The sequence below is a fragment of the Delphinapterus leucas genome, chromosome 7, assembly GCF_059928025.1.
Source record: "Delphinapterus leucas isolate spDelLeu-1000000601 "Yukka" chromosome 7, BTC_Dleu_Yukka2, whole genome shotgun sequence".
Lineage (NCBI taxonomy): Eukaryota > Metazoa > Chordata > Mammalia > Artiodactyla > Monodontidae > Delphinapterus > Delphinapterus leucas.
In genome coordinates, this window is record NC_143135.1 from 100566225 (window position 1) to 100799099 (window position 232875).

At 49.3% G+C, this 232875-nt stretch overlaps 2 protein-coding genes across 3 annotated transcripts; one reads left to right on the plus strand and one right to left on the minus strand.

The window, feature by feature from the left end:
• The first annotated feature begins 66118 nt into the window (after positions 1–66118).
• Positions 66119–160905, plus strand: PKNOX2 (PBX/knotted 1 homeobox 2). Its single transcript, XM_022560375.2, has 11 exons — positions 66119–66617; positions 84344–84452; positions 99414–99553; positions 117713–117884; positions 128733–128921; positions 140777–140906; positions 141346–141443; positions 142259–142378; positions 156450–156526; positions 157488–157666; positions 158700–160905. Exons 2-11 carry the CDS (start codon positions 84366–84368, stop codon positions 158924–158926), a joined length of 1419 nt encoding a protein of 472 aa, XP_022416083.1. The 5' UTR covers positions 66119–66617; positions 84344–84365; the 3' UTR covers positions 158927–160905.
• A 7142-nt stretch (positions 160906–168047) lies between these two features.
• On the minus strand, positions 168048–211771 carry FEZ1 (fasciculation and elongation protein zeta 1). 2 transcript variants are annotated; one of them, XM_022560289.3, is made up of 12 exons: positions 211652–211770; positions 205734–206089; positions 198680–198779; positions 187085–187171; positions 185031–185199; positions 180800–181071; positions 179718–179798; positions 178230–178305; positions 174316–174381; positions 170026–171909; positions 169756–169874; positions 168048–169593 (listed from the first exon to the last, which is right to left on the minus strand). In XM_022560289.3, the coding sequence occupies exons 2-10, from the start codon at positions 206042–206044 to the stop codon at positions 171893–171895; spliced, it is 1179 nt and encodes a 392-aa protein (XP_022415997.1). In that variant the 5' UTR covers positions 206045–206089; positions 211652–211770; the 3' UTR covers positions 168048–169593; positions 169756–169874; positions 170026–171892. The 2 variants fall into 2 exon arrangements, with proteins under 2 accessions (XP_022415997.1, XP_089771907.1); XM_089915781.1 differs by lacking the exons at positions 168048–169593; positions 169756–169874; positions 170026–171909; ... (5 more) ...; positions 187085–187171; positions 198680–198779 and having other exon boundaries at positions 205730–206089; positions 211652–211771.
• Positions 211772–232875: the final 21104 nt, after the last annotated feature.

The following is a 232875-nucleotide window of genomic DNA, read 5'->3' on the forward strand; positions in this document are numbered from 1 at the left end:
TGAAGCTTCACACTCAGAGGGGAGGCGGGTTGATGTGTTTGCTTTGGGCCACTTGGGGAGCTCGAGGCATTATGGGATGGTTGGAGATGCTGCCCTGAAACCAATTTTTATACCCCTCCACCGTTGGCCCTCCCCGTCCATCCTCTCTGATGCCTCCTCCAGGCCACATGCTGGAGGGGAGGGCGGGGCTCAGAACTAGCCAGGACTTAGCCTCATCCCTCATCACCCTTCTCTTGTCTCCTTCTCTGACTCTCTCTGCCGCTTGGAGCTCTGTCTTCCTCTCCCACTGCTCCCCATCTCACTCCTCTTCTTCGTGTGTCCCGCTTTCTATCTCTGTGGTCAATGTTTGGTGCCCCTTTTGTTCAGTCAGTGATGCCCCCTCGTCCCCATGCTTGTGTCCGGGAGTGATGCTGGCTGGGTGCCAACCCCTGCTTGTCTGTGGGCCTCAGTTTCTCCAGCAATGCAATGGGCGGATGTTGTACTACACTTCAAGGATGCACCACGCTTCCCTGGTGCGTGCTCTGCTCCTCCCACACCACCTCCTGCCTGGGAAGACTCAGCGCTCCCTTCCCGGCTGTAGGAGGGAGAGGGGGAGGCTGTGAGGGGACTGGGGGTGGAGGAGCAAATGCAGGGGATCTGCTGCCCGGACTAGTTCAGGCCAACAGCAGGGACTGCTGGCGGAGGCTCCAGCCCCCACTTGCGAGGTAACAGCTGCAGTCCAGCTGCTGGCATCCCTGCTGGGGGAGTGTGCTAAACCTCTCCGGGGTCAGCACTGTGGTATGTCGGTTTCCATAGCAACCAGCCAACGGGCCACTTTCTCAGAACAATTCCCCTACTCAGCCAGGTTCTGGACTTAGTTCAGCCCAAGGGCATGTGGCTGAGGAGCAAAGCAGGAGGGGGAGAGGCTGCCCGAGGGCCAGGCTGGGCCTCACAGAAAGTGGCTATCTCCAGTCTCGTCTTAGCACAAAGGGTGTGGACCAAAAGGACAAGACAGGCAGACTTTTTCCCGGTCCTGGCTGTCCCTCGCCCCGCCCCTTGGCCACCCTCCCACCCCCCACTCATCCACGGACTGCCTGGCTTGGCCTGGTTGGAAGAAGTATCAGGTCTTTGTCTGGATCTGGACAACAGCTGCCTTGGCTGCGCTCAGAGCTGGGAGGAGAAAGTCCCGGAATGGTGTCTAATGGGCGGGGGAGGGGGCTTTTACCGGCCTCCATCTCTGCACCCTTCCATCCAGCTCCTCCAGGACCATGGGAATCCCATTCACCCCACCCTCAGAGACCACAGGGCAAGACGGGGTCATAGTCAGTCCTCTCCACATTTTTAGAGGATGGGAAAGGTCACCTTTCTCAAGACCCTTAGGAATAAACTCCCTTAACCTGAGCAGGTTGGGGCCATGCCTGACACTTTCAGAAAGGGAGACTTATTAGAGAACAGACAGATTAGGAACCACCAGGGACCGTGATCCATTTTCTGGGTGAGGAGCTGAGGCTGGGGGCCAGAAATGGGTTGCCTGGGGGTGGGGAGGCATGGGGGCATCACGCCTCCATTCCTGGGCAGAGAGAATCACTTCCCCGCCTCCCTCCTCTCCCTGGTTGAACTTGCTGTTCAGCTCCAGAAACTGTGAGGGAGACCAGAGCTCCTTCCCCAGGTCCCTTGGAGCACAGCTGGGGCTACTGTGACCTTGGGGGCTGTGAGGACTTTGTCACTGGACGCAAGTTTATTTCTAGAAAGGAGCCATTAGCAAATGGGGGAACTGGGATCAGGGGTAGTGTCTCTGAGTAAGCCTAATAACTTCAGGGTTGGGCCCTGGGGTTGGGACTTGGCGTCCTGACAAATGACCGGGGTGGTCCCTGCTAAGATCTGTAGAGACACAGAGTGTTCTTGGGGTGACGTGTCCAGCTGTCTTGCTCCTCTATTGTGTTCAGTGGCGTCTCACTTTCAAGGGGCCTCATTCTTCCTTCCCCTCCCCTCATCCCGTTTACTACCCCACCCCCTTCCATGGAGGGGACAGATGTCCTTTCTTCCATGCACCACAGCTGCAGCCAGACACATTTCCCTAATCCTCGGAAACAGGTGTGGAGGGATTCTCAGCCCCCTGGGGATGAGGGGCATTCAGGGAGGTGGCCAATTTTAGAAGCTGCATCAGTTCCCATCCTCCCCTGGCTCCATCTGTGAAATGGGAGAGTTGCCTTGGATTAGCACTTCCCAAAGTGGGCTCTGCAGCACAGAGGGCTCCGTGCCAAAGCCAAACCAACTTGGGAAGCGCTGCCTGGACACCCCCTCTTGAAGAGTTACAGGGCTTGTTGCAATTGTAAAGATTTTAACAAGTCCAGTATTCAAGAAAACCCAGTTTAACCTAGGGCTTCCTGAACACTTATGACCATGGCACCCTTATTTCAAATCCTATGAACAAACCCACCTGGCAAACAGCCTCTACAAGAAGTTCCAAAGCCTTGCTCTGTCGGAGTCCCTCATTAACATTGGAGATGCTCCCCCCAGTTGCCAGCACCACAGATGGCCCTGTGACAAGACCCCCAACCCTGGTCTCAGCCCTCCTGTCCTCCCCCACCACCTCACCCCTGGCTGGCTGCTCGGCGTTGCTCAGATTATCTCATTCCAGATGGAGACACTGGCGTCTGGTACGGTCTTGCCCTGGACCCTCAGAGGGCCGGAGCAGAGGTGGAGAAGCAGCGCTGGGCTGTCTCAGGTTTCAGGAGGGAGGAAAGCCCTCACAGGTCCACCTCTACCCTCAAGTGCCTCCTAAGGTTCCAGGGTCATCTGTGGTTTTACTGCTTTAAAAAGTGAGGCAGTGCTTCTAGAACAAGGGGAGGAGAAAATTCTGGCTGCCAAGTGTCTAGAAAGAGGACCCTGAATGGCGAAGCTTAAAAATGGAAAAGTGCCCCTCTCCTCCCTTTACTGCCCAAACTCTCAGAAACAACACCTCACCTTCTCCAGCCTTTACACTTTCCAAAGGCCTTGCGTGGACGCGACCTCATCTGCCCGTCAGGAGACAGCTGTGGTGGAGTGGACACCGCGTAGGCCATGGAGAAGAACACCTGGGCTCCATCCTGTAGGCTGGTCACTTCAGCCCTCTGCCCAGTTGTCCCGTCTCTCAGAAGGGAGGAATAGTTCCTTTCTCACAGGGTTCTTGAGAGAATTGAATGATATGGTAAATGTGACAATGGCCAATGCGCAAGAACTCAGTAAGAATTAGCTTAGGAGACTTAAACCCCCATAAGGTAAGAGTTCTCTGTTTTTAGCAGGAAGAAAACTGAGGCTCAGACAGGTTAAGCGACTTATCCAAGGTCACACAGTTGATCAGTCCCCTGACCCCCAGTCCTTTGCTTTCCCACTTTACCTCATTTCCAGGAAAATACCTGTGAATGGGTACGTCTCACTGTTTGTGGAGGGCATTTAGCAATTGTGATCTCCTTTACTTTTTTTTAATATATTATTTATTTATTTTATTTACTTATTTTTGGCTGTGTTGGGTCTTCGTTGCTGCGCGCGGGCTTTCTCTAGTTGCGGTGAGCGGAGGCTACTCTTCGTTGCGGTGTGTGGGCCTCTCATTGCGTTGGCTTCTCGTTGCAGAGCACGGGCTCTAGGCGCGTGGGCTTCAGGAATTGTGGCTCGTGGGCTCTGGAGCGCAGGCTCAGTAGTTATGGCGCAGGGGCTTCGTTGCTCCGCAGCATGTGGGATCTTCCTGGACCAGGGCTCGAACCCATGTCCCCTGCATTGGCAGGCGGATTCTTAACCATTGCACAACCAGGGAAGCCCTCCTTTACTTTTGAAGCTTTCACTCTCCCTGAGCAAGTAAAATGCTTGCAAGAGAGAGACTGCAGGAAAGGCCTGCTTTTCTGGAGGGTTTGGTTGAGGGTCTGGAGGTGGAAAGGGGGTGTTAGTTCTTCGGGAAACAGCTTTTTAAAAATAAAAGTAGGCTTATGAACGAAGATGATCCCACTTCAGTTTGCCCAGAGCTCTCCCCTGTTTCCTTCCTCTTTCCTGGCTGCCCAGATCCTACACCCTGATACAGCAGGCACCTCTCATTCACATGCACAGCCACAGAATTTCTTACCGGGTTTCTGCCCCTTTTCTTACAGCAGCGCAACCAATCTACACACAAGAGCTGGGTGGCAAGAGAGGGCTCAGTGCTTTCTTCCTGAGGCACAGGCTTTAAATCCTTTTAGTTAGCACGCGGAAATGAGGACAGAACAGAGGGAAATGAGGAAAAACAAGAATGCCTATAAGGTGCTTCTCACTGCGCTAGGATCTAAGGAGTGTGCCTTCTGCAAACATCCACCTCTCTTTTGATTTTTATATCGGCGAGAGAGAGACTGTTTAGAGCCCTTAGGAGGAAGGGGTTTTATCCCTGCAAGGTGTCAGCTCTGTGATTGCTATCACCGTGTCTGTTACTGTCACCTGCGCAGCATGGACCCTGATCAGCAGATATGTTTGGCTAAAGTACCTTCTTTTCTGCTACCTCCATTCCCCCGTCATCATCTGAAAAGTTCACAACCAGTGAAGTTGGGAGGAGCACGTAGACTTGTTGGCGAAGCCGCAGCAGCTGGTCTACCAGACATATCTCCGCACACACGCGGGTGTGCTCCTGTGACCACGCAGACCTCATTCCTGTCCCTGGAGCAAATGGGAGGAGGCGCTGGCCCCAGAGCCTTGGCAGAGAGGGGCTATCCTGGAAGCCAGTCTTTCTGAGCTCCCCCGGTCCTGCCCTCTACCTGCTGGGGCCTCCCTCCGCGTGCCCTTTCAGAAGCAGGCTTTCTGAATAAAGTGAGAAAGAGGAAGAGGGAGGAATTCTGCTCTCCAGACGTTCAGCTGGGATGATTTCTCGCTCTGCTCATCTCATTTAAAGGGCTGGGCCTGTTCAAGCGGGTATCTGGGAGTAAAAACAACAAACAACCCCAAACATCTTCAAGGACCAGATCGATAAGCTCTGATCCCACCACAGGCGTGATTTCCTGCTCAGCTTTCTGATGGAGGGAGGAGGGAGCCTGTGTGTGTGTGCTCTCTGTTGATTTATAGGCACTTTGTGGATCAGTCGGCACAAGAGGAGGAGTGGGGCTGGGGGCAGGGTATTGTCTTTGAGCAGAGGCCTGACTAGAACAAGGAGCTAAATCAGCACTATTTATGAAGGTGTTTTGTACAGGAGTTTGTGGTAAGTGATGGGAGGGGGCGGAGAGCTGTGAGAGAGAGGAGAAAACGCCACATCGGTGTCTGACAACTTAAAGCCCAGAGGGTCAGAGAGATGTGGAGACAACTTTTTTTTTTTTAATTTTAGAATTTTATTTATTTTTTTATACAGCAGGTTCTTATCAGTTATCCGTTTTATACATATTAGTGTATACATGTCAATCCCAATCTCCCAATTCATCCCACCACCACCACCCACTCCGCTGCTTTCCCGCCTTGGTGTCCATGTTTGTTCTCTACATCTGTGATGTTGAGACAGCTTTTGTCGGCAGCTCTCCTCTGAGGGTCCCTGGCCTAAGGGTCACGAGAGTCTCACGAGGAACATGGTGGCCAGGACCCAGCGGACCCTCTAGGTGACCAGAGAGCAGTCACTCCCCCTACACTGTCCCCATCTCTGAAGGTGTCACCAGACCGACTGCAGCTCAGAAGTCAGGGAGTGGGCTCAAAAAGCATTTCTCAGTCCAGTTTTCCGTTTTCCCTCTGTATCCAGTACTTGGGAACCATATGCTGGAGAAGCTGCATCGATATAACAGTGGGAAGAATTTTGATCTGGAGTAGGGAACCTTGGACCTGTCACATGGCCTTTTGGAACGTGGGTTTCCTGTGTGTAAAATGAAGGCCTGTAACAGCCCCTTGACAACTTCATGGAACTGTGGGGTCAGATGCGATGTGGGAAAGTGCCTTCTCAAGGCACACAGATGTATGTTTTGTTAGTATTATGAGCGGGGTTTGCTCGCCAGTTTAACGCTGGGCTGCAGGCCGGGGCCGAAGCTGGGAGCTTGCACGGATACAGATTACTCTCAACTGCGACCTTTAGATCTTCAGGAAGTTATTCCTCCCCTGCATATCCAAATTAACTCTGGCTCACGGTAACATCATTTAATGCATAGAAAGCTTGGTAGGCCTTAGAATAAAAGCTCCTGGAGGGCACGGGGGCTGGGGGCTCTCTGTGACGGAAATCTCTTGTTTCAAGGAGAAATCGGTTCAGTGGTGGTGTTTCTCCTCTACCCACAAGGTCTGCACTCGGTCTGCATTCGGGCAAGCACTTTAAACCCACAACTGGGCTGCGTCATCTCTGAGAATTCCGTGGTCCCCTCTGGAACAGGCTGGGGAGACCAGGCAGGGGCTTTGGTCCCATCAGTCATTCTGGCGCCCGAGGCCAACAACTGTAGCTGCCTGGGGGCCGGGGAGGGCTCCACGTGGCCCTGGCGCGGTGCTACCGTCTCATGCCCTTTTTAACCTGGGTGCTGCTAAAGGTGGTCCCTGAAACTGTGACTGCGAAGTGTCTGACAGGAGGAGGATGAAAGTGATGGGAATTCTTGTACATTTTTAATCGGAAAAGTAAAGTGTGAATTGGAATTAATGCAGGCATTAAATATTAAACTTTCTGTACTCGCTTTCATTTTTAACGTGTTCCTCCCTCAAAAGCCTCGATAACGTTCGTCAGATTTGTTCTTGAGATGTCCCCCTCTCTCCACCTCCACCCAGCACCAGCCCAAAGTTCCCCCAAAGAACCCCGAAGGTATTCATCATCCTGATGGAGATTTTCATTTTATTTCTCCTACAGGAACTGTCTGATCTCTCTCTTTATATTTATGCTTTCTTTATATGGCAGCGTAAATAATTAATGCTGTTACAAACACATCCTATGCAAAATATTATTAGAAAAAATAACTCTTTAATTTGGCATGTCATTTAATTCCACTTTGTAATCACAACACATGGGCTACAATTAATGCCAGGGCTGGGGAATCCAACCTGCCCGCTAGCATTTGCAGAGATGCAACAAAGTCTTCCAGGCAAAGCCTGCTTGGCCCCTTGGCCATCGGTCACTTGTGTGAGTTTGCTTGATGGAAGTAGATGGTGTCCACTGCCCAGCCTGGGGCTGAGATGTGAGTCTGGGAATAAGACGGGAAACTCGCTTCTCTCTTCAGCAGAATGAGTCGGGGGTGGTCTAGGTCTCCTCAAGCGCGTTTGGTAGCCTGCATGTCCTGAAGGATGCCGGGACATTTAGATGCAGTCACTCTTACACCTTGGGGGTGGAGGCAAGGTGTGGTGGTGGTCCTCGCGTTTTTGTTTTGGTGAGTTCCCACAAAGGATTGGCTTGGGAAGGGTAACAAACAGTCTCCTAGAGATTAGGGTTCACGCTTGCCTTCATCTGTTTTTTAATTTACTGAGTGCTTCATCCGTGCTGGGCATTGTTGTTGGCACTAGAGACACACCAGTAAACGAGACAGGCGACAGAGATGAGAACGTCCCCCGTTCCCGAATATTCCACCATTGCCCCTGCTCATTCCCCCTCCCCATTAGCAATCTTTATGGCCCTTAAGGAACCTGTCTACCAGAGCAGCTCCTCCCCCAGGTTTGAAGCACTAGTATTTGAATAGCGCAGTGTTTCTGGATGTATCAGTTCCTCTGGATTTAGCACAACCTTGGAAACAAGACTGCACTAGCACCGGCCCACCCCTCCCCCCACGCTCCAGGGAGGGATCCCGAGAGCCAGGTGAGTGACATCAACAACCTCTGCTTCTAGAGCCCAGGTGTGGTCCTCCCTCTGCAGTCGGTAAGTGGCTCTATTTGGACGGAGTCTGCTAACCCTGCTGTGACGCGCCCCTCCGTGTGTCATCTCAGAGGCCCAGGCTTCGGGCTGAAGTCACACGGGTTTTAAGTTTGGTTTTGATGCGGCATCTATCAGTCTCTCCCCCTGTCGGACAGCTTTTCTAATCGTCCCCATGCTTGGCATCACATCATTCAGTGTGTGTTCCCAAGCTAAAAGTCGCCCACTCATTTGTGGCCCAGACTCTCATTAATTGGTTGGTGGGGTAGAGAATAAGGAGGAGACAGCTAATGTCTTGGAAGAATCCTTATTTTGTAGTTAGCCATTTGCTACTCGTCTGGAAGGCCAGCGCGGCCTCGTCAACCTGGGATTCCATTGAGGAGAAAATTGGAACAAGTGGCGCCCAGCTCCCAGCCCACCTTCCCAGACCGGCTCTGCCGGTGTTATCTGCATTTCGCGTCTCCCAAAATAGGATGGTGGGAAGAAACATGGAAATCAGAACCGGCACCCACTCTCCTGCCCGCACTTGGGCGCCCGGCTCTGGGTCTGTGGCAGGCGCGGGCTATTTGGGGAGGCTGACGTCTGACTTGAGAGGCCCTGGGGGATGGGTTTTCCAAGCCTGTCAGGGGCTCCCGCTTGGCTGGGATCAAAGAGGCTGAGCCTCAGCTGCCGGGGGGATGAAACAGAAGGTTCTCCAGGGTGAGCCCCAGTGACTTGATTTCCGTGGCATTCACAAGGAGCTGCTGATACTTCTGGGGGTTTGGGGGTGGGGAAGAGGTTTGAATGACTTTGCTGCTCCGTGCCTTGTCACCCTGTCCTCCCTATGGCAGTGGCCACAGGATTGGTACCCTCAGACTGTGCCCTAGCCGGTCTCTAGGCTATATATTCACATTCTCTGCCAGGCTTTTGCCCTGCTTTTAGAAAAATGGGCTTCTTCCTTTCTCCTAAGACCACGTTCCCATTTGTCCACTATGTCCTATAGGTAAAGAGATTCATATCTCTTTCTGGACTTCTCTGATGCTGAACAATACCTAGATATGTGCTTCGTGTTCTCCTTTCCTGAGTGGACCTTCTCCCATCATTTGCACCTGGAGTGCACGCCTGGCTCAGCTCTCAGCGCCTCCCCCGTCTCATTCATTCATTCCTTCATTCACTCACTCAGTACTCACCATGCAGACCCTGTGCCTGAGACACTCTGCGGGGTGCTTGGTTTTTGGCGGAGACTCGGTCCCTGCACCCCGAGGCTCTGCTTTCAGTTCTACTTAGTCCATCAATGTCTGTCCTATCATGAAACTAGCAGAGTTAAGCGAAAGACAGCAGTAACTTGATGACTTTTTCAAGAAAAGAAACCCACCAGTTACTTAAAGAATCATCTCCTCTGCTGGCTCTGCTCCAGCTCACAGGCCAGAGCCTGTTCCTGGCTCCGCTCACTTGGCTCATGGAGCCCCGAGGTGAGGTAACTCAAGTTGGAGTCCCTGAGGGGCCCGGCATGCTGATGGGGAGGCCGCCGCTGCCCGTCCCCCATGACGGATGCGCCACCGGTCCCTCTGCCCTGTTGATAAAACCTGCTCTTGCTTTTCTGACGTCTAGCGCCTAGAGTGGCAGGGCCATGGGCCACCAGTGCTACATGACAAACCCAGAGAGCGTGACAAGTCCAGAGCCACTCAGGGCCTTTTACTAAACCTGACAAACACCCAGTAACCCAGGCCTCTTGCCTAGTCTCCTGGAACATTTGGAACAAATTACATGGAAGCCTGGAGGCAGGGGGTGAGAGCTGGCAGCCGTGGTGCCTCTGGGTCTCAGAGAGCGGGGGTGTGAAGAGAGCATGGCAGGTGTTTTTCCGTGAGTCTGTCTCGACGTGGCTGATTCCGGCTCCTTGGGTGATTGATCCGCTGATGGAATGTCTGACTCTGGATGAGTAATACCTAACATTTACAGAGCCCTTCACCACTTACTGATGCTCCCATTAACCGTGAGATAGGTCCTGTCGTCGTCCCAGGTTTATAACTGAGACGACTGAGACGCAGAAAATTTGACTTGCCAAGGTCATGGGACTAACACATGGGCCGGCCAAGACTCAGTCAATTGACTGCCCATGTCTTTGCCCATGTCTTTCCCCTTCCCCCCATGATGTAGAGGATTCCGGCCCGGTTCCACCCTGGACCGGCCGGAGGATTAAAGAGTTCTTCCTTGGGCTTTGAGCTTGTCAAGTAAATAGGGGCCAGGGGCAACGCTCCAGTGTCCCCCCAAGAGGAGCAGCCTTCTTCCTCCTGGCGTTTCCCTTCCTTTGTCGTTCCCACATATGCCCTGTGTCTCCAGCACTGGGCCTGCTGTGTATAGGCGAGCAGCGGTGAATCAGCACCTTCCTGAGGCCGTTTGCTGGAGGAGAGGGAATCGACTCCTCCGGCTGCCTCACTGCTCCTTGTTTCTGGGGGTGATGAAAGGGCCTCTGAGATGCTGTCTCTTGGTTCTGGCCACAGCACAGGGAGGCCATCCTGCAAGGGGAGGGAGGGCCAAAGGACCTACATGTCATTGACCCAAGCCAGCCCGCCGCCCCAGTCTTGGATTTGAGAAAACTAGCTACCTGTTTCTCTGAAAGCATGGCCTGCTCCCCAGAAGCACGGGGTGAGAGGCTGAGCGTAGAGCCAGGAGTCGGTGGCTGTGCTTGTCAGGAAGGCACTGATAAGATGAACAAACTCCCTGGCGAGGCTCAGAGGTCATGGTTGTGTGTTTGCCTTTGCAGCCCACGTTGCTTCTCACCACTTGAAATGCTCCTGAAAACCCAGAGGAGCAGCTGAAAATATCCCAGGTAATATGGAAATGAATAACGGCTCAGCAAACAGAGCCCAGCTTTTGAGCAAACAGCCGAAAAGGCAGGCAGCCCAGGCGAAATGAGAAAAGAGGAGAATGCAAAAGGAGGGGTGGGCGGGTGGGATAAAAGACCAGGGATGGGGACGCAGCAGGAAGCCAGCCCAGGTTCTCCGCTGCTAGTCTTCTTGGCACTGAGCTGCCCTCTGTCCTGGAGACTCCCCTTCGGCCGCTTTCTTCCTCAAGGGCTGAGGAAAAACGGTGCAAATAAGAAGTTTCTCGGCTTTGGCCTGGATGGAGAGACTTAGGGGTAAAGTCCCTAGTGGCCTGGTCTCTTACATATGATTCTCTACACCGGAAGGGAATTTGGGAGCGAGGATAGATGGGAGGGTGCCATCCTGAGTTAGGAGGCTCCAGCTCTCGCTGTGGGACCTTGTAGGCTCCTGTGGGCTAGTTTCCTAATTAGCAAAATGAGAAGGTGGGACTAGATGCTTTCAGGGGGCACAGGGAGGGTCCTTTCAGCTCTAACATACCATAGTTTGGTGGTTTTTTCCCCATAATCAACAAAGACTTGGGTGAGGGCTTAACTCCTTGTTAAGCTGTGAGATTCAAGAGGGTGTAGGCATGGCTACCCCGTTGCCTCTGGGAGCTTATCCTCGGAGACACCTGTGACATGGTCAGTCATGTCCCAGGAGCAGAACCAGCAGAATAAGAGTCTTCTCCACTCCAAGTAAGACCAGGGTGAGGCCAAATGAGAAGTCCCTTCCTCCCAACAGTGGTGAAGGTGGCATTACACTGGCTCCAGGGCCAGAGGGTGGGACTGGAGGACCTAGTACCTCTGGCGACTCTCATTTATCGGGGGCTTCCTGTGTGTCCAGAGCAGTACTAAGCGCCTTGCATTAACGACCTCATTTACTTTTCTACTAGTCCTTTGAGCTAAGTGTTGTCGTTATCCCCGTTTCATGGCCGAGACTCAGAGAATCAGGTAACTTGCCCATGGTCACGTAAGCCGGGTCTTACCCAGGTTTGAATGACCCACGTCCCTAACCACTGCGCCACCTGGCCTTCGTGACCTTAGGGTCCTGGGGAAGGGAGTGCTTGACCCCAGAAAGGTGAGGGATGTTCAGCAGTAGTAGACAAGACATCCCAGCTCCCAGAGGGGGTCCTGTTCCCTCATGAGACACAGAAGGGGGTCGTGCCGTAAGTGGCGCCATCACCTCTGTGGTGCTGGGCTTGTGTGCGGCGGAGAGCTCGTCACCAAACCGTGGCCGGGTTTTATTTTTATTTTTTCACTTTTTGATAAACTGCAGAACCAAGTAGACACCAAGAACACAGGCAGGGATGTGCAAACAGGAGTACGGGCGTTGGGGGGGGGCGGACATCCACAGAGTGCAGTCTGCAGAGAGGAGGACTGACCTGGGGCTGCGGGCTGTCCCCCCACCCCAGGCCAGGCTCTATGGGCAGTGGCCCCAGCTACCCTCTCAGTTGCTGGGCTTCCTCACTGAACATTCGAGGGTCTTGGAAAGTTCAATGACCACCTGACATCATGGGGATGTCAGAATACATGGAAAATCCTGCTTTAGGTGGAAGGTTAATCAGGGCTGCTAGGAGAACATCCAACTCCAAGATGCTATACATCCCACATATTCCTCGTGCACTGGCTGTGAGCCGGGCGCAGTGCAGGTCGGGTCCTGGCACAGAGGTGAGTGAGATAGCAAGGCCTGCCCTCACCACCTCTGCGGTGGGTCTCAGAGTTCCTCTGCCCTTACATCTAGCCACAAATTGCTTCCTTCAGGCAGGTAGTCAACAAATATTAAGTTCCTCCTGTGTGCAAGGCCTTGCGGTAGGTGCAGGGAGGAGTGCTGAACAAGACAGAGTCCTTGCCTTGAGGGACTGTCTATTCTAAGTGGGCAGGGAAAGAGGGAGTAAACAAGGGACAAGCATGGAAATAAGAAAATGTTAGGTCCTGATAAATGCTGTGACGAAGATGAAGTAGGTCCGGGAGGAGAGCGCCTTGGCTGGGGTTGGGGAAGGCTCTCTGAGGATGGGATATTTGTATTGAAACCTTGTGGATGAGAAGGTGGCAGCCATGTATAGATAGGAGGGAAGAGCATCTCCAGCAGAAGGAAAAGGAAGAACAAAGTAGCCAGGGTGGGCCTGAACCTGCACACCTGGGAATTAGTAGACGAGAGGGAGAATGAAGGGAAATGAGATCAGAGAGGCAGACGGGGCCATGCAGAGGGTCTCAGCAGGCCACGCCCAGGCGTCTGGCTCTGACTGCACATGCAGTGGGAGCCACTGGAAGGCTGTGAGTGGGAGGGAGGGGAGAGCTGACTGTGGGCAGAGGACCAGTGTGGCTGCTGGGGGGAGTCAAGGAGACCTGGCGGGAGCCTCTGTTGACGTGGTCTCAGCCATGGCAGTGGGTAAAGAGCACAGTGGTTGGATTCGTGTGGTTCTGCTCCCGTTGACTTTGGGAGGAGAGCCGAGGGGACTTGCTGATTAATTGGATGTGGTTGAGGGGACCGGAGGAATCAAGCCTGGCACATAGATATTTAGCAAGTGGGTGGAGAGGGCACTTTCTGTGGGGAAGGCTTGGCAGGAGGGGAGTGTGTGGATTTGAGGAGGGAAATTGAAAGATCTGGTTTGAATGTGCCACATCTAGGATGCCTCTAAACACCTTGACAGAGGTGGTGAGTAGATGGTTGAATACAGTTGTCTGGAGACCTGGGAAAGATACAGCTGGAGAAGTAGATCTGAGAGCCCTGTGTGTGCGAGAGGTTTTGAGAGCTCCAGTGAGATCACGCAGGGAGAGAGGGTGCAGGGAGGAAGAGTGCTGAGGACATGCCAGCAAAGGAGACGGAGAAGGAGGGCCAGTGAGGCATAAGAAAAACCTCGCGAGGGAGGCGTCACAGAGCCTGGGGAAGAAAGTTTTTTGAGAAGGAACAGTTGGGCAACTATGCCAGCTGCTGCTGGGAGATCCATATGAGGACAGAGAACTGACTCTTTCCTTCGGCAAGATCTAGTCGTTCGTAATCTCGGTAATTAGTCATTAGTGGAACGGTGAGTGGAGTGGGCTTTATTAAGTGAGAAGAGAATCACAGGTGAGAAAGTGGAGATGCTGAGTAGAGACAACTCCTCTGAGTACATGTGCTGTGAAGGGAGCTCAAGAGGAAGTAGAAAATGAGGACGGAGTGCGGTCAAGGGAGGAGTGAGTTCAAGGGAGTATTTATTTAAGGGAGGTATGTTTGTATGCCTGTGGAAATGACCCAGGAAAGAGGGAGAAATGGTAATGCAAGGAGAAATAGAGGAGTTGCAAAGAAACAAAAAAGTTTGGAACGGCACAGAAGAATGGATTCAAAGGCCAATGCAGGTGCTGACCTTGCACAAGAGCCAGGATTCTTTTTCCACTGGATTTGGGGGGAGGGGACGGCAGCGTATGTGGGTTCTGATGCAGATACAACTCAGGACTTGTCGATGGGAGGATGAGGTAGTTCTCATCTTACAGAAATCTATTTTCTCTATGAAATATACAGCAAGGTCATCAGCTGAGAACGGGACAGGGGAGGGAGTGTTGGAGACTTGAGGGGAGACAAGGAAGTATGATAGTTTCCCCAGAGACTGGGAAATTGAATTTTCTAGGGAAGTGTGGTAGGTTTTTCTGACAGTGTTCAGTGAGATTTGTGGTCATGTTTATAGCAAGTCTAGTCAGTAAATCTGTGTCATTTTTCTCCAGCAATGTTCAGCTGCCCTGATGCAGGCCCCGAATAAGTGGCTAGGACACCAGGCTGGAGTCCCGCTGGACCAGTACAGTGGAAGGAGGGCGGCTGGAAAGTTCAGGCTGTTGGCCAAGGGAGTAGCTGGAGTGTGGATTGTGGAATCAGAGCCGGGCAGGGAAGAAAGTGGGCGCAGGCGGGGAGTGGTAGCAGTGGATGATAAAAAAGTGTTGTTGTTTTTTTTTTTTAATGAAACAAAAGTCTTGATAAGGTTGGAGAATTGCTGGAGTGAGAGTGTCAGAGAGAGCTAGCCCTGAGGAGGGTGGTCAGAAAGTGGGACGTTGAAAATCTACATTTAGTGGGTGATTCAGTAATTGGTGTGACCAAGTCTAGGGAACGACCGTGTGAGCAGAGCAAAAGCTCATTGGAGCCAGGAGGGTCCAGGAACTAAGAGGCCAGGGTATGGGATGGATCGTCTTCATGGATGTTGGGTCTCCAGCAATGATGACGGGAACAGTAGCGGAGAAGGCCTCGGCGATCTGGGTGCTGAAGTCGTCCACGAATGAGGGGGAATGACCAGGACGTTGGTAGAATGATAGCGTTATATATGTAGGGGGTCATGAGGCCTGATGATGAGCTCTTCAAATGAGCTTGGGTTTTTGAAAGTAGAAAGAGACAGCTCAGATGGGGAGCAAGGAAGATACATACCCCCCTTTCCATTCTGAAGTACATCAGGTGTGGGAGACAAAACTTCTTCCACCAGGAAGAAGGGCTTCCAAGAAAACACATCCTGGGGCCAGGGCAGGGCTGGTGTGGGACGCCAGGATTCACTTACAGCAAGAAAGTGAAGGAGATAGAGCAGACCAGCATTTCCAGAGGGCATAGTGAGAGGACGTGGGGAGGGAAGAGCGAGGGGGAGGTGGGGGGACATACACAGCATGGAGTTGAGTGTCTACACAGTGCTGGCGACTCAGGTAGGCGGGAAGCTGAGGCATGATGGGATTTGTCCTCAGAGACATCTCAGCGTGCGGTGGAGGGCAGTGGCGCTGCGGGACTCGGCTCGTGATGGAGGCCTGAGGGGCCTGTGGGGGCTTCAGCTGGAGACCTGAGGAGAGGGGCTGACTGGCTGCAGTTAGCGCTGTATGGTGACTGCGGATCTAGGTGGTAACCCAGTCCACCCCTGGACGTGTGTTAGCTGTTTGCATATGGGAATGGAAGAGTAGAATTGTATCACAGAGAATGTCATTTTAGATATCCCCAGTCGATGCCTTTATCTTTCAGATGAGAAAACTCGGGCCCTGTAAGGTTAAACGATTTGTCTGCGGTCATCAAGCTAATAAATGGGGCTGGAATTTACTGAGAACAGAGGTAGGTGTTAGGTGTACAGTTCGTGGACGCTGCTCGTCTAAGGCTGAGGCAGAAGGAGCAGGGGCAGAGCGGCTGCAGCTGGGAGGACACTTGGTCTCGCTGTGCCTTCTCTCGCCTCATGGCTGCCACATTTGCTCCAAGCAGGGCCACGTCCCTGGATTGGAGGGGCCACGGAGAGCTTGGACTAGGGCCTCCATCCCTGTCACCCTTGGTGGCACCTTGGTCAAGTGCCCTTGCTTATCCTGCTTTAGGACCCCCGTCTGTGATTGTGGGCACGCCTGTGTGGTAAGAAGTAGGTGCAGGGCCTGTGACCTGCAGTGGGCAAGCCTGTACCCAGACCTCTCAGGACCAGGCTGTGCTGCGCCCCGGAGTGGGCTCCTGTCTGACAACATGAATGAATCGTTTACTGCGTGTCTACCGGGAGCCCAGCGCTCCTTCCGTGAAGTTCAGAGTCTGCTTGCACACAGGACTTGCACATAGACTTGTGCATAGACTTGCACACAAGACTCAGGCTTAGCACTAAAAGATACCTGAGAGCTCTTTGGATTCGGTTGCCTCATGTTTCAGATGACGACGTGCACAGGAGCGATAGAACCAAGACCCTACCCAGGCCTCTTAACTCTTGGTCCAAAGCTTTGCCACCCACGTGTGCTACATTTTTATTCAACCTGCAATGGCTACCGGGTGGCCCAGCATCTGAGGGGCTGCCTGGTGGGCCCTGTCCCTCCTTTTTCCTGCAGAACTCCTCAGAGCCTTCTCCCTCAGCCCTGAGCCAGGAGCAGGTATTGAGTGCATCATGGTGCCTGGGGCGCCCTCAGGATAGGATGCTGGTGAACGTGGCCCGATGAGCTGGCTCTGCCTTTCAGCCCCTCTCTCCTTTCAGCCTGTGCAAGTGTTAAATACAGCATCAAATTAAGTAAAATTAAATACACTTCCATGCACCATTTTTCTCTTGACTGAATCAAACAATGCGGGTTGCCATAGGAACAGCCTCTTCCGAAAAGGTCACCTACAAGAAACTGTGTTTTAGGTACAACTCAAGGAGATTATGGGGGATTAACTCATCTTATACATATATATTAAATATATATTTTTTTCTTTAAAGTGGCTGTTATGAAGGAATAATATCCAACTGAGCTGGAAGATACCCACAGAAAAAAATTTAAGTCCCTGATAAAGGATTTTTTTTTTTTTTTTAACCAGCATGCAGTGGGGGTGATATCTGAAATGGCGACTCTGTTTTTACTTGGCTTTAATTAAACCTCAGTCGAGGCTGAGAAATGTGGTGAAGCGAGATAATTGCACTATTCCCAGTACAGTTTTTAAACTCCTGCTTTGATATGCACCTCGTGACAGCCTGAACCTGCACCCAGACTCCTGGGGCTGCTTGAAGCTCAGCTTATAACCACCCCTCTTAACCTGCAGGCATCTGGGGAATGGCATTTGGGATCTTGAATGGGAAATTAGAACTGGGGGAGGAGGGGGCCAGGCCATCTGCTCAGAGGCGAGGGGAGGCCATGTCTCCCCTAAAAAAGTTCCTTTCTGGTATTTGGGAGTTCTCCTTCAGACTTTAGTATCAAAAATGTTCGGGAAGGAAAAGCCCAAGCCAGTCTAAGTTAGGGAGAGAATGGGATGGGTCTTCTCTAGCTTTTCTCCATAACTTAGAGAGTAACTGAACTATCCCTAGGAAATCCTTACTGGATTTGAGTTCAAATGGGCTGCCCTGGTGCAGACTCCTTTGTGAGTGTCACAGGGAGTATTGGGGAGGAGGGGGAGATACGTGTTTCTACTCAGTGCTCCCGGTAAAGGGCCTGGCTGCAGTCTTCCCAAGGATGAGGCTCCAAGTTTCACACGCTCACATGCCCCACACATCCCCCTGGGCTCCCCTTGGCCCTCCCAACCCAGCCAGTGACAGCACAGGCATGGCAAGGTCTGGCCGTCCCTGGTGCCAGGGCGACTGGACACCTGTGGCTGAGTTGTGCAAGGATTATGCCTGGCTCCTTCTCTCCCCCTCCCCAGTCCTGCTTGCTTTCCAGGAGGGTAGAGGGTGGGACCTCTGTCTTAGGCCAGGAGGCGGAGGGTCTCCAAGCAAGAGGGTTAAGACAGAGGGGGAACCGGAGGAAACCGGGGATCTGAGTGGCTGCACTGGCTTCCTGGGCACTGGCTACACAGCTTTTCTGGAACCAGGGGTTGCTTACAATTTAAAGGTAGCTCAGAACTTGCTGGTCAGGGCTGACGAGCCCAACTGTCACATCAGAGTCGCCCAGGGGTCAGTATCCTCTGAAGCTCAGGCCACTTTCTGGGGCCAAGCCTCCCCTCTGGGGCTGTAAGAGCTGATGGCCAGAATCAACTCAGAACTACCTCAGGAGGAAAAGGATTGAGAGACTGGAATATATACATGGGATTCGGTCAAGTGTGATTCTAGGAACGTGTAGAACAGGCCCAATTTGTACAAATCCCTTTAGAAATATTCCTTCGAAGCCTTCCCAGTGGCTGACTTGCCGTCACATAGAACTTCTTTCCCTTTCTATATTTATCAGGCTGCTGTACCTGAGATTTTCTTGTATTTGTCCCCAGATCCCCAGAGTCCACTCCCTTCTTTAATTTACTCCAGCGCCAGACAGAGTCGGCTTGTGTATGTCGTAAAGAATGAGAACTTGCAAAATGGGCAGACCTGGCTTTGAATTCTGACTGGCCACTTCCCAGATGAATGGCTGTCTTTCCTCATCTGTTAAATGGGGGTAATAACAGCCACTGCCTTAAAATCACGGGCCCTTAGACGGTTGTTCTCAAGATTAAATGAGATGGCCTGAGGGAAAGTATCTGGATAACGTAGGTCCTCAATGGATGTTTGTTGAATGTTTGGGGAACACGACTTTTGTACAAAACAAATCGCATGTTTCCTTTGCCGTGAAATCCAACTTGCCAGCCTAGGGACCACTGTGGAGATTAAAGAAGAACAGCAATTTCTAGCTCTAATCCCCTACAACAATCACGGGAGGTTTTCTTGAACTCTTAAGAAAAGCAAATCTACAGTTTTCCAGGGAAGAATTTTATTTTTAGAGCAATTCAGCCCTCCGAACTCACATGTACCCTTAAAACAAGATGCCTGAATTTGGCCTGCCCAAACCAGAAAGATCCAGAAAAAGACCACTGTGCTGAATGGGGGCGGGGAGGTTTCTGGCCTCTGAGTTGCCCTCATCCAACTCATTTCCCCATTTGGGACATATCCCCATTTGGAGCTGTCGTTGCCAGGATACTGCTGTTGTCGTGGCTGCTACGTGGGAAGTTTGGCCTCATCCCTTTTCCCATCTTGGGTCTCACTGTTCAGCTTGTCAAATGAGGAGAATCTCCAAGTACCTTCAGAGACAGGAGGAGCTCTCTGCTAGCTCCAAACGAGGGGCTGTTAGCGCATGGGCTTTGGAGTCGGACCAAATGGGATTTGAAAACTGCCTCTGCCAATTTTTAAGCTGTGTGACCTTGGGCTAGGTGCTTCCAATTCAGAGCCTCAGTTCCTTATCTGTGAAATGGGACTACGAGGTTTATCTCACAGCATCGTTGCCGGGGTAAGGGAGATAATACTTGTGGGTGCCGTGACCGGCACACAACAGTCTCTGAACACGTGGCATCATTATTTATCTATACAGTCGGCCCTCGGTATCCACGGGCTCCCCATCCATGGATTCAACCAACCTCTGATCAAATACATTCCCCCCAAAATCCAGAAATTTCCAAAAAGCAAACTCAAATTTGCTGCACTCCAGTAGCTATTTACATGGCATTTACATTGTATTAGATATCATAAGTACTCTAGAGATGGTGTAAAGTTTATGGGCACATGTGCATAAGTTATATACAAATACTATGCTGTGATATATAAAGGACTTGAGCATCCGTGGATTTCGGTATCCGCGGGGGTCCTTGATCCAATCACCAGTGGATACCGAGGGACGACTATACCAGTGTTTGGTGAGCATCAGAACCCCTGGAGGGTTAAAGCACAGATTGCACGAGCTGCAGAGTCTCTGATTCAGGCCTGAGATAGGGCCTGAGGATTTCCATTTCTGACCAGTTCCCAGATGATGCTGGGACCACACTTTGAAAAGCGCTGGCTATACTATCCAAAGTGAGGGAAATAGTTAACTATAATCCATTAAATTTGCACCTTATAGGTATCCAACCTAGTTTACAAAGGCTTCCAAGTGGGTTTAGAGGACTGAATTATCTAGACTCGTGCTGTCCAGTAGACCTTTCCGCAATGATGGAAATATTCTATATCTGTGCTGGCCAGTTTGGTAGCCACCAGCCACATGTAGTGATTGAACACTTGAAATGCGGCTGGTACAACCGAGGAACTGAATTTTACATTTACATTTCAATAACCACATGTGGCAAATGACCACCACATTGGACTGAGCAGACTAGAGTCTCATAGGTAGAGCTTAGTGAAGGCATATGTATTACCCAGGAAAATACATGGATAAGTGGATGGCACCTCAAGAACCATGACACAGTATTACAGCCACCTCCTCCTTCAGTGAGTTCCCTCTACCTAAGGACCTTTTCTGGAGACTTTAGGAGTCGAGTAATGAAGCTTGCGCCTTCCCTCATATATGTGAATATCTAGGTATACTGCTCTCTGGAGGAGGCAAGAACAGTTGAAATATGAAGTGTAGGATCTGAACATCCAGGTAGAGTAAATGGATGGACCTCTTAGGGACAGCGTCAGATCAGCAATATACCAGGGCCGTGACCTGTGTGTTTCAGGGATAGAAAACAATAAAGATGTTTTCTGGAAGGAAATAGGAATCAGAAGGCAGTATGATTCGTTCATGGTTAAGATGGGAAAACAGAAGGGTCAGGTGAAAAGGGAAAAGGATCTTGTTCAAAACCAGCACAGTGGTTAAGAATCTGCCTGCCAATGTAGGGCACACGGGTTTGAGCCCTGGTCCGGAAAGATCCCACATGCCGCGGAGCAACTAAGCCCGTGCGCCACAACTACTGAGCCTGTGCTCTAGAGCCTGCAAGCCACAACTACTGAGCCCGCAAGCCACAACTACTGAAGCCCACGAGCCACAACTACTGAGCCCACAAGCCACAACTACTGAAGCCCGTGCGCCTAGAGCCCGTGCTCCACAACAAGAGAAGCCACCGCAATGAGAAGCCCGTGCACCGCAACGAAGAGTAGCCCCCACTCGCCACAACTAGAGAAAGCCCGCGTGCAGCAACGAAGACCCAATGCAGCCAAAAATAAAATAAATTAAAAAAAAAAAAACACCCAGCTCTGCCACTTCCGAGCCACAGGGCCTTATGCAAATTATGTAACCTCTGTACGCCTTAGTCTGTCCATCTGTAAATGGAAATAATAATGGTACACGAGTACAGGGTTGTTTTGAGAATGAAATGACATCATGGGTCTCACGTGCTTTACATGATATGCTTTTGAGATGGCAGCTATTATCCTTTTCCACACACCACTGACGTCACTTAGCAGCGAGTGGCCCCATGGGCTGTCCCCTAAAGGCAGTATGAGGGTCCAGCTCCGGGAGCCCTTCCCTGGGTGAGTCAATAGGGGAAAGATGTCTTATCCTGGTCCCTTCCTTGGGTAGAGGTGACCCCTCAGCCTGTAGCCCTGCCGGGAATGAGCCTCTACTCTGCAACGACAACCATGATGGATAGTGGTGCGTGTTAGCGCCAAGACACAAGAAATAGCATCACCAGAGAACCAACTTAAGCCTGGCCTGATTTAGTACAGAGAAAATGACAGCTGCTGTGCTCGGCTGGCTTCCACCCAGCAGAAGGCTATTTTTTGCAAATAAAATGGTAAGTTGCTAATCAGAAAGATAAATTAAGAAGCATTAAGATAATGATGGTCTAATCACCGTCCACACAGAGAATTGCTAGAGTGAATATCCAGGCTACCGAGTGCTTGAGCGCATTTGGTGATTATTTGTATTATGAAGGGAATGATGGATTCCAGGCCTGGAATCCATCTAGTTCGGGAAACCCACAGGACCAGCCTCCTCAGGGTGAGGACACCAGAGACTTCTGGAGGTCATCTGATCCTCTGCCCGCCTGCACCCCCAGATCTGCCCAGACCACGCCTCATTTATGGCTGTTTCACAGACGAGGTCCCCCAGCTTCTGTGAGGGCACGGATTGGTCCAGCTTTTTAGGTACCCAGTGCGCTTCTTCTTGGAAACTGACTGTGTGGGGATCTGCTGTAGTTTGAGAGCAGTAGAAGAAGGCCCATCTGGGAGTGAGCCGGCCACATAGCAGAGAATGGAATCCAGGCTTCCCCCGGGGCTTTCAGTGGGCTGTTAGGCAGACACGCTGTCCCATGGCAGCCTGAAGTCTGGGGGGATCAAGACCACGGAGTCTGCTGTTCCCCCCATTCTTCAGCTGCGGACCCCAAGGCTTAGGGAGCGTGACTGGTATCTCAGAGACAGGGCCAAAGCTAGAACCCAGGCTGGTGCTCCTATACAGCCCTTCTGCCTTGAAAAGGGCTCTCGCACTAGACAGAGAGAACGTACCATAGATTCCCAGTTCTCTCCCGATGCCCACTGGGGATAAGGGCATTGAATGGGGTTGAGAAATGAAATTGAAGAAGTGAAGAAGACCCAGCTGTCCGGTTCATAGCCTTGACAGTTAGACTGAGGAGTTTAGATTTGATCTAATATTGGGCTATACATCATTTAACTTCTCTTAAGCTTCAGCATAGCCTCACCTGGATCCTCATCTGTAAAATGGGAATAATAAATGACTTAGCCCATAGGTTTGCAATGAGGCTCCCATGAAAGACTACATTTAGAATGCTGCGCTTGACCTCATCATTATTCCTGTGAGTAAATGCAGCAGAAGCAGCAGAAGCAGCAGAGGTAGCAGCCCCACCTTAGCAGTAGTTTGGTCCTAGGCAGTGGTGCGCTGGGGCCGGCTCGTACCAGCCTGCAAGAGCTGATTGTTAAATTTTCAGGAATTTTGCAAGCCAATGGTTAAACATAGCTATTATTAAAGTTAAATTATGTAGGCTTAAATTAAATAAATTATATTGAACATAAAGGTAATAAATACTCAAAACTCATGGGTTCCTGAGCATTCTACTACATTTTACTGTTATCTATGCCTTTGAAGTTATTTACGCCTGCTGTGTCTGAATGGTAGAAATACTATATGATGGCATGCTACTTATTCTGCCTGTCTGCCCTCATTGGTAGGTTGACATTGGCCGTGTGGGAGTATTATTCCAGAGAGCAGGTTGTTAAATACTTACCAGCATCCCATGGGTCCTGGGTGTGCCACGAATGAGGGGTGGGGCGTGGTGAGGGTCTTGTCATGAGGGTTAATGAGGGACCATTAGACAAGCCTCCGTCCCAGTGCTGGGCACACTGTACACACTCAGTTAATGATGGGTGGAACTGGGGAGACATGGGAGGAATAGAGGAAGGGTGAAGAGGAGAACTTGGAGCAGGACACTGATGCTTACAGGCGGGTTAAAAATGCAGAGTTGGTGCCTGAAAGAAATTTTGGTGTTTCACAAACTGGAAGTCCTGAAAACTTTGTGCGTCAACTGGGTTTTGTAAAAATCAAGTAATAGCCTAAAGGAATTAGGAAGCTGTCATTGAAAAGTCTCATGGTAAACAATTTTGTAAAGAGAAGAGCCCTTCTGAAATAGAAATTCCTCCCCCCAAACTGAAATTTTGTGTAAAAATGGATTTGGACTCAATTCCTTCGAAGTAAAGTTCACCAGACTTCATAAAGAATTGTGTCCCAGGTACTGGTGGGTGCTGACCGACTCTGCCACCTCTTGCTGCCCACTGAGGTTCTGGGAGCGGCTCTCCCCTCTGCCCCCTGCTGGCCCCTGGGGCTGGGGGCGCCCTGGTGTCAGCCTCCCAGCTGGGTACCCGGCCGGCCAGCTGCATAAGGGCCTAGGCAGTGCTTTGCAGTGTGGCTTTCCTTCCTCTCTCCTCTGCAGTTCCCTGTGAACCTGGCCTCAGGTTCCCTCTGGGAGGGACATCTGCAGGGGGCCCTTGGCCCTTTCCTGCTCCAGGGACTGGCAGTGCGGTTTGGCCAGAGTTTCCCAGGGGTGGTTTGGCCAGAATGCGCAGAGGACAGCGAGTGTTGTGTCAGGCAGAGTATGGCTGGAGGTTCTTCTTGTCCCTTCCTGAGAGGGACAGTGTCGCCGATGCTTTCATCCTGGAAAGTACATGCTGCACGTGGGCGCCCTCCACCAGCTCACAAGAGCAGGGCCTTCTGAGTTCCCTGGTGCCCAGAAGCTTGCCACCTGGGGATAGGGAGACCCTCTTTGACTCGGGCCTTTCTCTCCCTCACTATTAACAATCTTACCACGTTAATACTCACCATCACCTTTTGAAGTGCACATTTTATTATCCCATTTTGTAGATGAGAAAACTGAGGCACAGAGAGGTTTGTTAGCTTGCCCAAGGTCACGTAGCTAGTACGCAGTGGCATGGGGACTCCGCTCCAGGGCTGTCTGTCCCCAGGGTTCAGACCAAACCACACACTGTGCCATTTAGGGAGTGGTCGGTGGGAAGAGGAGAAGCAGCATCCCTTTGGGGAGGATTCAGGTTGGGCTCAGCCTGGAAAGTCTCTATCCAGGCTGCTCACACACTCCCAGCTCCACCAACCTGACTTAGCATCTCTGGGCCTGGTGGGGCGACTTGGCAAAGACCAGTCCCCCACACAGAGCTGTCATGGCTGCAGCCTGGGGAGAGGATGTGTTAGCAGACAAATACTCTGGGGTCCTTCTGGAAACAGAGTTCGACTCCTCCACCTGTGTTGGCAGGGAGGAAGGGGTCCTCAGGGCCTCACCAGATGGGGTGGTCACTCCCTCCCCACTCCTTCCAAAGCCTTGGAATCTTTAGGCAGACAGCAACACGTGGCGTTGGGCTAGTTCCCAGCTAAGTGGGTGGGGTAAGGACAGGGGCTAGAAATTCCTGAAGACTCAGTTTTCTGGGGAACAAACAAATCTCCTTCCTCTTGGGTCTTCTCGACAGCTGCTGAGCTGCAGAATTTATCGAAGGCCTTCACGCTTTGTGACAGACTGCCAGGGCTTCTGCATCTGCCTTCTTTGGTTTCTAATTTGCCCGGGATTCTGCCCCCAAGAGGGGACAAGTGACTTGGAAGCCAGGAGGGCCCCACAGAGCCCTGTGGCCTGTCAGCAGGGCTTGGCTTGAAAAGCCCCTGCCAAGGGCCACCCAGGGGGCTGCTCCCAGCTCCAAGTACCTGCCAGGGATGTGAAACATGCCCTGGGATTAATGGGAACCATATGGGCAGGACAACCCCTCCACCTGGCCTCCACCGGAGAATGCTCAGATTTCTGGCATCGTGGTGAAGCTTTTCTGAGGATTTCTCTAATACTGTTTTTTTTTTTTTTTGCTCCAGGCCACATGCCCAGGAACAGAAGTTGGGAGTCCTGGTGCTTTCTGTCCAAATGTAAAGATGAGGTGGTTAGGAGGGACCTTTGAGGTCACCCAGTGCAATGGTCTCCACCCAGGCTGCCCCTTAGAATCACCGGGGAGCTTTTTAAAACGACCTGGGCCTGAGCCCTACCCCAGACCACTATATAAAAACCTCTAGGGAAGGATTCCAGGTGTTGTTTTATTTTAAAAGCTCTCCAGATGTTCTAATGTGCTGCCCAGGTTGGGAACCGATGAACTTTCCCTTTGTAGAGGAGGAAAATGAGGCCCAGATTGAGGTAGCCAGCAGCCCACAGTCCCACGGTCGGGACTGGTTACTCTGCCTCCAAACCCAGCCGGTTTGTGTGTTCTACCAGGCCACGAGGAGCCCTCTTCTGTGTCCCCGTAATCCCTCGGCCCCCAGAATCTTTACTGAAGTTGGCTGTAGCCGTTTTCCTTCTGTCTTGCCTGTGTCCCTCCCCTCCTGGGAACAGGGCGTCAGTGCATCTCCTTCAGGAAGCTGACCCCCCGAGCTCCTCTGGCCTGTCAGAATACGGACCATCCAAAGCCTTGCTACTCAAAGTGTGGCCTGAGGGCCGGCAGCACCAGTGTCACCTGGGAGGTTGTTAGAAATGCCTCCGCCAGTCTCAGCTCCCAGCCCAGACCCACTGAATCTGCATTTCATGGAGATTCCCAGGTGATTCATGAGAATCATAAAGGTGGAGAAGCGCTGGTGTTTGTTCTTTTTTTTTTTTTTTTTTGCGGTATGCGGGCCTCTCACTGTTGTGGCCTCTCTCGTTGTGGAGCACAGGCTCCGGACGCGCAGGCTCAGCGGCCATGGCTCACTGGCCCAGCTGCTCCGCGGCATGTGGGATCTTCCCGGACCGGGGCACGAACCCGTGTCCTCTGCATCGGCAGGCGGACTCTCAACCACTGCGCCACCAGGGAAGCCCTGGTGTTTGTTCTTTAACAGGCACCCTCTATCAGTCATTTGAGATTTTTGTCTCAACAGTAAAGTTGCCTTCTTCTTGAGCAAGGGGGCCATGGCTATTGTCTCACACAGAACATGGAACACATAGCACGGTACCAGGCACACAGCAGGTGCTTTTTACCTTTTTGCTGACCTGAAACAATCTCTCCCAGTGGCCCAGGGTGTGAACATCTCAGGAGAATGGACACGGATTCGGGAATGCTCAGCTCTTCAAGCCATGTCCCTAGCCACCAGGGGCCCTGTTGACCAGGGAAGTCATCACAGCTGCCGGCTGGGAGGCTCCCGCAGTGGAGCGAGCCCATGCCAGGGAAGCAGGGAAGGAAAGAGCATCTCCTCTTCACCACCTTTCTGCCCACCTCAGCCATTGGCCCACCATGTGATCTGGGCAGATACTGCAACTTGGTCCTTCAGCTTCCTTTTCTCTGATGTGGGGGTGATAATATCTGTCCCACTGACCTGCTGGGGTCACCTCGAATTTGGGGCACCTGGTAGGCAGCCAGTAAATACTTTGAATGAGAATTAAGTGAGATAATGGGCATGAAAGCCCTTTGCTACCTCCAATCTTAGTTACATATAAGGCCATTTTCTTATTCTTCCCTTTCCCATCTTCTGGATGAGCAAACTGAGGCTCCATTCTCAGCTCCGAGCTTTGGGCTCTGGGTCAGATTTGAGCAGAAACTTTTGCCCCTGGTGCTGCAGTCGGAGGCTCCATGGGAGAAGGGGGTACTCATAAAGAAACAAAACAAGGGTCACCCCGGCCAGAGCACGGAGTTCGCCTGACCGGGTCCTAATGGGAGAGGAGATGAAGGTGGGATGGAAGACTAGGACCTTAAATCACTTTAAAAAATTGCTGCTTACCACTAGCGTGCCATGCGGTGCTCATTAGATGTGTAAGCACCTTCACCGGAGGCCTGTGCCGTCTGAATGCTTTATCCTTTGCCCAATAACCATTAATCAGCCCACAGCAGCAGTACAGGCCCTGCGAGGGCTGGGTCTTACCTGGCAACCACAATCTGTCCCTATTTCATCTAAATAATAAAATGGGGCTTCCCTGGTGGCACAGTGGTTAAGAAATCTGCCTGCCAACGCAGGGAGCATGGGTTTGAGCCCTGGTCCGGGAAGATCCCACGTGCCACGGAGCAACTAAGCCCGTGCGCCACAGCTACTGAGCCTGCACTCTAAAGCCCGCGAGCCACAACTACTGAAGCCCGCGTGCCTAGAGCCCGCGCTCCGCAACAAGAGAAGCCACCGCGATGAGAAGCCTGCGCACCGCAAAGAAAAGTAGCCCCCGCTCGCCACAACTAGGGAAGGCCCACACGCAGCAACGAAGACCCAACGCAGCCAAAAATAAAAATAAATTTATTTTATAAATAAATAAATAAAATAAAATAAAATGGATAGGATGTTGTGTTTCTCCCCCACCCCCTGATGAAAAATTAAGCAGCTGTGCAGTGCGAATGAATCCCTAAAGGGGAATGAGGTCTCTGATGTGAGCTGGGCTGGGTTCTGGGAGCTCCAAAAATCCTCCTGGTCGTTAATTCTCCGGCCCCTGCATCCCCAGAGCAGCGCGGACAGGTGTGCAGCGTGCTAATCGCCCCTCCCGCAGCCAGCTGTGCCAGCAAGTGGTGGAGCCAAGAAGGCCCCGATCTTGTTTCTGACATGATGGAAGTCCTTGTGTGCTTTGGGGGACACGGAGTCGCTTGAAACCCACTGCTTCTTTACCTTGGTCTCCTTCTACTCTTCTGTGGGCTTCCTGCTGACAGAGGCTGAGCATTATTTGCATGTGAACCCCAGTACCTAATGGAGTCTCACTTAGCAGTGATCGGAATAAATGAATGAATACATGAGTGAGGGCTTGGCTGTGAGCCAAGAGTCTGCTCCACAGACGCACTCAGTCCTGGGGATATCATTTGTTCATCCGCTCACTCATTCAGTCAGTCAATAAACATTCCTCAGGCAGTATGGTTACAAAGAGCATGCAGTTCATTCATTTATTTACACTCATTCATTCAGCAAACACTAGGCACCAGGCCTTGTTTGTCCTAGGGATGCACAGATAAAATGCTCCTTCTCTGCCCCCAAGTTGCTCACAGGACGATGGAGGACACATCAGTAAGCTGAAGACATCAGTGAGTGTGTGATGACAGCCTTAACAGTGAATTTCTGAGGTGCCGAGAAGCCCAGAGGAAGGTACCCAGCTCCACCGAGGAGATGGTGGCTTCACTGGGGGTGGTAACACCTGAGCCGAGCCCAGAAGGGCACGCAGGAGTTAACCAGGCAGCACCGCTGGGAGAAGGTGTCTCTGAGAGGGAGCAGAGCTGGACCCAGGACCCAGAACTAAGACCCAAGACCCCGGCCCGGCGCTGGCAGCTGGTACAGCAGGAAGAGTCAGGGGCACTCAGGTCAGGTGTTGGCATCTCTCTGGGCCTCACCTTCTCACCGTCAAGCAGGAGGCAGGTGGGACCCTAAGATTCCCTGCCCCCCACACTGGGGGGTTGCAGTGGGCCCTCCCCTAGGAACTGGCTGGGCACCCGGGGAGTGGCTTGGAGGGCCAGGCCGACCAGGCGCTGCTCTGAAGCCTCGCAGCTCTGGACTCTTCTCCTTCTTCTCACCCTGCCCAGGCCTGAGGGGACTGTGCGGTCTCCTAGGACCGAGGTACTCAGAACGCCACCTCCTAGAGCAGGCCCGAGTCATCCTCCCATGTCTTAGGCTAGCCACTGTGAAAACCAATATGGCAGTTCCTCCAAAAGCTCAACGTGGAGTTGCTACATGTCCCAGCAATCCCACTCCTAGGGATACACCCACAAGAATTGACCACTGAGACTCTTAACACAGTCTGTGGACCCATATTCACAGCAGCGTTATTCACATTGACCAAAAGGTGGAAGCAACCCAGTGGCCATCAACAGATGAATGTACAAACAAGATGCAGTAGGTACATACAGGGTACAGGGGAATAGTATTCAGCCACAGAAACGAAGTTCTGATTCTGCTACAACATGGATGAACCTTGAAATCATTATGCCAAGTGAAAAAAGCCAGACACTAAAGGACAAACGTTAAATGAATCCACTTTTATGAATTATCTAGAATAGGCAAGTTTGTAAAGGCAGAAGGCAGATTAGAGGTGACCAGGGGCTGAGGGGTCACGAGGCTGGGGAGTTATTGCTTAAAAACCAGTACAGAGTTTCTGTCCGGGATGATGGAAAGGTATTGGTAACAGACAGTGGTGATGGTTGCACAACAGTGTCACCGAATCGTACACCTAAAACTGGCTAAAATGGCATATTTTATGTTGTATATGTGACCACAATTTTTAAAAGAGAATCGTAGACTGGCTTTTGCAGAAGGCTAACCAATCGATACTTGATCTGCCAGCCCCTCTCCAGCCCACCTCCCCGGCAGGCTTTTCTCCCCCCTAGGATTTCTCTCAGCATCGCATTCTGCCAGGCTGGTGTGTTTCATTTTTGTTTTTATTTCCTGCATCTGCTACCGCCAGAATCTATTATTGCTCTCCGGGGCTCTGTGCCCCTGACAGCGATTATTTGTACATGTAAATCAGAGAGCCCGGGACAAAGCTTTAATGACAGTCTCTTTGGTGGAGGCGGTGGAGGCGACTGCATGAGATGAGTGAGTGCCAACTCCCACCAGGTCCTCTTTGCTGCGTGTTCAGGAATGGGTGGGGGTGAGAGGCTGACCCCAGCCAGTTCAGTTTCAAGGAACCCTTTCTGGTAGTAACGTTCAATGTGGATCCTGCGGGCACTGCCGCGGTATCCTCCCAAGGCAGGCTTCATTTTCGAATCCCCAGATCCTACTGCAAGGCTGGGCACCTAGTAGCCCTCAGTTTAAGACCGTTGGGACTTAGAGCATCTAGTCGTGCATCCCTGACGCTGGCTTCAGTCACCCCTTCCTTTCCTCCTTCCCTTCTATCTGTCAGTGACTTTGCAGTCCCAGAAGGCAGGCGGGGGGTTCTCTCAGACCTAAGTCCAGGCTACTTGATACCGAAGAAGTGCTTGCCCTGAAAGAGAGGAAATACAGCAGGTCGAGACTGGGGACAGTTATCAACTCTTGATGTGAACTGTGGAAGCAGGGAAGAGGTCCAGGGTGAACCAGAACCCAGAGAGCGGGGAAGACTGAGGGTGTTACCAGGCTTGCTTTGGGGAGGGGGCGTCAGTCACCGTGGACCACCTAAGCTATTTACAGGCCAACACCGAAGGGAACAAGCAAGGTGCAGAGCAGTAGTGTAGAGCACCCTGCTATTTATGTCAAAAAGATACATGTTTGCGTGTGCACAGAACATCCCTGGGAGGGAGGCATAAAAATTGTGACAGTAATTTCCTCTGGCCGTGGGGTGGCAGAACCGGGATCCAGGGTCAGAAGTAGGAGGAATACTTAGCTTTTCATACTTAACATTTTATGCTGCTTAAATTCTTTACCTTCTTTGCCATATGCTTTTAAGTGCCTAATTACAAAAACAAATTTTAATATTTTTTTAGGCCAGCGCCATGTGTTGTAAGTGGGCAGGTGGCTGTCGGGGCAAGTGAGGGAAACGTCGCTGTCCCTCCCTGTGTGTCCTCGTTGTGAGCGCTATTCCAGGGAGGGTGGAGATGGGGGTGGAGAGGGGCCGTCTGTCCATGGGGAGCTCACCCAGGTGTTAGGTGTTCCTTGAATTCCTTTCTGAGGAAGAAAAATTCCTTTTTCCAAAGTTCATTTCGTTGCTCTTTGTCCGGCCTTGTGGAGGAACCCCTCTGGCCTTGTGTCTGAAAGACTCTGCCTCGCACCCTCTGGGGTCTTTTGTCTTCTGCAAATCTTTTCTCTTTAAATTTTGGGAAGAATCAGGCCTTACCAATGATCAGCCTCATGTGGAAGTTAGTTTTTGTCAGAGTAGTTGTACTACACACACACACACACACACACACACACAATACACACACGCACGCACGCACGCACATACGTGCACACACGCACATGCATACACACGCACATACGTGCACATACACTCATATACACATGCATACATACACACATACGCACACATACACACATGCACACACACACATACACACTATCCCTGGGGAAATACAACATCTCCCTTCTCCCTCTAACCTTCTTACTGAAATGTCTTCAAGATGGCTGAGGGTATTACTGTTAATCTCATTTCCCCAGACATCGATGGAGGGAGGGAAAAACTCAGAATGTTACAGAATATTTTGAGCAGTGGAAACTGTTTGTTAAGGAAGGAAGTTGTCTCCTGAGCTGAACTCTGTAGTTCACTGCCATTAACGTTGTAATAATATTTTTCTTAAATAACCAAGCTTCCTAACATTACTATCCCACTTAACTTGTAATTTCAGACAATAATTTCCATGTTAATTGGAGGAAATTAAGACGTTAAACCAAAATACATATGATTCTTGCTTGAAGTTGTTTTGAATATCCCTGTTAAGGAACTAGTTGTTATTGTATTTTCATTATTTTCGTTTCCACAAATATTTATGGACCATCTCCTTTGGGCCCAAAGAGAACTGTGGGATATTCAGAAGTCTGAGATAAGCGCCCTCCCCCTCCTATGAGCTGACTGTCACCTTGGAGACATTCTCTACCCGGGTGGCCAGAGGAGAAGTCCAGAAAAGAACCAATGTAGGCATGAAAAGAAAGGAGAAATCCGAGCCGAGTAGGGAGGCTGGGAGATGTGGAACTGGATGGAGAAAGAGCCTTGGGTGGCCCTGGGAGCTGGGCCACCAGGATGAAGGATAAAGGGGAGGGGAAAGGGTGGGTGGAGAGGTGGCACGGCCAGGCATTGTGAGTGAGCCGGGAAACAAGAGCCAGCTCTCCTCATGGAAAGATTAGTGCACGTCTAGGACACAGTGTGGTTAGGATGGAAAAGGTGTGGGCTTTAAAGTAAAAAGGCCTGAGCGTCAATCCTGCGTCTGCTACTCACCAGCTCTGTGGCTTCCAGGATGTCTCTCTTACTAAGAATCCATTTCTTCATCCGCGAGTGGATACGGTGAGGGAATATCACGCAAGGCTGTCCTGAGATTCCATGAGCACAAGAGTGGAGTCGCTGACTTCCTCCACCACCTGCCGCAGGTGGAGTACTGGGGCCCAGTGAGAGTTAAGAGGGAGTTGTGATTACAGGGAGAAGTGAACACCAGGCCGAGAAATTGGAGCTCTGTCTTGCCAGGCATGAGAGCCCAGAGAAGTGGGATAGTAAGGGTCATGCTTTAGTTGGGTCCATCAGGTAGTGGCCTCTGGGAGGACTGACCAGGCAGGGAAGCTAGAAGCAGGGCCACAATATTGCAGGAATTCGGTCATGGGATATAAGGGAACATCTCCGAGAACATAGGGGTGGGGCTTAATGGATAAAAGGATGGGTGGAGGAATGAGACAATGGTGAATCTAGGCCTCGGAGCCAGTGTGTTGGGACAACCATGATGCCACTGGCAGAAAGGAGCAAGGCTGCCTGAAAAACTGATGGGAGGTGGGTACTGAGCACAGCCTGGCATGGGGTGACAACCGGACATCCAAAGGAAACATCCAGCTGAGAGGAAAGTCCTAGGGAGAGTGGTCAGCTCTAGAGGTAGATCAGAGAGTCGATCCTCTCATGGATCATGCACAGGTGTGCATGCACACGTGTGCGTGTGCTTGCGTATGCCTGCATGTGTGTGTGTGCAAACATTCGTGTGTGCACGAGTATGTGTGCGCCCCTCTCAGAGCCAGAGAGTATTGTGAAGGTTCGGAGTGGCCTTTGGTGGATACCAAAGGTGTTCGCAGTGAACTGGACACCAAAGGTGTTCACAGCGGGGGAGGGGCCGCACTGAATAGGGTGGATCCTAGGGTCAGATGGGACACCGAGTTAAAGGGAAATGAGGTCAAGACAAGGTCACTGGATTCCGTGAGAAGGTGGCTTTCAAAGAGCGCAGTTTCAGAGCCTGAGCCAACACAATTGCCCCCCTTCCTGGCCAGCCATAACCTTTCTTGCCTGGGTCACGCTAGCATTTGGCTTCATTTGGTTTATTCTTTCATAGATTGCTATGTCCTGTTCCACGTGTGATTCTCGCCCTGCCCGATGTGTGCACGAGCATTTTGAGAACGTGCTTGTGCTCTCTCCACCTCTGCACACCTAGCATGTGGGAGGCACCTTCTCCACCCAGGGCAGGATGAATCCATGCTCCCAGGTGCTCAGGAAAAATACCTAGAGGTCATCCTGGCCCCTCTCTTTCTCTCACACTCGACATCCACGAATTCAGAAACCTCGTCGGGCCAACCTTGTCACCACCGTGCCCACCCTGGTCCGTGTCTCCATTGTCTCTTGCCTGGATTATAGTAAAAGCCTCCTAACCCATTGTCCTGCTTCTGCACCCTTTTCCTTTTCAGTCTGTTGTCAACCCCTCAGCCAGGAACTCCATCTAAAATGATAGGCAGATCCCACCACCCTGCTGCTCAGAGGCCTCCAACGGCTTCCCATTCTGTTCAGAATGAAAATTGTAGTCTTGCCCAGCCCTACCTGACCAGGTCCCTGCCAGCTGTGCCACATCTCCTGGCGTGCTCTGCTCCAGCCACGCTGGCCTCCTCGCTCTTCCTCCAATCCCCCCTCCCTCCTGGAACACTGTTTGGCCGCTTCCAGTCTCTGCTGTGCTGTCATCTAACCAATGAGGTTTCCTGACCACCTCATAGAAAAGAGCGACCCCCTCCCCAACTCCTGATACCCCGTCCTTTTTAGTCTGCCTTCTTTTGCTCCGGGGCTCTTATCTCCGTCTGGAATACTATGCATTTGCTTGTTTATTTATTATTTATCTCACCCAATTAGAAGTGTATTCTGTGAAGATAGGGAGCTTGTTTTCCTTAATGCTGTGAACCCAGTGCCTAGAACAGCCCCTGGCACATAGCAGGTGATTAAAAAATATAAGCTGCATGAAAGAGAAGGGAAACAGATTTGCAGGGTGCTTACCATGTACTGAGCTGTGTCTTAAAGCACTTTCACTGATACCGTTTACTCCTTGCAACAATCCATAGAGTACTATTATTCCCATTATATAGACGAGAAAACAGATATAAATCAACATTTATTATTTAAACTGAAGATTCAGAATAGAGGCAGAGAGCAGGGTAGAGGGAATGAGGAGATCATTTGACTTCAATTTGCTCTCATTCATTCATCCATAAAATATTGAAGAAGCACCTAAGTATGTCAGGTCCTCTGCCAGTTTCTGGGGATCTAAAATGGAATAGAAAACTATTCTCAGTGTCCAGCCTGGTGGTGGAAACAGCCGTTTAAACAAAAACTTAGAGCAATGTGGTAAGTGCTGTAAGAGAGGTAGAAACTCATCATTCAGAAAGCATGGGCAGGAAAATGGTTCATCTGGAGAAGTCAGAGAAGGCTCCCTGGAGAAGGTGACGTTGGAGGTGAATCTCTGTGAACGAGTGCTATGCATTCAAGAAAACTGGCTGTTCCTGGAAGGATTCAGGCAAAGCTCTTGAACCTGGCATGTGAGGGCATAGCCCAGCTTCCACCCATCTCACCAGCCTCGTCTCCTACACAAAGTTCTTATTAGTTCCTGCATCACGATGCTATTTCCTACACTTGCAAATGCCACTTCCTCTGTCTGGAACGCCCTCCTACCCACCCCTCAGTGTCTCCTCCAGGGTGCACCACCACAGGATGGACCTGTGCCCTTCTTTGAGCCCTGTATTACCCTCCGGATAGACTAGCTCATTGTCACACTTGTGTGACTCCTTCCGAACCAGAACCCCTCTGAGGACAAACAGTCTTAAACACGTTGTTCTTGCTACTGTGTGACATTATGGGACCTGTCACAGGGTGGACATTCAACATATGATTTTTTTTTTTTGGTCGAGCTGTGCGGCTTGGGGGATCTTAGTTCCCTGACCATGGATCGAACCCGTGCCCCCTGCAGTGGAAGTGCAGAGTCCTAACGACTGAACCGCCATGGAATTCCCTCAACAGACGATTTTTGGACTGAGCTGAGCCTGGGCTGGAAGGGAAAAGTGGGTGTTTGAGGCTTGGGAAGACCCACGTGAGTGAGGGCAGCTGGGAGCAGCGGCTGAGCAGGCCTGGTGGAGTGAGCCACAGATAGTGAAGTCAGGTCCCTCAGGAGGCGGCGTCAGGGAAACAGGAGCTCCTGGGCTGTGGAGTGTGGATGGAGCACGCAAAGGGCCCTGCCCAGGGCACCCTTCCAGCTGCCCGTGAAGAAAAGCCAAGCCTGCTGAGAGACATAAGCCTTGGGGGCCGTCTGTGCACATGAGGGTCCTGGCTGAAGACCCACGTGGGGTGCCTTGGAGCCAGTGGATTGGTCACAGGGCTGCGGGAACATCACTTCCTGCTCGCTGCACACCTGGACTGCTGACCCCTCAGCTTGGCCACCTGAGTGGCGGGATCTTTCTAAAACTGGAATGAGGCACAGAAGCAGTAGCTGGCGGGGGGGGTCTCTGGGGTGGATAAGAGCAGAATCTGTGCCTCCTTCCTGTGCTCCTACAGTTCTGGGGGCAGTTAGCCTTGGCTGTGTGCATGAAGGTCTCCCAAGCACCCAGTTCTGAGTTCCTGAAAGGGCAGCTGTTAGCATAGCATCAGGTAACGAGTAAACACTTGGAATGAATAAAGGAATGAATGCATGAATGCAAGCTAAGCTGCAGGGCTAAGTCAGAAGTGGGCAAACCTGGCGCTTATATTGGGGCTCCTGACCTTCAACTTATTCCCAGGGTCGCCCCATTCTTCCCTTTCTCAGTCCTTACCTGACTGCTGATTATCATGTCGGAAGTCCAAGAAACACCTGTCAGGTTTCCCCAGGTCAGGTTCTAATCCCAGCTACAGTCTGAGTGGGTAAGTCAAGTTGCTTACCTCCCTCCCTGGGTGTGGGATGGGCATCAGTTACTGAGCCCCTCAGCTGCCTCCCTGGGGAAGTGGAGAACTGACCACTTGGCCCAGGGGCAGGGCAGGGTGGTGGAGGGCAAGTGTGCTTGACTAGGAGTCAGCATTGGTGGATTTGAATCCTGGCAGCACCACTTACTCATGACCTTGGGCAAAGCTATTTAGCATCTCTGAGCCTCAACATATTTATCTGTTAAATGGGGTTAATTATATCTGCCACATTTATTTCCAAGGATCTCTGGGGAAATGAAAGGCTATGTAAGTGTTTCACAAATAGCACTGGTAGAAGTCTGAGACTGTTGTCCTGAGGGTCTCCTTCTCACCCCCCACCCTCCAATCTCAGAGAGCAAGAGTGAGGAACCTCGGAGAGGGGGGCAGCGCTGGTCCCCTCGCGTGCTCCTGCCTGCTGTCCTCCCGGCTTTCCTGAGCTCAGGCTCTGAGCCAGAAGTGACCCTGATGCTCCCTCGAAGCCGCAGAGCAAACCCAGAGGGACCCAAAGCAGCCTGGTCTCTTCCTGTGTCTCCATTTGTTTCTGAGACTCCATCCCCCGCCTTCCCCTCAAGGCTGTGCTGGGGTTGAGAGAGGTGGGCCTTGCCTGGGAGACGGAGGACTCTCCTTCTCTGTAAGTGACTGATGCTCAGTCATCCCTGGGCTGACTGTCCAGGGCCAGGGTCACTGTCCTCTGCTTTTTGTCCTGAACTCTCTCCAGGGGAGGGAGAGAAAGAAGCCTGCAACTGTGCTTTGAAGCTGTCATGTGGCTTGGGGGCGTGTGGGGATAAGAAGGGGGCAGAAAGGAGTGGCTCCCACCCTGATTTTGGAATCACGTCTTTGGAACAGAGCTGGCCAAGGCTAGGGCTGGAGATTTCTCTATTCTCACGCCCCATTAGCCCTTTTGGGTCCCTCCCTATCAGACTGATAATAATAATAATAAAATAATAGTAGCAGCAAGCGGTTTTTGAACACTATGTACTAGGCACTATGCTAAACACTTTGCATGTGTATCCCATTCAGTCCTATCTGGGGGATTATTAGTATCGTCCCCATTTTACACATGCGGTCACCGAGGCACGGAGGGTCCCCCAGCTGGCAGTAGCGGAACCAAGATTCAAACTCCGGCATTTAGAATTACATGGAAAGGAGGGGATGGTCCAATAATGTAGCAGAGCTGCCTCTGGGAGCTCAGCGTGCTTGAGGGTGGCTGGGTGTGGGTGAGTGTGTGTGTGTGTGTGTGTGTGTGTGTGTGTCTATGTGTGTATGTGGTTGAAAGAGAGCGAGGTATGTGCAGGAAGGGGAAGGGGAGTTGTGGTGCCTGCTGATGTCAGGTATTATTTGTCCTGACAGAACATACCCAGGCCCAAACAGGCAGAGTCCCACATTTCGTCTCTGTGGGGAAACCTGCAAACAAAGCCTCCAGACTCAGGGAAAGCTTCCTGGGATCTGAACACATGCCTGGCACACAGCGAGCATTTAATATTTGTTCGGTGACTCAAAGGATGGATGGACCCCCCAAAATAAATTTCTGACCTAGGGGTCGGAAGATGAGATTTCAAGTTCTAGCAGATGTGGCGTGTGGCCCTGGGCAAGTCTTATCCTCTGTCTAGTCCCCGGGCCTCCTTCTCCGGGAAATGAAGGTGCTGGTAATAGATGCTTATTTCAGCCCCAGGCTGAAGCACGCTGCACAAGCTGAGAATCTGAGCTCAAAGGCATCAGCTTGCTCTGCTCACCTCCAGGGCCCTGGCCTGGCTCTGGCTCAGGAAGCTTTTGTTTGGAGTCAGATCAGATGCTGCCAATCCGCTGCGGGGACTGGGAAAGGACTGTGGGCAGTGAGGACAGAGGCCAGAGGGAAAATGTCTCAGCTCACCCCTGACACCTCAGGGGTGCAAGAGTCTCCAGCCCATATCCCCTGGGGAGAGGGGGGCACCAGGCCGTCCTTCCCCTTGGATTGATCAGACAAAAGGTCCTAAACTCTCACTGCCTAAGACCCTTGGGAAAGGACAGGGCCCCCAGAGCGGGACTGACTTCTGCATGCAGGAAGGAATGTGGTATCTGATTTCACTTCCCACAGCCGCCAGCATAAAGTCGATATTTTTTTGTGGTGCAGACAGTAAAGAGAGAATACAGTGTTGAATTGTTTGGCATTATCAAGGATTTCAGCTCCCCAGGACTTCTGCATAAAGAGATGGAAATAGAGCTGTCGGAGCCAAGAAAAACATAGAAGTATATGAATTTATTACATATTATCTTTCCTCCTTCCAAACAGCCCTGGAAATGTCAAAAGATCATCTATTGTTTCATTGTTGATTAAAAAAAAAAAAAAAAGGTTTGGGTTTGGTGGGCTGTGGGCTTGGGCATGAGGCTGCAAGTAGGAGAGGAAGACACAAATGTTTCCCCAGGGCGAGCTTCAGGAGGCCCAGCCATCTTTCTAATTCTTCCTTTCTGGGTGTGAGTTTCACAGATGTATTTAGGCCAGGGCAAGCATGTGACTGCACATTTACTCGCTTGTAAATGTGTAAGTGCCCACTGTGTGCAAGGTTCTGTGCGTGGTCCTGCTGGGGATCCCTGGGTCAAGCTCATCGCTGCAAGGGGCTCAGGGCCTGGTGCTGACCGTGCACTATGTGGTCATGGCATCTCCGACACGGCTAGCTGTCTGCCCGGAGAATCCAGAGAGGGGCTGGCTGTGCTACGCGGAGGAGATCCAGGAAGGCTTCTCAGAGAAGGTGACATCCGAGCTGGACCTTGAAGGATGAGTAGGCTTTCTCCTGGCACAGGAGGGGAGCAAAGGCATTGCTGGCAAAGAGGAGAAAGCATGATGACACAAGCTGAAAGGCCGCACTCAGCCATCAGATCTAGAAGTTGGGCCTGAGGGCAGGGAGTAGCCGAGCCGACTCTGCGGCCCTGAGCTGGCCCAGCCCCTGGCAACCCACTGAGTAACTGAGGCCTTGTCTGATTCGAGATCTGCTTTTCTCACTCTCTTCTGATGCTGACATGGGTGTAATTCTCCACGTGTGACGCTCCCACTGACCACCCCGCACCACTGCCCTCAGTAGGCTGGCCTGGCGGCTGGGCTCGGGGCCCTCCGGGGAGGAAGCCGGCCCCTGGCTTACCTCCTAGCTCCCCTCCTCAGGCGAGAGAGAGGCTGACTGTGGAGGAGCTGTTGGCCACCCCATGTACCGGGGGTACCACAGGGCCAAGGGGATTGGGTCAGGCCCTCCAGGGTCAAGACTTTCAAGGCTCCCAGCGCCAGAAGCCTTCAGTCTCGTGTACAAATGGTGCCTGATGAGGAAGCAGGGCAGACAGATAGGCCGGGAGCCTCCACGGCTTTTCCTCTTCTGGCCGGACACCCCCTCAACGGGAGGCTCAGGATCCCCTCCTCCCTGCGCTCCGCACTGCTCTTTTCCCAGGAGATCGCAGAAATCAGGGGATTTCTGAGTCGTGAGAAACCTTGGGGACCCAGAAGCCTCTGGAGCAGTGTGGTTGTTCAGCTCCAACCTGAACCCCCAGCTCAAACCCTGGCTTCCCAGCCCACAAGATGCTCCTTTCACAGCTGGTCAGCTATTCCTTTCGTTAACCTAAAGCCTTCCTCCCATGGCTTCCTCCTAAACAAGGAGATCTTGTGAGAGGCCGCTTGCTCAGAGGTCTGGCCTCTGTCAGCTCCAGGCTCTAGAAGGGACACAGGCTGAGTGGGCCCAAGCCTCTGCTTGGTTTCCCCAGCGGCTCATGTTGATGCTGCTATGCTGGGTGCAAAGAACCAGGCAGAAGATTCCTTTCACACAGACGGCTGTGTCTCCGCATCTTCCAAAACCTTAACCCCCAATTAGGTAAGAGAAACCCCAAGCCCGGGAGAAAAGCATAACCTCAATCCCGTACTTCTGAATTCTGCTTTTCAGTTTTCATATTCTTCTTGCACTTGTTTCTCTTGTGACCCTCAAACTACCCTGAGGGGTAAACAGAGCAAGCACTGCATTACTCTCACTTTTATAGATGAGCCAACGGGGGTCCAGACCAAGTGACATGCCTGAGCTCATAGAGCTCGTTTGTGGAGAGCTGGCACTGGGCTGCCGTCTCCAAGCTTCTGTTCACAGCCCGGCCACCCCGCCACATCCCCAGGCAGGCCCCAGGCCCGGGAAGGATGCAGGTGCAGCGGTGGGCCCTTCCCTGCCCAGAGCCAGCGCTGATCTGGACCTGTGGACAGTGCGACCCCACGCCTGGCCTCGGCCTCCCCAACCCCGAATCAGAAGTCCAGCGTCAGGGCCTCTAAGATTCCTCGAATCCTCAGGGCTCCTGTTTTATCAGAAAACTGCCACTTAAACATTTCTCTTTCTGCTTTGGGGAAACGTTGACATAAATGGAGGACAGAGCTGAATCAGCATCGCAGAACCGTGGGCGGAATTGAGTGTCTGTGTAGGGACAGGCGCTAGGAAGATGACACAGAAAAAGACCCCATCTATGCCCCTTACCGCTGGAGCACAAGGAGGCTGGTGGGCGAGAGCAAGTACAGGGGTGTTTACGGTAACGTGTTCACTGCCTAACCCTCTACCCGCCCTTCATCCCCACTCCCTTCCTGCTGCCCCAAGACAGACATGTGCTGCCTGTCTGAACTAGCAGCTTAATACAGACCAATCCCAATAGGCTTCTTGAAGAATGCAGGGAGGTTGCCAGGCCCTGGAAATGGCACGGAGCACGGCTGGAGGGGACCCTCCACACACATAGGGAGCTTGGCAGCCTGATGGATCCAGAAAATGGTTCTGGGCCTCCACAGGGAAGGCTACTCAGGTGCGGCTGCTCAGAAGTAGGTTTGCCTGTGTAGAGACCGAGAAGAGCTGATAATGCCCTGGACGGCAGTCCCAGCCCCAGCTCCAGGGACCTGTCTCACCCAGCTCTGGCCCTGAAAGGAAGACGTTCTGTTCCCCTTCCCTGGAAACCCCCTCAATTACAGGAAGCTGGGTGTTATCTTAAGGTCTGTAAACGGCCTGCCTGCTTTTCCAGCTGGAGCTGTTCATTCAGAACAATTAGCACACAGTTTAGAGCTGGAATGGAACATATGGCAGGGGGTCCCCAGGAGCGAGCGTGTGGCAGCCCGAGAAGGAGGGAAGCGGCCTGGGGTGGGGCGGGGTGGGGGGGAGTTGGAAAGGGGGTGCTCCAAGCAGGTACACCTGCTCTCAGTGTTGGAGGGAACAGAAGTGTGGGCTTGTGCAGACGCCTTCTGCATCCCAGGTCATGAGTGCATCCAATGTCCCTTAAACTGACATTTTATGTCAAGAGACTTGAGAAGCCCATAAGCCTGGGGAGCATCCTTCTCTGAGGAGCTTTAGGGCAGATGCCCAGGGTCTTTTCTGGGGTGAGGGTGGGAATCCTGAGGAGCTCGTATTTACCCAGACGCCCTTTGACGTTCGTTCGTTCCCTAAACTGACGGGGACCTACTCTGTGCCAAGAACTGTCCTAGGCATTAGAGAGACATCTGTGAAGAAGACAAACCAAGATCCCTGCCCTCGTGGAGTTTTCACTCAGACGCGGCACAGCGGTCAACTGCTGAGCAGGTTAGAAGGCAGGTTAGCCTCTTCCCAACTGGCACGGTCAGCCCCGTGACGGCCTTTTTACATGCGAGGAAATGAAAACTCAGAGTCTGTGAAAACCTGTTCAAGTTCTCTGAGCTAGGAAGTGGTGAGGTCTGGATTTAAACCCATCTGGCCCAATGCCTGTGGCACTCACCTTGCCTCAGAGACAGACAAGACGCCCCAGCCCATACGGGCAACCTCCAGATGGTCTGCGAGGCCGCAGAATCACCGACTCCTGCGCAGGGAGATGTTCAAATGGCTCGGGCCCTCAGCCTTTCCCGGAGGAAGGGTAGCTCCTGGAGATTTAGTGTCCTGCCTAAGGACACATCCGGTCACACTGTCGTAGAACAGGAGCCTGGAGGTTCTTTCTATGGAACCATGCCAACTTGTCAGGTCTTCGCAGCAAGCCCGCAGCTGTGCTCTCAACAAGAGCCAGCCTCCCGCGATTCCAGAGACCGTGCACTGTCCCCCAGGCCCACCTGCCCCGCCTGTCCCAGGTCAGAGGGACCCACGGGCTGGACGGGGCTGACTCATGGAGCCTCCCTCGGGCCGGGATGTGGCACCACCGGGGAGGGGGCCGCCGAGTAGCGTGGCCACGCCACCCCCAGCCTGAGTTTCACTGTGCTTGAAGGAACGGCTGTAAACAGGCGTCTTGCTGGGTCAGGAGCTAAACAGCCCTCTGTCTGGAAGAAAAATGGCAGTAACAGCATCGGGGGCAACTGCGAAGGTGAAAGGGAGGGGAGAGAAGAGGCAAACTGACCATAATACGGTGTTTATGAGACTTAAATTGGAGCCCAGGGCAGGTAAAGAACAGAGCTATAAATCCAGCCTCCTGAAAGAATATTCTGGAGGTAGGAGACACAAACTCACTTAAAATATGTCTGAGATGAGAACCTAAGATCGTTATTTTTGAGTAAGGATATAAAATGCTAAACAGTGCCTTTATTAGTCCTTTCTAAAAGCCAGGTGTAAAATACTGCGATTCCCAAGGTTGTGTTTTTCCTTTTTTTGTCTTTTAATGGCAGAAGTTAAAATCTCCTTAAGCCATTAGCCATCCGTCCCCAAGGTGAGCCCCCAAAGCGGTTCTGCCAGGGACCCCGTCCCCTCACCCAGGGGGCAGGGTGGCCGCCCCGCTAAGCCTTGCACACCCCTCCCCAGCCCTCTCTTGGCCCCCACTAGCTCCCAGTGCCCGCCTGGCAGCCGGTGGCTGAAAAGGCTGAGAAGTTTTATGGGTCTGCCCCAGTAGACCCTGTCTCCCACCATTTGCAAGTTTGGCCGATTGCTCCCCACTCACAAATACTTAATGCTGAAGATATTCGGCCACTGGAACACTGCCGGGCAGGCCTGCCCCAGGGTGAGCGGCGCTCACTAGCTCAGCCCTGGGTGCTGTCAAGTGGCATTTCTTCTCCCCGTGCCGGCTCTCTTTCTTCCTTCCTTCCCACTCTTTCTTCCTTCCTTCCTTTCTTTCCTTTTCTTTTCTTTTCTTTCCATCAAAGGCTGATGCTACCAGAGAAAAAAGTTCATAAAAATGTTATGTCCACCATAAAAGCCCTAATGTGGCATTCTGCATGATCCATGCATTAACATTAACATTTCCCAGACAGTTATTGTGAGATAATGGTCCCAGCCATAATTCAGCGGCAACGTTCCTTCGAGCAAATGTTATGGAGGAATAAATGACTTGCCGAGTGTGCTGCTGCAATGGGGTGGGGAGAGGTGAGCGGCTTGAAAATGCAGACTCTGGATCTTAGAGACCCCAGCACGGCTGTGGAGGGGGCTGGGGCTTATTCTAGGTCTGACCACAGACTCTCTATGGACCCTGAGGCCAGGCCCTCTACGTTCTGTCTCTGTTTCACACAAATCCCATCTTTCTTCTCAGTGCTATATTGGGAGAATTGGCCAAGAAAAAGGATTCAAGGCATCAGGCTCACAGGCAGGGCTGAGAGGGTGACGAGTGGCTTTGGTACCTTGACCCTCAGCATCCTCCCCCGCGTCACTCCCCCTGTGGTCCCAGCGCACTTCACCCTCACCTCTGGTACAGCACTTATCGCCTTGGAGTTTCATTACAGTAAGTCCCCTACGTACGAACCTTCAAGTTGCGAACTTTCAAAGATGCGAACATGCATTCCATCGTCATCAGGCGTGAGTGACATTGTAGCTTGCCTTCCATCTCCTATTGCTGACAATCCTTCAGCTCTACCGCCTCCCACCTCCTCTCCCTCCTCCAGTCAGTAACTCTTCTTGCCTGTTCACTCAGTGCCAGCCCCTGGATGCCAGCTGTTGTACTGTATACTACTGTACTTTTCAAGGTTCTGTACTGTAAGGTTAAAAGTGTTTATTTTTTGTGTTTGTTTTTTTATGTATTATTTGTGCGAAAGGTATTGTAAACCTATTCCAGTACAGTACTGTAATAGCCGATTGTGTTAGCTGGGTACCTAGGCTAACTTTGTTGGACTTACGAACAAATTGGACTTACGAATACACTCTCAGAATGGAACTCGTTCGTGTGTAGGGGACTTACTGTATTTGTTGACATGGCTGTGTCCCCTGCTATAACCGTGCCCTCCGTATGAGCAGCAAACAGACCTTAGTCTTTTTGGTGACCTAGCACAAAGCAGATGTTCATTACGTGTTGGTTGAAAGTGGGGATGCATGGATGGATGCATGGATGGATGCATGGATGGATAGATGGGTGGATGGATAGTTGGATGAGTGACAGCAACAGAAAAAGATCCAGAAATGAAAGCAGACCAAAAGATGAACAGGATTTGACATTAGGGATAAAGGGGGAAATACCTAAAACAACCTTTATTGAACAAAATCATAAGGGTGTGGGCTTGAATGGAACTTAGGGATCGGCCTCTGTGCTCATTTTACTCTTCGGGAACATGATACCTAGAGAGCTGGGGTCCAGGCCAGGACTAGAACTCTGGATACAAGTTCAATGCTCTACCAGCTACCATCTTGCTGCTGACATGCAGGCTAATAATATGCAAAAGAACCTTTTTCTACTCTCAAGGAGTTGCTTCCTAGTGGAGGGGACACGTCAGGCACAAAATCAACTTTACCACAACTCACGTGGAGTTGCAGCGGGAAATGTCTTCAACTGGGAGACTAAAAGTCACGACAAAGGATATGGGCCTTGGAGGGTGAACAAAACCAGAAAAGGCAAACTGGGAGGGGAGGGAGAACATTTGAGAAGAGGGAACAGGGTGGGCAAAGGCACAGAGATGGCTGGAAAGAAGAATCCCTCACAGATACTTAATTTGTATCAGTGGGTGTTGAGTGCACGATCCCGGGAGACCACTGGCTCTTGGGTTGAACTTCCTTAGACCGTGCCCCTTTACTGCTCCCTGCTACTCCTCCTGACAAGTTATCAGCTTGTGGTGACACTCTTGGCCGCGTGGCCAGCTCTCTGGCTTGCGCCCGGCTGGGCCTTGCCAGCTCCACTGGCCCTCCCAGCTCCAGGGATGGCAGCCACATCCCGGTCTTCTTTCCTACCTCTACCCAGACATCAGGAGCCACCTTCCTCCCAGAAGTGTTAGGACGGGGGAATCTCTGTGAGAAACACAAGGGAACATGTGGATGCTTTTCCAAATGCCACATGTCATGACCACTATGATCTCTCCCAAGAGCAGTTGCCCAGAATGCGGGACCAGATTTATTACACCGACGAAGGAAATGGGGACCTCTACAATGCATTCGAAGGACCCTGGAGAGGCTTGGCCCCAATCAGAAGCATCTTCCTCACTCAGGGGTCTCATCATGTCCTAGAGCTGGCAGGGGCCTCGGAGGTCGACTGGTTTAACCTGCTGAGCTGTGAAGGCATCTCCAGTAGCAGACTTCTGTTCTCTTCCTAATAAGTCCTGGTGAGGGCACCTCTTCCTGCTGGGGCAGCTCTCACTGGTAGAACACCCTCACATGAAGGGGAATTTCTCTCTATCACTTCCACCTTTCTGTCCCAGCTCTGCTCTCCAGGCGTGCAGTGTAAGACCAATGCCTCCTCTGCAGAGCAGCTCTTTAAACACGGAAGACAATACGCACGTCCGTCCCTAAGTCTTCTGCTCGGCAGGTGTATGCCCTTCCGCAGCATCCCAGCCTTCCCCCCCCCCCCCCCCCCGTGCGCTGCAGATGACCAACGCTCCCCTTCGGAAGCAAACACAACCCTCCAGAGTAGTCTGAGCCATTGCCTCCTTCACCTGGACTTGTAGGAATGCAGCCTCAGATTGCAGTTACCTTTTTTTTTTTTAATTTATTTAAATTTGTTTTGGCTGTGTTGGGTCTTCGTTGCTGTGTGGGCTTTCTCTAGTTTTGGCGAGCGGGGGCTACTCTTTGTTGCGGTGCGCGGGCTTCTCATTGCTTTGGCTTCTCTTGTTGCGGAGCACGGGCTCTAGACGCGCGGGCTTCAGTAGTTGTGGCACGTGGGCTCAGTAGTTGTGGCTCGCGGGCTCTAGAGTGCAGGCTCAGTAGTTGTGGCGCACGGGCTTAACTGCTCCGCGGCACGTGGGATCTTCCCGGACCAGAGTTCGAACCTCTGTCCCCTGCATTGGCAGGCGGATTCTTAACCACTGTGCCACCAGGGAAGCCTGCAATTACCTTTTTATTGTTTGGGGCAGCCACATCATAACACGGGTACCTATTGAATTTTCAGTCAAACATCCCTATTTTTTCATATGTGATGCCTTTAAGCTCCACCTCTCTCACTTATAGTCTGCATTTCACTCTAACAGTATAAATTTATACTTCTCTCTAGTCGACATCATCGCCTTGCTTTCAGCCTGTGTTTCTGGCCTCATGAGCTCTTTCTCAATCTTAATTCTGTCTTTAAAACACAGGAAGTATCCCTTCAGTGAGTGGAATGATAGCACACCTTCTATAATGTTATGCAAATGGCTGGTAACAATGCTCAACAGCCCAAGCTATTTATTTCAGTGTGAAAGACCTCCCTCCACACTGAAATCAGCTAATCAATACTGATTGGGGACAATCCCAATCCAGCTAAAAGTCCAACTACCACTCTTCCCATCCAGCTTACTCTCTTTAATTGAAATAGAGTTAACAATATGCTGAAGGATATCATGGAAGATGTTGCATATCTTGCTGAAATCAAGATACTTCTCAGAATTTTCTTTATCTACCAATCTAGGAATTCTATGTGTTTTTAAGTACAGCAAAGTTAGTTTGGCATGACTGTTTTTCAGTGAAGCTATTCTGGTTTTTGGTCACCACTTCTTTCTTTCATAAATAATCCAATTTAGAATTTTTGTTAGCAATTAATATCAAACCTACTATCATGTAGCTCCCAGAATCTGATGTTTACCACTTTACGAAAATACAACTTTGGCATGTTTCCATCTCTGAAAACTATTTCTTTTCATCAGTTCACAAACAGCTAACAGTGGTTCTCCAATCCTATCTTGAAGTTCTTTCTGTACTCTAAGATGTGATTTGCTGGTGTCCGCAGCCTTGATTTTATTTAAAGCTATAAGAGGCTCGTTTACCATCTCCTCACCTATCGCAAACTTGAAACCTTTATAAATCATTTTTCTAGTTTGACGGTCGCTGTCCTTGAAGAAAACAAAGCAAAGTGGGAGTTAAATCATTTACTTGCCTTCTGTCATCTGTAACCTCCTATGTCTGACCCGGGCTGTAGCTGCCTCCATCCCTTATTTTTGTCTCTGTTTTGCTTCAAGTATTGCTTTTTAAGAGAGAGGAGAGGGAGAGTATGTGGCAGGGTGGGTAGGTGGGGGGAGGAGGTTTCCAGACTCCACTTCATTCTGGTCTGTGGCCTTCCCAGCCCACTGCTGATGGATTCAGGCTACTCTTGTGTATTGCTTCTTGTTTATAAGCCCCTCCTTTCATATTCTGCACATGTGCTTTTAAGTCATCACACAGCTCAGATTTGGAAATGCGGATGAAAGATGTGATGTCCATTACATTTCACATTCACCGTTAGAAAGACATAGGTCAAAGCCTCCTCTCTTAAAAACATAATTAGCTGGGCTTCCCTGGTGGCGCAGTGGTTGAGAGTCCACCTGCCGATGCAGGGGACACGGGTTCGTGCCCCGGTCCGGGAAGATCCCTCATGCCGCGGAGCGGCTGGGCCCGTGAGCCATGGCCACTGAGCCTGCGCGTCTGGAGCCTGTGCTCTGCAACGGGAGAGGCCACAACAGTGAGAGGCCCGCGTACCGCAAAAAAACCAACATAATTAGCAATGAAATTCAACCCAACCAATATTTTCTGATCACCTCTTATGCCCAAGGCATAGTTCCAGGTACAGAGGTGAACAAGAATTGTCCCTGCTTTAGACACGATGGAGGAAGCAGACACACAAACTACCATAGCCCTAGACAGGATGAGACAAAGATGACAATGCTGGTTTATTCAGAGTGTCGTGAGAGCCCAAAGGGAAGAGGGACCATTTCTGTCTGAGAAGATCCAGGAAAGCTTCCTGCAGGAAGTAGCATTGATGTGGTCACGGCAGGCTGGGGAGTGTATCAGAAGTCAGAGGTGAAGAGGCCATAAATTCCTTAGGAAGGCACAAAGGTAAGGAAGCAAGATGGTGTCTGGAGAACAGCAGATGACTCTCTGTGGCTAGACCATATGGTGGACTGGAGTAGACTACCCCAGACATTCGTTCCAAGCTTTCTCCTCTACCCTGGTGTCCCGTCAAAACGTTGAGCACAACACACCCTCAGATAAACTCACCAGCACCTCCTCTAAACCTATTCTTCCTCTGTAATCAGGATGGTGACGTCACCATCCTCCCAGTAAACTGAACACTGAACTTAGAATCAAAAGATCTGCCTTTGAATCTAGGATCCAGCTCTTCCTTTCTCTGAGCTTCTATTTCTTCATCTGTAAAATGGGAGAACAGGGCCTAACTTTCCTCCTCACATAGGAGAGTTGTGAGGATGAAATGAGAAAACGTGGAAGGAACTGCTTTGTAAATGGTGACGTGCTCTGTACAGGCAAGATGTCACTCTGATGACGCTGGTCCCTGGATGGGTGCACTGCACAGGGCGGTAAGTTGTCGTGAATAAAACTGAGGTTTCCTGTGCGCAGTGCCTGGTATTTCTGTTAGTGCAGCACCTTGTGGAGGGAACTGGGAAGGTGAGGAGGCCAGGGTGGGGAGGCCGGAGGCAAAGGGAGAGATGTGAGAAAGGCTGTTGGGAGGCGGCAGGGACCCAAGCCCGTTTTGGTTGGAGCTGAAGCGGGCTGTATTTGAGATTCTTCAAAGCTGTGGGAGTTCATGCTGAGTGCCAGGCTCCGCAGGGAGTCACCCTGCCGTGCCTATGGAGAGCAGGCTGTGAGGTGAATCAGGAATGTTCCTCTCGGCACCTTCCTGCGAGACTCCTAATGCAGAAAGATGGAGCGTGGGAGGTGGGGAAGGCAGGGGCAGAAGGTGCTTCGGGTAGACACACCCGCACCCGTCCTGTCTACCTCCTGTCACGTGCTGCACACTGCAGGCCCCCTGAACACAGAGATGACAAAGCCACCGTCTCCGATCTCAGAGAATGCCATGGGAAATGCCGGTACTTGTAACCCAAGGTGGTAAGCGGCATAAAAGAGGAGAGCTCAGGGTCACAGGAGCGCAGAAGTGGAAGTCACCATTCGCCAGAGAGGCATGATGCTCAGACAAAGCCTGCAATGGGAGAGAGCCCAGAGAAGGCTCTTTGGGCTCATAGCTCTCCAAGCAGATGAGGCCGGCAAGGGCATCCCAGGAAGAGAGGACAGCAGAGGCAAAAGCACAGGGGCGGCCATACGTCTGTTCTCTACATCTGTCTCTATTTCTGCTTTGTAAATAAGATCATCTATACCAATTTTTTCAGATTCCAAATATATGCGTTAATATACAATATTTGTTTTTCTCTTCCTGACTTACTTCGCTCTGTATGATAGTCTCTAGGTCCATCCACATCTCTACAAATGGCCCAATTTCGTTCCTTTTTATGACTGAGTAATATTCCATTGTACATATGTACCGCATCTTCTTTATCCATTCCTTTGCTGACGGACATTTGAAAAAGAAAAAAAAGCACTGGGGCCTGGGAAAGCGTCTTGAGCTCCTGGAAATGCCTGTTGACGCCGTGCGGCTGGAGCACGGGTGATGTGAGAGAGGGAAGAAGCAGCAGCGTGAGGGCGGCGGGGAGCTTAGACAGTGGGGCTGGGAAGGGGAAGGTATTTAAAGTACATTTAGGATGAAATAGCAGCATGTGATGGAAAGGAGGTGAGAGAAAGGGGAGGAAGGAAAAAGAGAAGCTGAGGGCGTCTCCAGGTTTCCTTCTTGAGGGCCTGCAGTGACAATGATGCCATTCATCCAGAATGAGGAGCAAACGTGGGGGGAGAGTGGGCAGAGTGGAGACAGTGGGGCTCATAGTTGGGCGTGGCCGAGTTTGGGGAGGGGGTGCCATGGGGTATCTGGACAACATCCTGCCTCCTTCAGTTTTGCACCTCAGTCCCGCTGTCCCAAGTAGAATGTATTTGTCTTTCATCTGCACTATAGCCCCTTGAGGGCAGAGACTGGGTCTTACTCACCTTTGTACCTAGTGCTGGGATGCAGCACGAGCTGTCCACGGTTACACACCATTTCTTTACCTTCTCTGCCTGAGTTTCTTCACGCACTTGATAACGCCTCAAAGGCAGCACGGGAAAAGCAGACACACCCGCTGAGTCCTGGCCATGCCCCTACCAGCCACGTGGTATGGAGTGTGCTGCTTGACCCTGGAGTCTGTGCTGTCTTGTTTGGTAGCCACCAGACACACGTGTCTATTAAAATTAAAATTAAATTAAATTACAAATTCAGTTACTCAGTTGCACCAGCCACAATCCAAGCGCTTACTAGCCATGTGGTGTCTACGGTCCTGGATGCTGCAAACAGAGGACACCTCACTGCAGAGAGCTCTGCTGTGCAGTGCACAGGGCCATCACCTCACATGGTCAGCAAGGGTCAACTAGATCACGTGCGTAAAGCTGGGCGCCACGGCTGGCGCACCGGAACCGTCAGTAAACATCGGCGGTGCAGTGGTTAGGACTCTGCGCTTCCACTGCAGCGGGCACGGGTTCGATCCCTTGTTGGGGAACTAAGATCCCGCATGCCGCTGTTGGTATTCAGAATGAACTGGGAGACAGAGCCCAGGGCGCACAGCCACAGGTGCCTGGGGCCAAGACGACAGTCCCTGTCCTTGGGGAGAATAAACAGTCGCGTTGGGGAGAGCTGAAGGGCCTCAACGTACACTTTGAGAATTTGGGGTTGATGTGAGAGGCAGCTCCTCGGGAACCTCCAGAGAGAGGGGTTTGGAGGACTTCGGATGATCTCGGGAAAACAGAAGGGTGGTGCCCACTGTGACATCACTTCCTTATGGATCTGGGGGTGGGTCTAGCTCTGGGTCCTGGGCTGCAGCAGATGGGCTGGGACCTGGGGGTGGGAGGGGAGTGGGGATCCTGGCTCAGAAGTCCATCTGCGTTGTAATAGCGGGAAAGGCACAGAGCTGGCGTCCAGATGGCCCGGCGATGTCTCTTCCTGAGCACATGCTGCGTCTCTGCAGGCTTTTGCCCCTCTTTTGTGCCCTGCATGTCTGGGGCCAAGCGGCCAGGTCCATTAGTGACCTGCAGTCAGCAGGGAGAGGGGGCAGGTTGTTGCAGGAGGCCGGGCAGCTGGGACAGAGGAGGCAGTGATGTGGGGAGGCTCCATCACAGAAAGCTTCACCTTCCATCCCTGCGCTGGGAACCAGCCTGGACCAGAAAGCAGAGATTTCCTGATGAGGTTGCCCCTTGGCCCCCCAGCCCAGCAGACAGCCCCAGCTGAGGGCCTCGGATGGAACAGACGGATGGACAGTGGCTTATCCCTGAGGAGCAGCCTCCCTGGAGGGAAAAGCAAAATATTCACTTTGGCTGGGCAGGGGAAGGCGGGGAGGGGATTCTGGTGCAGGGAGAAAGCCCCAGGCCGCGGGGCTCTGGCCTGGGTGCGCGCTCTCACAGATCCTCCGTGTGGCCACAGAGTCATGCCCCTCTGGTCGGCCCTCTGACCAAGGGGCTGGACGGGTCATCTCGAAGTCCCGTCCAGCCCTCTGTTCTACCATAGTGTGTGGAGGTGGAGGGGAGAGGGTGTGAGTGGGCTGCAGTTTTCCTTGGGCTGCAACCTGCTCAGAGATCAGAGGTTCTGTCTTCTCATCGAGCGGCTCTCTGCTGCGCTCCCATCCCACCGCCTCCCTCCCGTCCTCCCTAGGAGGATGGACTGAGGCAGTGTGGAGAAATCCGAATAACTAGTCAGAGTCCTCATTAACCCCCTGCAAGGATGCTCAAACATTCACTTTGCTGTTTGTGAAGCAGAAAGAAAACCCCTCTCCCTACATTAAAATTGATGCCTTATTAATCCCTGTGCTCCCGACCCGGGGGCCCGCTCGCCCCATCCTGCCTGAGGCCCAGCGGCGCCGTCACTACCTTGGGCCACTTGAACTTTCTATTATTTATGGGCCCAGCGCAGAGAAGCCTCTCTTCACAGGAGCGGGCTTGGTGCCAGCTCAGAGGCATCTGCTTCGTTTTCTCCTTGGTGGGGCTGGACCCCACCCCGGGGTGCAGCTGCCAGGCTGCCGCAAGGCTGCTGTGGTGGGTGGGTGAGTGAACGGTGGTGTGGACGCGTCTTTCTCCGGCCTGAGAGGGCACGGTGAGCCGCTCTGCTCTTCAGACGAGCCAGCCCAGGGAGCGAGCGGCAGCCTCTTATTCCAGTGGTGGGCTGGGCTGTGAAGACCTGAGCGTTTGCCTGGCCCTTTCTGCACACCTGGACCCACGGTGCCCCGTGGCCTCCTTGGCACTACCCCACACCAGGCCTTAAAGCTGTTCTCTGGCCCTCCACCCAGGCAGGCAGCCCGCATTGCACACCCTCCACATCAGAACAGAAACCCACAAATATGCGTCATGTGCTGGACCTTGAACCAGGAGCTCTGGGGGATCCAAAGCCATTCGAGGCACAGTCCCTACCCTCAGGGAGATTGACATGCCCACACACACAAAGGATCCTGGTGAAGGGAGGGAGGGAGGAAGGAGGAGACCTGAGCAGTGGAAAAGACTCCTCTGGGTTCTCTGAGCCTAAGATGCTGTGGAGGAAATAAGACCTGCTAGGAGCCCCTCATTCCTTCCTCCTGCTTGGTACTGGCTCAGCCCTCTTACTGGCTGCCGATCTGCCCTGTTAGGGTCTGTCCACATCTCTTGCCTGTCTTGACCTGTGAGCTCACAGCCAGTGCCTAGCCCTGGGTAAACTATTTTGTGGCCCTTTGTATAATAGGTCCCTAAAGACAGCTTTGTGAGGAAAAGGAGGAAGAGCTGAAAGTGGAGAATGAGAAGAGAGAGGAATTTAACCCCCAGCTCTTATTTCCAACCACTTTAATTTACGACATTGAGCGATGGCCAGAGGTCACCTTCCTGATGGTTGACTCAGGCCGGTGAGGATGATCATTCAACCAACACCTGCAAGTGCTACTGTGTGCCAGGGATTCAAGGGGAGCCGAGCAAACCTGCGTCCCTGCCCACATGGAGCTTATAGCTCAGTGGAGAAAACAGGCCTTACCCAAATCATCACAAATGAATATATAATTATAAACCAAGTTAAGTGCTCAAATTGAATCCTGAAATGCAATATGCAAAGGAGGCCTCCCTGGTCTGAGTGGTCAGTGTAGCTCCCCTGAGGAAGCGGCTCTGGCTGACATGTGAAAGTGAAGCAGACTTACTAGTCAAAGGTGGATGAGGAAAGAGCATCTTCCAGGAGGATGGGATGGCTGTGCAAAGGCCCTGTGGTGGGAAGAAGCATGTCCTCTTCGAGGGACCAGTGCCTGGGTGGCTGGAAGGACAAGAGCCAACTAGATGAAGCAGGAGAGCTGGGCAGGGCCAGACCACCCTGGCCTTCTAGGCCAAGGTAATGATTTTGGTCTTGATCTCAAGAGGAATGGGAAGCCAACAACTGTTTGAAACCAGGGAGAAGAGGGGGAGGGTGTAGAATGGAAATTTCACTTCAAAGAGGTCTCCCGGCTGTTTAGTAGAGAACAGATGGCGAGCATCTATATGTTAAATGGGTCATCTTATTCCCTTGCTCTTTGTTTCCTATCTCCCACTTTGGTGAGCTGAAGTCTGTAGAATGTGCTGGAGCTTTATGAAGGGAGATGTATATCTAATTTCTGATCATCCAGTATTCAGACTCAGCTCAGAACCTGCCAAAATAAACTATCACCCTTGAAGTGGGGCCTCTTCTTTCCTAACTTGCAGAGACTCATGCAGTTGTGATCACTCTGACCATTGCAAGCCTCCCTGAGAGGTGTCAGGAGGGGAAGCAACCTCCATGAGCTGCAAGCACCTCCTCCCCATTTGGCTAATGGCTCCTCTGTCTCGGTTATTCCAGCTGCTGCTGCTACAGAAACTGCTTTTGTTTAGGACAGAGCCCTTCCTTCTTTTATTTCAATGAACATTAATTGATCTTAGCCTATACATAAGGATACTCTGAGGGTCAAACCCCGCACTGCCCTTGCCCTGGAGCATCCTGCCTATTGTGGGAGCCGGGTACGCGAACATACCCATAGGAGGCGGAAGGAACTAAGCACCAAGGGTAGAGCCGCCGGATGGCCAGGTTTGCCTGGGATGGTCTCAGCTGAAGCCTGCAGTGTCTGTGTAATTATTAATCTCCTCCCCTCTCAAAACTGTTCGGGTTTGGGCGGTACCTTATGTGGTCACCCTAACAAGGGGCCATGGCTGGACAGAAGTGTGCGCCATTCTTTGCAGGAATTCAGAAGACATCCCGGGGTGAATAACGTTTCACCTGAGCCCTTGAAGGATGAGCCGTATTTCAGCTACTAGAGAAGGGAAATGGAGCATGTCGGTCCTGGAGAGCAGAACCAGCGGCAGGCCTAGCGGAGGGAGTGAGGAGTGACTGTGCAGGAGAGGACGCACACAGCTTACCTGCAACCTAGACCAGCTCAGCAAACTTTTAACGGAATGTTCTAGACGGTACATATTTCAGGTTTTGTGTTGTGTTGCAGATACTCAGCTCTGCCACTGTTGTGGAAAGCAGTCCCAACATAGGCCATAGTGAAGGACGGGTGGGGCCGTGTGCCAATAAAACTTTATTTACAAAAACAGGCAGCCTTGGGATTTGACTTGGGTATGATTTGCCAGCCCCTGACATAGAGGTCGTGAAGGAGAGTTATGAGACAGGCCTGGAATGTTCGGTAGGGGCCATATCGTGAGAGGTCTCAAACCCCTGACTTATTTATGGTCATCTAAGGTCCCAGGGTTTGGAGGGCACTGGAGAGAAGCAGGGAGCAGTGAAGAGAGCAGACCGGCTGGGGCCCGGCACCTCCCTTTGAGGCAAGTCTGTGGAGCTGGAGTGCTGATGTGCCCGGACACTGGCCGCCTCCTGTAGAACCTTCCCTTTTGTTCTGGACACGCACCCACCCCCACTCCCTATCCTCAGGGGGCTCATACTCTCTTGGGCAGACACTGTGACAAGGTGCTACCCTCTCCTTTCCCAGGGAGCAAAGGCAATTAGAGACCGCCCTCCCCTCCCCTTCCGACTGCACTGGGCTACTGGTCAGGGTCTCATGCCGGCAGGGCCCCCCAGAACTCCCGATGGATGGACTCCGGTGGCTTCTCGGTTTAATTATCATGGTGGACCCTTGGCTGCAGAGCTGGAAGAGGGAGCAGTTAGCCATCTGCCACCATCCATGTGTCCCCCAAGCCCACCTTTCCTGTGAATATCCCTAAAGAACAACTGGAGATCTCCTCCCATGTTGCAGAAGGTCCAGCTTCCCAGGAGTCCCAGAGAGGAAGGCTGTTTAGGTTCTCCTGCTCTTGTCTTGCTGCAGGGTCCTGCCAGGGAGCAACTGCCCCCCTTCCTCCCTCCATCCTGGGCGTGTGGCCTCCTTGGCCCTCCCTGCCCAGCTCTCCCCACTGTGGGTGCGGCCCCTTCTCTTTCTTTCCCATAACAAAGCTGCTGCGTGGGTACATTTTTACTACCGTGGTGGCTAGGCCTGCCAGGCTCCCTCACCCCAGGTGTAACATTTAAGGGGGCGCCCCAAAACTCAGCAATCAAGAGAAATAATATTTTAATGCAATATTTTTTAGACATGAAAATTAATGACAAAAATGCATGATAAACAAAACATCAACATTTTAAACGCTGGGAGGATCAGTATTACTGATTCTTCCTTTCTCATTGAATTCTGGTCTGTGTAGTCTGGGCACAGTTACGGGTCCTGTTTTCATCCCCATTACTGATGTTTGGGGTGCCCCCTAAAACTTTGTGGCCAAGGCAAGTGCCACTGGTCCCAGCCCCGGGAGATGCCAGAGGGGGTATGGCTCTAGGACAGGGAGCAGAACACGTTACACTTGACACAGGAGATAACGAGGTAAGGTCTTCAGATTTGAAGACCTCTCCTATCCCCGCAGAAGGAATTTCTCGCTGTCTGTTTTCTCCTACACAGACTGGCCTGCCACCATTTCACCTGTTCTCCCAACCAACACCTTCTTTCTTCCCCCTTCTGCTCTGAGTTTTATGCTCCTCCATCTTTGTAAGACTCTGGCCTAGATTCGCCAGGAAGTTAGCAGGGGAACTTTCAAGTCCTCATACTCTGCTCCCTTTCATTTACCTTTTCTCCTTTGCCCTTATTATCTGACCCTGTATATTTTCCTTACTATCTTGTTATTGTGTGTCCACTGCTCCCATCTCCACCCAGACCAGAATGTAAACCCATTGAATGCTGAGATCTTTATCTTTTTTGTTAACAATTGTGAACAGTTCCTGGCACATAGCAGACACTCAATAAACATTTGTTGAATGAGTGGATAACAACTGAGTTCCCTTTTCTTTCATCTTTCCCCTCCCAGAGTAGGCCTGGCCTCCTCTTTAATAGCCAGAAGACGTTCAATCTTTTTCCTAAATGAAAGAACATCTGCCCTTGGCCTCCACCCTAAGCCGTGCACAAAGGCAGCAGAAGCCTTGAAATCACAGTTATTATTATACTTAATAAGTCCAAACTAGGGAATAGAAACAAATATTTTCCAGAGCAAACGTAGCCTTTCCAAGGTATGTTGTACATTTTTTCCCCTTTTAATAGGGAGTAATGTCCAAGGGAAGATTTGAATTTCATGTAATCTGAATGAATACTGATTCTTTTTGTGACCTTGGCCAAGACACTTTAAGTCTCAGTTTTGATTATTCCATCTGTAAAATGTGTATGTTGATTCCAGTACTACCAACTTTACAAAGTTACTGTCAAGCTCAAGCAAAGTGTTAACCGCTGTGGCTGGACATGCTTTGGGATGTATAACCATTGTGCGTACGTATAGGTGTGCAAAGTCTAATTAGCACCTGGCCAAGGCAGAGCAAGGGGTCTCCTAATGAGACCACAGCAGAAGTGACCACCCAGTCCTAACCTTACTTTACAGATAGAGGAACTGAGGCCCAGGCGGTGATGTGCCCAGGGTCACACCTTGAGCTCATACAGGAGGGTTATGGACAGAAGCCAGGTGTCCTGGCTCCCGGTGCGGTTGCTGGCCTCTCTGAGTTTCCCAGTTGCTGATCCCACAAGAACAGGGATCCTGGGCGTTGCTCTCAGCTCTCAGCCATGGGTCAAAATCACCATGGCTGGAGGGGAATTCCTGACTTTCAGGTATCCTTTCGAAACCCAGCCCTTCACAGGCAGCCTAGCGAGGAAGATATTTTAAATAAAATCCCTTTCCCATCCTTGCCATATCTGAGATTCATTTCTGAGAGACATCTGAATGAGAATTTTACAGATGTTTCATTTCCTGGCCTGGTTCTGGTTCCTTTGCTGTCTTCCAGGTGCTGGTTATGACTGAAACCTCGGTAAGGCAGGCGGTGTGAATCCGGAGTGGGGACTTGTGCCTGGGGTGCAGGTCATCCCTTTGGCAGCCTCTCCAGACGCAGTGTGATCACTGCGGGAGGGAACAGGGCCCTGAGAAGGGCAGGGAGGCACGGAGAGATTAATCTCTTCAATGTCATGCTTCCTGTGCGTTCCTTAATGACTGAAATTTACACGTGTGGGGGAACAGCGCAATTTCCCTGGAAGACATGAGGGGAAGTCACAGCCATCAGGCTGTTTTGCAAGTGGGCGTGTACACAGGGCTCTGAACTGACCACACTAGCAATCTTTTGGTGTTTTACGAGGTGTGTGGCCATGGTCGTGACCGAGACCTGGAATTTATGCCTTTGCTTGTCTGTAACAGTGTGTGTGTGTGTGTGTGTGTGTGTGTGTGTCATCACTTCTGTCTTTGTGACCATGTGTAGATCAATGTATGTTTCTTTAAAAAAAATTGTTTCTGATTTTCCTGCATAAATTACTCTATGTAAAAGGCCATCCGGAGCTCAGTTCCTAGCATCCTTTTTCAATAAAGCAATATTATCACAGCCTAGTCCCAAAACTGGTCCCAGGAGAGACTTTTCCTAGATTCTTTGTCAAACGAAATGTCACCGACTCACCAAATGATGAGAAGAAGAATTCTTCTTGTTTATTTCCCAAGTGAGGCAGAGCAGACGCAGCTCATCCTCTTCGTATCCCCTCCCTGGCTGGGAAGCAGGTGGGCAGGTGGGCAGGAGAGTGGAGGAGGCCACCCTTGAACTCTGCCCTTTCACTTCACGCCTTAACCAGCTTTCTGACTTTGGGCAAGTCGCTTTTCTAACCTCAGTTCCCCCTTTTAAAAGTAGGACTAGGGACTTCCTTGGTGGTCCAGTGGTTGGGACTTCATGCTTCCATGGCAGCAGGCTTGGGTTCAATCCCTGGTCAGGGAACTAAGATCCCGAATGCTGCACGGTGTGGCCAAAAAGTATTTAAAAAAAAAAAAAAAAAAAAAAAAGAGGAAGAAGAAGAAGGAGTAGGACTAATAACACCTCCTTTATAAGGCTGTGGCAAGGATAAATAAAAAACCAGGCAATATAATTCTTTGTAAGAGACATTAGCATGTTGTGTGCCATACATTCCACATCTCCTCTGCTGAACGGATACATTTATTTACTCCTTTCTTCAACCAATATTTATTGAACACCTAATATGTACAAAATGCACATTAAGCTCTGAACACAGTCAGCTTAGGGTGATCTGAGCTAGTGGGGAAGGCAAAGAGATAATCACAGTTTCTCAGGATAAGTGCTAAGAGAATTGTGCATAGGATGCTCTAAGCTGCTAGAAACACCCTGTGGCAGCCAGTGGAGGATGGGGAAGGCCTCAGGGAGGCTGTTGCTTAGCTGAGGTGTGGCAGAGGAGACGGAAAGGAGGAAAATGCAGCTCACTCTGCCTGGGGGCAAAAAAGAATGATTAGCTTGTATCATGATGCACTGACCTCCTGCTTCTGGATTGGGAAGGCTGTCCTAGAACCCAGGGTCTTGCAGCAGCCTGACCGCCAGGGGAGGAATGGCAGGGCGCAGCCGGAGAAGGACTGAGCCCAGCTGAGGGGAAGGAGGGGTGGGAGGGCAGGGCTTTGCAGAGATGTTCAAAGGGCTTCTGACGGGGCTGATGGTTTCCCCAAGGAAGTTAATCCAGCTGGAAAAGTTAAGCAGCTTTAAATTTGGGGCTCTGGTCTTAGTTGAATTTCAAGGGGCACTTGCTTTCCATGATGGATTCCCTATGACCAGGCTTTAACTTGTGTCCTGTCAAATTCTGCCGGGGCCTCCTGACTGCTCTTGGCCTTCCTGCTCATCTGTTCATTTCTCTCATTTAATAAATGCACATGGAGCCTGATGCTAGGCCAGAGCTGGAAGCATAAAGGTGAGGATCTCCTTGCTCAGGAAGCTCAGAGCTGAATGGGAGGGACACCTATAGGGATACATTATAATAATTTATTGAGATACAGCCTGAAGTTCATGGCTAAGAACTTTGGACTTTATCTTATAAGACAGCGGTCCACAACCTTTTTGTCACCAGGGACTGGTTTCGTGGAAGACAATTTTTCCATGGACTGGGGTGCAGGGGGGATGGTTCAGGCGGTAATGGGAGCAATGGGGGTGATGGGGAGCAAGAGGGAGCTACGGGGAGCGAGGGGGAGCGACGGGGAGCAATGGGGAGCCATGGGGAGCAATGGGGAGTGACGGGGAGTGAGGGGGAGCGAGGGGGAGCGATGGGGAGCAATGGGGAGTGATGGGCAGCAAGAGTGAGCCGTGCGCAGTGGTGGGGAGTGACGGGGAGCGACGGGGAGTGATGGGGAGCGACGGGGAGTGAGGTGGAGCTGTGGGGAGTGGTGGGGAGCAATGGGGAGCGACGGGGAGCGAGGGGGAGCCGTGGGGAGTGGTGGGGAGCGATGGGGAGCAATGGGGAGCGACGGGGAGCGAGGGGAAGCCGTGGGGAGTGGTGGGGAGCGATGGGGGGCGACGGAGCGACGGGGAGCGAGGGGAAGCCGTGGGGAGTGGTGGGGAGCGATGGGGAGCGACGGGGAGCGACGGGGAGCCATGGGGAGCCATGGGGAGTGACAGGGAGCGACGGGGAGCGACGGGGAGCCGTGGGGAGCCGTGGGGAGTGGTGGGGAGCGATGGGGAGCGACGGGGAGCGAGGGGAAGCCGTGGGGAGTGGTGGGGAGCGATGGGGAGCGACGGGGAGCGACGGGGAGCCATGGGGAGCCGTGGGGAGTGGTGGGGAGCGATGGGGAGCGACGGGGAGCCATGGGGAGCCGTGGGGAGCGGCAGATGAAGCTTTGCTTGCTTGCCCGCCACTCACCTCCTGCTGTGTGGCCCTGTTCCTAACCAGGCTGCGGACTGGTATCAGTCCGAGGCTCTGGGGGTTGGGGACCCCTATTATAAGAAATACGTTCCCAGTTATCAGGGGAGCAGAAAGGAGGGAATGACTTGCCTTGTGTGGGGTAGGGCAGTATTGAGAGAAAACTTTACAGAGCTGAATCTTGAAGGATGAGTATGATTTTGCCAAACAAAATCTAAACAAACTATTCTTACTGTCATTGTCTTAATAATGATAGTCACCATTTATTACAGGCTTTGTCTGTGTCAGTGCTGAGTCCTTTATTATCCACTGAGCACATCATATGTCTCATGTAATACCACTAAATCCCTATAAACACCCTGTGAGTTGGGTGGTCACACAGCTAGGAGGAGGGGATCTAAGATCTGAATGCAGGGTTGTCTGACTTCAAAGTTTTTCCCCCTGTACTATGTCTTCCACATTCACTTATTAATATTAGTGTAAGAGGTATATGAAATAACCCATGGTTTGGTCAAATCTTTCAATTCAGAGACACGCTGAAGTATAGAGAATGGTAATGCCTTTGACAATGAGTAATAATGACTAAATAGGCTGGTCAACCATTGATCTGGTTTAGTATTTTCCAGTAGTGGTTGCCCTTCATGTGACAAGACTGATCCTGTCGATGATCTACACGGGTACACTACTAACCTCGGTGTATATGGAGGCATAAAAGAAATTGAAGACACCCGTCTTGTCCTCAAACACTTATGATGTCGAGGAGATTTAGACTAACACGGGAGGCAGAAGGTCACAGAACTGAGTAAGATTCAGGGCCAGTCATAGGATGGGGGAGCAAGGGTTTGACTTCATTCCACTGCAGAAGCTCAGAGAAAGGTAGGACTTGAGGGTTGGCTAGGACCTGGGTAGCAGAGAGGAAGCGGGGGCACAAGGCCCACCAGGGGGGCATGATGGCCTGAGCAAGGGGGGCAGAGGACCCAGATATGGCGTGGGCTGGGTTGTGAGACAGGGCAGCCTAGCGCGGCTGGAGAAAAGGCTCAGGTTTGAAAGACCAGGGGATTAAGTAAGAGAGTTAGGTTGAGGCTGATTACGAAGGACAAAAAAGGAGGCTAAGAAATTTGGATTTTGTCTCCGTAGGCCTTGGCAAGTCATTACAGACTTTTGAGCAGGGGAGAAACAGTATAAACAAGCCTGTAAACTATTTTAGCCTCCAAGGAGGCCCTCTCTTCCTAGAGGATTGGAATCTGGTCTCTTTGAGATGGGTCTCATTGCTCTGGTGAAATCTGAGGCTTTTGCTGGGACAATTGAGTTCAATTAGCTGATCAAGAACAGTCAGAGAACAGGGTCACATTGTCAGGTCCGGCCTCTTGCTTTACAGACAGCAATGACGAAGATTGGTGATGATGGCAATGGACCAGAATTCAGAGGTGAAGGGTTTTGTGCAACATCACAGAGCAAACCTGTGGCAGAGCTGGAACCAGCCACCCCAGCAGGGAGGTGGGAAGAGACTCTATCCTTGGGGAAATGCCTGAGGGTCCTGGGAGGCAAACCACACATCCATGGCTGCACTTATGCAAGAATAGGGCCTGGGAGGGTCTCCAGAGTGAGGATGAACTCTTTCAAGGCTCTGTGGCCAATGAGGACAAAGACTTTGGTGTTTTTTGCTCCTGGGATGGATACCAGGGTGGGACAACTCCCCCAAAGTGGACAGGGGGAAGGCCTTTGGTTTGGGCCTCTGGCCAGAGATTTCAGAGGCTCATTCCTCAGTGCTGTCCGATTCATCTGCAAAGTGTTAAGTCAGGTTGGCTAAACAGGCAGAGGTGTTCTCTAGGGAAGCCTGCCCACCCGTCAGAGGTCAGAGGGTGCCCCAGTAAAATGACCTTGAGGAGGCAGGGAAGGGCCTGATCAGAGCTAAAGAGCAGAGGTGAGAACATTCCATTTCTTGGGGATCTTGTGGGGACAGAGGGACTTTATCTTCAAGATGAAGGTCCTGCTTCCTCCTTTGTCCCTGAGGCATCTGGGCCATCGGTCACACAGGGCCCATGTCTTCCCATCCATCTCTCTCCCTGTCTCTCTGTCTACCTCCCTGCCCGTGCAGCTGCTTGTTAATTGAGCCCCAGCCCAGCCTCAAGATTAGGGCAGCCGTGTCACAGGCTGCCTGCCAGCCTCTGTATGGCCACAGAACAGAGGGGGCTGGGTTTTCTCTGGCAAGATCTAAAAAGGCACACTCAGGACCCTCCTCGGGGCAAGGTGGGCGAGCGTGGGGGAAGGTGGCCGTGACCGTGGGCAGTCTCCTTGTCCCCCAGCCCAGACTGTCTTTCATTCTCCCCAGGGCCTTCTGTCCTGTGAGTTGCCTTCGTTATGCTCAGAGGAATAGCTGGCCGTGACAGAAAGAGATTACAGGCTATATTTCTGCCTTGGAGCTTTCTCCAGGCTGGTGGGAACCAGGCAGTTGTCAGTTCTGGGAAAGGGGAAATGTATGCAGATTGCAGTCCTGAAGCGGTGCCCTGCACAGGGCACTCTGGCATTGCCGGGACCATCCTTCCTCTCTTAACTGCGTATTTATTGTTCTCTGAGGGTGGGGGTGGGGGTGGGGTCGGCTTCTCTCCCCTAAACGGGTGTGATTTCCCTCTGAGGGGCTGCACTCCTCAGTGCCGTCTAAGGGTGAGGGCAGAGGCACAGCTGGAGCAGAAAGACAGACAGAACAGCAGGCACTGCAGCAGGTCATGGGGAGGGAGCTAAGGCCCCCTCAGCTCGAGAAAGGACACAGGTAGAAGGAGGGGCTGCAGGACACAGCAGGTCCCCCACCCCTGGCACCGTGGGCTTTGGCAGAGGAGGGGTGGTAGGGCCAACAAGCAGAAGCAGCATTGTCACACGTGACAGGGTACAGTTATGTCCCTATCATTAGACCGTGAGCACCTCAAAGGCAGGGAGAGCTTGTGTGTGTGTGTGTTTTTCATCTTTGCATGCCCAGGCCCCAGCACATGGTAGGTTCTTAATACATGGAGTCTAAATTGAAGCAATTTGCATCTGCCCAGAAGAAGGGAGGAGGGAATAGTAAAAAGCTACCCAAGAACAGAGCTGTCATCTGCCAAAATAAGTCTCAGACACCTGGGACATGAGGCTCGGCAGAGGCCCCAGGAGTGGCCCACCCCACAACTGAGGGCACATCACCTCTGCCTCATCCTTCGGGAAGCCCAGCATTTACTTAGCACTTATACTGCAGCCTCTCCCTTTGGATTGTAAGAAATATAAGAGCAAAGAGAAGTGGGGAGGTTGGAAGAACGAAATGTCTGGAGTCAGAAGACATGCTGCTCGCTGGCTGTTTTCTTAGGCAAGCCCGGTGCTTGACTTTCCTAAGCCTTGTTATCAACCTCGATAAAATGGGGTCAACTACCTGGCAGGGAAAAAGCCATCTCTCATAAACTGCAGATGCGACGTAAAACGGTGTGACCTTCTGCAAGTACTTGGTTAAAATTCTTTAAAATGATAGACCTTTGGATTTGGCAACGCCACATCTAGAAACTTATCCTAAAACAATGATCAAGTCTGGAGCAAAGTTCAGCTACAAGAATGGGCATTATTTGTTTATAACAGCAAAAACTGGAAATAATCTAAACAACAAATAATAGACATTTGTAACTGTAGTACATCCGTAAATGGAATGCCACATAGTCACTAAGATTATAGTGTATATTTCCCTTATATGCAAAGGTATTTATGGTATGTTGCTAAATATAAAAGGCTGCTTCCGGAGCAAACAGAATGATACTGTTTTGAAGAAAGAAGAGTTTTACTCTGCATATTATCTGTGGTTGTCTTTGTATGGTAGGATCACAACTAACTTGAAAATTTCTGGGAATTCCCTGGCGGTCCAGTGGTTAGGACTCGGTGCTTTCACTGCCGGGGCCCGGGTTCAATCCCTCATCAGGGAACTAAGATCCAGCAAGCCACACCACATGGCCAAAAAAAAAAAAAAAAAATTTCTCCCTCTTCTTTATTTTGTGCAATAAGCGTATATTATTTTGTAAAGGTAATAAAAATTAAGTTATTATATTGAAATATCGCCCTCTAAAGATTGTTTTAAGAGTTAAAGAAGATATTACGTATGAAAGTACTTTGTAAACTAAAAAATGATGCAGATAGAAGACAGGGGCTCTGCCCAAGAGGAGCCTCCAGTTTGGAAAGAGACGAGAGATGTGTAAGATAACCATAGCATGAGACAGGACGTGGCGAGAGCTTTCACAGGATGACAGACAGCGTGCTACTTGGAAACACAGAGGAGGTAAAAATTACATCTGGCTGTAGAGGCAAAAGCCAGAATGTTCATGAACACTGAAGAATGGTGAGGGTCTTGCCTGGTAGAAATGTAGAATTGTGGCAGTGAGAGGAGTGGGAGGTTATGGGGCCGGTCTGGGGTTGCGTTTGGATGGAGGGAAGAGAGCCTATGGGTAAAGGGTAGAAGCTGTGCCCTGAAGGCAGTTAGGGCAGTGCCAGGTCAGACTGAACACCCGTAGGTGCCTGTAAGGAGGGAGTCCCTGAAAATTCTGCAGTAGGGGGTGACACAGCCATGCACCCATCCCGGGCACTGTCTGGCACGAAGGAGGCCCTGGGTGGATGCAGGGTGAAGCCAGGTGACTGGGAAGCTCAGTCCGGGGGTGGCTAACAAGCTGGGGTGGCTTGGCTGGCGTCGCCAGGGATGAGGGCCCTCTCTAGGTGTGTCCCAGGGAGCGGAAAGGCGGAAGACCACCTTCCGCCTGGACTGGACTGGAAAGCGTGGGAAGTGGGGAAGTGATGGGGGAGGGAGTGAGGTGGGCTCGGGGAGGGAGGAAGCGGACTCGTCCCCCAGGTTTGCTGCCTGGGGCGGGCAGAGTACTGGGAGGCACTCACAGAAGCCACAGGCAAGGCCAGTGGAGAAGGAACAGGCTGTTGCGGGAGTACCTTGTGCTCAGAGCATCCTCTCCGGGCAGTGGCCAGGGGGGCCTGAGACTCCTGCCGCTTTGAATGTGTCTCATATCCGTCATCTCCTCTTGGGAGGAACCTGGGCCCAGGGTGGCGAAGGGGGTTTTGTTTCAACCTAGAGAGATTTTGTTCATGGAAATTCATGAACTGCCCTGCCTGCTCTTGGAGCCCCTCTCAGCTCATCCCATCTCCGGGCTCCCCCACTTCCTCTGCCCTGCGGCCAGGAATTCATGTACACCCCTCAGGATCCTGGATGCTGTGTCTCTGTCACCTTCGCCTCCTAGCAGTGCAGGTGTGTGCGCCTGGGAAGCGGGAAAGTCTTGTTCAAGCAAATGTCTGAATTTCCATTTCCCACTGCAGCTCCCAGCCTGGCCACTGTTTAGCTCCTCCTGTTGCCATGTCACTAATTACATTCTTTACTGAGGTGCGAGTTGTTTTTACAGGGAGACAAAGATGGTGTTAACTAGGAAGGAACTGTGAATGTTGAAGATGCATTTACCTCTGGTTGTAGGGCTGGGGCTCTGGGCTGGAGGTGCTCCCTGAGGCAGCCCTGAAAACGCAACCCAGGTATCAGCAGCCCCCCTCCACCCCCATCCCACGACCCCGTCATCCTGGCCCCAAGCACAGCCTCATTGGAGTCAAATTAGCAACTCAATCCAGAAGGAGAAATTGACATGTTTGGGAAGTGTCAGGCCAGGCCTTATATCTGCGCTGACCACCAACCTCACTTCTGGTTACCTTGGTCCATTTCAAATATTGAGAAACAAAATTAATCCCCTTTAATCTAAAAGTAAATAGTTAAGTCATGCAGCTGAAGCCCCCTTTAGGCCAAGGCTGTTTTTCACGGCTTTGGGTCCACCACCCTCCTGACTGTTCCTCCTTCCCCGCACCCCATCAGCGTCCGGACTCCCAGCCGAAGCCTCCCCCACCCCTGGGAAAGCATCTGAAACTCATCCACACACCTGAGGAGGTGGCAACAGCTGCCCTCTCTCTGAGTTCCCCACACTTTAAAGCAAGAAGCCAGCTGTGGCTTCCCGGGACCCAGGATCACTCAGGGACCTGCCCGCCCTTGCAGGAGAGGGAGCTGCCTGTGTGCCTGGTGCCAGGAGACCAGACGGCGACCACAGGGCACTTCCCGCCGGGACAAGGGTTGGGCTCTAACACAGCTCCGGTGGGTCTGAGCAGCCAGTGAGGAGAGGGGTGTGGTAGGAGTTCTGTAGAGCACAAGGAGTATCCTTTACCGCCAGCCTGGGAGAAGCGGGGCACAGAGTGCGTCCCCTCGCTCCCTGCGCCTCGAGCCTCCCCTCCTGAGCGCTGCTCTGCCCTTTCTCCCAGGTGCACTGGCTCCAGCCAACAAGGAAGAATTGCTGGCCCAGCTGGAAGTGAGAAGAGGGGAGTGAGTCTCCTGAGGGCCCTCCCAGAGGCCACCGGGATCGCCCGAACAGTAAGAAACTTTTCTCCGTCCTTTCACACAAAGTTAAACCCTCCAGGCGGATGATCTTTTCTTCCTAAGACCTCGAGAACCAGCCCGTAGCATTAGCTGACAGCACACACACGACCTCAGAAACCACAGCAGTGTATTGTTTCTGCTCGGTTCCTGGAGGATGGGGCGAGGGCTGTGCCTCGTCCCTGTATACCTCTCTTTTCTTCTACGTATTCCATGAACGATAAACTGTTGGCGCTACAGATGGATGGGCTGCTGCTTGCGTGTACGACGACGACGGTAACACTTGTACAACCCTCTGGAGCAAGTGTTATCACCAGGGGGTGTTTGTGAAAAATTCAGTTCCTGGACCTCACACCAGAGATCCTGATTTTTGAGTCCAGGTTTAGACCGAGAATCTGTACCCCGAGTGTTTTTCATGAACACGGAGGAAACTGTATCCCAAGTGTGATGAACTATGAGAAGTAGTTCCTTAGAGCATATAAAGCATTTTGAATAGAGAATCTCACTTAATCCTCTTATCAGATAGGGTTTTTTAAATCCCCTTAAGTAACTTCATGATCTCACAGACCTAAGTATCAGTACAGGCAGGGATTAGAAATCCAGTTATCCAAAAACAAGCCTTTTTTCTCTCCAGTATACCATGATAAGGGCTGGATCTGTTATGGTGAGATGGGGCCCCAACTCCAAAGGACCCTGCCCGGGGTTTTGTAAGTTTCCCTGATGTCTTAGGGCCACCATGATCTTCTAGCTCTCCGGTCTTCGTTTTGGGGGGGCAGTAATCATTGCCAAATTCCTCACAAAAGCTGGTTTCTCTCGAGAGAAGGAGAGGGAGAGAGGCAGGTAGTTAGAAAAGCCATGGATATTGAAGAGGACCGCCTGTCTGACAGTGGCAGATCTGGCCAGACCTGGCCATCTGCTTCCTGTGCCCTCTGGCTGTTTGGGGAGCTCTGTTTTAGGTGTGTTACGGGGTGGGGAGCATGCTGGGGCTCCTAGAGGTGAAAACCAGAGAAGAGGGCATATCCCAGGGGTCAGGGCTTCCCCCCAAGTGTGGGTTGAGTGATGCCCACTTGGGGGACAGTCTTTTCAACAATCTTCAGAGCCTGTGCACACAGTGACGTGGAAAGGAATTCACTGCAGACAGTGGCTGTGGTGAGGGCTTGGCGGAGATGGGGCGGACGGTAAAAGAGAAAAAGGAGGTTAAGGGTTAGAGATTCCTGGTGAACCAGCGTGGACGGGTGTTGTTGCCCAAGTCCAGTTATTTCTCTGGGCCTGGCAAGAGCTTCCTCCTGCCGAAGTACCTATTCCAGAGGTAGTTCAATAGGCAGAGTCCTGTTTCTCTCCAGGTTGATGCTGCAGATGCGGGAGTCTAGATGCCTGGGAGAATGGAGGTTCCGCCGGCTCTCCCTACGTGGAGGAGAATACGTAGAATCTGGGGAAGGATGGACGTGGGTTGACGGACTGCTAGGTCCTGCTGTGGGTTGTGTCTTTCCATAGAATGGAAGACTTCTATGGATGAGTTGGAGGCAACCTCAAACATCACCCTGATCTTCCCCCTCACTCCCCAACACACACACACACACACACACACACACACACACACATACACACACACAGACCACTGAACCATCTTGCCAAGGGAGTGCCAGTCTGGTCTGTTCTGGGGACTCAGTACAGTTGACACTGTTGCTTGGGTGGGTACAATTGACAAGCACAATTTTTGCAGCTAAGCTGGAAGTGTGGCAATCAGGGAGCCGCCAGCTGTCTCACTTAAATTCTTAGCTCTCTCGCTCTCTTTTTTTAAAATCATTTTGCTTACATAATCCACCCCCTTTTTATTTTCTAATTCTCTCCTTGCAAAGCTGGCACAAGAGGGGAAAGGCTGGGGTGGAGTGGGTAGCAATTACACATCAGTTTGGGGAGCATTTACATTTTGCAATTACAATTTAAAAATAAGCCTCGTTAATGATCTCCACGTGTCAACGACAACCCCTAACTGACATACATACTCTCCTGGGCCTGCCTGCCTCCCCCCTGAAGTCAATGCTCAATGGGGGTGGAGGTGCCTAGGGAGATGTGGGGGGAGTAGGGACAGCATCTGAGGGGGAGCGAGAGCGATGAGGGTGCCCTTGGGGTTGGCGGAGAGCAGGGACAGAGCTGAGCACCAGAGACCAAGGATCCAGGCTTCCGGCTTCTCTCCTCCCCACTGTGCTCGTGGTCCATCCCAGCCCACCTCCCTCCACGCCCGACACAGCAGGCTCTGTGTCCTCGGAGGCAACGTCAGGGCTCAGAGCTGGGAGAAGTCGAGCCCCGATCCTGTTCCCCTCCGAGGTGGGCATTTTCAGGGTCCTGATGGGCCAGTAAACCCTAGTCCCCCAGAGCCAGCAGATGTGCTTGGATATTCTTGGATTGGGTAGAGGGGCTGAGTCCATACGCAGTATTCTGGAAGGAAAAAGGGTTAGCTGTATCTCGGTTTGGGAAAGACACTTCTCTCATCGATTGGTTACCATATATTTATCAACGCCCTCTGATTCCTTGAGCAGGGACTTTGGAACAGACCAGCCCAGACTCAGATTCTAGCTCTGCCATTTGCTGGCTGTGGGATTTGGGGCAAGTTACATGACTTAAGTTTTCTAACCGTCACTGTCTTGATGTAACTGGGATAATCACGTTTACCTCACAGGGCTTGTGTGAGGGTGAAAGGCTGTAACTGCCGGATGGCACCTCACGTGAGTCTGGCACCTGGTGGACGCTCAGAAAACCTCAGCTCCGCTCCCAGCCCCTCCCCAGTGTGCTCCCTCCTGCCCACAGTGAAGCTGCTTCTTCCCAGCTTCCATGGACACTAAGGAAGGATGATCCAGTCCAAGCCATCTGCTCCCTGAGCAGCTCCTGAAGTGGACCCCAGCCCTACACACACCTGCCACCTCTCGGTGGGCTTCTCTGTGGGGCCCTGGCATCAGGCCTCCATTCCAGCATCTCACAGGCTCCCTTCCTGCCTCTGGCTCGTAGCAAGCCCAGCTCTTCCTCTTCTGGGCGCTAATTCAAAGGAGCGACCTTCCATCAGGCCCCACGTATGTTTATCTGTGAGTGAGGGAGGTGGACCAGAGCTCTGTGAGGTGCCTTTTAGCCTCGGCATCTGTAATTTTCAGATTTTCCTTCCCCACTTGGCTTTCCCCCCACTGGTTACTTGTGTGTGAAAGTTTCCTCTCCTGGGCAGCTTCATCCAGGCCAGTCTTTGGACTGATGACTTGCAGTCAAGAACATGCATTCGTGACTTGAAACATACAGAAAACAGCTCTTCCCTAGGACAGAAAGAGATCTGCATCTTGCAATAATCTGAGCGAGGGAGACAATCCAGAAGCGGGCTGCTTGGTGTAGGGCAGAGGACACAGAGAGGGGCTGCAGACAGGGGTTCCTTGAGGACAGGGACTGCATCTTATTGGTTTGGGTGTTTAGTTGAACACAGATAAATATTATGTTTTCAATACTGTTCTAAAGACTTGCTTTGTTAACCTAGGCTATATAATGGAGAGTTTTCCAGGTCAAAATAAATAGACCTACTCCATTATTTTTGACTGCTGCATGGTATTCTAAAAAGCCTCCCTTCTTTCCCACACCTCTACCCACTAGGTTCACCAGCCAAAGTTAACCCCTGACGAGCAGTTTCTGATTTAGCTGATTTTGTGGCCGCTTATTATGTCCTATAATATGCGTCAGTCCTTCTTTTTCTTTAAGGTATTTTATTTTATTTATTAATTTTTTTGGCTGCTCTACACGGCACATGGGATCTTAGTTCCCCGTCCAGGGATCGAACCCTCGCCCTGTGCAGTGGAAGCACAGAGTCTTAACCACTGGACCGCCAGGGAAGTCCCTCAGTCTCTCTTTCTTAATGTATGTGTTTATTTATGAACTCCCCCCTGTGGAAGCTGGGGAGATGAGCACGCGTTCTTCTCCTTCCAATTTGTATTAGTTTGATCACACTATGTTTGATATTATTTATTTTTAGTCTATAGTGTTATATATAATACAATGCATATATATTACATAGTACACAGTGTTATACTATTTAGTATAATCGTCTGTGTGCTACCTTTATGTTAAGATTTAGAAGATTCACATCCTGTTAAATAACCGTGGTTACCTCGCATTCTGACTCTAGGTTGATTATAAGGTGGAAATGTTATTCAGCCACAGAACTACATCGTGTGATTTGACCACAGAAAAGGGAATGGAATCCTGTCATCACCACTTGACTGCTGCCTGGAATCTCCCGGGCCCCCACGTTGACAGCCACCCCTCATTCCCTCCCATTGGGCTGCTGCTCTATCTTGTTTTCTGTTGTCTTCTTCCTCCGACTTCTTTGTTTTGCTGGAATACCACCTCTAGTTATTTTTATATTGATGGGAGGGAAGTAAACTCTGAGTCTTCACGTGTCCAAAACGGACTTTATCTTGTCTTCGAGCTTGACTGGTAGAACACAGATCAGGTCCCAAGTTCAACACCTTTTTCTCATAGATCTTGACGGCGCTACTCCACCACCTTCTTATCTCCAGTCTTGCAGTGAGAATCTACTTTTAGCTTTCTTTTCTTTTTTTTTCTTTTCTTTTCTTTTCTTTTTAAAGTTCTGAAATTTCACCACTACGTGCTGAGGCTTGAGATTTTGTTTGATCCTTTTTTTATTTCTCTTCCTTAGCCCTTGGGATCCCTTTAAATCTGAAGTCACCTATCTTGCTTCATTTCATATCTTTATTTATTCCACTCAGTTGTCTCTGTTTTCTTCTTCTGGAACGTCCACTGCCCAGCGCAGAGCCTGGCACGTAGTAGGTGCTCAGTAAATGACTATTGGGTTCTGGTTAGGACGCCGGCTCAACTTGCTGTCTGTACTTGGATGGGATCTCTCCTCTGTACGGGGCAGCAGTCAGACCCGTCACTGCTCTGCCAGCCCTCTGTCAATCTGCTCTGGAGAGTCTGCTCTGGAGCCTTGGGTCCAACACTGCTCCTGGGCTTGGGGAAGAAGCTAAGAATGAGGAGTGAGGGGAAAGCTGAGGTCGAGCTGTAGGGCAGCCGTAGCGGCCAGCCACCCAAGAGAGTTCCCTGAAACCTCAAATTTCTTCAGCATCCCCTGAATGTCCCCCTTGGGGACCTCTCTCCTTGACCTTCCAGATCATTCTTACGTGGGCCTTCTTCCCTCTTCATCTCCCTCTGCCCATCTCCTCTACTCTCCACAGTCTCAGCTCACATGCACACACAGCTCCTGTTCCATGAAATGATCCCTCACCACGGCAAGGGTCTCATTAGGTGAGATCCTTTTTTTCACTTTTATGAATTCCAGAACAAAGAGACAGCAGACTTCTCTTCCCCATGCTGCAGAGCCTGAGACAGCCAGGCCCTAAAAAAGAGATCAGAGAGGCCTGCTGTTAGCAGGGAACTGCCTCAGCCTGGGACCACCTGTGCCCTTGGGGAGGCATCTTGGATGAGAATTCCCATTTATTCTTCCTCCCCTCCCCAGAGATGGGCTGTGGGAGCAGATGCCTCATATGCAGCTCCCCTGCCTACCCAGATCAATCTGCTCTGGACAGAATCTCTAGATCTGGGAGTTGAGATGCTGCACTCCTTCTCCCTGAACCGGCCAGATACTGGAAGACCCAGATCAACAAGTGCTCAGATCCCAGAAGGTCATTCTCTGTTCTAAGTCAGAGCACCCTCATTGGTCTCCCAGAGCCAGAGTCCACTGTGTGAAATTGTCTCCTCCCCACTGCACCCCCCTCCTGTCCTTGTCCTGCCGTGAGATTTGGGGTCGGTCTGTCTTACTGGCACAAGTAGAGGCACAACCTTGAACTTCAAGTCCACAAAGATTCTGTACTGAAGGCAGGACGCTTTCTTTCCACTGAGACCACAATGATAGGGAATGGGTTATCATTGCAAAGGGCAGAATTAAGGTTTGATGCGCGTTATAATTTTCAGACAAGCTGCTAGTACTCAGAGATTCTGCTGCTAATCTGAAACACTTCTTGGTTGAGTGCAGTGGAAAGGGCCAGCATATGACTAGGTTTTCCCTGTTAGAAACCCGAGAACTATAGACCCCTTTCCAAGGCTGGAGGTTGAAGGGGATAGAGCTTGGCAGGGGACAGCCAGGAGCCAGTGGGAGGTAGAACACAGCTCTGGTCCTCTGCACTTCTGTTTAATTGCTTCCTGCTTCAGAGGATGCGGGTAAAAACCCCACTGCTGGCCTGCGAAGATGTCTTTACTGGTCGCCCTTTCAGAATGCTGCCTGGAACCTCTGGAATGAGAGAGGAAGGAAGCGACGCTGAAAAGAAGGTTTGCAGGAAAGGGCTTCTGCAGGGGGATAAAGTCAGGACCCAGGTAGATATGACAAGGGCTGGATGCTCCCTAAGAATGGGGTGCCCGCAACCTGAAAAAAGCCAGTACTGCCCAATTGGACAGGCTTTCCAAAGAAAGAGCCAGGTGCCCCTTAACCTGTGAGTCACGGCATATTTCTCTCCAGAACAGGGACTTCTTTTCAGCTGTGGGTGGTCCCCGGAAAACCACGGGTGGGGTGGGGAGAAAAGGCCAAGCAGAGACAGTCATAGGGAGCCGGCTGACTGCATGCCCCCTTCCAACCCTCCCCGCCCCACCTGGGCCGCAGCTCGGGAAGGAGACACTGCCTGAATCCCAGCCAGTGTGAGTCAGAGCCCTGGTCCCGAGCTGCCTGCGGGGTGTGGTGTCAGGGCACAGACAGCCCCGCCTCCACCCAGCTCCAGCTCCAGCGTTGTGCTCCCACAGCTGAGACACTTGATCAAATTCCCCATTACACACTGCCTTTTACATGCAGTCTTCAACCATGTGTTCCATCATTTCACGTTCGTTCTCGAATTTTGTTCTTTCCCTTCATAATTGAACCCACAGTCCAGTGAGTCCACGATGGAAGCTCAGACCTGCCTCTCTCAGCGATGATGGAAGCATCTCTGTCTTGGTTGCATCGACTTTATGAGGCCCTGACTTCTTATCGCTGCCATCAGCACTTTGTTTTCCATCTTCCGCTCATTTTTATGCAATAATAAGAGCAAATGCAATACAGTATTTAAATAAATTTGCACACACCCTGCTGTCCAAAGAAGACAGGGCTGAAGGAAATGAACGGTTGCTGTTAGGAGGCCTCACCGTCTGCAGACACAAAGTGCGTGCTTGTTAGTGAGGTACAAAAGCCCAAATCTGGCAAACGGGGGACCTTTAGGTGTGTCGATACAATGCGACTCTTGGAAATTCGGGGCATGTAGAAGTGAAGGGCAGGGACTTCCCTGGTGGTGCAGTGCTTGGGACTCCACGCTCCCAGTGTGGGGGGGCCCGGGATCGATCCCTGGTCGAAGGGCTGGATCCCACATGCATGCTGCAACTGGGAGTTCGAATGCCACAGCTGAGGAGCCCGCGGGCCGCAACTGGGGGGCCAGGGAGGCGCAACCGGGACCCGGCGCAACCAAATAAATAAATATTAAAAAAAAAAAAGAAGTGAAGGGCAGCCCATGTTGGGTGTCCTGACTGCAGATGGTAGTATTTCCACAGTCAGCCTTGTCTTTCTCCTGCTCCATTTCCAGGGCTCTGCCACTCGGCTGGTGTTCCCCACCTCCGCCCCAAGACCTCTAGGTTAACCGTTTAGACTCTGAAATCGGGCCGCGTGTCACATTTGGAAACTCTCAATTTCTCCAAGCCTCAGTGTTCGCATCCTTGAAAGGAGACAACAATCACACCTACACCATATGGTTGTTGGGAAAAATAAACAAGGTTATCTGTGAAAGAAGCTTAGCATAATGCCTGGTGCATGGTGAGGGCTCAGTAAAAGGCAGTCGTTAATAATTCTGGGTATCATCTCGCCCTGAGCAAAACTGGCTCCAGGGAAACAAACTCATTCTCACTGAGGTGTAATGATTGCTGGGGCTTAAAGATTTATCCGTCCCAGATTTGTTTGTTTGATATTTTAACAGTAAACCAAAGAAATTTAATTGTAATTGTATATATATCCAGGCTCTGTAAGGAGGCAGACCTTGTGAAATCATATTGCACAGACTTTTTTCCCCCAAAATGAAATGCAAGGCAAAGCCATGATCTTGTCTGCTGGGGAGCAGAGGGTTCAACGGGCAAGATGGGACGTGGCTGGGAAGTAGTTTCTCCATAATGTAGAAACACGCGTCGTGCTAAATCATGCTACGTGCCCTCCTTCTGCCCAGCGGCAGGGCTCCCGGTGAGAGCACGGTCCAGGAGAGGAAAGTAAAGAAGGCTTCGTGGAGTAGGCTTCTGAGCAAAGTTTTGATGAAGGACAGGGTGCAGTAGTGTAATGTACAGGGCCTTGCCAGCAGGGAAGCACAGTAAGAGGCGTGGAGGAAACGTTTCTTAGGAGGTAGACAGGGCTTGCCTGCTCAGCTGGGGCTTGGGTGGCGATGCCCAGGAACGGACTCGCTGCCCTGCATCACCACCTCTCAGTGGCAGACTCCATCCTCCCCTTCTCCCCCTCCCCACCGGGGCTGCCTTTCCCAGGGATCAGGAACATGGAGCCAGTGTACCTGCTCTCGTTCCAAACAGCAGCGAGGACCAAGGGTTGAAGCAGCCCGGCTGGCATCCTTTCGTCCCACAAGTTGACCTCATTACTGTGGACTCTACCTGGTCCCCCTACCTTTTTTTTTTTTTTTTTGCGGTACACGGGCCTGTCACTGTTGTGGCCTCTCCCGTTGCGGAGCACAGGCTCCGGACGCGCAGGCTCAGCGGCCATGGCTCACGGGCCCAGACGCTCCGCGGCATGTGGGATCTTCCCGGACCGGGGCACGAACCCGCATCCCCTGCATCGGCAGGCGGACTCTCAACCACTGCGCCACCAGGGAAGTCCCCCCCCCCACCTTTTTCTCACGAGCTCACCTGGGTCCCCACAGAGGCCCAGGGGGAGGACAGCTGTTGGCTGAGTCAGGAAGTATCAGGGATGAGTGGCTTTTCAATGATAAACTGAGCCCAAAGGGCCACTTGCTTCCACAGCCCTGATTCTTGACTTTTTTTTTTTTTTTTTTTTTTCTGGAGGCAATTTAAAAAAATGGAACCAGATATCATCCAGCCAGAGGACGTGGTGCAGTCCTTCTCAGAGAGAAAAGGGGCCTCTGCTTCCAGGAGAATCTGAGAGCATTGAGGGTGACACACTCGATAGGCAACAGGGTCCCTTACCTCTGTGGACTCCCCCCGACCCAGACCCCTCCCTCCCCTTCTTGGTCCCTCACTTCTCCTGCTCTCCTTCCTCTTCCTGGCGCCCAGGGAGTGGCAGCCTCCAGGCAACTGCCTCCGAGAAGAGAAAGACTGATGGGAGGGAGCAGGCAGGTGGGACACCAGAAGCAGAAGCTCTCCTTCCAACTGGGGTCCCCAGCGTCTGAGCTGTTTGTCTGTCTCTGTTGTATTGCGAGCCTCAGGGACCCAGCCCAAGTTGTTTTCTCAGCTCGGTTGCCGTCAGCTCTCGACAAATAATAATAAACCTGGGCATCAGGTTTGTCGAGGGGGCTTTCAGTCCCTGGGTTCATTTTTAGATTTGTTTCTCTACACATGTGTGCAGACAAGGAGCACGTGACGGGGCGCCAGGGGAGAAGCCCGGGGCTCCCAGCTGCCCTGGCAATCCACCTGCACCACTCCCACGGCAGAGCTGCAGGGCCCTCCTCTGCCCCGGACCACTAGGGCTGCCTGGATGTTTGAAAGAGAAGAAAAATATTTGAATGAAAGGCCTCAAGCTCTCTCCTTTCTCTGTTCCTCCCCACCTCTCCCACTCATGCTGTTTGGATAGAGATGAAGGGGGCTGGAGATGAAAAAGAGAGGGCAGAATCCTATCTCCAGGTTCGAGAGTTGCCTGAGGGATGGGCGGGAAGCTGGTCATGGGTGTGGGGAGAGGCTTCAGTGACTGGAACCAGCGATGGCCTCGTGACCCCCATTCTTGGGATGCAGTGACAGGGGAGGGGGTTCCTGGAAAGGGAGGACCCAACGGTGGGTGAGTGTGAAATTTAGGACCAGACTGATGGTGCCTCTGGGGCAGAGCAGCACCTGCCTTAAGGCAGATTGGAGGCGACCATTAGAGGTCATTGCTGTCATCCCCCTGCCTCCCAGCAGGAGAGGCTGCAAACCACTTCTCTGTGAGAAGAATGCAGGGCTGTGCTTACCCTTATAGCTAGCATGCTTTTTTTTTTCTCCCTTTCTGTTTTTTTTTTTTTTGGTTTTATTTTGTTTAAAGGAACCAAAGGGGGAAAAATTGCCAAGTTGTAAAGTGCTTGAAGAGGAGATGAGAGTCTTCATCAGAATGCTAAAAGCTGGAGGGGGAGAGTAACGTGAACACTCTGCCTACTATTTATGGGATTGATTCTCAGATCAAGAAGAAGCAAGCAGTCAGATGAAAGGAATTATTGTTAAGCTCCTCGGTAGGAAGATCTAATGGACAATTGCCGCTATCAGGGGGAATTAAATTGCTGTTTCAGTTTGTAAAATATATCAGCGGCTTTTTGAAGCCAGAAGAGGTGTGACAGCCAAGGCAGGGAGGAAAGCGGGGGACTCTGTCACTTTCTGGTCCTCGTGTGAGAAGCGAGAGCAGGCAGGAGAGATGCCAGGGCCAGAGCGAGGGCTGCTCTCCTAACTCTGACCCTGGTCCATTATTTTTTTTGAAGCCAAAATGAAAACGAGCTGCGCTGGGGAAGTAAAGGAGAGAAAGCTACAGCCCTGACTCTGGGCCCTGATGTGGCAGGGGCCCCCATGAATCAGAGGCAGTGGGCCAGGACGGGGCTCCTCCCTGGGAAACCCAGTCAGGGGTGTGGAGGGTGACTGCCATGGGTCTGAGATTCCCAACAGCTCCAGCCCACGCAGGGAATGTCACCATGAAGCTCCCCCCACTACACTGTGGACACACTGGGATCCAAGGTGGAGTATAATCCCCTTCCTCCCAGAACTGGGTCTCCCAGTGAGCTCATCCCCAGGTCCATGAGTGCATAAATGACCCCGTTGACCCGCCCCCACGAGGGATATATTGTTATTCCAGATAAAGAGCAAAGAGCAAAATGGCCTTGGGCATGGGGAAGGGGGTGGGGTGCTTGGACAGGCCGAGGAGGGTCCTCGCTGCTGGGACGGTTCACAGTCGGCTCCTACCCCTTCCAAAGACCACATGGTGGCTCAGGGCTGAAGGAGGAGAGAGAGGTGGGGAAAGAGGGCGATTTCCCATCTCGCAGGGAGGCGGAAGCCAGCAGAGCTGGTCAAACTCATGCTGGCCCCTGCTGGCTCCTCTGTTTCCTAGAGACCAGCGCCATCACGAGAGGGCGTGACCGGGACCACCTCCCAAGTGGGCTTCCCAGAAAAGTAGTGAAGCACAATCAGAGCAGAGGGCTGTGGGTGGCCAAGGGGCCTGAGCTGCCTACTGTCTTGGTTGTCATCTCTGCTGCTTCTCAAGTCAGCAGAGAATTATTTCCCGCTGAGAGTTCCAAGCAGGAACCGGAGGGGCACCAGGGAAGTGGCCCTTCTGACTGGGACGTTCTGCCAGGACTTGGGCTCTGTGCCTGGTGCAGTGGCCCCCGGAACCCGGGTAATGGGGGAGGTGTGGCCTCTTAGCCAGCCAGCCTGCAGCACAGTGAGTGAGCCGGGGATCTGATCCTGAGTGCAAATCCTGCTCAGCTCTTCCCCGCCGTCCTTCCTTCACTGTAGACACAGTTACCCTCCTGGCTCCCACGCCCCTACTGTGAGCCTGGTCTTTTCAGACTAGAGGATTCTCTTTGCCCCCAACACCCCGAGGTCAGAAAGATGGGGTGGGGTAGCAGCATCCTCTAGGCCACGGCATTCCGGTCACCTCAGGCCCTGAGCTTCCACCCGGCTCCCAGAACACTTGGGGTGAAAAGGCCCAGGTCCAACGCTTGCTGTGCTGTGAGGGTGTGGCTCCTGGGGAGGCTGGCCCTTCCCCATTCCACAGGACCCTTCACTTCTCCCTCACTTTGAAATACTTCCACCAGACCTCCTCACATTTTGAAGCTCCCCACCCACAGGTGCACCCTCTCTCTCACCTCCATCCTCCCCTCCATCCCCACACTGGCCTCGCCCTTGTCACTGCTATACTGACTCCACGCACCAAGGCTCGGAGACCATCGAGTTCCTTTAGCCACTCAGCTCTCAGCTGCGGTTTCTAACCCTTACTGGGTTTTGGGAAGAGACCTGGTGTGTGTGTGTGTGCGTGTGTGCGCGCGCGCGCGCACGCCTGCGTTTCTTTAGATAAATCCAGAGTCACATGAAATCAGTGACAGGTTGACACCGTTATTTCAAGATTCATCGCTCTGAGTTGCCAGCAGAGGAGCCGTAGCCAACTCCTTCCCACCACCACCACTTTTCTCTTCCAGGCATAATTGATAGCAGTGGGTGAATTTGTTTCCAAAAGATGAATATCACAGTATCAGCAGCAGCTGCCTCTCGTTCTTATTTGTTTTTAAATCGGACTCAAGTCCAATCCTCTGTACACACCCGAAGCTGTAAATCCTAAAGCGACTGGTGACATGATTTAGTAAACAGGTTACATTATGTAATGCAATTAAAGCGGGGCTCCGCGGCGCCACCTACAGGCAGCTTCTGGGAAGGGAGCTAGGCCAGAGACTCATTTTGGACCAGGCTCTCCGCGGAAGGAAAATAAACGGCATTGCGCCAGGCTTGAGGCGGCTGCTCCGGGGGGAGAAGCTGAAGCCAGCCAGGTTACTAATGCAGCCTTTTGGTCCCTCCTGCTGAGTTCACGGTGTTATTTCAGCCTCCTGCAAATCTGTCTAGACGTCAGAACCCAGGTCTGGGCAGCTGCTCAGAGGGGCGGACCTGGGGGTGTGTGTGGGGGGTGGTAGCCACCTGGGGGCTCCTGGGCTGGGGGGACGCGGAGGAGGGCTCCCAGCTCTCTTGGCCTCAGGGGCCTCCTTCCCTCCCTCTCAAATGAGGGAGCCTTTGGAATGGAGCTTCAGATATTTCCATTCTACTCAGCAGAGCTTGTGTTCAGTGCTAACCATGGGCAAAGACTTTCAGAATATTCTGGTGAAGTCCCTCATTTTGCAGACCTAGAGAGAAAGTGACTTGTGCAAGTCGCACAGAGAAATGGCAGAGCTGCCTGTGGAATCCAGACTTTTTTGACCCTAAGCACAGGCTCTGTCTGATCATGGGAGTTTACAGATGAGGAAACTTGAGGCCCAGACTTCCACAGCCTCTTCTTGCAGCAAGGGAAGGCAAATGATAAAATACTGTTAGTGTGTGTCCAGAAGGGCTCCTAGGGGGCCTCACTGCTGCCTCTTAGCTGCCCTGGTGTGGAAGAAAGAAGGGAAGGAGGGAGGGAGGGAGGGAGGGAGGGAAGGAGGGAGGGAGGGAGGGAGGAAGGGAGGAAGGAGGGAAGGGAGGAAGGAGGGAAGGAAGGAAGGAAGGAAGGGAGGAAGGAAGGAAGGGAGGAAGGAAGGAAGGAAGGAAGGAAGGGAGGGAGGGAGGAAGGGAGGGAGGAAGGGAGGGAGGGAGGAAGGAAGGAGAGCAGGGCCAGCTCTCGCTCCCTGACTCCTCTACCCTGACTTACAGCGCTCTTCAGATGAATTAGGCTCTGGGCCCTCAAGGATTCTAGCTTCTCCAAAGAGGCTCTGTAAGAGTGGGAAACATTTTTGAAAACCTATCCAGGAGAGGAGAGGAGACTTACTTCCCGGTGCTAAGAGAGAAACTGGACCAGAAGTGGGGTGTGGAGAGGGGGAGGGGAAGGGAGGGGTGGATGAAGAAGACAAGACCATCAGAGTGCAAGAGGGTGGAAATGTCCCCCCACCCTATCCTGTGCCAGCCACCCGCCCAGTCTGCAGGCAATGGGCTGGGACAGTGCGGAGCCACAGGGAAGTTAGTCCCTTCATCCCCTCTCCTACCTCAGGCCCTACAGTGGAGGCTCAGCCAGGGTCAGGGAGTAAGAACAGATGGTGTGGGGCTGGCTGGTCCGAGAGTTCCCAATTAGACTTTGTTTCTCATCCTTAAGGCCCTGAGCCCCCAACCCAGCACCCCAGCCCAATTACTGCAGGGCACCGTTAACCCCTGGGTGCCCCAGGCCGTTAATGGAATGTTAATTGGTCTAATGGGTTTCATGTCAACAAGTTCTAATGAGCTCCTTCCTAACGAGCTTGGATCTTTTTTCTAAGCCTGTTTGTCAACACGCTGGCGTTTGGGCTCCAGATGGAGGGCCTCACCTGGCTGGGGAGCTGGAGTTGAGGAAACGGAGTGGGTGCTCCCGGGGTGCCCCTCCCCTCTTCCTGAGGAGTGTCCTTCGGCCCCTTCAGCCACCACCAGCCCATGCACACTGCCTTCCTCGGCTCCTGAGCTCTGGAAAATGGCAGTTTTAGCTCCTTTTGAAGATAATGTCAGTGACAAATTACTTTTTCTTGGATATCATTGTGGGGTTGAGTGTTGCATTAGGGTTTTGGTTTTTTTCTTTCCCTCCTAGCTGCCATATAAGAAAGGTTTCCAACGTTAAAAACAACCTTTTGACGTGGGAAATTTCTCGGTGGTAAATCATTCCTCGTGTGTCCTCCATTTGCGTCTTGGCTGTGTTCCCTCCAGTGCCCTGGTGTCTGGTGACAGAGGGCTGGGGCCCCTGGACAGGGCGGAGCAGCCTCCGGCCACAGACAAATGCCGGAGGCCCTGGACAGGCCTGCTGTGCCCTCCACGCTCCCAAAGAAAGTGCAAAAACGGCAGGTTTCCCCAGAGGCCCGGGTGCCCAGCGATGGCTCAAGGAGTTCCCCGCATCCCAGCTGTGGAGCCTCAGCTCAGAGAAGTCAGATTCCCACACTCCTCTCGGGGATGGTCCCACATGGACCCTCAGCCCCCGAAGCCCAGCTGGAGGGAGGAAGGAGCGCATGTGCGGGTGAGGGGGCGTGTGAAGAAAAGGGCGAGCTTCCGGAGATGGGCACAGCGTCTCCCCCAGCATCAGGTTACCAGACGCTTCTGTGCCTGAGCGAGCAGGGAAGGAAACTTAAGCCCCTGATGAAAAGGCCTCCTGTTTTCTTGCAGGAGCAGCCCCCAGAGGGCAATGGGGCAGTGGCCTAGTGGCCTGTGGTGACCCCAGAGGGGAGGAGGGGGAGGGGCAAGGGCCATCTGGGTCCTCAGAAAATTGTTCCCGTGGCCTCTAGCCCCTGCTCCACAGTCCAGCAGGCTGCAGACTGAAAAATCTCTTCTCAGCCTGGACGGTGGTTGTTTCTGGGTGCAGACTACTCTTAGCCATCTCTCTTTACCCCCAGGTAGGGCAGCTATCCAGCTGTTGCAAGTATTTCTAGGGACAGACTCTAAAACGACCCTACCTCCCATTGATTGGACAGTGAACAAAAGAATGCAGACTAAAGAGTCCTCTTTTTACCCCAGATCCTCCTCATTGAGTTTCCTGTGCTTTGCCTTCGTGATGATTTTCTCATCCGTGGAATGAGGTACCAAAAGACCCAAACTCGAGGTGGAAGGGATTCAGTTGCCCCTAACAGGGGAGAAAATCTGCCTCCAGACTCTGCCCCCAGGCTCCCCCTTCTGGAGGCTGCTGGCACTGCAGCCCCTCAGAAGTTCGCTTTTTCCGGCCAAGGAGCATCTAAGATTGGTGCTCCCGGGAAGGGATCCTGCCTCAGTACCTGTAGGCCTCATCCAAAGTTACCTCATCTGCCAGAGTCACAGGAAAGGCTGAGCCTAGCACACTCCTGAAATACTCCTTTTTCCTTTATTCCCTCCGGGTCCAAAAGAGAGAGATTCCACGTCCAATTTAATATCTCAGAAGTCTTCATTCTCAAGTTCTTTCTGATGTCTCAAGAGGAATATATCCTCTTCCCTCCCCCCCGAACCCTCTTCACTCCGCTGTTTCCTTCCTTGGGTGTTTTCCACCTCCCAGACAAGACCCAGCCATGAAAATAGGCAATGGTTCCCCGCTTGTGGAGTTTGGCTTCCCCAGGGCTCCCTTCCGAGCCTCTTTGCAGAAGTAAAGCCTGGATCTCGGTGCCTAGTGTGTGTAAGACGGGGTGACCCTGGGTGCTTCTGCTGCAAAGACGTCCTGGCAGCCGATCTTCTGAAGTGAGGCCAGGGTGGGCGAGGTAGGGGTAGTGGTGAGGCAAAGAGGAATTACCTGCAGTCTGAACGTTTCAGCACAGGAAAAGGCATCCCCCCCATGCCTTCTCCACGGGAACCTCTGTTCACTTTCTTCTTTCCCGCTGGACCATCACCTCCCTCCCTGGGGGGAAGGCCTTGCCTCCTCTCATCTGTCTCCCCACCCCAGCACAGTTCTTTGCGTGTAGTTGACACCTGATAAACATTCGTTGAATGAATGTCTGGATTTCCAGTGCTTTCACATATGCACTTCAGGTCAAAGCACACCTGGTACTTCGGAGACTCGGGTCAGCCAGAGCTGATCTGTCCACCTCTTCCTGAAAAAGAACCAACACAACAAGACACACACACACACTCCACATAGGGTCCTGGAGACCCTCCCTTTGACTCCCTCGAACTCCCACAGAATTCAGGTATGTGAACGTTCTGGAAGACCCTGGGGAGGGTGTGGTGGGAGGACATCAGGTGGGAAGAGGACGGAGCCCCAAGGTCCCCAGGGAGAGGAAGGAAGGAGAGGGACGGTCTGACTGTCATACTCTCAAAGGTTGCCCGCTCATCAGCACCCTCCTGTATCAGGCAATTAGCCGTGGTTTCCAGCTCTAAATATTTCAGGGCATCTCCTGCAGCTAAACAGCTCTTTCAGCATTCTGTTTCCTTGGGTGGTACTGCCAGGCTGTCTCCACTTACGCACCACTTTGTGATTCAAGAAGAGACCTTGAGGCCAATGGGGGCAGCTCGCTTGTGGGTGATGGGGTGGGGTGGGGGTTGGTACAGTAGAGCCGACGGAACGGGGAGTCTGGAGAGCTTCGGTCCATCCCGGCTTCCCCGGCACTCCCCTCCCCCTCAAACACACACACTTCTCTCCTCTTGGCCTCTGTCTCCGCCTCTGTAAGAGGACCATTTGCTTCGGGCAGCTCTTCTGGCCTCACGTGTGGTTGAACTCAGGGTTGAACCAAGGCCAAGGAACGTCTTCTAAGAGAATGTGCAGGCACATCTGTGTGGCCGTGGTCCCTGTTCCCGGCCTCCTTCCCTTCCGGGAACACCTCCCGGTCGTCGCCCTAGGGTACTTGCTCCACCCTCCAGTCTGAGGAGGAACCAGCGCCCCACGTCCCTCTCCACCACTAGGGGCCGTCGTGAGCACACCTGGGGGGTTAGTGTGGTGCTGGCAGACCCTGGGGACAGGGAGGGGGGATCTGGAACCTTGAGGGCTGAGGCTTCCGCCCCGAGGGTGCAGGTGGCAGCTCCGGGAGGCCTGGGGAAGGGAAAGCACCCTTGACCGTGGGGTGCCCTCATGGCCGCCAGCCCCCCTGAGCTGCCACCAGCCAAGTCCCGCCCCCCCGCCCAGGCCAGAGCTGGTACTGAACAAAGCAGGGCTGCGGGTGCACAGGTTGTTTTACATGTGATGCGAATAGTGTTTCTTGCAAGTCAGCGTAGCGCAGCAAGCCTCACCCCACCCAGGCTTCTCCCCTTAACTCTCGTTCGTCCCCCGCGAAGGGCTTCCAGCCCTTGCTGTATCCAGTCAATCCTGGTGGCCCAGCCTGGGAGCATGTCCAGCCGCTGGTCCCTGGGGCTCCCTGTGCTCAGCTATTAACGGTGCGGCCCCGTTTCTCCCGCCACAGATCCTCCATGTGAATCCATCCCATGATGCAACATGCCTCCCCAGCCCCCGCTCTGACGATGATGGCCACGCAGAATGTCCCTCCCCCTCCCTACCAGGACAGCCCACAGGTGAGTGTGACTGACCGCCGGGAGGGGTGTGGTGGCCTTCCCAGGGGCGGAGGGCAGGGCCAGGCCTCCCTCAGCTCTTCCCCTGCCCGGCCTGGGGCGCCTCTCTGAGAGAGCCCGGCAAAGCCAGACCCCTGAAGGGAGTCACGCTCTTGGCAAAGCCCTGGGTTCAGATCCCACCTGAGGAGCTGTCACCGGCATGGAGGACCGTGGCACCCCAGGGTGCTGCACCTAGTCATGGTCCTGTGCCACACACTCCCACCCCCGCTCACTGCTCAGAGCAGACGTCAGATGGACACACTGAACCCCTCACTCGGGGAGACCCAGGTACAGCTAAATCAAGTGTGCCTCTGAGTGTTTGGGGAAACTCTTGATCAGAGGTTTCCTCTGACAGATCGCCCTAGTCACTTGTCTCTGCCTGCCTATTGGAGGAATCTCCCTTCTCTTCAGGACTCTGTCAGCTTCTATCCAGAAAAAGGCCAGGACTGTTTCTCTACACTCTCCCATCCTTCCCTCGGGTTCCCAGTTTCCATCCCTCAGCTCAGACACGGCAGACCCCGCCCAGGTTCTTCCGAGACTCCCAGGCTGGCTGCACCTCCTGCAGGCCACCCTGCCTTCCTGTTCTCTCCTCTCCTCCTCTGGAAGCCTGGCCCAGCTTCTGTGGGTTGCTCTCTGGAAGTCCTTGAGACCAGTCACTTCTGAACTTCGCTTCCGCGTGTGCGCCTTCCCTCCACGCTTGGTTCTTTGAGACTCAGAGTTCATCATGAGGCTGTGCGTTCACAGAAGCCTCCACCTCTGCACTTCCCTGTTTTCTCTATTATTAATTGAGTACGTATAATGTGAAATGCACCCAGCTAGAGTATTCCTTCATTCATTTCACAAATGTGCAGTGAGCGCCTACTGTGTACCAGGCCGTCATTCTCATTCTTTCTCCACCGCTGGTCTTTGCCCAGCTCTGCTATCCATCACTCATTAGGCTTTCAGACACAGCCCTTCTCCTGACCACAGGGAAGCTCTGTGCCATATGGAAGGGACACGAAGACGCAGACCCAGGGTGCATCACTTTAGATCCTGTGGCCCCGACACCCGCAGCCTGGTGTGAGCATACGGTGCTGCCCTATCCATGCTGTTATCCGCCCATGAAATGACCGCTCTACAGGGTGTCCAGCACGCGGACCCCCACTGACTCCTACCCCTGTGTAAGTGCAGAAGCACTGACCTTTGAGTGCACGTCCTTTTGTCCCACCCCCGACCCCGCTCCCCGGTGTCAACTCCGTGCTCCTTCCTGGGCTCTCCCCACCCTGACCTCAGCTTCAGCAGACCCTCTGTTCACGTCAGTAGCTCTCCACAAACGACTGTGGGTTGGACTTGGCATTTGTACAGTTCCTCTGTTTGAAAGCTTCCAGGTGTGCAGCTATGTCAGGGCCTTTCCCTCTGTAGTCAGAACCAAGTCGGCCTGGACCAGTGGAGACCTAGGAACGTAAGGGCCATAATGGGGAACAAGCACCATCCTTCTTCAGTAGACCAGACCCATCTGCTGTCTGCTTAGGCAGTGCTGGGGAACCTGGGGTATTGATGAAGAGGCAGGAACATCAGCTCCAGTTGTTTTGTAGCTGGATGCTGGTCTCCGAGCTCCACAGTGGGACTGGGATATGGCAACCGGGACACTGCCTGTGTTTAGCAGGTGGTAGGTGCCGAGGCCCACACTCCCATCCCCAAGGCTCAGGGACAGACCAGGGTAGGGCCAAGAGGTCAGAGAGCACTGGATTGGCATAGCTGGCGGCAGCTGCCTCTCTGCCTCCGGCCCCACCCCCTGTTTTGCCTTCCTGGGAGAAGTTTGGGTTTGGTGGGCATTAGCAGGAGAGCTGCAGAGAGGGCCTGCAGCTGACCCGGGTGCAGTGAAGTAGAGAAACCTAATTGAACTCTCAGCATACAGCTGAGGAGTCATCCATCCCAGCTGCCGAGGGAGATGGGGAGGTGAGATTGCAGCCCTAAGGTGCTGAGCCCCCCGGAAGCCACCACTGAGGTGCTCTAGCCTTTTGGGGGAGGAAGGAAGGCTCCAGTCCCCCATCCAAGGCCTCAGAGCAGAAGCCCAACGCACAGGGGCTGTCCCAAGGCTCTCTTCTCTGAGGAGCCACCAGAACCTCACCATCGAAAATACTCACATATACAGCCAAGGAATAATTTGTTCCGGGGAAGCCACACATCTCCCTGTAACCCCAGCGGTCCAGGAATGAAGTCTCAGTGTCCATGGTAAAGTGACCAGGCCAAGGCCTGGGGTCTTTATGGCCTCGGCTAGGCTGTGGCTAGATTCCCATGGGCCTTCCCTGAGTCAAACTTGTTCTCAAGGAAACTGACCAGGATGGGGGATCATGGGGAGAACTTAGGGCATGGACGGAATGGGCGGGATGGAGGACGTGGGTGAGGTCTGCAGGACAAAGTCTTCTGACTCACGGGGAAGGGCTGTTCTCTCCAGAGTGCTAGACTTGGAGGCCAGCTGGCTTTCGGGGCACCCTTCTCTCCACTCTTCGGGGCTTCTAGGAGTGGCTGCCACATGGGAATGTCTTCCATGTGTTTTCTGCTGGGGAACTTGTTCTTCCTCCTGCCTTCTTCCCTTTGTGCTGTCAGAGGCTGAGCCCCACTTCTCAGGCGAAGCTCATCGTCCTGGCGAATCAGCCACTCTTTGACACTCAGTGTTCTCAGGAAAGCCGGGCCCAGTAGGAGTGTGGGCCAGGCACACAGGGGAATCACTTCCTAAACGGGGCTCTCTGGAGGGGATCCCCCGCTTCCTGTTCATTCCTTCAGGTCTAATCTCATTACTTTTGGACCCAGTATGACTTGCTTTCTCAAGGCCTGGACTGCTGAGCTCTTTTTTTTTTTTGCGATACGCGGGCCTCTCACTGTTGTGGCCTCTCCCGTTGTGGAGCACAGGCTCTGGACGTGCAGGCTTAGCGGCCATGGCTCACAGGCCCAGCTGCTCCGTGGCATGTGGGATCTTCCCGGGCCGGGGCACGAACCCGTGTCCCCTGCATCAGTAGGCGGACTCCCAACCACTGCGCCACCAGGGAAGCCCCTGAGCACATCTCTTTATCACCTCCTCAGAAACCCAGTTTCTGCCACAGGTAGAAATGGACAGTCTCTGCTACAAAGTCCCCAAAATGAAAAAGGAAGGGAGAAGCAGGGCCCTTCCTCTGAGACCCATGCAGTCGTTTTAATAATGTTCCCGTTGTGCTAAGGGCTAGCAATACCGAGCATAATCTATTCAAATGCACAGGAGAATCTCACTTTGGAAAATTAGGAATCTGCATTAAAAAATTCCCAAGCCCCGGACCTTCTTTATAATAAATTAGAATTTTTTTTCAAGGCAAGTTCTTAACTTGGCAATTTCATTTTTGAAGTTTGGGGAATAAAGTTATTAAAAATGAGGGAGGCTTTTTCTTCTTCCCATTTTAGTCCAGAAGCATTAATGATTATGGCCCCATGCTGTTTGGGCACAAGCCAAGTGGTATGACAGCTAAGCAGCTTCTGGCCCCTCAGTTCTGTTCCGGTCTGTCCTGGGGACACTCCATGATTACTTGTAAGGATGTCACTCTGTGTTTATTGTACACTAAAGGCAGATCGTAAGTTTAGAAAATACAAAAGCAACAACCCACTGGAACCCTTCCTGTGGCCTGCTTCCTCCTTCTGGTGGCTCCCTGTCAGAGTCACAGCGCCCTCTGCTGTCCACCTCCTGTACCTCAATTCCGGCATGATGCACCTGAGTCCTTGATCCAGACCCTCACTTTATGCCCCAAGAGGTAGAGCAAGTCATGGGGACTGTGGGAATTCTACGATGATAGTTTAATGAAAACATTGTCTCCAGGGAGACCTGGATATGAGCTAGGCATGTGGTCCCTCCATTCAGTGCCTACATCACTCTTCCGTTCCTTTGCATCTCTAGCCTGGCCATCTGTCACCTGGATTTTCCCAATCCCTCCTCTCACCACCCCAGCACCTCCCCTGATCCTGATGGGATCCTCTGCTATTGTCCCCCTCTCCCGGCAAGTGCCACTGCAGTCTCCCTCCCAGAATTTTCGTGGTAACACCACCACCCTTTCACGTCATCCATGCACTCTCTCCACCTCTGAAATGTCATTCAGGTTCTCCCATTTCCTGTAACACTCCATGGGCAACACCACCCACCAAGCAGAGTTCTCCCTCTGTAGCTCCACCAGCAATTTTAGGAAACTGTTAGGTTTACTGGAGGAGGCAGCAGCTTCCCTACCCTCACCTTAAACACCCCCCTCCATACAACACGCACAAACTCCTGCTATCAGTAACCTCCCCCAACTCTTCCGCAAACACAGACACATACCTGCTGTTCCACAAATACCTTTGCCCTTGGCTTATAGGCAAGACAAACATTTTATCTGGTCTATATGTGTATGTATTCAGTGCTCCTCTGTCTGCGTGTCCCCAGCATGTGGGCCGCGTGAGCATTTGACTAGAAAGCAGAAATCCTAGTGGGATCCAGCCTGAGCCACTAGGCACAGCCCCCTATGAATGTGGGCACTCAGTTCGCAGTTTGGATTAGGAACCGACTGCTACGCAAGTAGCTGGGTGCTTATGTAGCATGACGTAACGATGGGTGATATTAAATGGGTTCTGGTAATTCACCAAGGATGCAGCCTCGTTATTGACCAGAGGGAGGCAAGAAAGGCAAAACTCTCAGTCCAGGACCAGTATGGGAAGCTCATTTCAGAAGGAAGTCAAGCACTTGCTTGGGACCCTCTGTCCCCCTGCATCCTTCTGCAACCCTCAGAGCCAGGAGAACGGTGTTCAGGAGCGCAGGACGCTGTGCTTGGAGATACCCATCTTGTACCAGGAAGGCTAAGGCTGGGCCAGCCATGTCGGGGGAGGTCAGACCCGTCTCTCTTGCCCTCTGAGTGTACCTTTTTTCCCTCCCTGTCCCGGCATCATTCCCCCTCTGCACGGAGCCAGGGGAGCAGACATCTGGGGAAGCTGGATGGGCTTTGATCAGTTATTAGGATCCCCATGCTGGTTTCATTAACCGGAGGGGGAGGGGGAGGGGAGGGGGCTGGGGCCCCTGGCTGTGAATCCCGCCCCCCTTTCCAGGCCATGCAGCTGGGCCGGGCAGAAGCGAGTTCAGATGTTTTCACACTTTACATTCCTCTCATCCCTTTAGGGGCTGGAGCCCCCTGCCTCGCAGGGCCTCCTGTTCAGCTGCTGGTGAGACACATTGGCTCTGCAGCAATAGAGTTAATTCCACAGCTTTGAGAGTCCCCCTAAGCCTTTTCTGTGGCTGTGATTGACGGCTCCCTCTGCCCCTGGGGCCAACACCCCTGGGACGCTATGGGTGACCTGCCTTCCCTCACACTTGACTCATCAAAACGGACTCTTCTCTTTCTTTTTTATTTTCTGCTGGGCCTTTCTTCTCTCTGTGCACAGTGACCTCTCTCTCTGGCCTGCTTGGGTCACCCATGTTTTTAAACTGGACGTGTCCCTCAACTCCAGCTCACTCCAGACCTGGATTCTTCAGCGTGGCAAAGGCAAAAATAGCCTTTGGGTCTGACTGTGGGGCCTTATGCCTCATTTAGGAGACAGTGGGCTAGGAACAGGACTTTGCTGGAAGAAACACTCTCTCTCATGGCCTTGTTTAGGGTTTTTATTTGATGAACTTCCTACCTGAATTCTTATATTCACCCAAAAAACACAGACATTTTGTCTATCCTCTTGCTTCCAAGCAGAATGAGCGCTTTAAACAGCTACAAAAATAGTTAATGGCCCGAGTAGACAAAGCTTAAAATAAATCAGGAACAGGTGATCCCTCAGCAGCGGGCCTAAGGAGCCGGAACCTGCTTTGCCCCCCTTTCCGGTTGATCTCCTAGGAGCTCCGGTGCCTGCGTAGCCCGGCGGGAGGGGGATGGGTGAGCACGGCCCTCGTTGCGTGTTGTCTTTGGAGTCTGTGGTCTGGAGGAGGAAGCGTGGGCTGAGTCAACTCAGTGCGGTAGAAATTCAGGAACCCACTGCACTGCTGATGAATTATACAAATTTGGACAAGTAATTACAGCACTATTTCTTTCATTCACTCAGCCGTTTCATAAACATCAGGGTCTTGCAGACCCTGTGCCACGTGCCGGGGACACAGAATTAATAGTTCGCGCCCTAATGGAGCTTATTTGGGGCCATTCTGCATCGGTAAAGTGGGAATAACTTCTGCCCTCCCTGCCTCACCGGGTTGTTGCGAGTGTGGGTGTGAAAAGTCCAATGGTGTTTTCCAGCTTTCTTTCACCCATGACCCTGACATTGATTTTTTCACTCTATCTTCTGTACGTCTCCAGTAGCCAAGATTGGATTGAACTTTAATTACTCTCCTTTGTATTGGAAACACAATAGGCGTATCAAGTATGTGTTTCTAGCTGTAAACACACTCCCTTACACACATACACAAACATACGGGAACTCACTGGTGTGGGACTATTATACAAGCGAGGTGTCCTCCAGAGATGGATGGGAAAGACCGTGCCCAGGAAAGTGCACGAAGCTGGGAGGTGAAAGTCCACAGCCTTCGTCCCTTTAGCCACGGGTCAGCAACCCACAGAAGTGCAGGCAGGGCGGCAAACACTTTCAAGCCTCATTTTGTAAACCACTGCCTACAAACCCTTTTAAGTTAATTGATTGCTTAGGACCCCCATTTTACACCACGAAGTAACTTTCCTGTGGTTTGTTCTATCTGGTCGGTCCTGGGATGAGAATGTAGGTGACCCAGGCCTGCTGTTCCAGGAGGCTCTTTCAGCGAAATCGGGCTGCCCTTCTCTGCCTCTGGCCCTTCCTGTCCCTGGGCTGACTGGGTTGGGGGATATTTGGAGGAGCCATGGTTGACTCCTCTCCATTCTGGATCCCTGAGCCTTTTAACACATCACTCTCTAATTTCCTCATCCAGTCGGTCATTCAGTCATTTAACAAACATGCTGGGACCCCATGGGAGCCAGGCATGATGATGGGAGCTGGGAATCCAGTCCACTGAGGGAGACAGACAAATGGGGGCCCGAAGTGTTACGGGGTTTAAGGTTTGACGCACAGGCAGATAAGGGGGGGGGGTCCAGGCTACCTGGGCAGGAGGTGTGGAGGATTGGGAAAGGCTTCCTGGGAGAGCTGATGCTGCCTCCAGCTGAGTCTTGAAAGAGGGGTAGGTTTGCATGTGATGGGGGGTTGGGGGGGCAGGGTGGGGAGGCGTGGACAGGTCCTGCTGAGGCAGCCCCAGATGCAAAGGCATAAAGATGTAAAGCATCGGGGGGGTTCAGGCACCCACACCCAGGAGGGTCTGCTGGGGTGCGGGCAAGGGGTGGGGTGCTGTACCGGAGACAAGGCTGAGTCTGTGAGCAGGTCCTGGCCTGGGGTGCCCTGTGGGCTATGCCCTCCCCCAAAAACCATCTGTTGTGCCCCCCACCTGTTCAGGCCAAACCTGATATTTACTAAATGGCTTCAAGCCCTGACCTCATCCCAGGTCCTTGGACTCTCTCCTGGTTGCGAGGAAACCAGATCTGGCCCTACTGGCTTACCCTGGCCCTTCAGGGAGCGTCAGCCCCCCCGGCAGGCCCAGCCCAGCTCAGCCCAGCCCAGCCCTGCCCTGTTGGAGCCTCAGCGGCCCCTAGTGGGCTGGGCCTGTGCAGCCCCCCATGTTCTCAGAACACAAGGCTTCCCTGGCCTAGTGGGCCAGCTCTGGGGATGGGCAACCCACACCCTGCCAGGTCAGAAGAGGGGTGTCCCCTTAGGAGGGGTGTCTGTGCTGAGTCATGCTGGCAAGGTGCAGACCTAGGTTGCCCAGGGTTTGCAGAAAGGACCTGTGGGAGGTGCATGGATGTACGCGTCGTAAAGAGCAGGGCTGCTGCAGGGGGACAGGTGTACGCAGGGGGACATGGGAGGTGTAGGTGCCAGGTGTCTGGGGCCGGGTATGGACAGGCAGTGGGGTTTGGATTCAGAGGACAGGGCTAGCAAAAAGAAGCATTAAAAATGCTTAGAAACCAAGATTCACTGAGCCTCTGGGGTGCGCAATAATGTACCCTCACATATGGTCACTGTAGGCCTGGCAAGAGGTATTATTAGCTCCATTTTTACCTGAGAGGGAAACTGAGGCTCAGAGGAACTGAGCTATTAGTCCAAGGTGGCATCGCTAGCGATGGGTAACGTCTCCTTCCACGATACCACGGCCCCTCTCCCTATGGCGGGGTCCACACCTCGCCCACTTCTCTGGGTGCTTATGGGAGAGAGGGTTCCTTCAGCAGGGTCAGGACTCCCAGGGCAGCACAGGTAGCGGAAGCAGAAGTGGCCAACTGGAGTGTGGGCCGCAGACTGCTGGCTGTAGGGATTATGTTAACGGTAACCACTGTGCACTGAGAACCTATGAAGGCCCGCTGCTTTGCATGCATTATCTCATTTAATGCTGACTACCCTGAATCTTAGCTATGACTACTCCCAATGTGTAGATGAGGACCCTGGATCAGAAAGATTGACCAGCTCTGGGCTGGATGCCCACCACTCCTAATAAATATGTGGTCGGGGACTGTGACTTCTCTGTCGTGGCCTGAGGCATTCGGGGTCAAGAGGGTCAATCTGCAGCTGAAAAGGTATCAATGGATGGGAAGGCCCACCCACTCCACACCAGTCATCCCTGCATCCCGTAGGTGCTGTGGACACTCTGTCTCAGACTCTGGGGCTGCAGCTGGGGCTACAACAGATGTGGTCCCTGCCCTCCAGGATGCCCCAATCTAGTGGGGGGAGAGGCAAGTGGGCAGACGTGGCTGAACGGTGTCCTCAGGGCCTGGAAGCCCAGAGCAGAGGGCCCTGACCCGTAGCTGATGCTCAGCCACATCCACTGAAGGAGGCAGCCATCCTCACGACAGTGGTGAGAGGTCGGGAGCGTCAGTGCCATTTCACAGATGAGCAAACTGAAACCCGGAAAGGCAAGGTTACATGTCCAAGGTCGGCTAGCAGCGAGTGGCAAAGGCGGGAATCCGTTCTATCTGATGCCAATGTCTCGTGCACACTCCCTCCCTGGGATGCTAGAAAGACCCTGGCAGTATCCCCCATCTGAGCCACCTGCTCCCACCTCCCAGGAGCAGAAGGGAGGAGCTCTCCGTGGCAGCTGGCGGAAGGCGGCCGCTGCAGGTCTGTGCGTCCTGAAGCTTGAAGCCCTGCGCGGTCAGGGAGGTGAACACAGTAGCACTGAGCCACCCTCAATTAACAAACCACCCTGCTCTTCCTACTTGGGTTCCACCGGAAGCACCGTTTCTGGCACAACCAGTGTTTGGGGAGTTGATCTGTGAGGTCTGTTGGGGGCTGGGGAGATGGGGGCCGGCGACAGGATGGGTGGGCTCGAGGGAGACCCAGAGCCTGATGCTGGGGAGTGACACTCCATCTGACGCTAGCGCCCTTCCTCTTCTGCCCCTTTCCACCCAGGGGAAAAGTCTTCCTATTCTCCTCTTCAAAGAAAAGTAATTAAATACGATCACTCCCGCAGTGTGATTTAGTCAGAAAGCCCTTGGTTCCTGTCTCAACCTCGGCAGAAACTGTCTGTGGTCTCCAGCAATTTCTCTGCTGCAGTGGCTTCTGTTTTCTCATATGTAAAATGGGAGTGCCACCAACCCATTGCACGGGATCCCTGTTGGACGTGAACCCCCAGGGAGAGACTTCATTAGCTTGTTGGAACACAACGTGCCACTCTCCCCTACAACTGGGAAAGGGTGATCCTTAGCAGGAAGGAAAGTATCAGTGGGGCGTTCCAGTGTCAGTGAGGGCGACTAGGTAGGCAGGTGAGCACCTTGTAAACCACACCACACAGCATCCCCTGCTCATTTTCATGGCCAGACTAGACTGTCGGAGAGGCTGGATCTCTCAGCCCCTGCAGGGCATCAGGAAATTTCATCTCAAGGTGTCACAAACTGAGAATCTGGACAGGGCCCTTTTGCTCCCAGCTTAATGCAGGGCTGGTTCCAGCTGGATGATAGAGAAGAGTCCAGTGGCTAGAGCATCTATGGGAGGCAGGAGGACGGCAAGGACCCTGTGTAGGTTCTGGACCCAGTACCGCAGCTCCCAGCGGGCAGGCCCTCCTGGGGAATGCTGCCATCCTTCCCCACCCGCTAGTCGTTATCCTATTCTCTTAATCAAGCCTCACAGCCTGCCTGGGTAGGATGTCCAGTGCTGTCCTTGGAGGAAGGCTCCGGGCCTGAGACCAGCTGTGGGCACACCAAGTGGCCTCATAGAGTGTAGTTTCTTCATATGCCAGAGCGAGGAGAATAGGAGAAAGTTACTTGGAGAGAAACTCTGACACTAGTGGTGTGCTGAAAAATGTTTAACAACCAGCTCTCTGGTTGGGGGTTAGAAAGAGGATTGATGTGCAGCCTTTGCCAGTTTCTGTGGCGTAATTACTCCCACCATGGTCAGCTTCAGGCTCTACCGATATGATATCAACCGGCTTGCAAAATTCCTGACAATTTACCAGTTGGCTTTCATAGGCCAGAGCAAGGGATCTCCGCCCTCCATCTGTCCAGCCTCTCCCCCCCCGCTTCTGTTCTTTAGGCCTAGAACCTTCCCCCAAAACCTCACCACCCGACACCCTCAACCCCCTGCTCCCGGGCCCTGGGACAGCTGCGGGCCTCTCCCTCTGAGCTCCAGTTCTTGAGAAATGGGTGTCTCTGGCTAGAAGAAGAAATCTATTTGAAGATAAACATTCTCCCAACCTGGAGGAAATGCAGAGTTTGCTGAACTGGCCCCCAGGAGCTAAATAAATTTGAATCATCGTCCTCCTCAGGCCAGCTCTGCTCTCTTCTCCCCCGGCCCGGCTCTCTGAGCCCCAGTAACAGCCTCTCAGCTGGGGCCGGCGCTTGGGATGCTGACAAGTGACCACTTTTTTTTTTTTTTTACATCTTTATTGGAGTATAATTGCTTTACAATGGTGTGTTAGTTTCTGCTTTATAACAAAGTGAATCAGTTATACATATGTTCCCATGTCTCTTCCCTCTTGCGTCTCCCTCCCTCCCACCCTCCCTATCTCACCCCTCCAGGCGGTCACAAAGCACCGAGCTGATCTCCCTGTGCTATGCGGCTGCTTCCCACTAGCTAGCTATTTTACATTTGGTAGTGTATATATGTCCATGCCTCTCTCTCACTTCGTCCCAGCTTACCCTTCCACCTCCCCATATCCTCAAGTCCATTCTGTAGTAGGTCTGTGTCTTTATTCCCGTCTTACCCCTAGGTTCTTCATGACCTTATTTTTTTTTTCTTAGATTCCATATATGTGTGTTAGCATACGGTATTTGTCTTTCTCTTTCTGACTTACTTCACTCTGTATGACAGGCTTTACGCTTTCCTCTGGGCCCCAGCTGGGCTTTTGGCCACACCTTCCCCCAAAGTCCTGTCTAGAAAGAGGAGGTGAGAGGAAAAGGAGCCCCTCCCCTCAGTCCTCCCACTCCTAGAAGCTCATCTGCATAGAAACCCCTTGTGGATTCCTTCAAGGACTCGAGGAAATTCACCCTTAGTGCACTGAGCAGAGCAGGGCACACCAGCCTACCCTGTATTTTACGCTTAAACGAGCCGTGCATTGCTTTATGAAAGATGCACGTGCTGGAGTTGAAGAACTACAACCACCCCTCCATATGGGGAAAACTTTATAGAGTTTCCAAAGCACTTTTACACACCGTACGTCATCTAATCTGAGCCCCACGCCAACCCTGGGGGTGGGCAGTGGTCATGAAAGCACCCTCACGGCGTCCGAGCCTGTCACAGTTAGAAGGGACTTCAGATGTCACCTACGCCAGCCCACCCAGCTAGAGAGCGTCCATCGCCTCCGCGGGAGTCTCTGCTTGGCCCCTGCACCAGTGAAAACTCACCACTTCCGGGAGGCAGCCCATCCCAGCCTTGGAGAGCTCAGAGGCTCGGAAACTTACTATTTGGGTTGAGCCCAAATGTGTCTCTGCATTTTACAGATGTAATGCATCGGTTGTAGTTTGACGCTTTAGGGCATACAGAACAGAACTGACACAATCTAATCCCTCATTCAGATATTCAAAGGGGGCTCTCATGTCTTTCCATCTCCCTCCCATCCCCCAAATCTTCCTTAACATTGCAGATTCCTACAAATATTCCTCAGAATCCCTTGAGCAGCCTGGTCCACCCTCCTCTGAGTGTACTTCCCTGCACCTGTCTCAGCTTAGTAGGTGGGGCTGGAAGCTTTGTGTGAGCTGTGCCTCTGCTGATGGGTCCTCACAGAGCATCAGTTTGGGGTTTTTGTTTGTTTGTTTGTTTGACAGACACAGTACACTGTGGACATACTGAGCCTTCTGTCAACTGAAAGGTGCTGCTAAACGATGTCTCTCCTCTTCTGCACTTATATTATCGATTTTTTTTTTTTTTTGCCGAAGTGTTGGAAGTGTTAAATTCCAACTTATTAGACAAGAATTAATCTTATTAGACTTAGCACGTTGCCAAAATCTGTGAAGATCGTTCGGATCCCGGTTTCATGTCACCCATAAGTTTGTTGAGCGTTTCTTCAGACATCCTCTAAATCACTGATAAAAATACTGAAGAAGAGAGTTGAGGAGAAAGCATGTGGCATCTCCTAGAAGCCCTCCTCCCTCTGACATCTCTCCTCTAATTGTCATCCTTTGGGTGTAGCTTCCTAATCCACACAATTGTCCACCAGACCACGTCGCTCCATGTTTTCCACGAGGATATCATGGGAGGTACCTTGCTGAGGTCATTTACACCATGTAACTGAAAATGTCTACCATTTTCCTGATCTGACAGCTCAGTGATCGTGTTAAACCCAGAACTGGGCTCCATTATAGCAGGCATTCATCCTAGTCACCCCAGTGCCTAGTACATGGTGGCGACTTCAAAGTATTGAGAAGAACTTGATAATCAGTTGCATTGGTGAATGAAAGAAACTAGCCCAGATCAGTGTGAAGATTAGAAGTATACTTAGTTTGTCTGATTCCACCTTATTTCTGTATTTTGAAAATTAGAACAGCATTTGTTTCTACTTTCTTCCTTACAGCACCTCTTTAATACTCATGAATCCTAAAAGGACACCAGTTTGCTTACTGATGAAAAGGAAGAACTTAGGAAAGTTGAGGGATTTGCTCAAAGTCAAAAAGCTATTAACAGGAGACAGTAAGAATCAAGCATGGTACCTTGCTGGCCTCAAGGTACCATGATGCTCTGTCTAGCACTGAGTTTGGGAAAGGTCCCCCAGCTCAGCTAACAGTGACAAGGATATTTCTTCCTAACAAAAAATGATGGGGATACAGTATATTTCTTTTATAGTCTCAATTTTATTTACCACCCATCACTCATTAATTCATTCACTTAACAAATATTTGTTGAGCATTGACTAGTGCCAGGCTGTTCTAGACCCTCGGAATACAACCGTTAACCAGCCCTCTTTGAGCTTACATTTGAGTTGGAGGTGGGAGAGAAAATAACTCAGCAAGTAGATATATAGCATCTGGTCATGATAAGGGCTATGAAATATATAGTCATAATAAGGGCTGTGAAATAAGGCAGAGTAAGGGGATAGCAGGGGCAGAGGGACTCTATTGTACTGTGAAGATGTGGCACGTGAACAGAGATCTAATGAAGAAAATGAGACAGCAAGTGCTTTGTGCTTGTATTCGTGGAAGTACAGTACTCTTTCTTCCGAAAAGCAGGGACCTAGATCATACGGTAAACTTTCCAGCTGTGAAGTATACGATTCTTTCAAGGTGTGTTCACTTGTTTATTCCCTCCTTCATTTTCTAAGCAAACGCTAAGCATCCAGTCTGTGTCAGTTGGGTGCCGGGGATGAAGGTGTGAACAAGGTATTAGCTCGGGAGGCAGACAAGGGCGTCAAGTCCAAGAACACAGTGGGTGAGAGCTGTCAGGCTCTGTGGGCCGGTTGGAGGAAAGCAATAGTTGAGGCATGTCACCACACGTGACATTTCAGGGATCCATTTAAGGAAAATAAAATATAAAAGCATCAAGTTCTGTTATGATGGTTACCCAAAATTTAAAAGCCATTTAACCATTTCTTTAAATGAAATCTTATACGGAAAGTCCAATATAGAATATATTTTTAAAAGGTGCTCTGATTGGCACAAACTTGGGAACCCAGGGGCACCTTCAAAAACATGTAACATAGGAGGGGAACTACTACGCTAAATATTTGTTATGGCTAAGAACAGAAATCTGTTCATCGTCCACTACAACCTGCTTATCTTCAAGTGCCCAGGTAAACCAAATTTGCAGAACACTCAATTGTCGGTCAAAACCATTAAAAGTTACCTCTGGCTTGTGTTAAATGGGATAAACCTCTGCCCAGTCGAGAACTGACTCAGCTATCTTTTTCCTGCTCTCCAAAGTCATCAAATCAAACCTAGCACTGCCCAGTACAACCCAAGTGACTCATAAGCACAATTTAAAGGGTTCATCATTCTGTTTTTTTCTGCTTCTGGCCAGAGGCCACCACCTTAATTTGCATTAAGAACCATCACTTTTATTTTATTTTTTTACATCTTTATTGGAGTATAATTGCTTTACAATGTTGTATTAGTTTCTGCTGTACAACAAAGTGAACCAGCTGAATGTATACACATATCCCCATACCTCCTCCCTCTTGAGCCTCCCTCCCACCCTCCCCATCTAGGCCCCTAGCCCCTCTAGGTCGCTTTTAAAGTGAGCTCACTTCCACACCACCTGATTTTGGATGGTCCTAAATCGTTCCCCAGAATTTTCTCATTTGAGAAAACACCAGCTTTCTTCCCACTGCAGCATATGTACAAATGGACGCTCGTTATACCCTCACATTTCTCTCATACACGTTCTGTTATCCACACACACACCCCACAGGACGAGGTGGACCTCACAGTTCCAGCCGGGGAACCAGTGGTCCTGGCCCTACTAACCCACGCCTCCTCTCTGTCTCTGCAGATGACGGCGACCGCTCAGGCCCCCTCTAAGGCCCAGGCTGTCCACATCGCCGCACCCTCGGCTGCTGCCAGCACACCTGTGCCCAGTGCCCCCATCGACCCCCAGGCCCAGCTGGAGGCTGACAAGCGAGCTGTGTACAGGTAGGAGACACTTCAGCCGGGCCATGCGCAGGAGCCCCCAAGTGGCCTCAGGCCCAGCTCAGCCATGAGAGATGTGAGTGCAAGCCAGCAGGTGGGCTCATGGAAGCCAATAGCCAGGGCCAGGTCCCTTCTCTCTCAAGTCACTCCAGAGAGCCCTCAGCTGGCCATGCAGGAATTGTCCAGGGAGGGAGATGAGGCCTGGGCTGTGTCTTCTAGGACGGCCTCTTCCTCAGCCCAGCTGGGGAGATGAGCCCTGACGAGCATCAGAGCCTTCCACTCAGCAAACGGGCAGCTGCCTCAGGACTGTCCTGGCCCACATGCCCCGTCATCGCCTTCATTCCAGCACTCGCCATCCAGGACTCGGTTGTGAGCAAAGCTTTAGTACGCCTGGAAACCGCCGGGAGCGCTCGTCAGAACACATGTATCTGGACTCCGTGCTCAGAAATGCTGAATCAGTAGGTCAAGCTGTAGGAGGAGGGTATGAATGTTTACCAAGCATTCCAGGCGACTCTAATGCAGCTGGTGCTTGGACCACACTGTGATTCATGGTAGTCTTTGGTTTTTAGCAATAGAGGTTGTACACGACTGTGTAGGTTCTGGCACCCTCCCCGAGATGGGCAGTTTGCTGAGAGCAGGCGGCTTGTGTCATTTTACTCTGTATCAGCCCCTTGTACCCAGGGCTGGGCCCTGAATGTAGCAGAGGGTGGGAAGGGCTCAGGGAAATTCCGGTCTGTCTTGTGTACATTGTTGGGGTGAAGATGCGGTCCTCTGAGGGCAGACCTGAGCGATGTCCCAGCAGGGGTTTCGGTCATCCTTTATCCATGGGGAGCCCACATCACTAAGAAAAGATGCCCAAGTCAGCACCCAGTATTGAGGTTGGACCCTTGCTCACATTCGCTTGTGTGAGCACATACATTCGCGTGCGTCAGCAGTGGGGCCAACCCCTGGCTGAGCGTGTGCTGCAGCAGTCGCTAACTCCAGTCACACATGGACTGGCCCACCCAGCCCCGCCCATGACAGTGGCTTTATGGCAATGGTGATAATTATTGCCGTTATGATCATTATCACTGGCATTATTTTTAGTTACTCAGATGAGCTGAATGCCTCTAATGCCAACAGTTGGGAGTCCAAAGCAGTGGGCCCTGATCTCTAGATCCTGACACAAGGTCCTTCCCAGGCCTGGATAACACAGCTCCCGGGCCCCAGCCTGCCCGGCGCACAGGCCAGGCCCAGCTCCTGCGGGTAGAGACCTCTGCCTTGGGCCCCAAAGAATGCCAGGATCTGGTCACGGGACCGGTCAGAGACCCTGAGGAGGACCCCAGCTCCCCTGCCCCCAGCATGGGACCTACACTCCTGTCCTCCCTTCATACTTGCCTTGAACCCTTGCTATTACTACGTGGAGGCGTTGTGCTGGGCTCCAGGGGAAAGAGGTAAATCATAAAGGTTATGCATGGGCTGTTCCCTGCCTCTCCAGGAACGGAGACATAATGCAAACAAGAAACCAACATAGAGTGGTCAGGGCTTTGACAGAGAAGGCTTCACGGGGGAAGCAGTAGAGTCTGATCTTCAAGGCTGAGTAAGAGAGCTCAGCAGGAGGAGAAATGGGGGGTCAGGAACTTCCGGCAGAGGAGAGCCTGGTGTGTTCCCAGGACGGTCAGTGGCCAGAGCAGCTGGGCACGGGAAGATGAGGCTGCACAGGGCCTGTAGCCTCACCTTGTGCCTGGTGGCAGAACAGAAACAGGGAGCGAGAGTGGCCTGGCCTCTGAAAACTGCCCCGTGGTCTGATGACTTTGGGTACAGTCATCACGCCCCCTTTCAATCCCTGCTGCTCCAAGTGTGGTCCGTGGGCCAGAAGCATCGCGTCACCTGGGAGCTCATTGGAGACGCAGAATCTCAGGCCCCACTCGACCTGAGGATTCCTGATCTGCACTTTGACAAGATCCCAGGTGATTCATATTCGCACTGGAGATGGATCCCTGACACCTTCTCGGACCCCCAGGGGCAGGGACCTGTAGTGAGCACAGATCTTAGTCTAGAAAGACCCCAAATTAGTGGCCTAACATAAAGTTTCTGGAAACCTAGGCTTGAGCCCTACCTCCTCCTTGTACTCGTCTCTCTGAGCGTTGGTTTCAGGACAGAACCTAATCAGTGGTTCGGCAAGAATTACAAGACAGCCCATGCCAGCACCTGGCTCCATGTCTGGCACAAAGCAGACGGTTCCCTTGTTCCTGCCAATGGGCTCCACGTGCTCCATAGCCCTTCCCAAGATCCCAGGCTCAGACCCCACCCAGGCCCAGCCAGGAGGTGGGCCGCGTCCCCAAGGGAGCTGTCCACCATGATGTCACCTGAAGTACAAAGGCCCAGATCTTCCCTCAACTAACATGCCTCACCTCCACATCTGAGATTCACCCTCTCCCATGGGGCTGTCACCTCACAGCCCATGGCATTTGAGCAAATTATCTCTGCAGCTGTCTGACCATGAAGAAGAAATCCCAGGCTGGATACCACCAATAGTCCAGCCAAACAAGGCTGCCCGGCATCTCAGGACGACGGAGCAGAGGGACATCAGCACCCTTGCCCAGTTCTTTCTTCTGCAGCCCTGCTTGTCCCAGGGCCCCCAGGGTGTCTCCCATGACCACCCCTCTCCCATTAGTGCCAGCCGCCCTCTCCACCGCCCTTGCGGGCTGAGGGGAGACACTCCACCTCCCATAGGGTCGGGTAATTCTAATTAGATCTGCCCGCCTGGGGCGGCCTAGCTGCTCAAAGCACCTCAGGGAGTCAGCATTTCATGTCCGTAAATGTAAGCATCCCCTCTCCACGGAGATTAGTGCCCCACGCTGACTTTTGGGTGTCCCCGCCGAGGCCCCTCCCTGAACTACTTCGAAGAACGAAGGTGGGGGAGGCCCCTCCCTGGCCAGGCCCGCAGGGCGGCATCGGGCAGTGTGACAAGCGGGAAGGAGCCTCCTGGTGCCCTGAGGTTTTATTTGTGTAGGAGGATGTGTTGATGAAATGTATTGGTTCCTTCTGATGTGGCAACTCTGCGTGTGGGGTGGGGGGAGGGGGAAGGGAGGCAGAGTCTGTCTTGAATTGGATCATACCAGAGCATCATCTGGGCTGATCAGCAAGGCGGCCGGGAGCTCCCGCTCAGATTAATGATTGCAGTCTAATCCGAGCAGACCCCATGATTGGATGCACATCGCGGGTAATTGTGTTTGTGGCCCAGGAGCAATGCTGAGGGGGGTCTGCTGAGGGGAGGCCCCATGGAGCGGGGACCGCAGGCTTGGACCCAGCTCAGATCTCTCCTTCCCCAGGTGCACCTCACCCCTGGGGTTTTCCCCCCAAGAAGTTAAAATTTAGCTTGGACCACACCTCCCCACCTCTCCACCGGTGGGCTGTGGGCTGTGGGCTGGACGGTGTTAGGTGGCGGGGAGCTTGGAGGTTAGGTTGCCAGCAGCACAGAGATGGGGCCAAGAGGGTGAGGTTGATCCAGCTTTCACTATCCCTCCTCCCCTCCAGTCTCTGCCGTTCCCCTTTGAAGTGAGTGGGTTCCCATGGAAACCGTGATGTCCTGGGGAGCAGAACAGTGGCAGGAGCTGGGCCTGGCCAGGTGCAGTGGGGGAGGAGGGGGCTCTGCTGAGACGGCTCTGCGCATGATGGGTTCCGCCCCTGAGGCTGAAATACTGTCTGGGGACCCAGGAAATGGCCCGCCGGGCGCTGCAGAAGTTACCTGTTAGTGACGGGAAGTGCTGGCCTGGAGGCAGGAACAGCGAGAGAAGGGTGGGGACAGCTGTGCTTTGCTTCTCCAGGAAAAATGCCAGAGAATTGAGCTGCGAATCAGGTGCGGAGGGTGAGGTGACTGCAGGACCCTGTGTCTCTCCTTTGTGGCGTTAACTCACAATTGAACCGATTGTGTTAATATTAGTTCTGTTTCCACCACTAGATCGTTACCTCCATGAAGTCAGGGTCTCCGCGTTTTCATTGATTGATCCCCAGCGCCTTACACAATACCTTAGACCCAGCAGCTTGGATGAGCACGTATTAAATCAGGGCCTGTTGAGTGGATTCCTTAAGTAGGCGAGGCAGGACCCGTCCATATTCTATGGTTCCAGGCTGGCGTGCTGGCTAACTGGCTCTGGGGGGAGCGGGGAGGGGAGAGCCCTCACGTAGCACCTGTCGATTTCCGTGGTGTAACTGGCCCGTTTCAAGCTACCAGTGTGCTGCTGAACAGAGGTGGGAAGAGATGCACACAGTTGGCTCTCTCCAGCCTCAAGCACAAACCCCTGCAGGTAGCCGAGTTACAGGTGCCCAGTTTTACCAGCACCTTTACAGGCGACTTTGTGGAATGCTTTAACTCATACCATTAGCCACAATCCTACACTCCTTGGCCCTCACTGACCTGTCTGGCCCACTCCCTGGTTCTAAATTTGAAATGTTCCCACTTAACGAATTAATGCTTAGAGGCTGGCCCAGAATAAGCGCTATGTAAGTGTTTGCAATTCTACCCAGCGCCGTCCAACTCTTAACATCTGCTTGAGCAAAGCCCTGATGCTCCACGTTCTCCAGGTAGATTCCAAGGCTTTCCTGTTTCATCCGTTAATGAGTTCCTTCCCAGCAGCTCCAGAAAGCCCACATCAAACCAGTCTTTAGTTTCTCAGCTGTCAGAGTCTCGGCCTTTCCGTGTAGTGTTTGTAGTTCTTCCTGTCGGTCTCATCTCTCTGTAAACCACACTCAGAGCTTCTGCCCATGTGGCACCCAGCCCTAGAGAGTTCAAGCTGAAGTCCACTTCTAGTTCAACGAAAGCAGTACACGTTGCTAAGGCCTTGTTTATAATACACTTGCCCCTGTTGCATTCAGACTGGATCCCTCTAGAATCCATGCTTGTTTAGGGAAAGATCAGAACGGGGCAGTGGGCAATGTTCAGATCGCTCCCTTGAGACTATCCCTCTAAAGGTCACTGAAGTTCGGGCTCGGTCCTAATGGTCCAATAGCTAGAGGGACAAAGGCCATAGAGCAGCCGTACTGAGCTGTGGGACAAGGTCTAAAAATAGATGTGGTGATAACCAGCTTGGTCGCCTTGGGAAAGTTAGTCCCTCTGAATCTGTTTTCTCAACTGTAAAAAAGGAAATAGTCATAGCTAGGCTAAAATGAGATGATATATGATAATATCGAGCACACAGATCAGTGTTTACTCTCTGGGGTGGGATGGGATGGGGGTGTTTGAAACAAAGGGGCCAGCATGGTCCCCGTGGCCTTTTCCGCATGTGAGGCGTCTGGTGCATTCAGGGAGGTGAAGTTCAGGCTGCAGAACAGGGCCTGTGGACCTCGATCGCCTGGGTTTCCATCCTGGCTCCGCCACTGGGCAGTAAACCTTTCTGGGCCTCTGTTTCCTCATCTGTAAAATAGGACCGAAAATAGTGCCATCTCTTCATTAGGTTGGTCATGAGGATTAAATGAGATAATACCATGAAGTGCTGGATAAAGAATTTGGCATGTGGAGAGTACTCTGCAGCCGTTAGCTGCTGTGAGATGTTTGGGGGAATGGAAACAGGGGTTGGTCGGGCTAGAAGGTAAATGCTGAGGGGCGATCCAGCAAGAGGCAAGACAGGAAAGGGCTCCCAGCTGAGTGGTCCTGCACTGCGGTTCAATTAAACATTTACTGAGCTCTGCTACGTGGAAGCATCGTGTCAAGTTCCAAGAGGGGTTCTGAATTAAAAAGAATCAGTCCAGGGAGTGGCAAGAAGATAGACATAGGAAGTAGCTATAGTATAAAATTGGCACATCTTATGGGCTCAAAAAACTCTATGTGGAATTGACTGCAAGGCCTCTGGCCCACAGCGCAGTGTAGGAGAGTAGCACTGCTTTTCCCAAGGGAGGTGAAGCCCAAGGGAAATGATAGCCAAGCGGCCTCTCCTGGGGCCGGGCTGGTGAATGGGGAGGCGGGAGCCCCCTGGGCTTGGGGCTGGGCAGATGGGCTGGCTGCTGTGTGACTGTCCTCTTTAGCAGCTGCCTGGCCAGGACCCTGGGAACTGGCACTTCCTAATGCATTGTCTTTGAGGGAACTCTTCCACCTTGTGACCAAGGGGTGTTCTGTCTCCAGGGAGCTGACCCAGGGACTTAACCCTGTGCTTTCCCTGGCATAGAGCTTGGTCATTCCTGGGACGTGCTGGGTGAGGTGGCCTGAGAATGGTGTGGGAGAAGTTTAGACATTCCAAGCAGAAGAGTCAGGACCAGATGCTTCTGGACTAGGTGCTGGGAGCAGATGTTCCAGGCTGCATTCTGAGCTGGGTTTTATGGGCTGGGGCTCCAGCAGACACTCCTTGCGTTTGGAAGCAGTTGGATTCACTGACATCTGAGCAAACATAACTGTAGCTGTTGACTACAGTCAGGGGAGCGATCCTGCTGGAGCCGTAATCTGAAAGTCAACCCGTGCTCAATTCTCCCCCGGCACCAGGCGAAGCCTGTTCCCTGCCCTTCCTGCCGGCATCTCGAAGGCCCCCGCCCCGGACCCAGCCTCTGCACATGCCGCTGGCAGGCCCAGAGGCTGCGGCTGCCTGGCCCAGAGAGCAGGTGTGTTCAGAGGCAGCGGGTCTTGATGCTTCCACAGCTCACCACCTGGCCGAGGCAGAGCTGAGAAGTCCAGGTACCCCGCCAAGACAAGGCACATGGATAAGAGATCCAGGAGCCTGGAATCCCAATGACATTTATCCTCACAAGGTTATGTTAGGATTAAAGGAGATAACCAGTGCTAACAGCTGACGGTGCTTGGCACAGACAAGCCTTACAGTGAATGGTGGCCACCGTTGTGAGGAGTTACTGCGACAAGTACTAGACTGGATCGGTCCCCCTTACTAGAGGGAAGACACCAGCCATTGGGCTACCCGCTGGTGCGAATTGAGTGTGTGGGGGGCACGTCAGGTGGGAGGGGCGGGGAGCCAGCAAGCTGGGCCTTTGAGGGCTCACATGGCCCATGGCTTCTCACCAGGGCTGGACTAAGCCAGTCTAGCCCTTCTAAGCCCCACTCTCTGATTTTCCCAAGCACTGGGCCATTTTGTGGTCAAGTGGAAAGAACATAAGACTAAGACTTCAGCCTAAGCTCTGATTCTACCACTGAGCAACTCATGTAACCTCTTTAGATAAACTTTCCCACAGGGTAGGCATAAGATGAGAAAATGAAAGATCTATAAAAACGTCAAAGCCTTCTCCAACACACAGTATTATTATGAGAGAAAGTTCTTTTGGAAACCTGTTTGGTGAGGTAGAGACTGTCTTGTGCTGCATGGGTCCTGATGCTCAAAGGGTAAACGTGGCAGCTCAGTTCTGTGACCCCAGGACGCATAGGGCTCAAGGCCAGTAGAGGAAAAAAGGGGGAGGAGGATGAAGTGACTCTAATAATGGTTCAAAAACAGTACCTGGGAAAGGGGGAAGAACACAAAATTTGGAGTTTGGATACCCAGATTTAAATCTCAACTCAGTCACTTATTAGCCTGATGTAATTATTTAACCACATGGCCCCTCAGTTTGCTAATCAGTAAAATGGGAATAATAAAAATATTGGGTGTTTCAATGCAATAAGCACATGAAATGTAAGTTACGAAGTGCCACCAAATGTGTGTGGGTGTGTCACTGTCATTTTGCCATGACAAAATGGACGGAGCTCCGCTTCCCACACCAGACCTTCCCCCAGTGCTTTCTTGTTGGGGACTGGCTGGCTCTCTGGTGACTTGGATAGAAACTGCCTCTCACTAGCTACCTAACTGCAGGGAAGATACTTCTATTTTCTCTTCCTGAGTTACCTCCCCTTAAAATGAAGAGGCTGGTCATGAAAAAGACAGGAGATAAGTGATAGTAAAGATGTGGAGAAGAGGGAACTCTTGTGCACTGCTGTTGGGATTGTATATTGGTGCGGCCACTCTAGAATACAGTATGGAGGATCCTTAAAAAATTAAACATAGAACTATCTATGATCCAGCAGTCCCACTTTGGGGATCCAAAGGAAATGAAAACACTAACTCGAAAAGACATCTGCACCCCCATGTTCATAGCAGAATTATTTATAATAGCCAAGGCACAGAAACAACCTAAATGTCCACTGATGGATGGATGGATAAAGAAGTTGTGGTATATATACACAGTGGGATATTATTCAGACATGAAATAAAACACAAGGAAATCCTGCCGTTTATGACAACATGGAGGGACCTTGAAAGCATTATGCTAAGTAAAATACATCATAGAGGAAGGCAACTTCTGTAGGATCCCACTTATATGTGGGATCTAAAAAAAACTTAGAGCAAAAGAGATTGGATTTGTGGTTATCAGAGGTGAAGGGTAGAAGGAGGGGGTAACGGAGGAGGGTGGTCAAAAGGTACAGACTTCCAGTGATAAAAGGTACAGACTTCCAGTGATAAAAGAAATAAGTACTAGGGATGTAATGTACAACATGACGACTACAGCTAACGCTGCTCTATCATATATAGGTAAGTTAAGAGAGTAAACACTAAGAGTGCTCATCACAAGGAGAAAAATTTTCTTTTCCTTTCTCTCTTTTATCTGAGAAGATGGATGTTAGCTGAACCTATCGTGGTAATCATTTCAGGGTGTATGTAAATCAATCCATCATGCTACGTGCCTTAAACTTATACAGTGATGCAGGCCAATTATTTCTTAGTAAAACTGGGGAGAAAATGAAGGGGCTGGAGATGAGATCCTACCAGGTCTCATGTTTTAGGTTCTTTGTATTCTCGCCCTTGTAGACCAGCCTTAACAACCAGTTTGTTGAGATTTCACATTTATTCCTTTTTTTTAATGTGCCAGGAGGGAAGGGTGTGAGTGTGTGTGTGTGTGTGTGTGTGTGTGTGTGTGTGTGAAGGGATGGGGACAAAGCAGACTGTGGCCTCCCCTGAGCCCCACACTCCCCAGGGATGGACCTGTCCACCCACCTGGGGGAGGAGAGCTGGTTGGAGCCCAGGAACCCAGCAGATGCAATTCCAATTTAGCAACAAGAAGAAGTCCTCTCCAAGGCAACCCAGGCGAACATACCGCCCACTGGGCAGGACTAAAAATACACCCGCATGGTTTCAACGTCACACCTGAAGTAAAAATACATCCAACCAGGAGCTGCTGGCTTGGTCTCCCCCACCCCACTCTGCTCTCTCCATCTGGTGCCTTTGAGGGGAGGAGAGGAGGGCTGGCCGAGCGCTTCCTTCACACTTACTCGTCTGCCCCTGAGACCCTGCCAGCCCTCACCCCACACGCCCAGCAGAGCCCAGAGGAGACTGGGGCCCTTTGTAGTAACTGTGGCTGGAAGCTGCCAGATGGCTGTAGCTGACCTTGGTACCACAGGGGAGTGGATTCCGGGCCCGAAAGAACTTTAGGCTTGTGTCTCAGAATCTCCGCTTGCTGTCAGTGCTTGCTTCGTTCATTCATTTGTCCCCATTCGCTGATCCTCCGAATATTTATTGATCCCCTGCTCTGTGCCAGGCACTGTGCTGGGAATTCAGAGCTAAGACGAGTTCGTGGACCAGAGAAGCTCCCCATGTAGTGAGGAAGACAGATCTGTGCACAGACAACTGTAGTCAATAGAATTTAATCATTGTCCTGTGGGAAATAAAAATAAATTCTTACTGGCAGTGTTTTTTGGTTTCAAAAATGGGGTTCCGAGGTCCAGTAAGTTGTCCTTTGCCTCTCCTCCTCCTCTTTCTGTGCCTCTATTTGAGTTGGCATGTGGGCTTGTTTCCCTGCCAAATGAGCCAGTAGAGATGGGATTATACATTTATTGGAGTGGATAGCGTCGATGTTGACCTGAATAAAAAAAGGTGCCCCCGTGCCATTCCAGGGAACTGGAACAAGCGTTAATTGACAGCTTACTGAGTGCCAGACACTCTACTTGTTCCTTCATGTAATTCTTAACAATAACCTCTGTGGTAGGTGCCGTTATCCCTATTTTATAAAAGAGGAAACTGAGGCTCAGAGAAATTCAGTAACTTGCCCCAGAGTCACACAATTAATTATCTGTCTCCAAAGTCTATCCTTGAGGGGGTGATGAAGGTGCAAGGGGCCCGGGGCCACCTGCTGTTTGTTCAACTACAGTGTTCCCCACTGAGTCTATCCAGGAGAAACGCTGACAAGAAAGCTGAGACCACGCTGTGAAGCACCGTGGTGTGCTCTGATGGTGCTGACTCTGTTTTGTCAGCATCAAGGAGAGATTGCACTGTAGTTCTCAGAACGACTACTTGGAATGGGCCTTCTGGCCATGAAAAGATGCCCAGGAAAGGGGCAGGAGTCGTCCTGAAAGGTGCCTCCAGGGTATTGTCTCTGATTCTGTGATCTCAGTGACCTGACCTGGGGCACTAGAAATAAAGGGTTACAATGCCAGCCCCCGGGTAGGGTTTCCAGGGTGGTGGGCCTTTGACAACTTGAGACCTCCGCTGTGTGTGTCCGTGGAGACCAGGTTGGGTCGCTGCTTGCCCCCCTTTACCCCCACCTCACTGGCCAGTGGCTAATGTCCTCTGCACAGGTCTGACCCTGACCAGGCTCTGGTCCCACTGCCTCATCACCAAAAACCTCCATCCAGAAATGTTCCTTTCCTACTATACATTCCCTCCTCTGGACCGTCCACTCTCATCCCAGCTAGGAAGGGCCAAAGGCTCTGACACCCCACCCTGTCCCCATCGGAGGAAGCAGCCAAGCCTCAGGGGGTGGTGAGTGCTGATACTGGGCTGTGAAGGGAGGTACAGGACAGGCCTGGGGGCTCCAAGGTCAGTCACAGGGAGAGGCAGTGGACAGCCAGGCAGGCTGCCACACACTTGGCTGGACCCATACTTGAGGTCTGCAGTTCTGGCCAAGGTCACAAAGGGAGGGATGGCTGAGAGGCTCAGAAGTGACAGAGTGGCATGACTGTGAATCACAAGGTTTATCACCCAGAAAGGGAGCTCAACACTAATGTCCTCCCATGTGTGTGACTGGCATCGCCATCCCGCAACCGCAGTCTGTGGGGCTCTGTTTCTCTCTTCATATCTGTTCCCTGTTTCTTGTGTTCTTTGCGTTATAGCCTCTCTGAAGCGCTATTTAAAAAAATTTTTTTTTAATTGAAGTATAGTTGCTTTACAATGTTGTGTTAGTTTCAGGTGTACAGCAAAGTGATTAAGTTTTATATATATAAGTTTATATATATATATATATAAGTTTTATATATTCTGTTTCAGATTCTTTTCCTTATAGGTTATTACAAAATATTGAGTATAGTCCCCTGTGCTGTACTGTAGGTCCTTGTTTGTTATCTGTTGAAGCTCTATATTTTGGCATCCTTTCTTTTTCCTATCTCTGCTTCTCTGTTTATGGCCCTATGAGCAGAAAGAAATGTTAAAACAAAACGTTTTTCTTAACCCAGGTTGTCCAAGGAGGAACGGAGGGAAGCAGAACAAAGTCCACTTGTCTTCTTTTGAGTCCTTTTAGCAAAAGGAAATGAGCTTCAGCCTTATAGGGGAGCTTGCAGTTAGATACGAGTATAAAAATTACCAAGGAAGTTATGGTCTCCATCCCAAGAGGTCTTCGAAAATGTTAGGGAAACCTATTGGGCCATCTGCAGTGAGAACATCTGTCTTGAAAGAGGGAGGAGTAAAATGGAAGGCGCTGAAGCTCTCCTGCCTGAGGATGCTCTCAGAAGCCTCACTAGAAATATGTGTGTGGGTGGGGGGATGAGGGGGGGCCCGGATCGCTTTGCCCTCAAGAAAATCTGGGGCTTCAGCGAGGGGTCTCAGCCTCCCTGCTGCTGGAGAGAGGGTGACATTCAACTCTGCAAAGGGCTTCAGCCAAAATTCTGCCCTGTTTAGGCCCAGGCCCTTTGAGGTGCTCCCAGAGGCAGCCCTACGCACCCTGGCCCCAGACTGGACATTTTAGGCCAGCGAATTTGGGTGATGCAGAAAACAACAAAGGCAGAAATGTCAGAAGTAATTAAACCAAACAATAGCTTAAACCCCTGTAGAAATCAACACATCCGGTTTAACCACCTTAAGCTAGCACAAGACTGCAGTTCTGTGGAGAGCGGTTCTTTATTTCTCTGGATCGTTAACAGGAGCTGTTAATAGGAGCTGTATATCTTGAGTTTGTGGAGAGGGGTTCTTTCTTTATTTCTCTGGATCGTTAACAGGAGCTGTATATCTTGAGTTTGTGGAGAGGGGTTCTTTATTTCTCTGGATCGTTAACAGGAGCTGTTAACAGGAGCTGTATATCTTGAGTTTGTGGTGAGGGGTTCTTTCTTTATTTCTCTGGATCGTTAACAGGAGCTGTATATCTTGAGTTTGTGGAGAGGGGTTCTTTATTTCTCTGGATCGTTAACAGGAGCTGTATATCTTGAGTTTGTGGAGAGGGGTTCTTTATTTCTCTGGATCGTTAACAGGAGCTGTTAACAGGAGCTGTATATCTTGAGTTTGCTTTTGGTTCAGACGCTCCTGGGGAGAGGTGAAGAGGGTGGGCCTGGGGGTGGGGACTCCGAAAAGAAAACAAGATATAATAAAATCTTATTTGAGGTCCTCTCTCGCCCCCCGCTCCTGGCACTGTCCGCACTCGGGGCAGCCTGCCCTCCCAGCACCCAGGCAGAGGCACAGCGCTGAATGTGATAAATGAGGCCATTAGAGAAATTCATTTCTCTTTATTAGTCTGTGTCAGATCCTTTCTATTAGTGGCTGGAAACGACCTCTCTTCTGCAGTAAAATGTCATGCCAGTTCACTCCTTTTATTTGTTCTGCACCAACGAGGCTCAAACTCTCCCTGAATTAGTGCAGTGAGATTTATTTTCTCCAAATTTTGAACGGCTTAAGAGAGATTGGCGGGGGGGTGGCGGGGGGTCGGTGGTGGGATGAACTGGGAGATTGGGATTGACATATATACCCTAAGATGTATAAAATAGATAACTAATAACCTGCTGTATAAAAAAATAAATAAAATAAAATTCAAAAAAATAAAAATTAAAAAAAAGAGAGAGATTGGGCTGGAGGGGGAGGTCAGGTGGGAGGCGACACAGGGAAAAGCGTGGAGAAAGGTCAGGGAGGGAGAAGGCGAGCTCTTCTGGAGGTCAGACGTCCTCGGCTCTCTGGAAATAAAGGCTAATGGCCATCTTTCACATCTCGTTCATCATCGTCCAGGCACTGGGGACCGAGTTTGCACGTTTCTGCTTCCAGCCTCTGAAGGGTACTGATCCACGGTGCGAGAGATCTGGACAGCGGGAAGAGGAACTCCTTAAAACCCATTTTCTAGTTGGACAGACTGAAGCTCAGGGAAGGTCAAGAATGACAGGACCAGTATCCCACGCATGACCAGGAAATCCCCCTTCCGATCCCCTGCCTGGCTCAGACAAGGGCATTCATGTCCCTGGAGGGTAAAGTGCCCAGCCCTCCTGGTCACTGCCCTAGTTACCCCACCCCACCCGAGGCCCGCAGTGGAGGCTGCTGGAAAGGACTCCTTGAAGGTGGCTTCCAGCCTCTTCCCCAGCCTTATGGGGTGATGTTGGAGGATAGCTTAAAATATAGGTCAACGCTTAGGCAGGTGTAGGATGGGCAACTGGGGAAGGGGCTGGGAACTGGGCTGGGAACAGCCTTAAAGAAGGCCATAGCATCACTGCAGCCACAGAACCCAGCTGAGTCACTGGGAGACTGAGCCTGTTTCTCAGGGGTGGTACAGAGCATCTCAGCAGTCCCCACACTTGAGGTAGCAGGTAGCAGTCAGGGTGATCGAGAGATGCAGGTGGATAGAGCACGGGAGCCACAGGCAGCCCTACCAACCCTGGCTGTGGTTCATATGAAAAGCTGTGGGTGAGCACAGATGTCATCCGAACTCCTGGGCTCAGGGATCCAGGGATCAGGGCGGGTGGAATCAGAGGCAGGAGGCTGGGGAGGGTGGGGTATGAAGGGAGGATTGGGGAACTGTTAGTGCAGCTCAGGCAGGGAGGGGCTGGGGAGAGGGGCCATGGCAGCAACCAGGAGGCCTGTTCTGTGCTCCACCGGTCCTTGCTTAACTTGGGGGAGAGGATGGAAAGCACATTTTCTTCTACTGAGAGATGGCAGAAGCCATAGAAAACACGCCCAGATATGCCCTCGTCTCTCTCTCTCTCTCTCTCTCTCACACACATACACACACACACACACACACACACACACACACACACACACACACACACACACACACACACATACATACATACATACATGGGAGATCTGACACCTGCAGGGGAGAGGTTTATAAAATGGACCAATGCTAGAGCTCTGCCTGGAAGGTACACGCTGTCCCCCAGTGGAGGGGACAGTGCCTCCACCCCAGTCCCCAAAAGCCCAGCTCTGTGTGAGACCTCAGATCTAACTGCTGCTCACCTCTTCGACCTCATCTCCCTCCGTTTGCCTACCTTGCTCCAGCCACAAGCGCCTGGATTTTGTTCCAGAAACATGCCAAGCTCATTTCTCTCTGAAGTGCTTTGCGTTTTCCCCTGCTTGGCAAGCCCCTCCCTCTGACCTTTGCCTGACTGCCTCCTCGTCCTTCCAGGCTTAACTCAAATGTCACCTCCTCAGAGAGGCCCTCCCTGATCACTCTTCTCCCTGCAGAGGCCAGGACAGTGGCAGATGAGCTCACCCTCTCCCCCCAGCCCAACTCCTGGGCTGGTAGCTGGGAGATGCAGTCACCGGCAGCTCCCTCCTCCCCGCCCCACATGCCACGCACGCTGTGTACACAAAACACATGATGCTCGCACACGCATTGCATACAGATAGCACGTAGCCCTGCACACACACTGCATACAATAGAGGGCATAGGCACCCTGTATTCACAGCACACAAACTCTGCACCCCAGCTCCATACACGCAACCCATATGTGCATGGTACAGCAGAGACGCAACACCGTGTGTGCACACACAATAAAAACACCTAGGACAGCCCACTTACACAACGCTCACACTTGCTCTCGTTGACGGCCCACATTCAACCCAGGTGCACACACGTGCACCGGCACACCCACACACCGTCAGCAGCTGCCCACCCTGCCTCCAGCCGGCGAGGAAGGAACGTGCAGTGACCGCGGCCGCCGTGGGGATGGGGCAGGGGCTGCGCCCCCCACCACCTGGCGCGACGCTGCGGATTATTAGTTCCTGGTAATTTAGTGCCCTTGTACGGAGTCGATTTGTGCCTTTCACTCCTAATTGATCTAGTGGCTGTTTAAATGGCAGCGGGCATCTGTTGAGATAGGAAGGTTCATAAGGCGCAATAATTCATAACACCGTCTGGAATTTGCCTTTCATGTCCCTCAGCTAAACCACTGCAGGTCTCTGCTTAAATCCCAGCCATGAAGGCTTCCTTTGGTATTCCACTCAGGGCCAGGAGAATCTTGCATTAAACTGGGATCAGGTTAGATTAGACTATAATATGCTGTGGTATTAGTGGCTGCAAATGAAGACTTATACTGGAGTTTAACCCCTTCACCTGGTTTTCTCTTTGTCTTCAGCGGATGGCTGAGCGAACCCATTGTTTTCCCACCAGCTTCCTGAGGGGGCCGAGTAGCTCTTCTAGCAATTTGGGGCTGCAGATGGGCTACCCTCAGATATTGACCCTTTTTTCCTCCAGACTGTGACCCAGCCTGCAGCCTTGGAGCCCAGCTATTTACACATCAGCTCCCAAAACAAGGGTCAGGGAGATAGTGTCTAGAGACAGCTTTGCCAAGCCACGCAGCTCATCTGTGGCAGGAATTCATCTCCCCTCAGCCCCCGCTGCCCCCGAGCTTGAGTAGAATGACCAGTAGGTGTAGATTTGAGTGTGGATGGGTCTCAGCACCTTCTGCCTTTCTGCCCAGGATTATTGGAATCCCAGGATGGGACAGGCTCACAGGGGTCCCCCATCGGCCTACAAACACTATGCAGGCTGAATGTTCAGTCCTTCTCGGCATGTTTAATCATAGCGTGCTGGAGGGAAGAAGCATGATCTGTTTTCATTTTCAGGACTTGCTGTGCTTTCCAATATGGTAGCCACTAGCCACATGTTGCTATCTAAATTAAAATTAGTTAAAATTAGACAAAATAAAAAATTCAGTGTCCTAGACACAAGAGCCATATTTTATTTATTTTTAATAGATCTTTATTGCAGTGTAATTGTTTCACAATAGTGTCTCGGTTTCTGTTGTACAACAAAGTCAATCAGCCATATGCATACATATGTCCCCATATCCCCTCCCTCTTCAGCCTCCCTCCCACCCTCCCTATCCCACCCCTCTAGGTGGTCACAAAGCACCGAGCTGATCTCCCTGTGCTATGCGGCTGCTTCCCACTAGCTATCTACCTTACATATGGTAGTGTATATATGTCCATGCCTCTCTCTCGCTTTGTCACAGCTTACCCTTACCCCTCCCCATATCCTCAAGTCCATTCTCTAGTAGGTCTGTGTCTTTATTCCCATCTTACCCCTAGGTTCTTCATGACCTTTTTTTTTTTCCTTAGATTCCATATATATGTGTTAGCATACGGTATTTGTTTTTCTCTTTCTGACTTACTTCCCTCTGTATGACAGACTCTAGGTCCATCCACCATGGACGTTGCTTAAAAAACTAAAAATAGAATTACCATATGACCCGGCAATCCCACTACTGGGCATATACACTGAGAAAACCATTATTCAAAAACAGCCATATTTTAAATGTCCATTGGCGTCATGAAGTAAGTGGCTACTGTATTGGACAGCAGAGATTGTAGAATGTCTTCATCACCTCAAGAAGTTCTGATGGGCAGTGCTGGCTACAACATCCCCATTGGCAGAAGCCTGGGGACCAGACCCAACATACGTACTTTCTCCTCTCCCAGCTCACAGAGCTTACTCAAAAAGAAAGGAGCTAGATGTTGTGGTTCCAGGGCACTGAGGTGAGCAACCAGAGAGGGATGTACTGTTGCTTTTTGGGAACCATGGTGGGAGGGAATGGGGCTCCAGAGTCCAGTGTCAATACCCATGTAAACATGTGCACGTGCCGGGTGTGAAGACATAGTTGTTCACTCATGCTGCAGAGAAATGAGAACAAGATGCACTTGTATATGCAAATGGGGTCACACACCTAACATGTATATATTCACCAAAGATTTATTAGTATCCACATGCCGCTGCTAGACTCTGGGCAGACAGTGAGGAATGAGGTGGGCTTGCTTCTTGCCCTCACGTAGCTGAGAGTCTAGTGTGGAAGACAGGTGGTAAAGCAAACAATCCAGGGAGCCGTTGGCACAGGTTGAGGGAAGGGGCAGTCAGGGAACCTTCCCAGAGTGGGTGATGTCGAAGCCAAGACCCATAGAGTCGCCAGGTAAGCACTTCAGCTTACATCCATCCATCACAGAACCGTCACACACATGCGCACACTCACACTCACGTATTCGTCATTCACTGGTTCATTGTCAGTCACCGAATATTTATTAAGTGCCTGCTATCAGCGCCAGGGCAAGGTCCTGAGGATACAGTGATCATTGAGACAGAGACAGCCTTGGAGGAAAACACTGGACAAATAATGATGCAAAGAAGTATTTAATTACAGCTGTGCTAAGTGTGTGATGATAGAAACGTGTAGGGAAGTGTTACACGTGTGACTGGGGTGTCTGACCTAAACTGAGTCGGCCAACAGATGCAGGACAGGTGGAGACTTCTGCCCTCCACGTGTGACGAGTACTCAGGTCCACACCCCGCCACGTACACTTGCAAACACACGGGTGCTACCCTCGGCTGGCTCCACGCAGCCACGGGAGGGTGTGTGACCAACCACGCATGTTCACATCCAGCACTTTTCTGGACATTTCCCATATTTCCTTCCCAGATTGACATTGAGCCAGAAATGGACACCTACTTCTGGGAAGGGTTATACCCAGCATCCCTCATCAAATATCTGTGCAGTTTCTCTGGACAAAGAGAAAAGTTAGGCCCCTGGTGGGGAGGGACAGAAGCCTCTGAGGCCCTAGGAATCAGGAGACTGAATTCTCTGTGCCAGGGCATGAAATGCTGCCGTCTAGGCTGACCATGGGGACTGGGGCCTTTCTCAGGGAGTGGGACCCTGGGAGAAGAAGTGACGGCAATGTGGGAAGGGACCCTGGTGGCTTCTGAGCCCCGACGGCAGCAAGTCTCTGAGTACGCATGTGTGAGCTCTTGATGTCCCCGCAGGCACCCTCTTTTCCCGCTCCTGACGCTGCTGTTTGAGAAATGTGAACAGGCCACGCAGGGCTCGGAGTGCATCACCTCCGCCAGCTTTGACGTGGACATCGAGAACTTTGTCCACCAGCAAGAGCAAGAGCACAAACCCTTCTTCAGCGACGACCCAGAGCTGGACAACCTGGTAAAGACCCTGCAACCCCGCCCTGGCTAGGCTCTCCCTACCTTCTGACGCCCTCCAGATGCCCTAGAAGCGACCCTTTCATTCATGCATTCAACAAAGAAATTTGCATGCCCCCTGTGGGCAGGCACTAGGTGTACCCTTCCAGCATCTGAGAACCTTAAACCAAGAGTTGCATGCAAAGGTGTTGCTGCCAAAGCTCTCCCCTCCTCTGCCGCTGCAACACTAGTAGCATCACCTACAACCCCCTTGCAGTGCAGACGGGAGGAAAGGAGGGTCATGGCACCCAGAATGTCTGGTGTAGCTGTTCCAAGAGCTAGAGCCCTGGCACGCTGGTAAATCTGTCTTGGGCTGCCCAGAGAGGAGCTGATGCCCATGTGCTACAGTGTGGAGGGTGGGGATGACAGGCACCGTCAAGCAGATCGGTGATAGGAAGACCGGAAACAGAGTCACACTGAGAAGATCAGCAGATGTCCTGCCCATTTAGGGGGACGCAGTAGATCAGGCTCCCAAACCTAGCTTGTCATCCACATCATCACTACAGCTTTGAAAAGCACACGGGCCTGGGGCCACCACCTGGAAACCGTGATTCAGTGAGTTTGGTGGGACCTGTGAAGGTACATTTTTAAAGGTTTCCCAGACAGCTGCAATCTTCAATAAGGCTTGGTAACCACTAGATTAGATGATGCCTGAAATTCTCATCTAGCCCTGGGAATCCTGTAGCGAAAGAGAGCTGTAGAGAGGGTGCTCTGTTTGTTCATCATGACAGCGGTCATCCTGGGATTATTAACCACAATTCTTGATTTTTCTGTGGGTGGATTACCCAGATGATGCACGGTGAATTTGGAAACTCTGAGAAACTCTTTCTTCCACAAATTGATTGATTATAGCACTGACCTCTTGCAATCAGAGTTTAGTTAGTACCTACTCCCAAAAGGGAAACAGAATTAGAAAAGCAAATGTGACTCCAAAAAGGAAGGAAGAAAAACACACATACACAGTGCACCAGCAGAACAGATTTAAATGACTTGGGTATTATCCTGTGTTGTGAATTATCCACCCCACTGCTTCTCTCAAGAGTTGATTATGCTACTTTATGGAGGCCAGAAGAGCTACCAGGAGAGCCCCCCAGCCTGGCCTGGAAATTTGTGAAGTATTATGATGCGTTTAGAGGACAGAGGATAAGCACCTGACCGGGGTCGGGAGCGTTAGTGCAGATTTCTGGGAGCCGCAAATCCACCTCGGCTTGTGCCTGGCCCTCCCTCTCCCCTGGCTGGGATTGAGCAGACATCCTTCCTGGGAGCCCAGACCACTGTCTCTCAGGTCCCCAGGACAGCTGTCCCCGTGCAGGTTCTCCAGTTGGTCCAGCAGTAAGTGCAGGCTGGCCTGGCCCTGCCCTGCTGTTCGGCTGCTCAGAATCTCAGAACCGCAATTGTGAGTCAGGTCTTTAGAAGCTACACCCGCAGCAGCCATGGAACCAGGAAGTGAGGCAGCCGTTTCTGCAGGAGCTGGAATGGGCACTCCTCTCCCTTGACCCCAAAAGAAACTGAGGCCTAAATTGGTAGGAAATACCCCAAGTAGGCTGAGTAATATGAAAGAATTTACACCTTCAGAGGTAGGAGTCCTGGGGAAACAAACCTCACAGACCTTGCCCACTACCACCTGCCAGGTGAGCTATAGAGGACCCCCCGAGGACAGCCTCTTATTCTAGCCCAGCCTGGAAAATACCAAAAAGTGTGGCCGCCTCCCTGTTCTCCCCTGGCCCACACTACCTGGGTCTCTCAGAGTTCTGTTCACTCAAAGATTCAGATTTCTTCATTAATCCAACAAAACTTGGTTAGTGTCTGCTACGTGCCACGCCTCACCTAGGCACGTGGATGTTGTAGGAGCTGCCCCAATGGCCCCAGACCCCCGGTGCTGCCTGGGCCTCTATCTCAGGGGACTGGGCTGGGAGTGGTCCACTGGTGGAGCAGGCCTTGGACAGCCCACCTCCTCATGTGGACCTGATTTACCCAGAGTTAGCTGCAGTCAATGACTGATGGATGGGTCGATTATTTAAATGGAGACCACTGAAGGAGCCAAGGACCTCAGCCCAGCTACACAGCTCACCCTCTGGGTGACTTTGATGACAACTCCTTTGAAGCTCAGTTTCCTCGTCTATAGAGCCAATACGCCTGTCTCCTGTGACAGTCATAAAATATTCACGAGATGGCTTGTGGAACTAAATGCATGGCACCCAGAAGGTTGAGGTCAAATGCAGTATCGCTAAAGCCAGGCATTCCAGCCACCTCACCTCACCTCACCTCCAGGCCGTCAGAGAGACTGTGTGGCCTGAAGCCTGAAACTTTACCGGGAGCGGGGGGAGGGTGTCAGGCAGCGCCCTTTGCCACCCCACTTGTAGTCCTGTGTCGGGAGGGGAGAGATGAAGCGGCCGATCACAGGAGCCATCATTAGAACAAGAATCATGCAGCCAGCACAGCCGAGATGCACATAATTAGAAATTAGAAAAAGGTCAGATCACGTCATTATCAGCTCAATCAGCTGCCGAGTGCCACAGCCAGTTAATTTGGCATCTGTGTTTTTTATAACCCCACACACGTAGCCCAACGGACTGTAACTCTTTATCTGGACAGATATACTGCGCAGCGGAGCAGGGACATAAAATGAGACCCCAAGCAAATGAGCTGAGATAATTGAGAGATTTATTTTTTAGATATATGTGTGTCAGGGCGGCTTTCCTTTGCCCTTGAATGTTGACTTTCACAGATGGGATTGTCAGGAGGACACTAGGATCCCCCGAACTCTGTCCCGCGCTGGGCGCTCGGGTCCTGCCTCCTCCCCAGCTCCCCCAGGCCCACCACGGGCACGCGGGTCCTCCCCCTCCAGCTGGTCCCCTCCTCTCGTCCACGCAAATCTCTGTGTCTACCTGCCCCGCTCCACGGTCTCTCAGACGAGTTCCCATGGGCACTGTTTGCTAAGCTCTGCCAGAGATGCTCAGAGACCAGAGAAGTGCCCAGAGTATAGGTTTCCGAGGGAACCTCCCTTCCCGGTTAGCCAGCTGCCCGAAAAGAAACTTAGAATCCCAAAACGCTGGTGGGGAAACCACAAGCGTGGAAAGCAGCACGCCCATTTTATAGATGGGGACACTGGAGTCTGGAGAAGGGCAGTGACTTGTCAGCATCCAGGTCTGCTGGCTCCTTGCACGCCATCACCTACCTCTCTGCTTCCCGGGGGGTAACAGAGGCCTCATTTATACAGGGTACCACCAGCATCTCTCCCCCTGGTACCCACGCTCTCTGAGCCTCTCCACCTCCCCATTTCAGTGCCATGCGGGTGGCTTTCCACCCCCGTGGTGGCTAAGCTGGAATGCTCCCCCGGGGATACCCTCACTCCAATTCCCATACCCACCCAGCGTTCACCAGGCCTCTGGCACCTGGCCCTCGGACCCCCTGCTTGGGCCCAGCAGCCTCCGACCGGCAGTTGGCCCAGTCTGTAAAATTCGCAAGTTCCCCAAACCTCTTTGAAAGGTAAAAGCTTTTTGTTTTATGAAATCTGATTTATGGGCCCCCAGTGCAGGGCCGAGGTTTTATATATTATGCAGGATTTCAAACCGAAGCTCTAAAACGTACGGTTTCAGTTTCATGCATGGAATCTTTTTATGTGTAACTTTTTTAACACTTACGGGGCACGTTTTAATGAGACCCTGGTGTGGCTTAAGGGACAGATTATAGCTGCCTGACCGCAAAACCAGCTCCAAAATGGGGCCCCCCAGGCCCCTGGGCCCACTCTGAAGAGGCAGGGCCAGAGGCCAGAGGCTGTGAATAAGGAGGCCAGGCAGAACCCTGGGCCCACCGAGACCGCGGGCGGCCCCCTTCAGAGAGCCATTCCCTTCAGCCTCCCGCCCACACTCTCTTCGCCTTGACGGGAGCAGAAAAATCCCACAAGACACCAGAACAGGGAAAGGAAATAATAATCAAAGCCAGTAACAATTAACATTTATAGTGCACTTACTGGGCGCCAGGTGCGTTCTGAACACTTCACCTGTATTATTTAATTCTCTTCTCAGACCCACAAGGCACAGATTATTATTATCCCCGTTTTAAGATGAGGAGATTGAGACACGAGGTGAAATCACCAGCTCAAGACCACACAGCACATACGTGGGTCAAATACAGGCGTGGAGCCCGGCCCACGCTCAGCAGTGACGCAGCCCTAGAGCCAGTCTTTTCTTAGTGCTTCCTCTGCACTTGTCTTTAGTTCTTTTCTGGCCAGATCTCATTTTGTCCTCAGTACGACTCTGAGGGGGTTGCTGTCGCTATCCTACTTTACAGATGAGGACGCCGAAGTGCAGAGATCACGTGAATTGTCCAGAGCGTCCCAGTAAGTGGAGGACCCCAGACCTAGCCTCCAAAACCCGCTGTTCTCTAGCACCCAGCTCTGCTATTGAATTCTCACCATAGCCCTATGAGAGGGTTATCATTATACCCATTTTACAGAAGGGGGAATCCAAGACCGAGAGCCCTATAGTCAATAAGTTACAGAGCTGGGGTTTGCGCCAGGTGGGTGTAACTCCTGAAGCCCACCTCTTTCCCCTGAACCACAATGCTTCTCCAAACTCTGGGGACGTGGGAAGGGAAGTGCCACATTGTGACTTGAAAGCATTTGACTTGTCCTGCGAGGTGGCCTCCCTAAGCAGTCTACAGGCTCTGGACTTCACCTTTTTTCCATGTCCCAGGCCTTGTTCCAGTGACCCCACATTTCCAACTGCTCAGGCCAGGTCCGGCTGGTCTGGTCTGGTCTGGAAAAATTCCTGAATAGATTTTAGCTTTGGCTGACCTAGTGACATGCAGGAAGCGTCAGAGCACTTCAAGGAATGTGTGTTTCCCAATTTCTTCATCCGTAAATGAGGGAGAACATTCCAGCTTCCCAAATTGCAGAGGAAGGAGAGGGTAAACGGAATCTGCCCTCCAGGGCAAAGCTACCTCCCTCCCTAATTTCTGCCTGGAATCTCACTGGTTACCTAATCTCTGAGCCTTGATCTCCTCATCTCTAGCAGAGTGATAACAATGCCTGTGTGTCCCCATGTTTCTGAGACTCAAATGAGGTAATGGAGAGAGAAGCATTTTGCAAATTGTAAACTGCTACGTAAAAAAATGTTTTGAAAGGCAAGGACATCACTATCGAATGAAGAGGCCGCAATCCTACAAGAGAGGCCACTTTTCAGAGAAGTATTTGATGGTGGGGGGGAGGGGCGCGTTGGCGTAAAGAATCCACATACAACACACAGCTCCTCTGTGCCCAGGACATATGTGCACATGATCTTACTCAGTGTTCACCACAACTCTACAGTGTAAGTATTACCTATCAGCTTACATTTATAGATGGAGCTAAATGACTTGTCCAAAACACCCGGGCAGAAAATAGTAGATTCAGGATATCATGCCATGCGACTTCCCAGAAAATGAGAGGCCCCCGTCCTGCGGGCTTTCCTGAGATTTGTGGGGCTCGTGCGCTGTGATATGAGACTGAAATGCAAGGGTGCATCTCGTTTTGCTTTCGTGAAGCCCTCTGCTCAGAAGAAGAGGGCCTTTTTTTTATTTTGAAAGAGAAGGGAGGGAGAGAAGCTGAAAGATGAAGCAAAACTGAGAGAAAAGGAATGAAGGGTCCACTCGTCACAGTTGATGACGCTATTAAATTAAATGGAATTGTTATTGCACTAGAAGATTTGGAATAACTTTTTACATGACACTGATCACTTAGGAAAAATAGTTTAATATGTCAGAGTTTTATTCTGATTTAGAGGCAAAAACCCAAAATTGCATAAAAATAAGATGGAGGATGATTTACTAAACATAAATATAGAAGAAAAAACTGAAGATGACTATTCTTCCACTATCTGAAAATGGAACAGCAATAGAAAAGCCAACAGGATATTAGAAATCATTAAAAGAGGTTGCAAAAGTTTATATGCATTTGGTTCCCTGTGGTTTATAAAGCACTTTCACATTATTATCTCCTTTAGCCGTTATCAGATCTTGTGAGACAGGGATGAGGAAAACTGAGGCTCAGGGAAGTCGTGGAATTAGCCCAATGTCACCCAGTTTGTAAATAGTAGGTCTGGACTCAAATCCAAGCTGTCTGATGGTAAATCCCACAGGCTTTGCGCCAGGCCAGGCAGCTGCCCCACATTAACGGCATTGCCCATTTTTTCCTCTAATACTGAACAGGTCCTACATATTCATTGCCTTGGAATACCATTATGATTTACTCTATGTTCTTAAATCTTTAAACCAAGTCTATTACCTCATAAAAAAGTAATCCTTCACCTGTACTTTATTAGACCAAAATGCAGGTCCACTTTTGGCCACCGTGCACCAAATCTATTTAAACACATTGCATGCGTATTTCATTTGAGCAAAGCTATTTTGGGTAGGTTTTACTTTTTATTTTGTTCTACTTAATTGTATTTTCCGATTCTTTTTTACCTAACGAGGATTTATTGGCTATAAATAGATAGGTGCACTTTTCTGTGTGTATGGGTATGTATGTGTGTATTCACGCAGAGATTTTAAAATGAATAAATAAAATGTTGATTGAAAATGAAGGATAGTCCAGTAAAGGAAAGCTCAGAGAAAGAAGAAATGAAAGGAAGGAAGGAAGGGAGGGAGAAAGAAGAAAGGTTTAAGGAATTAGGATTATTTTGTCTGGGGAAGACAAAGTTAACTGGGCAACTTATTTAAGTCAGAGGTCTTGTCCAGTGTTTGGCATATAATGAGACTCAATATTTGTTGAATGTATAACATTAAATTAAGGGAGCTTGTATTGATGGAAGCCCTGGATGTTCTCGGTGCCTACAGAAGGCTGAGTCAGCACTTTATATTAAAGCGCAGAGATTGCAGTAAATGTTTGGAAGAACTCAGCAGACTGAGAGAACATGGAGATGGCCGAGGTGGTAAGAGAGCCTCAGGAGAGAAGATGCAGCCATGTGTCCGGGAGGGTTTGGACCATCCGGTCACCTGGAGACTGGTCTAGATCATCTCACGTGGTCCCTTCCAGGACCATCAGAAGTCCCTGTAACGTTCAGAGAATCAGAAAACAGAAGGCACCTGACAGTCCAACCCCCTCTTCTTACGCATGGGGAAGCACGCTGAGGTACTCTGGCTCCTGCGGGCCAGGCCAGAGCAGCCGAATGCGGGAACATTGCCAGGGAGGGTTCTGGAAATCCTAAACTTGAGTATCCTGGACGCCCGTACTTCCTGTCACTAAGCCACTTTCTCCCTAAACCATGCACCCTATCAACTGCCATTTTCTCTGTGTAAATCCTGAGACCCTTAGTTGCCGGTGAAGCAACACAGGCAACGTGGCTTCACGCTCCAGCTCTGTCACTTACCGACTGTGTGACGATAAGCAAGTAAACTTCTACCTGTGGCCTTCATTGCCTTCAACTGTAAAATATGGGCAATAATGGTACCCACTTGCAGAGGTGGTTATGTGTAATAAATCAGGCATGTGATGGGTTTTACACAGTCCCTGAGACATAGTAAGAATAAGAAATGTTTGGGTATTGTTATCCATCAATCAGTCAATGAGTATTTATTAAACACCATATATTGTCAAGTAGAAAATTTAGGCAAGAGCAAATAATTTATTCAGTGCCCGACTCCATCTTCTGGTCCAAATAATCTGGACTAAAGTCACTCTTCTCCTCTTTGCCTGGGACGGCACAGTCTCCTTTAGTCTCAGCCCCACGGAGGGGGCATCCCCTGAGGACAAGACCCTGTGACTGAGCCCTGCTTGAAAACACGCAATTGTTGGTTTCTGTCTTTGAGCGACACTTAGTCTAATTCAGTACTCAGAGCCTCTAATTAGTCAAGCACCATCCCTACCCATCAGACAATCCAAATGCCAACCTGGGGGCGCCTCGCTTGCTCTCCACTTGAAATGCAGATGAAGCTCAGAGTGGGTGTGGCCCTGGCTTCTAGCCACGCAGCACGGCACACCTGATAGGATTCTCTGGGAGCGATGCCCATCCTTGTTTTCCTGGGCATCAAAATGCCGGCCCAAAGCTAAGAGGGATGCTTATATATTGCTTATATCAACATAAATGTCTCCAAGGCGAGCCCCACTTTTTTTTTTACTTTGTGTTTTGATAGAACTATAGACTCACATGCAGTTGTAAGAATTAATACAGAGAAGTCCTGATCCCCTTCTTGCATGACTGCAATACAGTTTGACAACCAGGAAATGACAATGGTATGATCCACCAACCTTATTCAGATTTCACCAGTTTTACATGCAGCCATGTGTGTGTGTGTGTGTGTGTGTGTGTGTGTACTTCTGTGCCATCTTATCATATGTGTAGATTCATGGAAACACTATGGTAGTCAAGATACAGGGCAGTTCCTCCCTCTCTCCCCCACCACATCCCTTGGCAAACACCAATCTGTTCTCCGTCTCTAAAACTTAGTCATTTCAAGAATGTTATATAAAATGGCATCATACGGTATGTAACCTTCTGAGACTGGCTTTTTCTTTTCTGCTCAGCATAATTCCCTTTAAATCCATCCAAGTAGTTGAGTGTATCAGTAGTTTGTTCCTTGTCATTGCCTAGTACTATTTCGTGATATGGGTGTACCACAGTTTCTTTATCCATTCACCTGTTGACGTGTATTTTGGTTGTTTCCAGTTTGGGGCTATTAGGATAAGGTTGTTTGGAATATTCACATACAGGTTTTGGGTGAGCAGATGTTTTTATTTTTCCAGGATAAATGCCCAAGAGTTGGAGTTGCTGAGCTGGCTGGTGTATTGTTTCATAAGAAACTGTCCTGCTGTTTTTCAGACCATTTTTCATACCCACCAGCAACATATGAGTGGTCCCGTTTCTAATTCCTTGCCAGCATCTGGTGTTACCTCTATTTTTAATGTTAACCGTTCTGATAGGTGTATAGTGATATCTCATTGTGGTTTTAATTTGCATTTCCCTGATGGCTAATGACATTGAACATCTTTTCATGTGCTTATTTGCCATGTATATATATACTCTTCAGTGAAATGTCTGATGTTGTCTTTTGCCCAAGTTCTAATTGGATTGCTTGTTATTTCACTGGCTAGTTTTGAGAGCTCTTTAGATATTCTAGACATAAGTCCTTTGTCAGATATGTGGTTTACAGATATTTTCTCCCAGTCTGTAGTTTATCTTTTCATCTTCTTCACAGGGTCTTTTGAAGAGCATACATTTTACATTTTGATGAGGTCCAATTCATCAAGTTTTCCTTTTCTGGGTCATGTTTTTGGTGTTAAGTCTAAGACCTCTTTGCGTAGCCCTAGGTCCTGATGATTTTCTCCTGGGTTGTTGTTTTTTTCTAAAAATTTTATAGTTTGTATGTCTTACATTTCAGTCTTTGATCCATTTGAGTTAATTTTTGTATAAGGCGTGAGATTTAAATCAAGGTTCACTGTTTTGCTTGTGGATATCCAATTGCTCCAACACCTTTTGTGAAAAGCAATTTGGCCATATTTATCATGAGCCAAAAGTATGTCCATAGCTTTTTTTCTGTCACTTCCGGGACCTTGTCCTAAGGAAATAATGCAGAAACACGAATAAGCTATAAGGCTGGAAGATAAGTCACTGTAACATGTTTTTTAATAAAATTTAAAAATTGGAATTTACCTGAATGCCCAACCATAAGGAATTGGCTAAGTGTGGCACACACATGGAATGATATGCAGTAATTAAAATGTATTTACTCAATAACTTTCACCCATTCAACAAATATTTACTCAGTATCCACTTGTGTTAGTAACGAGGATAATGGGGTGAGCAAATTAGCCACCACCCCCCTCTTCTAGAAGCTTGCAGTCTAGAAGGGAGACTAGAGGAAACATTCCTGCCACTTAGAAAAATACATTTGGTAAACTAAAGGGAAAAACAGGAAGCAAAATTGTACATACAAGGTGATTGAAGCTGTGTTGAAATACATGCATGCGAAAAAGAACAAAGAAATCGTCATTCTTTTTAGGGTGATTAGATCAAGGGCAGTCTTTTTCATCCTCTGTTTTCCATACCTTCCATAGCACCTTCTTTTTATAATAATAACAACGATAAAGGGAAAAGCCTCGATTGAGAAATAGCTTCTTGCCTTGAAAAGGTTAGGAACGTCCACTTGAAGAGGTGGCAGACACACGTACCAAAGGGTACGCAAAAGGCCACCGCAGACAGTTGGGTGTCCCAGCACCCAGCTAAGTCATGCTGGACGATGCAGTCGGTCAACATGCATTGATGGGGTGTCTGCTAGGTGACTGGCATCACATGAGGTACTCAGAATATGTGTTTAAGAGTAGCCAGTCCCTGACCTCTTGGGGCTCTTGCAAGGAGCTCTGATCTCGGTCTTCCTCGTGCCTGTTCAAGGCCTCACACTTTGCAGCTCACGCCTTCCCTCAGGTGCTCCTCTCCACAAAACTGTAAGGTTGTCAGGGAGTGCGTAATGGTCCCCATTTGTCAGACAATGAGGCGCAGAGAGCTTAAGCACTTGGCCAAGGCCACACAGACTGTAAATGGCAGGCAGGGGGCTTGAGACCTGGCCTTCTAACCTCTAAGCACAGTGCTGTTCTCAGAATACCACACCTGCCTCAAGAACAGCTGTGATAACAGTGAACTCAAAGCAAGGAAGCCATCGGCAGCTACCCACAAGGAGAATTTAAATCCTGCGGGTGGAAAGCGTACGTCCCTAGGGCGAGCATGGGCTCCTCTCTGTCCGTGTGCTTGGAGCTTGTTGGGGGGGGGGGGGCGGGCAAGGCAGTGAGGGGACTGGGATCCAGACACCTGGGCTCACCTCTCCTCCCCCTCCACAGATGGTGAAGGCAATCCAGGTCCTGAGAATCCACCTGCTGGAGCTGGAGAAAGTCAATGAACTCTGCAAGGACTTTTGTAACCGTTACATCACCTGCCTCAAAACCAAGATGCACAGTGATAACCTGCTCAGGAATGACCTCGGGGGGCCCTACTCCCCCAACCAGCCCTCCATAAACCTTCACTCACAGGTAACACACAGGGCTGGGTCCTGTCTCCTAGCCAGGCTCCTAAGCGAGGTGTCAGAATGTCTGAAGGTCCCGTGGAGACCTAGGAAAATGGTTTAGACTGACTGTATCCTTTCACCTCTGATCCACTCCTCCTGCTATTTTCAGGTAGCTCAGCCCCTTTTTCACCCAGAGCTCAGCATACCAGGGTATCAGTATTCCCTAGAAGATGACCAGATCTGAGAGGGACAATGTCCAAAGGGATTCCTGGCTTCCTGGTCCAAGATATCCCAAAAAATGAGCACGAGAGTTAAGGAGATGGAGAGCTTTGCAGGAGGATGAGGCGGGGACGGAGCTGGGAGTGGACCCAGACATCCCAGCCTCGCAGGCTTCTCAAGGGGGCTGGAGCTCGATGAGCTCTCTGTGTTTTGGGAAGGAGAGTGTGCGGAAAGTGGGCCTTCCCTGAATCCTGCCCACCTAATAGGAGACAACAGCTTTTCCCCGATCATTCTCTAGTTGCTCACCCTGCCCTGGCACATCTGTCTCCCTGTGGTCCAGGGCCACTGTGTAAGTCACCTAAAGTCACCCCTCACAAGATTCACCAGCCACCTTCATCCTGGGAACTGGGAACTGTGGAAATGGCAGAGAACGGGCTCTCTCTCCAGGACAGAATATTTTCCCCAAACCTATGAACTAAGAAAACTTCCTGGTGATACCTTCCCAACTCACTGGTGTCTATGTTAAGCCCTAGACTCACCACTTTCTTCTTCTCCCACTGAGCTCTTGAGTCCAGGACAGACACATGGAGGGTCCCCCAGGAGGTTTGAACTAGCCTCTGCCCACGAGACAGTCAGGCTTGGGGATACCGGTAAACCTTCTAAGAATGCTTGGTGAGAGGTGCTGGAAAGAATGCCAAAGAAATGTGGTGCCATTTTTATCCTTAAGTTTTAAGGATCGAGACGTATAATCTATCTCTCTAGGTTGGTGGAGGCAGGGGAAAGGACATGGTGACCCCTAGAAGGCCAGCCATGCCTTGTACATTTTGATAGCAGGAATCACATCGAACCCACCCCAGTGGGGTCTCTGTGGGACTCGATAGTGAATACTGTATGGGACACGAGGCCGGAAGTTTATTTCCTCTTCCCATTGCTTGAAATCACCAAATCACTTTATTACAGATCTAAACTCAGCCGCCCAGGCTTCTGCTTGCTAATATTCTCTTGAAATAGACTCATTCCTTCAGAGTCTTATTGTACTTTCCCTTATGATCAAAATTAGCAAGAAACTTGCATAAAAGAGGACAATAATTGCTCAACGAGCATCTCGTTTGTAATTTATTAGTTTCTATTATTGTGGGTTACCATGGCGATGCTGCGCAGCCCCGGTGATGGGAGAGATGCAAGATAGGAGCCAAGGAGGCTGTGAGGCCTCACCAAATGGAGATGCACATTTTTATCAGTAATTTTCATGAAAATAATAAGTGAGGAGTTAATGAGATGGAAAGCCATCCTGTGGCTATTGTGAATTTGTTTTAAGTGTTGATCTAATTAGAATGCATCGGTCAGGAAAAGTAATGAGGATTTAGTGCCTCACAGAGATGTAAGGATCATATCAGAAAATTAGCACAAGTCTTTGGAAATAATCAGGTCCTTGGAGAGGCACTGGGTTTCCCCTCCTGGGCCCTCCAACCCCAGCTCGAGCTCTGGCATCGGGGGTGTAACCAGGGCAGTGGGAGAAGAAAGGAGGGCCAGAGGGCTTTGCAGCCACAGTGGCCCCCTCAGGCTTGGGGTCCCCGGGCCGACAACTTTGTGTGCAGAAAGCAGGGTCACTGGAGACGTGGGTTAGCAGAGAAGGATAACGTGGGCTCTGGGTGAGCCAGGCCTCGGAGATGCTATCTGCAAAAATCAGTCCTCCTGGGGAATCCCTGCATTCAGTGCCTCTGAGCTTAGAGGAAAGAGGAAGGAACTTTGATCCCTGTCACTGTAAGCCTCACATCTGTGCCTGACAGTGAAGCTGGCCCTGGGCTGACCACTGCAGAGAGACCTCTGATCCGCTTAGAAAGAGGAGCTCAGACAATCAGACAAAAACAAAGACACCAAGAAAGAGAGGAGAAGACACTTAGCGAGGTGGTCCCATTTGCTGCTTCTCAGATTTGTCCCTTCATTTCCTCTCACTGGCCCCACCTACTTGTTCAGGCTTCACTGGGTAAATAAGGTAATTACACACGAGCTGCTGTCATAGCTTCCTAACCTGCTCTTCTGTCTTCTCTGGCTACCTCGAAGCCCTCCCCCCGCCCCCCCCACACGCATACACACACATACACACACATACACACACACACATACATACACACACACATACACACACACACGCACATTCACATATGCACACCTCAGCCTTCTGCTGCTACTTTATCTTCTGAAGCTCTATTCAAGCCATTCTCCTGCTTGAAAACCCCAATTGCCCCCCAGAGTTTTCACATCCTTTCACTTGACATTTGATGCCCTCGTAGGTCACTATTTTTCCACGCCTGTATGTTTGGGTGATGACGGCACATCTCTGCAGGACCAAACCCAGCCTCTTCCCCAACGGCAATAATAAGGCTGCTCTCTCCATGGAGGCCTCCCTGACACCCCACCCCAAAGCATGGGCTTTTCTTCCTCTCAACTAACTCCTGGGCACAGTGGGCCATTTATATGGTTAATATCCCATGTGACTTCACGTTTTCCTCTCCTGGTGAATGATAGGCAGCCAGTAAATATCTGTTGAAAGAAGTAATATGATGAGAAATATAGAGAGAAATCAAGGGAGGCAACAGGAAGGCAAAGGAGGAAAGGAGAAGTAGGGAGAAAGACAAAGGGAAAGAAAGACAAATATCAATGGTCACGTTTGCGAGGGAGGTACGGAGAGGCTGAAGAACTAGAGGAAAAGAACAACAAAGACAAAGAGACACAGACCAAGGAAGAGGAGAGTGAGGCTGAAGACGGGCAGAGGCAGAAGGAGTTGGAAAGAGAGATGGCGGCAGTCGTGGGGGGAGGGGGAGGGGGAGGGGGAGGGGGTGGGGGTCAGTGCAGCGTCCCAGGTGTGTGTCCGGGAGGTGAGCAGGATGTGCCCCACGCTGCCCCGTCCACATCCCCAGGTCAGGCTCCCATCTCTGCCTCGCCAAGGTGGGCACGGGCTGGCCTGGGCCTTCCCAGGAAGGAGAGACCCTCGGGGCCAAGAGACTCAGTGCAGGAGGCAGGCCTGACTGGGGTCCGGCCGTGGGAGCCAGCTCGGCAGAGGAGAGAGGAGGAGCGTGTGTGTGTGCGTGTGCGTGTGTGTGTGTGTCTGTGCACACATTCGTCATGGTGCGACCTTAATCCCCCCCAGCCTGAAATAGCCGCGCCGAGCGCCAGCCTGGCCTGGGGAGGGGTGTCTCCCCTCTGGAACACGATCCTCAGGATCAACATTCCAGCCGCCTGCCAGCTTTGTTGCAAACTGCTGGCTCATGGTTTTGCCTGTGTGCTGATCACTCAGCCTTGTGTTGCAGAGTGGGAGATGTTTTTTTATTCAAATTGGTCCCCCTCTCTCAGATGCCATACTGTGTCCCCATCCAGCTCTGTGAGGTCGGGGCATACTCTCGGCTTGGCCTTCCGTTTCTATGTGTGAGCTTTCTCCTAGGGGATGGAAGGGGGTTCGGAGCGGGGGAGACTGCTTTCAGCAAGCAGGAAAGCTAAACCGGGGTTTCCAAGGACTTGGGCCACAGCCTGTCCTTTCCCCTCTGGAGGAGGCCACCCTGCCCTGCCTGCACCTAATGACACCCAGGATTCTTACTCGGCAGAACCCAGGCTTCCTGTGGGGGCAGATCCTCAGTGAGGAAGCCCTTCCTTGATGGCACCAAATAAACCATTCCATTGGAGAGACCCTCATGCCTGCCCCCCTCAAGCATTAGTTTGACCTGAAATCCATCCCTCTTTCCCCGTGGAGATTAAACCTCAGCTCTGTTCCAGTGCAAATCAGGCGGAGCCACAGTTCTCATTCATTTGCCGAGCATTTAGGGGAAGCTTACTGTATGCACCCTGGGAGAACACAGGGAATTGTCCATGATGAGTACCCAATCTCAGTGGGAGGGAGCTTGAGTCACACCCAAGGATCTAGATAAATTATGTGAGCACAGAGTGCTCAGGGGCAAGGGGACCCTGAGGAAGGGCAGGAAGGCAGCTGCCGGAAGGGGTCTGGATTGAGCAAAGCATGTGTATGGCCTGAGGTTGCCCAGTCACCACTCAGCATCCTTCTTCCTCCCCGGGGAAAGCCCAGTCCCCAGCCTGCATGCCCTCATGGCCAGGGTCTGTTCCTGCCCAGAGACAGGATGAGCAAACCTCTGTAAGGATCAGATAGGCCAGCAGGAGGACTTTCAAATCCTATTGTGACTGGAGAAGCTGTAGATTCACTGGCCTTGGGAGGACTTCCTAGAGGAGGGGGCATTTCAGGCAAGCTTGAGGGAGTGGAGGGCGGTTAGCAGACTACCTGGGAGCTCTCAGTGTGAATGTTCCCAGGATAGAGAGAAGTCTGGAGACGGTAAGGAACAGAGAGAGCCTTTCACAGTCCCTGCAGAGAAGGGGCCGGGGTATGGGGGAAACATCACTCACTCACGCCATATGCATCTGTTCAAGCACCTACTGAGCTTGCTGGGTTCCAAGGGCATGAAAACCACTGTGACACAATCTCTAACTGCGAATGTAATGATGGAGTATCTTGCAGCCAAATTTGTGGGATGTTATGCTTTGAGTCTGATCACCACAGCCAATTGCCAAAGACTTTAAAGGCGGTGGAGAATGTAGGCAATGGGGTAAGGATTAGAGACGCGTTGGAGACAAATGAGCCGACTGGCCACCTTTTGAGCTGCTCAGGGAAGAACTGGCAGAGAAAGGGGAGAACGTCCACGTTCATTAAGCTCCCTGGTCCCAAGCACTCTGTGTACCAGGTGCTTGACATAGATTATCTTGCTTATGCCTCACAGCCAGCCTGCAAGGTGCACATTATTTTCTCCATTTTACACCCAAGGAAAGGGAAACTCAGAGCAGTTAAGTCGCTGGTTCAAGGTCACACACCTACTAAGCCGCAGAGTCAGGGATGAGTCTATTTTCATTTACTAGATCCCTTGACTTCTTCTGTGACACGTAGGAAGGAGAACCAAGCGTCCTGGGCCCTGGGTGGGGAGGCATGACCCTATCTAGCTGTAGATCAGGGATTCAGAGACCAGCGAGTAAGAAACCAATGGCTGGGAAGCAAGAGTTTGGATTTGCTAATAGATTGAAAGTAGGGAAGGGAGAGGCCACAGAGTAAGCATGGTTCTGAGATTCTGGGCTCAGCCAACCAGATGTAACTCTGCAGCTGTGCTACTCTCCAGAAAAATAGGAAGGGAACTAATCAGTACATCCTCACCTGGGGAAGGGGAAACTTACCTGTTGACCCGCAGAGTTTGCATTTTCAACATTAGCTGGAGGCCAAGGGGGTGGGAAGCCAGCACCTCAGCCCAGCCCCTGGAAGTTCTGCCCCGTGGCCGAGCTGGGGGTGGTGACCCACCCTGCAAGGTCACTGCTGAGATGAAAAGGGGACACCCCCAGACCCAAGTGACAGGAAGCTGAGTTCCGGGAGTTCCACTGCCTTTCTCCTTTATGGGCGTTAAGGCTGTCCCTTCTGGGTTCCTAGCCCCCCGGCCTCCGCTCAGGGGCCAGGACCCCAAGGGGGCGGCCCTGCCAGGCTCAGAAGCCTGAGCGGCTCCCTCTTTCTGAGGGAATGTTCCTTAAGAGCAGAAGCAGCTACTGTTCCCTTGAGACGAAAGCTCCCGACTGGAGTGGAACAGGAATGGGATTGGGTGGCTTGTTTACATGATTTGGCTTCCCCGGGTTTGGGAACCCAGCTTTTCCCAGCCTGAGACAGCACGCTGGCTCTGCCAGAACTAGAGGGATGCGGCCAAGAACACGGTGTCTGGGGACAGTGGCAATGTCCCTGCCCCCCAAAGGCACACGCTCACCCCGTTCCAGGCTGAAGCCCATTCAGGCCACCCATCTACTGAGCATCTATCCTGCACCCAGCGCTGTGCTAGGCAGTTTGGGGGAATTCAAAGAAAGACCCCTCTTTCCCTGAAAAACCCTGCCACCAAGCAGGGGGAGGTGACACGCGCATGAGAGAGAACCCTTGTGCTGCCTGCCCAGCATATCAGGCTGACAGGGAGCCTTAAGGGAGTCAAGAGGATGGGCCGAGGGCTTGCCCGGGTGGGTCAAGACAAGCTCTCCAGCAGACCAGCTCCCCACCCCCAGTCTAGGCAAGTTAGCAACAAACCCGTCCTCCTGGGAGGCTTGGGAGGCTTTAGGGAGGATGGTCTGGGCTGGTGGATCAGCAGAGACCCCTAGTGGCCTGGGGGGGGATGGCAGACAGCCGGGGCGCCCACTCCCGCTGCCCCCCACTCCCTCCACCCACTCACAATACATCCCAGGGAATGGCGTTGGTTTTTCTAAAATCCCCAACCGGAAGGGCCTTCGCAAGGTCATCCAGTTCACTCCCCTGTTTCACAGGCATCCTAGTACAATAAAAATTACAGCTATTTCAAAATAACTTAAAGGAAAACTTTTCTAATCAGTCCTTTCCTTCACTCCTTCATTTCTTCTTACCATCGTGGTTTCTTCCAGGAGTTTCTTCCTTGAGTGGAAATTAAGTCTTCCCACGCAGCATAAGCCCTTTCGCTATTAACAGTGAAGAAAGATGGCTCGAGGGGCTGACACAGCTCCTCCTGGGCTGACATCAGACCATCGTGTCAGAGTTCACAGTCAATGCCAGTTCATTTGTTCCCGGCCGTCTCCACCCTCCGCTTCCAAAAGTAATTGCAGAGCCTTTCACTTTTTCTTAGTAAGGGCTTCCTTTTGAACAAGTCATCTTTTTTTGTTCCAAAAATGAAATGTGGAGTAAGGCTCACCCAGTGACCACTGTGGTTCAAAAAGAATGACTGATGGCCCCAGGACGCGAGGGCCTGGAAGCTGGCTCACGGGTGGCGTCCAGGAGTGCAAGCTCTCAGCCATCCTAAAGCTGCTCCCCTACCTCGCTGTGCCCCTCCCGAGAGGCTCTTGGCCTCTCTGTGTCTCTGGGAAACAGCACACAAGGAGCAACAGTGGGATGAGGTCTGTGGAGGCCAGCTCGTTGACTTCCATCTGACTTCTTGGTCACCTGGTCCATGCCCTAAAAGACGTCACTGCTGGGGAACTCTAAGTTTTCAGCCTTTTGGCCCATTTCCTACTAGAAAGTAAGAGACTGATGCTCCCCAGCCCGATGGAACGGCTCCACCAGAAGAGCCAGGAAAGTGCCCATGATTCCCAGCCTTCCGGCAGTTTCCAGAGGCTTGCGGACACCACTCTCATGCTCCTGATCACGGCAAAGAATTCCTGGCCTGGATAACCAGCTTTCAGCCCCCGGTTCCTGGACAACTCAAGCAGGGATGTGAGTCTCCGGATGTTGAAATGTCACTGAAACTACCAAATGTGCTTCTAGCCTCTTCATGAGGCCAAGGAGCCTGGCAGGAAACAGCTCTGTGTGGGTCTAGGCAGAGCACCATCTACCCGGTTTGGAGTCTGTTGAGACCCAGGAGGAAGCTGTCGAGAAGATAATAACACTGTGTGCTTAGCCAACATCTTCTCCCCAGGGGGCTCCCACTGCCGCTGTAGTAGATCCTTCTTCAGAAAAGACCGGTACACAGTCTCCAGAGACGCAGCCCCATTGTCTCCGTAGAGACAAGGGTCTAGCGGGCTGGAAACTAAGGCGTGACCAGAAATAGTTGCAAAGTCAAGTCTCGGAGCTTGTCTGGGACAGAGACCGCAGCTTCGACTTCTGGGGCTTGGCCTTGGCCCAGGAACACCAAAGGCAGGGAGGCAGGAACGAGGGGGCATGTGTCAAGGTGTGACCACCACTGCTAGGCGTGCAGCCCCGGATGAACCTCTGCTGTTGCTAAGTAAGGAACCCACGAGGCCCTACGTGTCTAGGACAGGTTTTAAACCCTGGTTGTGCCATTCCCTAGTGGCGCGACTTTAGCCAAGGGAAGTGGGAAATGATTTATTGGGTGCCTAAATGTGCCGGACACTGTGCTTACCGTGGAGCCTGGCTGTCTCACTCCAAAGCTCATCTCTCCATGGGAGCATCGGTGCTACACTTGCAGCCAGAAGACCTGGGTTCGAGGCAGAGCCATGTGACTCAAGAAGGTCACTTCCATTCCCTGGACCTCAATTCCCCTTCAGGCAAATAGAAGAATCTCTCCTCTGCTGACCCCATAGGTAGTGGTGAGATTAAAATGAAATAGCACAGTGAAAGAATGCTCTCTGATATTCAGTGTGTATGATAAATAGGTAGTTTTCAGACCCATCTGATCTTTGGGACCATGTGAGGGAGGTTTTTAAAAAACACAGATTGCTGATGGTCTAATTCAATGGTCCTAAGAATCTGTGTCTTAAAAAACACCCCAGTGGGGACTTCCCTGGTGGTCCAGTGGTAAAGAATCCGCTTTACAATGCAGGGGACACGGGTTCAATCCCTGGGCAGGGAACTAAGATCCCACGTGCCTCGGGGCAACTAAGCCCGTACGCCATAAGTATTGAGCTCACGCGCCTCAACTAGAGAGCCCACGTGCCACAAACTACAGAGCCCACACGCCCTGGAGCCCGCACTCCACAACTAGAGAGAAGCCACCACAGCGAAGAGCTCGCGCGCTGCAACGAAAGATCCCGCATGCATCAACTAAGACCCGATGTAGCCAATAATAAATAAAAACAAAACAAAAAAACACCCCAGTTCTCAGGCAGGTTTGTGAAACAGCTCATATTTACAAATGTAAGAGATGAATATCATTTCCCCAGACCTCAGGGGTGCCAAGTTTTCACTTCCTCTCTTTGTCCCAGCTAACATGGGGCCAGCCCAGGCCCTGCCCACGGTCTCTACCCATGAAGTTCTCCGTCCCATTCCTTTACTAATGTAACCTGGCCTCTTAGCACCTCCCAGCAAAGACCCAGAGTAGGAGGAGAGGGTAGGAAAGAGAAGGGTCTGAGCCAACGTGTAAATTGCCTTTAGTTACCTAAACTGGGGAAGCTGGCATGGAGGCTAGCCAAGCCACAAGTCTGAGAGCCAGCCAGAGTTTGAATAAGCCGGTGATAGCTCACCCTTTTGCCTCTGCTAGTAAAAATGTGTTGGTTGAATCCCAAGGCATACATCTTATATTTATTTTACTGGCTTTGCCTGTGTTTTTCTAACCTTGCTGGATATTTTTTCCGAGGGGCAGGGGGTGGGGTTGGAGGAGAAAGTCTGGGACAACTTTTTACGTTTGAAATTCCCAAATATCCTTATTCAATGACGAGCACTGTGGCATGGGTGATTCCGAACCAGAGATTGTTGAAAAGTCACTGCCATTAGTTTTAGGGTGAGTGGCATGGAGTGGATACCCCACCCCCCATTAAATTTACCTTCCACGTTTGCCTCAGCCTCACGTCATCTCAGTATTGCTTTACACCCTGGGAGAATGGTTGGCTGGGAGTTTGGGATGAGGGGAGCTCAAGCTTGGAGCAGACTCACAGCTGAAGAGTCAGGCTTTGAGGATTCCTGGGTGTTAGCACCGAGCCAGACACATCTTATAAGTGAGGAGACTGAGGCATGAGGTGCTCATTCCCAATCCACCTTCATTCCTTGGGTGCCCACGCTGTCTCCGTACTTCCAGGTTTGGGCTGTTTTTAATCTGCTCACTTGCCTTCAACAACTATTGAACCACTGTGATTCCAGGAGCACCTTGCAGCCCAGTTCTTGGCACAGGGTGTGGGTCCAGTGTTTGTGGAGGACAGAGGACTGTGTTCTAGCCCTGTTGCTGCTACCCAGCTGGGGGACCGTGGGCAAGTCGCTTGGATGTCTAAGCCTCCGTTCCTTATTTGTACCTCAGGGAGCTGAAATACTCAGATTGTAAGGGCCCTTCCAGTCTCTAGGCTTCTGCAGGTCAGACTCAGCGTCACCCCGGAGCTGTACAAATGAGAAGGCCAAGAATTCTGCTCAAAGAATAAACCTTGCTGGTGGGGTGGCCCTCACAGATCCCAGAAAGGAAAAGTTGAGGCAGGAGCCGCTCCCTCCGTTCCCCAAGGTCACAGCCGCAGAGGTGAGCCGAGTATGGGAGCAAGGCCTCCTCCCAGGAGCCAGATGGGAGGCCCCCCCCCCCCCCCCCCCCCGGCATGGAGGAGGGGAAGCCAGGCTCCCGCCCCGCTGTTGTGTATTTATAGCCCTGGGCCGGACAGTACAGGAGGGTAGAAAAGGCAGCTCGGAGGAGATGCCAAGGGGGGTTAAGCAGCTGAATCGAATGAGACGTGTAAGTCAGTACCGACTGCCTCTTTCTGTGAGAGGCTTGGCCAGCTTCCCGGGTGCCAGGGTCTGGGAGGTGATGCGCCCTAGCTGTCCCCTGGCCTTTGATGCTTCTCCTTTGTCTGTCGCTCCCTGTGTGCCGTCACTGGCTCCAGGTTTCCTCCAAGCACACGTTTCTCCTCACTCCACACTCTAGACCTTCCTGCAGCCGAAGGCCCAAGCTCCTCTGGTCCTAAAACCAAAGCTAGGAAGCCAGGGGCCTCCTTTTCCCCCTATTTCCTTGGCCGTTTTCCTGCCTAATTCCTTCCAGCTGGCCTTTGGGGCAGGTTACCCGGTTCAAGCCCTGTTTTTACACGTGGGCCTGTGGTCGGGGGCACCAGAGGCTGGGCGCTAAGCGACCCTGGTGGGTCTTCTCGGGCTCTGGGCACTACACCTCATTTGTGCCTGCCTTGCTGTCTCCAGATGAAGCCTGGAGACCCCGACCTCTCACACCCAATTCCTTCCTCACAAACCCTCCCGAGCAGAGCAGAGCGCCCGGCCGCCAAGCAGGGAGGCCTTGCTGCCCTTCTTGGAGACCCACGCCGAGCCTCCCTGCTGTCCCTCTGCATCAAGCCTAAGCGATCCTAGCCCAGCTCTTACGTGGCAATGATGAGGGTACCGGGGCGGGGGGGGGGGGGGGGGATGGTTTTCTTAGCTGCTTTGCATTGTCTGGGGGAAACGGGCAGGCAGTGACAGTGTGGGGCGGAGGGGACCTTCGTGGTGGGCTCTGTGTTGGGGGCCTGAGGGAGAGGAAGCAGCCGATGGAATGTGCCCGAGGCTGGCTGAGGGGAGGCTCACGTGAGATTCCTGGAAGACAGGTTATGAAGGGGCCAGGCGGCTATTTTTTTATTATTTAGCAAATATTTTAGTAGCCGTGATGTGTCAGGCCCTAAACTACGTGCTAAGGATACAAAGAGAATATGTCGGAGGCCACTTTGTGTTGATCTTGGTGTAATAAGTGCTGCGGTACAGGTGCGGGGAAGCGAGGCCCTGGGGTGGGGGTGGGGCACCTGGAGACAATTGAGTGCGAAGGATGTGCAGGTGAAGCCCTGGCCTGGGGTTGGAATCACCTGGGGAGCTTTCAACACCCGCCCCTCCCCCACCCCATCCCCGCGCCGAAAGCCCTGGCCACACCCCTGACGAATTAAATTAGAATCGCCGGGGGTGGAACCTAGGTACGGATACCGGAACTTGCAAAGTGAAGCCAAGGTGCGGACCACTGGTTTCTGGGATAATTTATGTCTCAGGTTTGCAGGGGAATAGAATGGCTAAATGCATGACTATTGTTGGTTGGGTTTTTTTCAGATTGAGCCTTCTTCACACTTTCTAGGGAGCCATGAGAATTGCTTTCTGGATTTGGGTCTGGGAGGAGCAGGAAAAGGGAGGAGGCAAGGCAGGAAGGGGGAGGGGAGAGGAGAAATTTGGGGCTGTGGCATCTAAGCTCTTAGTGGCATTGTCACAAACCACGCCTCCCTTACTGCCAGGACCTCCTGCAGAATTCCCCCAGTTCCATGTCCGGAGTCTCCAATAACCCCCAGGGGATTGTGGTCCCAGCCTCAGCGCTCCAGCAGGGCAACATCGCCATGACAACTGTCAACTCACAAGTGGTGTCAGGTGTGTGCAGCGGATTGTGGGGAACACCCCTGGGAGGAGGCCGGGTGGCCCTGAGGGAATTCCAGGGTTGGGGGGCAGGGCACTGAACAAAACGTCCTAGGAAATGGGAGAGGTGCCCCCTGCCGAGGGAGGGGCTTCCAGCTGCGTTTCTTGACTAAAGTGTTCTGTAAGCTTATAGATGGTTAGCAAGACCTGATGATGGTGGTTTGGAACAAATTTGGGTCAAAGTCTCATAAGCCCGTCAGAGACCCTTCCGCCAAACACACAGAGAGACTCTATTCTCTGGACCCATCCCCGTCCCACCCCTCCTCCACAGGGGCTGAATGCCTCCAGAGTAGAGGGTGTTTACACGTGAGTGCCAAGGGCATTGGGAACCCTGCTTGCCCTCACTCCTACCCACCCCTATGGCAGGGGACTCCAAAAGTGGTTGTCTCCTCAGGTGGAGCCTTATACCAGCCGGTTACCATGGTAACCTCCCAGGGTCAGGTGGTCACCCAAGCAATCCCCCAGGGAGCCATCCAGATCCAGAACACACAGGTGAGTGTGTGTGTGCAGTGTAGGTGTGTGCGTATGTGCATGGGTTTGGGGGAGGGCAACCGTAACGCTTTACTGCCTGCTAGGCACTTTATACCAGTAACTCCTTACATCCTCATTAGTCCTCTAAGGAGTATCATTACCCCCACTTGACAGAAAAGAAGGTGGGTGTTGGAAAGGTTTTATCAACTGGGATTTTGCTGCCTCTCGGGGTTACATCGAGGGATCCTGCACTTCCTATTCCTGGTCTACACTCCGAGCCACTCTGTAGCTCAGTGGGGTAGAGCGTACACAAGGGGGCCAGGGTGGGAGTGAGAAGATCTGAAGTCAGAGGCCCGAGATCTGACATTAACTCTGCCATCTCGGATGAGTCACCTAACCTCTCTGAGCCTCTGAGTTTTTATCCATAGACGAGGGATTGACACCAGCTGCACACTAGCCCCACCAGCCTACAGAGCTGATGTGAGGGCTGACCACGGTAATGGATAGGAAGGCGCTGTGCAGACTCTAATGTACCCCAGGAATGCTAATAACTATTGGATGGTTTACGGCCAATCTCTCTCTCCTGTGCCCTTTGCATGACCCCTGTTTCCCCTGTCTCCTCTCTCATCCCCTTCTCCTCCCTCTTCGCCGTCTTCCCTTCTCCCATCCTCTGAGAGGCCGGCGCTGGGTGACAGGAAAGGTAACCTCCCCCGGGCCCTCAGAATGAGTTGGGAAAGGGGATTGGCAGCGAGAGGCTGCTGTCTCTATGGCAACAGGTCCCTAGCCGCTGGCCCGCCAGGCTGCTGATGCTGATTTTTTCTCCACGTGCCCTGAAGGTTAACCTTGACCTCACCTCCCTCCTGGAAAATGAGGATAAGAAGTCCAAGAACAAACGAGGAGTCTTGCCCAAGCATGCCACCAATATAATGCGTTCTTGGCTCTTCCAGCATCTCATGGTGAGTGTGTGTGTGTGTGTTGGGGTGTGGAGTTGCAGCGTGGGGTATGAATAAGCCCTGGGGCACCAGACCATCATCCCTAGATCTGCAGAGGGCGTGGCCTCAAAGAGAGGCCCTCTGATAGGGATACCATCTTCCAGAGGCCAGGGCAGAGGGGGACTTAAATGGGACCTACACCTGGGGGTTCCAGTGCTTGCGGCTGCTGCCTCAAAAAAGTGTGACATCGATGAGGGAATGGGGACAGACACGTTCTGGAGAGAACGCAGTCCTGGGCTAGTGGACAGGGTGGTTTCAGGGACAGGGTGAGATTCCGTGGGAGCCGGGGCTGTGCTTACTGGTTCAGAACCTCCTCCTGCGGTCAGCCATGCTCACCCCTGCCCTCTCCCGTGGAAGAAAATGCTGATTCTCCATCAGGACTCTTCTGCTTCCCGAGTCCTCAGTGCGGGGGGAAGCAGAGGGTGTGCGTCCATTTCCCTCTGATCAGGGCAGCCAGAGGAGGCACATACTGGGGAGCCGTGGCTGAGCTCACCCCCCGGAGGAGCCACCCAGGCAGAAATCCTGGCCTCACGTAACCAGCCGAGCTCAGAAACGCAGAGCAGTTGCGTTCATAGCCTCTTTCGTAAAATGACGACACAGCCTCAGATTTAAGTATAATGTTTCTAAAGCACCTGCCCTGTGCACCTACCATGACGGTAGTTGTGTTTGTGTGCAGTGTAAGTTCCAGCAGACAGGCCTTGACTATCAGAAGTGACTTTAACACTATTATCACTAGCAAGCTGCTAGTGTCATTCAGGGCTGGAGCAATAAAGAAAGCCAGGGACTCTGGGCTGAGTGTGTGTGTGTGTGTGTGTGTGTGTGTGTGTGTGTGTGTGTGTGTGTGTGTGTGTGTGTGTGTGTGTGTGTGTCTGGGGTGGGGAGGTAGATTCTTCGAGCACAGGTGGGCTCCCAGTGGACTGCAAGCTCTTGGCCTGGCATGAGTAATAGACACACAGACAGAAGACAGATACCAAGCTTGGGGCTGTAGATATATTGGTCGGAAAAGTGTGGGGAAGAATCAGGAGTTAGGGGGACTCTTTCTTCAGAGACAAGGAGAGAAAAACCAGCGGATCGTGGGAACTAATTAATCAGTCAGTCATCAGCCCTTTATTTGAAATGGAAGTGCCTCCAAGAGCCAGGGCGCCCAGGCCCAGGTGGTCCTAGGATCCGGGGATCTTAGGATCTCCTGCCCCCCAGCAGATGGCCAGAACTGCTCTGAGGTGCTGGATGTGGCCTGAGCTCTGCACCCCCCACCGGTATGTACACCCTCCCCGCCGACCCTGGGGAATGAGGACTCGGGGCCGCCCCAGCGTTTGCTGAGGAAGCACATCTTGAAGGCACCACCTTGGGAGCAAACAATAACCAAATTTGGAGAGAAAGCGCTGGAAGGCTGAGAGTTAAAGCCAGGAAAGGAGGTTGGAGAGACTCCCGGAGCCTAGTGATGAAGCCAGGTGCAGCCTCGGCCTGTTGTTCTGACTCAGTATCTGGAGCTCGCGGTGGGGATGCCCAGGTCTCCTGCCTGTTCTCTCTTCCATGTTGTTAGAGAGCCAGAGGGCTCAGATGGACTTGGTGGCCCTGAGAGCCCAGTGTCTGTGCGAAGCTCCCAGCCCCAGCGCCGGGAAGAGGGCCTCTGTAGGGGAGGTTCTGTCTCTGTGCACTGAGCTGTAACACCCAAGTTGGGGGCACCCAGGCTACCTCCCCGGCCCCAGCCATGGACCTAGAGGAGGCCACGTGTTACGTTGTGTTGCTGTGTAACTGTAGGGCTGTGGGTTTGGTGGAAAGCTCGTGGGCTTTTGAGGCAACCAAACCCAGCTTCACATCTAGGCTTTCCCTCTTCCTCTGTGATCTGGCCACACTCGTCTCTTGTGGCGATCATGACGGAGCAGTGAAATGAGTGCAAAGACCCTAGCACACTGGGTCTTATTAAATGTTCGTCCCCTCGCTTCTCTTCCCTTCCTTACCCCCATCCTGTGCATGTTTGAAGACTGATGTGAACACACCTACAGCCTTACTTCTGAGGGGAGAAAAGGCAAGTATAGGAGGGAGAGGGGCCTGACGTCCAGGCCAGTGCCCCCCGCTGACTCCTGTCACTTCCGATGGCAACTCACCCCTGAGTTAAGTCTTCAGCCTGAGACGGCGGGTCACACTATCCATCCCTCCTCTGACCTTGGACTCAGTTCATGTCCTGCCTCTCGTCCTGCCCTTCGCGCCCCCCTCCTGCCGAGCCCCCTCAAAGGCTCAGGGTCTTTCCCTTCCACTCTACGGCCACCTCCAGCCGGACGTGGGAAGGCAGAGGAAGGTAGAGGCAGGGAAGAGAGGGTGTAGCAGCTGAGCACAAAGCAGAGGGGAACGAAGGACCCAGCTTAGAGCTGCAGGAGAGACCTGGAACGATGGTGGGGACTTGCTGAACGTGTGAGTGAGGCCGTCACCCGCCCCGGGCCCTCTGCGGTGCGGAGTGCACTCAGTGTGGGTACTGTCGATAAAGCACGTGACACTGGCAAGTCCTCCCCCACTTAATGCCTTCCCCACAGAGGCCATGGAGAGAGGACAAGAGAGTGACCCGTGGGCCTTTAAAGTCAGAACTCAGAACTTCTGGAAGAGGGGGAGGAAGAAGATGGGGAGAAGTCCAGGCTCTAGGGACTCAGCATGACGCAGTTGTCCCCTGCAGGCCAAGGCTGGCTCCCCAGACACAGGTGGATACACAGTTCCCCTAAACCTCAGCTCAGGAAAAAGCCTGTGAAGGCTCTTGGTAACAGGGCGCAGTGGAAAGAAGACAGGCTTTCAAGCCAGACAGGCAGGAGTATGAATTGAGGCCCTTCCACTAACTGGGCAATCACTTTATTTCTTTGAAAAAGGAGATAATACCCATTTTCCATGGTTGAGAAAACTAAATGAGATAACTTATGTAAAGAGCCATGCCTGATACACAATCACACTCAAGAAGTGTGAACTTTCTAGAACAGCAGACCACGAGCAAGTTTTTGAGGCCAAGGCCCAACATCTGTGAAAGTTATTTAGAGGTGGATGGCTCATCTGTTGTTCTGATCTGTAATACCTCCTGATTCTCCCATCATTTGACCCTAAGAATACATTGACTAATACTGTTACTTACCTGTTCTGTGTGTATATGTGTGTGTCGAATCTACATGTTGTATATCTCTGACTCAGCTGTAAATTGTTTAAGAATAGAGATCATACATGATACCTCTTCTCTGGGCCCCAAAGCATTGCTTCCCAAATGGGTACCTTTACAGGATGTCGTAGGTGTCGCTCCCAAGAAAGGGTATCCTGATGAAACAGATTTGGGAAAATCTGGTTATACGAAGTTTAGCTTATTTCTTTACCCTTAGTATACCAGGGGGGCATCGTGAATTTGCAAGAGGGGGCATGGCTTGAAGCTTTTCCCAAATATTTGATCACTCTGAGTCACTCTTGTTTTCATTGTTGCTCTGAGAACAAGCCTGAGACTGTAGTTCTTGGAGAACCCCACTCTGTGGCAACATTGTATTAGGCATATAGTAGCTGTTCAGTCTTAGAAAAGGTATGAAAAAGGGCAGATCTCAATATCAGTGATGTTCTCATATCCAGTGCAGGGGAGACAACTAATTTGTTGATTGTTTAATTGGAAAAGTTGATTGAAGAAAGAAACAACCATTAAAAAGATACATTTTATTTGTTTAATTTATTTTATTGAAGTAGAGTTGATTTACAATGTTGTGTTAATTTCTGCGGTACAGCAAGGTGGCTCAGTTATACATATATATGTTTACATTCGTTTCCATGTTCTTTTCCATACGGTTTATCCCAGGATATTGAATATAGTTCCCTGTGCTGTACAGTACGACCTTGTTGTTTATCCATCCTCTATATACTAGTTTACATCTGCTAACCCCAAACTCCCAGTCCTTTCCTCCCACACCCCCATCCCCCTTGGCAACCACAAGTCTGTTCTCTGCATCTGTGAGTCTGTTTCTGTTTCATAGATAGGTTCATTTGCATCATATTTGAGATTCCACATACAAGTGATATCATATGGTGTTTGTCTTTCTCTTTCTGACTTACTTCACTTAGTATGATAATCTCTAGGTCCATCCATGTTGCTGCAAACGGCATTATTTTGGCCTTTTTATGGCTGAGTAGTATTCCATTTTGTGTGTGTGTGTGTGTGTGTGTGTGTGTGTGTACCACATCTTCTTTATCCATTAATCTGCTGATGGACGTTTAGGTTGTGTCTGTGTCTTGGCTATTGTGAGTAGTGCTGCTATGAACATAGGGGTACATGTAAGATACATTTTATTTTGATTTAAAAGACATACATAATATATTTGTTTGCTAATGTTTTGCTATAAGGACAAGGTCATTTTCTGATTAAAGTTTGTCATTTTACTTGCACAAACTTCTCCTATAAAATCTATACATTTCATCTTTATTTAAAATGGAATAAGAACTTTGGCTTTGGGGAAGTAATCTGTCTGCAGGATATTTCTAGACTTTTATTGTGTATCCCAGTCTCTTATACTTGTCTCACCTGTAAGCAAATTTTTAAGCAAATTTGAGTCTGGAGTCTTTCCAAAGCACTCCGCTTAGTTTTCTTAGCAACAACTCTTGCTTTTTGCACTCATACTTTATTGGTTTACAGAATAAAATTACATGATTACAGTAACACGTATAACGGGCATAAACTAGTCAACACAAACACTGCTGACTTTCTGACAAGCACATAAATTGGCTAATGAACATTCTACAGAGTAATCTGTTCATCTCGAGCCGTCAGGATACTGTGGACGGCAGTTCTAACGGTTGACAGCAGGAGAGCGTGGTATAATCTGTAGACTTGTTTAATAGAGATCGGTTATTAGAACTTCTGTTGTAGATGCTGGTTTTCCTGTTTTCTTCTTTCCCTCAGGCAGAAGTTAGTATTCTTTGATTCCTTTTGCCCTGTGTCAGAGGCCCCTTGTCATTTCCACTGTTCTGGGGCACTAGCAGCTATAGAAATGTATTCAGATGACAGCGTGCTCCTGAGGTGGAGGCTAAACCCCGGAGCCTTTTTGCTGTTAGGCTGCGGTGAGACTGGAATGGTTTCATCCATCAGTTCCTTGCTTCTGGGTCCCTGAAGAATCCAGTGAGATTTTCTTGCTACTGCATTTTGGCTGAAAGCAGCTAAACTCCTGCTGGAAGCAGTCATTCCATTACAAATCCAGATAGGGTGAGAAACCCTGGCAGAGGGTCCTCTCGGTGGAGGAGAGAGGGAGGGGCGCAGCTCAGCCCCCACTTCTGCCCTCATCTCCTCTTGTCCAGATCCCAGCCTCCCCCTGTCCTGCCTGGGTGATTCTGCCTATTTCCGTCAAAAATGTGCCTGTTCTCTGTGCTGCTGTTACCCAAGCACAGGAGCAAGTTTACAGAGTATTTTCTGAGGGTGGGGGGAGCCTAGAGAAGAAACCAAGCCCCAGCGGCCCTGCCACCATCAGAGGAGCCCCTCCTCCCTTAGCTACTTCTGTGCGCCGGGGTGCGGGCCAAGCATCTTCCTGCATCATCTCGTTTCACCTGCCCAGCCGGCGGGTGAAATGATCCTCATTTTACCAATAACAAAACTAGGCTCCATGAAGGTAACGCATTCCCCAAGGTCCCGCAGGATTTGAACCCAGGTCTGTGTGGCTTGAGCCTCTAATGTCTCACCCACTAGGCTGTTACTGCCTCTGCATTGACGTAAGAAACCACAGCATCTCTCAGTTCCCATGCAAAGTCTAGGTAAAGCAAAGGGGGACCCCGACCCTCAGCTGAGGCCCAGAGCCCCGTCCTGGGACAGCTGCAGGATTTTGATAGCCGGGCCCTAGTTTTAGATACAGTGAGGCTGTCTTACTATCTCATCCCTCCTCTTCCTTCCGTATCCATCACATCCACAAGCCCGGCACGCATCCAGCCAGGGTCACAGTTGCACTCTGCTTGCAGCCATCTCACCCCTGCCCCACAGAGCTGAGGCCTTGCTCCAGGGCCCTCATATAAACTCGGCTATAGTCACAAAAGCTGAGTGCACAAAAACACCAGGGGCCTTCTCTGTTTGATTCTTTTGGTATTGAAATATAGCTCACATGCCATAAAATTCACTCTTTTTAACTGTACAATTCAGAGGTTTCAAGTATATTTACAAAGCTCTGCGATCATTACCACTATCTCATTCCAGACTATTTCATCACCCTGGAAAGAAACCCTGTACCCATTAGCCGTCACTCCCCTGCCTCTAGAAGCCAGCGATCTACTTTCTGTCTAGATGGGTTTGCCTGTTTTGGATAATTCACATGAATGAAATCGTACGATATGGAGTCTTTCGTGACTGACTTCTTTCATTTAGCGTGATGTGTTCAGGGCTCATCCATATTGTACCATATAGCAGTGCTTCGTTCCTGTGTATGACTGAACAGTATCCCATTGTGTAGATAGACCACATTTTGTTTATCTGTTCATCCGTTTATGGACATTTGGGTTGTTTCAATTTTGGGGCCTTGAGTGATACTGCTACACACATTCGTGTACACCCCGCAATCCTGAGCCCGTCCTTATCTTTGAGATTCTTTGTCAGATTGCCAGCTATCCTCACCCACAGGGCTAGAGCCTCACATGCTGGGCTCATCCCTGCTGGAAGAAACAGGGTTGTCGCACACCCGGGTACAGTGTGTGCCCTGCACAAGGGCTCCCAGCCAAGGAAGGCTTGTGGAGGTGAGATCCGGTTGGTTGCCTCTGCGCCTTGGTGTTGCTTTCAGTCACTCAGCAAACATTCTTGCCCCTTCCCTGTGCCTAGCATTGTATTAAGCTCTGAAGGAAGCATGCATCCATCCCTGTCAGAGGCCCATGTACGGGCTTCATCGACAGCTGACTTAGAACAGTGGTGGCTCTTACAACAGAGAGAGACAGTCTATGGAAAGGGTATGGTACTCGGAGGCAGGATCTAGATTTGAGTCTCACTGCCCCCTCTACGTAGCCAGCAGACCTGCGGTGAATTGCTTAACCTCATGAAGCCTCAGTTTCCTCTGCTGTATAATGGGAATCACGATACCCAGCTAGAATAAGATGATGGATGTGAAGGTACTTTGTCCTGATACAGACACAGCTGCTGCTACAAATACCCCCCCGTCTCCCTCCAGGAATCCCCACCATCTGCCCTGCCTTGGAAAACGCTGAGAGAAACATTGACGCTTCTAGGGAATCTGTGGAGGAAAGTAGGAAACCTTGAAAAGCAAGAAAATGGCCTAGGGAGGCTGAACCATTCTTGTTCCAGAATATTTTGTCTGCTACTTTTTCCGTTAACTTCATCCCCTTATCTGAAATCTCACTCATCAGAGACCCACTTAAAATGATCCAATCCTTGTCAAAATACCTACAGCGAGGCCCTGAGGCCATCACTCCTTCACAGCTTAGGTATGAATTCATCCAAAAGCTTGGTTTTCTACACCCACAAGGCTAAGATCGCTTTCATGGGAAGAGCGCCAGTGCCTATTATTGGTAGAAAATGAAGATTAGAACATTTTTAAACACAGCATTTTGAGGAGGTAAGCCAGACTGGGGTGCCAGAGGAAAGGTTCCTAGCAATTGTTTTCAGCCTCTTCTAGGTCCTTGACCCTTTTGAGAATCTGATGAAAGCTTTATCTCCATCATCATGAACATAGTTGCAGGGCATTTGACCGTGAAGCCCTAGAGGCCAGAGGCCTCCAGTTCAGGAAGCTGACTGTAGGATAACACGAAGACCCGGGGATTTGTGAGAGGGGTGCTGGGAAGAGTCAACAAGGCACCAAAAAGGGAGAAGCTGACAAAGTCTGTCCTCTCCAGTCTCAGCGTTTACCCAGGTCTAGTTCTGTTCCCTGAAAGTAGAGGAAGATCTCTTGTTTGTTCTTCCTGAATCCAGGGGGGCTTCTCTCCACCAGAACACAGATCTTTAACTAAACTGTCCACTAACACCTAAGCTTCAGGTAGGAGACATGATTTCGGCACTCAAAGGGCTGATAAATTAATCGGGGGAATAAATCATACACATACTACGAGCGGTCAACCCGTGATGTAATCCAGTGCTGTTACACAAACACACACGCAAGGGGCTGGGGAATAGATGACTCGATAGAGGTGAGGGGGCTTGCCCGCCATGCTGGTCAGACACATCCAGCATAGTGTGTCCAGGACTGAGCATCAGATATCAAAAGGTCCTTCGACGAGCCGTGTCCAGAGAAGGGTAGCCAGGATGGGGAAATGTCTGTTCAGATGACTCCGACAGGAAACGTGTCACATGATGAATGGCTCAAGGCTGGGGATGTTGGGTCTGTAGAAAAGATTAGTTCCTTTAGGGCAGCCTGGTACAGTAGAAGGGACAAGGCTTTGGAGGCAGACAGACCTGAGATTGAGCCCTGCTCCATTTTTTACTGACTATATGACCTTGAGCGGGTCAATTAACTTCTCTGATGTCAATTTCCTCTTCATAAAATGGAGATAATAATACCTACCTATGGTGAATATCAACAATACGTTAAAAAGCGCAGTAGCTGACAGAGGTGGAATGGATGTGGTTAAAGACACGGGGGTGTGGGTCCCAGCTCTGCCATGTACCCCCCATATAACCTGAGGCCAGCGTTTAATGCCTCTGGGCTCAGTTTTCTCATGTGTAGAAGGTACCCCCTCCCCGTCCCCCTTCCCCCACAAATATGCTTGAAACCATCAGTTGTGGGAATAGCACCGTTAATACGTAGGCAGCCTGATACAAGCTAGAATTCCCCCACCCTCTCCTACCCATCTTCACACCCACAAACACACACAAAGGGAATGGTGACAAGTACCAGTTACCCCCTAGGGTCCTATGATCATTCAACGAAGACATACTGAACGCTCGGCATGGGCCAGGCGTTTTCCTCGGCACCAATGAGGTGGGGATGAAAAGACAGGTGTGGACCCTTTTCTCAAACATTGCAGCCTGTCTGGTTGGGGTGAGAAACAACAGATCATCCTTGTAGTGTGTGGAATCCTGGGTAGGGTGAGGGCTCAGAGCTCATGGGGGGGACCTAAGGGGTTGGGAGCAGGTTAAGAAGGACCAGTGTTGCTGCCATGAGAAGGATGGATTGAAGAAGCCAGAGGGAGGGAGAGTGGTTTTGTAATTGCAGGAGGGTGAAGAACGAGAGGGCAGTAGATTTTTACATGAGAAACTATACGGCGGTGAACATGAATGTGATTGTTACATAGAACAGCCATAAGTGGATCTCACACCGTACTGTGGAGTGAAATACTACATGCTATATGATTCCATTTATATAGAGTCCCAAACCAGGCAAAACTAAACCGTAATGGTTAGGGATGTAACATAGATAGTAAAACTATAAGGAAAAGCAAAAAAAGTAATTACCATAAACATCAGGTGATCTTTGGGGAGGATATCTTTGGAGGTATGTGATTGGGAGGGGGCAGAAAAGGGGCTGCTGGGGTGCTGGTAGAATTCTAGTTTTTGACCTGGCGGGTGGTCACATGGGTGTTTGTGATACTACACCAAGCTATGCATTTCAGTTCTTTGTGCTTTTCTGTGTGTGCACAGCTGTAAGTGGGGAGGGGAGTCGAAAAGAGAGAGAAATGGAAGAGTGGGACATATAAGCAAGGGCAGCTACAGCAGGAAAGGGAGGGTCCTTGGGTGACTTGTGTGCCCCTCTCCACCCCAAACTGCTCTAGCATCTCGGAAGTCAGGGTGTGCCTCGCATTTTTGATCTGATGAAATGTGGTTGTTTCAGGACTCCTCACCATCCTGGCTGCCTCCCTCTGGCTGGTCTCTGGCCCTTCTAGAGCAGCGGCCACGCTGTCAAGCTGTGGCCGCAGCAGATCACGTGCCCACAGTTGGTCAGGAGCGAGAAGGGAAGGAGGGTGTGGTTGACCCCAGTGCAGGAAAGTGGGAAAGCCAGCTCCAGCGGGCCCCTGCTCCAGCGGGCCCCTGCTCCAGCGGCAGCTCCGACTCACACCTTCAGGCTGCTGCTTCCCACGCGCTGTGTCCCTCAGGGACGTGGCTGGCCTCCTGCGGGTCTTCCTGGGCTAGGAGGTGGGTGCACCATCTTGGGTGGGCTTTGAGTGAAAGACGTGGCCAGGGGCCCATGGGCCAGCCTGGCTGAGCTGCTTTCAGACCCGGGGCCCTAGGGGGAACCCATAGTTCAAACTGAGAGATGCCTTCAGCTCCAGTTTAGCCCAGAAGAGACTTGAGTTCCAGGGCCAAAAGGGAGGTGTCAGGGAAAGAGTTTGGTCAGACGTCAGAGGAGCTTCCCGATGCCAACTGTGGTGTCGTGAAACGCCTACTCAGTATAAATCCTGCAGTTCCCTTCCCCAGAGACTAAATATTCAACGATACCGTGTCTGGGAGGCTTCACCATGTGGTACAGAGTGAGTCAGTGCAGCACACGTGCTTTGCCTGCATCATTCATTCCATCACCCCCGAAGTCCAGGGAGCAGTCACCATCTTCTTATTTCTCTTTTAAGCCCAGGAAACTGAGGATGGCATACATCAAACAATAAATCGTCAGGGTCACACGGCTGGCTAAGTGGTGGGTGCAGGACGCGACCTCTGCAAAGGCCATGCTCTTAACCACCAGGCAGCACTGCCCAGCCCCCTGAGGCTCCCCGCTGGCCCTGAAAAGGAGCTGTAATTTTCTGGTCCATTCTCTGTCTCTCCTAGAGGGCTGCTGTCTGTGCCCTTCCCTCCCAACTCCAGAGGAGCTCCTCCAAATTGTGATCAGAGAGCAGCTGCCACAGCCTGATGGCTCACCACCATCTCGCTGGATTCCTCTCCCCGTCCCTGGCCTCGAGCCCTTCCGATCCTGCTAAAAGTAGCACTGACCAAATCGAGGGCTGTCCAGGGGCCAGGACTATTTTGACTCTGTCCTCAGGAATCATCTGGTGTGAGGCGTAGACAAGCTGGAGGCATGGACAAGCTGGACTGCTCCCATGAGCACCCAGACGTGGTGCCAGGAACGTTCTGGCGACACACCTGTCCCCAAGGCCGTGCCAGATGCAGCCACTCACCCCATGGCCTCCACCGCATGCCTCGCGAGACACTGGTCCCAGGAGCGATGGGTGGTGGGACTTGCCCCCCAGGAGGATAAGGGCTTTGTATCCCTACCATAAGAGAACAACCAGCCAGTTTCAGGGACCCTGCCTCTCCTCCCTCTCCATTAATTGGGAGCACCTTAATCTGTGGATTGATGACATCCACTCAGAATGGCAGCCCGCACGCGAAGCCTCCTTAGAGACAGCAGCAAATATTATCTGGGTGACGCTGAAGCATTTCCTTCTATGGAGGTTTCTAATGATGGATGAGATTTGCATCTGACTGACTTGACTCTAAGTCCCAGTGCAAAGCCCCTGTCTGGAAGGCCCAGGTCCTCCTTTACTGGGATGGCTTGGCCATTCTTCAAAATCCAGTTGAGGTCCCTCCTCCCTAGGGAAGGCTCCCCTGACTTCTCTTACCACCTGATGGGTACTTACACACTACGTTTTCTTTTCTTTTTTTTTTGCCTCCAGAATCTGAGCTCTTTACTAAAACAGTTTACAGACTGCAGTGCTGAAGACACACTACCTCTTAATAGAGGCTTTTTCCTTTGCCTGTAGCCTTTCCCTCTAAGCTGCGAGCTCTATGGCCAGGTATCGTTCACTTGCGGACACCTCCGAGGTAGCAGCTTCCCAGCATTTGTGGTTGATGAACCGGCGCAGTCGGCAAGGCTCAGGGAACAAGTCAGCCATCTCCTTCTCGTGCTGGTTCACTCATCTGTTTCATACACGAACACTGAATATCCACTCTGCCTGTTACTGGTCTGGACACTGGAGATGCAATGTCTAATAAGACTGGGTCCCTGCCTGAGAGCAGCTCCCAGGATAGGGGGAGATATCTATCACCATATAGCGGGCTAAAGGCAATTATTCAAGTGCAGCAGTGACTAACTTTGCCCCGGGGAGCTGGGGGGAAAGGCCTCTCAGAGGACTTGACCTGTGAAAGGTCTTTGCAGAAGCTCAGAAACGTACGCAGTGGAAAAGTGGGAGAAAGCTTTCCAGCAGAGGGAACAGCATGTGCAAAAGCATGGAGGTATGAAGGGCCTAGTGGGGCCCAGGAAGGCCGAAAGGTTACTATATTTTTGCTGTGTTCTCAGACCGGTTGCCACGGATGACAGGGAGGCTGCTCGGCTCCTATCAGGGCCGCTGAGCTTGGAGCTCCACGGGGCAGGGGAGGAGGGCTTGGCCACCACCCCTCCCCAGAGGGTGTCAGATGCACGGAGCCCCTGGGAGGCTACAGTCTCCTCCCCATCTCCCTGGGCTCCTTCCCAGTTAGATGAAATTGGCTCCTATGACACCGACGTGCTTTCCTTCTTGTTAGAATCTTAATATTATATGGATCACGAGTCCCGGCTGCCCCGGTGTTGTGGTCAGGGTCAGAGGTTGAATTAAAACAACACACGACCCTGATTGCTTCAGTCGAGGGACATTGAGGACACCGAAGAGGTTCCTTTCCTTTGTCACTGATAATGAGAGTTCTATGGAGGCTGTTGATCTCTAGCTCATCCCTTAGAGAGCTTTAAGCACCTTGCCAACATTGTCCAACAATAGTATGAAGAGCGATCTCTTATTGAGCACTTTACAAGTATAATTTCTTTTAATCATTAGATGGCTTTATCATGTGGGGTTAAGTGATGTGCCTGAGATCTCGCAGCTCTTCATGATAGAGCCAGAATCTGAGCCCCGGTCTTCAGGACTTTGGAAAGCCCAAGCACCACTATCTCAGTAAGGGGATGATTCTGACCTGAGGACAGCTTGGCCCTCTACCCTGAGAGCTCCCGAACCTCCCCTAGCTGCCAGGGCAAGGCTCTGACCCGTTCAGACGCTCATCACACCTATATTGCAAGCCTGCTGGGTGCCAGGTGTTATGTAGAAGCCTGGAAAAGACACACAGACACATAGACCCAGACATCATGGGGCTCACCACCCAGTGGGATCCAGAAGGTCCCCTAACCCTCTGTCACCCCAAACTTTCCCAGTCTTTAATGTGACCTATTCAGTCTCCCCAGCGCTTTGGCCAACACCCACTTCTAAGCTTCTCCGGTGCTTGTTACCCAAACCCCAGCACCCACCGCCTTGTTTCTGCTTTCTTTTGCTCAGCAGCCGTTTGTACTTCAGGTACATGTGGCGGGTGCTGGGGATACATTAATAAGAGCTGGTCTCTGCCCTCATGAAGCATGATCCGAGAGAGAGACAAACGTGTAATCAGTGCAGGACTGAAGGCCCTGCCCCACGTCCTCACTCACCCCCACAGAGACACTGACTCCGTCTCACAAAGTGGAAGCATGAAGTGATGCGGGGAGCCCGGACCAACGTCAGAACTGAGTTCCGAGCTGATGCCGCCATCTGGGGGACAGTGGAGACAGTCCTTCAGTTTCTTCACCTAACCTGCCTCTTACCAAGTTTTACCGATATGCTTTATTAAGTGAAATTAAGTGCATGAAAGCATTTCATAGGCTACAAAGTATTACACAAGTCGTAGTTACCATTATATTTATCTTCTGTCTCCTAGGATGCCTGCGTGAATTGCACACGTAGTAGATATTCAGTAAATGTCATTTAGTTTAAATTAAATGGATTCGTTCCCCCGTTTACCACCTTCTGAGAGTCCTGTGGGCTTTTGAGGCCATTGTCAATCCTAATATTGATAATGCCTGACCTGCCTGTTTGGGGGTGGACCAAGTGAGAATGTGACACTGCTTTGGAAGCGATCAGTATTGAACTGTACCGACCCTTGGGAAACCACTTGGTCCTCCACCATGGGGGGCTGGGCTCAGGGCAGGTAGCCCTCCTCAGGCACACAGCAGCCTCCCTCCAAGCCCTTGGCCATTCTTTCTGGGGAACATTACACTTTCCCCTTTTTGGGCTTCCAAACCCCTGGGGCTACCTGGCCTGCGATGCTGCCTGTGTTGTGGGCACGGTCTCTAGGGGGACCAGGCCACCACGTGCCCACCCCTCACTAGCCCTTCACCTCTCATTTCAGCACCCCTACCCCACGGAGGATGAGAAGAGGCAGATCGCGGCCCAGACAAACCTCACCCTCCTGCAAGTGAATAACTGGTGAGTTAGTATCGCCTGCCCAGAGGCTCTCAGACCCAGGGGCCACTTGCTGGGCAGGGGAATGCATAGCAGGGGAAAGAGGCTAGAGTGCCCAGCCTGGCCTCAGTCTCAACCTGGCGACCATGCCAGCCATCGCATGTGGGCTGGAAGCAGATATCCGGAATCAACACCTAGGGCTTCATCTGCAGCTTCTCAGCGCCCTCTCCTGGGAAACTGTGTCAGGAACATCACTGGGAGCTTCTTGCCTTCTTGCAGAAAACCCAGCCCCACCTGCACTACGGACACACAGGGGTGGCTGCCTCCCACGACCCGAGGCCACCAGTGGTCATCTGGTCTACTCACCACCCATGTTAAAAGAGCTCAGGCTGAAACACTCTGCAGGGCTGGGAGCAGGAAGAATAGGGAGGAGCTGGCAGTCCTCACCCCACAGGGCTCCCGTGCCCCCTCCTCTGTGGCCGCCTGGGGTGTCATAGAAACCTCAGAGGGCAAGTTCTGGCTGGATGGGAGCAGACCCTTGGCCCTCTGGAGAGAGGTCAGGTCAGAGGTTAGTGCCTTTGACTGGGGGGCTCTTCCTTCCTCTGTTCAGTCCTGACCGGTCTGGAGCAGAGATTCCTGACCCTTCTCACGCATTCGTCCCACGCTGGTTTGTGGTCACCAAGCCCCCTGGTGACGTCACGAGCTCCTCGGTGCCCAGGGCTCATCACAGCTGTGCTTCCACACCCTAGACCAGACCCCGGTCTGTTCCGTACAAGGACCAGCTTCTCAGAATCTGGAAGCGGCTTAGCGCTCTCTGCACACACATTCACACGCATGCGCACACATGCACACGTGCGCACACACAGACACAAGCTCACGTGTGCATACACACGTGCACACACCCACACACAGACACACGTACCTGCGCACACATGCTCCCACCCCCTGGTGGTGACTTACCCGTCTCCATCTTACTCCTGGGCAGGTTCATCAACGCCCGGAGGCGCATCCTGCAGCCCATGCTTGACGCCAGCAACCCCGACCCTGCCCCCAAAGCCAAGAAAATCAAGTCGCAGCACCGGCCCACCCAAAGATTCTGGCCCAACTCCATTGCTGCAGGGGTGCTGCAGCAGCAGGGTGGTGCCCCGGGGACAAACCCCGATGGTAAGAGCTGGGGCTGAGGGTACTGTAGACGGGGGCGGGGGGCTGGTCGGGAGGGGCTCCTGGAGCTCCTATGGGCGCAGCTGTGCACAGAGTCAGGGGCTGATCGTCTACACGCTTGAGTGGCCGTGTCAGCTCTGTCACAATAGGTATCCCTACCCGATCCCCATCAAACGATGTATGTCAGCCTGAAAGAAGGGAATTTTTTTTTTTTTTGCGTATACTTTAACAAGCCAAAAGCAATCTCACAAAGACGAGTGGGAGTCAGTTGGTGGTCATCTGAGTCAGTGGCTCCTCAGCAGAGTACCCCCTCCTCAGTCCCACACCCACCTGAAGTTCCTCAGCACCAGTGTCTGCACAGTTCCCCAAGAGCCAGGGCCATCTATAAATACCGAAGCAGGCAGCTGGCTTGTGAACGGAGGCCAGGAAGAGCATTGTTTTCCCAGCTTCTCCATCACACCCTTCGTATACACGTTTCTAATTGCCGGTCGCCTGGTGCACAATGAATAATTCAATGAGCCACGAGCCAGACAACGTTTTATAGCTTAGCATGTGAAGCTAGCTCTGTGTGGGAAGTGGAGTGGAGGTGTACACGTGTGCAGGCCTAGCTTCATGTATACGTGCATTTATATGACTGGGTACCAGTTCTGTGTGGTGGGCAATAGTCTTATGGGGTAGAGTAGAAATCAACAGATTTTGAGCTTGACCAGCCAGGGAGAGAATCCCAGCTATATCATGCCTGACTGTGTCATTCTGAGCTAATGACTCAACTGTCTGAGACTGTTCCTTCCTCTTGAGGATGGGGGTGATAACACCTACTTACAGAATTCTTCGAAAGGCAACAGTGTTTGACATAGTTACACAGAAGATGCTCAGGAAGTGGTACCCAGGAGCGCTGCTGCTTGGGATGGGGCAGGGAGCGGCTGACAGGGGAACGGACAGGAGACTTCGCGCCAGGGGACTGTCCAGCGTAGGAGCTCACCACTGAAGCCACTGGCTTTCCTGGGCCTGACCCTTGCCTTCTTCTCCCACATAGGTTCCATCAACCTGGACAACCTGCAGTCCCTGTCCTCAGACAATGCCACCATGGCCATGCAGCAGGCTATGATGGCCGCACACGACGACTCACTGGATGGGACAGAAGAAGAGGATGAAGATGAGATGGAAGAGGAAGAGGAAGAGGAGCTGGAGGACGAGGCCGACGAGCTGCAGACAACGAATGTCAGTGACCTGGGCTTGGAGCACAGTGACTCCCTGGAGTAGCCGGGCAGCCCAGGTGGCACTGATCACCGAGCAGGAGTGTCGTCAGGAGGGCTTCAGGCTGCGGGGGGAGGAGACATGGGCAGGCAGCACCGAGGAAGTTGGACCCTGGCTTCCCAAAATCAGTAGCTGGAGGAAATGCAGAGGAAACACCTGTTCCTTCCCAACCACCAAGCTTCCACCAGCACCCTGGCCCCACTTCCCTAGAGCTGCAGAGGACTCCGTTTGGCGGGGCCAGTCGAGCAGCCTGGACAGAAAGGCAGGAGTGAGATCTGGACTCACCAAATCCCTGAAGACAGATGGCACCCACGCCCCCAAACCCCCGCCACTGACGGACTTGTTGTTTACAAGCCCTGCGCCGTGAGGCGGATCAGTGCTGTTCACAGAGTGAGCCTTTGCCAGGGAACAGAGTTAGGAGGAAAGGGAGAGACAAAGGGGGTCTGCGTTCCACCTCCAGAGGGCTGTTAGCTCCTCTGAGAGACATTCACGGGCAGGAGGGAGCCTCGACGTATAATCCATGACTGGAGGAGGGGAACGGCCTGAGGCGTCACATCCGGCAGACCAGGGTGGGACCTGGACTCCTGGAGCTCCTCTCAGCCCTCCAAGGCCCTGTCTCTGGGCACAGGCAGCTGTGGACTTGGGAGAGAGGGATGGGAGCCACCGGAGCTGCCTTCTCTCTCTCCTGGAAATCAGTGGTAAGCTGGTGGGCTCATTTATAGGAGGTAAAGCGGAGCCCCTTCACCTGGGTTGGCTCCAGGACCCAAGGAGATGGCAGAACCTGGGGTAGGAGCCATATCAAGGTGACTTTGGGGACCACAGCTATCCGCAGTGGTCACAGAACTCAGCTCCTGTAACAACAGGACAGCGGTGTCTTATCCCAGGTGTTCCAGCCCTCAGATGGAGCTCCCCAGACGTTCCACCCCCTCCAGGGGCCATCAGAGAGGGTGGAGCCAGGTTAGCTTGGAATCTGTCCACCCTTCCTGTCCCTCACTTCTGTCCCCCTGCTCCCAGGCCGGCTCCACCAGCCTTCATCCTCTCGTCTTCACTCTGTCCTTCAGAGGAGGCAGAAGAAACATTGGAAAGAAGCATCCAGCCCAGTGGGAAGCCAGGGGTTGGAGAAGGTGCTACATCCCTCTTCTCATCAATATCCAAAGTGTGGAGGAGGTGCCCACCCCCCCCCCCCCCGCCTCACTGTTCTACACACCATCACTTACACAGCACTGGAGAAACTGGGGCTCCACCAGGAGGAGGGGTCTTCCCACCATCTGCCCAACACACACCCTCCCACCCCAACATCCAGTCCCCCGGGGTTGGCACCCCATCCTCCCGTTCCCTCCCACCCCTATGGCTGTGAATGACGGGACTGATCACACGTGTGTTTTCCATTGAAGTTAATTTAATGGACTTGCAGCTTCATTTGTCAGTTGTGCGTTGGCCATCTCCATCAGTGGCAGGATGTGAGCGGCTGCCTGGCTCAACTCAAGGGCCCCCGCGGGGCCCCCTAAGGAGGAGCAAAAGGATGGTGGCTTTCCTGAGGTCTCCCTGAAATGAATGTATTTCTTCCCCCAAAAGAGCTGATATCTAATGTTTTAATAGGGATTTTTGAGAAACAAATAACCTTATTTATAATCTGGGTGATCCAATCATTTTTTACTCCCTTTTGATGCCATAGGTAGAGGAAAGTCTAGCTTTTTTGGCGTGAGACTTTTGCAACGTGAAGTGGGATAAAATACATTTCCTGTTCTGGTTCATTTTTCTTGTTCACATGCACACCCTTCCACTTATCACTTTTGACAGGCATCCCACCCCAGCACAGGCACACCTGCACACATGTGCCCACACATCCTCCTCCCAGCCCCCTCCACCTGCCTAATTAATGTTATGCAACCTCTTCTGATGTATCCACCAAACCAGTACTGAATGTGGCCGAGTTTTCAGTAAACCTTATTACCTACCATAATTCTGGCACGCGATTCTCTTTTTCTGTGATTAGGGGTTAGGGGGACCCTGGACCAGAGAAAATTTGGAGGCCTCAGCATACTCCTTGTTGACCTGAATACCCATGAAAGGACCAAGGAAGAAGGCTTTCTGGGTGTCCTCAGTTTACCTCTCTGGGGAGGACGACGGCCAAGTGCAGTACACTCAGCGCAGACGTGTCTGCTCCAAGACAAAGAGATGAAGGAGGGAAGACAGGAGGAGGCTCTGCACTGCCCTCTCCTGGCAGGCTGCCCCCGTAGCAGGGGAGCTCTTCCACCACACTCTACCCTCAAAGCCCCTTGCTTTTCCGACCTCCATCCAAGCTGGGGCCACCACTGCCCCTCCCCCAGCCTTCACATGCCCTATCCCTCAGGTGAAAGGTCCCGGGAATCAGGAAGGAGAGGCAGTCTTGACTGCCACATTGAATCCAGGAGCTGTGTCCAGAGCGTAGCCTGCCCTTTGAACCGCATAATTCAGCACTCTAGTCCCTAGGGCGGGAAGAAAGTTAGAGGCAGCTGTCTCCCCAACTAAGTGAGAGGCAGTCTTTCATGTTACTTTCAACCTAGAGGTTTCCTTATCTGGGCCCTGTACTGGGGTATCGGTTTAGAAGCAGGAGGGAGGGTTCCTTGTTCCCGTTCAAAAAGGCTGCAGAGTTCACACTTACCCGTGGACACCCTCTGGCCAGGCTGAAGATGGGAAAGGGGAAAACGGCAGGCAAAACGGATCTCCACGCAGCGTGGATAGCGGTCCCCTGGGTCACCGCCCTCCCAGAGCCCAGCCCCCAGTCACACCTGGAGATTCTGCAAACACAGCAGAGATGCCACCTCTGGGCAGTGAAAAAAGTCTCAAGAGCCACAGGACGGTGATACCTAGAACCTCACCTTCCAGAGCCAGGAAGACAGCTTTCAAAGCAGTGATTTCCAAGGAACACAGTCTTAAAAGATATGCTATCCAAAAAAAAAAAAAAAATTCCACAGCCTAATTAGTCTAGGATGAACTGCATATTATATTTTGATAGAGGAGTTTCATAATGTGCATTAGTACATTAAAGCCTCTGAGAAGTCCTGCAGGAAAGAAACCTGTCTCTGTTTAACATGTTCCCCAAAAGTATTTATCTTTTTTTTTTCAAGTAATGTCTATTGAATTATACTAGTTACACACAAAACACACTTTAGGAAACATTACTCTCAGAAGTTACAGCGGCTCTACCCCAGCCTCTCCCACCCCTTCCTAAGTGTTTCTCTCAAGTTCCACCATCGTTTACACAATGCTTCTAACTAAAAAGTGGTTTCCTAAATCATTTGAGATGTGGGTGGTTGTGTTTTGAGAAGGCAGCAACCTCTGTCTGTGCATGACCCCAATCCTATCCAACCCACGGAGAAGATGTGCCACAATCCATGCAGAAGTAAGAGATGGGACAATGCGGGGGTGGGGGTGGGGGAGAGGTTCCTTTACCCCCAAAATGGAGCTGTGGTATCAGGGCCCTGGGAAATGTTCAGACTAACTTTTAGCCCCGGCCCTGAGCCCATCAGGGATGAACTGATTGGAGATTCCTGCTCAGGGAAGTTCATGACCAGAGCTCAACTTCCTCGACCATGGGACCTCTCTGCTGCCTTGGATGTGACCAGATGAGGGCAGTGACTGTCACACTGCAGCCGGCACGAACTCATTCATTCATGTATTAATTGAGCGCCGACTCTGTCCCAGGCAGTTCTAGATACTGAGGATATAACTGATCAACAAAGACATAGTTCTTGCCTTCAGAGAATTCACATTCTAGGGGAAGATTGAGACTGAAGTGAGCTCCTAACATCCCCATAATGGATGAGTTATGATCGCATCCTAGGACAATGACCTCAAGCTTGATCATTCAGAGCTGTAAACAGGAGGCACTCAGGTCAAATTCAGCTCACGGTCATGTTTTGTCTGGACCATATATTGTTTTGTAAAATTTGGGGGCCAACATTTAAGTTAGAAGGTTGCACATAAAAATTCACATTCCTGGTTTCTCTTCAAAAATCGGGCAATCAGGCAACTCGGGACCTATATTCCCACCCGGCTACAGCTGAATGTATTCGAGTCACTGCCGCCCCCGATGATGTGGCCTCCAGGTTGTCATGACAATGGCAACTCATGTGATCCCCCAACCGGAAGGCTGAGGGTCATTTATTATTGGGCGGCCGCTCCTTGGATGGCTCATTGACTAATTAAGCTTCCTCCTCCTTTTATTCTTTTCCTTTTTTGCCTTTCCCTCCAATATTTGAGTGGTTTTTTTAAAAAGGAAAATATAGCTTTATACCCATTGCTCTATCAAGAGTGATGGTGGCACATCACTGGTGGCGCATGGTTAAGAATCCGCCTGCCAATGCAGGGGACACGGATTCGAGCCCTGGTCTGGGAAGATCCCACATGCCAGAGTGGCTAGGCCCGTGCGCCACAACTACTGAGCCCCCAAGCCACAACTACTGAGCCTGTGCGCCCATGCTTCGCAAGAGAAGCCACCGCAACGAGAAGCCCGTGCACCGCAACGAGGAGTAGCCCCCGCTCACCGCAGCTAGAGAAAGCCCACACGCAGCAACGAAGACCCAATGCAGCCAAAAATAAATAAATAAATAAAAGTAAATTTATAAAAATAAAACAACGGTTCCTTTAAAAAAAAAAGTTGGGGGGGGGCGCTCTGCACGTCCCTGGTGGCGCAGTGGTTGAGAGTCCGCCTGCCGATGCAGGGGACACAGGTTCCTGCCCCAGTCCGGGAAGATCCCACATGCCACGGAGCGGCTGGGCCCGTGAGCCATGGCCGCTGAGCCTGCGCGTCCGGAGCCTGTGCTCCTCAACGGGAGAGGCCACAACAGTGAGAGGCCCGCGTACCGCGAAAAAAAAAAAGGGGGGGGGCTCTGCCTTTGAAAAAAATTCGGGAGAATATATTAGTGGAAGTGAAGAATCTCCCACCTTTAATTGCAAAGGTACCTGTGTCTGACATCCAGATACCTTCACTCATACGTTGCCTGCCTACCTGGCCCTCAGAGGTGATCATGAGCCTTGAGGCATAAAAACCGCCAGGTTGCTTGTTATATATGATTAGGTCCCACGACTAGATTTTTCCCAAATTCTGATCAAGATGCTAAAGACTTTGAGAAACATCGCTCTCAGAAAATAGTTTTCAGGTGCCTTTTAGAAGTTCCTTGTTTTATAGCTGCTCCCCTTAACTTCCTTTTGCTAAATACACTACAACTCCCTGAGCCAGTTAATCATTCAGTGAGTATCCACAGGTGCCTACTATGTGCCTGGCATCGTTTGGGGGACAGAGGATAATTTAACTTTGCAGAGCAGCCCAGGCCAAAGGTCACAGAGGACTGGCAGAAAGAATGCCAATAGCATCATACTCCACGCACTGCTTTCTTCCTTTCTTCCTTCCTTTCTTTCTTTTTGGCTGTGCTGGGTCTTCGTTGCTGTGCGTGGGCTTTCTCTAGTTGTGGTGAGCGGGGGTTACTCTTCATTGTGGTGTGCAGGCTTCTCATTGCGGTGGCTTCTCTTGTGGAGCATGGGCTCTAGGCATGCGGGCTTCAGTAGTTGTGGCACTCGGGCTCAGTAGTTGTGACTTGCGGGCTCTAGAGTGCAGGCACAGCAGTTGTAGTTGTGGCGCACGGGCTTAGTTGCTCCGCAGCATGTGGGATCTTCCCAGACCAGGGCTCAAACCCGTGCCCCTGCATTGGCAGGCGGATTCTTAACCGCTGTGCCACCAGGGAAGTCCTTCACACATTTCTAAGGTAGCATCTTATTTCCATCCCACATACCAGGCAGATTTTATGATACCACTTTCAAGTGTACCCTATACTTTTATATTTCTCAGCCTCTCTCTGGGCCAATCTCATTTAGCCCCTTTGCAAATTAAACGCATCTCATTAAACCAAAACCATTTAGGACAATGCCCTTCAGGTGTATGCGTCTTAGTACCTCTTTCATTTTAAGACAAGTGTTTGATTTATTTTTCATCTCATTACACTCTTTAAAATTATGTGCATCTCATTACATTCAGTGCACTGAGACGACTTATTTCAGGTGTAGACATTACACCCAGTATTACCAGGCAAGAATTTTTTTTCATTTCATTACAAGCCTGACAATTTATGTGCATCTCATTACAGCCATTTAAGACAATTCCCTTCAGTTGTGTATATCTCATTATACCTTTTCATTTTCAGATTTTTTTCATCTTATTACACCCAAGCATTATCCAGAGAACTCACTTCAGGTGTGCAGATCTCCCATCCACCTGCTCTTTCGTGAATTTCTGGGTGGTTCTTCCCCCCACAGTACTGCAACATTTTATGATATCAGACTCATGCAAGGCCAGCTCTGCCCACCTGCGGGCCTCCCGTGACTCCTTTGCAGGGAAAGAAAGAGCACTGGCTTCCCCTGGATTTGACTGAGACTCTGCCAATACTTCCCCTCACCCACAGGGACCATCTAAATTCACTTCCTCACCTGCACAGCGAGGGGGTGAGAGGGGAGGGTCTTTAAGTTCCCCTTTGGTGGATCTTCTATGAAACTCAGTCCCGCGGACGACAGTGCAGCGGACCCCCAGCTTCTCCTGGGGATGCCTCTCCTCCCTGCGGATGACCCCAGCCCTGCTGGGGAAGCTGAGACCACATCACTGCCCAGGCCCCCAGCAGCTAGCCTACTCCCCTTTTCCTGCTGCCCCTTTGCCTGCATGGCGCTGTGTATGCATGTGGGGTCACATTTTGGAAGGAGATGAAATAACCTAGCTCTCTTGTGACGAAATCCCCCCAGCACCTCCATGCCCAGGGGCATCTTCGTCTCTCTCCCAATTCCCACCTCAGGAGTTCTCTGCAGGAGGCACCTCAGAATTGCTGAGCAGGGTTTTGGAGGTGAAGGCGCCCAAATTCCATTCTCAGTCTGCTAGAGCAGACTCTCCAAGGGTGGGGCTGAGGTCGGTGCATTTTGAATAGCACCCCGGAGATGCTGAACCACTGCTTCACCCAAGCCTGATTGCAGAAAAAGCTCCGCGGTGAGTCGCTCTGAGCCGAAAGGGCCTTGTTGCACTCCGTACCGCCCCCTCCAGGGGTCTTTGCACACAACAAGGATCCCAGGCTACAGTGAAAACAGTTTCTCAGTCCTGGAAAGGGCACCAAGGGTCAGTAAACCCAACTTGCCCACTCCCTGTGGGAACCCCATCCACAGCGCATTGTAAATTGTCACCCACCTTTGCCGTCCACGTCCAGCTACGGGAGCTCGGGGCCCTCCAGCGTTGCATAGATTCACCGGATGCCGCCAACCTCCACCCCGCGAGCTGAGAGCTGCCCTCTGGCGGCGGGTGGAGGAAGCAGTGGTCTTCGAGGCTTACTTCCTCTGCGGGATATCTGCAGTGCCTTTCTCCAACGTCTTGAATTTATCCTCATGACCCCACCTGATCGGATCACGTTGTAATCCTACAGCACGTGAGGCTTCTCTGACTGCGTCTGGGGTGGCCTGTGTGCTTCCTCTTCTGTCATTCTACCTGTCTCCTTGCCAGTGAAAATAGAATCTTTTCTCTAAGTGCAAAAATAAATGTGACTTTTCACCATCCCTCCTCCACCACCCACCTTGAATGAACCTGCTGAGAAATCAGAATATGACCCAGCTCTGCCTCTACGCTTTGTGGCCTTGTGCAGGAGAGCCCAGAGGCCACTGGTCCTAGAATCAGATGGGCCACCACTAAGCAGGATTTAGGGAGCCTAAAGGGGGTGGGGGTGGTGAGGCCGATTTGAGGGGAACAGGCCACACCCTATCTTGTTTTGGTTTTGTTTTCAGGTGTTCCTGGTTGCTTCTGGATTGAGAAAATGATGAGGCTTAAGAGGCCATAGGGCCCAGTCCTTTCTCTATGTTCCTGGAAGTTTACCAGCAACAATAAAAGTCACAATGTACTGAGCACTTAGCATATATGCTAGATACTGTAAATGATTCCAAAAAGCCCTGGGGGAATTACTGGCATTATTATTAATATCCCATTTCTAAAATAAGGAAACAGAGAAATTAAATAATTTTCTCAAAAATTATTTTGCGAATAGGTAGTAGAGCTGGGATTTGAACCCAAGCCTCAAACCCATGCTCCTTCTATGAGGTAATTTGCCTCCTGAGCTTTGGCTTGATCAGGGCTGGCCTTCAAGGTCAATGGAAGAGACTCCCCTCTTCCCTGAAATCCTCGGAGGTGCCTGCATCCCTGCCCCTGCCTCTGCTTTCCTCCTGTAAGTTTCCCAGATGAAACAGCCTTCACAGACGTGGGATCCAAACCTTAGCTGCTTCTCCCAAGGCAGAGCATCTACCCGGTAGCCCACCACCTCCAGCTGGAACCATTTACATTTTGGGGGGAGGGGCAGGACCTAAGTCCTTGAGAAATTGCTCTGCGTACTTTTCTAGGAGCAACCATTTACATGGGGGGGGGGAAGGGTAGGACCTAAGTCCTTGAGAAATTGCTCTGCGTACTTTTCTAGGAGCGGTGCTGCGGCAGGGGCTGGGGAGATAGTGTTGGGGGAGAGGCCGCTGTTGACTATCAACAAACGGGGACCAAGAACGGGGCAAAGGCAGGTCCATTGCGCCGTTGCTGATGGCTGCTCAGATGTGTCGTAGAGATGATTGCGAGAGGTCAGGAGCTGCTGAGTCCGGGTAACCTGTCAGTGATGACAACAGACATCCAAGCCTCCCTCACTTCCAGCCTGTGTAGGTGATTCCTTCCCTCCTGTTCAGAGGGCAAGGCCAGGTTCTTGGGTTTTTTAGGCTCGACTGTTGACAGTAAAACCAGGTTGAAAGATGGAAGGACAAAGAGAAGGGAGCTCATCTCTGGGAGAGAGAGCAGAGAATGGGGCCCAGACGAAGTGGGGGAGGCCACTGAGAGCAGAGGGCAGGCCCGGGGCCCCAGGCGTTGTCGGATCAGGAACACTTTAATGGGTAAAACAAAGTGGTTCTGTTCAAGGAGGAGGAGAGGAGAGAAAAGTGGAAATACACTGGACTGGAATGCAGACACCTGGCCTTTCATTAACTCGCTTCATTTTCCTGTTCTCTGACAGATGGGGGGTGGAAGAGAGAATGAAGAGGGGGACACAGGATAGAGGAAGGGGAGAGAGGGAGGGAGGGAGGGAGGGAGGGGAAGAGAGAGAGGGAGATAAAGAGAGAGAGGAACTAGATGTGCTTGTGTCTCTGGGGTTTGTCAGACAAAGCTATTATCAAAATGCCAACCAGCTCCTGCCTGGCCAATTTGCATATTCCATGCTGTGCTCTTTGAAGCAGGATGAATATGCATGAGGGCTTGGGCAGGAGGTGGGGGGGTGGAGCTGCGAGGCTGTGGGTTAAGGTGGCCCATTGTTCTTTTAAAAGAAAGGCAGTAATATGAAGCCAAGCACCTTCCTGGTAAGCAGAGTGGCCTCTGCGTCCCCTCTCTCACGAAGGGAGGAGGAGTGCAAAGCTCAGGCTCAGACAGAAATCCTAAGGAGTCTCCTCTCTTCCTCCCAAGGAAATAAATAATCAGGCGCCATCAAGGACGTGTCTCTTCTCCAAGAGCTGCATCTAAGTACCCTCCCCTCCACGCATACTAATCATGGACGCTGGCCCGGGTGTCACCTCTCCCGGCTCCCTCCCGATTCACGCTTCTGCTGAAGGAGGGCTGGGCCCCTGGGGTGCCCCCTGCTCTTGGCCTTTGGTGAGAGCGGAAGCGCTCTTTGTGACGGGGCCGCTGGGGGAGTCCCTAGGACACAGTGATGCTCAAAGCCCATGGAACGGACTCATCACGCCCGTTAGGACTTGGGTCATCATTCATACTAAAACACCCATTGGATTGCACCTTATGATTTTCCCCGTCTCTTCCCTGGCCTCTAGAAGACAGTTATACTCCAGATATTATTCCAGTGAGCACGCAAAAGGTTTATTTCATTTTAAAAATCCAACTCATCCCATAAAACTTAGTATCCCAACGTCCTTCCCTTTGGGTTTTTTCTTTAATTTGTTTATTTAGTTTTGTCTGCACTGGGTCTTTGTTGCAGCGCGCGGGCTTTTCTCTAGTTGCGGAGAGCGGGGGCTACACTTTGTTGCAGAGCACGGGCTCTAGGCACACAGGCTTCAGTAGTTGTGGCTCGTGGGCTCTGTAGTTGTGGCACACGGGTTTAGCTGCTCCATGGCATGTGGGATCTTCCTGGACCAGGGCTTGAACCCGTGTCCCTTGCGTTGGCAGGCGGATTCTTAACCACTGTGCCACCAGGGAAGTCCCTTTTTTTAAAAAATTAATTAATTAATTAATTTTCCTTTGGGTTTTCTTTCTGAGATACCACATCTGTCTCCCGTCTTGAAGCAGAGATGCAAGGAAAGGGAATGTGGGGACATAGGATAGTTTGTTTCAATTCTACACAACCAAAGGCTGGCATCAGGCCCTACAACGGCATTTCCTCACCGAGACTGGATCAGGTTAAGCTTCGCAAACCCACATGGAGGCCTTTAATTGATGCGGATGCACCTCAGTAAAGGAGCCTGCTGGCCGAACTAAGTCCTACCTGCCCAGGAGGGTGCCCTGCAGGCCCTGGCTCCCCGGTGGCCCTGGCTGAGTGCCTAGCTCAAGTCCCTAGGTCGACTTGAGCTTTGCCGTCGGGACTGACTGGAGTTTGAAGTATCCATCCACCCTGGGACTCTTCCTGGACGTCACAACAGTCCTGAGGGAAGAGGACCAGAGTGGGGGGGAGAGACAGTGAGATCACCTGTTAATCACACCATCCTTGCTTTCTGAGGGTTCAGTCTCCGAGAGTCAGGGCTCCAGCTTTTTTTTACTGAAAGCTCAGTAAAGCGTCTCCAAACGTAACACAAACACCAATTACCTGGAAATCTCGTTAAAATGCAGCTTCCAACGGTGGGGCGGGGGGTTGCTGGGCGCTGGGCCTGAGTTTTGCGTTTCTAACAAGTTTCTACGCGTTGTCACTGCTGCTGGTCTGGGCCCCTCATGTTGAGTAGCAAGGACAGAGGAAAGGGTGATGCAAAACCACGAGACATTGATTTACTATCCCCCTCGGCTCCCGATGTGGACAACAGGAGGGAAACAGCAGCCGCTACTCCCACCCCCGCCCCCGCCCCCGCCCTGCTAGACTCACCTCCTCCGAGATGGAGCATCTCCTTGGCACCTGAGGCTTATTTTTAACTGCCAGCAGCTTTGATTAGCGTGTCTCTGCTGCTTCAGACACCTGCTGGCAGGATAAATTGGGGGAAAGGAGTGGCTGACCCAGATCTGACAAATCCAAGGCAGGAAGGAAGGCTCTTGGGAATTCACTGCTCCCCCACCCCCCCCCCATAGCTGGCAAAGTGTGAATCGTGCTAAGGACCTCACCCTGCCAGTGGCCCTTTGCCCCTTGGCCGTGGCACCAAAGAATGCAGAGCTGCAGGTGCCCCTTTTTGTCAAAGCTCTGGTACTTAGGTACACACGCTGACCCCTGAGGATTTGCATTGGGTACCTTGTGGTGTTTCCACCTTCCTATAGTGGCCGGGCCTCTGTCCACACAGAAGTCCTGCTCTGTGTAGATGCCTGAGTTTGAGCTGCAGGCACTGGGGTAGTTTCCCCGCCCCCTCACCCCCAGGGAAGACTGCTACTGCTCTGCGGCACCACTCCTAGAAAAGCAGAGGCCCAGGAAGTGAGAGGCAGGGCAACAAGGATGCCTTCTATTGTCACCTGTGTCGATCTGTAGCCTTCTGTGGAGTTGCCAGTGTGGTGAAGCACGGCTTTCCGTGTGGCACACAAACACCAAACTCCTAAGAGGGGGTGGAGATCTAACTGGATAAGAGGACAAGGTGCCAGTCTGACTCCACCACTTTGAGCATCTCTGCTTCTTGGTCTCCGCATCCTTCTGTCAGGGCAATGCTACTACCTACGTAGGGCTGCTGAGATGCAAGATGACTTGTAGAGGTGACAAAGCTAGTGGCAGGTGCATAGCAAGTACTTGATAAAAGTTTTGTTTTAAGACAGGACTGTGGGAATCTGCAGAGTTAGTATCATTCAAGCCAGAAGATGGAAGCCAAAACAGTTCAGGTCATGGTGAAATTGAGCCCCCTCCGGATACGAGGACAGCTTTCACCTGCTGGCCCAAAGAGGCTGGCAATGCCGGGGACAGCACATGGGAGTCGAGGGCTGCAGGGAGGGCAAGGAGGGCACGCACGGCCAGGGGATACCAGGGGTCAGTGGGAGCAGTCAGGAAAGCAGCCGGGACCCCCACGCTGGGAGAACCCAGCGGAGCTGATGCCCTCCAGCACCCGGGCCTCCTGGAGTCAACCCGGCCATCCCAACAGGAGGCACCACAGCTGCCCAGCCGCTCCCCCCGAGCTTCACTTGCCATGCGCTAACTTCACAATCTCCTCTCTAACCAGTAGCTCCTCCAACTCAGCGTGCGGCTCCCTGTAAAGCTGTCAGGCAGCTAGATCTTAGGCGTCTGCAGATGGCCTCGTCCTCCTGTCTGTACGACTGCAGCCCCGCCACAGGGCATGGCGTGCACCACCACCCCCGGCCCAGCCCTAAACACCGTGTTGGCTGCCACGGGCCACGAGCATCATGTGGTTGCAGCTACACATCCTTTCTCTGGAGGTTGGTACCAGAGGGCCGAGGGACACCACACGCCAAAGCACATGAAGAATATTAATTAAATGAAGGTTTATTTCAAAATTAGTCTTAGGGTGGAAGCTGTTTTTGAGGGCTGGAGCCAGACTACACCATGAGTGGCGACAGCGTCTATCTCCCTCCGACACAGGCAGAGAGGAGGTGACGTCAACAGCCCTGCCCCTCGGTCATGCATCCAATGGTTACTAGGACTAGAAGCCAACAGCAAAGGACCCCGCGCATTTGCTCATGTTTAATCCAGGTTAAGCTATACACGTTTAAATACACGGCGGAGGCTACGTGGTGTCATGCAGTCCCTGCGGTGGGATGACTCTTGCTCAGTGACCTCCGCAGCAAGGCTGCTCCCAAGGGCAAGGTTAGGTAGGACAGAGCACTGGAAAGAGAAGAGGAGAGAAGGGATGTCAAAGCAAGTGTGTGGCCAGACCTGCCAGCCCAGGGTGTCCGTGGCCGAGAGCGGTCACGCCAGCCTCTCGCCTGCGTCCTGAGCAGAGAACTGTCCCCTTGGAACCAGGGAAGGATGGTGATCATGTGTCTTCCTTCCAGAAGGAGGAAGCGCCAGGGATAGGCGATTGTTCAGTGTAATGATTAACTGCAGGGTCTCTGCTGCCCATTTGCTTGGGTTCACATCCTGGGTCTGGCTGTTACTAATTCTATGACCTTCGGGAAATAACTTCTCCTACCTGTGCTTGTTTCTTCATGTGTACAGTAGACTGTGCCTCTGCCTACTCCACAGGGTTGCTCAGAGGCAAATAGAAAGTGCTCAGTAAATGTTAACTAGTTTTATAAATTCACTGACATTTCAGTGGATCGTGAGGGGTAAAGTCTAGCTCTCGGGCTCCCAGACTTATAGAACCCATTTCTACACACCTCCTCTGAGAAATGGGATACTCTTTAAAAATCTTTAAGAGTCAGAAGTTCTTCCCAATGTTTAGTCTAAATTCATCCTGCGGAAATTTAATATTAATCTTTCTGAGCCTTATGGAAACAATACAGCTCAGAGGTTCTAAACTGAGGTCCACAAGCCTTTGGAAGCTGTGCCCAAGGTTGTGCCTGTGGAGCAAAACCTAATGAAAAACAGAATCTGGACAATGAATGACCATTGATGGAGAGTGTTACACAATCAATGTTTGTGTCCCCCCAAGAATTCATGTTGAAGCCCTAACCCCCAGTGCAGCTGTCTTTGGAGATGGAGCCTCTAAGGAGGGAGGGTTAAATGAAGTCTTATGGGTGGGGCTCTGATCTGCCGGGATTAGTGTCCTTGTAAGAAGCAGCACCAGAGCGCTCTGGCACTCTCCCCACACACACAGAAGAAAGGCCGTGTGAGAACATAGCGAGAAGGTAGCTGTTTACAAGCCAAGAAGAGAGCCCTCACTAGAAACCCACTTTACTGGCCCCTTGATCCTGGACTTCTACTCTCCAGAACTGCGAGAAAATAAATTTCTGTTGTTTAAGCCACCTGGTCTTCTGTTTTAGCAGCCTGAGCAGACTAATACAGATATTAATATCTCCCAAAGAAAGACAACCAGGTAATAGGTCTCTTAATGGAAGTTTACAACCATTGATAACCTAAAACTTATCAAAAATTTTGTGGCCAATTGTACACTGAGCTCTCTGGCCCTGCCTGGTCTGGTCTGGTGTGGACGATCTGAATGTGATCAGTCCTCTAGCTCTACTGGGCAACAAGAAATACAAAAGGTTGAAGAACGTATTAAATGAAACCGTGAGGACACAACTACCGAGGAAAAGCCGGAATGAGGAAATGCTATGGGGCAAATAACCTGGTTTCTCTAAGAAATAAAATTCAAAGAATGAGAGAGAGGAGGGAAAGGGGAACCTATATATATTAAAAGAGATTTAAGAGATACATTATGCAGTTGTAATGTATGGACCTTCTTTGGATCCTGATTCAAACAAATAACCTGAAAAAAATTTATAGGAAAATCAGGGAAACCTGAACACTGGTTGGGTAATCAAAGATACTTTTTTTTTTTTTTTTTTTTTGGCCATGCCATGAGGCATGTGGGATCTTAGTTCGACCAGGGATCGAACCTGAGCCCCCTGCAGTGGAAGTGTGGAATCTTAACCACTGGATGGCCAGGGAAGTCCCTCAAAGATACTTTTACATTTTTTATTTTTCTAGTTGTGATCATGATATCGTGGTTATATTTTAGGAATGTGCACTGAAATATTCATGGATGAAAAATATATATAATGGTTGGTATTTGCTTCAAAATAACATGGAAGAGAGAAGTGATATAAATGAAAACTAGATTGGCCAGGAGTTAATAATTGTTAAAGCTGGATGTTAAGTACATGGCAGTTCATCATACCGTTCACTCTACTTTTATATATATTAAAAATTTCCGTAATAAAAGATGAAACAAAAAAGTTATGAAGGGATGTAGCTAATCATGACTCTAGTTTGCTGCCTTCCAAGTAGTTGAAACTGTTAAAGGTATCCTCTGGCTTTGTTTTTGCCACTAAATAGCCCAAGCCGCAGAGAACTTTCACAATAACCCTTTTGTTGGTTTGGCTGCTTTTTGTGTGGAGTCACTCTGGTGACTCGGGGGTGATGGAATCTCCTCCTCAGGCCTCCTAGCAACATCCAAAGGCGAGGGCCTCCCCACAATTGTCCGCTGAGTCCCCTGGCCCTGCCCGATCTGGCCTGGCATGGATGCCCTGGGAGGGCTGCAGTGCGGGTTCCACGTGTCCAGCAGGAGTCCTGGGGGAGGGGGCCCTAGAGGATGCTTCTGCTCCCAGAGGCCTGGGCCGCTCTCACCTTTTAAAATGTAGTCCGTCAGCAAAGTGGGCACCTTCTCATTATCCTCCTTCATGGCAAAGAGAACTGGAGAAGGAGAGAGAAAGGAGCTAAGATGCATCAGGGCATAGGGCTCACCTCTGGGGCCAGACAACCCACCAACCCAAAGTGAGCGAGGCAGAGTCAAGGAAACAAGACATTCACTGAGTACTGAGCAAAGTCTAGAAGCCTCTGGCAAGAGTCAGCATTCAACCTACTGGGGCGGGGAGGGGGCTGCTGGGAAATCCATCAAAGGAGCCAGGGTCGGGGCTTCCCTGGTGGCGCAGTGATTGGGAGTCTGCCTGCCGATGCAGGGGACACGGGTTCGTGCCCCGGTCTGGGAGGATCCAACATGCCGCGGAGCGGCTGGGCCCATGAGCCGTGGCCGCTGAGCCTGCGCATCCACAGCCTGTGCTCCGCAACAGGAGAGGCCACAACAGTGAGAGGCCCGTGTACCGCAAAAAAAAAAAAAAGAGTCAGGGTGGCCCTATGGATGAGGTGACTTCACTTTTATCCTTTACTTTTTTTGTGTGTGCTCATCTATAATTTCCACATCACCTCCTAAGTATGTATCTTTAATGATCATAAAAATAAACAAAGCAATTTAAAAAAGGAATCAGCTTTCAGATGCAATCCAAATGTTAAGAATGACAGCTGTCACATCACCGAACCACCGATAAATCTGTCTTTAAAGACATTCTATTCGTATAAACAGATATTATTAGCAAAGTTCTCGCCTCCAGTTTATTAACAGCAAATGAATTTAATTTCACAAATATTTTCTACTCTATGCCCAGTACAGCGCTAGAATTTGTGGGAATGCAAGAATATTAATGACCCTCAAGGAGCTTACAGACTTCTTGTTGAAACAGGATATGACCTACACATGAAGCAAACAATAGGGAAGTGAATGAAGCCTAAAGGCTTTTTATAAAAGTTTTGAAAACAGATTTTTCTGTTATTAAACTAGGAAGCATCTTCTCATATTCATGATTCATGTTGTGGAAGTCAGCTTTGTAGAAAATCCTTCAAGAAAATACCTGGACCTCGCTTATACTATCGGAAAGTGAGGGCAGGGGTGGGTTATCCAACAACAGAGTTATTCATCAGTGGATGCCTTAAGTAAACTGTGGTGTATGTAATACACACACAGTCTCATACAGCCTCATGAGAGATGAGAGCGATCTCTATGCACAAGACATACTTATGAATGGAGAAAGAAGGCTGCAGAACTTTATGTATTAATTTTAAATGAGTAAATAATAAATGCTAATATTCATAGAAAAATCTGGAAGAATGTGCACAAAACCGTAAAAAGCAGATACCTCGGACTGTGAGACCCCGGGCGTTGTTCCCTTCTACTGTGATATCTCTACAGTGTCCAGTTTTTTTCCATGAACATGTATTACTTTTGGCAAGTGGAAAAAACACTAAAGATCAGCTGGCCCTGATAGCTGGGGTCAGGAGGCAACCATTACAATGGAGGGACCACCCCCCAGTCCATTCCTAGGTCCTGTTTTCCATTGATTGCAAGTCAGGGTCATGGAACTTGACTCCAAAGCTCAGGAGTGGGTGAGGAACAGAGCCTGATGGTGGCATGAGTCCGTGGCCAACTCCAGAAAAAGACTGGACCTCAGGCCATCCAGGCAATGGTTTCTTTTATTTCTTCCGTATTTTAAGACATGGATTCATTTCGATGTAATAGGCTGAAAATACTTTGCAACTGAGCACGAGCAGACTAAATGCTGCCCACCAAGAAGATAGGCGTAAAAATACAATAATTGCACTCAGTCAATATGTGACTAAGGTGATCTCCAAAATCCAAACTTTATATAAATTGCCCAGTCCCCGGAGCCAGTCTTTGGCCTACATTCTTTTTTTTTTTTTTTTTTTTGCGGTACGCGGGCCTCTCACTGTTGTGGCCTCTCCCGTTGCAGAGCACAGGCTGTGGACGCGCAGGCTCAGCGGCCATGGCTCACGGGCCCAGCCGCTCCGCGGCATGTGGGATCCTCCCGGACCGGGGCACGAACCCGCGTCCCCTGCATCGGCAGGCGGACTCTCAACCACTGCGCCACCAGGGAAGCCCCGGCCTACATTTTTGACTCAGGAGTTGGGGACAGAGGAGTTGTTATTCACGAACCCATACAAGGATGTGCCCAAAAAGAGAGCTTTCATCATCTACAGGAGAATTGGTATTCAGGAAAGTTGGCAGTTTTATTTTTAAAGGGATAAAATATTGGAATGTCGTATGTCCATATGACAGAAGAGAGAGCCATAAAAAGGATGTTAACCAAATGTTAACTGATGTGACTGAAATCATGATATGAAATTTTATAGCCGGTATAATCCCAACCATATGGAAAAGGCATAAAATACTATGGCTGAAAAACACCATACAGTAACCACGGTGAAGGGGACAAGAAGTTACTTATTTTCTTTTGTTCACATTTCTATGTTTCCAAAGTATTCTAAATGATGGATATACTCTAGCCCTAACTTTTAAAATGAACTTGAAATGTGTAAACAAACCCAGTGTTTCTTAATTAAAATGAAAGGATTTCACACTGAATTCCTGAATAGGTATCTGTAATAAATTTATAGCTCTTCCTTTTTTAAAAAGAGCATGATAGAAAAAAAAAAAGAGTACGATAGAGTACTCTACATATATCAACCTTCATAATTTGTCCAAATTATTTTCCAAATGCTTACTCCTTGTGAAAATACAAACACCTATAAATGTCAGCTCGTTTCTATCTGCTTCCGTTAAAAAAAAAAATCTTTGTGCATATGTATGCAAATAAAGGCGCTCCAAATGAGTTTAGAGGAAGCCGATGCACTTTGAATTTAAAATTCCAGATTCTCAAGGCCGCAGTATCTATTGATGTAGGCAAGATTTCCGTTTACCAGAACCTCCTGCTTTAGTTCTCCAAAACGATAAAAATGAAACCGTTTGGGCACCTTTAGCACTGGGCCCAGGAGGTATCTATCTTCCTCAGCCAAACAGCTGAAGCACCTCTTCCCATTCCCTAGGGTGTCAAATGGCCCTGCAGGGGTCCATTCCCGCCGAGGCAGCAGCACAGCAACGGGGCTGCAGGTTGCGCAGCCCGGTTAGTATGTCACTCAATGCAGTGCACGGTTGCCAGGGAGATGGACGGTCTCGGGATTCACTGATCCCGTCCCCACATCTCAGCCTAGGATTTTTCTCTTCCTAAAAGAATCCAGCCGACACTGAGGGCTGACACCACGTGCCCCCCCGGCCCTTTGCGGGCTGTAGTGTTTGATGTCTATAAAGAGATTTTGCCTCCAAAAGGCTCTTTGTCACAGGCTGTTTTCTCCCATAGCTCAGAATGTTTCTTAATATTACTTGACACTAGAGTCAGAGTGGAAGAGAGGAAGCAGTCATTGCCTGGAAGGAAAACCAGACTCTATTCTCTCTAATCAGCCTTACCCCGCCCAAGAAACCTTGCTTCTCAGTAAATACAGCCAGTCCCTTAGAAGGAGCTCCCTGCCTTGGGGACGCGAGGCAACCTCAAGCTTCAGAAGAGAGAAATGGCAAGGCAGAGAGTGCACAGCCTTGAGACCGGTGGATGAACCACAGGGAGCCCCTGCACACCACTACCACCCTGCCACCGCCCCAGCCTCTTCCACCAGCTCCTTTTCTCTGGCAAGTCTCTTCCCTTACAGGAACCGGGAAAAGACGAGGCAGCTCTGGGTATCGCTGCAGAACTCTTTAATTGTACCCCGTGCCGGGGACGTGATGCAACGGTGTGGAGCACATTTTGACCCATAGAAACTGCTCTGGGGACACCTCCGGAATGAGATACCACGGGTGCAACTCACAGGGTGGGAGGGAGGGAAATGAGCCCCTGGTCTCGCTGCAAATGGGAGGAACTCACTGTTTGTCAGCATCTGGAGATCTTCCACCGACGGGGGCGAGGCCTTCTTCTCGTAAGGGATGACCGTGTTCAGGTACTAGAAGACAAGCAGGGTGTGCAGCATGTGAGACAGAAGCCCGGCCCCCGGGGGCTGAGATACGGTTGACAGCTTGCATGGGGATTGGGCTTTTCTCTAAAAAACACGCTCCGTCAAATTTGACATTCTCGACAACACCCGTGATGATGTGCGCGCCATCGTTTCAGGACTTTTTCCCCATTTTTGGAAAATGTCTCTTTAAAAGTAAGACTTTACCATATTAGCCAGGAAAAATGTCCTTCCACTCCAACGGATATATTCTTCTGACACTAGAAACTTTTTGATTATTTAGGAATCCTGGTGAGCATTTTCTCCTCCAAGCTGAAAGCAGACAACATTCTAAGGGGGTGGGGGGGTGATATTTTCTTATCTTCTGCAGTGCAACTTGAGAATGAATGGTTTCTCTTCTGTCAAAATGACTGGTGAGAAAACCTCAACCCTGCCCTGGGTCTGGGATGTTGGGTTTGCTCCCTCTGCTGGAGATGAGGTGCTCCTACAACAAAATCATCTTAGAGTCCAGTGGGATATCAAAGAATACCGGCCAGAGAGACCTGGAAGGTTCTGAGGGAGCCTGGGGGTCGTGAGTGAGAAGAGCTCTAGACCAGGAGGCCTGGCCCTGCCACTAGCAGCGTGGCCTTGGGGAAACGCCTAATCTCTCTGGGCCTTAGTTCTCACTGCTGTGAACTCAGGGGAGTGAGTTAGACGTTCCTAAAATCTCTTCCCAGGCTGTAGTTCCAGAATTCTAACACTTAGGATTCAGCTACAAATATGTCTAAAACATACACAGTTTTTGTGCACAACCTCAAAGGTGTCTATTGACAAATTGGCCTTCTCTGTTAGACTATTATGCATTGCATGAGGGCCGGACCAGGGTTTCCTCATCTCTGTACTGCCCTAAGCAACAGAGCCTAGCACATGGCAGGCACCTGAGAGCCAGAAATGCAAGCCACTTCTCAGGTGAGAAGTGATTGACTAAACGGAGCTAAACGGGAGACCCCCGCAGCACGGGTTACAGTCAACAGGGCAGCTGAAGTGAAGAGGCAGTCTTGGTGGGATTGGCTCACCTGGTGGCCCAGTGTGGCAGAGGTAATGAAGCTCTTGGATGGGATCTTTCATGAAGTGGATTCCCCTTTAATGCATTTTGTTCTGAAAACAACTGAACTCATAGGTCTACAAGTAGTGTTGAGTTTTAAGTTTTATCCAGGCCCTCTCATATTAAAGCTCAAAAAACTTTGCCTTTAAAAAGACACTTTCTGTTCCTCCTTAGAATGGAAGAGATTGTTAGGACATTTCCCCCTGCAACCTGGCCCCGTGCGGGGATAATTCTAGTGAATCACCATCCCCTGCTCTGTTGGAGAGACCAAGTTGCAAGAATCTGGGAAGGAAGCTGGGAGCAGGGAGATGGGTTGTACCTGCTTGTCAGTTCCTGAGGGGCCAAAGGTCTGGCGGATGCCGCTCTGCAGGATGTTGGAGATGCCTTCCATGCTGAAGCGCTGTGGGGGGGGCGGGGAGGACAACGAGACTCAGAAGGGCAAGTGCTTCCGGCTCATATTCATTGCCCCAGGGACACCTGTGTCCTCCCTAAGCTACCTGGACCCGTCAGCTTCCATACTGTCCCAGATCCAGACCCCAATTCTGCGACTAGAAAGCAAAGGTAAGACCTGGGCTAAGAGATGGGCCAAAATTTCAGCCTGAGCTTTGCAAGAAGCAATAGCAGAGTCTCAAAGACTCTTATCTGAGTAAGTGCCTTGGGCGACAAGACCCCCCCACCCCCCGCACTCCTGGGTTTCCTCATTTCAGCCTCCATTGTGTACACAGAAAAATAAAGCAGCAGAGGGAGACTTGGACAGATGACGATGAAAATGTCTCAGGGAAGAAAACAAAACGCCCAGCCATTGGGAAGGGCAGGTGTAAAACGACTGTCCTCATCTGGAAAGCTTTTTCCAAAATGCATATGCCCGGGCCCAATTCAGTAGGTCTGCGAGGGAGCCCAGGGAAAGGTATTTTGAAAAAGCTCCTTAGCTGATTCTGCTGAGCTTCCCTGATGGAGAACCACTGGTTAGAAGAATCTGGTCAATATCACAAGGCGTCATAATGTTCCATCCGGAAACACCCTATGGACATCCTAAAGAGATGAGTCAGGACCCTAAGCTGTGCTGGTAGCAGGCTCGTCCCAGGGCACAACTCCTTTCAATCCTAAATGCTTTCACCCCACTTTTTCAGATCTAGCTTAAGATAGCACACGCCATAGTCACTTATTTTCCAGTGTTACATCCTGTCTCCTCCAGTTAGACCGGGCATCCTCTAGGGGAGCAGAGGACACGGGTGGGCTCTTCTCCCTCTCGTGGCTCTGCTGTCTGCCAGGGTGTCCTTGCTCATTGTCACGGCTTAGGACAGGTCTGTCTGGGGCCACGGCAGGGCTGGTCCCCGGACCTGCAACGGGGAGCCCGGAGGCGTGGGTGCGCTTGGTCCTCGTGCCAGGCTGTCCTCTTACCTTGAGTGGCATCTGGCTTCCCTTCTCTATCCGGCTGCTCTGCAAGCTCAGCCCTTTCTCTTTCCGCCTCTTCTTCATCAGTTCTCGCTGCTCCTTCTGCTTGTTCTGCACCTCGATGAGCACCGTGATGAAGGAGTTCTTCACTTCCTTCTCGAACTCCAGCTCGTCCCGGCGGGCCAGCTGCTGCACCAGCTCCTCTGAAAAGTCTCGGATGGCGCCCTCCACCTGGTCCAGCAGCTCTGTCAGCTCAGACCCAGACATGTGCCTCAGTCCTGCAGGGGAAGACCATCCTGCAGGGTCACTGCATCAAGCCCAGCCCACTGGAGAGGCTCCCGGGGCCCTGGCCGCCTGACAGGTCTGCAGGAGACCCCCCGGCCCCAGACAGCTCCTCAAAGGGCCATGACAGACCTTCACAATTTAGGGGCGTGCCAGCAGGGAGAGCCAGTTATCGACAGAGGAAGAGAACATCATCTTGGGGAAACGAAGGGGGGAGGAAAAACAGCCCCCAAGGACTGTGGAGTCTGTGGACTCTGTCCACAAAAACGTGTGTGGGAAGGGCTTCCCTGGTGGCGCAGTGGTTGAGAGTCCGCCTGCCGATGCAGGGGACACGGGTTTGTGCCCCAGTCCGGGAAGATCCCACGTGCCGCGGAGCGGCTGGGCCCGTGAGCCATGGCCGCTGAGCCTGCGCGTCCGGAGCCTGTGCTCCGCAACGGGAGAGGCCACAGCAGTGAGAGGCCCTCGTACCACCAAAACAAAACAAAACAAAAAAACGTGTGTGGGCAGACGTGTGGGTTTTGATCCCTTGTTCCGTCTCCCTATTTTCCCTCTGTCTCTGTAATATTCCTCATGTGAAATGGGTCAAGAATTGGGGGGAAGAAAACATGATGAAGGGGTTTGGCATCCGTGCTGAGGAGCAATAGAGAGGTGGTGTTTATTCCCAAAACCTGATCAAGACACAGCCGACAGCAAAGTAAGCAGAGCGATCTGAGGCCTTCTTTACACCTACTGTCCTGTGTCGCGGTGCACGTGCCCCAAAATACGTGAAACATGTAAAGATGGGCAACATGTACAGAAAAATGAAGTCTGCCTTGTTGGTACCGAGTCGTCTGCTACTGTCAGAGAAAAGGAAAGGGAACCTGGGAAGACAGGACACTGATCACTTTGTTTTAAACTCTTGTCCCCTAAGACTTCTTCACCTAAAGTAGATTCGGGAGCATATTTCTGAATGTGCCCCGTCCTAGTGGCATCTTTTGTTTCTACATCAGAATCCATTTTCCTTTCCCTTTCCGCTCCTGCTCTGCTGGGGGATTTGCTGACTTAGCTCAACCTTCCCCTTTAATTTCACTCTTTGGAGCTGTCCTCCTCCTTCTGTTTTTGCCATTTCACTCTGCATTTCAGCCGTTTTCCCGAGTCTTTTGCTGAGCAGTTCTATGTGTGGGACGTTTGTATGCCGGAGAATGGCCTGATTGGAGCGGCTGTGAATGCAGCACCAGGGCCAAATCCACTCCATCCGTCACAGCGGATTCTTTCTGCTGCCATCGCCCTGCCTCTGCTCTTCAGAGCCACAGGGTTTTACTTAGAGGGTGCAGTTCTTCAGATCACGCCTCTATTTTCACCACTATTCTAGTCTATGCTTGGACCTTTATACCCTGACCAGCCCGCCTTCCCTCTCCGTCGTTTATAAGTCCCGTCACCCCCATTCGGATCTGCTCCCAGGGAACATGTCCCCTCCGGCCACCTAGTTACCACTATCCCCGCAGATGGATGAATTTTATACTCAGTTTTGCCACTGCTGTTACATCTTTTAATTTCACGCTTCATCCACCTCTTTCTTTGCAGGATCATAATTACCACAAATCTGTGTCAGAGAGTTAATACGATACACAGACTAAGAGTGTGGACTCTGCAGTTAACCTGCCTAGTTTCAAATTTTGACTCCACCCCTTAAGACTTGAATGTGACACAGGGGCAAATATGCATTAAAAATAAAAGGCTTAACAAACTCATGAAAGGGTGCTCAACATCACTAATCATTACAGAAATGCAAATCAAAACTACAATGAGGTATCACCTCACACCAGTCAGAATGGCCATCATCAAATAATCTACAAACAGTAAATGCTGGAGAGGGTGTGGAGAAAAGGGAACCCTCTTGCACTGTTGGTGGGAATGTAAATTGATACAGCCATTATGGGGAACAGTATGGAGGTTCCTTGAAAAACTAAAAATAGAACTACCATAGGACCCAGCAATCCCACTACTGGGCATATACCCTGGGAAAACCATAATTCAAAAAGAGTCATGTACCCCAATGTTCACTGCAGCTCTATTTGCAATAGCCGGGACATGGAAGCAACCTAAGTGTCCATTGACAGATGACTGGATAAAGAAGATGTGGCACATATATACAATGGAATATTACTCAGCCATAAAAAGAAACGAAATTGAGTTATTTGTAGTGAGGTGGATGGACCCAGAGTCTGTCATACAGAGTAAAGTAAGTCAGAAAGAGAAAAACAAATACTGTATGCTAACACATGTATATGAAATCTAAAAAAAAAAAAAAAGGTTCTGAAGACCCTAGGGCAGGACAGGAATAAAGACGCAGATGTAGAGAATGGACTTGAGGACACGGGGAGGGGAAAGGTAAGCGGGGACAAAGTGAGAGAGTGGCATGGACATGTTATACACTACCAAATGTAAAACAGATAGCTAGTGGGAAGCAACCGCATAGCACAGGGAGATCAGCTCTGTGCTCTGTGACCACCTAGAGGGGTGGGATAGGACGGGTGGGAGGGAGACGCAAGAGGGAAGAGATATGGGGATATATGTATACGTATAGCTGATTCACTTTGTTATAAAGCAGAAACTAACACACCATTGTAAAGCAATTATACTCCAATAAAGATGTTAAAAAAATAAAATAAGAGGCTTGATTCTCCCTGTTGAAAATAAGGGAAGAGACTTCCCCTCTTCCTCACCTCCCTTTTTTTTGTTTTTTTTTTTTGCGGTACGCGGGCCTCTCACTGTTGTGGCCTCTCCCGTTGCAGAGCACAGGCTGTGGACGCGCAGGCTCAGCGGCCGTGGCTCACGGGCCCAGCCGCTCCGCGGCATGTGGGATCTTCCCAGACCAGGGCATGAACCCGCGGCCCCTGCATCGGCAGGCAGACTCTCAACTACTGCGCCACCAGGGAAGCCCCCCCCTCACCTCCCTTTTTCTTTCAGAATCTCTCTCTCTGTTTTTCAAATATATGTGCATCACTTTAATGGCTAAATAAGCCACTGGCCAGTCTCAGGACTCAGATGTGCTTCCTCAAGGACCTGGGAGCCACTGCTTTGAAAAGTCATCCCCAAGAAAGAAAACAGGGGCCTAACTTGCCACCTGACTCTAAATTGCAAAATTGTAATGGGTTGTGTCCAGTTAGCTGTAGACACGGGTTAGATTTCTTTCCAGTTTTGCAATCCCTTTAGTGGGTTGACTGTGACATGCATCAATTCAATAATGAAATTGTTTTCATTTTCTCAGAAAGAAAACCTCTACTTCTGTGGAGAGGTTTTCTGGGTGGGGAGGAGATTTTATTTCTTAATTATATTTCTGCAACGGTGGCCTTGAAACAAGTCACTTACCCTCTTGGAAACTCAGTTAGCTCAATCCTAATGGGGTTGGCACGGGCGTGAAATGAGATTATGCATAGAAAGTTTTAGAACAGCGCCTGGCCCTCCAAAGCTCTCCAAAAATATGAGCTATTATTATCATTACCATTTGTAGGTTTGTTCATTGATTTCATGGTGGTGTCATTGTGAATAGTGGGTTCAGATTTCCTCTACTCGTTCTGCTTTAGTCTTGTTCTTTGGTTTGTTTTACCATTGTTTTCATTTTTAAAAAATTTTTATTGGATTATAGTTGATTTACACTGTTGGGTTAGCTTCAGGTGTACAGCAAAGTGAATCAGTTATACATATACATATATCCACTCTTCTTTTTGTTTTTTAGATTTTCCCATATAGGCCATTACACAGTATTGAGTAGAGTTCCTTGTGCTGTACACAGGTCGTTTTATCATTTTAATATTGCTTCCTCCCCCAGCAATGCTAACTTCTCTCCTGATGTCTAGTAAGAAAGGTATTGCCAACTCCCTAGATCCGAGGTTCTCTTAGTGGCGTGTGAAGCATGTGCCCTGCCTGGCAGAGCTGAGTTTGTCCTCCGTGAGCCCGCCCCCAGGACTCTCACCTTCGTAGGACCAGTTGTTGTTGAAGGTCTGGGTCAAGGCCTGCATCTCCTGCAGGAGGACCAAGTCCGCCTGGGAGGAGGTTTCTCCCCCATCCTCCTCTTCTAGAAGCTCCTCTTCCTCCTCAGGGTCTGGGGAGTTCTGCATCATCTCCTCAATCTCCTCAATCACCTGGAGAAGGTACACAAGGGAGTGCTCACTCTTCTGTGCTTGAATTCTGATCAGGGAAGGATGTTCCTAATTTGTTGCCTGTAAAATTCCTAAAGCAATATTGTTACTTAATAAATACTGAAGAATAATAAAACTAGATCTGACCAAAGGCTTACAAACACTCTTCCTTTGATATAGAGTCCTCTTTAATGTCAAACCTCTTCCAAGAACATCATTTAGATGAGTGCTTTATTGGGAATAAACTGCTCTTTCAGGAAATGAAGCAGAGCTTCCTGGAAGGGAACATTTACTTCAATTTTCTGAGCACTTTCTTTCTAAGTGGAAAGACATTTTATCTACCCAACTCAAACACAAAATCCAGTCCATTCATTGTGATGATGCTTAAGATGGGAAAAAAAACAAAGTGTTCCCAGGATAACTCAAAATGGGGAGTTGCTTTTTTACATAGAGGAAAACAGCTCTTCCTCCAGAATTCACCTGGACAGGAACTAAAGCTGCCCAACAAAAGTGGAAATAAAGATAATGACATAATAAAAGGACAGGTAGGTTCTGGAGAGCAGAAAATCGATAAGAAACCCAGCTGTAATCTAGACTCTTGTAGGGGACAGCTCCTAGAAGAGAGAGTAAAATTAGATAACTGCCAAGAGGAATAAGGCTGAACTACTTTGTAGATTAATTGTTTACACATAAAGGAAATGGAATAAGCAAAGACCGCTTCTGAAAGAAGCCATCCATGAGTCTGGTCAGAACAGTGCATCTATATATTTGTCTGTTCTCGATGCTGTGATGGACTCCATCTCCAAGGCCAACTGGTCTTTGAAGTGGGTTCCTTTATGTTAGGCTGGATCAAAGATAAAGGCACTTAGGTCCCCTCCTCTGGAAAATTTCTATTTTATTCCCAAGCTTTCCCATCTCCACTCACAAATTTAAGGGATACTTAGCTTTTGACTACTGCAAGCCATTCATGGAACACGAGCAAACTACACCAACCCCCTTTAGAATTTTATGGCTGAGCTTCTCTTTCAGAGCCATTATCATTGAGCTTGTGTCACTGAATTGTATTTCTCCCCAAATTCACAAGGTAACTGCTAGCCCCTATTCTTTTTAATCTGGTTCCCTTTAATCTCTTGATCCTTATCTGTTTATAGCCCACTTTTTACCACAGATATGAAAGAGTTCCTTTTACTGAAAAGCACTTTCTGGAACCAAAACTCCTAGTGGAGTTTTTTCAGAACCACTCTGTGAAAACACCTGAAAGGTGCCTGCTCAAAGCAAGTGCCCATAAATAGTTGTTGACTCAAAGGTTGAATAAGGAATCCATAGACTCAGGAGTATTTTCCCTAAGTAACAAATTATTAAAACCAAAATATAAGTAACTCAATAAAATGTGAAACATTAGATCTTTTTTTTAAAAAAAAACAAGCATTTCTAATACTTCTTTTGGAAGGCTCAACATTTTCAGTGTTCTATGAAATATGAGAAAATGTCCATCACTTGGAAGCCTCTTCTGCCATTTCTATTCTTGTAGAACAGCTATTTGGGACCCTTGTTTAAGTGTCTTGACTCCAAGTACAATGAGCTGCAATAAAGACACTTAGTAGGAAATGAAGGCAGTAAACGCTGAGCCCATCTCTGGCTGTTATCAAACATGGACCACATCCAACACACGTCAGGAATTACATCCCTAATTACAGCAGGTGCATAAACTGAGGCTTAAAGAGACATGAAATTTACCAAAGACACAGCCACCACAAGACCATACATTTTTCTACTGCCTGAAAGGGATGTGACAGGTATGTATTCAGACTTTTTGTCTATCAAAGGAACTAAAAGTTCCAAGAACTTAGAGAGAGAGAGAGAGAGAGAGAGAGAGAGAGATTCGTACCTGATCTGCTGTGAGCAGAGGCTCCTCACTGATTCCAGAATAATGTTCACTCTTCTCATTGAACTCTTCCTCTCCTTTCTCATGGATCTGAAAGAGGTGTGGGGTGGGGGATGGAATTCTGATTGACCATCAGCAGAACTAGGATTCTCTCCAGTCTCTAGAATAGATGACACTGACAGAGGCCACTCTGGCCATCCCCTGTGTAAAGAGAAAATCTGAAGAGGTGTGCAGAGTTTCATCCAATTCCAAGGGTACCCTGTCCACACAGCACGCATCACTGAGTCCAGCTTAGGAAAAGACAATAAGGCATGTGTGGCCGGCACCATTCTGACCCATGGGGAGCAGAACTGTTCTTTAACCCACAGACAGGTCATTTTTACATGAACAAGGAACCTTCTTGAGGTGAGTAACAATGGCAACCAACTCCTGCAGCAAAGGCACACTTGTTTATATAAGGAATTTCAACCTGGGGATCAGTTTCCAGATTTTATTTTATTAGGCATTTAAAGGGGTGGGCTGTTCCAGTGCAAATAATCATGTTTTTAAAATTTGATGAAATGTCATCGTGTCATTGGAATCTAGGCATGGTGTCGTAGCTGATGAAGGATGTACAGAAGCTCCGTTGGACATGCCAACGGAACAACCTAAGCACACCAACCAAAGGACAAACTCCACAGCAACAGCAAATACTGAAACATTTGCCATGTGTCTCCAGATTTCCATCATCCCAAGTAAGGCTCTGAACGCTCCCAACCATTGAGATTCTAAATGTAGAAGTCCAGCAAGGTATTCACAGCATATCAGACTTTACTGTCCGTGTCCCAAGCAGCCACAGCCTGGTATTGATGTTCAAAACCTGCACAGGATAAGCCCCTAAACCACCTAACAAGCTGTCTGTGTCCAGGAGTCTCATTTGAAAGTCATTTAGGGTCTGGCAAGAAGTGCCTCCAGGAAATCTTTCTGCAGACACCTGTCATCCAGGAATCAATTTCACTTGCGCACCAACAGCTGGCATGCTGATATCCCTCTTTCCTGGGGATTACACTTTTCCTGTTCTAATTAGCACCCGCAGGAAACATCCCAGTTCCAATCCAAGCAATCATGTCAGAGGGAGTCCATCCTCAGAAACTTCTCCCCTCTTCCTTGAACTCCACCTTGGCAGGTACCCCCAACAAAACACATCACCTTCTATCTACATTTGCTTAAAACCAGGACTATGTCATAAAGAAAAAATCAAATATATCTCAAAGGCCCTCTGCTCTCAACCTGGATAAGGGGTAGGACAGGGAGGTAATGGGATTATTTGAGGGGTTTTGCGCCAGATGGTGACATCTATTTCTGCTGTCGAACCCATATGCTCCTCTCTCCGCCAAGTCCACCACCTGTGGTACCCGCCTGCTTTCTGCAGCTCCCCACTGTGCAGAAGGAAACTCCTGTAGCCACGGTTTGTTCACAACTACTCTCACATGGCAGAACTTTCTTAGGGCTAGAAAGTCCTGTGGTAGAAGTTAGGCTCATGCTGGGAAACAAAGTTTTCTTTTCTGTTTGGATTATTTTTTATAAGCATCTGACAGCAAGTGTTAGTCTATAACCAGAATTTTTTTCATAGTTAATTTGATTTTTTAAATGGAATATTTACATTTTCTGAGATGTGGTCAATTTTAGCGAGTTTACCTCACTGGCTGTTAATACTGCATCTTTCAACTACACCATCGCCCTTCCCAAGTCCTCCCTCTGAGCTCCAGGTGAAGGCAGGGGAGAGCTTTTAGGCATAGACCCTTCTTGCTGTTCAGACATAAGGGAAGCCAGGCAGCGGCATGGATGATTCCTAGTTAGAGCCTTCTCTCCCCTCTGGTACAAAGCCTGCTGGTTTGATTTTTCAGGCATGCGTAAAACGAGATTTGAAAATGAATTATAAGCTTGTGAAAGTTACCATGAGTTCGTAGTACTGTGGGAGCTATACCTAACCCATATGTTCTCAGATCTCAGAAGTCTGCCGCTACAAAATGAAATAAAATAAAAGGAGACACATGCACAAAGTCCTCCTGAGAAAGCCCTGGCCCCTTCCCTCTTCCCCACGTAGATCTCTGCCATCCTCTGCTTTCACTGCATCTGCCCTGTCCCTCTCCTTTTCTCCTCACTCTGTAGCTTTTGTTCTGGTTCCCTCATCTTCCTCACCCTCTCTAAGCCTGGTCCCATGTTTTGCCTCTATCTAGTGGACTCTGTTCTGCTCTTGTCACTTCTCAACAAGCCCTATTTCCTTTCAATGCTGTTTACAGACTCCTTCCCTTCCCTCTGTTCCCAGGACAGCATCTTGTACAGAGTGTGGAAAGCTGGTGAGAAAGATTTTGGAAAATGACAGCATTTACGTATATTGATAACAGTATTCGTCATATATATTCATACACATAGGTATACGGACGAGTGTATGAATACTCTTATTCTTAATATATGACACATGCAGAGAAACTACTGCAGGGAGTTCTTTAGCCTCTTGTGTGGAAATGAGAAGGCTGTCAAATTGGGGCTGAATTTCTCTGTAGACTAAATCTTCAAGCTGTCTCCGTATTATTGAAGTGAACTATGGCTCTTCCAAGAAAAAAACTCATTCTTCCGAGTGACTTCTTCCCAGAATTGAGAATAGAAGACTAAGATCCAGAAACGAGCCTGGCCATACTATTCAGCAAGCTGTTTCCTCCTCCTGCTTTCGGTAAACGGTGTGCCTTTAGGGCTGTAACTTGGTCACTTAAAGCTTAAAAATAAATGCAGAGAATCTTCCCTGGAGACTATGAGAGTGCTAAATCTAGGTGCACAGGAGTCTGAGTGAGAATTAAAATGACATCAAGTTCTTGTGTCCAATAATGACTATTAACCAGTGTTGTTTGTTAAAGCATTCCAGATGATTCCATTCACAGGAAAGGGAATTTCTACTGCACGATATTTCCCTCCCCTTACCATGGTTGTTTCACATGGGTGGTTGTCTTCTTGACCAAATTTAAGAGATAAAGATACATTTTCACCTCCAGTCAAAAAGTAAAAGAAAGAGACAAAATCACCAATATGTACCCAGCCCAAGGAAAGGGCAACTTAACCCATCTGTGTGGGTTAAGTCAGTGCTTCTATATCCCCAAAGGGAGATGCACCAGAACACAGCAAACAGCACGTGGCAACAAATATTTGTTGAAAGAAGGAATGAAAAGGAGAGGACTGAATGGCAATACTATCACCTCCTATATTCAGTCCCACCTCCACAGATAAATGAGCTGCTTATTCACCTGAAAACCGAAGGATGTAACTTACTGTCCTAGACTCCCATTTCCTCTTGTCTAAGAGAACCACCATCTGCTATCAACTAAAGTTACAGGGATAAAAGAGACCATCTTTTACATCACAGTCAGGAACAGAATAGGTTCATTAACTGAAAAACCCAATTAAAAGTGGAGAATTGTGAATAATAATCATACATACATACATAGCTCAAGCATATTATTTTGACCTAAAAACATAAATGTACATTTATTCATTCACCAAGCTCCTAACGTAAGGCCAAGGCCTTTTCTTCCATGATGGGCCTCCGAGTAGAATTTCATGTAGTCTTTCTTGCATCATCCACATTACAACACAACTTTTGTTTCCTGTTTCTGTTTTTGAACAGTAGAAGGAAGGTACTTGGGAGATTGAGCACACGCAGTTATCTCCTGAAACTCTGCTAAAGTGAGAGTAAAGGGATCAAAAGAATATCCCACAGGGACAAAGAGAACTGGAGAAAAGACAACAGCAAAAGAGATGCTAGAGGGCTTCCCTGGTGGCACAGTGGTTGAGAGTCCACCTGCCGATGCAGGGGACACGGGTTCGTGCCCCGGTTCAGGAAGATCCCACATGCCGCGGAGCGGCTGGGCCCGTGAGCCATGGCCGCTGAGCCTACGCGTCCGGAGCCTGTGCTCTGCAACGGGAGAGGCCACAACGGTGAGAGGCCCGCGTACCGCAAAAAAAAAAAAAAAAAGAGATGCTAGAGAGCAGATGCCAACCTAGCATCCACTAAAAAAAAGGTACAGCTATACAAAGAGGTATAACTAAAATTCCAAAGGTAGATATAAAATGGAATACCAAAAAGTGTTTGATTAACCCAAAAGAAGGTGAAACAGAGGAACAATAACAACAAAAAACCCAGATGGAACAAATAGAAATGCAAGATGGTACACCTAAACACAAACTAGTAATGTTATGTTAAATGTTAATGAACTAAATGCTATGCAAGTGAACTAAACACAATAAACTAAAAAGCACAGATTATCATTGTCAGACTGAATATAAAAGACCCAACTACATACAATCTATAAAAGACACATTTTAAAGACGCAGATAGATGAAAAGTAAAAGGATTGAAAAAAATGTATACCTAACAGCATAAGAAAGCTGTTGTGGTTAAATTCATATCAGACAAAGCAGATTTCAAAACAAGGAGTATTACCAGAGATAAAGAAGGATATTTCATAATGATAAAAGAGTCAATCAGGAAGACATAACAATAATAAAAGTGTATGCAGTTAATAACAGAGCTTCGAAATATATAAAACAAAAACTAACAGGACTGAAGAAAGAAATAGACAAATCCAGGGTAATAACTGGAAATTTTTAACACTCTTGTCTTGATAATTGATAAAATAAACAGACAAAAAATCAGAATATAAAGAATCCAACCATACTATAAACCACCTTAATCTAGTTGACCTTTTTAGAACATCACAACCAACAATTGCAAAATATACATTCTTCTCAGTGATACATAGTACATTCACTAAGATACAACATGTGCTAGGTCATATATCAGTCTCAATATATTTTAAAAGATTTAATTTGTACAGATTTTGTTCTCTGACAAAATTAAATGAGAAATCAATGACAAAATATCTATAAACATTCTTCTAAATAACCCATAGGCCAAAAAAGAAAGAGGAAGCTGGAAAATATTTTGAACTGAATGATAATGAAAACATACCACATCAAAATTGTGAGATTCAGTTAAGGCAATGCTTAAAAGAAATTTTATTGTTTTAAGATGCTTATGTTATTACTATGGAGTAAATGTTTGTGTCCTCCCAAAATTCATGTTGAAATCCTAACCCCCAATGTGATGGTATAAGGAGGCCTTGGGGAGGTGCTGGGGAGGGTGGAACCCTCATCAGTGGGAGTGTATTTCTATAAAAGAGGCTCCACAGAGCTCCTTTGTACCATGTGTCCTGTGAGGACATAGCCAGAAGTTGACAGTCTGCAAGCTGGAAGAGACCCTTTACCAGAATCAACCATGCTGGCACCCTGATCGTGGATATCCAGCCTCCATAACTGTGAAAAGTAAATTTCTGTTGTCTATAAGCCACCCAGTCTGTCGTATTTTGTTATAGAAGCCCAAATAGACTAAGATCATTTTTTTAAAGTTTAAAATATGACCTAAGCTTCCACTTTAGAAGCTTAAAAAATAAAGGGTGAAGTAAAACCCTATTTTTAATACGAAGAAGGATACAATCAAGTTAAGGGAAGAAATCAACATACTAGAAAATGAAAAAACACAGAGGAAAAAAAAAAGTGGTTCTCTGGAAAGATTAATAAAAGTGATAAACCCAAAAACAGACTGATGAGAAGGGGGTGAGAGAGAGGGACAGAGAAGAGAGAAAACACAAATCAACAATAACAGTAATAAAAAAGGGAACATCACTATAGATCTTACTAACATTAAAAGAATGAGAGAATATCATAAACAACTTTGTGGTCAATACTATGACTTAGATTAAATGAATAAATTCCTTAAGAAACACACTTTACCAAAATCATCTCAGGAAGAAGTGGAAAATCTAAATAGCCCAATATCTTTTTTTTTTTTTTTTTTTGGCAGTACGCGGCCCTCTCACTGTTGTGGCCTCTCCCGTTGCGGAGCACAGGCTCCGGACGCGCAGGCTCAGCGGCCATAGCTCACGGGCCCAGCCACTCCGCGCACATGGGATCTTCCCGGACCAGGGCACGAACCCGTGTCCCCTTCATCAGCAGGCGGACTCTCAACCACTGCGCCACCAGGGAAGCCCAGACCAATATCTATTAAAGGAATTGAATCTGTAATCAAAAACGTTCACGGAGAAAACCCCTGGTCCAGATAGTTTCATTGGTGTAGTCAATCAAACATTTAAGGAAGAAATAATACCAATACAACACAAACTCTTTCAGAAAATAGAAGAAGAAAAATTCCCAATTCACCATATGACATTACAAGAAAAGAAAATTAAAAAGATTCCTCATGAACATAGATGCAAAAATCCTTAATAAAATATAAACAAATCAAATCCCACATTATGTGAAAAGGATATCTATCACAACTAAGTGGGATTTATCTTAAAAATGAAAGGTTGGTTTACTATTTGAAAATCAATTAGTGTAATTCATCACATTAACATTGATCTACATACATAAATTGTTCTATAGATTTAATACAAGCACAGTTGAATGTCCAGCAAGTTTCTTTGTACAAATTGATCAGGTGATTCCAAAATTTATACAGAAATGCAAAGGACCTAAAATAGCCAAAGTAACTTTGAAAAAAAAGAACAAAGTTGAAAGACTTATGCTTTATGTCAAGACATTATTATAAAGCTACAGTAATGAATATAGCATAATATTGGCATTAAGATAGACACATATATCAGTGAAACAGAACAGAGAATTCAGAAATATATCCACACATTTAGGTCAACTGATGTTCAACAAAGGTGCCAAGACAATTCAATATGGAAAGGATATTTCCAATGAATTGTACTAGAACAATTGGATAGCCATACACATGAACCCTGACATTAACCTCACACCATATACAGAAACTAACGTGAAGTGGATCATAAACTATGTAAGAGCTAAAACTACAAAACTTCTAGAAGACTTAAGAAAAAACTCTTAGTGACCCTGGGCTTGGCAATTTCTTAAGTACTACATAAAAAGCACAAACTATTAAACACAGATGAATAAACTGGACTCCATCACATTTAAAAAACATTTGCTCTTCAAATGTACTGTTAATAAAGTTAAAAGACAATCCATAGACAAGAAGAAAATATTTGTAAAACATACAACAGAAAAAGGACTATATCTAGAATATACGTGTTAAAATAAGTAAACAAAGAGGCTATTAGACTGAGATGACTTGAATGCTTCAGGAGCCTCCTAAGCAAACCAAAACCTCTAATGCCTCAAGGTTAAGAACTCAAACCAAAGGACAGCCACTCACAAACAGCCACCCAGACTTTTCCAGATAATACAACCACTCAAGCTACAGCCAATCAGATAATTTCCTTCCTTTGCTTCCACCTCTTCTCTGTAAAAGTCCTTCCTCTAGCTCCTGTCGCTGGAGCACTCCTACCCACTTTGGGTTTGGCATTGTCTGATTCGAACAGATTTTTGCTCAGGTAAACTCTCAGAAATTTAATATGCCTCATTTTATCTTGTAACATGAGGAACTCCAACGACTCATTACTAAGAACACAAAACAGCCCACTAACAAAATGGGCAAAAGATCTGAACAGGCACTTCACCAGAGAAGATGCATGGGCTGTGAATAAGCACATGAAAAGATGCTTAACATCATTTGTTACCAGGAAAATGCAAATTAAAATAAGATACTACTATATACCCACTCAAATGACTAAAATCAAAAAGGCTGTCCAGGGCTTCCCTGGTGGCGCAGTGGTTGAGAGTCCGCCTGCCGATGCAGGGGACACGGGTTCGTGCCCCGGTCCGGGAGGATCCCACATGCCGCGGAGCGGCTGGGCCCGTGAGCCATGGCCGCTGAGCCTGGGCGTCCGGAGCCTGTGCTCCGCAACGGGAGAGGCCACAACAGTGAGAGGCCCGCGTACCGCAAAAAAAAAAAAAAAAGTGAAAAAGACACTTACAATATGACTCAGACATCCCACTCATAGGTTTTTACCCAAGAGAAACAGAGACATGTCCACAAAAAGACTTATACGAGAATGTTCGTAGTAGCTTCATTCGCAATATTCAAAAGCTGGAAAAAAACCAAATGTCCATCAACATGTGAATGAATAAGCAAATTATAGTATATCCATATAATGGAACACTACTCAACAATAAAAAGGAATGTATGTAGATACATGCAATAAAATAGATGAATATCTAGATAATTATATTGAGTTTTAAAAATCAGACCCAAAAAAGAGTACATGCTGCGTGATTCCACCTATACAAAATTCTAGAAAATGCAAACTAATCTATGATGACTGCAGCTAGTTGCCTGAAGATTGGGGGGTGAAAGGGAAGAGTGATGGACATGCAGACATGCTCACTATCTTGATTGTGGTGATGGTTTCACAGACATATACATATGTCAAAACCTATCAAACTGCACTCTTTAACATGTGTTGTTTATTGTATGCCAATTATCCTTCAGTAAAGCTATGATTAAAAAGGAAAAGAATAATATACCATGACCAAGTTGCCTTTAATCTCAAGAATGCAAGGTTGATTTAACATTTGAAACTCAATTCATGTAATTCATTACATTGACGTAATAAAGGAGAAAACCATGTAATCATCTCAATAGAGGCAGAAAATGGAAATAATTCATCTTCAGAGAAATAACAAGAAACCATGCCACAATTTAAAGTCATGAGCTTCCAGGTCAAAAGGGCCCACGGATTATAATTCATCTGAATGAAAAAAATAAAGCTCACTCTAAGGCACATTACTGTAAAAGAAATGAGAAAGGAAAAAGAGAATATTCTGAAAGCTTCTAGAGAGAACCAAAAGAGAGTCACATATAAAAGACAAAGAATCAGAATGGATTCTAAATGGGGCTTCTCAATCATCACTGAAAGCTAGAGGAAAGGATGATGATGGCTTTGCAATTCTGAGTAAATATTCACTTGCAGCCTAAAATAACTCTATCAAGTCAAATTCTCAATCAAGAGTATGATGGGAGAATAAAGACACTCTCATCTATTCTAACAAATATATTCCTCTCTACCCTTTCTCAAGAATATACTGAATTTTTTTCACCAAAACAAGGGAACATACCCAGAAAAATAAAAACATGGCAGTCAGAGGACAGGAGAGAGAGACATGAAGATTTCCCAGGACAACAGCTGTGCACCAGATCTAGGGTACAACCAGATTAGTTTATAGCAGAAAGATGGAGGGTACTAGTTTGGATTTTTTTTTTTTTGATTGAATTGAAAGACTATCTGATTTTTTTAAAACATATTATGAGATGTAGAGTTCACTCAGGGTTTGGGGTTGAACTAATGATAGATATACAGGAAGCTAAGCAAATGAAAAAACAAGGCAATTCTTCACTCTAGGTTAAATAAGAAGTTGTACAAGAGAGGAAATATTCTTATAGAACACTACATGATTCAGCAAGAAACAGTATTTACACAGTTACCCTAGTGCGTACTTGTAATATTGATTTAATTGGTGACAAGGGAGAAGGCCAAATGTGAGTATTTGAGGTGATGCGAGAGACTTAAATCTTATCTTCCATAATGGACAACAGCCAAAATTATTCATTTTAGATAATCAAAGAAGTAGTAACATAAATGTGTTATTTAGAAGATTGTAGGTACCCGCCAAAAGAAACAGCTGTAAGAAGTCGAAGTGGTTGCCTCTATGGAGCCAGGAAAGATATGTCAGAGACTGCTGTTTATATTTTTTGTTGTCTCGTATTATTTTAAAAGTATTATTTGACTTTTAAAATTACACACATGTGTTTGATTTTATAAAAGCAAAAATGACTGTCATTGCAGTCATAACCCTACAGTTTCCATAACATTTCATTACATTGGTTACAGTCACAAGGACAAGCACGAACAGGTTTGGGAACAAACACAGCTGATTCTTGGCAATGAATTAAGTGGAAGAAGAGATAAGACTTCCCAGAGAGAAGCCTACCAGTCGTGTGCATGCCGCATGCCAAGGGCGTTCGGTTGGCATGTTTTACAGAAGGAATACAGAGCACTGGTTATATAGCAAGTCGTTTAAACTGATGTCAGTGAAAAGAGCTTCTACTGTAATGAATCCAGATAATAAAGGAGGCTAAAATAAAACAACCTTAATCCATCCACTTTTGCTACGCCGTCCATTTCCCGTGGGTCAGATGGAGAATATTCTACAAGGAGCAGAGCTCAAGATCATCCTTCTCAGGGTCATTCAGTTTGCCCTGAAATATTAACCCTCTTGAGGGAAATCTGCAAATGAGGATAAATTAGAGTCCTTTTGAAGGGTAGGCTATCTTATATATACTTTGGCTTAATCCACAAAATGAGTTGGAAATGTGGCAAAGGAGATAACAAAGCAAAATCTGCCTTTTGCACCATGACGGACCTGATTTCATTTCAGTCACTAGGTTTATTCCATTATTGCCTATCTTCTCCTTTGCATTTTGGGTAAGTACTAAACACTATCCATAGAAGTACTGCAAGAGAAAAAAAGCGCCCGGGAGTTCAAAACAGGACCTGAGACATCCCACATCCATGCTAAGAAGGGTTGAAGCAAATCTCTTTGTTTCGAAGTCTATTCTTGCGGTTTTAAGTATTTTGGATGGCTAAGTATTAGAAGAATTAAAAAGGATATTCAGCCACCTTTTCAACAAATCGGCCAATTGCTGATCTCTTTGCTGTGCTATTTTGGCCAATGATCTGCAGGAAATGTCGCCCAGTAAGGGAGATCTGGTTCTCGCTCTTCCTTGGACTCACTCCTGGGGCACCTAGAAAGATCAGGTCTACCTCCCACCCTCACCTGCTGTGCGTACAGGATTGTGACAGCCCTTCCTGATAAGAAATTGTCAAATTTCCTTTATAAATGAAACTAGAAGATTAAGCAAGGTAGAAACAGGCTTTTAGCAAGGACAGAGCCCTTACGTGATTTAGCTTTCTATATGTATATTCAGCTAGGAGGGGCAGTTTGGATATTCTGAAAGGTCACGTTCCATAACCTATGCAAGTCAACTCAAAATCAGTCTTCTCTTTACTTTTTCAGAAGTCCGTAGGCTACTTTCCTCTTCGGCATCAGTAACCACAGACCGTGACTCAGGTCCAGCCATATAAGTGCCTGTTTAATGAGTTTCATAAAGAATTCCTCCCCGTTGCATGGTCACCTCACTATTATCTGGGTCCCCACTCTGGCCATTAGCCAGGCCCTGAGCTGGTCACAAGTCTGTCAACACTTTTTGATGGGACTGAACTGTCCATCTTAGATGGGAAACCCTGATTTTCTTTTTTTAACCATTATTATTCGAACACAAAAAAAGCCCATTATATTCACTCTCCTCTCTTACTTCAGATCACCTTATTTTGCATGTTGTAGGCCAATGATGAGCAACAGAAGTGATCTGCATTTACAGTCTTTACAATCACTCCAATCACCTCATATACCCTGGATGTCCCCCTTCATCTTAGTTTTCAATTCCTCCACAGCTTCTACTTTCCCAGCAATGATGTCGAGCTTCATTACATAATGGGGAAGACTGTTGCATTACTGAATGTTTTTCTAACTGGAATCCACAGCTTCTCAAGCCCTGCTAAGCTGGGGGCCCCAGAGAGGTACCTCAGTTTCAGAGCTGTTGCCATTCAGAGCCTCCACGTTTGGGTCCCTCCAGTCTTCTGAGAGTGAAGGGATGTAATTGTCTGTCAGAGCATCCCAAACCCTGTAAACAAAGAGAAGCTCTCATTAGCACACATCTGTGGCCTGGCCTGGCCTGGAGGAAGGAAGAGCTGGGCCAGGGGAGGAGAGAGGCTTCTGTGTGTGCCAGGCTGAGATCATCTGCCTTCCAGCATGCAGGAGCGAAGTAGCTTCAAAACTGAATTTCAGGCATTACCAGGAGAGAAGGAGCCAAGAGAATGGGCCCTGGCCAGGAGCCTCAGTGCCAAAGGTGTTTGCTTAAGAGAAGAGGAATTTCTCACCATTGAGAAAGCAATGGTAGCGTCTACAAGTAAAACACCTCTGGCAACAGATAAACTGCCCCTGAAACTAAATCTGCCCCTCAACCAAATGGCTCCTGTCTCACGAGCTTAAGAAATGTCCATGTTTCCTTTCTTATGGGCAGAGAAGAATGAGAAGAAGGGGAGGGAGGAAGAGAGAGATTGATCTGGGCAGATTTTCTGGCTGAATCTCATTAAGATCAGCGTCAGGCTTCCCTGGTGGCTCAGTGGTTGAGAGTCCACCTGCCGATGCAGGGGACATGGGTTCGTGCCCCAGTCCGGGAAGATCTCACATGCCGTGGAGCAGCTGGGCCCGTGACCCATGGCCGCTGGGCCTGCGCATCCGGAGCCTGTGCTCTGCAACGGGAGAGGCCACAACGGTGAGAGGCCCGTGTACCGCAAAAAAAAAAAAGATCAGGGTCAATTGTCTAGTTTATATATACAGCTGGCCCTTGAACGACGCGAGTTTAAACTGTGAGCATCCACTTACATGTGGTTTTCTTTTCCAATAAATATTGTAGTACCAATATTTTCATTTTACAGTTCTTCACTTTAAGTGTGGAGGAAAGTTTGTGTTCGATTAGAGATCACAATATGTGGGCTTAAAAGAAGTAGGGTTTGAGTCCTGCCTCTATTCAAATTGTTTCAGCTTATTGCCCTTGTGGTTTACTAATTCCTTTGTTTTTGAGGCAGAAACAGCAGGAAATGGATTTTTCGACTACCCAGGGGGTCAGCACCCTTAATCCCCCATGCTGTTCAAGGGTTAACTGCCTGCAATCTAAAAGGTCAAGAATTAACTCCTTGACATCTAATGTAGGTAAGGGGATGATGCCAATGCTATTAAAGGTTACTTATTACCCAAAATGTTCTAGGGATCCCAGGGTGGCACAATCCTGTACTCTAGCAATGTAGAGTCTAAGTGTGCCCTGTCTCTATCATGGAGACTCCAAAGAAAATATATGAAAGGAACCAATAAATACACCACTGTCTACACAATTAGTTTTTAGTGGGGGAAGATAGGGTTCCCCTTATTACGTTTCTTTTTTAAAGTTCTGATAGGTACATTATAAGAAAGGGTATTCTACAATTCTTTTTGCTTAACTCACTTATTTCAGAAAGATTTTCTTGGGGAAAAAAATGGGGAGGGGTTTGGGGAAAATCCCGAAGTCACAAACTCTCACACACAGGAAAATGAATAAATTAGTCAACACTAAGAGATTACTGTAAATCAGTAAACCAAGCTCCTAAAATAATGAATACCATCCATGGAAGCCAGCGGCACTTGAGTTAATATTAGCTAATGAAATAATGAGGGCTCCGTGCAATCTCCTTCAGGTGCCTGTGCACATCAAACATGAATGATACCTGTGAAACAAGGTATAAGAAGGTACAATTTATTTAGATATACTAATATAAGGAAATGGTCATTTAAAAATAAGCAACTATGTACACATACAGATCAAATCCAAAACATGACCAAGTATGGTGTAAGATGCTGAAAAGATAAGTGCACGTTTTATATATATAGCAAGATGTGTATATATATATATATTTATATATATATCAGAGCACAGACACTTGAAATCAGATACATAAAATGGGGGAGGGGGGTGTTCTTAACATATATAAAATCTGGAATGACATATGACATATGGGTATATAATCAAGGAGATTTTCCTAGTGCACAATGCACACAATTTGGTGATTAAAAAAAAAGCAACTCAAGAAAACACAATATAATGGCACTGCTTTGGTTATCCACTTGTTCATTTTTTGTAGTACAATTACAAGAAGGCACTTGGAGAGACCTCATCAAGTGTTCATTCGACATCTCTTCAGCAGGATTTCAGTCTACGTCTTAAACATGGGTGATAATCCAGTTTCCATCAAGCACTATTAGAGCTTCATTAATCCAGCCTAATTCTAAATCCAAGTCTCATTAGCGTTCTAAAGCCAAGAGGCAAATATGATTTGCTGTCTCCAAAAGTCCCAGCGCCACACCCACTAGGAGGGTCAGCAGTCAAGTCCTCCGTGCATCACTGCATTACACTCTGCGTGGAGAATGAACAACTGCACGCAGGCACTGACCTTCAGGTCTGACCCTGCAGCAGGCGCCTGGAAAAATAAAATTCAGCAAAGCCCAAAACAGGCAGGAGCCTTTTGCACCTCTCCTAGATAGGATGGAAGCTGGAACCTTGAACGGACCGCACACTTTCCAATGACCTTGAAACTGTTTATATCCTTAAAGTGACAACTGGAGACTGCCTCAAATCATTTAGGGTGGCAACTTTTCTCACCTGAGCCTTCACTGACATACTCTGGATTTTACCTTCTAATTCTAGACTTTTAGTGACAATTCCCTAAACCTTTATCTCCTCGGGATATCAAGCCATCCTTTTTCTGTTTCAAGTTTTCTTCTTGCTTTCTGATGAACATACTTTTTATCCTTTGAGGTTCATAAGCAACCTTTAATAGAACGACTCTCATCTCTTTGTCGTCACTTGCACACCCTTCCCGTATTCATTCAGTGCCCATTTAACAATAATAACCATAGCAGCCAACCTTACTGAGCATTTACTATGCATAAGCCAGGTACTATCCTAAACTCTCTGTGGATTAATTCATTCATTCCTCACAACTCTATAAGGCAGATACTGAGAAAAAAAACCCTGAAACACAGAGAAGTTAATTAACTCATCTAGATTCACACAGCCAGCAATGACAGAGGTTGGATTTGAACCCAGGCAATACAGCTACAGAGCCTATATTCCTACCCACTTAACTATTCCAATTCTTTATGAACTTTATGATAGGCATGGGCATCAGAACAATATGCCAAGTTCCAAATCACAACCTAGAACAGCAGTTCAGCAGCCGGCTCTGCGTGAAAAGTCTGTAACTGCATTATTCTGGACCTGGTGCTTACATCAGTCTATGAAAGGAGAAATGGGAAGGTCAGCAAGGGTACACGCCTGCTTTCTGTCTAGATCTCCAGCCCAGGGAAGGTTAAATGGACGGCAAAGGCAGGCACGGGAACGAAGAATGGCGGTGGGAGGGAAAAACACAAAGCTTTCTGTGAGGGAGAGAATGGGACGGACTTTTCTCCCCAGAGAGGTTATCCATCTTATCCTAAGCAGGGTTCTTGGGAAGAGATATATTCCCTGTTAGAGGCATCCTGGGTGGACTGTAAAACTCCACTTCCTGAGAAGCATCCTGCTATTTACACTTATCTCGGGGAAAGGAGACTTTGAAAGCTATCCACTATATCTTTCATCAAAGAACTAAGATTAAACAGGTTCCCTCCATTCTTGTCATCACGCTGCCATGGCGCCTGAGATCCAATTTGCTCCCTCAGTCCCTGTAATAACAGAAAAGCCTTTTCATGTGCATATTTTATATCATGGGCTTAGATGCCTATAGAAATGACCATAAGTATCTTTCACCATGGAGGGCTAGGGATTTCGAAAAGGATGCTAGCAGAGGACGAGCAAACCAAACAGAACAGGTTGGACAAGACACGTATCCAAAAATCTGGGTCTGGAACTGGCAACATAGCTATCAAGGCTACATCAATCCTCACACACACACACACACACACACACACACACACACACACCTACATACCTATTCCTGACAATATGGTAGACAACCTATAGTGCTTGTCATAATTCCAACTTGGGAACATTTCCCTTAAGCCCCTCTAGGCTGGCTACTGCCCTTGTCCAGTTTTATTTGTGTCGAGCCAGGCCAATATCCACACTTAGATGTGTGTTAACATGAGTATACTTTTGCTGGTAATACTTAGGAGTTATGAATTATTAACACATCAATGACTTTGAACAACTTTCAATGCTTCAGTAGAATCCATCCTATCTCGGTCTTCCACATGGGGAAAACTGAACCTCTGAGAAGAGAATTAACTTTCCTAAAGATCACAGGCATCTGTCGACTTTCCCTATCTGATTATTTGGGAGTCACTTCTCTTCGACTTAAAGCATGGCTGACTCCAGGGTGTTGATTTATCATGCGAACTTGATTTTTAACATGACCTTTAATCCAGTAATTCTACCGGAAGGACAGGACTGTCAGTGTTCTCACATGTTTGGCCCCTCTGTCTCCAGGGTCCTTGTAAGACAGGGACCCCGGTGAAGCAAGAAGTGGGGTGAGGGCTGACCATTCCCACTCTGTAGGCCTCCAGGTCGGATCTCTTATGACAAAGGAAAGGGTGTTCCTACATATGCAAAGAAGAGATTCTGGAATATTTTCTAAATTTAGAAACAAGAAATACATATAGATACATACTGACTCTGTTTTAACGCCTAGGACTTCCACGCGCTGACAAATCAGAGAAGAGTTGATATCTCAGCCAATTCCCTCTGAGCCACATAGTTCCAAATGAAAACTAAAGAAGTCAAAACTTCAAAGGGAATCACTGACCCTGCCTTCTGATTCGTGCTATCTTTCAGGAGGTTAGTTTGACCAAGAATTTCATTGTTTTTGTTTGAAGCCTCTATTGTATAGTTCTAACCCACCCAAAACACTTTCCACTCATTGGTGGATGAAATAAATCTCTAACCACTAAACCTAAGCAGGTTTATTAGAGCACCAGAGCAGGGCTCAGGAGACTATTAACCGCGTTGGATATTAAATTATCTTTTTCCTTTACCTCATCATAATTTTACAGTGGAAATAGCTTGATAGGTGTCTCTAAAACAAAGTGTGTAATTTAATTCAAATTTTTATTTTAAGTTGTAAAGCTTTAGGTACGCGGAATGCCTAGAAACCACTGTGTTACGATTTCTCGTCCCAGATTCTTCGCACCACACTTTCCCCAAATCATATTTTATCTCTAAGGAATTATTCAACCTTTGGTCATTTAGCTGAGGCAGTCAATGAGGCAGGCAAGTCAGAAAAATCAGGATAAGACTAATAATCTCATGTGACGGTAATTAACATTGAGTGGCCTCTGCTAATGTGCTAGGAAAGAGTAAGAACCTGCTTGCTGGGCCTCTGTCCTTAATGAGGCAGAGGGATGGTTTGGACAGGGGAGAAATGATTTGTGGGAAGCAAAAGGAATTTTCCAAGCACAGCCTGGGTGAGGTGAGAAATTAGCTTATTGGCAAGTCCTTAGCCCTGCTTCATCAAGATTGAGCTCGGGAAGTCCCAAAGATGAGGACCCACGCAGTCAACTAGAGTTAAGTGACAAGCCCAAGGTCACACAGCGAGTTAGTGAGAGTATGAAAATCGCAATTCATCGTGTTTCTAGTCCATTGCCTGGTGCAATGAAGTAGATAACAGTAAAAGCTACTCTGTATAATAAAGCCCCAGAGCCATTCTTTTTTGACCTTGAGGAGTTGAGCAAATTATAAAAGGCTCAGAATCTAAAAGAATCAATTTGAAACTTAAGATTGAATTGAAACACGTAGCCCACAGTTATAGTACTGGTCACCAGAGTGAAATGTTCTCGTGATCATGCCTTCAGGCTAGCATTAATTAAAAAGAAAAGAAGGAAGTGGCGTGGGCCTAGAAGTACATTAAGTGCACCTACGAGGCTAGCTATTATTGCTTATCCAGGTCATTCGATATTCAATATTCACTCCAAAAATATTATTTGATCACTTACTACACACCATGTGCTGAATCAGACAGTGGAGAGATAATAATGAATAAGACAGACAGATATACAACCCTTGTATTCACAGAGATAGAGTCTCAGCAGTCATCAGATAAGCAACTACCTGCCCAATACAATCAGGTTCAATCCTGTGGGACAAACCTCTTCCCCCACTTACTCATGGGCAACTCTTCCCACCCAAGTCCGTAAAAAGAGAAACCAAAAGTACAGTTGCTCCAAACTTCCACTGCCAACAACTTGACATTTCTTGTGTGATCCCTAAAGAACAGTTGATGCATATTTTATCCCTATGGGGAATTTACGCCTATTTATACTAAATGCCCCAAACACCTTTCTTTAATTTATATGACAAATCACTCCCTTCTTCTCTTTTCTAGTCCCTCCTTGAACAGCACTTTTCTCAAATTCCTTTTCTTGACTTCTGTTAAGACCCTGCAAGGTGGCTAGTAAGTGACACAGGGAATCTGCATACTCAAAAGCCACTTCACCTGGTTATCACCTTTATTGTGTCCAGGGTAATTCCCTGTTCTCTTGGTTCAATGTGTATGCTTTCTTATTTGGACATATCTTAATATTTGTAGATAATTTTTCCAGTCCTAAGGGGTTATAAACAATTTGGAGATTTTCACAATCCTGGTGTTTTGTAAAGCAAATTGTTCCAACGACATATATTCCTCTGTCACAGTTAACTAAATTTTTTTCTGGTCCTTATTTCTAATATCTGGGTGGGTTACCACGGATATAAAGAAAGCTGAAGATAGACAGACCCCCAAATGTACCATGCTCCTGAAATTCAATTTTGCATCTAGAAAAACCCACTTCCTAAAAACCCTTCATTCCTTTGTGGTTTCAACTTAAGAAAGCTCTATGAGTAACTGTAAAGGGACATAACTGAACAATGTCAGCAGTTACCAGGGCGCTGCCTCACAGAGAAAAATATAAGTAATATGCCATGAACCCAAGGACAGAAACTCGTTCTACGTCAAGAAGCCCCAGATTCCAGGGCTCTAATCTGAGGCAAGAGAGGGCAATTAAGACAGCTTACTCCTCATCCTGCAGGGTCTCCTCCTCCTCTTGGATCTGGAACTGGTTCTTCACGGGAGCTAGGTTCTCGGTCTTGGCGTTGTAGTTCCGAAAGCAGACATTGAGCTTCTCATCAAATTCATTCACCAGGTCCTCCATGGACTTGAAGCTGATTATTTCAGAAGAAAAATTCTCAAGCTCAGAGAGGGAGGGGTCCTCTAGATGGTGGGGAGATGAGCCGTAGAAACACCGTGGCTTCTCTTCTGGGTCCTCCGAGCAGCAGGGCCGAAGGTCCTCAAATTCTTCATCCAAACTCACCAGTGGGGCCTCCATTCTTGCACAGCAATAGGACAACTGCAATGTTCAGGATCCGTTTATCTAGAAGAATTAAACAGGGTGATGTGAGTTTGGACTGGACTTTTGTGCCAACTCTGCTGAGGAACCATAATCACTTATTCCGTAACTCTCATCCCTCTAAAAACAAAAGTTCCGCTTTACTGGTCCGTCGCTTCCGTACTTCTTCGCTATTATACCCTTAAGGAGTTCAAATATCATTGTTAGTGTGAATAATGCTAACCCAATTAGCATACGTTTTGGAGGCACACCTGCTTCCAAAAGACAAAGCCTAATGGTGAAGCATGCAGCCTCTGGACCAGACTGCCTAGGTTTGCATCCTGCTCTGCCCCTTACCAGCTGTGACCTTAGCAGTAACTTAGCTTCTCTGTGCTCCCTTTTATTCTTCTCAGGACAGAAATAATAGCAGGCCCTATCTCAAAGGACTGTCCTAAGGGTTAAGGGAGTAAACACTGGTAACTGCTTAGGACAGTGCCTGGCAGATAATAAACGTCTATGTTGTTCAGTTTATGTTCTCTATTATTATTTTATTATTATTATTACTATTACAATAGGTCCACAACCCTAACCATGTGCTCTCAAAACTGGAAGTTTGGGCTTCCCTGGTGGCACAGTGGTTAGGAATCCATCTGCCAATGCAGGGGACGTGGGTTCGAGTCCTGGTCCGGGAAGATCCTACGTGCCGCGGAGGAGCTGGGCCCGTGTGCCACAGCTGCTGAGACTGCGCTCTAGAGCCCGCGAGCCACAACTACTGAGCCCACGCGCCACAACTACTGAGGCCCCCGCGCCTAGAGCCCGTGCTCCGCAACAGGAAACCACCGCAATGAGAAGCCCGCGCACCATGAGGAGGAGCGGTCCCCACTCGCTGCAACTAGAGAAAGCCTGCGCGCAGCAACAAAGACCCAACACAGCCAGAGATAAATAAATAAAGTAATTAAAAAAAAAAAAAACCCCTGGAAGTTTTTCGTAACTTATTTGGTGGTAAAACCTGCCCTGACCTAAACACGTTTGGCAACTAAACCTGATCTACATGAATATAGAGCTGTTCATGGTTTTAATTTATCCCATTTAGTGTGTTTTGCTGCAGAAATTTTAATTTTTCTAAATTATAGAGATTGATACCCCAGGCCCCGGGGGATGATATGCAGAATATGCACTCTATTATCGCCTTCCAAAATCTGAGATAATCTAAATTCTGAAACATGCCTGGCCCCAAGGGTTTTGGATAGGGCTTCATGGACCTGGATATTATTACTCTCATCAATAAATGATAGACTAATTGAACACTAATATAGACTTTCAAACAAGCACCTGAGTTTTTCCCAGACACACAGCATATGTCTGAAACTAGAAGAATGGATTAAATTACCTAGTACCCTGTAAGAGATAAGACCCAGAGACTCATGTGCTCCAAAGCCCAGACTCCACAACCACCTTGGGCACTACACCCTGGAAGGCTGTACACTCACCTCCCTTCATTTCCCAACAGCTCCAGGTCCTCTACATACACTGCCTTTCGCTGTGATTTAACCATCTGTGCGTACATCCAAGCCCTTCCCCAATTTTAATTTAAATTCCTCGAGGGCAGAGACGTCCTCTGGATACCCTCCATGGCTTCTAGCACACACTGCCTGCGGCGAGGCAATCAATCAATGTGTGCTCACTGACAAATGATCTTCTGTCCCCCTCACACAGTTTTCATTTTCCATTGCAGGCAGCACAAGCATTATTGTCTATCATACCCTTCTCCACCTACTCAGCTTCCTTCCCTGGAACACGGCAAGGCAACCAAATTTTCCCTCCTATCTGCATGATGACTGATCCAGATAGATGCTTAAATTGGAACCACTACCTCAAGAGGACCAAACAGACAGCAAAAACCATGGCTTCTGCCCCAGGACTGCCATTCTCCACCTCTACCTACAAAACTAAAACTCTAAATAAGCGAGGCAGAGGGTACGCCAGGTGAGGACCCGGACAGTTCTTACTGGGATTTTACTGGGATTAAGTCAGTTACCACCACATCTCATCAAAACATATTCTGAGTATTTACAGTTTGCAAAGGCAACATAACAGGACCTTGGAATACAAAAAGATATAAAAGCAGTATTATGACAGCTTGGAAAGAACACAGGCTCAGGAGCCAACAGACCTGCCAAAGGCTGGCTGAGTGACAAGCACTGTGGGTCCTGATTTCCTCGTTTGTTAAAATGAAGGTGTTGGTATAGAGTTAATGCCTCTGAAAGTTAATTTTAATAACATATTAACTTAATACTTTTAATTGATATATTTTAATAGTATAGTTTATTTAATCTAATATATACAAAATATTGCCATTGCAAAATGTAATCCATATTTTTAAATATTAATGAGACATTTTACATTCTTTTTTTACACTAAGTCTTTGAAATGTGTATTTTACATTCACAGTATGTCTCCATGTGGATCAGCCACATTTCAAGTGTCCAATATCCACGTATGGCTAGTGGCTACCATATTGGACAATCCAGCTATTAAGCAATATACACACAACTAATTACCAGCTAGAGGTTCTTCACCTATGGTCGACAGACCCCTAAGGGCTCGTTGAATATAACCATATTTTATTTTATGCACTTAAAAGCATATTCAGAGAAGGATCCCAAAGCTTTCTCTACATTGGTAAAGTGGCTCATAGCACAGAAAAGATTAGGAACCTCCGAGTGCCAAAAAAGTGAGTTTAGAAAAGATCACTGAGTGCAACTGAGAGTAAGGAAGGTTTTACGGACAAGGGATTTGTATGGAGAGAGGAGGGACTCTGATGGTTAATGCCGGGCCCCAGGGTCCAATCCTGTTCCTATTACTTCCTAGCTATGAGACTTTGGGCAAATTATAAGCCTCTCTGACTCAGCTTCCTCATCCCTAAAATGGTGTTTAAATAGCACTTATATTGGAGGTTATTTGGTGGAGTAAATGAGATAATCTTGGAAGTGGTAAGCACAATGTGTGGAATGCATGAAGTATCCAGTAAATGTCGATAATATTAGGAAAGCGAGGCTAACTTAGTTACGTGGAAATGTGGGGTGAGAGTGCTTCAAGGAAAAGAAAAACTACCCTTGCCATGATATTCCATGTGTGATGCTTCACAATGCTTATCAAATGAGAGAACTACTGCTGAATGAATGTTACCATCTTTTTTACTAAGGCACCCCTGCTATTTTCAATTCATGTGGTCAAAGCCACTCAGATCGCTGGTTCCATTTCAGAGAGACATGAAAGCTAACCAGCTGGTATTCCAGATATTACGCTTCCTTTAAATCTGTACTCTTCCTGGAGGGGACAAGGGAGCTGGTGTGAGAAGGTGATATCAAGGAGGGTGCTGATTTGAAACAGCACGATCTATAACATTAACCAGTAACAAGAGGGCTAGCCAAGTGGAACCTAGGGCTACAATTGAGTTTTGAGCGTTGGCAACAAAGAAGATTATCCTGAAAGCACCTATCCTCAGCCCAGGCTCTAGAGAAAATAGATTCACCTAGAAGATTATAAAAGAAGAAATGGATATCACAGCTCTATAGTTCAGAAATGTGATCATTTGAACAATGTGCAATATAGCCTGATTTCTTTTCATCAATTCACTCACTACCCAGGGGCCAAGAAGCTCCGCATGAACGACCAGGTGGGGAGGAAACTAAAACTGAGAGCCTGCATTGAAAATCAAAGTCACTTGACTCCCAAACTGAGCCCAGAATTTGTAGAAAGAGCCCAGGCTGTGGCACAGGAGGTGAGAGCCAGGCATTTGACTGGCCCCACCAAGGCCTCAAGGAGGGGTCTCTGGGTTAGAGCTGGCAGTCCTTCTTAAATGGTTCCCCTTCTCTCCTTCCTTTGCTCTTCTCTCTTGGTGGGGTAACTTTGCCCCCCAAATGAGATGTCCTACTCTTGCATGCTGGCAAGCTTGCCCCTGTCTTCAGTCACAGCTCATTTCAGAAGCTTCCTTCCCTTAAAAGCTAGGGATAATTCAATTGAGAGCTTATCCTCTTTCTCTGTACTTCCAAAATCAATTTGAAAAAAAAAAAATACATGAAGAATGGCAGAAAGAAGGAACCATAGGAGGGTGGTCTTGTCTCTTTCTCTTTATCATAGAACAAGAGTGCAGGACTATAGTTTGCTTATGTCCTATAATCTATTCCATTTATTTTGGTTCCCAATAGATGCTGTAATTTGGAAAAGAAAAGACGGCTCAGAACTTAACAGAGACCCAGTAGGAAACACACGGTTAGCCTCTCGTGCAGCACAATGATGCATAGTAGCTGCAGCTCGGGGCTGCAGCACCGTTTCCCAGTGCCTGCTTTGCTGAGCGGAGCACCATGCCTCCCCCTGCTGGGCCTCTGCACCTCCACACAGGCCCCATTCCATCTCCCCTTCTTCCCACTACTTGCCCCACAGACCAGTTGATTCTATGCCCCCCCCCATAGCATCCCTAAAGCTGCCCTCCACTGACCCACCTTCGGTTTCCCACTGCTCCTCAGCAAAGCCGTCAGTGTACATGTTCCTGCCAAGCTGCACATTTTGACGGAAAGAGAGTATTTCACCGCATAGAAGTCAGCAACCCCTTTGTGGTTCCGCTTCCCCCTTCCCCCTCCTCCTGCTGCTCCGTTCACCCTCATCTCACATCCCCCTCCCCCACTCTGTTGGGGTAAAGAAAGGCTCCTCCAAGCAGCACAATGCCTGGAGCTCCAAGAAAGCCGGGGGCATCCCGCGCAGGCCGCACGCATACTCCAACGGCCACGGCCCTTTCAGCCAAACAAGACCGGGACATGGGAGCGGAGGGGGTCGGGAGGTGTCGCGGCGAGTAGGGCAGGAATAGGGAAGAGAGAAGAAGAGAGGGCTGTGATGTACCCCCTGGGGGCTCCGTCAGATGCGCTCCCAGCCCCAGAGGCCCTGGGCCCACAGGAGGGCAGCGTGCCCCACCACCGTCACACCCGTCCTTTCTCCGACCTGTTCGCGGTAAAACAATCGCTCCGCCAGCGTCTGCGGCAGCTACCAGCGGTTCTGACACTGCAGGAATGCACGGTCCCTGGGGAGAGGAGGCTCGGCGTCCCAAGGAGGGGCACGGGCGGGGTGCGGGGTCAGGTTCTTAGAGGCATAGATGATTCTGGGGCGTCGAGAGAGCCGGACCAGATAACGGTCCTGAGAGGAGGTACCGACCCACGGCTCCAGCACCATCGGGCTGCGTTCCCTGCCTCCCCCAGTCCCCAAACCGCGCCGCCTCTCGACACACACACACACACACACACACACACACACACACACGCCTGGCTGGGGGGCCGCGGCTCCGATGATGCTTGAAGTGCCCATAATCCGGTATCTCCCGGCGCCGGGCGCTGCGCCCCGCTGCTCTCCCGTGAAGGGCTGGGCAGGAGGGCGACGGCCTCCGGGTTCTCCCTTTCCGATTCCGGGATGGGACCATCCTGGGTGAGGAGCTTCGGCGCCTCCAGACCTGCCGGCCGGAGCATCCCAAGTCGCGGGGCCTCCTTCCCCACCCCCGTCCACCCCCACCCACGGCAGTGGGTCGGTCTGGATTAAGGTCGCCCCCCGCGACTGCACCTGTGCGGGTCCTGGAGGAGGAAGGCGGATCGCGGGGCTCAGCTGGACACCCCCATCCACTGGCCGCGGGGAGCGGCCGGAGCGCAGCTCAGCGACAGCGGCAGCCGCGAGCTAGCGAGCGCTCCCCTCGCAGCTCCGCCGGCGCCCGGCTCCGCTCCCTCCTCCCGCCCCGGCCCCCCTCCTCCCCCACCCCCACCTCCCCCGCGCTCGTGCCCGGGCTCCGGGGGCCGCGCCCGCGCCGGGCACCCGCCCAACGGGCACGCGCAGGACCCGGACGTCATCTTCTCGTTAACATTCCTAGCCCTACTTGGTGCATGTGGCCTGTCTTTATTAATATTTATGAATTACTATTTCTCCCCCCTTTAGCATTGGTCTTTCTGCTTCCCTCATGAATATTCAGAAGCTCAAGATGTGCGCTTGCAATAACTCCCAGTGTGGATTTCTCACAGGGAGGGCCTGACACTGTAGCTTCTCCATAAAAGCATAGGCGGGTGGCCGAGTGGATGGGCAGGCGGATGCCCGCAGACACACTCAAAGACCTCCCTGGACTTTCTGGCCTCCCCCTTCTATTCTGCTGGGGGCTGGGGTGAGCAAGTGAAAGGATGCCTGCCACGCTGAACCGGGTTCAGACCTCGAGTCAAAAGTAATAAACGCTTTTACCTCCCAAAGACGCAGGGTGGGGTTGGCTTCAGGCCGAGAAAGCTGCGAACGTTTCCACTATCCATCTACAGAACTTTTTCATGGATCCCAAACTGAAACTCTGTACCAGTTAAACATTAACTCCCCATTCCTTCTTCTCTGCAGACCCTGGTAACCACCATTTTACTTTCCATCTCAATGAATTTGACTATTCTCAGTATCTCTTGTAAGTGGAATCACACAGTATTTGTCCTTTTGTGTCTGGCTTATTTTACTTAGCGTAATGCTTTCAGGGTTCATCCATGTTGCAGCGTGTGGCAGAATCCCATTTCCATTTCCATTTCTATTTTAAGCCTGAGAGATATTCTGTTGTATGTATATAACACATTCTCTCTATCCATTCTTCCTTCTGTGGACATTTGGGGTTTTTCTACCTTTTGGCTCTTGTGAATAATGATGCTGTGAACGCAGAGGTATGAATTCCAGGCAACATTTTTAAAAAAGCATTCTATGGCGTGTGCTAGAAGCTGGAGGGTGTGGGGTGGGGGGGGGCGGGGAGGGTATTAAACTCTGCCTTCAATAGGTGCAGAGTTTAGTGTATTGATTTCCAAACTGTGCTACTTGGAAACTGTAAGGGGTTGAATAGTGTCTCCCCCCAAGTGTAATCTACCCAGAACCTCAGAATGTGACTCTTTGGAAACAGGATCTTTGCAGATGTAGTTAGTCAAGAAGCAGCCACACTGGATTAGGGTGGTCCTAAATCCAATAACTGATGTCCTCATAAGTAGAGAGGACACAGAGCAACAGGAAAGGAGCTACATGATGAAGGAGGCAGAGACTGGAGTGACACAACTACAAACCAAGAGACACCAAAGATTGCCTGGAACCACCAGAACCCAGAAGAGGAAAGGAAGAATTCTTCCCTAGAGCCTGCAGGGGGAGCATGGCCCTGCTGACATCTTGATGTTGGACTTCTAGTCTCCAGACCCATGAAACTATAAATTTCTCTTGTTTTAATCCATCCAATTTGTGGTTATTTATTACAGCAGCCATAGGAAACTAATATAGATTTTGGTAGTGAAACCGAGCAGGACCCTGTGGGGCTCCTGGGCACAGAAGCCTTTCCATGTCCCCCATTTCTTGTTTGTAGGGAATAGACTCCAGCCTCCATGACCTTCCCTGAGTTCCAAAGGGCAGATTCAAACAGTTGCTAATCAGGGAAGGGAGGGGATGCAGAGATAAGGGAGGAACAGCCAAGAAACAATAGTGCAGCCTTGGGACAGGTCCTGGTTCCATCTCAAGGGATACACATAACTATATCTTTAAGCTCTTTATAGAACTAAAACCCCCAAGAAATGGAAGATGTCAGTATTCTTCATTCCAGAGAAGACCACCTGAGGCCAGATTAAAGGAACCAAAGAAACTCATCAAGAGATTACCTGAGACCAGATTAAAGGAGTGCAGGCCCTGCACACACCCTGATCTTATGGGCAACCCCACACTTGAACCACTGCTATAAAACTCCTCAGCAAATCCTCCTGGGTTGAGACACACAGTTTTTCAGGGCAGGAGCTCGCTGTGTCCCTCTTTGCCTGGCAAAGCAACAAAACTATTCTTTTCTTCTTCACCCAAAACTCTATCTCTGGGATTTGATTTGGCATTGGTGCACAGTAGTGGGGTGCTGCTGTAACACATTTTTCTTTTTTTAAAAAAAGGAGGGAGTGTTTTATTTATTTACTTATATAAATTTATTTATTTTTGGCTGCACTGGGTCTTTGTTACTTCATGTGGGCTTTCTCTAGTTGCGGCGAGCAGGAGCTACTCTTCATTGCGGTGCGCGGGCTTCTCATTGCAGTGTCTTCTCTTGTTGTGGAGCACAGGCTCTAGGTGCGTGGGCTTCACTAGTTGTGGCACGCAGGCTCAGTAGTTGTGGTGCACAAGCTTAGTTGCTCCGCAGCATGTGGGATCTTCCCAGACCAGGGCTCGAACATGTGTCCCTGTATTGGCAGGCGGATTCTTAACCACTGCACCACCAGGGAAGTCCTATAACAAATACTTTAAAATATGGAAATGGCTTTGGAATTGGGAAAGAGATCGAGACTTGAAGAATTTTGAGGCACATGACAGAAAAAGCCTAGGTTGTCTTGAAGACATTGTTGGTAGAAATATGGGTTAAAGGTGATTCTGGCAAAGGCTCAGAAAAAAAGAAGAGTTATCAAGAAAGCTTCTATCACCATAGAACATATACATATTGTCATGAACAGAATGTTGTTAGAAATATGGCTCTTAAGGGCTTCCTGGTGGTGCAGTGGTTGAGAGTCCGCCTGCCAATGCAGGGGACACGGGTTCGTGCCCCAGTTCGGGAGTATCCCACATGCCGCGGAGCGGCTGGGCCCGTGAGCCATGGCCGCTGGGCCTGCACGTCCGGAGCCTGTGCTCCGCAGCAGGAGAGGCCACAACAGTGAGAGACCTGCGTACCCACCCCCCCCCAAAAAAAGAAAGAAAGAAATATGGCTCTTAAAGGTGCTTCTTGTAATTATGGTCTCAGATGGAAATGAGGAACCTCATTCATGAGGTTGCCTAAAGGTCACACCCCCTAATACCATCACATTGGGCATTAGGTGTTCAACACGTGAATTTGGGGAGGACACAAACATTCAGACCGTAGCAACCCCAAACTTCAGAATGTGACCTTATTTGGAAATGGGGTCTTTGCAGAAATAATTAGCTAAGAGGAGATCATACTGAATTAAGGTGGGCCTGAAATCTAATGATTTGGTGTCATTGCTAAGGCAGTCTTAAGAAACAAATCCAGAACCCTAGAAGAATTAAATAATTCAACATATATTAATACGTCCTGTGTGCAATCCATGTAAAGCTTTGGCATAGGACCTAGTGTATGGAAGTGCTTGATAAGGGCTGCTTGTGTGTTGTTGTTAGGAGTTTCAAGAATCTTCCATAGAACTGAGAGGTAGAGCTATTCCCACCTCCCCACTTCTCCAATAGGAGTAAGTCCAATTTTATTTTATACGTGTTAAGAGTTCCTAGAGCTTTAAAAGTTTCTAAATAAATGACACTCCCAGTGGACAAAGGTGTTTTAAAGAAGATATCAAGTGTTTTAAACAAAGCTCTGTGATTGTTATGTGATACTGGGGACTAGAGCAGGGGGTTTGCCCAAAAGGTCACCTAACTTAGACCAGGGATCCTCAAGCCTGGCACTGTTGTATTTTGGGCTAGGGGATTGCCATTGGGGGCTGTCCTGTATGCCGCAGGCTTCCCTGGCCACTAGATGCCAGTAGCAACCCCCGAGTTGTAACAACCAAAAATGTCTCCAGACGACCTGTAGGGCTGAAAAAAATCGCAAAATCGCCCCAGCTGAGAACCACTGCCTTATATGTAAATCTTTAAGGAGTGAGTGAACGTTCTGCTAGGATGGGGCTGCATTTCCTACAGAGGGAATTAGCAGGACTAAAGCTTGGATATGTGAAAAGTCACACACATGCCTTTCCAGTAAAAAAAATTAAGACTGGGTTATAAGGTACAAACCACTGGTTGTTGGCAGTACAATCACTCCTAGAATTACACTGATAACATGGCTTATTTTAGTTCCTGAACTGAACTTATCTACTTGATAGAATCAAAGTATCTTAGAGTATATAGAGTATTTAAAGGTCATCTAGTCTAAACACCCACCTGATGCAGAAACCAATATCCTTCCTAGATTATGTTACACACAGCTTCTACTTAGAGGCCTCTCATGATGAGAAACTCGACATCACAGGGCTGCCCATTCCATTTTTTAAAAATGGCTTTCAAGGCTAGAAATGGCCTTTTAAGTTTAGAAATTCAGTGATGACATGATATGTATTGTGCTCATCCTGTTTTATCTTCCTCTAAAGGATCCTTCTCGAAGAAGCCAATTTTCCATGAAATTCTGGAAATGAACTGCTGAATCTTTACTGAAAACCTACTTCAATCACAGCCCAGCAAATAAAGATGAGCTCATACCTCCTAACATTGTAAGACTACTTGATTTTTCTATCACTGGTAGTTCTTGAACACCAACATTCAATTCAAGCCTATATTCGGCATCTCAGTCCTCAAGCTCCAGGGTTGATTAAACTCCCTGATTAGCTTCCAGAAGGGAAATGGGATATTCCCCAAGATTCAAGTTCCATTCATAGCCATCTAGTCAGCAGGTAACTACTCCCTACCACAAAGCACATGCATCGAGAACAAGACCATATTACTTTCAAAAACAATAAGCAGTATTACAAAAATTGACAATAAATCACCCCCAAGAACAATTATAAATTCCAGAATAGTCACCTCTGTTTTCTGATGAAAAATGACCAAATACATGAGCTACTGGCAAATAAAGAATGAGGTCTCTTAAGACAGTGGAAATTCCATAAATGTAAATGTGATGACATTTTTTTTTCTATATAGGAAAAGAATTGAAGATTTCAAGAAAGGAGAACCACAGATTTTACCAGGAAAAGGAAAATGAGGTTCCCCAGTGTGGGGGAAGCTTTTAGATCTACAGTGGTCAAAAAAGAAAGGTCATTAATCTTCCCTACTCTGTGGCTGCCAAGTGATCCATCAACGCAGATCAGCATGTGTCCTGGGTGAACCGGGAGAGAATAGGCCTATTGTTGTCACCTACTCACAATAGGAAACAGAGCCTAGAAGCCATGTCATGAGGGGAGACCACTCATGACATGGTTCAGCTCCACCAGCGCAATTTTAGGTTAACTTTTGGTTCTTTAAGAGAGACCCTCCCCAGTCCAAGCAGGGACATCATTTGTATAAACCCCAGAAGACTGACTCCCACCCCCCTAATCTCAGGAAATCTCTATTTTCTGCTATCTCCAGGATGCCCTGGTATTCAGAGATGATTCAGAAACAAACTTGAAGGAATAAAAATGCCAAAAAAAAATTGCCATTTCACTGCACCAGTCTAGCCATGTAAAACTCACTTCACCAGCAAACCCTCAGAGCCCAGCATGCTCTGCAAATCCTGCTCTAGGCCACAGCTGTCTTCTCTAAGGCAGGACTCTGGGTCACAAAGCATTTTCAACCCTGTGAAAATGATGAGCAAAAAACTCACCTCTTCCCCAAAGTCTCTTTTCAACAGTTAGTCTTTTTCACAAAGTCATTGTAGCCAGGATTCAAATAAGCCAGTCTCTACTAGTCGTCATGTCCTACAAGATGAGAGATTAACCACACTGAACACCAAGAGGTATGCTGGGTTGGTGATGGGCAAGATTGCTCCCTTTGAAATACACGGACTAAAGAATATCCTGTGAGATCCTTGACATGGCGTGGCATTGAGACTGAGCTTTGTAGAGCTGTGAAAGGAAAACTTCATTCTTGGGTATTGATCAGATTCCTGGAACGTGTGAGAAGTTGATGAGGCCAAGTACTAACTGTTGTCTTAGAAACACACAAAGCAATTGGACATAGAATGAATGTAAAACCAGAAGCTTTGAGAGGCTTGGCAATCTATGATCATTCAAAAATCTGCTGATTTTTTTTAGATTTGCATATTCAGACAAATCCAGCTTCTTTACGAGGTAAGAATTTGTTCGTTGGGTATAATGATTGGACATGGATAAAATGCAAAATGCATAAATCAGAGGAATCTCACTCATTGCCTGTTAGAAAAGAAATATCACCCCCAAATCTGATAATGGCAGCTCTTTGCAGCTAAAAAAAAAATGAATAGAAATTGTTCTCAAATCCTTCAGGAAACCCTTGTTTAGAACAATATTTGTTTTATTGTTTATTTATTATTGTTGTTTATTTATTGTTTATTTATTATTGTTGTTTATTTAATATGTATTGTAAATAAATATTTATTTGTTTCCCAAATATTGGGAAAATATTTGCTCCCTGTTTAGTAATCTAGTGCTCTACCACTACTTGGAAGATCTAAGACGAATTCCCAGTTTAGTGTTTCACATAATTGTGTGATTATGGCTGATCTGATTATCCAGACCACATTAAAGGAGAGGAAAACTAGAGGGAAGGGACCCAATTTAGTTTAAATTGGGAAAAGCTCCATAAACTAGGAGTCCAGAGTTTGGGATTTCAGTGTCAAGTTTACTGTTAGTAAGCTTTGTGACTTAGGGAAAATTATTTAGGCTTTCTGAACCTCAGTTTCCTCTTTTATAATATAAAGGGCTTCTAATAAAATCCTTTCCTGCTCTTAAATTTAATAAATCTAAAATCTATATTTCTTAAGTTATATTTTAAATTAATTTTTATTGGAGTATAGTTGATTTACAATGTTATGCTAGTTTCAGGTGTACAGCAAAGTGAATCAGTTATACATATACATATATCTACTTTTTTAGATTCTTTTCCCATACAGGCCATTACAGAGTATTGAGTAGAGTTCCCTGTGCTATATCATAAGTTCTTATTACTTATCTATTTTATATATAGTAGTGTGTATGTGTCAACCCCAGTCTCCCAATTTATCCCTCACACACTTCTGTCTTAAAATCTATATTTTCTTTCAAACACCAATGGCAACACTTGTTTAAATTGACCCCAAACTCACTGAGGGATCTTGGAGTGTCTTTAAATACCTTTGCCTTTGTTTCTCCATGTGTAGACTCCTAGGTGTTTCATAGAGATATTGTAAGAAAGAAAGATGACACAACACTTAGTTGTACAAAACCCCAGGGACGAGGGAGCAGCCAAAAGGACCCTAAAAAAAAAAACAAAAACCAGGGAGAGAGCAAAGTAAATTAAATCTACAAATTAACTCCAAATTCCATTTTATTCTGAGATTTCCTATAACCAAACCTCAGTTGCTACCCTGTCATAAAACTGATTTACATTCGTTGGATGGTCTTTAATTTCCCCTTCTAAGATTGCCAGATTTTCCAAGGAAAGATATGGGACACCTAGTTAAATTTGAATGTCAGATAAACAATGGATTAAAAAAAAACTGTCATGAATATTGCATAGAATAGACTTATACTAAAAAATTAATCATTGCTTATCTGACATTCAAATTTAACTGGGCACTCTGTATCTCCATATTTTTTCTGAGAACCCTATATCTATCCTCACTTTGGTAAAGCTAGGCAATTCCTAAATGGTGCTGTGTGTGTGATAATTTATTGACTTGTACACTTTTTGAATGGATAGCCTATCTCAATAAAGTTTAAAGCAATGTTTCTAAATGATATTTTAATTGTCCTTGAATAATGTCTGGCTTACATATCATTGTCCCTCTCTGCCTCTCCCTTTCCACACTTCAAGAATATGTTTTGTGGGGGGAAACATCCTTTGTGAACATTTCAGCTGCCATATCTGGAAATATGCATGAGATCGACTAGACTGTTCTATGTGGAGAGATGAGAGTAAGAGTAAGGAGGGGAATAAGAGTAAAGTACAGTACAGTCTGGGGGAAATTTTAAAAGAAATAATCATGTCAACCTGTTTTTCATATTGACCATTTCTTTATCTGATCATATGTAGGCCATGGGGCTTGATAAACCATGAACTAAAACTTGATAAGTGCATACGCACAAAAACTTGTACCTGAATGTTCACAGCAGCTTTATTCATAATAGCCAAAAAAGTGGAAACAACCCAAATGCTCACTGACAGATGAAGGCATAAAGAACATACAGTGGAATATTATTCAGCCATAAAAAGGAAGCGAGTACTGATACATGTTACAACTTGGAGGAACACTGAAGACATTTAGTTCAGTGAAAGAAGTCAGACTCAAAAAGTCACAAATTGCATGCTTCCATTTATATTAAACGTCCAGAGTAGTAAACCCATAGAGAAAGAAAGTAGATTAGTGGTTGCCAGAGGTTATGAGGAGGTGGGGATGGAGAGGATCTGCTAATGGGTGTGTAGTTTCTTTAGTTTCTTTTGAGGTGATCAAAATGTACTAAAATCAGATGATGCTGATGGTTGTACAACTCTGTGATTATATGAAAATCCATGGAATTGTACACTTTAAAAGGGTGACTTTTATGATATATGATTATATCTCAATAAAGCTTTTTAAAAATAAATTTATTTATTTATTTATTTATCTTGCTGCTTTGGGTCTTCGTTGCTGGGCGCGGGCTTTCTCTAGCTGCGTGGAGCAGGGGCTACTCTTCATTGTGGAGCATAGGCTCTAGGTGCGCAGGCTTCAGTAGTTGTGGCAGGTGGGCTTCAGTAGTTGTGGCACATGGGCTTAGTTGCTCCGTGGCATGTGGGATCTTCCCAGGCCAGGACTCAAACCTGTGTCCCCCGCATTGGCAGGTGGATTCTTAACCACTGCGCCACCAGGGAAGCCCAAAGCTGTTGTTTTTTTTTTAAAGTCAATGCATCAAAAAAAAAAAAATTGGTCAAATCTTCAGTCGATGCTACAGAACCAGCCAAACAGAGCCATTCCTAGAGCCAGCAAAGTAATGAGTAGCTATTATTTGTGTGTCTATCATGCAAGGAGCTTTGATTACTATTACTGTTTATTAAAGTTTTTAATCTCATTTCATTTTCTCAATGGCCCTATAGAGTATTATTATCCTCTGTCTTAGGAAAAGAGGAAATGGACTCTAAGAGACTAATTTGTTTGAGGCTTCTACAGGTAAGTAAGGGGCAGGGCAGCATCTGACTCCACAGCCCAGGATAGCCCAGTTCACACCTGTCCATGAGAGAAACCCAGAAACCCAGGGATTCTAGCTCAGCCTAGAAACAGGACCATCAGGGCAGTGCCAGCTTCCTTGCTGCTCACTCCTTCCTCTGCAGTAGAAGTACTTTCTCCCTAGTGGATCTTGTTTTGTTTTTGTTTTTACTACATTCTCAGCTTTCCTCAACATTATTGCATAGATCTGTTTCTTGCTTTAGATACTACTTGGAAATTTCCTCAGCCCTAGACGTCTTTAGCAAAAGGTGCTTGGACTCTCAGAGCCCAACAAAAGCTCCGCATGGTATTTTGCCTGCAATCAAAACTTAATGTCAGTTCAAAATGAGGTACATACAGTTGATTTCATTTATATAAACCTCTGGAAAATGCATACTAATGTATAGTGCAGAAAGATCAGTGGTTGCCTGGGGGAGGGTGTAAGGTGGAGAGGCGAAAGAGGGAGGGATGACAAAGGGCATTAATAAACTTTTGGAGATAATCCATACGTTTGTTTCCTTGATTTCTGTGATAGTTTCATTGGTATACACATAGGTCATAGCTTATGAAAATGAACACTTTAAATACATTCATTTTAGCATATGTAAATTATACTGCATCAAAGCTGTTTAAATAAAAACTTTAAAAACAAAGAACAAACAAAAACAACCTTAAGGTCAGAATATGCTCTCATGTTATAAGATGCTTCACTCCGCGTCTCCCAGCCCCCAGCCCCATGACTCTCCTGCTGCTGCTGAGCCATGCCATAGGGCAGAAAAGGTCAGTAGATTTGGGGCCTGGTGTCCAGTCTGGCTTATAACCCTGCCCCAAGCCCCTCCTGAACTGGACTATGGAGTGAGGTTTAAACTTATCAGAGGCTTCTCCTTGGGGCCATCTACAGAGCTGGGCATCTTTCCTCCTCCTTTTCTCTCCTCAGCAGGAAGGAAGCCTGCTTACCCACTCCCTTCTTCCATAGAACTACCTCCCACCACTCCCATCCCTCCTCCCCTTGCTGTCTTTCCCTCGGGCTGCCAGGTTGCCATGCCAATAAGGTTCCTATGGTTACTAAGAAAAGCTGCTGCTTTCCCATAGGCAGCACCTACCTAACAAAAGAGAAAAAGAGACCAGTATGGCCCCAAGGAAAAAAAAAAAAAAGGCATCGAAGGGGTCTCAGTCCAGCGGATGTTGGAAGACAGATTTGTTTATCTTTGATGTCTCTAGGCTGGACCTTGGACCAAATCCTGCTAACCCCACTCAAGTTCTCTCTTCCCTAAACCTAGGGAGAGAGGCGCCTGGCCCTAGTTCAAGTTCATTGTTTTACCTAATGTGAGGTCCAAATAGACACCACATTGTGAAGATCATGCTAATATGTAAATACAATAATACATCCGGGCTCTTTGTCTAGCTAGGAAAATGGCAAAATGCAAAACATGCTCTGCTGTCTCGACCATTGGCTATCTTGTCTGAGATTCTGCTTTTCTCCTTATGGTATTCCTCCCTGGGTTGACTATCATAGGCCACACCAGGTTTGTTTGTTTGGTTTTTATTTAAATAAACACCAATATTTTCTCTCAAATATAAAGAAGTGGATTTTAATATAAAATTCAAAAATAAAGAAAATAAGAAAAAATCATTCACAGTTCCAAAGTCAAAATATTTATTTCTTCTCTTAAAAATATACAGGTTTGTTGTTGCTGGTTTGTCTTACATAGTTGTAGAACATCATTTTTGAAATACAATTTAGTTTATTCAGATTTTGCTATGGTCAATTTTCTCTCTGCTTCTATCAGTTGTCAAACAAAAAATGGCACTTCCTCAGAAAAACATAGTTACATTCTGTGCCTGAAAACTGGGTAAATTTCCCTTTGAGAGATAAGAGACTTTTATCTTTGAAGATAGGGAGCTGACACCAAGATGAGTTTCCATAAACAGACCTTACTAAAATAGTCCTTATCCTCCCTCAGTTCCTCCTATATTTCCTAGTCACTTCCCCAGAATTTATTGTCCCTTGAAGCACAAACTCTCTTTCCTTTGTTAAAGGGTAAACTACCCCCCAAGTGTAAACACTTCTTTGAGTTTTACTTCTTTTTTGTCACCTCCCGTGCACATGAACATTTATAAAAATAAAGTGCCTTGGGACTTCCCTGGTGGTGCAGTGGTTAAGGACCCACCTGTCAATGCAGGGGACATGGGTTTGATCCCTGGACCGGGAAGATCCCACATGTTGCAGAGCAACTAAGCCCATGTGCCACAACTACTGAGCCTGCGTGCTACAACTACGGAAGCCCGCGTGCCTAGAGTTTGTGCTCCACAACAAAAGAAGCCAACGCAATGAGAAGCCCGCGCACCAAAGAGTAGCCCCCATTTGCCACAACTAGAGAAAACCCATGTGTAGCAACGAAGACCAAACACAACCAAAAATAAAAATGAAAAAAAAAATTAAGTGCCTTTTCTCCTGTTATTTATTCTTTTGTCAGTTTAATTCTCAGGCTCCAGGCACTGAACTTAAAAGAGTAGAGGAAAAGTTTTTCCTCCCTGACACACCCATGATCACAGCAGAATCATTCATAATAGACAAGGGTAAACAACCCAGTGTCCAACAATGGATGAATAGATAAACAAAATGTAGTGTATACATACAATGGAATAGGAATATTATTGAGCCTTGAAAAAAACAAGGATATTCTGACACATGCTGTAACATAGACGAACCTTGAAGACATTGCGTTATGCGAAATAAACGAGTCACAGACAAATTCTGGGGTATCTAGATTAAATTCACAGAAACAGAAAGCAGGATGGTGGTTGCCAGGGGCTAGGGAGAGGGGGAAATGAGGAGTTGTTGTTTAATGAGTGTAAAGTTTCAGTTTATAAGATGAAAAATTTCTGAAGATGGGTTGCACAGCAATGTGAATATACTTAACAGTATGGAACTTCACACTTAAAAATGGTTAATATGGTAAATTTTATGTGTGTTTTACTACAATTTAAAAAACATGAAGCAGGGCTTCCCTGGTGGTGCAGTGGTTGAGAGTCCGCCTGCTGATGCAGGGGACACGGGTTCGTGACCCGGTCCGGGAAGACCCCACATGCCGCGGAGCGGCTGGGCCCCATGGCCGCTGAGCCTGCGCGTCCGGAGCCTGTGCTCCGCAACGGGAGAGGCCACAACAGTGAGAGGCCCATGTACCGCAAAAAACCAACCAACAAACAAAACTGTCTTGCATTTGTTTCCCTAAAAGCCCTTTTGTATTTCTTAAAACAAAACAAACCCCAAAACACCAAACCTTTTGTACTTCACATAGAAGCTCTCTTTCTCTCCTTTCTCCTTCCTCTATTAAATTGATATATAAACCTCTACCCACAGCAGTTCAGAGAGCCTCTTCATCTGAACGGTCCTGCATGCCTACGAATAAGACTTGTTTTCCTTTCTCCTATTCATCTATTGTTAATTCAAAGACCCCCATTATTGAACCTAAATTAGCAGAGGGAAAGGTTTTTCTCCCAACAGAGGGGATGGGGAGAGTTGGAGGAAAATGGGGAGTGACTCCTAACAGGTAGGGGGTTTATTTGGGGGGTTAGTGAAAATGTCCTAAAATTGATTGTGATGACGGTTGCACACCTCTGTGAAGTTACTAAAAACCATCGTACTGTACACTTTAAATAGGTGAATTGTATGGTATGGGAATTATATCTCAATAAAGCTGTTTTTTTAAAAAGATCCTTTAAATCTCTGCTCTCAATCCTCACCCTGCTTTTACTACCATTCCTAGTCTATCATGATTTTTACTCAGTCTTACCCAATCAAGTCCCCAAGTATGGAAAGAATTGCCTTGAACCAAACTTCGAATTCTCAATAAATTTTGACTTAACCTTGCCCGCTCAGATACTGTGGAAGTTCTGTCCAGGTGGTATTCTCCGTTACTGTCCTAAGCAATAAACTCATCTTTCTCCTGTTGACAGAAGAGGTTGGTTTGGGAGTAAACTTGTGTGTGTGTGTATGTAAAATATACACTACATAAAATTTGCCATTTTAACCCTTTTTGCGTGTACAGTTCAATGGCACTAAGTACACTCATGTTACTGTTGCAGTCATCACCACCGTCCACCTCAACAACATTTTCATCGTCCCAAGCTGAAACTTCATAACCATTAAACTATAATTCCCCAGCCTCCCCCTGTCCCCAGCCCCTGGTAATGACTATTGTGTTTTCTGTCTCTATTCTAGGGACCTCATATAAGTAGAATTATACAATATTTATCCTCTTGTGTTGGCTTTTTTCACTTAGCATAATGTTTTCAAGGTTCCTCCATGAAGCACGTGTCAGAATTTCATTCCATAAGCCCCTCAGTTCACTCACATTCAAACCTCAAGTCATAATCTTCAGTGTCCTGCCTTCCACTCTATTTCATCCTCCTCTTAATTTCTGAAACACAAATCCGATCTCATTCCTTCTCTGATGTCTGAATGTACGAGTCAGGCTATGGCAATTCTTGGCTGAACCCAGCCTGCAGAAGTATTTGATTTGGCCTTCAGTTTTTCCAACATTTAAGAAATCAGGAGATTTCATGTGAAAATCTTGATTTCTGGCCTCGCTCACTGAATTTGATTATCTTGCAACATTGGTTGCATTGCCAAATGGCGACAACCACCTGAACCTGAGTAACAACCTCCTCCACCCAGTCCATCCTGCTCAGCCTGTCACAGGGTATGCAAACATCTGACTTTCAAAGCCATGTCTGAACGGTCCCTCTGGGTCTGCAGAAAAAAGACAAGATTAAACTGCCTCCTCAGGCAGCAAGGAGAGGTAAAGGATTAGCTGTCAATTAGTATCAACATGGTGCCATCTTCAAAACAGACCTGGGCAGAAAAAAGAAACAGGCTGAGAGCCCTAGCACATCATTTAGGGAAAGTAAAATTATGTACACATAATAAAACAATTCACATTTTATAAGAACAAATACAAATAAAATGATACATATCAAACATTTTGGAACATTTATGTAGGAAAGGATAGAGAAAGGAAGAGGAGAATCGCCCTTATCACCTTTATTTGTGATAAAGGGGAACACATAAATGAAAACAAATATATGATATCGCTTAAACGTGGAATCTAAAAAAAATCATACAAATGAACTTATGTACAAAACAGAAATAGACCCACAGACACAGAAAACAAACTTATGGTTATCAAAGGGGAAAGGTGAAGGAGAGATAAATCAGGAGTTTGGGATTAACATATACACAGTACTATATATAAAATAGGTAAACAACAAGGACCTACTATATAGCACAGGAAACTATACTCAATATTTTGTAATAACCTATAAAGGAAAGAATCTGAAAAAGTATGTATACATATAACTGAATCATTTTGCTGTACACCTGAAACTAACACAGCATTATAAATCAACTATACTTCAATTACAAAACAAACAAACAAAACAAGCAAGGCCATGCCCAGACCAATGATGACACATAAACTAAGTTCATTGAACTCATTCAGCTATAACTGATATCCAAAAAAAAGTGTGTGTGTATATATATATATATATATATATATATATATATATATATATACACCTGTGTATCTTAGCACCTGTGTCAGGACTGGGTCTAAGGCAGATGTTTGATAAATTATTTGGTATCAGTGACCATCTTGAACCAGAAGTCTCCTCTTCAATTTCAGGAGACAGTATAGAACAATGGTTAAGTGTATAAATTTTGGAGTAACATGGATCTGTGTTTGGACTGGTTCTGCCACTTATTATCTGCCTGTCCTTGGGCAATTACTTAACCTCTGTAAATCTCAGTTCCTTATCTGTTAGCTGAGAGAGAAACGATTGATAACAACACTTATATAGAGTTGGCTGAGGTTTATATATACAAGCCCAGTTTCTGCCACATACGTAGGAAGCCCTCAATGAATAGCAGTTATGATGATCAATAATTTATTTGAATATTTTAGTTCAAGTGAATAAAGTAAGGCTTCTACTATTTTATTTGCAAATCACTGCCTGATAGGACATTATAATGTATTATTCATAATGCCTTTCAGTTGCTAAAATATATTTTCACTGGTTTATTTGTGCAGGGGATCTTTGCCAACTGAATTTGGGCTCCTTCTAACTATCTATCTACAGACCATGTGGCCAAGGCTCCTAGAATACCTGCTTCCAGAAATGGCAAAAGAGGCAGCTAGCAAAATATTACTGATGTACAATTTACAATGCATTTTCTCATTAAATGTATGCATTTAATTGAGGTGTTTAGGCCTTTTACATTTAATGTGATTAGTGATATGACTGGACTTAAATCTAATATCTTGTTGTTTTCTATTTGTCCCATCTGTCTCTCTCCCCTTTTTCTCTTTCTCTTTTTTTTTGGATTAACTATATTTTATGATTCTATCTTATTTCCCTTTTTGGCTTATTAACTATAGCTCTTCGATTTGTTATTTTACTGGTTGTTTTAGGGTTTATAGCTTTACATCGTTAACTGATTGCAGTTCAACCTACAAGTAATATTATACTTGTGTATATGATGAGAACCTTAAAACAGTGTTCTTTCATTACTCTTTTCCTGGACTTTATACTATTGTTGTCATTCGTTTTACTTCTACATATGTTATAAACCTCCAATATATTATTATTTTTGCTCTTAACATCCCATTGTTTTTCAGAAATCTAGGAAATAAGAAAAAACTCTTTTATACGCACACATTTACCTTTCTTAGAGCTCCTCATTCCTTTGCGTGAACATGAGTTTCCATCTGTTGTGATATTCCCTTTTCCTGAAAAACTTCCATTAATGTTTCTTGTGGGGTCCAGTGGTTAGGACTCTGGGCTTTCACTGCCATAGGCCTGGGTTCCATCCCTGGTCGGGGAACTAAGATCCCACATGCCCAGAGGCCAAAAAATTAAAGTTGCTGCTACATTCTCATATGGCTTTATTTCTGATGAGAAGTTTACTGTCTTTCTTATTTTTGATTCTCCAAACATAATGTTTCTTTTTCGTCTCTGACTGGTTTTAAGCAATTTTTATTAAAAAAATTTTTTTTAGACCGCATCACGCAGCTTGCGGGATATTACTTCCGTGACCAGGGATCGAACCTGTGCCCCCTGCAGTGGAAGTGCGGAGTCCTATCCACTGCACTGCTAAGGAATTCCCCCTAAGCGATTTGATTATGATGTGTCTTGCTGTACTTTTTTTTTCATGTTTCTTCTGATTTAGGTCTTATCTGTGGGTTTATAGTTTTCATCAGATTTGGACACGTTTCAGCCATTATTTCTTCAAAACTTTTTCATCTCAGACATTGTATTTTAAACCTCTAGAAGTTTGATTTGGGCCTTTTTGGTATCTTCTTGTGTCAACTTACTCAATCTTTTTCTTTACCTTGTTGAACAGGTAACAGTTACAATAGGTTTTTATGCCTTTATTGACTCACTCCATCCTTTGTGTCATTCATGGATGTTTCTATTGAGCAGTTACTCTTATTATGCATATTTTCCTGCATCTTTGCACGCCTGGTCATTTTTTATTTGAATGTCAAACACTATGAATGTTTCCTTGCTGGGAGTTGACTATTTTTGGATTAATATACATATTCTTGAGCTTTTTTTTCCTGGGATATAGTTACCTTCCATGAAACATTTTAGTACTTTCAAGGATGAGGATAGCATTTAAACATTGTCATGGAGGACAAAAAAGGTAGGCTGCTTTGTCAGAGCAGCCTTTAGTAGGAACTAGTTTTTCTCACTACTGAGGCAATATCTTTCCAGGCATTATTATACCCTACGTCCTTTAATTATCATGGGTTTTTCCACTGTGGCTGGTGGCAACACGAAGTATTCCTAGTTCTTTGTGAGGTTCAGGGATTATTTCCTCTAAGCCTTTCAGGTGACTCTTCCTCAAACTTGAGTAGGTTCCTCATATGCATACACTGATCTCTTTCCTGAGTCCAGATCCAATTGCCTCCTAAAATATCTCCAGTTGTACATATGGCAGGTACCTGGAACTCAACATATCTAAAACATAATTTATCTTCCTCCATAATTTCTACTTCTCATATAGTTCCAGTTTCAGGGAATGACATTTCTATCCATCAAGTTAGCCAACCTAGGAATATAAGTGCAGTCTTGAGCCCTTTTTCTCTCTACCTCCTCACCCAATCACCAGGTCCTTACGTTTCTTCCTTCTTGCCATCTCTCTAAACTGTTTTCTGCAGATTCAGGTTTTCATCATTTCTCCCTTGAATAATGGAAACAACCAGCCTCTAGCCTCTACATTCACTACTGCCAATCTCATTCACCTGATATCCATGTGTCTCCTTGCTACGAGAGCGGTCTTTTGTACATACGAATATAATCGTATCATTTTCCTTAAAGTCTCTCAGTAGGTCCTTGCTGCCACCAAGATAGTGTCCAAACTTTATGTGATGACTTAAAGCTATCACTTAACTGCCTATCTCAACTTCCATTAATTTATTCACTTATTCTTTCACAAATTTTTGAGTCCCTATTCCAATGCTAGACCCTGTGCTAGGCATGGGGATATAAAACAGAAGAAAGCAGTGATGGTCTTCCCCTAGTCTAATGGGGGAGACAGATAATTAAATAAGTGATTACAATTTAGCAGGGTGAATACTTTAATAAGAGAAGTTCAGGGTGTTCCAGGAGCTCAAAGGAGGAGCAGGGAGGTAGTTGGGGCAGGTTTCACAGCCAATATGCTGGATGAGGAGGACTCGCCAGGAGAAAGGTGTGTGTGTGGTAGAGGATGGAGAAAGGCAGAGGGAATGCCATAGGAAGACTCAGAAGGAAGAGGAAGTTGGTGTATTTTAGGAATGATGACTGAAAGAGTACAGAGAGGCATGTGGTGAAAGAGGTATGCAGACCCAGACACCCACAGCCCTTATAAATCATGATAAAGAGTTTAGACTTTATTCTGTTGGGAATGGGAGCCACTGAAGGCTCTTAGGCAGAAAGAAGAAAAATCAGATTTCCATTTCCTAAAGCTCTATCTGGCTGCTGTGCAGGGAATGGATTAGAGGTAGCTGATTGGAAGCAGGAAGACTTTTCCAGTAATTTAGGTGAAAGGTGATGGTGGCAGTCGAGATGGAATCGAGGGCGTGGATTTGAACACATTTTTTAGGGGGTAGAATCAAAACTACTTGGTAATTGATTGGAGGTGGGAGGTGAAGGAGAGGGAGGCAACTATGACTTCATCATATGTGCAGCCATACTGTCCTTATTTCTGTTCCTGCCACATACCAGCGCGTTTTTGCCTTAGGGCTATGTACTTGGTTCCCTCTGCTAACCCCAGACCTTTACAAGGCTGGCTTCTTCTCTGTATTCAAATCTCAACACATTCAAGTCAGCTCCTTCCCTTCAAATAGCCAATGGCAGCTGCCCTGCCAGCCGTTCTCTATGACATTTTCATGCTTGTTTTTAAAAATCACTTATCACTATTACCTTATTTTATTCTATTCTATCTATTTACTTGAATGTAAACTCCATTAAAGCAGACATCTTGTCTGTCTTGCTTACCACTAAATCCTATTATGTGAAAAGGGTCTGGCAAATAGAGAGCACTCAGTAAATTGGAAGTTTATCTCTTGCCATTTCTCCTCCTATTCTATTCTGGCCATAATGAACAAATTACAGTGCTCTAAATATGCTGGGTAGCTTTGCTTGTGTTTTTTCCTCTGAGTAGAATTCCCTTCCCACCCTTTCTTCTCTTTGCTAATTCCTCATTGTTCCTCAAGACTTCATTTTTATCACATTGCATTACCTTGTCTGTTTTCCCACTGAAGAGAAGCAAGTTGAGGGCATTAAGTATTCCAAACGTCTAGCCAAGGTAGGTAGATAGAGAACAGGCACTAGGCGAATGCTTATGTAGATTGCTGGGGAGCTTGTTAGAAATGCAGAGTCCTGGTCCTCACCCCAGATGGACTGAATGAGAATCTGAACCTAGCAAGATTTCCAGGTGATTGTTTTTCACATTAAAATTTGAGGAGTGCTACTTTAGTGGTGATAATACAAAGCCTAAATTTATCTGGGTGGCCTTGTGATCCATAATGGAAGGCAGGTATGGTAAAGAAAAAGGCATGGTTCTGGGAATCCGCCAAACCTGGTTGGATTTTTTTTGATCAGTTACAACACTTAGATGGTTGTTGTGAAATAATAAATAGGAAAGCCCTGGTACATGGTAGATACTTAAAAAACCACAGCATCTCTCTCCCCTGGAAGATTCTAAGGCTAGAAACTAGGATATCTGGCCTCTGGATCTGGTATTGTCACCAATTCACTAAATCAAGGAACCATAGAGTAAGAAGGGACCTTCATATAGGTCCCATTTAGCAGCCTTGTGCTATAGAAACTAAGGCTCATAGCTAGACTGGAGATCAAGTTTTCTGAGTTTCATGCTCTGCCACACAGCTTCCTCACTTGTAAAATTAGGAAAATAATGCCCCTCCTAGTTGTTTCACAGATGGCATCTAATCTTTAATAAGTATGCAAGAGCTCTTTAAAAATGCAATGTATAATTATTATTGTTTTAAAAATCTGGACTGTATTATACGTGTTGGGATTTGTAAGATGTCCTTCCATCAAGCAAGTTAGAGTAGACTCATATCTACTAAATTCTTCCTAAATCCACACTTTAAAATATATATATTTATTTATTTATTTTTGGCTGCATTGGGTTGCCGCGCGCAGGCTCTCTAGTTGTGGCAGGGTTTGTTGCCCTGTGGCATGTGAGATCTTAGTTCCCTGAACAGGGACTGAGCCTATGTACCCTGCACTGGAAGGCAGATTCTTAACCACTGGACCACCAGGGAAGTCCCCTAAATTCACACTTTTGAGAAACGATAGAGTTTGGAGGAATTGCTGCTATTGTAATTAATAATTACAATAATCAGTTTATCATTAAACCACTTAGTCTCTTTATAATAAGATATCTAAGCCTCAGCACACTGCTTATTTTAATCAAAATTCCAAAAGAAATAAAAATCTTTTCTATGTAGTTCCTTATAATAAATAGTTGAAGCTATTTACTCATATGGGGCAAAAAGGAAGTTTAGGAATGTCTCCTCTTTGTGATGATTTTAATCGTGGAGTAAATCAAGCAATAGATTTATAAGAAAAGGAAACCAGTAGGTATTCATAGATCTGGTCTCAGTGAAAATGAGATTATTGCCAAGGCTAAAATAAATAAGAAAGAGGTCCCTTCTCCAAAGGAGTTTACATATATAAATCCCAGGTTGGACCTTTTATTTCAGGGCTTCTGCTACTCTGAATGCTTAGTTCTCTTCTCCCATCGTGTTAGTTTCGACTTCGTGACCCTGTTCCTGAAAGAGAAGGTAGTTTCCACAGGCTCAGAGTAGGGGACTCGTCTGTTCTGGAATGGGGCTGGAAGTTGGGCAGGGTAGAAGAAGTCAACGACCCCACCCTCCCAGCCCACTGAACTAACTAGAGGAGAGTCAGGAGGTCTGGGTAGTTGTTCTGCCACTGACCTTGAGTAAGTCAGTTGATACCTGGGCTCACACTATGTAAGGTTATACTAAAGAGCTTCCAGTTGTAAAAATCTGATTTTATAGGTGGCCTGAGCAGAGCAGCTCTAAGCACACCTAGAGGTGAAGGAAAATAGGAAGTGGAGAAAAGAGGAAAAAATGGGGAATGAGAGATATAAGAGGCTGGGAATAGGGGAGAAAAAGGTTATAGGTCAGGCTTGATGGTTCGATGCCAAGAAATTGCCGTCCCTGGGGTAGAGACGGACTGCTGGGGACAGAGATGAAAACAGTTTCATTTCTATTTACTTGATCGTTTTAATCTCAGCCAACACTTTGCTGTCAGAGAACACGCCTAATGCAGCCGAATTGCATGGCAGCTTGACCTATTCTTAGTCATTTTATGACTTGATTTAAACCCATCATTGCTTAGTACC

Bases quoted from the DNA above. Each gene is read 5' to 3' on its own strand.
- PKNOX2 (XM_022560375.2), top strand. From the start codon at position 84,366: ATGATGCAACATGCCTCCCCAGCCCCCGCTCTGACGATGATGGCCACG. The intron at 140,907-141,345 runs GTGTGTGCAGCG...TTGTCTCCTCAG, and splicing joins CAACTCACAAGTGGTGTCAG to GTGGAGCCTTATACCAGCCG. The intron at 157,667-158,699 runs GTAAGAGCTGGG...TCTCCCACATAG, and splicing joins CCCGGGGACAAACCCCGATG to GTTCCATCAACCTGGACAAC.
- FEZ1 (XM_022560289.3), bottom strand. From the start codon at position 206,044: ATGGAGGCCCCACTGGTGAGTTTGGATGAAGAATTTGAGGACCTTCGG. The intron at 187,172-198,679 runs GTACCTCTCTGG...CACCTCTTTCAG, and splicing joins GCAACAGCTCTGAAACTGAG to ATCCATGAGAAAGGAGAGGA. The intron at 178,306-179,717 runs GTACAACCCATC...CTTGTCTTCTAG, and splicing joins CCTCAGGAACTGACAAGCAG to TACCTGAACACGGTCATCCC.